The 288358-nt window shown below is 36.1% G+C and overlaps 1 protein-coding gene and 1 long non-coding RNA gene across 6 annotated transcripts; both read left to right on the top strand.

Annotated features, from left to right (window-relative positions):
* The first annotated feature begins 47897 nt into the window (after positions 1–47897).
* On the top strand, positions 47898–190652 carry PRR16 (proline rich 16). 5 transcript variants are annotated; one of them, XM_077790377.1, is made up of 5 exons: positions 47898–48163; positions 142447–143317; positions 173713–173886; positions 175220–175426; positions 187701–190652. In XM_077790377.1, exons 1-2 carry the CDS (start codon positions 48002–48004, stop codon positions 143179–143181), a joined length of 897 nt encoding a protein of 298 aa, XP_077646503.1. In that variant the 5' UTR covers positions 47898–48001; the 3' UTR covers positions 143182–143317; positions 173713–173886; positions 175220–175426; positions 187701–190652. The 5 variants fall into 5 exon arrangements, with proteins under 5 accessions (XP_077646503.1, XP_077646504.1, XP_021401873.1 ...); XM_077790378.1 differs by lacking the exon at positions 175220–175426 and having other exon boundaries at positions 187787–190652; XM_021546198.3 differs by having other exon boundaries at positions 173713–175426.
* A 45313-nt stretch (positions 190653–235965) lies between these two features.
* LOC110479140 (uncharacterized) lies at positions 235966–257717 on the top strand. Its single transcript, XR_002466870.1, has 3 exons — positions 235966–236002; positions 237925–237985; positions 257689–257717. It is a non-coding gene; the product is annotated as an uncharacterized LOC110479140 (long non-coding RNA).
* Positions 257718–288358: the final 30641 nt, after the last annotated feature.

The following is a 288358-nucleotide window of genomic DNA, read 5'->3' as shown; positions in this document are numbered from 1 at the left end:
CAGTAGAGATTTGGTAGCCAGTGCTTTTCCTTATCTGAGTGGTTTGGCTGAGAACCTTTCTCAATGGGTTTTTTCCCCCTCATTTTGTTATGAGCCTTCAACTGAGAATACCATTTGTCCAGCTTAAAAACATAAACAAAACCTCCCAAAAAATCAACAGCAACCCAATGCCACAAGCATTCTAACAAGATTTCATGAAGAGTTTCTTCCTTTTTGCCATCTTCTAATTTTCCTTCAGAGCTGTTCCAGAAAATTGATGTGCACAAGAATGCAACTGCAGAATAAAAGATTAGATAGGGGAGGTCTGGAAGTTAAATTGGCCCAATGGAATTCTTTTCTTCATAATTTTTGAATTCTTGATTGGAGATTTGGTAGTGTATGAAAATTGCTTAAAGGTACTTGAGAATTTCTATGGCAGCTTTGTTTTTGTAGCTCTGTTTTTTGTTTTTTGTTTTTTGGTTTTTGCTGGGGGTTTTTTTTGTCATATTTACTGCTTCTAGTTGTTGTTGGGAGGTTTTGTAAAGATGACAAGAGGATTTTCAAAATTTTCCTAAATTCTGATCTTTAGACCTTGAGGTATTTTTTTCTTTTTGCAACCAGACTGGTTTACAGGGGAAAGAAAATTACCTTCGGTAGGTTCTGTCTCACACAAATTCCAACTGCATTTGTTTTAGATTCCTAAGATTAAATATTCAGTAACCATACGTATCAATCAAAACTGGCAACTAAGTCAATATTCTTCAATTTTTTTTTACTTTGTTTAAATTCTCACATAGCAAAATTATGCCTGTCTCAAACTGTTTGAGATTGTCATTGCTAGCCTATTATTCTGTTCAAAATCAAAGTGTTATCTTCTATTTTTCTATTTGAGTAATAAGCGATAAGAACTTGGAAGAACTAGGTTTTTTAGCTTAACCAATTGCAATGGAGCTTTGATTTGCTAGAATTGTGTGAATATTCCTGAATGGCAGAACTACTTCATAAGTTTGTGGAGAAACTGTATCAGAAACTGTACATTTTAAAGTAGTGTGTTTATTTTTGGGGCTGAAAAAAATTAATTTATATTATATTATATTATATTATATTATATTATATTATATTATATTATATTATATTATATTATATTATATTATATTATATTATATTATATTATATTATATTATATTATATTATATTATATTATATTATATTATATTATATTATATATAATTATAGGCTGGAAAAAACCTCTGTGGTCATCAAGTCCAACCTGCGGCCACACACCACCATGTCTACCAGACCATGGCACTAGGTGCCACGTCCAGTGTTTCTTAAACATCTCCAGGGACAGGAACTCCATCACCACCCTGAGCAATCCATTCCAATCTCTAACCACCCTTTCTGTGAAGAAACTCTTTCTAATTTGCAATTTAAACCTCTCCTGGGGAAGATGACTATGTCTCCTTGTCTGCCACTCATCTATCATGAGAGAGTGACCCCCACTTCACTACAATCTCCTTTCAGGAAGCAGTACAGAGTAGTCATTCCTGTGGATCTCATACACTACTGGCTGTGCTTTGTCTGGTCTATACCTTTTCCTAGAGTCAGCATGATAACCAATCAAAATTTTTGTCTAGAAAACTCTTTCTATAAAAAAGGCTTTCTTTTTGCCCATAAGTTATATATTTGACTTAAAATATATTTGAAAAATAATAGTGCAAAAATAATAGTTTAACACATCCTCACAAGATTTTGAACATTGTGACTTGCCATTATTACATATGTATTTGTGAAAAGGACCATTGGTGTCACAAAATATAGAAACAAATCTGAAGCACTGAAGTAGTAGCAATTTACTATTTCTTATCAGCCCAAAAAGTAGAGGGGTTATATCTCCTTCTTGAAGAATGAAGGCTTGTGAAAGTTGCTATATTACAGTAATACAGAGGACTATGTACATTGCCCAGGTGGCTTTCCTTTTCTGTACTTTTATTTGTATGTACTGAATTGTACAACAACACCTTTGGACAGAAGAACTGCAGCAACTGAATATTCCTGTTATAAGTTTTTATGGTTTATTTATTTTACTCGGAGTCTTTAATTCTATTCTTGAATCCATAAAACTAAACAAGTCACTGAACCTGTAATGGCAATGTAGACTACAACACTGGAGAGTCACTTGCCTGAAATCTACCACCTTAGTAACAGGATTCAAACTTTTTTAAACTACAGGGCCAGCATCATTAGCTTGCACATGTAGCTGACAATTTTTTGCATCTCCATAGCAACATCTTTACACTCACTGGTGTTTTAGGACCAAGATTTATAGGTGTACTGACAGAATTTCTAGACACTGGTGGAAAATATTAAAGTGTATTAAGGATATTAAAAATATTGTGGGTAAATTATTTCTTTCTTTTTTTTTTAGTGGGTGTGACAGATGAGGGAGATGAGGGAGAGCTAGTTAAAGGTGGAAGGGATTAGATAACATCACTTCCTCTTACATCATGGGGCAACTGTAATGAAAATAAATCGAAGAAACAAACCAAGGAAATGCAAGTCTGCTGGACTGGAAAAAAAAAGCCTTAAACTGTTAAACTAAATTGTCACAGTCATTTCAGACAAGGAAGCCCTGAAAGAAATATTTTCAACACAGTTCCTTGTGCCAAGCCTGAAAACTAAACAATTTGCAAACAATCCTGATAAAATTTCAAACCACATTGCCACAGTGTGGATTAATTTTTCACAAATGTCACAAAAGATGCAAATGCTCTATATCCCTATTTAGTTTACTTCCACTGGAGTGCACATTTCACAACGTGTTGTCCAAGCTGTAAACAAGGGTCAGGTTCTGGTCCATCCTTTGCAGATGCATGAAGTAAACATAACTTCAGGCAGGAGTAAGAGTTACCACCTAACACAATTCACCATCAAGGGACAAAGAAATGTGCATCTCTTTACAGGATCGGTCAAAATACATAAAATTTCAGCGTTCCCATTATTCTTTTCCTTTTAGAGGTGCAGAATTTCCCATCAAGGCAGATTACAGGAGACCTACCAAAACTTTATTCAGTCATTCAGAACTGAAAGACAGGTAAGACCTCTTGCCAATGGCAGCAAACATGCAAGTAAAGAAAAATACTTCACTTTAACTAGCAGTGTCAAATTTGTAACCCTGCAGTAGTTCAACATGATTAATTCTGGGTCAGCTTTAAGTATTCTAGAATCATCAGTTCACTGTGCCATAAAATAAGCCACTTACACGTCAGATTCTCAATGTATTATCAGTTTAACAGACCAACAAATTATAAGAATTACTTCCTCTCTAAATGTATTACTTTGTAATTTTTAAGATAACATTGAATACAGCTGAAAATGAGTTTTACTACCATTAAGTGAATATTCCCATGGAGTCTTTTTTAATTAATCTACAATTCCTCCTCCTGATCTCTGACTCTGCACTGTCAATTAGTACACATATAATAAAGGCACAAACAAGTTAGGATTAAACTTTGGCAACATAAAATGAGTAAAAAATACCATTTTACACATGACCAAGAGCATGAACAAAAATGCTAATAAAAATAATGCTAATGTGCTGCGGGATGAACACGCTCCAGCACGGTGTGGGTGGATGGAGGCAGAGATCCCTGAAGCTTGCTCTTGGGGAAAGAGGTTTATTGGGGGTGCAGGAGGGTCTGTGCCTCGTGCTCCCAGGCGCAGCACGTGGCTGGGCTTAAGAGGGTGAGGGAGGGGAGAGACAAAGGGAGGGTTTAGGAGAGGGGAAGCTTCAGGAGGGGAGGAGGTTCCAAGGGAGGGGGAGAGGCCCAAGAGGGGGAAGAGGTTCCAAGAGGGCACGTGGCTTCTCGGACCCCCTTATCAGGGGCTCCTAGGTGGGCTGGGACAAGGCATGGGCCAATGGGGTTACAGACACTGATGTTTTAGGGGTAGGTACAGAGGTGTGGGATGAGCCATACATCTTTTGGGGGGTGGGATGGAACAGTCCATTTCACCCCAGGACTCATCCAGGGGCAGGAGCGACATCCGGCTAGCTGGGAGAACTGTTCTCATCCTAGCTGTATTATTTATGAACAATCATATCTGTCTATCATCTGCAACAATGTGCAGCATTTATATTACTACATATTCATCAAAAGAAATCCACAAAACTACAGGAAGGATCAGAATTAGCTGGTCATTTTGTAAAGACTGAACAAGATTTCTCTGTGGATAATTTGTTTTTGTGAGTCTGTTTCCGTCAACAAAGTAATTAATAAGTGAGAAGTATTTTCTGGTTTTGTTTAGTATTTTGGCACTACCCAAAGTATATTATTACAGAACGAAAACAGCAATATTGGCCTTGAAGCTTAGGATCCCAATGGAAATTTTTCTCCTGGTTAAAACATGGGAAAGATCTGAATCATGAGATGCCTACTTGCTAACACAAAAGACAGAAGAAGCTCATAATGGGAACTTCTCTTCTGAAATACTGAGTGAAATGATTTAGCATGGTACAATATCTCATCTGAACAGTCACTAAGGATTATCTTTCATTTCATGCCACATAAATCATCATGTTTTTAACAAGGAAAAAAATGTCAAATCCTACAATTTCTCAATTTTAAAGTTATCTGGGAGTAAATAGTCAAAAGGCATACTTTGGAATGTGGGTTATTGAGTCCATAAGTGTCAGCAGCCATAGACCATGAATTTTGACATTTTAATATTTCATAATTTTTTATATTAGTGTTAGTACAATATTGTAGTAGGTTCAGCATTCATTTTTATTACAAAATTGAGACCATCTTTAATGAAACAGGATAAAAAATGTTAGGTTAAATACAGTTACTGTTCCTTTTAATTTTTCAAATTTTTAATATATTTTCAAAGACAATAAATTTTTTTTTCATCTACACAGCTTCTGCAAATAGTATTAGTTCCAAGAGTTACTGATGGTCCTGTCATAACTTTGTCACAATAAAGAAAAGGATATAAAATTCTGTTCCTCAATCTGCTTTCACATTAATTTACAATTTCCTCTTCTGCTTTCAGTGCTTTTCAGGCCAGTCACTTGCAGTATGGAATCAAACTTTTCTGAAAATTTCCATACATATTCCATTTATATACCTCTTCTGATATAGCAAGGAATGTCTGAATTTCATCAGACACAATGCATTTATATTTCTGTCTTTTTCAATATTAGGTTGCTTGTTAGAAAATAATCTTCAAAGAAAACAAAGCATCACCAGTTTATCCCAGCCTGAAGACTAATAGCTCACACGGAATAATATGGGAGCATTTGACTGCTTAATTACAAGCAATAAGGAGAAGCAGGCTAATAACATAGAATTCATTAGCTTGGTGATGTAAATTCTGCCATGCAATGTTTTCTGAGGATAATCCATACATACCCCCACATATTTTATTAATTACATATATTAAAAATCTCAATTTATTTGTAAGCAGTACATCCAACCTCTCCTTTTATTGTTACAGAGTCACAAAGGAGAACTTAATCACTGTAATAATCTCCAAATAAATCCACTGAAAAAAAGTAGTTGCATAAAAAAAGCAGTGAATTTTTCCCCCCTACTTTAACATTACGTGCAATTATTTACCAACACTTCTGGTTAGTTGGAAAAGTCCCAGTTGACTGGAAATTACCAATGTAATGCCCATTTACAAGATGGACTAGAAGGACAATCCAGGGATTTACAGGCCTTTCAGACTTATGTCAGCGCTGGGGGAGGTCATTGAGAAGTTTATCCTGGCTGCAGTCATGCAGTGCATACAGGACAACTGGGGGTTTAGGCACAGCCAAAACAGGTTTATGGGAGACAGGTCCTGCTTGACTAACCTGATGTCCTTCTAAGATAAAGTGTCACACTTAGAGGATGATGGAATGGTTGTGGATGTGTGTACCTAGACACAATCATAGTATGCCTACCCAGAGATATCCTACTCTACCTAGAATTTACCTAGCAAAGTTCCTGATGCCATTTTCAACAGTATCCTCCTAGAGAAACTAGGTGTTCATGGTGGGAATGGATGTACTTCTTCACAGGTTAAAAAACTGACTGGATGGCTGGGCCCAGAGGATGATGGTGAATGCAGCTAAAACCATTTGGAAGTCAGCCACTAGTGAGGTTCCCCAAAGCACAGTATTGTTCCAATCCTGTTTCAAATCTGAATCAGTAACCTGGGCAGGGGGGTTGAACAATTCTTCAGCAGGTTCTTAGACAACACTAAGTTGGGTAGTTTTGACCTGGTGAGGGCAGAGGATCCATCTACAGAGGGATCTGGGCAGGCTGGATCTATGGGGCAATACCATGAGTTTCATGAGGTTCAACAAGCCTGAATGCCAGGTCCTACACTTTGATCATAACAGTGCTACAATCTGGAAGAAGAATGGCTTGAGAGTTGCTTGGCAGAAAGAACCCTGAGGAGTGCTGGTTGAGCCAGCCATGTGCCCAGGTGGCCAAGGAGACCAATAGCATCCTGGCCTGTATCAGCAATAGTGTGGCCAGTAGGTCCAGGGCATTGATTGATGCCCTGTACTTGGCACTGGTAAGGCCAGACATCACGTTCTATGTTCATTTCTGGGCCACTCACTTCAAAAGGACATTGCAGTGCTGGAGCGAGTCCAGAGAAGGGCAACATAGCTGTTGTTTAGACAGCATCTTGTGAAGACCTGCTGAGGGAGATGGGGTTGTTTACCCTGGAGAAAAAGGGGACTGGGAGGAACCTCATTGCTCTCCACAACTGCTGGAAAAGAGGTTGTAGAAAGCTGGGGGTCTCTTCCCACATGTCTCAAGTGAAAGGATGTTGGATAGTAAAGGCCTTGCTTTCTATCATGATATGTCAGACCTGCTGCTCTTTGTACTGTATTTACATATAGCTTGTTGGAGTAAACCAGCTCATTTAACTTCCAGGTGGACTATTTAACACAACAGTGTAGAGAATAAGTGTAAGTTCAAACTTGTCCTTGTCATTGCAAAAAAAAAAAAAAAAAAAAAAAAAAAAAAAAAATCTAGCACTTTTTATTGTCTAGTATGAGTATCAAGTGATTTGACAAGGGTTGGTCACTAGACAAATATTGTACAGGTAGAAAAATATTTTGACCCATGCTTCAGTATGCTTCTGCTTCCACAGTCTGATGTTACCACTAAGAAGGATGCACAAATGATGTGAACAGAAGTGCACTAGCTGTGCATAATTTCATGTAGATACAGTTATTTTTCCTGTCATGTTCTCAGTGCATGCTTTTAATATTACAAATGCTGATCTCTCTGCCTTTTTGAAATCTTTGAGGGTTGTCAAATGTTACAGATTCTAAAAAGGCCTGAATAGATCAACTTTTTGAAAAGTGCCACCTGATCTTTCTATTCTTGCTATTTACTCTGTCACCTCTAAAGTCATGTAACTAAAGTCATCTCAGGTTTCAGTTTTCAAGAATTGAAATTACCTCATATAAAACTGCTCTCCCCCTCCCCCCCACAAATTATTGCATTACAATAAATAAGGATGTAAATTCTGTGTTTTATATGCATGTAGAATTCTATGGCTAAATACCTATAGCAAGTATGTTAAAACTGACAATTTTATTCAGGCTTGCTTGTATCGTAGCTTATAATAGAATTTGTCTCAGAGAAGCAGAGAAAAAGATGAGAACACTATTTGTATGTGTCTGTTTACTTTTAGCTTTGAATAACTATTAATTTTTACATGCTTTACACCCAGAAGAGGCTTTTATAAAAGAATACTCCATACTTTAAACACGTTTTCACAGCAGGCATCTTCTGTAAATATTTAGACAAATGTAGAACAGATCTGGTTATTTTTCTCTTGGATTGCCCTCAAGGTTTTGTTTGTTTGTTTGTTTGTTTTTCACCAGAACCCTGATAACTTGCAAACAGTTCATACCAGTTGCATTACAATAGTGTAAAACTATGGCTGAGTGAGGTTTGTAAAGACTGCACACAGGAAAGCATTCAGCCTTACAATTTAATTCAGCATAGGATTTGATTCCACATCAGTGACCACAAGCTGGGTACACTGCTTCATTCAAAATTGAGCAATGAAAAGCAAATTATTATAGTACTTCATATCTGCTCTGGTACTGAGATATGATAGCCTGAACTGCAAGCAAAAGGAAGACTGTAAAATATATTCTTCCATTTTGATTCACACTAAAAATCTGCCTAGCCAAACATTCATTGGATAGGTGCACTGTTCTCTGGGTTAGAAACTGGTTGGATGGCTGGGCCCAGAAAGTGGACATGAACAGAGTTACATCCAGCTAGCAGCCAGGTGCTAGTGGTCTTCCTGAGGGCTCAATGTTGGGGCCAATTCTCTTCAATATTTTTGCAGAGATCTGCATGAGGGGTTCAAGCTATTTCTCAGGCAGTTTGGAGATGGCACCAGTTTTGGTGGCTGGCAGTGTTGATCTGCTGGAGGGCAGGAGGATCTACAGAGTGATCTGGACAGGCTGGATAGATGGGCCCAGGTCAAAAGTGTGAGACTCAACAGGGCAAAGTGCAGGGTCCTGACCTTTGCTGATGACAGCCTCAAACAGTGCTACAGGCTGGGGACAGAGTGGCTGGGCAGCAAGAAAGCTACCCACCAGAAAATTACCTAGAAGTGCCGGTTGACAATGGCTGAACATGAATCAGCTGTGCCCAGGTGGCCAAAAAGGCAAATGGAATCCTTACTACTATTAGCAATAGTGTGACCAGCAGGACCAGGGCAGTGACTGTCCTCCTTTGCCTGGCAGTGGCAGGAAAAGGGTCCTCAAGTCCTGTGTCCAGGTTTTGGCCCCTCACAAGACCTTGAGGTGGTGAAGTAAGTCTAGAGAAGGGCAGCAGAGCCAGGGAAGGGTCTGGAGCACGAGTCCTGTGAGAAGCAGCTGAGGGAGCTGGGGGTTCTTAGCCTGGAGAAAAGGAGGCTCAGGGGAGACCTTGCTGCTCTGTGCAACTGCCTGGAAGGAGGCTGTAGCCAGGTGGGGATTGGCTTCTTCTCCCAGGTACCATGAAAGAACAGCTCAAGCTGTACCATGGGAGGTTCAGATTGGACAAAAGAAAGAATTTCTTCACTGAAAGGCTGGTTAAATATCAGAATGGACTACCCAGGGATATGGTGAAGTCACCATGCCTGGAAGTAGTCAAGAAACTACGGAATGCAGCATTCAGGCCCATGGCTTAGTTGCCATGGTGGTGTTTGGTCAAAGGTTGAACTTGATGATCTTGGAAGACTTTTCCCACCTTAATGATTCTGTAATTACTTGATTTTATCTGCATCATTTTGCTGTAGGACAGGGTTTAAAACTGAGTGTCTGTAGTGGGATATTTCTTCTGTCATATGTTGTTAGTATCCAACAATCTCAGGACTATTCATATATTCATGTTCTTATGCTGAGACTGCACTGAATTTCCTTCCTGGAAATCGATACATTTCTACTTCTGCCTTCAATTCAAACCAAATTGTTCCATTTCTCTTCCATCTCTCATTGTTATTACGATTTATCTTTGTGGTTTTCCCTTTGATGAGTGTGATTATGCAGCTACTGACAGCACTGCTTCTGCTGACATAATCTTGTCTCTGTTTATTTCTGAGTTAGAGTGGATAGTGTAGTCAGGAGGTCATCATTGTGGATGACAGACCTGATTTAGTTTCTTATATATTGTGAAGGCAAATCACAACCAATGATGTAATAATATGCTACATAAATTCATAGTTTTTACTTGCTGGAACAAGTTATTTGGATCCAAACAACAATGTCAAGGGTCTGTGTTTCTTAGGCATCAGATTCAACTAAGGACCTAGGTATGTTACAGTAAACAATCAATTCCAAAACTGTTGAACAGTGTTTTGCAATTTTTTTTCCATATTAGAAAGTCAGACAGCATAGCCCTTTTCAAATAAATTTTGTAGTGAGTGGGAGATTAAGTCCAAGTAAGGTCATCCTGCAGCCTTCTCCAATTAATTTACTTTTTCATGGACAAATTATTAAATCCGTGATTCATAATTTGTGAGATAAAAAATTCTAGCTTCTAAAGAGAACAAGTTGTCCAATGCATGTGCAAGGGGAAAAAATTGATTCCTAGAAAAAGACCACAGTGGAAGCTAATTTATTCTGATCTGTGTAGCTGGAATCAAGAGAATGTTGTCCAGCTGCTCTTCTGTACAAGTAGCAGCAGTTCATGAAAATTAAATTTTTCAGCTTTGTAGAAGAGAAACTTAAAAGTCTTAACACTGGCTTTTCTGTGTCTTAGCACTGGCTTTTCTGTTCTTCACATAATGAAATTATACTCTACAGGATAGTCTAAATACACTGACATAACCAATGAATTCTTGATGATCCTTAGTTGATTCTCTGTACGGGATCAGTACAGTCCAGTCATGATTTAAGCAGTGGAGCTCATTCTATGCAGTTCATGTTTTTAGTCTTCATTACCATTTGAAAACAATAATTAGCCTAAGAATTTATTTATTTCCTTTGCTTTTTCTTTAAGTAATTTTTTTCTCTGTTCTTGAAGTCTTTTCAAATTGCTTATTTTCAGTGGTGTATAATTTTTTTTTTTTTTTTTTTTTTCTGTCAAATATTTGACATTCCTAATTGGTACATCAGAATGTAGATAAAATAAACATAATTTACTAAAAACTGAAGCTTATGGAAATTACATTATCTTCACACTTAAGTAAATACATGAAGTCATTAATATTTGTGTTTAAAATGCAAGAGTGACCCATAAGGTATAACACCTATTTTTCAGTAATAGAGTTAAATTTTAAAAAGACAAATTATCAGTTCTTTATCTCAGGAAGAGACTGTCACACAGCTTCATAACACGAACAGGTGAAGTAGTGGGATTGTCCCTTTTACAGGGGTGTGCTAGGGCTGTCAGAATTGGGCCAGAGTCCCTTGTGTGATTCTATTTAGTAATGCTATTTTCATTGCTTAGAAAGTTAGTATAACTATGTAAAATAATCCTTCTTGTTACATAGAACACATAATATAATTAAAGTAGTTCAAGTGTAGTTTTCCTAAACCAATACAGAAAGAGAATACAAGTAAATGGGCAAATTATTATTGCACACTTTTCCTACATTAACAATCATGATTTTTTTTGCTTCTTCATGCAGTGATTTTACCAGTTCCTCTTTGACCAGTGCAATAAGCTCTGTGTTTGGATGGTAGAGCTGAATATGCTCTGAAATCTAGTCCCTTCCCTGATGTGCAGGCAGCATGATACTACAGGAGAACAGTGTAAATGTAGACAAATACATACTGGAGCAGGATTAGGAATATTATGTATCAAAAAAGGCAACAAATTTTGCAGGATGGTGAAACATTCAGTCTTTAAGGCTGTTAAATATTCTAATAAATTCATTAACAAAGGCTGATTTCAGCCATTTGTTTTTCACTGCTGTGTATCAAGATGGGTTTAACATTTAATCTCTGAAAGACATTATGCTAATTGAATTCTGCAACAATGTAATTACCTATTTATTTATTTTATCATCTTTGTTTGAAATGGTATCAAATGCTATAGCAAAATGAAGCAAAGACATAGGATACAAACAAGATTTATTTTTTAAATACAAACCTCCCTGGCACTTGTAAGGACTGGCCTGTAGCAGAGCATTGTGAGAATGAAGCATTCTAATGGGCTTACCTCAAAGAGAAATTGCATGATTAGAGTCCTTGTGAAATTAAAAGTTTTAGCTAGTTCTCCATGACTAAAATCTTCATATTGCCTTCCTTTATTGCAGTTATTACAGCACAGCTTAGGAAGCTGATTACATCTTTTTAAAAGGGCACTGCCCCTAATTACCAGCAAGAGTCTGAGTGAAACACCACAACAATTGCATTTGTACTTGCAGGAATAATTAATACAGCTTGGGTCAGCTCTCAGGTTCCTCCTATTGTTGTTTAGATTAATTATGCAAATATTTAAAATTTATAATAAATCTAAGTATAGATGTAACTGATTAACACGGTAGAGCATGTGAATGTTTTTCCTGATGGCACTCAAGGGGTTCTGACCCGTGACCTTCCCTGCACTCTGGCTGAAGCAGCACAGTAGTGGTGAAGACCTGTAATTCCATGAATCATCCTTCCAACCATTATTGTAGATAGATGTTAGATATGACAACTTCCAGCTGGAACCTCTCTTGTTGACCAGGTCTGCAGATAAATGACTGAAAGTGGTTTGGTGAGCTCTAGTGCCAGTACTTTTGGGTGAATCCCATGAACTTCTGTGGTGTAAGTGGCACAGCAAGTCACTCACCATTGTCTCATGGATTATGGGGGCTTCATTCTGCTCCTCATCTCTCTCTTCCAGCTCAGGGGCTGGGGACTTTGATGACAACTGGCCTTACTTTTAAAGACTGGGGCAAAGAAAGTATTTAAGGTCTTGAGTACATTAGTCCTTTCCTCATCCTTTATCATCATGTTTTCCCTGACAGCCAAGAAAAGATAAATTCTCCTTAGCCTTCTTTTTGTTGCTTTTCTAGCCCCATAGGTGGACAGTGAGATAGACTGAAAACTGACTGCCAGATTCAATGACAGTGATTAATGACAGTGTAAGCAACCTCTGCTGTTCTCCATCATCCCCTATGTTGGTCAACTCAAAATAGAAACCTATGAGGTTGGTGAGGGGGAATTCCTCCTTCACAAGTCCCAGGTGACAAGTCCACAGTAACATTTTTGTCCTTTGTGTATTTCAGGAGTGGCCATGAAAAACACTGACCAGTTCACCCAGGACTTGGGGGTGCACCTCATCAAGTCCCATGAACCTAAGTATATCCTATTTCTTTAAATGTTCTCTAACTGCTCCTCTTCTTAGAGGAAATCTCCCTTTTTCTAGGCTTTCCTTCTCATATTAAGAATCTTGGATTGCCACTAATTGGTCTTACCAAGAGAGACTGAGGCACAGAGGCATCAGGGACTTTTTCATGCTTTTTCCACCAAGAAAATGTAAAATTTCTCTTTTTCTGTAGTTAATAAGCTTGTATTTTTGATAGTAGCACCTCTGGAAAGCATGTGAAATGAAAAAAAAATACATAGGAAAGATGACGAGTATCAGTTAGAGGAATAAATCAAACAACCCTGTTGCAACGAAATCGAGATTTTGCCCTCTTTAAAATAGCAGAGTAATAATTATTCTTTTAAGTGAACTTGTCCATGGATTTCCTCTCTAAACCCTTTCTTAAATATCTCCTTCTGTAATTTGCTTTTTGCCTTTCACTGTATTTTAAAAATCTAGGTATTTTCAGAGTAATTCTGATTGCAAGTGGGGGAAAACAATAAAATCTATGTAATATAGAAAACTGACCTATTCTTGAACACTCCTATGAAAGCTTCAGACTCCTGCAAGAAGAAATCTGCTGTCAGAATGAAACTTTAAATAAAATCCTATACTAGAAGTATTGGTTATTTTTTGTTGTTTTTGGTTTGGTTTGTTTTTTTTTGTTTGTTTGTTGCTGTTGTTTTGGTGGGGGGTTTTTTGTTTGTTTGTTTGGTTTGTTTTTTTTTTTTTTTGAGTGAGTTATGACCATTTAAATTATCTATTGAATTGTGAATGTCTCCTTCCATAGGCTGGAGTGTACCAGCAGCGACCCGCTTGGAAATAGTTTGCCTGTTTTAGCAGTTCTCTGTGGGCTAGAGAAGGCTTAGACAGACATTTAATGCAGTTCAACAATGTCCTCTCTCTGGAGAGGAATATTCCTGAGGACCAGAAACAGATTTTACTGAGCTTTGGCCCTCATAATGCCTGTCACTTGCTAAATGAAATTTTAGTAGACAGCTATATTTTGAATAAAGTTCTAAAATACTCTGAGGGCCTCAGAGATGTCTAAACATTGCTCTAGCTCTTGTCTTTACTCCCAAGCTGCATGAGGAGAGGTTCACATTGGATATTAATAGGAATTTCTTCACAGAAAGAGCAGTTAAACATTAAAATGGGCTGCCCAGTGGGATGGTGTTTAAGAAAAGACTGGATGTGGCATTTAGTGGTATAGTCAACAAAGTGGTGTTACTTCATAGGTTGGACTTGATATCTAGGAGGATTTTTCCAACAGAACTGATTCCGTGAAATAATTTTAATTTTCATTCAAAAAAGAAAAATACTTTTTCCCCCCATAATAAATCAGTAATGAATTGTGCTGTCAGTCAGAACCTGTCCAGGTGCCTTCTCAAATTTCATTGCTGATCAAAATCACAGAATCAGTTCAATCAGTTCCAAAGCATGAAATTATTATGAAATAGAGACTTTCAAATATGTTTAGGTGCTTGGAGAAATAATAATTCCAAATAACTTCAAAAATACTGTCTTTTTCCTATCAACAATACTTCTTTTTTGATAAACTACTGCTTATACATAATACAATGAGAGTAAAATCCCAGTTGCAATGTCTGACATCTGATTGCAATAGCTTGTTTGCTGTAATTAAGAACAGAATTGGTTTACAGAACAAACAGTGATAAAATCACAGTGAGATCCATATGTTTAAATTTATTAGCCATTCTCTGGATATTGCTGCAATTTAGACTTTTAATGCAATCACAGTTTTAGAAACTCCTGTGAAGTATATGTTTTTTTTCCATGTCACATGAGGTACCTTTTATTTGTTTCATATTAGTAAATAGTTGAGACTATTCTTGGCATAGGAAACTAAACAGCAAGAGTCTGTGTTTTTATCTGAATTATTCAAATTGTTAAAAGAGTGTTATTTTTCTTTTTTTGGCTACACTGTATTTTACAAATCAGGGAGAATCAAAACTGTTGTTGCAATAAACAACATCTGAATACTTCAATTTAAAAGTTTATTTTAAACTTCCCAGATCTTTATATTAAATAAAGTGTGTGAATATATGTGGCCTAATATAATTGGATATTTCATTAGGTAATTTCTAGAACTGCAGGAAAAATTTACTATGGCCAGATTGATAGTCGAAGCACATGTGACCTGCTGGAAGCATGACATATTGTTTCCAAAACCAACACATGGTGGTGATAGGAAACATCCAGCTATTATTTAGGGCCCAAAAGGTTTTGGCTTCATAATTCGTTTGAGAAAGTTAGGCTAATTGCTACCTAGTAAGGACAGCCTGTGTGTGATAAAATATAAAAGTGATATTTTAAAAAGACAGTAGCAACATCCAAGCAGATCCAAAATATAGTCCCATAACAGCTGCTGCAATCCACACAGCACCATGCATGCTGAACTCCTCTCAGCCTAAAATCAGAAGCCAAATGGGAAAATTATTTGTTTAAGGTTGTGACTTTATTTCCAGTGACACAAATGTTTTGCACCACCTTAATCAAACATACTGTAACCTACTGAAGGAAATCTCCTAAGAAATAGTAGAAAGCTCTTTAAGTGTATGAATTAGTGACAGGTCAATTTCTTTCCCCTATATATCCATACACCCTCTCAGATATTTCCCTGTGTATTTAGCTGAACTTAAGAGGTGTAGCTGGATTCACAGATTAGTCCAGATGGCATTTGTTCTAAAATTCAGAAAGCTGAAAATCTTCTTTCTTTTACTCTTGCATTTCTACAAACCTCTGTAGAGAATAGCCAATCCCTCACAGGCACAATACCAAAGCAGGGGCAGAATACTGAGTGTGGTTTTATGTTCTGTGTAATTTAAAATATTTAAAAATTCAAATTTATTTTTTAAGCTTTTTAAAACCATAGTGCTTCATATCACAGCTTCGTAATTTCTTTATTTCTTTTTATAGCTACAGTGTTTTTAAAGAAAACTCAACAAAATAGTGTGATTGACTATTAGTTTTTATTGAGTGAGTACAACCACCATAAGAATTTTCAGCATCAACTTACAAGTATCAAGTGGGAGTATTTTCTTTTCTACATATTTTTAAAATCAAACTGTATGTATTTATGTGTATATAACCATAAAAATTTACTGTATCAGTGAAGATTTTGGCCTGAATTATGGCCTTGACCATCATAGTTTCTAAATCACTGAAAATAAGTTTGTAAAAACTGACCAGTTGCATCCTTGACAAAATGAGATATGGAGGAATTAATAGATATTAGAAGAAAATTTCTTAAAACAAGTGTTAAAATTGTCATCAGCTGCCCAGCTGAAAAAGCAAGGAAGCCAAACTAAACCAGATAGAAATACCTTGTGAAAGGAAAAGTTAAAAAAGAAAACAATAGAAAACAACTCCTATCTAATATCACTGATGAAGATTCAAATTTTTTTAGGAATAGTTGCTTCCAGTTTTTTGTTGATTTTTTGTTTGTTTGTTTGTATGGGTTTTTTTAATTAGGGGAAACCTATAATAAAGTAATTAGAAATAATGTGGCAATCTATTTCTAAGTAGTGCTCATTATCAAATTTTTGTGTGTCAAGAGATGTAGAATGAGTTTGCAACAGAAGGGGAGCTTAGCAGAGGCCTATTCTACTTATGCCATTTTGCATAGTTCCACCATAAACAAAATCAACTATACATCAAGCCAGAGAATACAGAAAGCAGGAATCAGGTTGTTATAATGCTGGTGTTAATCAGAGATGTTAAACCATTAGGGATGGGTCTTTTTGACCCATCTTCCATTCCCATGTCAGAAAGAATGGACATTGGAGTTGTAAGGCACAGATAGAGCTACAAAAAATCAGTCAGTTTTGGGATTTCAGTGATACCACCTACATGTATGATTAGTTCAATTAAAAACCGTCACATTATGGACATGACCCTCTAGGTAAGTAGATAATTTCACCTAGCTGGTGGCTGGTGATGGGGAGTGCTCCTTTGTCAGGGCTTCTCAATGCAGGCCATTTTGGGTGGTCCACAGTACTTCCCTTTGCCAATGTCTACAGATGTTTCATATTGGATGTTGGAAGTTATACTCCTGCTTATCTCTTACGGATTGATTTTCCATAAGCTTTCTAAGGCATGCTTCAACCTGGTGATACCTCAGAAAAAAATTCTTAGCTGCTGTGTACTGTTTTAAACTGATTTCCTTCTAGTTTCAATAGCTGAACCTTAGCTATTGTATGTCAGTGGGTATCACTCACTTTATCTGCTTTCATGACTTTGTAAACTTTAATCATATATGTTATGATCATATATAGATTTTACTTTGCTTAAATGAAGAATTGAAATATTTTAAATAAAGAATTAAACTCTTTTAAGAAACATCTCATAAAGCTTTTTTTTATCCTGAGGTTATTTTAGGTTTTTGTCTCTGTACGTTTCTATGCACTGTGTCCTTCTTCAGATACAGAAATCAGAGCTGCACAGAGTATTTAAAATGTTGGTGCAGCAAGTTCTTTAATTGAGCAAAATTATGTTCTCTGTCTTGTTCTCCATACCTTTCTCACTGATATACAGCATTTTCTAGGTTTTTGTTTTCTGCTGCTGAATGAGAAGCCATGTTTTTAAGATATGTCAATGTACAGGGACATGAAAATTAATATCTGGTGTACATTTAATTCAGGTAGGTTATTAACAAACCATTGTTAAGGCAATATTGCACATGTTTTGCAACTGACAGGTTTCTAGATTTGAGATCACTATCAGTGTCTTTAAACTGGAGTATTGGAAAGCATTACACTACAATTATCTCTTGCTTGTTACTATTACATTGTACCCACTTTTCAAATCAGTGACCTTCAACCCAATTGGATTTTTTCCTACTGAACATATCTCTAAAAATGTTCAGAGATTATAATAGTCTACAAAAAAAAGTCATATAGTACAGATGTATATTTAAACTAGAGATACATTTTTTTACCTTACATTTTTTCATTTAATTCTTTAATTTCACCTGGAGTAGAGTCACATTAAATGTTTTTCAAATGAGTGCTGAAGCATGGTGTCATAATTTTAGTGGTGGTTGTTCTTGGTATGCTGTATGATAACTATATGTTTTAAATCCTCTGAAAGAGAGCCTCATTGAAAGAGATCCCATATTATCAGTTTTGTACAAATAATATACAATAATAGGCTAAATATATTGCTTATTTTCTTCTACTAGCTAATTTAAAACTCTTGCTGGTATCAGGTTTCGCATTTGCACTTGGAAACTTCTTCTGTTTATCTCCCTTTGGGGCTTTTTTCAGTTATATTGTCTCCATTTTTATTAAGACTTTTTCTCTTTGGTAAATTTCAAAACTAATTTTAATTTGTATTCAAAATTATTTGTAGTCTTTCTTGTCCTTTATTAACTTACAATACTCTGTCATCTACTAATTAATCTTCAGGATTTATCACTGTTCCTCTACCTGTGCAGAATGGATCAGAATGAAATTCAATGGTTCTTCAGGCAATTCCTGAAATTTTTCTCTCTATATTTGATCTAAATCTATAAGCCTGAACTTTGTGAATATCTCTATGACAACAACTTGCAGATCAGCTTCTCTTCTCCTCTCATCTCCTTATCAAATCAAAGCCTTTTTGGGTTTATTTTTTTCTCACTCCCTTTCTCTATTTCTTGATTGGCATTGATGGTAATACTACCCAGCCTATCACTCAAATATATAATGTGGTTGTGACACTCTTCTTAAATTTCTATATTTTCAAATCTGGAACCTTCTCAAAAACCTGATGCTTTTGAGAGTATAATAACTTCAGATGTGGGTGTTATGGATATTTCTTTCCCAAGTAGCCATATGGCTGAAATTCTTCTCAAGACTTTTATCATATTATGTTTCAGATTTTGCAGCACCCTTTTCTGTGGCTTTGCTCATACAAGTCAGAATTCTGCTACAAGAAGTAATTTCTTATCTTTTTATTTTCACTCAGTAATCTATGGTTATTTCACTAGTGCTATCTGCTTCTTTTAATTTTTCAGCAATAAACCTGTAATTCCCATTTTCCCTTTCTATTTTTTCCATCAACTATAATTTTCATTTAGTCTCACTTTCACTTGACTCATAATATCAGTTCTTATCATTCCCTCTTTCTATCATACCTCTACTTTCTCCCAGGCACAAAACACATCCATTGGAAACACGCTTAGTGAATCAGTCATTCAACTGACCCCTCCATGCGCCACTTTGTGACGAACATCATAAAATTGCCAGAAAATAAGTGAAACTTCCACAGCACCAGCACAGTACAAACAATATTTTCATCAACAACATTCTTTGAAAGAATATTTTGAAGATTGGTTTTGTAAGAATGAGCATTTTTCTCTTCTATTAAATAAATATATTCATTTTCTTTTCTAATAATTACCTGTCTTGAGGAAAAAGTTTTTTTCTCTTTAGTTGACTGTTATTCATGGAAATGAACCCCTCCTGTTTCACTAGGTACATTAAGTCCCACTTCAGATTAAGAGATTACACTGATACAGATGAGAGAAAAATCAAAGACTCAGGAACACCTGAATATTTATGAATTAAAAATTGCAAACTCTGTAATATGGTTCCCTGTTTGGCTTCCCCTCCATTAATGAGTTCCAAAAATGTGACACTGCTGATGATTCTGTTTTGATTTTGAAGGATTTGCAAGGGGAAGAATGTATTTAACTACACCACTCGGGCACTATTTTGTAGCACAAATAATCTGTTTTTGTAGAACCATGCAGTTAAAAATATGTGTGCCGCAAGTTAAAAACAAGAGCTCTATATAGGGAAGCAGGAAGCCTGGAGGCAAGTGTCTGAAAATGTGATGGTACAACATAAAATAGCCATGCTATGTGTGCTAGTTTCCAGTCATTTGTACCTCACTCAGTTTATGGCAAAGACGATAGAAAATGTCATGTACTTTGTCCCATTTTTCAGGAAAATTTTTTACCTCATGATTTTGAAATATAAGAAGATTCTAATATTACTGCTTCAGTTGAAGCTGAGAATGATTAAGAAAAGGCCTAATTTCTTCCTCCAAGTGTGTGTAAGACTTCCAAATGAAACCTTTGCTTACATCTTCTGTCTTTATTTTTGACAGTTCCATTCATCTCTCATTTATTCGGCAAAAAAAGAATGTTGAGCTATGTTCAATTCTGACCCTGAACGGCAGGGCACCTGCTCACCATGAGAGGTTCGTGTCTCCTCTGGAAAACTGGATAGCAAAATTCCTAACTAGCAAGGTGTTTCTAATCTGCAAAATAATCATATCTGAGATTTCCACTTGTAGAGAATACAGAATGCTTGTAGTGTACCAGCAAGCCAGTCAGAAACCTTCCTTTTCCCTTGAAAATTCACTTTGAGTATCCTTGTACAGCACATTCCCTTGTTATTTTCAATCAGAAAATTCTCTATATATCATCTTGAAAATGAGAAAATTACTGAATACTTTTTGGTTTGTTTTGGGGTGGGTTTTATCTAGGAGTTCATTATAGTTTGTATTGCGACACTCAAAAATGACATGGTTTTGGGGATCTGAAGTTAGGTTTCTGGGTTTGTTTCAAGATGAGCCTTTTGTTTGGCACACAAGCAACTTGAAAGTTTCAGACTTGTGACTATCCCATCTTAAAGAAGCAATCTTTGAGAATATTTCCAAAGACTGGAAAAGTATTCCAGCTCCTTGACATCTTTTTTGGAAGCTAGGGTAATCTTAAGAGAAATCTAATGCCAGCATTAAATAACAATCTGCAAAATAGCTTTAAGAGTCTAACATAAAAAGAGAAAACCTACTTGGTCTTATGCAATTATCCTATCAATTGCTAAGTTTTGCTCTAACATTAATATGCTCTGAAATAGAAGATATGAGGTGCTGTATCTAGCTTTGATTTTTATGATCAATGGCATTTGTTATGTCTCTCTATGGTAGTTCAACATTGCACATTCAAGCACTGAATCTTGGAATGAAACCCCCTGGATGAATCCTTAGATGGACCTGCTTGAACTTTAGTACCTGATTGATTCTTACAGCTATGAGACTTAATCTGGAATTTATTTATTTTGCCCTGATATGTACAGATCTTAGAGTTACAGGTTAGAGATTATGTAAACATTCTTATCTACCTATTTTGAAGACAGAGGAGAAAAGAGAGAAATATCCTAATATGTTCATGTTACTTCTGGTGATTGTTTGAACTCTTGAAATGTTTTCAGAGTTTTCCATGGCCCAAATCTTCTACTTTTCAAGAATTTTGAAAATACTGATTAATTACTAGAACAAATACTTTTCTGGGTTATTATTCAAAGAATAATGCACAGTTCCCTTGCAGCTACTCAGCCCTGGCCTTTGATGTGCATAATGCTAGTACTTATTGTTTTATATCTTCTTAGTCTCTCAGACATCTAGCATGGAATAGGGCTAATAACATGGCTGTAAGACAGAATGTGTGGCTCTCCTGAACTGCCTAATAAGCGCTCTAACTCTTTAAACAGCAAGGTGACCCAGCACACTAAAGAAAGAACAGAAGACAGCAAACCTCAAGAAAAGCTAAATCTTTAAAGGAAAAGGTTTCCAGTTTAATTATGTGATTCCATATTAAGGCAATATTATGTTCTTTTGAGAAAATAAAATTTTAAAATAATTTTTCATGCTCAGGGAAACATCCCTTTACTAATCTGAATGCCTGATTAATATTTTTATACTATTCTTCTCTTTTAGCTGTTACACATAACAGTCTTGAAAAAATAGGGAAGTTGATTCTTTGTCTTTACCTTGTGATTTCTTATTTTTATGAGGGGAAAATATGTGTATATAGCTTTTATAAACAAGTAATTGTTATTTCCTTTTTTATTCTCACACAGATATTAAGATTATGTTGCTCATGACAGCATGGTAATCTACCTAATTTAACCCAGTGTGAAATCTTAAAAGATTGCTTGATAGTAACAAATGGAAGTAATACTTGAGGAAAAATTGGAAGGTTAAGGGATTTTTTTATTATTATTATTTGTTTAGTTTAATCTGTTTTATCTAAACCCTGCTGCTGGTTTACATATTGACGCATCCCTCTAAGTTTTGTCTCCCAACAACAGGAGGCCTAGATAGCACAGCTTCACTGTCACTGAGCCAAAACCAGAGGACTTTCATCTAGGTTGAAAACAGCAGATGTTCATACATCAGAGATGGAGAATTTTGTCCCTCTTCGTAATGACATGTTTTATTGCTGTAATTTTGGAGGGTAGAAATCTGGCCAACTATGTGGATGAGTTGGAGAGGACTAAAGAACACATTTGCAGATTAGGGATTATGGTCATTTCTGACAGCTCCCTTAATGAAAAAGTGGAGGTTATTTAGAACAAACTGGTTGCTGAGCTGTTCAACCCTGACTAGTTTGAGACAGGAAGATGGTTTTTGACAATGAGGAAGCTGCCCCTAACAAAAATCTTTTCTTCTGTCCCTCAGTCTGTTTTGCCATGTGAATCATCCTCTGAGGAATAGTGTTCTACAAGCCCTTTAATCAATCACAAAGAGATCTTCAAGCAGATGACATTTTTCCCTTGAATATATGCCAAAGCAATTTGAAAGAGCATGCTTCAGAGATGTTCCAACCAGTTGTTGATAACTAGGTACAAAAAGTTTGCTCTTATTCCACAATAATTCATTATTCTACAGCAGTAGAGTCCATTCACCTTATAGGAGTAGTCCACACATTGCAAGTATAGCAGCTTGATAAAGATGTTAATCTGATGCTGTGGAGTGATGAGGCTTCTGTACTATTCCCAAAATACCTGCAGATACCATTTTAAATGATGCACAGGAGTACGTGTATTTCTTCCAAGACTCTTTTCTCTCTGCATATTTATGACCCTACAGTTTGGTGATAATTGTCACTCTCCAACTCTATCTCCTTGGCTTGTCTCTTTCCATGTTAGGGCAGTTGTTGACCTGCTTTCTCAAATGGTATCTGCCTTTTTTTTCTCTTTTAAATCAGAGACCAGAATATATTCCATTTAATTTTCACAGCTGGCATCTTTGATTTACTATTTATCCGAGAGGAAGGAAGGACTGATGGCTCTGAATCACAGAGCAGTAGAATAATCTGAGTTGGAAGGGACCTTAAAGACCATCTAGTTCCAGCCACTAGAGAAGCACTGAACTATTGCTAGAATTCCAATTCCTCTTCATTTTTAATCTGAATAATTTTATTCAGCAATAAGGACAATTTTGCTTCTGGAATGTATCCAAATAGCATTTCAGGGCACTCACAATAATCATACATATTTAATGTGTTTAAATTATTGTCCAAATATATGTAACAAGTACTTCTTGCTCATCATGGGAAATTTAATGAGTAATTGTTTAATTTTATATGCATAATTGTTTAGTTTTGTGACACTTTGATCCAAACTAAAAAAAATATTACAAAGAAAATCAAATATACACAGCAAAAAATTTTTTCACTGTGCAATCAGAACAGGAGTATCTATTAATTAAAGATATATCCTTATTAATACAACATTTGAGGGTAGGGACAGTGTACTCAGAGTGTTTTTGGCAAAATGCATATTTATGTCTTGGGTTTTCTGGTTTTGATCTTTGGAAGTAGCTGTGGAAAAGTCTCTAAGCATATTTGCTCCTCTTTCTTGGCAAATGCTTTGAAATGATTCTACCTATGTTCACCTTCCCAAAACACCAAGGCAGTAATTCCAGCTTTTAATACACATCTACACTGATATTTTACAGTGATTTTCCCTGCTCCACAGGATGATTGAAACTATTTGCTAATGTTGGAACTGGAAGATTTATATTTTCCAAACTATCTGTGTATTATTGGCTAGTAACCTGGGACCAGGTTGCTTTGGTCCCTGAATTGAAGTAAAATTCACTGAAACAAAGGAAACACCCAAGATTCTGTGATGGTATTTTCTTGATATAATGACAATTGACTGGAATTTTAAAATACCCCAGCAATGGTGACCTGAATTTTAATTCAAAAGAAAACCTCTTACTTATGTTAGATAAATATAAAAAAGGAGTAATGTGTGAACTATAGCACCCAAAAAGTCCCCCAATAAATTCACTTCAATCTAATAAATGCTTTCACAACATACTTCAATTTAAAAATTGAAATGAAACAACAACAAAAACCCCAAAATATAGAGATAAGAATAACCAAAAAGTAATAAGATTCTTTCATAAGTTTTCTTTTTAAACAACAAGACACTGAATGTGTGACAAGTTCCATCAGGAAAGTAAACCCAGGATTGTTTTGATCAGTTTTGAGGGTTTAAGTCTCAGAACCTGACAGAGAGCAGGTATCAAAAGGATACCACTAAACTACAAGGTAAGACACTGTTCTGAGTTCAAACACACAGAGGTAGTGAACAGACACTGGTAATTGCTGCTTCAGAGGGTCAGAGACCACTGCCAACTCTATACCCAGGACTTGCAGCAAGCACAAATGCATGTGTGCTTGATTCCCTGAATATTTTCCTCCTTCCATTTCTTTAAGCAATATTTAACTGTAGATATATGTGGCCAGACTACAGTGTAAGAAAAATAGAGCAAATAAACAGACATGTTTCATGATGATAGTGAATCTATTCAAAATTCTTAGCATAGCATATGACTAAAAAGTTTTTAAAGTCTTACTACCGAATCCTTTAATATCTGTGAGGTCATCATTAGAACACTGGAAAATACAGAAATAATTCTGAAGATGTTATAGTAGAAATTAATTCCTTTTAAACTTAGACAGGAAATGGGGAAAGAGAGGGCAATGTGGTTAGAGCATAGAAAAAGCTACTATAAGTAATAAGCAGAAGATTTTTAAGTAACAGAAACAATCTGAAAAGGGAAAACATTTGGAGTCCTAAAAATGTTAAAAACCAAAAGGAAGGAGTGAGTGTAGAATTACAGGGAATATTTCAACCACCCATAAAGATTTCTTTAATTAAAGTATACTTACAGTAGCAGGGAAGTAAAATTGACAGAGAAATAAGAAAACTAACTAGTAAAATAGCTATGGAAATTCCAGCAGAAGAGACAAAGAAATAACAAATTTCATAATGCCATTTTGTTTCATAAGTGAGAGGATAAAACAAGTAGACATGCAAAATATGTATTTAAAATTAGGCTTCTTTGATCACAGAATAGAATATCCTCAGTTAGAAGGGAACCAAAAGGATTATGGAAGTCCAGCTCCTGGTCCTACACAGGACAGCCACAACAAGGCACAATGTATACTTGAGTGCATTGTCCAAAAGCTTCTGGAACTCTGTCAGACTGATGCTCTGATCATTTCCCTGGGGAGCCACTCTCTGGGAGAAGAACCTTTTTCTAATATCCAACCTTAACCTCCCCTAACAAAATTTCAGGCCATTCCCCCATGTCCTGGCACTGTCACCTGTGAGAAGAGATCAGTGCCTGCCCCTCCTCTTCCCTTAGGAGGAAGTTGTGACTGCAGTGAGGTCTCTCCTTAGTCTCCTCCTCTCCAGGCTGAACAGACCAAGTGACCTCAGCTGCTCCATGTATGGCTTCCCCTCCGCTGCACCCTCATTGCCTTGCTTTGCACACCACTCTAATAACTATGTCCTTTTTGTAGTTTGGCGCCCAAAACTACTCCCAGCACTTGAAGTGACCCTAAATGAGTTTTGGGTTAGGAAAGAAGGGGGGTGGTTATATAATGGGTAATTCTGTGTAGGGCACCAAGAGTTTCATATAAGTTTTCTGCAGTTTCATGGGCTGGATAATATTATACTGAAGATAATATTTTTTGGTGTAACTATCACAGAATCACAGAATCACAAAGTATTCTGAGTTAGAAGGGACTCCCAATGATCACAAAGTCTAACTTTAAGTCAATGGCTTGTACAGGGATCAAAACCATGACCTTGACATAAGAATACCATGCTCTTATTTTAAGAATGAATTTTCTGATGAAATGAAATAATTTTAAAAATCAATAAAGTTATCAGACTGATAAAGGATCTATACCTCTCAAAGATATCACTTCAATCACTGATATTTTGATAATCAGAGCAGAAGAATTACATTTGACTGCTAGAAATATCACTTTTTGCTTCTCACAGTTATTTAAAATACATTTGTAGTAGGAAAAGAAGGTGCAGATACTTCTTAAAATACTTCAAAATATTTTTTCTTTGTTGTATTTCTGTGCTTGATCCTAAGGCTTAGCCAAAGTTGGTTTACATACATTTTGAAAAGCCAACAATGCAATTGTGTCCTGTTGCAAAAGGATATACTTCTGATCAGTGAGTGGCCTAAAAACCCAGGGTCCCAGGACACAGATGAAGGTTACAGGGTAGGAGACAACAGTGCAAGTTTGTGCCCTGGACCAGAATTCTGCACTCCTTTAGTAACGTGGAAGGGATGTTAACAGCATGTGGGAGGCTGGGGGCACTCATATGATCTAAGGTGTAGATACTGTAAATCTCTTAACTGTTTTTGCATAGGATTCACAGAACAGGATGCTTACTCAAAGTCTGACTTGAAATGTTTGAAAGGAGATATTATCTTTCTGGCCTCAAGTCCTGCTCCAGTTTCAGGGGCCTGTACTGTAGGGTAGTGCAAAGCAGGTGCCTGGAGAGTACACTTGCACATGGACTTCTGCAAGATTAAACATGGTGCATGACAGGGTGGAACAGAATTTCTTAGATTACAACTGTTCAGGTGTCTGCTTAATATAACAGTTGACAGTAAAGTGGATTCCTCTGACTTCTGACAGGTATTAAATGAAATAAGTTAGTTCCAACTTTTATATACTAAAGTAAGAAAACCACTGTAATTCTATTGCTGACTGATAAAAGTACAGCTGACTTTTTGTATCTCTGATGCCCTAGTTTTCTGTGTTCAGATCTCGGGTTTGGGATAAACACCTACTGTGCAAATACAGCATTTCCATAGAAATACTTAGGGCAGAATATATCCAGAATATGTCAGAAAAAGAGATTCAGTTCAAGCAACTTGTCTTTGTAGTGAATGATTGATCTCGTATCTTATAGTGCAAAATCTTTGACAACGCCACTACCATGTTTTCACTCACAGGACACAGCACTAGTCCTGTAATATCTGTGTGGCTGAACTGGAGCTACTTAACACTGACAGCTGACATATCATCTCATTGCTTTTCTTTGAATATCTTCACTGCCATGTGAAGAAAAATTCCACATTTTACCTTATGGAAAGTAACACATATCATTACCTATTTTTCTTTCTCTGCCTTCTCTAACAGAGGATTTGACTATCACAAAAATCATATATAGGGCAAATTTGGGGAATCCTTTTTCTTAAATGGACAATTATTAAACATTTGGCAGTGGTTAATATTATTATTCATATAATATTAGGGAAGTAGTCATAGCAAGCTTGGCTTTTGCCACCGAAATGGGGTCCAGTGTTGTTTCTGGCAAAAATACTATTTTCAATCAAGGCAATAATTGTCACTAGAATAAAAAATAATTCATCTGAAGTTCTCTGGAAGACAGTAACAGATGCTTTCTCTAATGCAGTACTGCCGCTTACAAAAGCTTCATCAGCCTATTGGTTGGAATAACATTTTGTTAAGTTTTGTCCAATACTTCAAACATTTGTATTTTATGTGGTGCTGCTTGCAATATCCCAGTCATATAACAGAAATATGTCATTAATTGATGCAAACAGGGGCTGGATCTGATTCATAGCCATGTAAATCTTTTTTTTTAACATTTCAGAGCTGTAATATTTCATATTTTCATTGCACTTTTCATTCTGTGAGCTCTAAAGGCTTAAATTTCCCACCCAGGAAGGCAGAAAACACAAGCTGAATGAAGAATCAGAGGTGACATTCTCTTTTAAAAAAGTTTCCTTTTAGTTTGGAGAAGGCTGATTGTCGGTACTCCAAATGTCCCTCAGACATTTTTGGATGTTCTGGGTCCAGGTCAGAAGCATTTGAGACCCTAGCAGGCAGCTGGAAACAGCTGTGATTTTGTATTTGAACCATGGAATCATTTACCAACCTTGTAGGAAGAACAAGAAGTCACAAAAGTTTAGATATTATAGTAGAAGTAGTCACAAAATAAAGGTAAGAATTTTTGAGTGCTGTACAGTGGGGTTTTAGGTCTTGTACATGGGGGTCAGAAGTTTTAAGATGGAGGGATTTGTGCCTGCCCTGTCCTCCCTCTTTCTTCTTCCTTACCTCCATGTTCTTGGTGATGTTGGCACTTGCAGATTGGTTTAGAGTAGAAAGGCACCATTTAATATAGGTAATAGGCATTGGGGAAAAACTATAAGCATTTAACATGTAATGTACCATATAAAAGATAGCAGCAGCCCTGGGTGGGGAGAGAGAAGAAGAAGACAGCAGACAGAAAGGATGTCAGGGTGTGTGTGTGCCTTTGCCTGAGCTGCTGAGCAAACCGCAGCAGCACAGGTTGGAGAGACTTTTCCACCACACAGAGCCACCCTTGACCTAGGGTGAGCTCTGGCAGCTGATGATCTCTTTACATATGTTAAAAAAATTAAAAGACAATGGATGATAGCCTACTTAAATTTGTTTATCACTTTTAAATGTAAAGTTTCACCAGTCTTAGTGACAATGGAGTCTGGCTCCATTACACATGGAAAGTTCCCTTCCTGCAAAATATTGCTTGATTTTTAATATGTCTAGAATATATTTTTTTAAATAATTTTTCATAAGAAATAAAATCTGGTTTGCTTTTACAGTCTTTTCTTCTGCTTTCTGTCACTATATGGAAAAATGTCAATCATTTCTGGAAACTTAGAAAACTTTGTCTAATTTCTTCACCAAAAAAATATATCTCTTTCCAGTGCGTCCAGAAGATTTGATACTGGGTAGCTGTCTTTACAAGGCTTCTTTTTTCATGTCTACTTGAAGGTCTTCATTTCTCTGCAGAATATTTATTTGAAGTAAGATTAATTTTGTGCCTTGGGTCTTACTTTAGTAGGATGCTAAGTTGTTTTTTAACTCACCATGGATGATGATAATGAATTGAGCTTGTTCTGTTCCCACATTCAGTTAGAAGTGACTTGCAACTTATCATCCATTTCAGCAACAGGTGCCCAAGTGCTCTTTTAGCAGAACTTCCTAAATTAAAGCCAATTGTACGTTCTAATAGTCTTGAAAATAAACCAAAATAGATAAATTGGAGAAAAATTTGAATAGATACAGAAATCTAGTCTTGTGGCCTACCTCCCTCTGGAATTTCAACTGTAAGGTATCTATTTTCCCCAAAAAACCCACTCAAAATGCTATAAGCAAGAATCTCCCACTCACCATTTAAAATTGCTATGATCGTGTCTTAAGATAAATTTCATACTATACAAGGGACAATTCCTAGACAACAAGTCTAATAGCATGTAATAATAAAGGAACAGGATGTCTGATTGCTTGATCAATGTATAATTGCATAACCACCTAAAATACGCACTTGTACTTGAAGTTTGTAGAAGCTATCCACAGCTTTAAGCATTTTTATGTGGCATCTTCATCAAAATTAGAAAAAAATTCTATTTATTGATGTAGTTTTGGATTCAGCTAGACAAACACATGGAGTGCTACCTCTTTTAAAAATCCTGAATGTCAAAGAGCACATATGATGCAAGGAGAAGGGACCAACCTACTTCATACCACTGAAGTCTCCTCTCTGTTAATGGACCTGGCATTTATTGCACTGCTGAAGCTTACTGACTTTATGTGCAATGATGGCATGCTAATATACTGTCTCCTAAGTCAGCATCAAGTAAAAAAAGTATCAGACTTGGAAAGATTAAAATTTTTCCAGCCCAGTCAATATGTGCTTATGATTCTGGGGCCATAGGATAGCCAGTTTATTCTCTAGCTGTTCTTTATTACAGCAATTATTCACTAGTTCTACCAGACTTATTGTTCAATAAGCTTTAGTGGCCTCTCAAAGATTCACAAGCTTGAAATGCACATTGGGCTGAGTATAAACACCTCAGAGAAGTTCCTCTTTTAACTAGCTACATTTGGAGCACTGGCAGCAACTTGGGAAAATGCTTTAAGAAACATAACAATGGGACACATTATATGATCTGCTGACACATAAACCCCTTTATTTTTTTCTTTATTTTGTAAATCCCCTACTACTTGGCCTCAGGAATTAATAACCACTGATTTCCATTTGACATCATCTTCTCCCTAACAGACTGCTGCTGTTTACCGTGTTCAGGAATTGAACAGGAGCCATGTGTTTTCTGCTTCAAAACAGAAACAGAGAAACAAATGCTTCATCTGGAATCAGATAGATTCCTTAAAAACAAAAAAAATTGACAGTTTCTTAAAAGAACAGCTGCTTTTGAGAACACAGGAATTAAACTTTATCCTGAAAATTGCTGTTGGTTTTGAGTGATTTGGGATTTTTATTTTATGTTGCAAGTATTTTTCTCCTGAGCCTCTTCCTTTTAGATCAGATTTAGTTTTGCCAGTGCTCTCCATCACTTAATTTCTAATATAATCCCTTCTCTCTCCAGATGGTATAAAAATAAAAGTGAATTTCAGAAGATATTTTTTTAATTTAGACTAAAGAGAAAAGGAAAGGGAAGAAGAGTACAACAGACTCTCCTTAGCAGAGAAAAGTTTAATCTAAGGACTGTGCTGGTGGGAAAAAAAAATAAAGCCATATGTAACTAAGACAGAGACAAGAGCTCTCTATTTCACTCACATTCTGAGTGCTATGCCAAAAAATTGCAAATATTTTAGTCAGCATCTGAAAGACACCTTCAGTTTCTGACAAAAAATGGACATAAGATACTGATGATGATACTGGCTGTGTTATTCCTAATTTACTTTCTATATCAAGTGTATGCATTTTACTAATGCCACACCTTTAGCTCCAGATTGTTGACTCTTGTAAATTGCTTTGCATTCTTACACTTGGGAAAAAACAAAATCAAATAAAAATTAGAGGTTTATGTTAACCTATATATATATAAAGTCTCAAACGTAAATTGCCACCATTAAGTGGGAATTAGCACAAGTTGCATTTGAATGGGAATTTGCTGTTAAATTCTATTCTGTCCCAAGAGAGTTTGAACATTTGCTTTCATTTTCTTTTCTTTTTTTCCATTTACAGGGGAAGGAGGGAAAATGTGTCTGGCAGAAGAGCATAGAGAATGTCATTCTTACTGATAATCAAGTGCTTGCTTTCTCCCAGCTCTAGATCTGCCTATCTGACTAATTGGTGTGACATTAAAGAGGTCTTAAGACAAACGGATTGTGAACCTACTTCAAAGATACTAAAATTGGAATGGGAAAAGGGAACAGAATCTGCTTTTGATTTCTGGCACTAAAGAAGGAGTTCAAGAAAATTACAAAGAAACTCCTGGCTTTGAGTTCTCTTTAGGGTACTTTATAGTAAAACTTCTGGTGGGAAGAAATTTCCATTTTTCATTCATTTTCAGTATGCAAGTATTTACTGAGATTCTAAAAGACACTTATATTTCTAAGTTTCATGTTCTGCAATATCAGTTTTCTCAATGAATATGAACACTGCAGGAGACATCAGTTTGTTTTTTCAAATATCTAAATATCTTTTAGAGCTGCCCCAGTAATACATATAGTTTTTCTTTATGTCCTCTTTGTGTATTATTCCTTGCTGTTTAAAATACTTTGAGGTACATTGATTATTTTGATGTATTTTCAGTGTGTGATTAAGCTTCCATATTCTGGTTATAGTGTTAGATTTTTGGAGAACACAAAGTAAAACCAAACTTTTTATGTGATGCTGCTGTAGTGACATCATGCTTGAAGGCATATAATGGTTTGAAAATGTGGGAACTTCAGCTGCTGAAAAACTAGAAAAAGGTATCCCTTCAGTCTGTGTAAGAGCAAGGAAAATAGAAATGTATTTTTCTTGTTCATTAGTTTAGTCAAATTATATTTATATTCTAAAGTTACTTTAAATGAGGACTCAGAGCTATAATGGAAAATATAAATCACAGAATGACAGAATGATTTAGGTTGGAAAAGACTTCCAAGTCCATTGAATTCAACCTTTGACTGATCACCACCTTGTCAATTACAGCATGACACTGTCACATCCAGTTCTTTCTTGAAGATCTTGAGGGATGGAGACACAACAATCACCACTTCCCTGAGTAGTGCCAGTGTTTACAACCCTTTGCAAGATTAAATTCCTCCTGCTGTCCAACCTGAACTTCTGCTGGAACAGCTTGAGGCTTGTGTCACTCATTTGCCTGAAAGAAGAGGCCAACCCTCACATGGCTAAAGCCTCTTTCCAAGCAGTTGTACAGAGCAGCAAGGTTTCCCCTGAGCCTCCATTCCTCCAGGCTGAACAGCAGCAGCTCCCTCAGCTTCTTCTTACAGGACTTGTGTTTCAGACCTTTCCCCAGCTCTGCTGACCTTCCTTCCCTTGGACTTGCTCCAGCACCTCAATGTCTTTCTTGTCATGACAGGGCCAAAACTGAACACAGGATTTAAGGTGAGGTCTAACATGTGGTCAGTAGAATGGGATGGTCAATGCCCTGGCTACTGTTTTTGGTATAACCCAGGATGTCATTGGCCATCTGAGGATATAGCTGGCTCATGTTCAACCCACTGTTGACCACAGGAGCTGCTGTGTCTGAAGTGTCAACCTGAACTTTGCCTTGTTGAACCTCATCCATTTGAGCTCAGTCCATCAATCTAGCCTGTACAGATTTTTCTGCAGACCCTTCCCACTATCCAGCTGATCAACACTTCAACCTAACTTAGTGGTGCCCATGAACTTATTGAGGATACTTTTGATCATTTAATCCATATTATTTATTGTCAATAAACAGTACTGGGCCCAACAGTTATTCCTGTCAGACCCCAGCAGTGACCAGATGTAAACTGGATGTAGCTGCATTCACCAGCACTCTGTTTTTTTAACAAAGATTATACCTGTCCTAGCTCTGGGCTGACAGCTTTTCCAGGAAAATGCAGTAAGAAGATGTGTCCATGTTTTTTCTGAAGTCCAATTGGATAACATCCACAGCTTTCCCCTCACTCATCAAATGAAAGGAGACCAGGTTGGTCAGGCAGGACCTGCTTTTTCTAAACCCATGCAGGCTATGATGCTGGCCCTTGTGTGCTGAGTGATTGCAATCAAGACGATCTGCTCCATAACCTCACTGGGCACTGAGATCAAGCTAACAGGCCTGTAGTTTCCTTGATTCTCCTTCTGACTCTTCATGTTGGATGGGTGTCACATTGGCCAATATCATCTGAGACCTCCTCAGTGAGCAGGACTGATGGTAAATAATGGAGGGTGGCTTACTGAGCTCTTCCACCAGCTGGCTCAGTACCTTTGGAAGAATCTATATCTGCCTCCAGGGACTTATGAGTGTCTAAATGGCTCAGCAGGTCACTACCTACCTCTTCTTGGATCTCAGGGAGTTTAGAGTGCTCCCAGTCTCTGTCTACCAGCTAAGAGGTTGCCCTGAACTTCATCAGTCTTACTGTTGAAGGCTGAGGCAAAGAAAGTGTTCAGTACCTCAGTTTTTATCTAAATCTAAATGGATGTGTCTGAAGAAGTGGGGCTCTGTGGTATAGCCATATCAATGCTGATACTATGAAATCTGAAACTGGAACATATGAGATGCATTTGAATAAAAGTTACTGAGCTTGTGAGGAAGTAAAATTACGTCTGGCAAACTTAAAATTCCTCACAAGGTGAGCTTCTGGATAGGTAGGAATGTGAGTGCAGAGAGCCTGTAGGTCAGAGGCTGTTTTCAAACATGTCTGAAAGGAAAAGCCCGCTCTGGCAGCATCAACAGAAGTCACAGTGAATGACTTTAATTTAAATTCCTTAAACTTTTGTTGAGCATCACTACTGGTGTTTGTCATGCTATGATGTTCCCATCGATCTTCCTTCCATAATGTTTTGGAAGGACTTCTGAGGAACACTGTTGCCAACCAAAGCTCCAAGTGGAAAATCCCATGGAGGCAAAGCCATGGCAATGACTGTATGTTTTTCCTTTGTTCTGTGTGGTATCCACTGTGAGATATGTAGCATAGCTCAACCCAATTTTACTAATTACAGTTTACTGAATATGAAAGACTTTAAAAAATAGAATTACAGAAAAATACAGTTACAGAACATTTACAGTTCTCACCATAAGAAAATGTATATTTATGTTCACACACAGGGATGTGTGACTGGAATTGATGATTAATTTTTTCCAGAACTGTTAAACTCTGGGAATTTTGAAAAACTTGCTCTTTTCCTTTCACTCACAGTCCTTTCAATCCCTCTCTGACTTTTGTGGTCTTAACACTACTATTACACTAGTTTCCAGTAAGTATGACAAAATGTTCTAATTAAGTAATTTAAAACAACAGTTTGATTGCAAACATATGTGTAACTAAATGTGTTCTTAAATTAATTTTCCACTGCTTTTGTGTGAAGATTAGATGGCTTCGATCATTTTAAGTGTGATTTAGGAAAGCTGGAATTGTTGGAACACACTGTTTTGTGACATTATTTGTTTATTGAAATATAGTGCTGGTAATATATGTTTATAAGGAATATATACAGTTTGTTAAAGTTTAATTCAACTAGCATAAATATTTTACATAATAATGATGAAAATATTTTAACTTAAGGAAGTAGATATCCTATGAACTTTCAAATGTAAAAGACATTGCCTTATTAATGTAAGAATTTAAAATACTTATTTATTTGGCACTTATGGCATGACAGTTATTTAGGTATTACTGTAAAGGACTACTAATGCTGCAGTATTTTTTATCATATTTTAAAATTTAACACTTTACATTTGAGATATCTTTTAAAATCTACTTATTACATATTTTTTTTCTGTAAATAGGGTGTTTGATGATACAGTTTTCTGAAATCAAGATTCTAGACATAAATCTAAATAAAAGCTTGTTTAAGTATGGAATGGAAGATCATGAAGTCTGCAAAAACAGTTTAAACTCAGCATGGCAGAAATTGAAGGTAGGACCATTAATGTGTTGTAGAAATGGCTGGTTTGAGCTCAGTATTCAAGGTGCCTGTTCTCTGTTTAGGGATCACAAGGCATTTATGAAACTGGTCCTCAACAGTTCACTTGCTAAATGGGGACATATTTAGTCTTCTTCTCCACTTCTTGCTATAAATTCAGTGATTTGCTCCAAGCTGCATTTGTTTCAAATCAGAATTCAAAATCTCAAAAACTTTAGAAAAAAAGGCATACATACAAGATGTTTATACCACTTTCATTCAGCCAGAAATAAAAGTTATTGTCATTAGAACTGTCCTTCTGCCTGAGCATACCCAATCTCCTTCTGGGGCTGGCCTTAGGTTACATACCAGGTATTTCAATTTTAAAGGAGTTGACAGCAGCTCTTTTGTCAAATTCCCAGCTGAAATCAGTATAAATTTGTATGGTATAAACAGAACGGGAAAATCTATTTTTCTAAAACCAGTATAGTAATGAACGAGGACATGAGTGACAGGAGAAAAATGAACGATTGTGTTTGTTATATATTCATATTTTTCAATTGATCCACTGTATTGTCATTTGCAGCTCCAGGAACAGAAGTACTTTCCTTCCCAAAGCTACTCTATCAGATAACAATCTCATTCCTTCCCCTCCTCAGCACTCACTGAGTCTGCTTCAAGGCCCAAACTGCAAAAGTGCCTTGCCAAATTACCCTTGTAGGCCACTAGGATTTAGATGCAACTTTCCAGATGCTCTTCTCAGAAACAGAGAATGAGGGTCAGGTACACATCCTCCCGTCTGGGTTGCAAGCACTCTCCCTGGCTGCTGTAATTTACTGCCACTTTACCCCTGTCCACTGAGGTCAACCAAGCCAGCTTTTTAGCTTGCAACATCATGTCGTGACTAATGAAATCCTATCTTCTTTCCTGAGAAATCTAAAAAAACAGAGGCACCAGCTTTACCTGTCAAAAATTTGTCAGAAGGCAGAACAAAGAAATATTTCTAAAAGGATAAATACAGCGTCTTAAGGAAAAATGTGTATTTTTGCTTTTGTTGAAAATGAAGGTGGCTTTACATAAGTTAAGAACTACTAGTAATTCATGAAAATCCTCAGTTCTGCTCATGCACAAATACTATATGTAACAGTTCTCTGAAAATCTAACAGTGGACTGAGACTTGATATGTGCATGACAGACAGAAGGCAATATATTTTAATATCTTCATGGAATTTCACCTCTACAGACTTTAAGAAAATTTTGCTTTATCAAAAATAATTCCAAAGACGTTCTTGATCTGTTATTGTCTGAATACCTTTTGTAACATCAACTCCAAGGTATATGAACTGTGGAAGGGAGTCCAGAAGTCATTCTGAATTGCAAGAGGTCTTTTCAGAGTTTCACAGAGAAGACTCCTACGGTCAAAAGAAGGAGATAGCAGTATAATTTTACAGCCTCAAGAGAAGGGCAATGACCTGCTTCTCATTGTCAAAAGTCTGCTCTGTATATTACTCAGTATTTGATATAATACACTCATAGATAGACAGCAATTTTGACCTAAAGTACAAGCTTTAATTCAAAAAAATTGTTGGAGATTATAACTTAGTCTTTGTAGTTGTATGAATTCAATTTTTAGAGTAGATTAGAATTTATATGTAAAATGAATCTTTATTTTTTCTTCTTGGTGCATTATCTCATCTCAACTGAAGATAATACACAAAAGAATCTCTCAAAATTGTTACAATATGGACACAAAAATCTTCAAGGTTTATTGTTTTCCTTAAGTATTTAAAATTCCATCAGAATGAGGTCAGAAGAAAAAAAAAATCCCAAAGAATAAAATTATTTTGGGAGAGAGAAATACTGTCATTAGAGCTAAAAAGAAAAAAAAGAGAAAAAAAGTGACTGTTTCTGATATAAAAAAAATTTATACACTTTCTGAGTAAACCTTTTCAGGTCTTGATAGTGGAAAGAATATGTTACATGCCAGATGGAGTAAAACACAAGTATTTTGGATATCTTCCAAAGAACAACGTGCCAGGATATTGAAAAGTTTCAAGTATGCCACAAAACAAAGCCAAGGCTTTTTCTCCTCAAGCCAACTGCTTTGCATTAAAGGGAAGCAGAAGCATAAGAATGGAAGTATCTTTTTAGGAAAAAGTTAATCAATGTTGTCTATTCACTTAAATCTTTGTATGATTCCTTTCACAAAGAATGTCAACTAACCAAATATTTAAAAATAATGGTTGGGTTGACAGACTTTCCTCTCACATTTAGAGACTATTCTCAACCTTTGAACCTATCAGGATGTTTATTTGAGAACAGACAAAAATACAGACTATATGGTTAGTTTCATAAAGCTTTGTTTCCTATTTTAAAGTTTTAAGGATATAATAATTTCTAAAGGATGCCTCTTTCTTATACTAATGTAAAAACAGGCAGATCTTTAAAAGGCAAATTGACCAAGTGCTAGACTGTTCACCCACTAACAGAGAATGTTAGTTGGAGTAGACCATGAAAAAACAGGTGATGTACTGGTGATGTACTGATGCAAAACAATGTCTGAGCTTTTGCATAACTTGCAAATTGTAAATCCTGTATTTCAGAAATTTCAACCACGGAAGTTAAGGAAAAAGAGAGCAACAAATTGCTAATATTAATTTTCTGTCATTTCCACACAGAATATTTGCCAGGTGTGACCCAAATGTGAGTCTGTGGCCTCTCAAACATCTGTACTTGGGAAAGGTAGGAATCTAAGTACCAATTCTTAAGGAAACCCAGAAGCCTTGCTCCAGAAGGAAGAGTCTGTATCCTCAGGTGCCTACTTCTCAAGGTGCTCAAGTCCTGCCTGCAAGTCCAGCACACCTCCTGGGGCCAGCATACACACAGCCATGTAAAACTGTGTCCCCTCTTTTCTCAGGTGGCCTCAGGCTGCCTTTGGCCTTGATGAGTTCTGGAGTTGATCCTCTTTGTTTCAGTGGATCCAGTACACAGCTTTTGTGTGACAAGGCCTATTTCTAAGTCCATAGGGCACTTTTACAATAGACTGATGAACTGAGGAGTTTTTGAGATGTCTTGAAACTTTAGAAATGGCAGTTGCCAATTTGTAAGCATCGGCTAAATAGGCATTCAGAGCTTGTGAGGTTTTGATCCCATATATCAGAATTTCTTGCTAGTAGTTCAAAGTTCTGTGTATAATCCCAGCTCTAGTATTTCATTTCCACAGGAACAGGAAGCTGTCTGTGGGTTAAAACACAGTTACAGTAGTGAATATATTTTAACAAGAACTAAGTAAAGCAATTGTAAATATAAGAACTTAAAATTCTAACTCTCATAGTTGATAATTTTTTTTCTTTGGTAAGCAAAAAATTAACAGAAACTGAGTTACCAAGACTTCTAATGCTTGATTTGGCAGTGATTTGGCAGTGCTGCAGAAAGACAAATCTGTAATCGAAATGATTAATAAGAAAACCATAGCAGTTAATTCTGCACAGAATTTTTTTGCATTTTCTTTTGATTTGAGATTATTTTCTTTGTATCTGTATGTGTATAAAGTCCTGTCGAATATGATGTCAAATCAAAGAGATGGTATTTTACACTTACCTCTTTTTATTGTACAGTTTATACTCATCTTTTACTCCTTAGCTTGGTGAGTGCAAAGGACATGCAAAAAACAATTCAGCTATAATAAACTCCTGCACCATAACAGACCTACCAGCTTCAAAAGGCATCATCATATAAAAGCTGAAGCTTGATAAATATTTAAACACTTCAGAATAAATGATCATTGGAGAGAATGGGAATGCATTTTTCCTCACTTCTTCAATAAACACCCACAATAATTACGACCTTCTTGTTACATAAAACAGAAATGAATGTCAAAAATCTTAAACGCTTCAAAAGTTACAAGTTTCTGTTTCTCTCCCTACTGATCAAACGTGCATAGATAAATTATTCCCTTATGCAACCGGCACAACAGTAAGAGGACTTCTGCCTTGACCTGGGGATAACCTGTGAAGAACAGAGCATGCTATCTAGTCTGAGCACACTCCTAAAAATATGCTTCACCTGATGGGCCTTGAGACCTCAGGTCCTTGGCTGCTACACCAACTGGACTGAGCATATAAATGCAATCTTATTAGAAGAAATCTCTCTTTGTACTTAGATTACTTGCTTAGTGCAGTAGCAAAATGTTTGGATCCCAAAATCATAAATGCAAGTTATCAGCCAAGCAATTTCCATACAACTTGGGTTCATGTGTGAATTTAAGAGAAGGCATAGGGACATGGAAATTTAGGAATAGAAATATAGATTCCAGTATCTGTCCAATCAAGGAAAAACTCTTTTGAACTTCAATGAAAAAAAAGAGATAGTCTCTGTTAATTTTAACCAACAAGTTCAAACAATTTGCAAAATTCAGCAGAGTTTGCAAAAAAACAAAGAAGTTGCCTTTGTAGCTCTTTCTTTGTTGTTTGTTTGATTGTTTTTTTCATTCAAATACTGACAAGGTTGAAGTCACATATTTAGAAAGGTAAATTAAATTAAACGGGCCTTTCTGGGTTTTTCAAGCACACTACTAATGTGTTATTTTGCAAATGCAGAAAAAATAATAGCAATTATCAGAAAGGCACAAATAAGCATATTTATATTAAGCCTTCTGATCTTAACCATTTTATCTCTATATGAAATCTGATTTTGTGTAAAAATCTTCAAAACTTTATCTTCAAATATTAAGAAATTGAGTAATAATGAGGGTGAGAGAAAAAATAGGTTGTTCTTCCTTTACTAGTCTTTGTACACCAGAGAAGCCTAAGTTTGCTGTTCTTACACAAATAATCACACAGGATTTTCACCACCTTTCAGACTGTAAATTATATGTGGAAATTTATTTTCAATCACTGCACTGTACTTTTTAAATTTCTTTTCAAAATAAAGGCAATCCATGTATGATCTCCTAAGGCAAAAATATTCAATGCTAATTATATTTAACATTTTTCTATGCTAAAAAATTATGGGAGATATTTATAGGGCAAATTACTAAATATGGTACTTTACACCTGTAGCAAAATTTATTTAGGTATTAGTAAAATTAATTTTGGTATAGAAGTATTCAGCAATATAATTTTAGAGTGATTGTATGATTTGAGACCTCAGAAACATGTGTACTGGGTTAGAGATAAGGTCCCTTCAAAACAGTAATCTGTGTCTGGTATTGAATTACCACAGAACCAAATGACAGTGGCATAAAACCAGAGCACATCGTACAGGAATTTAAGACAGAGACTTCTTGTGACCTGACTTTAATAAGAGTTGAATATTTCTGCTAAAAGATAAGATTGGACATACTGAAAGACTGTCACAAAACAATTTCACAGATGTTTAGACCAAACTGATTCCCTCTTTAAAGCAGGGCCATGGACTGTGGGTTGGACCTTTAGGTAATAAAGCTCAAGTATGTTAATTATAAATGTAATTATTGAGACTTTTCTGAAAGTTCAGCTAGACTGTTTTTCTCTCTCTACATGATACCTACTAATCAAATGGTTACTATTAATCAAGTTATCAGACTTGGTTTGTGAAAAAAAGCCTATATTTGAATGGAAAAATTAATTCTGGCCAGCAATTTAGGTTGTGTTAAAAAAAAAAGAGATAGAACTACCTTTGGCTGCCACCAGGATACAACTGCTGTTTCCAGATGCTTGCTAAAAATATCAGAAACTATTCCATTGTTTTGAAAACAAATAGATATTGAAATACTTGAAAAAGTTGTTTAGGTGTTTGTTTTCATGCTGCTTTCTGTTTACCTGTCAAATGACACTATAATCCAGAGTGCACAGGCTCTAGAACTTGTTCTAGCTAATAATGGACTGGTCATAATTATCAAGGAAACAAAAAGCATGTCCTTGATTACGAAGATTTCTGTTAGCAATAGTTCTTACCTAGGGAGAAGCACAGCTGCAGAAAATTGCAAATTCTCTGGAACAAATTCAAAGCTGAGTTAAACAATAATGTAATTTTGTTTGAATTAGAGTGGTGGATTGGATATTTGTATGTCCACAAAACATTACTCCTTTGAAAATACCTGGCATGACTTCTCAAAGAAACATTAGATAGAATGCGTCATTATGCAGCTGACATTTTGAGGATAGGTCATAGGTCCTGAGAGACTACAAGAAATGATGTAACAGATTGCAGGTAAATGAATGGTGGAAATTCACAAGGAGACTATTTTAGAGAAAATATTGTTTAAAGCAACAACAATTTAAAAAAATCATAGTGTAAAATCATTAGTGTATAAATGAGTAAGATAGGACATTATCATATTGGAAAGTTCACAGATTTAAAATCATAATTATCTGAATTTAGAAGGGGAGTATTGGAATATTTTTCCATAATTTGGAAGATTCTAACTGGTGCCCCTGGTTGCTTTGGTCTGTAATGTTATAGGTTCAGTCCAGTGAGGCATGGATAGAACCAACATTTTCTTGTGCCTTGTCTTGGAGAACAGTCAGTTCATCAAGGGACTACTTGGCACTCACACAGTCCAGCCCAACGTTCATTGGTGAGTAATGGATCCTTCCCATTTATGTTTCTGGCTTCTTTCTCTTTGTTTGCACTATGGCTTTTAACATAATTTGAATCTGGGGAGTGGAGGATGAAGTGACAGAGATTTATTGTCTGTCAATAGATAATTCATCAATCTAAAATTAAAGCCTCAAACATATGAATGTTCACCTTTGCTTTATGGTGTATGACCCAGAAGAAATATAAATTATGTAATTTAAATTGCAGTAGCTGGAGTGGGCTTTGAGATAAAGGCTTTATAAATCCACTGTGGGTCTGCAGGTTAAAGAATTGCATTTTTTACCTTTGTAGTCCTGCTACTGTACTCTAGTCCTTTTCCATGTTTGGGTTAATAATTTACTCTGGCATTTCTCTAGCTCAGACTATTCTTATGGAGGTGCTTTAGGAAAGTATCCAGACTGTTTTTCTGCTGTGTTCCAGATGTTTGCAATAACGTACTACTGAAGTGAATGCCAACAGTAAAAGGATATTCCTCCACAGGAAATACTTTGCATCTGACACCAACCAACAGCTCCTCAGGAGGAAAAAAAAGGCACCAATTTATTAGCTGATAGTTAACCGGTAAACAAAGAATGAATCTTGGTAAACTTAAAATTAAGTATATAACTTCCTACAACTGAGTTTGAAAAACAGATGTTAAAAATTACTAGTGTAAACTACTAGTTGAGGATTATTGCAGAAACATATCCAGCCAACCTTCTCCTTTCAGTTTGACCACTTTGTTTACAACCATACTCTACATTTTGAAAAGGGAAGGAAACTTCTATTTTTTCCAGGCAATTATGCAGGACATATTCCACAGAGAAAAAAATATTCTTTATCTGCCTCCATTCCTGCACTTTAAAAGCATTTTGATAGATTTAGCATGAGAGATGCAATAAGCATGCTATAAGTGTGTTTTTCCTTGCCTGACCCATATAATATCTTTCTCCCTAGAATATCCTATTGATTCACATTAAGACAGCAATTTCTGTTAATTCTTTCTACCACAGCATGTGAGAGTGAACTGAGCACTTACAGTGAGACCAAATACATTTTTGAATGTTTCAAGGCTCTGTATTCATATTGTTCAGTTTTTTATTATTCTCCCACATTAAATTAATAGGTTGTTTTTTATGCTTGCCTATACAGTGGATCTTTTTTGAGTCAAAGAATTCCACAGAGAATTATTTACATGATGCTGGAAATCATAGTATAATATGGAAGGACAAAATTCATAAAATCCAACTTTGACAAAGTTCACATCACCTCTAGATACTTGTATTCTGACTGAATTTGGTTTTATTATCTTATCTTACTAAATCCATAGGCAGTACATTGTTGAGTTTTACAGTGAAAACTATCATTATTGAATCAAAACAAATCATAGATACAACTAATATTATTTTTTGTTTTAATAATATGCTCTATTTCTTTATCTAGCTACTAATGGACTAGTTTGGAGAAAATAAATAGTTTAAATTCTTTCCCTGTGTGCACTTTTTCAAAGCTTTTGACATTTTTAGAGAACTACCGCTAGGTAAAATTTTATGGGGAAAAAAGCTGACTGCAGTTTAGTGCCTGAGGAATATCCCAGATGCAGAATGGGTTCATATGTTATGATTGCTCACAGATCACAAAGGAAGCCTGATAGAACAGAAGTGGTTCAAAGAAGGACTTAATTTCAACATGTTTATCTTCCTGTACTTTCCCATGAAGCCGTAGTAAATCTTGTGAGCTGGAATTCAATACAGAGACATTAATATAGATTTTCTTTAAACTGCGTAAATAAATGTGACATTCCATCCTTAGCAGACTGAAGAACATAAATGATGCAGAGAATACATTTCACTCATCTTCAATAGAAAAATTACTGTGTATATTTTTTAAGTTAGGAGAAAATACCCACACTTTCTTTTCACACCATCAATGAACGAACAAAGGATTTTCCAGATAAGAAAAGTAACTTTTATTGCCATCCTCATTTTACACATTACAAACAACATGCAAGGAAAATAGATTTGGATCCATAAAACTCTGCTCTACTTTTACTTTAAAAGGAGAATAAGATGGTGTTAGGTGTGTATTCAGCTTCTTGGCTCCATGCCTAGAGGTTGCTTTACAAATAATCAATCCTGAACCTTGTTTACCAATATGTAAATCCTTATGAGAAGTATCTGTGGATTGACAGAAAGGGATGACTTTCATATTATACATATGGTATGCATAATTTTGAATAAATATCAAGAACAAAATGGTGGATAAGTAGGACAAGTAATTGGTGCAAAGGGTGATGCTGCCTCTGAATTCCACTGTGTTTTCTAGCTACGTTTAGGAAATAAGTGACCTGAATTCAAAAGTATGTTTTTTCAGAAGTATGTTTTTTATTTTGTGAGACCTTGAGGTTTTTTTGAAGGAATAACCTGTTTTTTAAAAAGTGGAAGAAAATAATATCATTAATATGTCAGAATATAATGTCATCATACCACCTTCAAAAATAGTTTTTATTTTTTCCTTTAACTGAAAAGCTTTTTAGCTTTTGTGCAAATGAACTAGAACCCTACGGTTTCAAACATAAGCAGCCAGAGTGACTTTCTCATCATAACCATTAAAAATCTGTGCAAGAATGAAGAAAAGAATGTACTACTCAGTTAAGTATGGAAGCTTTTTGAAAAGAGATTACCATACTGTTCTTTTAAGGATGAAAATTATGAAAGATGAAAATCTGTCTTTAACAACTAAGTGGAATGCAAATTAGTGGCATTGTACTTTATCTTAGCCCATTGTTTTAATTTATCTTATGATTAATTTTGAAGATTTTAATGAATATTTGAAATAGTATGTGTCCAACATTCAGGCCTCTGGCAATTGATTTAAGCTTTCTTCCACGCAATTTTATTTGGCAAGAAAAAGACAGTTTTACTATTTCACTGCCTCCCTAACTTGTATGTGGATAAGTGGAATATTTCCTTTAAGGACACATTCTCTATAAAGAGAGAATAGAAAATAAATTAAGGCTTTATTTTATCATAAAGATGTAAACATCTTTTTGCCTTGTAAATTATTTGCTTTTGGTTGGAAAGTTCGACAATGTTTAAAATGAATCATAACATCCAGATCTTGTTTGACCTAACAGGATTTATGGAACTTTTGCCTTTGATAAATAGCCCAAACTTCAAACAAAAGACCTCCATCAGGCAACAGCAAATTATTTTTTAATGAATTTATCTGAAATACTAACAACTGGAGGAAACTGGGATGTAGTTTTACATCTATAAAGTGCTCCTTTGGTTTTTATTCTCATACAAGAATAAGTACAAAGATTTCATGGCACTAAAGAAGTCCTTCCAAGTAGGCAAGCATCTAGGGCTTTTTTTTTGGTAAGAGAAAAGTGATTAAATTTAAAACTCATTACATTTCTTATATTACTGCTGTGGCTGACTTTCATGCAAAATCATTTCTGTGATACATGTACATTTTATGATTACTCATGATTTCCTGCATAGTTTCCAAATCTTAGTGACTCCATACGTAAAATAAATAGCATAAACAAAACATCATGACAAAATCACTGCTTTGTGTGAGTGCAGTTCTTTCTATTTGTAACACTTGGCTGAGATATATGACGGGTTTTTTCCAGAAGGAAAAGTGCCATCTACTGAATCACCAAAACAAAACTTTGCAGCATCTTGATAGATTTTTGTGAGAGAGGTCCTTCCCAATTACTGCAAGCCTTACTCAACTTGCAAACATAATTGAGATCACCGCTGACAGTGATCTGGTACCTCACTAAGCATGTGTTTAATGTGTGTGTGGGTTTTTGGGTTCTTTTTTTCTGGAGTAAGTGTTCCTGGATTTCACGTGTTAATGGAAAATCAGTGAACTGTGCTTTGAATGTCTTAAGAATTTTACTTTTTAAATAACTTTTGTCCCCAAGATTTCTGGGGAGACTTCTTAAGCGTCCTCTTCATCTCTTTAACACCCTAAAGAGTCAGACTTCTGGTAAGGAATGACTCTTATTTTGCCTGATTAGCCAGTTTGGGTTTGGTGAAGGAATAGACAGAAAGACTATAAAAACAATAAAATGACAGCACAATAGTAAATAACGTTTTATGCAGAGACAGAAGAAAAAACACTGCAGTTACTAAGAGATAACTTTACTGCAGGAAAGGACTCATTAGTTAACTATGACATGGTTTGGCAAGGCATAGAACATTTTTCAAAGGCATTAAATTGCTTTAAAGACAAATAGGACAATAAACTTTATTCAGGACTTAGAAGAGCTGTCAGTATTCTTCAGGGCTAAACAATAGACACCTGAATGAATATCAGCCACTCTATAATCTTGCACAGCTCTTAGAAGAATGTCAGTACAAAAGTGGAGAGATTGGGAAAGAGAACATGATTAATATCTTCAAAATTTTGGGAAGTCTCCAAAGATGGTCACAGCTTACAGGAATTGGATAACCACAGGATTTCAGGTAAAGTCTTGTCATGACTTAAAACTAACTGATGAGATAGAACAGGAATCACTTCTTCTTTCTTAAAATAAAAATATTTAGAAGTGAGATGTGGCAACACTTTATACAGACGCAATCTACTAATGCTAAAATTACAGTTTCTGTAGCAAATCTGGTAGCAATTTTGTGACAATGATATTTATTTGTACAGTAAGAAACCATCTCTTATCTATGTAAGCCATGTTGTGTATAGCGAGGTATACTGTTGTACAGCAGCCTTAACTTCTGTAACAAAATTGGCTTTTTTTCCCAATTATAAACTGGATGTGTGCTGGTTTCTGCATAGATAATTCCATTGATAGCTTTTCATAAATGTTTTATTTTTTTCTGTTCATACAATACCCCTGAGGAACAATATTCATACATGTTAATTAAAACTTATTCAACAACTTGTGGGTTGCTTTCTTGCTAATTTGCTGGTGACTGCAGTTTGGAAATTCTGACTTAGCCAGCTTCAAAAATCATATGATGTTGTTGCTCATATAGAAACAGTTAAGTAAAAATAACCAGAGGGAATGATTTTAAAAGTCAGGGTTGGAAGAGCTTTCACTTGTTGAGATGAAAAAGAAATCTCCCATTTGACTTGAGAAAAGTTGAGAAGAAAGACAGGCGCTCTTCTTGAACATGGCCTCCTTGAAATTGTTTGAAAGGTCTTTGAGACACTTAGGGAAAAAATTAAACACTATGACCACTAACATTCATAATTTCAGCCAAATATCACAAATTTTATATTGGCAAAATGTGGAATGATAATTATACTTTATCCTAGGCAGTAACAGGTGCTGTCAGGCTCTCTACATTCGTATCCCAGTCCCACAATCTTCCCAGAGAAAAACTGTTCGTCACCAAGTGGGATTTTTACCACATGCAGACATACTGCTCTGGGCAAGGTTGCTTTTCCTGCCCTGCTTTAGCTAGGTTAAAACATCTCATGCTGCCAAACTCTTAAAAGTACTTACAACATCAAAGTCAGCTGCAGCCATGCAGGGTGATGTTCAAAACAGGACTTGGCTGCATGCCCTCTTCTCACTGTTCATAGCTACTGGAAGATAGAAATACCTAAACCAACTCCTTTTAGCTTTTTTGCAGTAAAATGGAAAACCACCAGAGGTTAGTGATATCTTACAATCTCTTCATTTTGCTCCACAGATCAATCTCTGAAGAGTGGTAGGGGAAGGATGTGTTTAAAAGTGGCACTAACCAATACTTCAGAGAAGGACCCTCACAGAAATATTCATGAAAGATACTCTGGCTGATGTGCCTCATTTATTACTATATGGTGTGATACACAACCTTTACTTCCCAAATAGAACAGGATCTACTGATCATTGTGTTTCTGCAGTGCTGTTTATACAGGTGAGCAGGGACATGTAAGTGCCTTTTACCGATTTGGTGACATCCACACAAGTCTCCTTCCATAGCTTCATGCCTTACTCCAAATCGAGCCATGAACACTCCAGACGCGCCAAATAGGTCACTTTACAGTACAGGGGTGTGAGTGCCACCCCTCCAATCGTGACTTTTATCAGCAGAAACAGGCACTGTTGTTGTCTTCTTCAATGAGACAGCTCCACTTTTTAGGGGCAGTTTTGGCATGTTTCGACCTTTTCCCCGTCAGACCTGGTGCGACCCGTCCCGCTCCCGCGGACAACGGCGAGGGGCTCCGGGGAGACAGCGTCGCGCACCCTCTGGGAGATACAGCACAGTGTTCTGGCCCCCATGGGCCTTCGGGCGCCGAAGAGGGGGGAAAGCATCTCTTCCGAGGAGGCCGGCCGGCCCCTGCCGGCCCCCAGCAGCGCGGGCGGCGGGCACCCCACGGTCCCGCTGCCGCGCGGAGCCGGGCCGGGCCGGACCGGGGCGGGCCGGTAGCGGGCGGCGGCGCGGGCGGGGCGAGGCGCAGGCGCGGCGCACGGCGGGCTGCAGCCGGGCCCCCGCGCCGCTCCGGGAGCCGATGGCAGCTGCACAGCGCGGCCGCCCGGCGGAGCGCGGCGCGGCTCGGCGCCCCCGGCACGGGATGCGCGGGCGGGCAGGCGGCGGTGGCGGCAGCGGCTGCGGCAGCTCCGGGAGTTGGAGGGACGGGGCCGGGCGGCCGGTGGCCGCCGCGCTCGCCTGACCTGCGTGCCCCGCTGGCCGCACCGGGCTGCCCCGAAGGATGTCCGCCCAGTCCAAGGGGACCGCATCCTCCTCCTCCTCGCCGTCCGAGGGGCCGCCGGCAGCCTCCAAAGCCAAGGTGAAGGAGCAGATCAAGATCATCGTGGAGGATTTGGAATTAGTCCTGGGGGACCTGAAAGATGTCGCCAAGGAACTTAAGGAGGTGAGAACGAAGGGCTGCGCGGTCGGACCCCCCCCCCTCCCCCCACCCCGTCTGCCCCGTCTGCCCCGTATGGGGCGAGCGCCCCACCGCCCGCAGGGCGGGGTCGGGCTTCCTCCGGAGCTCTGCTGCCGCCCCCAGGCTCCTTTTACCGCTTCTTCACCGTGGGTCGAGCAACTGGTGTCCAGGCGGGGCACGGGGCAGTTCCCGGCCGTGCCCGGGGGCGGGCGTCTGGACATCGCTGCGCTGCCCGGCGGCCCCGCGCCCCGGGACCGCCCGTGCTCCTCACGGCTGCGAGGCGGCTCTATTCGGGGACTTCCCACCTCAGGGCACCCCGCGGAGTTTGTGTTTTTCCCGGGGGGGCCTCTCCTGAGAGGTTTCTGCTGGGCAAGGAGCTGCTGGACCCGCAGCACTGCCCGATTCCGGGCTGAGCCGAGGCAGCGTCCCGGCGGCGGGAGAGGAGCGAGGAACGACCCCGCTCCTGCTCCAGCGAGTCCAAGTTGAGGGCTGCGCGGCGCAGCGCCGTGCTCGCCCCGGGCAGCAGCAGCAGCAGCAGCAGCAGCAGCAGCAGCAGCGCCGCTCGCAGGGCCCGGCGGTGGGGCCGAGCGGCCCCGGACCCGCTCACCGCCGCCCTTGGCCAGGCTGCACCGGCGCGGCGGAGCCTGCTTCAGCCTCTACAGCCGCCTTCTCCGCGAGCTGAGCGCCCTGCTTGTCGGCCCTATCGGGCAAGATTGCCTTCGCGATCTTTGCTGTGGCGGGTGTCATCTCCTCTGGGTTAATCTGCAGGCAGAGTGCGATTACTGCGGGCATGTTCATAAGCAGGGAAATGCAATAGCTGAAGGAAAAGAATCTGGCTGTCCTTTTGGAGATTTCCACGTTGTCTTAATTCTGCTACACAACTGGTCCACAGATGGTTGGGTTATGCACCGAAATTCAAATCCAGAATCTCTGTGTATTGATTTATAATCCTATATTTGACATTTATAATAAACTTCGGTTTTTTGCCATCAAATATTAGTTTTCTATTTTAACAAGGTTGTCAACAAGTTTCTTTCAACAATCTTTTGCCATCTGAAGCAGTCTAAAATTCACGCGGTGCTTTGTATAATGCTGAAAAATGCATAAACACACGGCTCACTAATCACAGCTATTAGGCTTTTTTCACCCGCAGTTCCAGGTTTCTCCTTTTTTTTTTTTTAATATAATTTCTCTTTTCCTTAATGTGCTGCTGTCTGTGCTTTGTAATTTTTTGAGGTATTTCGAAATGGGAATAATGTTTGTAGAGCAGCTCTTGAAACGTTTCTGAGACTGATAGCGTAAACTGGCTTCTGTTGCTGCAGAAGCACATTTTCAGGACCTGGAAAGGATGCGGTGTGTTCTGTCCCATGAATGTAAATTGTTCTCTGCATGTAATCAGTCATAGCTTTCTTCTAGTGAGCAAACAGGATTGCTGTAAGTAGAGATTATATATCATCATTTACTGTGGCATGTTTTACCTAAGCAAACTTAACCATTCTGGTTGACTGCATCTGTAAAAGGGAACTAGATTTGCCTCTGCTTGATAAGGAAACCTGTAGAGAAATGGAGCTGTAACTCTGTTAAGTACTGTGTACCTGTTGAAGGGTGCAAGGATTGGCAATAGCACCTGTTTTGAGAAAATAAAGGTATTTTTATAAAAAGGATAATTAAACCTTGTTTCTGACTACACCTAAGGTTTTTAGTAATGCTTTTCACCAAATATGCCTCACAAAGATGTTCTGTTACTCCAACAAATACGAGTTGCATACACCTACATCTGCTTCATTGCAATATTATCATTATATGCTAAATACACTTTGTGTAACATTTGTTTTGGAAAGTCTGCAAAAGTTTACCATCTGTGTACCTTTAGTTTGTCTGCCTTTATAGGATGGGCTAAATCTCTTGACATAAAAACCTCTTGGCATAGCTGCAATGTATACTTATGTAAAAGTGAGTTAATTGGTGATATTATAAACTGATAAGCTTTTACAGGTTGTTTATAAGTGCTAGGAAGCAATGACAGACTCTTTGTTAAAGCTTACAGGAAGTTAGTCATTAGTCAGTTTTGGTGTCTTACACATAGAAATATGACTGTGCTTCATTTAGGTTCTCTACTGTAGGACCAGTCAAAATGATGAAATAGAGGATGTAAGTTTACATTTTCCACTTTCATTGCAAATTCTGTATTTCTGGAAATGTTGTTACTGCCTTCCCCCTCCCCCCCCCCGGCCCCCCAGGGTGTGGTGTTTGCTGCAACCCAGCTGTTGAGCTGCAACCTTTTCTGTTACTTTTTTTTTTAACTGAGTAATATTGTATACTGGAAACAGCATTTAATTTTTTATTACTAAATAAAAAGTTTTAAATTCTGGTACAGTGGTAGGGCATGAAAATTTTTAGCCCTTTTTTGTGTGGTTCCAGTAGTATTTAGTTGTGGTATACAAAATGCAATGTTACAGTAAATTTTTTTTGTGATTTACATATTTTTAAAACACTATATTTTCATGCCTATATATTTGTTACCCTTAAATATAAATTACAATTATTCTTAATGGATAACTTAAGTTATTGTGATAGACTTCATGATTATCTTTCAGTCTTATTTTTTAAGAGTCATAGTCAAAGTTCTGTCAAAATGAAATATGATTTTGTTGCTTCAAAATGAACTGCTCTATAGCAGTAAGTAGCATGGCTGTACAGCAGTTGTATGTTTTACTACATTTAGCTTGTTATGCTTTACTTGCATTAATATATTTGTGTCTGCCTATTGTTCTGAGCCTTTTTCTAATTGGTTCTTTAACACTTTTCATGTTTTTAAAAAGAGGAGATTGAGGGATGAGTAGAGGATGCCCAGTTGGGCAAACCATGAAGTTTATAAATATTCTCTAGAAGCATGTGACTAAATCATGCAGATTAAAACAAATGTATTTAAAGAGTTACTGTGTCTCAGAAGTGAAACATGCCTTTCTTCCATCCCTCATCCTTATTTATTGTTCTGGTCTGCTTAAGCTAAGTTAACCATGGAATATTAAGGATGGGGAAGGGGGGTGACTGGGAGACATGGAAGGATGGAGTAGTGTTGAGTCCAGAGTCTGAGCTGGTGTATGACTAGTTTTCTCTAGAGTGCTATTAATTTAGGAGAGGCTTAGATGGACCCTTTTGTCTCCTTGCATGGGTGTGTAGCAATAATGGAATGTGGTTTTGCATTGAAAAATAGATTTGAAATTATTTAAGTTGCTGTTATTTGATGAATATTCCAGAGAAAAATCAAAGGGGTGCCAGATGATTGAATGATGCTATCTATTCCTTTAGTCCAGAATATTTCAAAATCAAGTTGGTGGAGCCTTAAACTTTGGTTTTCCTCCAGAGGATTGAATAAAAGACCTTTTTCACTGGGGTTTGTATAGAAAGATAGTTATTATTAAGTCTTTTTTTTGGAATTGATACTTATCTGTCTGGTACCTAAGTAATGTATTATTGGAAATAAAAAAATGTGTGCTAATTAAACTACTGTAAAGTGCGTGATATAGCCCTTTGATTATTTCAGGAGAGATCGTAGGGATGTACATGTACACCTTGGACAGCAGGGCACAGAGATTTATATAACCTTCGTAATGATACTGTAATTTTTAAACATTCCTTGCATTCACATTTTATGTAAATGTTACACATTTCTGTAGTCTTGTGCTTGTTTTTGTGAGGGAAATACTAAAGAGTGTGATAAATACTTTTTGTAATAATAAAAATTCATCTTGCAGAACAAATTCCTGGAAGTTATGTGTGAGACATTTGCATAGCTTTTAATTGGCTAAATATGCTCCAACCTTTTATCGAAAGGAAGCAGCTGTGTAACTATTGCCAGTGTTTAGATTACTCCAAAATAGAGGTGCAGGAGAAACAGAAGCCCTCACATACATCAGTGAAGTTCCAGTCATTTGAATCTACCTCCTCTGCTTTAAATCCTGTGAAAATGTCTTGCTGACAGAATGAGTACATAATCTTCTGCCATCTAACTGATGTGTTTATTTTCTGTAAATATGTGATCTATATAATTTGGGCATTACTTAATAAATATTTTCTAAGTGATGCTAAGACTAGCAGATAGCAACCCCCTCTCCCAAAACACCATGACAAAATTTGTTTTAGGGTAAACGACCTGATTCCATAAGCAGGCCAGTCATCACTCTCATAAGTGAAGGGTGTTCATGTGTTCTGTGGTTTTAATTTCTGGATCAGGACTGCAGAAGTGTATTACAATTTCAACTGCCAGTTTTTTTCATTCTATTTTTGGTTTTGTGTTCTGGTAACTATCCAGATGGCAGAAGGTACTTCAAGTTTTTGGCTGTTAAACCAGAAACTAGGAGGTGTCAGGTCCACCAATAGGACTGGAGCAGCAGTACTCAATCACGTATGAGTATCTCTGATGTGCAGGCAGTGCAAGCACCAATATAAAAATGTTTTGGGTTCATATTCCTGCATGAAGATGAAGCAGGCAGTTATTACAGCATAGTTACTTGGATATACTATATAGAAACCTAAGGATAGGTTAAAAAATCTCAAAACACTTAACCCATTTAATCCATTCCTTCTTCTTCTGATTCTTGCCTCTTTGGATTCTGTTCAGGTGTCAAGGACCTGCTACTCTTTTTTGCTAGGTAGTGGCAGTTGGAGCTTTTTGTGCATATGCATTCCTACCATTTGAAATCCAATTCAAGGCAGATGTTCTTCTTATACCTGAATGAGGGATGCAGGCCTTCTTAACAGTGTTCCTTCTGGAGTCTTTTCTTCTGTGCATACACTGTCTGTTGCATGCAGATCCTGGTCAGTTAGCTGTGTGAGGGAATGAAGCTTTTTTGTAATTTTCTTTTGCTGTGGCTGTGCTTGGGATCCAGTTCATGCACCAGGATCAAGGTGTTGCATGAGTAAAGGTATTTGCCCTTCTAAAACTTGCTAATCTCTCCAGTAGCAGTTTTTTTTTTCCCCTGATCAATTATTGCACTTACCTCTCTGTGCCTGATACAATCATGTACCGCACCTGGATGTTTGACAACAGAGTATGATTTATGATGTAAGAGAAGCACTGCACAACAGCTTTATTGTGATCTGCCCAGGGGTCCAAAGAGGGCCATAAATATTCATTACAGATAATAATATTGTACTTTTTCTTTTCATTTGTTTCTTGTAGTCTGTGAAGCGTTTATACAGTTATAGACAATAAAACCTGCAATGACCTAAGATAAAAAGCTAAGAATAAGTATACACTCTTACGCTAGTAGTGTCAGTTAAACTAAAGGAGCTAAAAGGTAATTGTGAACCTTGAAAAACCCCATGTGTTAAGGTGGTCAGAAACATTTGTATGCTGATGCATGATTGGGTGAGGTTGCTCCACATCTTGATTTGTCACAATGTCTACCAAGAGCCAGTAATTACATTGTGTAACACCATGAAAAGAATACCTATAGAGAGTTGCTTATTGATAATCAAGATACTTGACAGAGGGAAGCATGCTGCTAATTTGTGCTACCTATTTTATGCTTAAACTCATGTCAGCTACTTCATTCCTTATGTGTAATACTGAGCTCTTGCTGGTAATGTATTGTGCAGTCAGTAGCTAAATAGAGCACATATAAATTCAGTTTTCAAGTAAAAACAGTACTACAGTGGAAATATGTATCTTTTTGTAAAATTTGAATTTTACACAGTCTATGCACTGCTGACCATGATACAGAAAACAGAAATAGTGGGGCACAAACTTCAGTCTGTTACAATTGGATTTTTTCTATTGACTTTGGAAGGAAGAAAACTAAGTTTGAATGATGGAAATTAGTTTTGGGTTGCATATTTTTTATTTAAACTTCAAAATTTAGAGAATTTAGTTGCTGCTACACATGTGTATGTGTGCATTATGCAACATCAGTGACTTAGTTGAGCACCATCATTGAAGCGTTGAAAATTTTATAATTTTCTTCTAGCAAGGATACGTTTCTATTTGTATTGCTCACCTTGGCCTAAGTTCTGGAATACCCCTCCTACTTCCAGTAAAAAAAAATCCAGCCAAATTACTGCATATGTATACTACATGTGTGTTGCGTACATCTAATTCATACTGCTCTTGGGAGAGCTGTGGGAGAGGTGCAGATGTTGTCCCTTAGTTTAGAGTGCTTTTCTACAGTGCCTGTTTCACAACCTTTATGAATGAGCATCAGTATTCTCTTTCATTCCTATTAAGAGTTGCAAAATATTGATGGCTCATAGTCTTCTCTTAATGAAAAAAACCAAAACGTTCAGTAACCTCACAGGGTAGCTCCTGTATATCTTGTGAAGATTTCTCCCTTTTTCCTGCTTCAGCAGAGGGTGCTGCTGTGAAGCAGAGTAAGGGGTCTCATTTGCAAATGGACTGCTTTCTTTCCTACATAGCCTATGTCTGACAGCATGCAGATTACCACTAACTTAGTTACCTATATGTAGACAGGGCTGTATTTTTCTTTTGTAGTAGTTGGGCTTTTTGTTTCTTTGTTCTTTGTTTGTTTTTAATAGAAACAGCAAATAGCACTTAATGTACATTTTTTTCTTGGTGAGTAAAATGCTACCTCTTACTTAGATATGACTGTGTGATAAAGGACTGCAGGCTATACATACGTCCTGATTACAGCTCCTGTCCATCTCTATACAAAATTGGCTGGTCATTCTTATTGCTGTGACCTTCAGTGCTTCAATATACCATTTATTACTGTACCCAGGGGAAGAAGAAAAACAGACCCTGTGGGAAGACTGAGAAAATCCTACACCAGATCTCTCACTACAGCTTCCCTCTGTCACGTTGTGTGTGTTGGATGAGTGGCATGATGGGGCTCGGTGGCTGAGCCACTGCCATTCTGGTTTATTTTGGAATTGTTGCAGTACAGCTGATGGGAGACAGTGAGGAGCAATTACTTCCAAACAGCAGTAGTACCATCAGTTGTTCCTTCTGCAAAAACTGTAGTATGTTCATGTCTTTAAAGGTTAACAGACCCATCCGTTATTTCATACCACACTGCAATATGAAGACTGAGAGCACTAATGTTGAATCATTTCCAGATTTCATTGAAGATTATTTCTCAGTAATCTCAAAAAAAATGTAATTTTAAAATGTGTTTAATTTGTTCCATTTTAAAATGCTTTTAATTTTTTCCCCTTACCTTTTTTTTTTGATAAATCCACTGTCATTATTCCAGTGTTGAATCCATGGTGGTATTATATTCTTCTGTTGTTATGTTCTTTGACTGAAGAGCTGCAAGATAGAATCAGAGTAAGACCTCCTTACCTGCAGTGCAATCATTCACCTTGTCAGTAGGAGAAGATAAAACTTACTATCTAGGAAAATAGTGTGAGAAGTTTATTATGTATTTATTAAGTTTATTAGGTGAGATGAGCTGCAGCAGGTTCCTAGACTTTAGTGGGATACCAAAATCTTGATTTGAGCTTTTCATTCAGCTGCAAAACATGAGATAAGTGTACCAAAATTTTGATATCTACTAACATTTCATAATTTACCGGAAATGTCACTGTGTTAAAGCAGACACCTTATGTGGCCTAAAAGATGTAGAGTCTATAAACTTAGTGAAAGAATTAAGAAATTGTTTGGACTTGCTTCTCCATTATAATTTATTGGTTCATAACCATGTAAGAGTGTCCTTTCTGTATAAAATTATATGTGAAAAAATAAAGCATCAAGGTCAGTATGTTTTCTTTCTTTACCGCAATGTAGTAAATCTAAATGTAATTCTTTCTTTCTATGCTTTTTCATTGAGCTTTTCAGCTAAATAAACAACTGAAAGTTCAGTAGTTACTGGACAAAGAGGTGGAATAAATATTTTATTTCTTAATACAGAACTACAGACTGGTTGAGATTCAAAAGGGCCTCTAGAAATTGTCCAAATTGTCAATTAAAGAGTTAACTAGAGCAGGTTGCTTAGGATCTTGTTTTTGAATATCTTCAAGGATGATGACTCCACAACCTCTTTGGACTACCTATATTTCAGTATTGAATCTCCTTTTTTTTGGTCTTGTGTTTAGGCAGAATTTCCTGTATTTCTAATTGTGTTCCTCGTTGTCTCCTTTACTCCTTTTAATCAAGTGTGTAACATAAGCTCCAGCCCTTTCCAACCCCTTTTCTGGACTAGCTCCAGTGTGTTCAGATCTGTCTTGTGCTTGGGAGCCTGCACCTGCACACAATGTTTCAGATTTAGATTCAAAAAATCAGGTGTATATGTTTTGTAAAAATGCTAGGTCACAAACATTTGCTTCTGTCAATAAACATTTTTTTAGCTGAAATTTTAAAATTAGAAGGAGAATATATTATGAATTTTTTAACCAAAATTGCAGTAATAGATAGTGTGTACTCATTGCCTGTGTTTGGAAAAGAGATTTTATTATATTTCAGACAGAATAATAAACAGCAGAGTTGCAGTGTGGCTCCCTATATGAATGTGACATACACAAAGGGCTCTGAGCTGGTATTTGTGAGTGCAGCCACTGGAGCTTCTGTGTCACGTTAGGTGGTGGTGATTAGAAGGGAAGGCTGCAGCCCCTTCTGCTGTTGTAGGAATGCTACTATTCACATATCTCTACACTAAATTGTGATATATCTTTTTTCTCACCTTCAAAAGAAATTGTCCAGGCAAACACAATGTAATTATTCAAGCTAACTTTGTGAAAAATTCAGATTAATTTTGCCTGTCTGCTTAATTTTCACTTTCACTTTCACTCTACTAACCTCATTGTAATCTTTTCAGTCCTCTGAGGCTCTAAGTTTTCTTTTCCTAGCCCTTTTCCTCTTTCCCCCTCATAACAGGTTCAGGCGTTAGTGTAACTTTATTTGCGTCACTGCTAGGACCTGTCAGACATCATCTGTATTCTTAAACATTAGGGTGCTTGTCTCTCCATTCTTGAAAGTTGACGCATGAATGTCAATATCAGTTTCAAGATGGTCCTAAAATTTTCAGGGGACTCTGACATTTATCTTAAAATCTCAGTTGTTCTCTTGCATCTTCTGTGTGCTACTAGGAGATTCTCATGTGTAGGCTCATTGTTGGTAATTGCTTTAGTTCAGTTTCTAATCTAATGTAGATAGAAAGTGAAAGCTGTTGTTTGGATTCAGTTTAACTGGTTGTTATTACAACAGTTAATTTTCAGTTACCAACTAAACTGTACTTTATTCTCTACATGTTTTTGCTGATGATTGCAGAGATGCTTTGAATAAGGCAAGTTCATCATAGCAGATGGTCTCTGCAAGTGCTAAGAAGTTTTATCTGTGATATCTAGGGTGGTACAGTATAGACTTCTATGTCATTCAATACTTATAGGTAATTTTATGGCATATTTTAAGGTTCAGTAAAACTATGGCATTTGGATAAAGAAATAACCTGTGTGTGTACACAGTGTTTAGATAACTTATTAAGACTATACAAGTATATTTACCTCTGCTGAAGTAATAACATTCTGTTCTTTGAAGTCAAAGTACAGGTGGTGAGATGAATCTGAAGGATTTATAGGTTTTTTTGGTCATCTGTTTTTTGACCAGTCTGGGATGTTCCTGCTCAAACAGAAGATGGATGAGATTATGATTGTTATTTTTTCTTGTTCCCTATTGACAACTGATTTGAATGTGCTTGTTTTTCAGATGGTGATTATTTGATTGCAGAATCAAATAATCACCAACTGAAAAATGGTGATTAGAAAGAAAAAAGAAAAAAGAAAAACAAAAGAAAAAATCATAAAAAAGAATGCGTGAATTTTAAGGACTTAAATCATGTACAAACATTTATTTTGTTTAGTTGTCTTAAATCTTAGCAAACAGAATGTTGCTGATGTGATACAGCTTTGACTTTGATAGAGCTTTGCCATTTTGTATTAGCTTGGTTGTTGTTCTTAAGCAGTAACAGTCATTCCAGACATCTCATGTATATGTTTGTGTGCAAAGTTGGTGTCTTGGATTCACATACCTAATTTTAGAAGAAATCAGAACCCCAATATTTGTATAGTCAGTAATGTGTATTAATTGCAATGCTAAAGTTCCCATTCTTTTATTTAAGCCTGAAATTCAACTCATACAAAAGACTTGTAGTCTAAGATTGATTTAAGATATATATACATACAATTTTTACATTTAATATCAGGTAACTTATGGAAATGCTGTTTAAAAAAATCTAAAAATATCTTCTACATTTTAAAAGTTTTTAAAGGTAGTTTTGAAACTTCCCATTCAATAATGAATCTTTTCTGAGTGTTTATTGCAAGATTGCAAGTACGAGAGGTATGATCCTCATAGAAGAAAACAGATTGTATTTCAATGAATGATAGCTTTGTACTATTTCTAGGAGATGAGCACTTGGCAGGTGTCATGAATATCTACTTCAAGTTTATTACAAATTAAAAAAATATATCAGCTCTATCAAAGTCAGAGTTTATTCAGTGTACATCATCTTAGGAACAGGAGCTACTTTATGATAATTTCAACAGAATATTTAACATACCTAGTTATTTCTCCCATAATCTGGTAGTCTTCTAAAAGTTTATATTTTGTCTTAGAATAAAAATTATTTCTGAATTTGCATGTTCAATAGATATTAGTCAATCAGGGGCATAAAACAGGGTACTAAGATAAAAATCTAATAAATGACCCTCTGGATTTATTCTTTCTTTAGGAAACTGTAAGTAAGGAGTGATGCCCTGGTATTGTGTGACAGCTTTTCAAACGGCTTTTGGGTTTTTTTTATCATGATCTTCTGGAAGAGTGGCAAGGCCCAGAGAGAATTTGGAACATTGTTGATCCTTAATTTTCTAAAAATCAAGTTTTCATTTAATAACAGCTTGTTTTGTACAGGCAGAGTACTTCTGCCATGTTCATCTATTATTTCTCAGTTTCATTTACTAATCAAGAATGAGGCATCATTTTTGTCACTCTGAATTACATATATCATATGTCTTCTTTAAATGCATGATTTCTTGTACATAAATGCTGATACACTGCAATTAAATCTTTATCAAGTGGATTTTATAATATTAAATGTCTATTTTGAACAGATTAAATAGTTTCCTTGCTTTTTGTACAGTGACTATAGATACACAATACTTATATGGAATTCTTCCTTGAAGAATGTAGTATTAAACTGGTAGCCTGTGTGGCTAGGAGACAAGACATGAGCATTTTGCTTTTTCCTGGTATAGTGCTCTAGCAGGTGTATATGTCTTTAAGGTTTTCTTCCAATGGAGGAGCTGTTTTATGAGACTTCACATGCTTATTACTGCAGATTGCCATTTAATGCAGACAGGAAATTTAGTACTATGTTTTTGTGGCTGAAAACTATTTAATCTAGGCCAATAATTCAATTGGATAAACAAATAAATAATGTCAAGTAAATAACAATACCAAGATTGTTGCAATTTCTTTTTGCTAATGTTACCACTCAGCTCTAGTAGCGCTTGAATATTTCTTCATTTAGTTGTTCGTGTATGTTGGTACATTAGTAAAGGATTTTTTAAAAATTTCTTTGGTAGACTGTTTCCATTTCATTAAAAAGAGCTTTTCTTGTTCTATTTTGCTTGAGGTCTTCACGGGAATGTGTACAATACTGTAGGTGAGATCTAATCAGAATTTTGTCAGAACTGTATGTTGCTAGATTCTGAAGTTTCATTTCTATTTGGTGAGAAATTGCCCTCTGGCAGCCATTCCATGATGACGCCTCTGAAAAGAGCTCTATGAATTGCTTGACTTCTAGTCTGTAGCACAAAGATATTTAGTTTCTTCTCATGGTAATGATAATGCACAAGGGGATTTTATCCCACTTCTAAGTATCTGAGAGATTTACTTCATGCCTTGTGTATTGTCTATTAGCTCTCCTGCATCAGCAAATTTACTGAGAGCATTTGCAACTTTTGTGACATGGTAAGTAATAAAAATAGTGTATGAAATCAGCCAAAGTCTGGTTAAGGAGTTCCATTAGTGTTTCTTCAAGACCCAAGTCTACTGCTTCTTGCATATCCAGAAAATAAATTAACAATAAAGCAATCAGCAGTCTGTCTGACTTCTCTTTTCAGGTGGTATATACTTAAATTGTAGAATACTTTGCTGCTATACAATATGAAGAAATAGGAGTTTTTATCCAGTGAAGAGGAGAACACACAAAATTAATGAGAGGGCATTCTCTAAAGCCATAGAAAAGCATCTCTGTTCTTTAACATCTCCTTCTACCTAGACTTTAGTAAAGCCTTTGACACCATTACCCACAGCATTTTCCTGGAGAAACTGGTTTCTCCAGGAGTCTGTGGGTGTACTAATTGATGGGTTAAAAACTGGCTGGATGGCTGGGCCCAGAGAGTGGTGGTGAATGGAGTTACTGGTGACCAGTCACCAGTGGAGTTTGCCAGGGCTCAGTGATGGGCTCAGCCTGTTTTAATGGCTTCTGTCAAAAATCTGTATTTTTTAAATTCAAGACCTCTTTATCTTTAAGGCTTTAAAATTATTTATTTATTTCTGTCTAAGTGTGTTAATCTACTGTTATTATATGCCAGGGTTTCTATGATTACTCTTTTTATAGGGTCTGAAATAGTCTGTGTGTGTATAATCTTTTATTGAAGCAGGATTTGAGAAGGATTTATCTGCTTTCACCCTCAGGAATACTTGTGTATTACCATTAGCAGTGGTAATGTTGCAGGTGTTAGTGGACATATTTGGAGTTGAGAAGTGCCAGTATCAGTGAAAGAGTACTTTACTGGACTATGAAGTAGGTTCTGTGGACTAGGTTCTAATTACCAAGCATTTTTATGAAACAATGATTACAATACTGTAGTGTTATTAAATTACTGTTACAGCAATATATATTAGGGAAGTTGAGCTTGCAAGGAGATGAGTTGAAAAAAGTGAAGGAAACTGATGTTGGTCTTCAGAATCTGAGCTGTGTCTGTATGGTCTGGGAAGGAAATCTGAAATGTCAGGACTGCAACCTCAGAAAGATTTTCACTGAAGTTTATCTTTGCTATTTGTTATCCTTGCTATTCTTATTTTTTTCCTACTTCCTGTAAAAACTTTCTCTCCATAATCATGAAATGCCACTCTTATTTTCATGAGGGTATATGCCCACTTTCTTCCACATTGGTAGTCATCTACTATTATTTACAGACCTATATTTCTATTGCTTTGGGATTCTTTTGTCCATATTTTGTTTTTTGGATATTCAAGTGTCACATTCTCTTGCAAATTGCATTAGGAAAGCATATATTGTGGTTCTGAATTTTCTCTGTTTTTTCATACCGTGATTATTTTCTGAAAGCATGTTTCAAAATGCCTTTTCCTCTTTGCCCTCTCTCCCTCCATCTTAGAGTAAACAAATGCTACTTACAAGACTTAAATTCTGTCCTTATTCTAAGATAAAGTAATGGTTCTCGTTAACTAACATTAGGTGTCCTGGCTTGTTTTGGTTTTTGTCAACACCTTAATGCTCTCACCAGTTAACTTCCACAATGTTTCCTGTCTCCTGGGAGGGTTTCCTGTCTAATAATTTTTTCCCCATTTCCTCTCTCTCCAGTCTTCTGGCCTTTATTTCAGGCTCTGAGAAATGTTATGTCAGCATACCCCATCAAAAGTAAAAGTAGTAGTAGTTGAATACAACAAAAAATGGTGTTCTTCTATGAGGGAGTGACATTAAGTATTTGTCTTTGTGTGTTGGCACAAACCTACTCTATCTGTGAAGTAAAATAATGTCAGAAGGACCAATTTGCTATAGCACACTGTATCTTCATGTCAAAGAAGTACTGTCCAGAATCGCTGGGTACATTTACAAATGCATGAAATGCCATTCTGGAGAGTTTACTTAGTTTTGCTAATTTATTTTTACTTTGAAGACAAATATAATGTTGTAGAAGGTGTAACACATCACTAGCTGCCAGGTGCTTCCCATTATAAAATACTACTTTCAGTTACTTTGTTAAAGTCAAATAGTTCAGACAGAATTTTTCAATGCTGAATTCTGTATCATGCTGTTATTATTTTTTAAAAAGCCCCCTTTCTTTTAGACTAAGTAGCTGATCTACTTCAGAGCAATAAGCCTGGGAAAACGTCATGGTTTTGATCATGCTTCTCCTCTTCATGCTTGAAAGCTTTCCCCCACCCCCAGCCCCCTGCTGCTTCCTTTCTGTACTCTAGAAAAGAAGTCTAGTCTTTGCTAGAGTGTAGTTTTTTGATCACAGAAGCCTGTCTGACATGACCAGGGGATGTAAATGTTCCCCTCTGAGCTGCTGTTACAAGATTCTTTTTTGTCCCCTCCTCTCCTGAGGAAGCCGTGCTACTATGCTAGGCTAGGTAGGTGGAGAGATGCATACCTCCAATGAAAGGAGAAGGTTGAGGATAAACTGGGCTTAAGATACTGTGACACACCTAAATTGCATGTACAGTTTGCCTTTGTATAAGGAAAGAGTGTCATAGAGGGATGGAAAAATGACTGTAAATGAGATACCAATACTATAGTAAAATTGTGGCCAGAGGTGTGCATGTTAGAGCTGGGAAGAAGAGAAGTCTGACTGGAAGATTTGAGTGGAATACATATACTAATGTCCCTTTTCTTCAAAGTGCCGAATTAAAGGACTCACAGTATCCTGAATTTTCTTACACCTTGACCTATGAATGAAACCCTCTAGTAAAATGTGCCTCAGTCTTTCAGATCCCTCATCATGAGTGTCAGTTCTCTTGTTTCATTGTGTACCAGTGGTCTTACAGTGATCTACAACTATCAACGTAGTATTAAATGATGGAGTTGGTCTTTTCCTCTATTTTGGTTTGCAGTTTAAACTAGGAGATGCAACATAAACTTAGGTTATGTATTCTTAAAATGGTTTCTTAATTAATTTTGATGAACTTTTCAGTTGCATTCCCATAGCTGTTTTTTGTAAGACTGCCTTACTCAGTATATTTTGTGATGGTTTGTGCTTAGTAATTAATTAATTGTGTGATAGTATGCCACTATAATTATCGGGTGTGATAGCCCTGCCTTATAGATAGCATGACATTCAGGGCTTTTCTGAATGAAGAATTAATTCTCTATTGGCCTTATCTGTGATAAACGTCACTGTGGTGCTGGAAACTCTCATAAATGTTTAGTGAGTTTATTTTCATAATACATTTATGAGGTGAGGGGGTTTTATCTTCAGTTCACAGATACAAGACTGGAGGGTGGCAAATATAAATCAGTAAACACCTCATTTTTCTGTGTATTAAGGACTTTATGGATTTCCTTATTTCATATGAATAGGTTTATCACTGACAAATCAGAAAATAAGAAACACACAGCTGCAAGATAGGTACAATTTTGATGTCAGTTATATCCTATGATACCACCAAGCTGTGTGACAGAGGTAGGGGTCAGTGTGTTTTTGAAATTTATTGAATTGGCTACTGGATCTTACCCCTAACACCTTTTAGGGATATTTTAAGTCTCTTTTTCTTATTTATCTTCCAAAACAATAATTCAGAGCTCTCTTATGAAAAGATATTGCTTTAGTCTTAGCCAGCTCAACTTTTGGTGTTCATTCACATTGGTCTTAGTTGAAAGTCATAAGTCTGGACCACAGATACATGTCCCAGGAGCTCCATCTAAAATTCTAGGGGCAATTTTGGCTTGTTTATCCTAATTTGTGCCCCAGTATTTAAGAGTTAGAGTCCAGTAGAGAGGACAATAAAAGCTTGCAAAATTTTACTAATTAAGTGGCATAGGAAAACTGAAAAATACATAATGGAAACCAACATCTAAAACCAAATTCCTGACTGAAATTAAGCTACTGATAATGGCAATTTCTGAGATGGTTTATGCAAAACAAATCCACAGCTAGCTGAAATTAGCTAACAGAATTGTGAAGTGTAATAGTTGTTTGTTAACTGTTTTCAGCTGAAGTGCTGTTAAAATCAGCATGCATTAGAGGAGAAAATACCACCAAAAAGCTGACTGTATTTTGGGGAGGAGATTTCAGCTTTCTTTTTGAACAGTCTGGTGTAATAGAAGGTGCCTTGCCTGTGGCAGGGGGTGTAGAGTTAGATGACCTTTATGGTCCCTTCCAATCTAAACCATTCTAAGAATCTGTGATTGTATTTTCATTATTCTGTGTTCTCAGAATCTTTTTTAGAGAAGGATTTTGTAGTGCTTTTGTGATGGTTGCTGATCTCAAAGGTATCAGGTATAAGCAGGTAGCTATTTTTAAAGTATTTCAGAATCTGAGGAGTCTAATCAGGCTATGACAGTATATTCAATTATGGTTGAATAAAGTAACTGCAAATATTACTTTTAAATTATCTGAATTTTATAGTATTACTAAATCAACATTTTGCCCTGCTGGTATATGATTTTTTTTTCTCTATAGTCTAAATTATATTAATCTCCTTGTTTAAATTTCAGTCCTGTTTTATCTTATTTCTCAAAGATAATCAGATAATCTAAACTATTTTCATTAAAAATGTATCATGTTCTGATGAAATGTGCACTTGTTTTACCTTGTTGACTAGATCAATAATCACCTTCAATCATGCTGTGACACTCAAAGAGAATATTTTATTCCTTCCTTGTGAATGATCTTGGTCCCTTTCAGAAGAATAGATTAAAAAAAAAGGTGCAATTTGCTTGTGCTTCATTATAGCTTGTACTGTGAAAACTCACTGGTTACACTCCTTTATTGTAATTTTAATTAAGCAAAGCCATCAAGGAACTAGTGTAGATGCTTTTTAAAATTTTAATTTAAATCCTTGGAAAAACTAAGCATATTGGAAAAATCAAATATTTTCTATAGGTGAACTATGTAGCACACTCTATGTTATTTCCGTGGTGCATTTGGTTTCCATGCAGTGTAGTTTTTATGTAGTAAAAGGACACTAAAAATAAAGATACGAATATTTTCCTCTTTCTATCTCTGGTAGTTCCTTATGTCTTTCACTGGATAGTGACATTTTATTCCTTTTTTATAAAGGCAATGAAACTTCTGGTGTAATACACCATGAGGAAAGATACTCTTTAGCTAAAGCTCCAAATTGGTTTTCAGTCCCGAATTGTGTTGCAGCATAAACCAAAAGTCAATGATGTATTATTTTGTTTCACATATGTTGCAAGCCTCTTCACAGCTTGGAAATATGGGAAAATGAGTTTTTTTCCTCCTAAGTTTTTGTTATATTTAGAGGTGACAAATTTCTAGCTTACATATAGCTAAAATTATGCCTAAGTCAGCAGTTGAAACTGAGAAACAGATTATATTGTTATTGCATTGACTTTTACATAGTTTTGTGTTTTCAGGTTAGGGTTTTTAAGCAAAACAGAGTTTAGAGCAGCTTTGAAATGTGTGTACCGCTGGCTGTTCTTTGTATGCACACATGTACAAGTAGACTGTCTTACCTGTTTGGTTTCTTCTAAGCATTTCTTTCAAACTGGATCCTTTAGTAACCTTTCTGCATAATCACTGTGACACTATTCAAGGTCTGGCACGTTCAGAGCACGGTTTTCAGCTTTCTTGCTTGACTGTTGATGTCCTTCCATTGCATGTGCATCTGTTCCGATGCTAGGAAGACCATCTTTGCAGTTTCATTAGCTGAATAAGTATTAGTTTTAAATTCAGTGGGAACTAAGAATTGTTGTTACAGCAAATATATAAGACAGGCCCTGGCTCTGGCTCTAAACAAGAGCATCAGTAAATTCTTCTCTTGGAAATGATTTTACTATCTAAATGTGATTTTCAATTTGAAATTAAACTCTGAAGTTAATAATTTTTCCTTGGTTGACCTAGTTTTGTGTTTCATTACAAGTGTAATGCACCTGGAAATGCATCTTAGTTTCACTGTATTTCATGACCTCACTAGGGTGTTGTAAAAATAACGGCAGTGAATATTGTTAAATGCCTATATATTATAGTAATAGGAGCCATGTAAGTGCCTTAGATAGATAGATAGACAGATAGCATTAATACATTAGAGATTTCCTTGAGAACACTAACCAGATTAAGTGCCAATGTTCTTCTATGTAGCAGTGTTAATTGCCAATTTTTGGCAGTTGCACAGGTGCTAATTACTTTTTAATAGAACCAATGGAAGAAAATTTTCCACTAAGCTTTTATGGATAATTATTGCAATTTTTTTCCTTCCAGGAGCTTGAAACTTTGTTCTTACAGTATCCATCAGATCTGTCTTGCAGATAAGTGGTAGCATTGTAGCATATGCAAGATTGTGTTCTATAGCTTTATACCATCCTTGTTTGCCTTTTAAATTTAAATTATTAGAACCTTCTCCTGTCAGAATAGTTTCAAACTCTTCAAACAGAGAGTTTGTACAAATAACATACGAAGACATTGCATAGTTTTGTTTAAATGCATAGTGTATTTACACAGTGCATTACATAACAGCCACATCTGTAGGGTCTTTCCACTGTAACCAGAGCTTCTGAAGTGAAGCTTCACAACATGAAGATTATATATAGAGGAGTGCTAGGATTTGATGTGCTAAATTTGCCAGTTTCTGTTTCTTTTCTATGGTTCATTCTCTCCTTATATATTGATGCTGTGTTCAAAATAGAAGAAATCATTGCATGAATGGTCTGAGAAATACAAGATACATGCAAGATGCAAAGCATTAAACTCAGTCAAAAGGTGAATGTGTGATTGCAGTTGGACTGAAACACTACTGGTGTTAGCTTATGTCACCCTTCTGTCAAGAGTTTGTCACAGTTCATTGGGATTTTGGTGTAGTACTCATGTTTCATAATTTTCTTAAAACAATATGTCATGCCTCTTCTGTGGTAAAGAGGCTAAACATTTCTGGTTTTGGCTGCAAAATCCCAGTGTAGCTTCAGTATTCCTCATGGGTAAAGTATCAGTGTTGGGCCCAGTCCTGTTTATTGATTATTTGGATGAGGGAATTGAGCCCACCATCAGCAGATTTGCACATGACACCAAACTGGGGGAAAGTATTGATCTATTGGAGAGTAGGAGGGCTCTGCAGAGGGACCTGGACAGGCTGGATCAATGGGCCGAGTCCAACAACATGACCAAGTGCCGGCTTCAGTGCTGCAGGCTGGGTACAGAGCAGCTGGACAGTGGCCAGGGAGAAAGGGACCTGTGGGCACTGATTACCAGCTGACTGGACATGAGCTGGCAGTGTGCCCAGGTGGCAACAAGGTCAATGGCATCCTGGCCTGTATCAGCAATAGCGTGACCAGCAGGACCAGGGAAGTGGCTCCTTCCTTGTACTCAGTGCTGATGAGGCCATACCTCGAGTGCTGTATCCAGTTTTGGGCCTCCCAATTCAGGAAACACGTTGAGATGCTTGTCCAGAGAAGAGCAGTGGAGCTGGGGAAGTGTATGGAGCACAAGTCCAATAAGGAGCAGCTGAGGGAGATTATGTCTGAGTCCAAACCATGACCTAACACCCCTTTGTCAACTAGGCCACTGAGTGCCACATCCAGGTTCTTCTTAAACACCTCCCAGGGACAGTGACTTCACCACCTCCCTGGGCAGTCCAATCAGGCACCCTTTTAATGAAGAAATTCTTCCTAATGTCCAATGTAAATCTCTACTGAGGCAGCTTTGTGTCCTTGTCCTGTAGCTGGTTGCCTGGGAGAAGAGACCTACCCCCACCTGGTTGCAGCCTCTTTTCAGGTAGTTGTAGAGAGTGATAAGCTCTCCCCCAGTCTCCTTTGGTCCAGGCTAAAAACCCCTCAGAGACCTTTTCCAGCCTAGTTGATTCTCTGATCAGGTCTTCAACCTTAGGAGGTTTCTTGAAGAGTGGTACTTTTAAACAGATTTAAATAAATACAAATTTAAAAGGATATTGAGGTTTGTATTGGTCAGAACACCATTAAGATAAAAGGTGTATCTAAAAGTAAGAGTGTTTTGGTGGTTTGTGTGCACATAGAGACAAGGTGTACCAATTCATCCACTCAGTGATGATTGAAGCACTGTTCACACAGTCCTCCACAGTGTATTTGGCTCCAAAATACACGTCTGACAAATCTGATTGTTTGAAAGATTACCAGAATTTGGACTTTTCTTTCTTTCTTTTTATTCGCACCATAATAATTTTCCAACTAGAAAGATGAGGAGAGACAGTGTTTATATGTGAAATATTAATCATAAGGATTTTGTTCTTAATGTTGTTATATGCAATGATTCCAACCTATAAATCTTAAATTATAAATTACATTATGATAGGAAATCATGATCACAGAGTAAGAAACCTGTTTTTATTTTTAATTTTGATGTTAGCAAGGGTGAAGCAATGTTTGCTTAGAGACCTATTAAGAAGCTCTATTAGTGTTCGTGTGTATATCAGGATAATGTGTTTATAATGTATGTAATGTAGTATATACTCATTCTCTTTTCTAGAGCTAGTTGATGTGCATTAATTGTTCCCCACTGCTTGTTTATCCCTTTCTACATGCTTATAATTACAAAAAAAACTCATCAAAACAAACAAAAAAATCACTTGTTTCTCTTTCATAATCACCTTCCCATTCCAAATCATCTTTTTTCACTGTCCTAACAATTTAGTGATTAAATAGTATCACAAGCCTTGCTTACAGTACTTTATGTGGCATTCATTTGCACATTTCAGGCATTTTCAAACTGCAGCTGCCTATGATTTTGATCAAGATGAAAAATATTGTTGTTTGCTTAAAACTTAATAAAATAAAACTGGAAATTACAAAATTTGTTTTGTTTTCTGAACTCCTTGTCAGAATGACAGCACTGTAATCAGTTAGTATTGAAGAATTTTTTAGTCTTTTAGGTTAGTTATTTAGACAGATGGAGTCAAATAAATAGATAGGAAGGAGAACAGCATGGAGAGAAATGGCGTCTAGGGAAAGGAGATCTATTCCAATGGTTGGAATAGATGGATGGTAGCTGAAATATCTGTGAAGTTACCGTGAGCTTTGTGTGTAACTCAGTTGACTGCTTCCGTCATTGCCTAGTGGTAGAAACAGTTACAGCTAGTTCAAAGACATAGTCTGAATAACCAGGGCAGGACTGTTGGGAAGATGTATAAATCTAAAAAGTTCAATTTACCAAGATCAGCCAGACATAGACATGGAGCAGGAAGGCATAAACACCTATCAAAACAGACAGATACAAAAAATCCATGTAAAATGGGGGATTAAGAATGATGCTTCTTATAAAGCACTCTACATTTTGTAGCAGCTTATTCCAAAACTCTCATTAATATCTGGAGGTTGGGCTAAATGGCTAGCACAGACACCAATAATGGTATCATCCTCAGCAGCTGTCTTCTGATAACTTTTAATTCTTTACTAGAATATTGCAGAATATTGGTACATGTAGAAGTTTATTTCTCAGAACAAAATCCTGACTGTGTGATCAGTGCTCACAGTTGGATGTAGTCCAAGGCACTCCTTTCAGTTCCAGGCACTCAAATCATGGACCCTCATTAGAGCCATCCTTCTGCACATTATCAGATCTGCTGACATCACTATTCTGGCACTTTTCCTGCAGTCTGTGTGTGGAATAGGGGTACATGAGGAAATTTGCTGTTATTTTTTGTGTAACATTTTAGATGTTTATTTGCCATTAATATACAACAGATTTTGTGATGTGTTTTTGGAAGTAGGATTCCTTTCTACTTTCAGAAACTTAGGGCATGCACAAAGGCCTTAATTCTGTATCAAGGCCATTACTGTTTCAGATATGATTTTGTCATTAATTTGAAGTTGAATTCAAAGGCAGTTTGTTTTTAGTTCCAATGAAGATATGAACCAGCTTATAGTTCTTAGAAGGAAGGATTTCTTGCAATAGTTAAATGCTGGAGTTTGTCACACATGAAATTTCAAGCCTGTAGGTAACATCAAAGTAAGGACAGGGGGTATGTTTCAATAACTGACATAGGTTTTTAAATCTGTGACTAATTTATTAGAACCCACTAGCATTGGGAAGTCTAAACTGCTGATGCCAAGTCTGAAGAAACCCTAACAGTAGTGCTAGAATTGATTGTGTTTCTGCTAATAGGTACTACATTCTCATTTTCTTTATCATTGTAAATTTATTAGGTATAAATCTGCTGCATATTTTTAAAATTATAATTTCAATAATTTTGGGAGAAGAGAATTAAAAATGTAAAATCATTTTGTAGTCAGAAGTCTTCTTTGATGGTTCAAAATCTGTGTTTCTCTGGTTTTGATGGTAACTACAAATTCTGTGACAAAGCAGCCACTTATGGACTGTTCTTTAAAAGACCCTTAATTAGATTTAGTCTTCCTAATTTTATCTCATTAAGTGCTAAATAGTTTGTCTCTACTGACTGTTTAACAGCCTGGATGATTTAGATTGTATACTTAGTCTTTTTTGGCCCTTGCCTGAGATAAGAGAATTACAATGGCTGTAGAGATTTCTTATTTTTTTAAATGACAGTTTGATTTTAAGGCAGTACTGAAATAATTTCTTGCCTTGTGAAATATTTTCCTTTTAAAAACGCAATAATTTATTATATAAAAGTTGAATTGCTATGAATATTATAAAAATAGATTCTGGGGATTTCTTCTTTTATTCTTACATTGCTCTGGTGACAGTAAGTCTACTTGATGACGAAGAAAACAGTCTTTGGGGGTTGACCTTGGGAGGCTATTAGCTGCTCTGTCGCTCTCCCTCTTCACCAGGACAGGAGAGACAATAAGCTGGAAAAGCTTGTAGATCAAGATGGAAAGAGGAAGTCACTCAGCAATTAACATCGCAGACAAGATCAAAATAATTGGGGAAAATAATTTAATTTATTTCCAGTTAAAAATGTAGAGTAGGGTTGTCAGAAACAAAGGCAAAACCTAAAACACCTCTCCCATACCTCTCCCTTTCCAAACTCAGCTTCACTCCCAGCTATTCTCTATCCTCCCCCCAAGTGGTGTGGGGGCATGGCAATGGGGTTGTAGTCAGTTCCTAACTTGTGGTCCCTTCTCCTATCTCCTCATGCACTTCTCCTGCTCCTGCTTGGGTCCTAATCATGGGATGCAGACCTTCAGAAACAGACTGCTTCAGCAAGGGTCCCCCATGGGTCATAGGTCCTGCAAGAAAACCTACTCCTGTGTGGGCTCCAGGCTGCAGCTCTTGCTGAGACCCTTCTCTGGCATGGCGTTGGTGTGGGTGGAAGCTTCTTCCAGGGCTTATTCACCTGGGGTCCTCGAAATGCTGCAGATGCATCTCTGCTCCACTATGGACTTCCATGGGCTGCAGGTTCCAGCTGCCTCACCATGGTCTTCGTCACGGGCTCTACGGAATTCTCAGATCCAGCACATAGAACACCTCCTTTCAGCAGAGCCTGTAGTGATAGGACAAGGGGTAATGGTTTTAAACTAAAGAAGGTCAATTTTGATTAGGTGTAAGGAAGGAGTTTTTCACATGAGGATGGTTAAACAATGGGATAAGTTTTTCAGATGGTAGATGCCTCATCTCTGTAAACATTCATGGTTAGGTATGACGAGTCTCTGAGCAATCTGTCCTAGTTGGAAATCTGTGTGATTATTGCAGGGGAATTGGACTAGCTGACCTTTAAAGGTGTCTTTTGACAATTGGTGATTCTATGATCCTGGCTGCTGAGCTCATCTGTGCACTGTGGTGGGCCCGTTGGAGCTGGCTGGAACAGATGTGCTGGCATAGTCTCTGCTCTCAGAGGCCACCCTACAGCTCACCTGCCAGTGTCTGGGAAGCTGGCACAGCACAGAGGCTAAATTGAGTGTACAGCTGAATAGGGGGCACCTCTGATGGACAGGACACCCCCATACTGAAGGCAAGATGTGGTGCAAGTTCTTGTCCGAATTAGGAGATACAAAACTCTTTTAGACAGTTTCATATTTAGAATTAGGAGATACGAAACTGCGAGTTCCACTGGTGACTTAGGAATATGTAAAGGTTGTGATTGTTTAATTTAAGTGTTCCCTCTTTATGTGGAAAAAAAAATTGGAATCATGTCTTGTAAATGGCATGCATTATTTCAGTTGCATTATTACACTGCTTTGCATTATTAGAGTTTATATTGTTGATCTAATTCAAAACAATATGGAGGCTCTAAGATCTTTGCTTTTGCTGACTAATGGAAAGTCTGCTAGATCAGTAGCTGAATAATGCAAATTTGAAGTATTCTCAGCCTGCTGCGTTGATACATTTCATTTTGGTTTGGTTCAAGATTTTTTTTTCCCTATCTTCTTCAGTGGTGTTAGTGTTATAACACCCTTGGTAATTTTTTCATAAATATTTTCTTCTTGATATTTAATACCATTATAGTTTTGTTTTTTGATTAAAATGTTAACAAAACTTTGAATTTTAATTCACAGTGAATTAGACATCTTTAGTGTTTACAGTTTCATCTTCAGGAGGACATTTGGGTTGAGGTTGCTGTAGGTGAGAAGCAGGTTTAGACAAATGCTTTATTGCAGCTTCAGAGGGACATTCCAGGTTTCCTTCAGGAAGGAGCTTGTACTTTGAAATGTGACATTCAGCATTGAACTGATGGCATTATGCCAGGAGCTAAGAGACTTTCTTAGGGTATGAAGCTCATTCTGACTTGCCTGAAATGTTATCTATTCTCCAGAGACAGAAGATTGTTGTTATTAGTATAAAACTACTATTTTAATAGGTCTGATAATAATAAGCTGTTAATAATAAGCTTGAACAACATCAGATTCAGTCCTTATAAGAAAAACATGGACATCTTACAGGAAAGAGAAGTTAATATTAAATCATTTGTGTCACATTTCTTTCCAAAAAAAAGTGATTTTTAAATTATTTTGTGACTGAAATTAAATTTGATTGATAATTAACTGATTTTAGAGTCCCCTAACATCAGCATGGTCAGGCAGAAGTATCTGGAGCAGTAGAGGTGAGGAGAACTTACAGCTAGAAGCTAAGTCAAAAGTCAAAAGTGTGTAAATTTCAGAAATAGACAAGAAGTGGCAGTTATAAACCTTTATGCGTGACTCCATGAGTCCCTCACTTGAGAAGTATATATAAAGTATTTTCTGTTGAACAAGTACACTATTTTTTTATTCATTGAATGTGTTTATCTTGTGATCAAGTACATGCTACAGTATGTCATTCAGAGAAGCAGATCTGAAGTACTGAGTTATTCCAGACACTGGATGGGATGAGGACAGGCAAATGAAATGATCTGAGCCTTTTAAAATTCTGAGATGGGAAATACTTTGGTTCAGGAGGAAAAGGAGAAGTGAAAACAGCAGCCTAATTTTGCTTCAGGGGCAACCAGAGCTTCTTCAGTTTTGTATGTGTATTTACCTTGATGCTTGGAACAAAATACTGAGGCTTGTGGATGGAATAAACCCACACAGCTGGGTGATGAAGGGAAAGGATGCTTCAAACAAATAGTTTGGGGTGTAAAATGATTTATATTACCTGGTTATCTATCAGGACCATATTCACCAGATGCTGTAGAAGAATGTCCTTGCTGATTTGCATTGTGACAATAAGGCAAAAATCAATGGATGAATATTAACTGGAAGCGCAGGAAAACAGAATTAATCAATATAATTAGTTCAGTTGTGGCTTTTTGAGTATTTTGTTGGAGTAGATAGAAGGAAGATAATGTTTTCCTGCAGATATATCTAGCCTACCTCTGTGGGATGTCATTGGAGAAAGGTCATAAATTTTCATTTGAAAATTTAACACTGTGGAATAATCACAGATACGCTACTACTGCTGTTCCTGCTGCAAGGCTGAGAGAAAGCTCACAGTGGAGGATGGGGAAGGGAAAACAAAGCATGTAAGGCTTGAAAATGTGATCCACTAGAGAGGAAATGCGTTCAAAAAGACTTTTTAAATCAGCCATCTTACCTGCAATGTTGAAGGTAATTGAGGTAAGTTTATCTTCTTCAAGGCCTGGGAAAAGGATGTTGCAATAAGCTCTACACTTGCTGCAAGATTTCTACAGTCAGACCATAACAAGATTTTTTGGCCTGTGATCTTTATGAAAACTTTTCAGCAGGGTATATGAACAAGAGTGTCCAGTGTAGTACACAGATGTTACAGAAAAACATAACAGCGCTGCCTTTTCTCCATCAGTAATCACTCTGTCTTGAGGAGTGGAAGCCTGTATTTTACACTGACTGCAGAACCTGTCTCTAAGAGCAAGTGATTGCAGCACAGCAAGAACTGAAGCTAGAATGCGATTGATGGCTTACCTGCTCCCACTTAATTAATAAGCCAGAAATTGCAGAGGACAGAAGACATCACTGACTTTTTTTCCCCACTGTTTACCCACCACAAAACTATAAACTGCAGAACTTTTCTCTCTCAAACCTGGCCCAACTCTGTTTTTGCAAATAATACAGTCCCCAAACACTCCAGCTCCTTTACTGTGTTTTTTGCGCTCTCAGATTCCTCAAGCTTAAAAGCAATAACATATTTTGTGATTTCTGTTGTCTGGTTTTCTTAAAATCTCCTACCCTCAGTCTCAATGTCAAGTGTCATTCCTGGCACCACTTTCATGGTGGGTGAATGCCAAGGATTTCAAGACCTCTAGTAACCAGTGCAGTAGTACCTTTGCAGCAAAGATCTAAGGAATTTGAAGAGATGTAAGTGCATCTATTCAAATGCACTGTTTAAACCCCCTCTTGTTCAAGCCATTGGTGTGAATTTTGAAGGCTTTTTGAATTTTAATGGTTGGTTTGGTGGGTTTTATTTCAACTCCTTATTCCAAGGTAAAGATATCCTGTGTGTTCAGGCAAGTAGCACATTTTTGCACTAATCTTACCAGTTCCTCTTCTGGTGTAGTGCCACACCTCAGGTCTTTTGGTCACAGATCTCAGAAGCACCCCTGCATTGCCAGTAAATAATTCCAACAGACTGTGAAGAGTTCCCCTGAAGGAAGAGAGACGGAATAACTTATGTCAGGATCATTTTAAGAGTTTTAAAGCTATGGTCTTTGGAGGAAGTTGTCAGATGGGGCAAGAAAACATCCAGCTGTTATCATCACAGTTCTGCATCATTTAAGGTTTCTGCAGGTGAAATTCATGAGCCCCCTGGATTGTATTTGTAAGTGACTTATGTGTCAGGTTGTATGCAATATGTGTTTCTGGAAGATTATTTTACAGATCCTAATTTTCTAAAACTCTTACAACGTACCATTAGTATCTTGCCTATATGAAGGCTGTTGTTTTTCTGATCTTTGTGCTCCAACTTTACAAATATCTTGTATGTTAATTGTACATTTGATTTTTTTCCCATTTCTCAGGTAGTGAAAGAGATATATTAAAGTACTGTGCATTTTCTAGGTTTATTTGTGTGTATGCAAGATCTTTTTCTTGAATCTATTGCTTTTGCATTATGCAGATCAGTTCTGAGACATCTCGTCTTTATCCAAAGGCTTTAAAAAAACAAAATAAAACCAAAAAGACAGACTGAAATTTTGTTATTGAACAAGCATCAGAAATAAATTATGCTTAGCTCCAGTGATTAACCAGAATGTATGTAGAGCTTAAACTGGCCATTATGCTTTTTTTTTCTAAACCATGCAGGCATGATTTCTCCTGTGAAACTCCTTTTAAATTAGTTATTGCTCTAAGTATGTCTTTGAGGGGGAAAGTGTTTTTCAGCATTTCAATGTGTTTGCTGCATGACTGATGCAGCCTGATATGACTTATCACAACATGACTTGTCATCAGAAAAAAGCTGAGAAAACAAAAGTGAGTTCCTGGAAGCTAATGCTAAGAAAAGAAGTTCTAAGGGCAGAGCAAGAAAAATGCATGCTTTTAAAAATGGCTCCTCTTTTCTTCCCCTTGTTCTCTTTCACATAAAGAAAAAAAATGGCTAGCTAATAGAAACTTGTCAAATAGTAAACTTTTAGATCAGTTATTGGATTTAGAGGCTATTATCTAGTTATCAGACAAAGAGAAAAAAAGATATTGCTTTCATTCTTTTTTTAAGAGGCGGGGGAGAAGGGGACAGGCATTAAACTGTTAATAAAGGAAGAAAGCTGATAATGAGCGAAATAACTGTGGAGGTTGTTTTGTTGCATTTTTAGCAACCCCTTTCAATAGTTGGAAGGTTGAAAACATTTATTTTTAGTAACCTAATGTCTCAAGATTGTTTTTTAGCATGCAATTTTTATTATGTTTTTTATAATTAATTTTATAAGTTTCTATTTTTACAGCTGCTGTTTTTCAGCTAAAGAACTTCATGGAAGTCAAAAATAAAATACAATTTAGAATAGTCTTTATGGTTAAATAGAAACATTTAGTGAATTTCTACATATTTAACAATGTGAACACATGGAAGAGCATAATCATTTTACTGAAGTTGTACTGCTAAGCTCTTGTATGGCAAGATTAGAAGACAGTGATTAAAGCATTGTTAATTGGTGTCTATAATTAATTTAATTCTGTATTTAATTTGGGTAGAATGAGTTTATCTGAATGGTAGTTACACCAAAAACAAATTTGAAGCATTTTTGAAGTTATTTCCAGACCTCCAAATATTTAATGGGGGAAAAATTAGTGCAGCTACAACCTATCACACCTGTTTTTATGTTTCAAAACATAGTCTGTGCCCATGTGGCATGTATTTAATATAATTTTTGCTGGCTTTCTGCTATTTATGTCACACAAATAAGGTAGGATTCTAGTGCAATGGACCACTAATAGGAAGTTGATATGTAGCACCATAACTTCAGAATGAGTGCTACATTATTTTAGCCAGCTACTTTCAGTTCAGGATGGGAGAGAGAGCATGAGTGGAGACAGTAGTCCAAATCTACCAGAAAACTGCTGGTAGATGCAACGTGAAGTCAGTAACCAACATATATATGTTAGGCATATTTTGTGCATTATGCAGTTGAATGCATAAAGTTTCTTTTCCTTCAAACAGACAGTGGGCACAGAGTACAAACTGGCAGCAGGGCAGGGAAGGTGGGGATTGGTCCAGCTGACTTATATTCACTCATGTTTTAATTTTTGTTGTCATTGGATCCTGAAAAATGTGAATATGAAATTTTCATGGTTCTGTTTTTTTTTATTTGGTGGTTTTATCAAGATTCAAGCACATGAATCTTCATTCATGTGTTTGAACTTTATTAGAATCACTCCAACAGAGAGACTAATTTTATTATGTATCACTCACCAGCATTTTCTAATTATATATTTTACTATAAAGTTTGTAATAATATAATATTTCCTAGTTGCTCTTCAAATACGGAGGAAGAACAGCAAGAAACTTAAGACATAGTTTAGCAAAATAGCCTGTATAAGAAATATTTTTTCAGTTCCATTTCCTTTCCGTGCTGGAATTTGTGTTATTTTCTAGTTAAGGGAGTTAAAAGAAATTGTCTTAATACTGTTTGATAATCCTTTCTGAATTAATTCAAAGTGACCTAATATACTAAAGAGCATGTGAATCACTGAGAAAAAATTAAAAGTTGCCTCTTTCAATGGATATTCTCCTTGTTCTCTGAGTATATCTTTTCTTAGTGAAACTTACCACCTGCCTACTAACTTTTAAGGCGTTCTAGTGTATCACTTGTTAATGATTGCCTTGAAACTTTCACTAGATTCAGAGTTACTAAGGATAAAACCCAAATAGTACAGATGGGTCCTTTTACTTATGTAGTGCAAGTGCAGTATGTCAGCTCTAGAAATCTTATTGAACCATATAAATAAAATAAAATTATTTTGGGCTAATGTTTAGTCAGTGTTCTGTGAATAACATGGAAAAGGTACCTAACTCAAAATTAGGAATAAATTGTTATTGAATTTGCATTGGGGAAATGAAATTATGTTCTGATATAATGTGAGTTAATTTGTTCATTGAGACTCCCAGCATTTGTATTTCCAGCACTGTAGTAGAAATTCGTTGGGTTTTTTTGCAGCTGGGAGGTTTTTGCTTTTGGCTGTATTGCTGTTTTGTAGTTGGCAGCTCAGAAAGCTCAGGCAGTTATTTCCCCCCTTATGAACATGTTCCTTCGTGAGCTCTCTGTGACTTCTCAGCATGACTGTAGCCAGCTTAATTTGGTTCTGTGAAATAAGCATCACCACCATGTGAAGCCAATGACTCTTGCAGACAAATATCACTAAGAACTCTAATAAAAAACAATAAACCTATGAAAAAGTCTCACCTAGAAATATTGGTTGTTTCCAAGTATTTTAAAGTGTGATTGTTCTTTCTCATATTTTGTCTCTGTGCAGAACATGTATGTAGGAAATGCTTTTTTTCCTCCCTGAGGGTTTCATCTAGCTTAAGGCAGGGATAAAAAAGAGAGGGGATATGGAAGAACATGAATGAAATACAAACACAGCTTTGAAAGCAACTTACGTGATTTTACTTGTCCAAGTGTTTTAACAGAGGTAAGCCTCCCTTTCCTTTCTAGTTTATATATCTTACCGTATGAGTGGTATCTTGTTTCTTCAATTACCCTTCCTCATGTTTTCCTTGAAATGGATAGAAAATGTTTGTTCAGAAAATACATTTCAGCTTGCTGGAGTGGTTTGACAATTTTTATGTTGTAATAAGTAGTGTTTGAAAGCTCAGTTTAGGAACCATCTGCAAGTATATAATTTATTTTCAGATGTACATAAATACTCATAAAAACTACCTGGTTTATTCATTTAAACAGCCATCTTAGGCTCATCTTACTTATTTCATCACTGCATATCAGTTGGGCAATTTGGAAAATGTAAGATCTCTTGGAAGTGCTTAAGCAATTTATTGAGTGTAACTTTTTTTTTTTAAATGTGACTGACAGTCCTGAGTAGCTGTGATTCTATGATCTTTTTTTTATGTGGCTGATGAATCCCACCTCTGGTATGCTGAAGTGATTTAGTCCAGTCAGTTGCATGTTCCTGCTGGTGATCATCAAGTACCCTTTTCCTTTTAAAATGTCATTAGTTTTTTTCTGCACTAAATTTCACTTAAATGCATATAAAAGGGAAGTCTGAAAAATCCTCTAGTTCTCTAGTACTCAAAAAAAGTCTAAATTATTGTGATAATTAAAAACATCTATCTTGAGGCAGAGATCCCTATGCAAAAATCTTTAGCCCTCCAGAGCAAGATTTCCAAACTTGCATCATAAAAGGTGAATAATCAGGCCTAAAGAAACAGTGTTATTTGAGAAGAGGAGGAAAAGGAATCTGATTGGAATACTTGGTGTAAGCCATAAAGGCAAAATTGCTGTCTTCCACAGAACACTGAATATGAATCCTGGCTGTTTTAATGCCCTCCTGGTGGGGCTTGCTGAGGCAGGCAGCTGTACAATGTGCTTCTTTTTCATCCCATATATGTTGCCTGAGCTTAATTGAGGAACTGATGAACATCAGCACGACCTGATGTTCATGGAAACAGTGACAGGTTTCTTCCAGGATTTCACTTGTTCCATGCATAGGGTTGACCACTATGAGAAATGATGATGCTGGGTGAGGATGGTGTGCCTCAGGTGTCCTCTGTCTCTTACCTACCTGGCTTGGCAGTGCTCTTCCACAGCCCTAGTGCAGTTTGTTCATCTGCAAAGGATGTGATGACATACCAAATCTACAGGGGGTTGCATAGGGGGCTTTCTGTGTGGAATTTCTGACTTGCAAGTCAACAAGCAGGCAGACCTTGCACAACATACTTCCAGGCAGGTTTTTGATCTCCTGATTTGCATCCATTATTCTCAATGTAACTGGAAGCGTTGAAGTTTTGCATCCTCTTAGGATAAGAAGTTTTGGCAAAAATGTTCCATATGTTACAAAATGTGCACAAAGATAGGTTCTGCTTAAATTTCCATATGCTCCCTGGGCAAGCCAGAGCACTTTTGAGAGAGTTGCTCTCAGAACCAAAGCTGTGTTCTTCACAAAGCTTATGGAATTTCCAGTTTTCTGCTCAGCAATGAATAGTGTTCTGTGTTACTGTTCATGGAGTGCTGTTTTAAGTGGTGTGGTTTGTTGGGTTTTTTTTCAGGTTCTTTCAGTATTTGAAGTAGAATGACATCATCTGGAATCTTTGTAATTCCTGATTTCTTAATACATACATTTAAGAGAATGTGTGAGCTGGAGAGTGGTGAAAGAAAATTTGTTTAGACATATATTCATCATTCAGAAATATGATTAGAGGCAGGTTAGCAGATAGAAACTGAAGGGTTCTGTCTGTGCAACCAATGAGTGTTTTACTATTTTGTCTCTTCACAGAGTACTGCAGATGTTCAGTGCTTGATTTAAAAAGTTAGGGAAGGAAAGGATAAGAGCCATAACTAAAAAGGATTTATTTTCTGAAAACAGTTTTTATTTTTTTATTCCTTCCATTGATCCTGTATAAGGGATGCTGACTACCTTCAATGTAATATTAAATAAAATGGATGAATCTTTCAGATGTTCAGTGTTTCTCAGAGTTGCTATATGTGATTTCCTTTCCTCTCTTTTAATCTCATATGATTTTAATCTTTTATTATATTAGTGGTTGTTTCTGAGATACAACTGTTAATAGTAATTTTGAAGAATTATTAGAATTATTTTTTTCTTAGGTTAATAAGCATCTTAGGAGTGTTCTGGCCTCTTTGACCAAAGATGCATAGGTAAAAAAAAGGTATTTTTGTGCCTGAATACCTGGAGACTAGCTTTGTTCTAGGGTATTTTTTATTTAAGGTTTTGGAAATATGACATGACTTCCAGTAAGTTGCCTTTACATCATCATAATTTTTCATCTTACTTAATAGAATCTGTTTTTTTCTTAAAAATGAAAAAGGTAAACTTGCTTTTCTCACTTCAGAGAATCTGCTTTACCTTAATTAAACTTCAAATGGCATGAAACTAGGGAAATAACCATTAATTTGTTCCTTTCACTACTGTCTTTGTTGGCCATGAAAAATAAAAATATTTATTTGCCTTAAACTTGTTAGTTTCCAGGGCTTCAGCTGTGCGGTGAATATGTAAGCAGTTCTAGTATGGGTCAATATTATCTAAATTTCACAGATATTTAGAATACAGAAGTTTCTTCATCATTCTTTGCTCCTTATTTTAAAATTGTATTCTAAAATACTATTTCATTAAAAATGCTCCACAATTTCAATTTGATATCTTGTAAATGAAATAAATGGGGTGAAATTTGGTACATCCTAATTATTTGTCAGGGAGGAGTAGGGATTTCAAACTTGGTGAATAAATAAATAAACTTAATAAATTAAAATTTGTAAAAATTTCAGCACTTGGTAATTAGCATTTTGGTAGAGAAGAAATCTTCTGCAGATTAGTGGACTGTCAGCATATATGTTAATTCAAGTTTAAAGCCATGATGATGGCCCTGCTTCAACAGGGCACTTGGAACAGATGAGCCACTGTGATTCCTTCCAACCTTACCAATCCTATGATTTGCAAAATAATTTCAATTATGTTCACGGTTTGTTTGACACTCATAATGAAGAGAAAGTCTTACTGATCGATTCCAGTACTCACTACTCTTCTTCCTCTGTAGGTGTATTTGTGAATTAATTTCATTACTATTTGTTACGTTTTATGTCTTGGCATATTTTATTCTTTGGAAAAGATCTGTAAACAAAAACAGTGTTTGTGTGAAAGGATGAATATCAAGCCTTTTTGGTGAAGTATACAGTCTCATTTGTTTTTCATAGGGCAAGACATTGGGAAGCTTGGCAAACAAGCATAACTTAATTTGCTTTCAAAGAAGTGAATGCCTCTTGAAGTGAAAAGACCCACTCTGCTGCAGATCTAAAATTAGATTACATATTTTATACTTAAAGCTGGCAAAACAGAATTGCTTCATGGTAAGTGCCATTTCGTTGATATTAAAATTATTTTAAAAATCCTTCTTATGTGGCGTTTTTGGTTAAATTTAAGTTGAGATTAAATACTTTAGACCTTATAGTCCTGTTCTCTGATGGATCTCTGTATTATTTTTTTATCTCAAAATAAAAATAAAGGGAAGTGAAGAAGTTACTGGAAAACTGATCCTTGTCAAACCCTGTGAAAAATTTTTACTTATACTTTTATATATTTTTTATACTTAACATTTATACTAGACATACTTACATAACTGTCATACTTACATTTCTATTTTCACCTTGGCTTTATTTCAGGTTGTCTCAGGTGACACTAGAGACTCGGGAAGGCTTAGTCTGTTAAAACATGCTACCTGTGAGTTGGGTGACACAGGAATGAGGTCCAGCCAAGACCAGGCCAAGGCAGGGGCAGTTATAGGATGCTGCACTACTTAGCAGTTTGGTTGCTTCTGATCCTAATGGGAGCTTTCCAGAGAAGATGTGGCAGGTCTATTGAGTTGACACTGCAGCTTTAAGCAAAATACTGTGGTGTTCGGTGCAAGATAATCATATCTTGCATTGTCTGTACTACCGTACAGCACAGTTTACTGATACTGAAAGCAGTCCTCCTTCTAATCTTGATGGGAGTTGAAAAAACAATGCATCAGATGGGTGTGCCCCTTAATTCAGGCAAGTCTTTTCAGGTATGATGCTTGTCCCAGTCTGCTTTTCATGGTGAAAGAAAATTAGATACAAACATGCCATGAAGGCAATTCCACACCTACTTAATACTGTCTTTCTAGAGATCTCTTCCACAAAAATTTTTTTCTTATTGATTTAGCTTCCTGAAAATTAGTTTGTTGTTTCATAACAATTCACATTTTGAGCATTATTCCACTTAGCAATGGCAGAAGAGAAAGAAATTGAAAATGTACAGGTATAGTATTTTACAGCTTTATTGCTGTTTGTCTTCAGCAAATGCTGGTTTTGCTAGTGGCTTTCTTGTTTTATAGTCCATTTTCCCTTAACCCTCACATCACTTGTCAAACACAGATTTAAACTAAGACAGCTTGTTTTCCTCAAGATGGTTCTCTTTAAACCTTTTTTGATATGCTGAGGCAGATATCTGAATGGATTTCCCGTGCCACAGCTTGAGCATGAGACTGATTTAGTGACAGAAAGTGAGTCATGTCAGTCTTGCCTGAAATATATAGTAAGCATCTAGATGACCTGCTTTACCCAATGGTTCTATTGTGATTTACCAAAACAATTCTTAAAATAGATAATATGTAATTTTAACTCTCCTCTAAATGATACCTTTGCCAATTTAGAGAACATTAATATATCCCCTCCCAGTTTATTGATCAGCAAATCAGGTGTCACATCTTGGAGAGACTTCATTAATTTAATGGCTTCCATTATATATATATATATATAAAGTAGGACTTCAGGGTGGAAAAAAGAAGTTCTTGCCCAGTTGAAATATGTGGGATAGCAACAGTTCCTAAATACTATCATTAATCACTTCTCCGTTTTTAATCTAAATACAGCAAAGTGTGGATTACACTTATTACTTAAAAATAATCATAAACCTGTGAATAGTAATCATGAAGCCTCGGTGAACAGACTATAATGTATATGGAATATATAGTTAATGCAATTACTCCGTATTAGTATAATTACTTCATATATGTAGACATGGTATTGATTTATAAATGAATTAGTACAGTTCTGCAAGACTTTATCTCAGAGATGCTATATGAAAAACACCCCAGTTAGACAGATGCTTGGCTTGTGTTTATCATTGACACATTTTAGGTTTGTACAAAATCATCTACATAACATTGATTCTGGTCAAATCACTATATCATGTCACTTGACTATAGGTGCACACTATGTGTGTGAGGCACTAAGGCCTATCTGCCATAGTTGTGCTTCCACAGCTTGTTAATTTTCTTGATTTGTCAGAAAGGAGCTCATGTAAATAATATATTATTATTTATAAGGCATAAAAGTAAGTTGACTGTGCATTTAAGAAGTACCTAAAGCCCACCAGAAAACAGACTACGTTTTTGCATCTTATGGGTTGGATACAAGAATGTGAGGTTCAAAATACTAACACAAAATAAATAGAAAAAAAAGGTAATTCTCTCTAGTGTGAGAATGCATTGCATGGCTTTTAAGTTTATCTTCTCAAGAGTTGAATTAATAATGGAATTTCTGTCATGCAAGTTCATTCAAACATCTCAGAGAGAGGATGAAGTGCTTGCTCTATCACTTGCTTTGCTCTTTAAAAAACAAAGAAACAAGACTAACCATCCAGCCAAGCAAACAGTTAGCAAGAAAGACAGAATTTTCAAAATATTTGTTTTAGTTTAAGTGAAAGGAAGGATGTCACTGTCAGCTTGGCTGGGCTTTACCTGGGTACAAAAAACACTGTATTTGAAACTCAAATGTTTTGAGAATTAAGTGTATACCAGTACTAAATCCCTTACTTTTTCAGCTCCTCAGAGTGTAATATAAACCTTTTTTATATTTGAAAACAGAGAATTGTGACCTTTAGAAAAACCTGAGTTCAAGAAGTACAAAAAATTATATTAAAAATGTAAGGCTTGTTACAAATACAGGAAGAAAGGCATCCACTTTGGAAGCTGATGTTTACATAAAACTTCAAAATGTTACACTGGTATTTCTATGATAATTAATTAACATCATGCCAGGGGTAATCATAATTCAAATGACTTGTGTGTTTCCTTTCTAACTGCTGTATTTTGTCCTTTTTAATACTTGATGACTTTCATCTAGCCAACAGCCCTTCTGAAGATATTTTTGGTGCAGTACTTGATGAAAATAGATCACTGTTTTTTGTAGAATCCCCTTTAGATTTGTATGGGTTGTTTTCCTTTTCCACACCTCTACAAAGACTTTTCTATAAATTGTCTCCAGAGCAAGTCAGTAGCCTTGTAAGACTTTTTTAAAGCCTATTATGGCATACTAGATGTGTTCTCAAGTGCTTGTAAGTAAAGCTGATTTGAGGAGACCAATAGCATAGAATCAGGTCTTTCATGACATTAGCACAATGTTGCATTGCAAAATGGAGTCCTGTACACAGCTTTCTGAAGCAGTGGAAACACTAGGTAATTATAAACCTCACTTGTGTACTGTAGAAAAACCTTCAACCTAGACAAACTCTTTGTGTAATCATAAAAAGCATCTGACATTTAATTTATTTTCTTTTAATGTTAAATAAATTTTCTTTTAATTTAAAACAATTGGATCATAATTTTAGAGGTGGCATGCTGTTTTTTTTAAAATGGAATGGTCCTTTGATGTCACCAAAAGGTAAAACCAAAAAGGTCTGGGCATTACATTATCTGGAGGAAATCCATTGTTTATGAGGGAAGTAAGTAACTGGCATTGTTTGTTCCTCCTATTGCTTATGGCATTAGAAGATTTAAGGGCAGCTTGTTCCTTTTGCCAGAACTGAAATAGAAACCACCAACACACGACTACTTCAACTGGGGAAGGAGGTTGGGGATGTCTGGTGAAACGAGCTGCTCACAGCGGAGTCAGCCAGAGGGTTAGACCAGTCTGCCTGAGGCTTCATCCTGAGGATCCACATTCTCTGGCACAGTCCCTGTGCCAACACTTGCATGTCCTCCTGGGTAAGGGTTTTCTTACAGTCAGTCCTAGCTTGTCATGTTCTAATTCTTGCAGTTGTCTATTTGGCCTGTAGTGTTAATGAAAAGTATAGTCAGGCAACAATAATGAAAATAGAGTATTTATATCACCAGAACTCAGCTATTATTAATAATGGACCTAATAAATTTAAGATAGTCAGCAAGAGTGTCTTTTTCTGTCTTGACATCCACTTACATGCATACATCATCCTCTGATACTCATTAAATAATTGCAGTACTTAGAGGGTTACTGTTTCTTTCAATGAAAACATCACAGCTTGATCTAAGCATTAACTATATCTAGCAGCAGGAGCTGACAGTGCAAGTAGGATTCTTAAATGTGTTAAAAAGAGGTTTGAAACACTAAAGTTTCAAAGGGAAAGTGATATGTTAGAAATTACTCGTTTGGAAGACAGTATCCAATTCTAGGTTGCTTTTCAGAGTGGAAAAAATCAAGTGACTGAGAGGATCAGCAAAGATAGAGAGCCATTAGAATGTCTAGTGTGCAGTGAAATTTGCTACATATGAAAGCGGAGATTTCAAAGAAAATACTGATCAGGCTGTAATGAACAAAACAGCCTGGCTGGGACACTTGGCTCGAACTAAGTGCTGACACTGAAATGTTAATTAGCTAATTGCTCCTGGGAATCACCTACACTCCCACCCACACTAGGACCGGGATGCAAAATAATCCAGTGGAATCATGGGAGGGGGTTTTGGGGATGAAAAACACCCCAAAATGAACAAGAGGGGCACAGTGGAGGGGGATGGATGGGTGTGCAGGTTGGGGAAAAAGGAACCCCATCCCTATTCTGTGTTTGACCTGTCACCATAACCTGCAGAGGACCAGACTGGAGTGGGCTGTGGGAAGCAGGCACCAGGAATCAGACACTTTTCTTGGTGTTACCAGGAGGGAAGGAGAGGGATAGCTGCTGCTGGACCTCGGCAGCAGGTTCTGCACATCCCCCCACCCTTCGGCTACCAGTGTGCCAGGAGGAAAGGAGAGAGGACGGTCTGCTGATCAGGACTGCAGATACAGACTGGACACCTCTTCACCTCTGGCTACCAGTGTGCCACAGAGACTCCAGGGACAGACTCTGCAGCCTTCTCACCCTTCGGCTGCCAGAGGAAGCTACAACACCCCCCTGCCGAGCTGACTTTTTAATAAAGAGCTGAACATTAATAAAGGCATAGACCCTGTTCACTTCAAGGATTTGGGTGAAACATGCAAATTGTGAATGCTTATGAAAATGAATGGGTCCTTTTTCTTCTGTTATACAAAGAATGGAAATTATTATGGAATAGAATTACTTATCTGTATTTTGGGTCTGCCTCAGTGGGTAGTTACTAGGCAGGTATTTTATTTTCAGTGCTTTATTTATTCAGTTGATTCATTTATTTGGTCTTCCCATATATGACTAGTTGCTGAATCTAAAAACAACTAGGTGTATCAGTTTCTATGATCCATGTCATAAATGTAGGACTGTGTGGTACTGTAAAAAGTGGAGGTGTTCTAAAGGCAGGATTTTTCTCTTCTGTTTAGCATGCTTACAAACTTGTACCTGAGAACAGAGTATCAGGTGTAATATGATCAAGCGTGGCATGTGCAATGCACTGCAGAACAGTACTATTACAAACATTAGATCTCTTTTGTACATTTTAACAACACTGAAAGCACAACTATGGTTTTTGACCATTGTGCCAGTGTTGATCTGCACCTCATACATTAGCCACTCGCTAGATTTGTCAGGATTTCAACTTCTGGACTCTTGCATGTTTTTAAAATCTGTGAAGCCTGTGAAGCCCCTGTGGGTGCTGCCTGTCCTTGCTGCATCCTCTAGCCTTGCCCAAGGGCCTCTGTCTTTCATCCTCGGCAGCCTCTGGCTGCAGGGTCATGGGGTAGCCTATGGGCAGGGAGCTCAGAAGGGGCTGAGGAGCAGACCAGGGGGCTGAGGGAGGGAGGGAGGGAGGCAGGGAGGGAGGGAAGGATCCTGCACAGCTTCAGGCCTGAGCCACCACTCATTTGTCCTTCAGGGAGAATGTTTCCTTCAGGTTGGTCCTAATGCTTTCTGTTTTCTGAGCTTGTTCTTACAAGCTCTCAGAAAAAAGCATTATACCCTTGATAACTCAGCTACCTCAGGTTGCTTAAAAGAAGCAGGATGGCTGCTGTGACAGTGTTGGAAACAAAGTTTTAATAAAAGGCAAAAATTAAAAAGCTCTTTACAGAGAAAAACCGAGTTGGAGTAAGAGGAACTTGCTCCTGCTAAATCCACTTCTCAAAAGTGATTAACATCTTTTGTTCTCTTCTTTTTCTAGGGAATTGCTTAGGCGGGACTTTTTGGCTCCTGTCCAGTTAGCTGTCTTTTAAGTTTGAGGTGAGGTCCCCAAGGTCATATGAGGTGTCTTGTAACCAAATTGAGGAGAGAAACTTCTGGGCTTTTTTCCTTTTTAAGAGGACAAAGGGTAACTTGTTTACTCCATCAACAGGGGCTGCATTCCCACATGGTCCCAGTCTCCTCTTCCCCTCACTGTCCTGTCACACCCTGCTGAGACGAGTTCAGCTCCATGACAGACCTAAACAGGCCCTGAAGGGGTTTGGTACCCCTGGAGCTGCCCCTCTCTCCAGGCTGAGCCAGCCCTGGTCCTCCAGCCTCTCCTTACAGGGAAATGCCCCAGCCACAATCTTGGTGTGCCTCCACTGAGCTGCTTACTGTGATTTATCAGTGTTTCCTACTTGTAACAGGTGCCAAACTGGACTCAGTGGTCCAATGGGTGGACTCAGGGGTCCAGTGGGTGCTGAGTAGAAGCAAGGAAATCCTGTTCTTTTTATAGAAGATGTGGTTGCCTTTGCTTCACATCCAAACCATTGATGAATAATGCTCTTTCCTGGAGTTGCACTGAAGACACATGATTCAGATGCTCAGAGCAGTGGATTAAAACAATAGATGTTTTACCACCATCATTTACCACCACAGCATTATCTGTACCTATTAAGAAAAAATATTACGGTGAAAATCATATATCCTAAGCACAACACTTTATTCAACATTGTTTTGTCCTCTTAAGACTATTGGAGTTTTGTGAAGATGTTGCTAGAAAACTTTCCCACAGCTTGGGTTACTGAAAGTATTCACAGAAAATAAAGAACTTGGGTTTGGTAGTCTTGCAACTTTTTTGCTGATTATCTGGGAACAGCAGCTGCAGCATCTGTTCTGAGTCCAGACAGTCTTCTCTACCTGGTGAAACTCTCATATAGAGTAAACTGATTCAGTTAGTGAAAAGACAGTAGTTGTTCTGTAGCACAAATGGATGCCTTCTGCTGAGATCTTGGATGTTGAGAACTATGTTACCTTTTTATCATAAGAATAGTTGTAGTTTATATCCCTTTATATGAAAAGAAAATACCTTTTCACTGGTGCTATGAAAATGTGATTGGAGTATTTTTTCAGTTTTCCTTCTTACAGAATTTGTGCTAGGCTTACACAAATGAACAAACAAATTACAAAAAAAACCCTCTCCAAACCTGAGAAATCTGTGGTTGTTATGGATTTGGGGCATATTTATGCTGAAGTAAAAAAAAAATCTCCATGTTAGTTCTCATTCTAGAAAATATCAGATAAATAGTGTAGAAATTAGCTATTTCCACAACTTCTGTGTCAGTTTTCCTCATTGTGAATACTCAGAAGAGTCTGAGCTTTCTGTAGTTGGGGGTTTTGTTTGTTTGTTTTCAGTGCAGCAACGTGTGATTTCTGTGTTGTGCGCTCCACTTTACATTTGGTTATTCACAAAGGAGCAGTGTAAGGGAGTTACACTTACTACTGTAAGAGAGCTTAATAATAAAAAAGACTAGGAGAAGGATATAGAACATGGGGCTGCTGTGGCACAGATCTGATACAGAGCCAGACCTGGCAATGGGCCAAACCCACTTTTTAAAAATTCTATTTGGTGCCAGGAATGGGTGAATAAAACAGTTTGGTCAATTATGAGATCCATAAGAGCAAGTTAAGAAGTTGTTATTTCATAGAAACGTTAAGGTTCAGAAAGATCTCTAAGGTCATTGAGCTCAGCCTTTAACAGAGCACTACCATGCCAACTAAGCTATAGCACTGAGTGCCATGTCCTCTCATTTCTTGAACACTCCCAGGGATATTGTCTGCACCACCTCCCTGGGCAGTCTGTTCCAGTGCTTGAAATGTCTTTTCTAATCTTCAAAAGCTGTCAGTAAAAATGCTAAGAAGAGCCTTTGATCTCTTTGTTGTTAATTTTACACTTTCTTGTTTGTTGTGGTAGTTCTTCTGAATACTAAGATCTCCTGTGAATACCAAATACTAATATATTAAAATTGTTGATGTGTTTATTCTGATGGAAGCTGACTACCTTGTCTCTCTTTTTCAGCAGATAATAACACTCACTGCTCATAGGAGATTTTCAATGTTGACAGTTTTGTGGATTTATTAACTAAACAGTTAAGAGAATCTTGGTGAAGTTGGATTCACCTTAAATGCAAGACATGAAAAATTGGAATGCACTATTGTCAAGTTCTAGTGTTTTAATTTTACTTCTCTTATGGGCCGTTAGAATCATGACTGGATTTACTTTCCAGAGATAAAATCAAATAATTTATCAGGTAGAGGATCTTTCTAAATTTTGGCTGATACAACCTCCCTCTCAAATGACCTTTTGTCACTTCTTTAGTTGAGATCACCAGTGAAGCATTTTTCAGAATTTTTCTATAGTTTACTTTAAAGTTACACAAATATGTACTTTAATGCAATTTTGTCTCATCTTTTGTTAGCATATTAGCCAGATAGTGTGGAAAATGTAGTATCTAAATGTGGATTGATGTGTCTGATATGCTTGTCATTTGTTCAGAGGCAATGCACAACTGAGTTAGATGTTAATACACTAGTTACAGTATTTCTATTTTCCATTTTCTATTCAATTCCATTTAAATAAATTAATATTTTTAAACTTAATTATGAAGTTTAAACCAGGAAGATAAGTACTTTCAATGTAGCAAAAGATGCCTACATTCTTCTCTGTAAGCTGGAGAAGGCTGCTCTTGACTAATTTTCAGGTAGCTCTCATATTTGTGACTGCTGTAAGTAAAAACAAAACACCATATTGTATGCTTGAATTATTTAGTATGCATATTTATGACAGTAGTGTTCACGTGGATCATTTATACTCAGTTTGGATGGGGGGCCAGTGATGCATAAAATGTAATGCTAATACACAATACAGTATTACCATTTATGAAAATGTTTCATTTACAGAATACAGCATAATAGGCACTTTGAAGGTCTGATGCTTTTCCTGTGCCAGTAATCCTGATTAAAGTAACATAAGTAGGAATTGACACAAGCTGGTGTAGTCCATTATGCCAGTAATCCATGCTTTAAGGGTTCCTAAGATATTGTGCATGTTGATATGAAGGCACTTTGTTGAACCGTCGTGTTAATGGTCCACAGAAAGATTTAATTTTGTACTTTTCTATTAAATATATCTTTTGTGTCCTTAGGGGAAAAAGTTTTACAGAGTGACTGAAAATAATATTGTCAATAAACAAAGACTCTGTAAGTAACTGGGAAAACCCCACAGATAAATATTCTCTGGTGTATTTTGCAACCATTAAGTAGATGTATATGGTCTATTAAGGCATGGATTTCATTTTTCAAGAAATAAATATTTTGTATTAATTAATAAACTAACAGAAATAATTGGAAACACCTATTAAGATTATCTCAAACTGCTGCAGTACCTAATCACAACAAAATGAAGGGATGACTCAGTGGAAGTTAATCAAACTTGTTTTAGTATTTGTCACCCCTGTAGCTTCAGATGTTGAAACTATAGATGTTGATTTTCATGGTCAGTTTTAAAATAAAAGGAAAAAACACTCAAAAATAAAATCAGATGGATTGCATAAAATTCAATTTACGGGCTTATCATCACATACTTCAAGCAAAGTTTTGTGATTCTTATAAAACAAGAAACTTCAACACTAAAATCTGGAAAACATCTGTCATGGATGACAGAACCTGAGAATTATTTTGTAATAGCAGACACGAAGATTTAGAGAAATTCTAGTAAGAGGTGTTGAATAAACCTCTGTAATATATACTCACTAGTTATGGGAAGGTAGGAAGCTGCTTGATATAAATGATGAGTTGGAGGTAGGATTTTGCTCTACAAACTTGCTGATAATGATAGCCATACCAGCTGCTGTGGCACATGTGGACAGAGGGTGTAAAAATCTTTCCAGATTCAGGGAGGGCTGATTGAAAATCAGTATAAATTACATATAAGACCAAAGTGCTTGAAGGGAGCAATTCCTCTTGAGAGATGCCTAAAGGGAACAGAAGTGGCTAATGTTATTTTGGATTTATTGGGGACAAATATATCAGTGGAGCAAACTGTGATTTGCTGAAGAAAGGGCTATTTGTTTTTGAGAGATGACTATTGATAGCATTCAGGACTAATGATGTAGGTGTTTTTAAAAAACCAGCCAAACAGAACCTCTGCATTTGTTTTTGCAGATATAAATTCCTCGTAAAGTGTCTGAAGTCATTGTGTTAGAATGGCTAAAGCATGAACTGCTCATAAAGGAAAAGATCAAAGTGAGAGTGAGAATGAGGAGTTTGGACTTTTTGTTTCATAAATGCACATTTAAAGAAATGTCACCATGTTGCGTCATTGCGTCTTTAACTGGTTTTCATGAGCTTAATATAGATTTTTTAAAATTGCTGCTTTCTCAAGGCAATTCTGGCTTTTAGTACAAGTGCAGAAGGCATGACAGTGAAACCAGTCATTTATTTAGTTCTACCAATCCAACTCCTGTGCCTAAGAGCCTGCAAAACACAGGGTAGGGGTATTTTTTTTAAGAAAATATTGTGGAAATAGAGAGCAGCTTTATGCATTTTTCTGGCTGAAAGTAATTGGGAATTTTAAAAATGATACACTAATATCACAACCAGGCCATGTGCTTGCTGTGTTTTAAGAACTGTATTTAATTTCTGAGACAGCTTACAGGAGCTCAGCTCCTGGAACAGTGTTCATTGCAAAAAACTGAGATAATTTCTTTTCATCTATAGAGATGCCTATGTGGAAGATTCAGTGTTTTTCAAAAAGAGAATTATGCATTATATTTTACTAATGAACCATGAACATTGAATTGTGATTAGCAGTCACAATGTCTAGTATGATTCTTCAACTAGTTATCAGCTTAAAAATAGATACATCTTTTAATCTTTACTGATATATGTGGTGATTCGATCTGTTTCATACCTTTTCAGAGCTCTTTCAGATCACTCCTATGAAAAAGGTTGTGTTGAAATTATAGTAATATACCAGACATCTGTGAAGCAATGATTGAATTTTTCTAAGCAAGTTAACTAGAAATTGAGCAAGGATTTGGTATCATGTGAAAATCTTAATATGAAATGAAAAGTGTTTATGTGGAACAAATATGACAGTGTGTGTAAGTTTTAGGTTTTTTTTTCTGCAGGTCAATACTGCAGTTTTCTGTTAAATTAAAAGATCTTAAAAAATTACAGATGTACTCACTTCAGATCCCTTTTCCCATACAGCAGTGAAATATGGGTAAATCCAATGAGTTGCTGGCCAAACCCTGGCCAATGCTGCATCCCCAGAAGAGAATAAGCAGAACTGCAGCTCCATCAGGTGGTCACAGGCAGCTGGCGTGGGTTTTGGGAACTGGTTCAAACACAGCTCTCTGAACAGGTGCCAAAACAGGACAACAAAGGGCAAGCAGAAGTAGTCATGACGTGGAGGAGGTGATACTAGTGTAAATCATAAACTGGATCAGTTAGGAATACATTTTGTTGCTTTCCATGGAGTTTTTTTATTGTTTTGGTTGGTTGGTTTGCTGTGTTTCTTTCTTTCTTTCTTTCTTTTGTTTTTAATGTCTTTTTTATAGTATTCTGTTTAGTTTTGGTTTTGTAAAGAGATGTCTCTTGCATCCAAAGCACTACGGCCAGCGGGTCAGGGAAGGTGATGCTGTCCTGCTCTAGGGTCTTCAGCACAAGAACAACATGTAGAGTAAGTCCACAGGAGGCCAGAAAGATGATCAGAGGGATGGAACACTCTCTTATAGAAGGGTGAAAGAATTGGGGTTGTTCAGCCTGGGGAAGAGAAGGCTTTAGAGTGGCCTAATGGTGGCCTTGCCTTTCGTGAAGGAGCTACAGGAAAGATGAACTTCTTACAAGACCATATATTGACAGAACAAGGGACAAAGGGAGGTTTTTCAATGAAAGAAAGTTGGCTTAGATTAGAATTTAGGAAGAAATTTACTGTGAGGGTGGTGAAGCACTGGAACAGGCTGCCCAGAGAAATTGTGGATGCCCCATTCTTGGAAGTGTTCAGGGCCATTTTGGATAGGGCTGTGAGCAACCTGGTCTCACGAAAGATGTCCATGGCAGGTGGATTTAAACTAGGATATCTTTGAGATCTTTTTCAGCCTGAGCTATTCTGTGGTCAATATATGTTGGTAAATCAAACCTGTGCTGGAAATTCAGGCCATCACCTTCATCCTTGCAATTTTAACTTTGCAACAAGTGAAACAAAAGTGTTTCCATCATTTGATTAACACTGTTTCCAAAGGCATTTCATGCTTTCCTACCTGTTTTCTCTGAGATTTAATTTCTCATGAAAACCTTAATTTTCCTTATAATGCCTAGTCATTGAAATGGATACAGAGTATTCAAAAATATAGAATTTTAAGAATAAATATTAAAGGAGAAGGAGGATGTCAGTGTGAGTGTATTTTGCTGAGTCTTACTAGTTCTAAAAGTGAAACCAATAGGAAGAAAAATGTAGGTTGTACATGCATGCATCTAGAGGTGCCCAGGTTTGTTATCTATACAAGAGACATACTTGTTCTTCCTAATACACGGTAACAGATACTGAAAGAGCTGAAGGAAGCTTGGCTAGAAAGGGAAGTAAGCTGAAGAGAAAAGTTTCTTACATGTGTCTCTATTTTTAGCACAGGAGTGAAAACTGCTGCCTGTTTTTGTCTCACTAGAACCTGATTGAGCAGATTGTCCCTTATCAGTAACCCCCTAAACAACTATGAGTACACTAGTGGTTTGTATTGAATAAAGTTTAAAGATGATAAATTAAAAATGTTCCATATTTTGCTCAAATTAATTATGATCAGGAAGAGTCAAATTCTATTGCACTAAAGGTTGTGGGAGAAACATACAATTTAGGCTTCTGGTTCTTGCAGATAGAAAATGCTTAATATTTGGAAGAAGAAATATGCTTAATATGGTTTTTTACCTTTAAAAAGGAATTATTTGGGTATATAAATTTCATGTAAAAGAAGGAGGAGAGAGAGTTTTGTGCACTAATTTGTATTTCTCTATGCATGATGTCATGATTTACTTTTATTGTTGTTTGGTGCTTTTGATTAACCTTTTGATTAACCTGCTTCTGTTTAAAGACCACTTTTGGATACTCATTTGACTAAGGATGGGAAGGGAAAGATGACTTCACAAACTATGGTTTGAGAAGGCAGCTCATTTAATTCTTACAATTTATTTGATGCTAGCCATAAACATCTCAATTTTTCTTAAGAAAATTGACTGGTGTATTTGGTATTTGGTGGTATGTTTGTCTAAACACATTTCAGTGTTTGTGACTTGTTAAAGTGAAAATTTGAAGTTTTTCACCTTTCATTGTCCCTCAAGGTGTTGAGCCTCTGTGAACCTCTAAACACATCTTTGTTGATGTGCTGTGGATGCAAAGTCACTGAATAAAGAAATAGCCCCTAAAGATAATGCAGATTTAAAGACTCTCATGTATCATAGATCCTTAGTTTATAGGCATTGTTAAATCCAGAAAGTTGCTGGAGCTTTGGATTCTTTGGCATTGTTAGAGACACCTAGAAAGTTAGAGATATTGTGGAAACACTTTCTTTGTTGTAGTCTCTTTCTGGTATAGTGGGGATCTGGAAGAGTTTTCAGTGTTCTTGGCTGTAGGATGTTTGGGTGGTGGTTTTTTTTTTTGGTTTTTTTTGGGTTTTTTTTTTTTGTTTTTTTGTTTTTTTTTTTTTGTTTGTTTTTTTTTTCTTGGTGTTTTTGGTTTTGATTTTTTTTCTTGATTTTTTTTTTTCAGAGGTCTTGAAACTATTTATTTGTGTTCCTCTGGCAGCTCCTGAAGTGTAAGCCTTGATCTTAACCTTTTCATGTTCTGTGAAGAAGTATCATTTATATGTACGGAAGGAGCCTCAGGACCTCTGTGCTCTGCACTGCTGCACGGAGTAGTTAGGAAATTGCTACAAGCAAGAAACCACAGACCTGAGTGCCTCAGCTCCTTGTGTAACAATTTGGGAGATGCAGGTACAATTAATTAGGGATTACAGCAATCAGCAGATGGGACAGGGCTTAACTCATCAGGAGAAAATGCTTTTGGTGCTGTGTGGGTTTTAATCTTGCTCCTGGCCAAAGGTAGACTGTCCAGTTCCTTCCCAGTGTTAGTTCTTTCTTTCAGAAACAGCAGAGGCATCACTTAGTATAGAAAATGTCAGGAAGTGTATGGGAGGTGGTGTCTAAAAATAAAAGTGATAATTGCTTTCTGCTGGTGGGAGGATTTATTTTGGAACACAGTGAAAAAAGGAAAGAGTGGAAAGGCTGCAGCCAAGGGAAACCACAGCAGGCTTTAGCCTCCATTTTGGTGTTGTCTCTCAGTTTTTGCAGATATTTTCAATGCTGACTGCTTACATTCCTACTTGGTATAAAAACTGTTAGCACAGATACCTGATGAGCCTCTGATGAGATGTTTCTGCCATTGTTTGATTACATGAACCTGGATGGATCTAGAAGCCATGTAGTACTGGTGGATGAGGAAGCAGCAGGCTGTTGGGTGCTGATCAACCTTAAGTGCAAAATCCCAGACAGGGTAGTTTCATCAGAAATATTGGGAGAGAGGGAAGTTGGTGAAAATTGCTAGATTGGGAGATATGTGTCCTTTTTTAATCTGCAAAATTGCAGGAGAAATGGTTGAGACTAATCTGCACTGCACTAGTTCAGTGCTACAAATAGACAACATTGCAGCTATTTACCCAGGCAACTGTATATTTTAGGCTTTAGTGCCTGAAAGAATAAAACTGAAGAAAGCTTGAGTCAAAATTGGCTCAAGTGGACATATAGTAGTAGTGAATTACATTTATTTATTGAGTTGCATGTCTGTTGAAGTTTAAGGATCACTAAAATGACAAAACATTTATTTTTGTATTGTTAGAAACAGGGTATCTGTTAGTTCCTTCTTTTTCTTAGTCCTTAGTCATAGTACCTTTAAGAGGATGCACGTCTGCATATTTATCAGTATCAAGCTGTGTTTACCAAACCTAATGTGTTTAAATTTGAGATATACTTGTTACACCATTTACAGTACATACACATATGCACAAAATCTTCGAAGGCATTGCTCAAGTAGTAAGCAAAATTGTAGAATTGCTCACTTAAAATAAAAATTTTGTTTTGCTATACTAAACAGATTTTCTCAGATACATTTTCTGGAAGGAATTAAGCAAAATAGTTTTCCAATTCTGAAATTAAAAGGGAAGGTAAGAGATAATACTTTCCTCTTTTTATGCTTTAAGACTGGATCAAAATTGTCTTCTATGAATTTCTGAAATTATATGGACTAAACAAAACTCTTGAGTTGATCTGGTTCAGTGTTCCATTGCCCTTACTCTTACAAAGGTTTTTTAATCGAGGCCTCTTAGTTGCACTTTAAGCAGATTACTTTTTCTCCACTCTTTAGGTGTTTAGTAGCTTTATTCACTCCAGTTTTCCTTGCAGGGATGTCTGTCAGCAGCTTTGGAAAACTATTCTCAACTGTTCTCATCCCTTTTGCTGTTTTTCAGTATACTGTGCTGGGTGTATGCAAGACTGGTAGGAAAGAGAGTTATAGAAAAGAGAAGAAGTAAGCAGCAGAAGAGCATAAAGAAGATAGCGAGGTAGAGATTACAGTTTTACTGGGCTTAGTGGCTGATCATTCAACCAGAAGAATAGGTAGTTTGGATGACATCTAGATTTATACTGATGGGAAATTGTTATATGGTGGTTTGGTAGAACAGCCTAATGATTTTTGTTTGATTTATTTTGGTCAGGTGGCTGTATCTGAGAATTTCCTCCTTTTTGGAACCAATTTGTTCCCTTCTTGACAGTTCTAGTAAAGATAACAGGGAATTTAAGATTAAAGTGTAAATTGGCTTCTCTGTAAGGCAGAAGTGAAGTGCATAGGCAGTGAAATTTCTGGGGCATATCTTCTGGCTGTGTCAAACTCGTATTGGGTAGAAATACAATGTTGTTTCTGGATCTGTCAGTCATGCACCTTTCAGAGCTAATGAAATGCAAGAAGCTTTCTGAATGAGGTCTTATTCTAATATTTATTTTACTTTTGAATCTGCTGTGGCAGAAGTGCAATATTTCTTTCCTAAGACAGAATACAAGATTTTTCTTCCTTGTTGCCATGCTAGAGTACCATTGGCTGTAGCTGTTCTTAAGTCTTTAGCATAATACATAGTATACGGGCAGCCACACCAGAAAGATCTATCTCCAAGAGATTCTTCATTTTGACCCCTCTCAACCTGTAGTTGTTTTTTTTAGCTGATGTTTGAAAAATTTTTCTTTGCAGATTTATGTGGCAGAATGGTAAGAGCTGAAGGCAGTCTATGAAAAGTTCAAGTCACTTTGTATTGTTACATTTCCATATGTTTTACTCAATTTATTAATTAAGAAAGGTCATAAATCAATAGGATACTTAAGTGATGAATAGTGCACCACTTTAAACACAGTTATTGAGACAGTATGACTGACTGTATTGGAGTTTAGAAAATCATCTAGAAATTCAAATTTATTATTTAAACATGATTTTAGTTTTTAAGTTTGATAGCTATATATGGGGAATGATTCCTGTTTCTTCTAGCTCTTTCAAAAGTTGTATGCATTTATTTTTAAGAATATCAGTCTTACTTGGGTTTGAAAATGCAGAATTCTGCTAATGTAATTGTGAAGGCTGTGTAGAGAGACTTGTCAGGAAAGTGTTGTTTGTGAGATGCTGACATGATGATGTACTTTTCCATCCATCCATCCAATTTCTTTTATGTATACAAGACTATGGTTGATGCAAATGGCAAAGTAAAATTGATGTCTGATCAACAGAAGCTTAGGTTCTCTCTTTTCCTGTTTTGATTTGCGATGCACATAACAAGGTCTGCTCTGCTTCTTCCATAATCAGAAAGTACTACATCAGCATCAAGAACAGAAAGCTAAGTTTCAGATATCACTGGGATTTCTTGAATGCAAAATCCAAGACACAGAACTGTTGCTGGTATATGTAATTTTGGCATCAGATTCCTTCTTCATCTGTGTGCACAGGAGGTTGGACCAAGCACAGTCATTGTGCTTTGTGTGAGGCTACCTGGTGACAAAAATTCTTTGCTATGTCTGCTAAACTCTTGTCTCAACATACTAGGAGTTTTTTTTTATCACTGTGGGGCTATGCCAGCTATGCAGTAGCTCATAGCACTCCCATGCTTGAATGGGGCATCCTGTCCCCTTCTCTTTCAACTTAAAACAAAGTCAGCCAGATCAATAGGTTTTATTTTAGTGTTTCAGTCATTGTGGCACATTTGTGTCTTTTATTGTGAACTCTTTAGCTATCCTGTTGTGATCCTGTACATGCTGTGACCCTCTAAGTAAGCTCTTCTACCCGTATGCCCAGTTTCACATCTGGTGCTCCATCTCTTACAGTCTCTGAATGTAGCCAAGAGTCTCATGAACAGTTTTTTATTTTTTTTCCAGTGAACCTTCTAAAGCCCCCCACATATAGACAGTTTAAATTTGCACTTAACGAAGTCAGATAAGACAAAATGTTAATATTTCTCTTGGCTCAAAGTTTGCCACAGGATTCAGCAGTATGTTAGGTGTTTTTCAGGAAGCAAGAATTTCCAGTGATTAGTAGAGAAATTGTCTTAGCACTTTAATCTGTCTGCCAGGGTAGGGTAATCTTAGCAAAAGAAAGAATTCCATGGTATCCTAGGGAACTAATTTACTTAGTATAACTTGCTGTGTACCAGAAATACTGAATATAAAACAGAGAAACTTTCATATAGCATGGCTATATGCAAAACTTTTTAAAATTATTTAATACTGTGGTATCTTTAAGCATTCATGGAAGCTTGTTGCACCTAAAAGTTGATTAAGCTATAAGGTAGCTGAGGTTACTCTTCCTGGAAACATCTGCAGATTTCCAGATGCATATTTTCTGTCATACAGTGGAAATATAAATTTAAAAAAATATACATACTTTTTATAGATAAGGACAACCCATATTCTTGCATAATTTTTCCAGTAGCTCCTGCTCTACATTTAGTCCTTTTTCTTTCTGTATCAAATGGAGTTTTTTATCCCTTTGTTAAATATCCTGTCCATTTCAATGTGTTATAATTTCTGAGGTAAATATTTTTCAAAAAGAGAAGAGTACTTATGAAGGTGGAGCTTCATTAGCTCAGGAAGAGATGACAAAAAGTTTATAGGCATTAAGTCCAGAAAGTTGCTGGAGCTTTGGATTCTTTGGCATTGTTAGAGACACCTAGAAAGTTAGAGATATTGTGGAGACACTTTCTTTGTTGTAGTCTCTTTCTGGTATAGTGGGGGTCTGGGAGAGTTTTCAGTGTTCTTGGCTGTGGGATGTTTGGGGTTTTTTTGTTTATTTTTTGGTGGTGTTTTTGGTGTTGATTTTTTTTCCTGATTGTTTTTAATTTAAAAATCTGCTTTGATGAATAATACATTATTAACTCTGGGTCCAAAGTCCTTTCTTCTGATTTACGTGATTCTTCGTCATGTTGTATTTGTCCAGCTGATCATATTGTTATGTAGAAACAGCACATTGTTGACTTACATCTTACCTATTTCAGATCACATCCCAAGCTGGTGATTTAAATTCTGATCATCTCTCTCCTACAAAACAACTAAATTGCCAGTGCCTATGGATCTAAAAAAGCATAGTCTCTCTTTCTTTATTCTGTTACTTAAAAAGCAGGATGGCAGCAGACCTAAGCCACATATCTGAGCTGTCTAATTTGGTCAGTTTTTCTGCGTAGTTATGACCCATTGGCAGGTGGTCTTTTGGTACTGTTTTTAGTGAGTTTTGCTGGTGGGATACGTGTAGGAGATTGATTAGGATCTATGAGTACCTGCAGCAAGTTTTCCTTTGTCAACAGGCTGTGGGAGTGATGGCACGGTGCCAGGATAATTATCTCAGGTTTCTGGTGTTCAGGGTTATCCCACACTTCATTTTGTGGTGGGACAGGGATGACTGAGAAGGATTTTGTAAGACACTAAATGTGGCATTATTTCTGACATGGTGAAGCCTTCACATTTTATACATCTTACTTTGGGCTCCAGTACTTGAAATTAGAGACCTACTTAGAAAAATGGGGATAAGTGCATTTGTATAACTCAGGTGCTCACAACATGAATCTCAATGGCTATTTTTAACCTTGATGAATTGAGCAGGAAAATGCCATGTGTAAATTCTGTAGCATAATGTATTTGCAAGACATGTGACACGTGTCATGCAATAGATGTTATCTAGATTTTCCTTTTTTTTCTAAGACGCCCTATTCTCCCTTTTCCTTGGTTAATGAAAAGTTTATTTTTTTATTCCTTAATTGGTCCAGTTTCAAGTAGACACACACAGGAATTGGGGGTGGGGGAGTAATAAAACTTACCTGTACCCTGTACCCTAAAACATACCTGTTGCAGACTGTTTTCATAACAAACTTAGAGGATGACACATGAGGAAAAGACCACAAGTTATTGCATCCTTGTGTCTTTCCTATCCATTATACTTGGTACTCTAGCAGGAGCAAATCAGATTTGTTTTGACATGATTTGTTCCTGACCAGACTAGCCAGTGTTGGCTATTACTCATCAGTCTGTTGCTTTGTCTGTGTTTACTCAGTACTCTGTTTCATTGTTTCTTCCAGCAGTTTTTTAGTAAATGAGGGGTTTCCAGAAGTTTCTTGGATTTACAGGGAATTGATGGAGAGCAATAGTATAAATTTTCAAAAGTTGGTATTCTTTTCAGCCTTTTCCAGTCATCTCACACCACAGGTTTTTAAAACAGTTAACCTATCTCCTTCAGTGGTCTGTAATTATTTTCGGCTAGGAAGAGCAGTCTCCCATTCTTTCATGTTACTTAGATTCCTGTTATTTGCACTTCTTTGCTTCAACCAGCATGTCTGCAGTTCCAACTTTACAGAAAGGTAACAGAAGAAAATACAACAAATTGAAGTAGACAATTGTATGTTGCTATATTATTTATTTCTAGTTAAGAAAGAATAATATTCATGAGAAGCAGGACATTGGGGTCAGACATTTTTCTGCAAAAATAAATTTTGCACTATATATAGTTGTTCACCATTTTTGGCAGCAAATGCTACTTAGCAGGCCAGCCATTGTATTCTGTATTTTGTCACTTCAGTTCATGATGAGAATGTTTTTGAAGGTGAAATTCCTGATGCTTTTTGTATCAAGGATGTAAAAAAAAAAACAAACAAAAACAACCCCACCAAAACCTAAACCAGAATAAGAAATAACAGCCTAGACATCAAACACCTCAGAGTTGTTACAGCATAGAGAAATTGTGGGTGCAAATGCTTGATTACATCTATATTCAGGTGCACAAGTCTGATGTTTCATGGCTGATCAATAATCTCACTAAGGATCCAGCTGCCCATTAAAATACTTTGTGGGCAACTTTTTCACCTGCAAGATGAGAACATAACTGTAGAAGTAGACCTTAGGCTCTCCAGATGAAAAATATTCTTCTGTGCAGCTAGTGTCCTTGTGTCCAGATTGACACGTAGCAGTTCAGAAGTCATTTTAACACAGAATGCAACCTGGCACCAGCACATTATGCTACTTGATATTGAGAGTAAACGCTTTCTGATAACTTCTGCTGTAGTGGTTTGCACTGGTAACCTGTGGACTGTTAGGATCAGACAGCAGTACTTACAATTAAACTTAAAAGTTCCTAAACTCCCAGTTAAGAAGTCTGGCTTCAGTTTTTCAGTTTCATGCCTTTGCTCTCTCTCATGTTTTAACTATAGAAATAAAATGTCTTGATAGTCTTACAAAAATGCATAAATTAATTTCCAAGAAACTGGAAAAAAATGTAGTTTTTTTGAGATAAACTTTAAAATTTTTACAATTTTAATTTCAGGAAAAGGAAAAAATACAAATTTCATTCGGCTCTGAAACCAAACATTATTATTCACAAAATATCCTTGCAGGTTTGTAATATAGAATAATAAGCAAGCCTGCTTGTTGGGGAAAAAAAAAAAAAAAAGAGTACATGGTACATGTAGCTAGGCAGACAGTTCACTTTTGAACACTGATTTAATTTTCTTTAATATTCTGTTTTTTAATATTTTAATGTTTCATTGGAGACATTAATTTAATACTTAATTTCTAGTTCTCTGCAGTGCAGACAACTTACCATGTTTTAAATGACTAATTTAGTAATTTAAAGGGAGCAGGGGGTTTCCCTCTAAAAGCATGGTAGTCCATGTGAATGTCAAATATGAGTGTTAAAATAATTTCAGATTAATGGTTTTTGAAAGACCAGGTAACTGACAAGTTGTGTCTCTACTGATTGCTTTCAAATCTCAGTTCTTTTGCTGTAGGTTTCTTTTAATTTTCTTAAAATAAAATAGCCATAGCTGTAAGAAGGCATGAGGGGTAATAATTGTTAATATAAGTTTCCTTAAGAAATTATGGAAGACTGAATTAAACTCACAGGTGTTTGAAGCAAATTGTACTGCTTTTGCTAGGCAAGAAATACTACTCTTCTGTTTATAAAAAAGATAAATCTCACAAGTAGTTATATATGTTCTCTGTGATACTGTAGTTGCTCAGGCATGCACTATCTTTAAAATGGTGTCAGTTTCTCTGTGTGTGTGGCACACACACTATTCTGTGGGCAGCTAAACAAGTATTTTTCAACTAATATTTCTGTTAATATTTCTGTTATAAATGTTAAAATTCTGATGTATAAAGTGCTATGTCCTAAAGTGATTATGGAAAAGTGATAAACTTGCTTGTTGCATACATACAAATTAAATAGTTGTTTCTGGTTTTTTGTTTTTTTTTTTACAAGAGGGTCTGTGACTGTATAAAATATCTTAAAACATTACTGTTTATTAATAATAGATTTAGATGGTGATCCAAAGTACAGTATTCTTCCTTTTTCCTATTGACATGCTGGCCCATGTGAGAAGCATGTGTGTTAAGCAAATGACACAATGAGAGAGGAATCATAGTTAAAAGATGTCTGGATCTGGCTATTATGATACAGAGGAAAGAAGTTTATGCTGGAAATAGCTGTTGGAAATACTTGGAGACACACCAATCTTGAACTGATCTCTGATCAATCTGCAAGCAGTGGAAAACACAGTGGGGACAAGATTTCAATTCTCTCCCACAGCTCCTATCTGCAGCCTTACCAATCTTCATGGCATCACCCAGAAAAAAAAAAAAAAAGGAAAAAAACTAAACCAAAACTAAAGCCACACAAAAATATATTACCGAGTTGTTTTCTTATGGTTTTAAATATTACCATCTTCTAAATTCTCCTGTTTTTATTCTACTAAGTGTCTAAAAATTCTGTGGCTTGCACTAGATTCAGCAGGCAGCATTGCTGTACCAACGCAGAGAGCATATCAGGTGCAAAACCCACCCAAGTTTTATATAACCAATTTATTATCCATGGAGATGATTTGCAAAGGCTGAGCTGTGTGTTACTGTGGAGACCTTATTAGCAATTTTAAGCTGGATTTGTTATATCCATGTGAGCTGCCGTTGCAGCAGTAACTGCAAGGAAGAATACCCTGAGGGAGAGATAATGGGATTTTTCATTTTCCTTAATCTAGACCAATGCTTAATCTTAAGTGCAGTTTTGTCAAGCTTCTTAATGACTGTTTAGCCTTCCCCTGATGCTGAGGAAGACAGTATTTTTAAACAGTGTTTATGTCCCCATGAATTCTAGAATTTCTCACAAACAGGATGTTTTGCTTTTGGTGACAAGCTATTACTGCTGCCTCACCTCTGCCTCTCTCTGTTGTGGCATGTATTCCTGCACATTCCTGTGCTCCTGCATGTGTGCTGATGAAGAATAATGCATATAGCACCATATTTTAGTCTCTGCCTGGTTTAATATGCCTTATTTTGACACTGGCAGTGGTCTTTTTGCTTATCTTCACAAACATTATTTTTAGTTGCAGGAGCCTGCCCAAGAACCTCTCTGATTACTGCCTAAGATGTACATAGGGAAGAAGGTGACCTATTTTGACTCTCCAGAGGATACTTGCTGCCTTTTCACTAGGACAGTTTCTTGCTTCTTAAAGAGAAAGTTGCCTTAGGCCACCTTTAATACTATACTGAAGGTAATTTATATGCTTTGTACATAGGCAGGTATTATCTGTAAATTCTTGACCACTTTTGAGAGAGACATGCACAGATGGAAGTCAATATTCAAAATATTCAGTCCCTGCCAGATTTGCATAGGGATTTGCTTCACCTATTAATTTGCTGTGTTTCCAGACATCTTTGGATCTGGCTTTGGTGGAATATTTTTCCTCAGCTAGTACCTTGGTATTACTGCTTCCATAATCTGTTCTGTTGATGGGACTGAATTTTTGGTTGCTCATGGGAGTGCTCATTTCATATGGTTGTGTAGGCTTTGGCTGGGTAGTAGCTATTCTGCATGAATCCCTCATTTACTAGTGATTATTATATATCTTATGGAGTAATACAAGCAAAATAAAATCTTGTTACTTTTTCTGGCAAGGGCTTGCTCTGCCATCTTGTAGATGTATTTTAAGTATGCCAGATCAGGCTTTTTTTTTGCATAATCTTTTCCTTTCTGAAGGAGCACACTTAGTTTAGACAGTAACTTCAGAGTCGTTCCTAGCTGGCAAAGGGCCTCTTACTTAGCAGTGCAGCTGGTAGGTGATTAGTGAAAACCTTTCACAAAATATAAAAAAACTTAAACATGGTGTTGACAAGCTAGTGTTTAGTTTTGTAACCTACAGCCTCAAAGTTAATTTTTGATAAGGCCCTTTTCCCCACACAATGCAACAGTTTGGGGAGAGTTTTAGCAAGATTATCTAAGAGCAGTAGTGTGTCTGCTCAGCCTTTGCAATTAGGAACCTGAATTCTGATTAAATTTTATGAGCTACCTTACCAGTGCCAGTTTTATTTAAAGCCTGACGAATTTACATCTTTCAGAAACAGTTTTTCTTCAGCTAAGATTTTGGAAACAGATATCAAGAGACTGCCTGCACACAAAATCTACATGAACAGTTGTTTTGGCAGTTAGGCCATTTAAAGTCAACAAAACTTGGTTTGCAGCGCAGTGGGAGAAATTAACTTCGAGGTCTGTAGCAGGTCAGCAAAATTGACATACATTCTTTTTATCAAGATTAGTACAATTCTTACAGACACCCTTCCGTCTGCCCTTTCCTTAGTGTTACATTCAATCTCTATCACCATGGGATGAGTGGTCCCTAAGGTGGTCAGCTGTAGTTTTAGGTGGGTGGTGTTGGTTTATGCAAGCTGTCAGCATGCACAAACCATATGCCAGGACAGTCATAGTGCATGTTTCTTCCTCTTTGCCAAGGAATCTCTGATGTTGCTGGGATCTCTTTCTCCTTCTGAGAAAATCCGAGGTCAGAATTTGATAGATCCAGTGGATTTTCTGTATGTTGGTCTTTGTTCCCTTTACTGCCTCTAAGAAAAGTGCTTTTTCTAGATCCCAGGTTTGCAATAGGTGATGGCAAGAGGGTTGCTTATAGCTACAGGATCTCCACTGTAATGCTCTATCCCACTCTTGTGATACACCGCTCATACTCCTTTGCACTTCATCCTGTTTCTCCGCTTTTGAGGCTGCTATTGCCACATGAAGCTGCTTTTATTTGATTTCTTTTTTTAAAATGCAGATGACATCATTGTAACAGAGTCTTAAGTATTTAATTCTGTTCTAACTGCTTGTCACTACCTACTATATAAAAATTATGGTTATTTCATGTGATTATTGAAAGATAATTAAAATTATAAGAAAAAGCAAGTAGGCATCTAGGCTTTTATAGGTAAACCAGCAAAACCAAATCTCTGTGCAAGTCAGGACATACTCAGACAAAGCTTTTCAAGTCCCAAGGCCTTTGAGAATCATTAGGACATGTATTACAAGCACTAGTGATACTGTAGTCACAAGGCTACAAAGTGACAATACAAAGCACATGCATGCAATGCATATTTCATACAATGCATAATTTGTTGTATAACAGTCTTAAATAATTCTTAGCAGTCAGGAGAGCTTTTAAATAAGTATGAAAGCCCACAGTGAAGCAATTAAAGGCCTGGTGGAGGTATGGTAATAAGAGTAGGGTTCAAAAACTCCACCATTTTCCAACTTGTAATACAACTTCAAAGGAAGAAGAGAGGTGCATCCTCAAAGTTATGTTTTTATTAAACAGGAAGGATTACCTGCCATATTTCATGTAAAGAGAAGTAGATCTAAAAAGTGTTATTAATACTGGCTCTAAAGGAATGCAGCAAAACGGAAGAATAGGAAACTGAACACAGAGAGGCTAGAAATGCTCAAAGGTGGAACAGCAGTGCATAGGGAGTAGGTCACTAGTTTCAAACTTGCTTTAGGGAAAGATTCAGGAAAAAAACCTTGTAGTAGTTATGCAATTAAAACCATATATATGATGATTGGTCCGTGTCTGCTGGACCTGAGATGGGAGAAACCTGGGAGTCTTAATGCTGCAGAAACATAGGCGATGACTGTATTTCCATACTGATTTGTCATGCTGTTTCCAATGTTAGAACTTAATGGGATTTCTTTGTTTTTCTCTTTAGTTTGCCTGAAACTGCAAATGAATTCAGATGTGGTCATTCTTTAGAGGAAAAGAATGATCCTAAACAATTCCTCTAATCTGGGATTTTAGACTCTGTTCTTTAGAGAAAATGGAACCAGACCAGAAGTGTTCCATGCCTTGTTGAAAAGTTTGCTATGTGGTCAGTGTTTCTAGGACTTTCAGAAATGCAATATGAATCTTTTTTACTATGTTCAAACAAAACAGAGAAAGCCTTGCAGTGTTAAATCAGAGGACTCTGCAGTGTCCTAGTCACAGTTTCTAATTCTAAGTAGCCCTATCTTTTTAATACCCTACAGGACTAAAAGTATTATGAGTTTATGTGTATATCTGCATTCATGGTGATTTGCAGCATCTTTGTCTTAATAATTTTTTTTGTAACTTGTTTAATTTTTTTTGTAACTTGTTTTCTGCTGCAGTCTTTTCACAAGTTTGTTGAACCAAATTAAATTAGGTCTCTAGTGAAAGTAATCTTAAGTGTGTCCTGTAGGCTTAATTTCTCTATATACTGAAATATATAGATGAGAAAGAAGAACCAGAGGCTGTGGAATGAAGAGATTAGAGGTGATATAGGAATGAGCAGGAAATTTCTTTAAAGTGCTGGGAAATCTATGATTCTTATGCTGTTTGATAGGTATAAAATAGGAAAAACACCTTTTTTTTAAGAATCTCTGAACTTCAGAGAACAGGAACAAAACCATTATTCTACAGAATACCATTTCTCTTTTTTGTATGCATGTTTATTCTCAGAGTTGCCACTTTCTCAAGCAATAGATTTGTTTCCATTATGCTGATTACAGGCTTTAAGGATGTTGAGGTTTTTTCCTACCTGTGTGTTGCCCTGATTTTAAAAGTGTTAAATTTTCTTTTATAGTTCTTTTGAAAGTTTTCAAGTTCTCATAAAACTTCTTTAGTCTTCTGATAATGTTTACATATTTCTACTGGAGTTCTCACAAACTGTTCATGTAAATAATGATTGTTTTGCATTCTTCTTTGTGGGAGGAGAGAATTGACGGACTGTTGGTTTGACCAGTGTGGTTGAAGAGGTGGAAATTTCAATCCACTGTCACTTTTAGAATTTTATATATTGCGAGGTCAGAAGCAAAATTGGCTCTTTTTTAAACTTATTAAGCTTCTGTGTACTCACTTGGTGTCTGATAGTGACACCTGTTCTTTATTACCAGGGTTTCTATGCTTGAGGTGAAACCTAAATCTTTTACCATCTGCAACATTCCAGAGTTGGGAATTGTTTTCCTCCTACTACTAATCTTGTTTGTTGTTGTTTCTACTGAGGACCAGATTTTTCTTTCTCAAATTAATACAACCATTTAAAAATAATGTCTGAGAGCAGATAAGACATATTGTTAAAATTTTTGTTCTCTGAAAGCTTTTGAGTGAAACCATGCTTTCAGTAAAATAGGGCCTATCTGGTCTGGGAGAAGTATTGTAATTGTAGGATAACTTTGTGTTCAGTGCTACATTAAACCTGTATTTACAGTGCACCAGTGGTTTTGCTAACAGATATTGTAGGAAAGAGCTTTTCACCATGGGCTGCGGGATGAAGGAAAAGTGAACAATGTTTTTCTTCTTTATGTACAGATAAGAATCAGCTAACCAGACTTTTTAAGAGGAGTCATATTTTAGCCCAAGTGTAAATGGGGCAGATGTACTTTGACAGGACAGTTGGTATCACTTAAAAATAAAAATCACACTCCTCATATCTGAAAAAGCCTAACCCAGAACCCTGAATTTTCATGTGTCTGTACTCTTTAGGTCAGCTGATGGCTTGTGAATTGACTCTTGATTGTCTCCCCAGAAAAATCAGACAGCTGTACATGACAGTTATGTAATTGTCCTTTTTTCTTCAAGTATGTGGATTATTTTATGTGGGCACAGGACCTTGGGTATGGATTTGAGTATTTCAATACAGAAAACAAATTTCAGTAGTGAAATTCAGTAGTATGGTTCTCCATATTTTTTCTTCTAAAGTCTCTTGTTTCTCCCATATTAATGGGATGAATAGTTAGTGAAAGCCTTGGAGGTGATTCATCATGAGCTTCTACAGACTGAACTCCTTTGTTCTGAATTCTAAGTGCTGTTGAGACACCATTTTTAAGTGTTTTTCTGTTTTGACTCATGGTTTTCTTTAGTAAAAAACAGGAAACAGAATGCAGCCTTTTTATTTTAGAAGGGTTTATTTTATTTATAAATGTTTTCTTAAAATATTAATATGGTAACAATATTGGAAAATGTTTTTGAGAAAGGCAGAACAATACTGAAGCTAACATTTTGTGTGCGATTAGATAAATTAGATTTCTAAGATGCTCGCTATAAAGATGCAATTTATTTCACAGAAAGCAGACAGTAATAGTATTTAATGGTTGCTTTCCTCTTTCAGGTGATTAAGAAATGTCTTACTGTAAAACCAAATATTGCTTCTGAAGACTGATGGATAGTAGCCTTCTTCAGGAATTCCTGTATTCTCATACCATTTTCTGTCATTGTTAATTTTACTAAGTTTCAGAAAAATGTGACAGAACTTGGTTTTAAATCTTTGGACACAGATATGACATAAAAATGACTATTTAAGTGTGAGATCTGGGAATATGCCTAGCAGTTTCCCCAAAGATTTTTAAACATAATTAAAACTCAAGTAGCATTGTGTACTGACTGTTCTGGTAGCCTTAACTGTGAGAGTTCTCCAAACTAGGGATTGCTGGATTAAAGTTTAGAGAATTCAGTGGAAATATCAGATTCCTTAGTGTTAGTGAAATAAATTTCAAGTCTCTCTTGCAGCTTTTGAATGTTTATGACACCAGTCTATCTTGAGTATCTCAGTATTAATAAGTTGGGACTGGCAGAAAATGACAAATCCTGAAGTTGTCAAGGCAACCATAAACTTCCTGCCTGAAAATTGGAATCTACCAAGGGAAGCTGTCAAAGGCTAAAATAGGGATAATATTTTAGCTGCCATTAAAAGCCAAAGAGTTCTGGTAGTCTAATAACCTTGCAAATTCTGCATTTCACGTTTTGGCTGAAAATGAAGTTTGTGCTTTTCAAAATGGCAGACACTGAAACAGAGAAGCACGTTGGCATGGGAGAATCTGACCTTTTATGAGAGAATGAGAAAAGAAGAGATAGGGCATATTTCTTGTAGAAACTGTAAGGGAAGGAATAGATCTTGGTTGAAATTTCAGAACATTGTATCCTCCTCCAGTGGTAGTTATTTTATACTGTGGTATTTACTTGAATTGTGTATGCAAAAATTCTTATTTTTATTACAGAAATTTTTGTTGCTGACCTGCTGCATTCTTTTTCATATTGAAATTACCCAATTGTGTGTATGTACCAGCATCCTCTGAAGCTGTATTAATAGAATCTGTCTGAAAACCATATGCTCTGTTTCAAACTGCCTTTTTTTTTTTTTTTTTTTTTTTTTTTTTCAAGGACTATAAATGGCTAGAGACCTTACAAAATAGGTCTGACAGTCAGGAAAAATCTGCCTAAGTCTCAGGGAGCATTCTGGAGTGTTTTTATTCAGAACTATGTATTATTTGGAACATAAACCATATAGTTTGGTGTTTCTTTAATATGTAAATATTAAATTTATAAAATGGAAAGATGCAGGCAGCAAAATGAAAGATGACTTTTATTTTTTTTTTTAAATGATAGAACTGACAAATGGAGGACTTGTCTGTGGCTTGCTTATATTCATATTTGAAATGTAAGGAGAAAACTTTTTCCACTGACACTTTTTTTAATGTCAACAGTGTCAGTTGTTTAAAATTATAAATGATAGACAGTAAGTGCATAAAAATTCCCAATGCTTTTTGAACCTAACAAATCAGGTTTCTTGAAATAAAAGATTTATTTCTCTCCTTAAGTACTTTTCTTAAGTGCAAAAAGAACAGATGGCTATTGCCATGCAGTTAGAAATGCTTTGTCTATGACAATACAAAACTGTTCTTTGAAATTCCAGTAAGAAGCATGAACTTCTCAGGCAAGGAAGTTTTACTGTAAATTATAGAACATGAACCTGTGTATCAGCAAGATTAAAAAAAAATAATACATTATTGCTATAAATCATCAATAGTTTATTTTTTTAAAATCTCAATAATGCACTGAACCTAGAAACTATAATAAAAAAATAAAACAAAAGAAAAACAAGCAAAACCCAAGAAATACTTTATAAAAATGAAACATAGTCAAATAAGATTATTAAAAATTGTGATCAGTGTGCCGATGTGTCATTACTATCCAGGAATTTCTCTTCCTGAGATACTTCTCTGACTCTGGTGCTGTTAGGTTACTGCTTTGGGTTGTTTTATCTGTGCAGAGAAAATTAATACTTTGCTCTTGAGATGATTTGTTGTGTAGGTGAACTGAATGTCTTTCCAATCTGCAGTATTTCATACAGCATCACCTAAACTGCACCTGTATGCTCAAAGCTACAGAGTTTTTTAGTTGTGCAGCATTCAAAGCATCCCAAATGCTGGCCAGACATGTTACAAATAATATCTAGTAAACCCATGAAATCTGCTGAGCATCTGAAATGCTTTTTGCTTCTTAATATGCCTAAAGGTCTTCTGTTCAGTCAGCAGTAGTCTCTGAGGTCTCTGTTTCCAAAAACAATTTGAAGCCAAAGGAATTCTGCTCTTGCAGTCACGTCTCTTGTTCCTGAGGGAGGCTAAAGCTGACTGCCTCTGTAAATCGCATTGGTCCTCCTGAACTTGGTGTTTGCTCTTGTTCTTCTTTTTTTTCCTTGACAAATGCTACTTTGATAAATTCATTTTGGCAGGCTTGCTTGAAGAAGAGGCTTTGTATTTACCATTCCTTTATATACATGATTTATTTTTCTCAAAATCAGCTATTGGCATCATTCCCAGTCTCCTCTCTAACTCTATAAAATTACTTGTGGTAATATCCATCAGTTTAACTGCTTTTTAGAGTTTATGCTGGGTTCCAATCACAACCAGCTATCTGAAAGGAAACTGATTTTTCAAAAAGTGTTGAAACTAGAAATGGCTATCAGTGCTGCAGTGTGTGTGTGTTGGAGCACATCTGGGCTGCCTGTGTCTGATTTTGGTGCCTCAGCATGAGAAAGACACTGACAAACTGAGCAGAGCCCAGACAGGTTTCCAGGTGATTGCCTGGAGCGTGAGGAGGGGGCTGGGAGGACTGTGCTCCTTCATTCTTCAGGAGGCTAAAGGAGGTCACAGGCTGCCTAGTGAGCATTTTCTGCAACCTAATGGGAGATTTTAAAGAAAGTGGAACTGGACTCTTCCCAGACATGCGTAACAAAAAGATCAGGGACAACAGGCAAATTGCAAGGAGAGCAATCAAGTGTAAGAAATTTCACAGCAAAGATGATGAGACAGCTTTCTGGGGACCTAGAAAGCAGGGCATACTTAGTGGATTTTTAAAAACTCACTCATTAGAGTAAAAAAAAAAATCTAAGGATTGCTTTAATCACCTGAAACAAGTAGTAATTTTACATTAACATTTAGGTCCCTTATAATTTATTTTAGCTGTTAATTTTAATTGATCTTTGCGGAGCTTTAACAAAGGTATGTGGACACCTTCTAGTTGCAGTACCTATTGTGTATTTAGTGACTAAAGGTGCTTATTGGCTCTGTGATTCATAGACCATTTTCATTATTTTTCATGAACAAGTAGCCTTAGAGAGGCTTTTAAATTACCCCGTAGAATCAATTTTCTTCTCCTTTTGTATCAAGGAAAATGTAAGCAAGTATTTTTTATTAAAATGGTCCAGTAGCTCTGGAAGACATTATTTTCTATGCTGTTTATTTTCAGTTATGGTTATTAAGATATGCTTTAAAACTAAAAGTACAATGGGAATCCAGTTGAACACTTTCAAGGAAAAAAAATCATAATGCAAGAGAGTATATCTGAAATATTTTTCTATTATCTACTAGTAAGGATATGGGTCATGTGTTAAAAATTTGTGCTTGTGTTCCAGACATGCAGAAGTTCCCATGCTAAGGAAAAATAGTGGTAAACAATTAAACTTCAATATTGGGTGAATGCAATTATGTGGAGGGATAGCAGAACAACAACAGAATTGAAAGAGATGTTCTAATCATCTTAAAATGTGAGCCTGCAATTATATTCCCAGACATGTTTTTTTGAATTTTAATTCTCAACACATATATGATCTGTCAGTCCACAGGACTAAAAGATGATTTATGGCTTTCATATTAATGCTTCATTATGCTTAGAGGTTCCATTACATTCCTGTACCAGACTGCAAAAGACAAATATGTAAAATTAAACAAAGAGACATCAAGTCTCATCTTCGGTGTCGTGCCATTCAGCTAAATGAATGAGAACTAATCTCAGAAATGGTTGTTGGTGTTTTCACTGAATTCTTCAGATGGAAAGTGGAAATCTGACTCTTCAGAATCAGAATTGTGTCCATGACAGAATATAGACCCTCTTCTTGCATTTCTGGACCCCATTATGTCTTGATTTTCTTTTGGGTTTTGCACAGTAGTCTTAAATGGAACTAGGTTTTAGAAATAGTGTTAGGTCCAGGAAATGTATAGTTCAAGATTCAAAGCTTTCTAGGCAATATAAGCCTGCAAAAACAAAAAGCTGCTTCCAGTCTATCAGAAGAAGCCATCTGTTTTGGTAGGTTGAAGAATGATTAGGTTTTTGAGTGTCTTTGGATGCTGAGTTCTTCAACATTTCAAAGATGCCTTTTAGTGCAAATTCAAACATCTTTTGAATCTAGAGGGTGGGATAAGAAGAGGAAAGACTAGGGCTCTTTTTATGATTATCTTTCAGTGAGTGCATCATCATCCACCTTAGTAACCAATTTTATCCAAATTTATCCAAAACCAAATTTTATCAAAATTTGATACTTTTAACATTGATATGTAACTGCTGTGCTAGTTAAGGCTTTGTCCCAATGGCAGGCATCGATGAATATCTAGAAAAGTGACATTTGTGTACAGTTAAGTGAGAGTTATCCATTTTTGTTACAAAATTAAAAATCCTTCAGATATTGCCTATTTATCTAAAATGTTGTCAGTGTTTTCCTCTCAGCTGTCCAAAGCAGAAGCTACTGCCCTAATACCGTCATTGTTTCTGTAGCAAGGTTGCAGTCATCCATGCCATAACCTCTCTAGCCTCTCTGCTAGTCACTCTGTCTCTTCTCACTATCATATAAATGAAACCTATGCTTGTCTCCTGCCAGCTTGACTGACCTCTCCACTGTGAGAATCTGGGCTGGTTAGGATCATGTATGCAGTGGCACTGGATGTAGGTCATTTTTACCCTTCTGCAATGTCTGTGGAGGAAGCATGTACATGTAATGCCAATGGACATCTTGCTTCTAAAAGGATTACAGCACACTACCAGAAATAGAAACTTCTATGGGGCCTCCAAATCTTTCCAGCCTTGCTTCTCAAACAGTTATTGTAAATAATAATATTAAAATGAGATTTAGAATGATAAAACATTTAGCACAATTTTTAAACAATATTTTCTTATGCCTAAAACACATAGAATCTCAGCATTTGCCAACTTACTAATAAGCAAGGCAGCGTCTCCTGCCATATTGATATGAATTCTTTAAAAATCATTTAAAGATAAGCAAACCAAAACAAAAACTCACAAAAATACTCACTGTCTCCTACTGAGATCCCAGCATTCTGACTTGGGCTCTAGCTTTGGCTCATCAGTGCTGAGTGGAGGGCAGTGATTAACTCCCAAGTGGCCACTGACTGTCTTTGCTGTAAGGGCACACTGCTTGGTCATGGTCAGCATGGTGTCCAGCAAGTCCTTCTCTGCAGACTTTTGTTCCAGTCACTTAGCCACCTGGTGCCAGGAGTCATGTGCTTCCAGCCCCTTTCTGCATGGGTCTCCTGCTTAGATAATTTTGGCTTTGCCTGCTCTGCCTTTGGTACCTCAGAGGCTGAGGCCTGTGAAGCCATAAGGCCTTGGAGGAGACGCAGTCAGTCTCATTCTTCTCACCTCTGGTAGCTTCCAGATTGCTCAGTTTCTCTGTGGCATGAGCAGCCCACCAGCACGCACGTGCTGCAGCTTCCCTGCTGTCATTGCCTCCTAGGAGGCAGCAACTGATACTGGTATTTCTTGTGAGCGTGAAAAAATGTTAAAGATATGTTACAGACCCTGTACAGGAAATTTCAAGTGATCTCATATCCTCTTACACTTGATTTTTGGCTGCATGTTGAGCTTTTTGGTTTTTTCATAAAAGGTCATTGTGAGTGCATCTTCATGAAATTTGGCAACTCTTTTGATTTCAGGACATTCTCTGTTTGTCAGTGCATGGAATTTTTTAGATGCAGTGATTTTTAATTTTCTCTTTAACTGAAATTTCACAGATGTCACCTACTAAATTTAATCTTTTTCTGTGCAACTAGGAACACTATTAGTCACAATGTTGGCTAATGTGCAGTCCAAGAAGGTTTCTATATTTAGACTCGTTTCTCAGGAGGGTAAGTAATAGGCAGCCGGATGAGAGGAAATGTCACTTATTCCACCATGGTACAGAAGTCATGAGGTGAGGGGAGATCTTCTATGGCTTGAAATAAGCTTCTCCATTCATGTAGAATTAAGCATCAGGAAATAGTAAACAAACTGAATATACATTAGAGCCTCTTCTCCTGTGGCATCTGACTGAAATTAGGTTCTACTCTCTCTAAATCCATTTGCTAGGGTAGGCCACAGGTATCAGGAAAAAATAAAGTTCCTTAATGTTATTTGATGAGAAATTCATGCCTTTAATTCCAGAAGGTGAAATAGCTGATCTCTCATTGGAGGACAACAAATACACAAGGCCAAATAATAAATCATATCAAGGTTGATAATTGCTATCAGCTCCCATTTATAAAAATACTTACTCACTAACATTTTTAAATTTGGAATGCTTTCCAGTAAAGAGATTCATAGGACATTTTATTTTCATGCATGAAAAATTAATTGGGTAATTTTACAATGGCATATAAATATTGTTGATTTTGATATGAGCTAAGAAATCTTGTCTTTTATAGCTCTGTTGTAGTGGTTAATATACACAAATATACACAATATAATATAATATAATATAATAATATAATAATATACACAAAATTCCAGCTATCCATTTTAGCACTCCTCCTAAGTCTGATAGTCCTTTATATGAATATCCACATTTCTGAATGCGCAGCCAGGTTCTGAGAAGATTCTGCACTCCTGAGAGACTCTTTAGCCTATTTTCCAGTCAGTATGATTTTAGAAACCTGAGTTCAAGTAGATTCCTATAAAAATGTTGAACAAAAAAATTAAAAAATCTTGCCTTATACAATGGCATAAGGAAAGGAATGCTTCAGGCAAAGCAGGACAATAGGAAAAGACCAGGTCTTTCTTGAGAGGTTTGAGCCATGCAGTCATCACATTTGTTATCTTACAGTCAACATGATGTGAATAGAAGTCAGATGCTCATTAATTCTGTCAGTCCATCTAAGCAAAGCTTGTGCTGTTTGAACTCATCTGTTCCATTTGTTTGAATACTTTAGTACTCTTCATATTATTGAAAACTTCACGTTTTTCCAACAACACACCATGATGGCCAACATATCAGCCACTAGGTGTATTCACTACTGGTTTTCTTTCCATCAAGCTATTGTAGTATTTGCTTCCAGACATCGTTAGGGTATCAGCAATACTTATTATATGTTTTCTAAATGTGAAGGAAAATGCATGTTCAAGAAGCATCAAAATGCAATATTTTGAAATTTCTCCAAAATGAGAGTCAGAGGGACTTTATAATTAAAATTGGAATTATTGCCTTTAATTTGAATCATCTGTAACGGTAATTCCTGTATATTAGGTCCAAGGCACCCTGCTCTTCCTTTCATGGAGATATTTCCCAGAAGATAGTGCTACTCAATTACGGCAGCTAGCGTTGTTGTTTTTTATTTTTTTTTTTAAATTAAAACCTGGTCTTCAAAGTATTTAAGAATTCAGAACAAGGCAAGGAAAGGCATAGTACATAATTGGAAAAAGAATCTTTAGACTTACTAGGTGAGAATCCAGGGTAAAAGGAAATGGCAATCAAGATCACTTTCTTCTTTTTCTCCTCACTAAAAGTACACAAAGTTTCAGGAGTAAGACAATTCTTTCCCTTTGCTGCATAAATGGAAGAAATACAGAAATTGTGTTTATATAACTTGTTCTATGGAAAGAGTAGCTTGAAACTCACCAGCTGTAAGATGAAGTCTAGGAAATTATTGCCAACTCAGCAAACATGTAAAGAGATTATTTGAATTAATTAAAAAAATTAAAATTAAAATGTACTTGATAAAAAAGAAAATTAAATGTACTTGATGACTTACAAAGTGCACTGACACTGACTTATCTCTTCACATCATCAACTTATGACTCATGAAATTTGTTGGTTTTTCTATTATTGTTTTATTATTTCTATTTCCTCCTTTCAATTAAAGGAAAAAAAGCAAGAAAATTAGTATGTTTTGTGCTAGGAAGTCACATATTCTGAAGGTAGCCAATTAAGAATATGTGAAAAATAAAAGCATATATTAAATTTTGTGTGTTAACCTGGAATAATTGTATTCCCTTAAGATGTGACTGAATGTACATTAGTGAATGTTACAATAAATAAAGCAAATATACTATAGGAAGTGTTCTTCTTAGATGTGAATGCCTTTTCTTTCTTTTAAGCAACATGTTTTCCTGAGTGTGCTGGTATTGCAGATGAACTGAACTGACACATAGCTTCATCATAGTGAGTTGATTATATCAATTTTAACATCTGAAATGTGTACTCAAACGTGTTATTCCATTTATCCTGATGGACATCTGTCTCTAGGCTGTATGTACTCAAGGGGAGTGGTTGATAGGGCTGCTGGACACACCAGTTAAATCAGTAAGCATCCAAACATGTCTTACTTCTTGACAGTGCAATTATCTGTAGCTGTGTTCACTCTTACCTTTTCATTAGTCCTTCCTGTTTCACATTTATTCACACAGGACGACTCTCCCACTCTTTAGAACAAGCTTGCACTAATATGTCCTTAATTGCCCCAAGTAAGTGGGTTTTTTCAGTAAGTTGTGGTTCTGCCTTTCTGGGTGAAGAAGTCAGAGGATGGTGCATGGCTGGAAATCTAACATTTACCTTAAATCCTTGGACTTTGTGTATTTCAGATCCACTTCTCTGCAAGAAAAAAGGAGGGGTGTACTGGAGGAGAACATATAATCCATTGAAAACATTCAAGTTATAGTTCAACTTTCTTAAGGAATTTTCTGAAATGAAGGAGTGTTGAAAATATAAAAGAATAGATGATTTTAGCTAAGACGAGAATTTTAGAGATGCTGTGTCTTGAAATTGCATCTTGATACTTTCATTTAATTCTTATATTCTACATTATAAGAGCAAGTGACTAATCTTTTCCTTGGTAGTGGTGAATAGGAAAAAGATTAGTCACTCATACTAAAGTGTTGGTGAATAGCAGTTGTGATTTGATTAAATCTTTCAGCTGTCACTTTTCTAAGTTGAAGAAACTTTATCTAGTGTATTTTACTTTTCTGTACAAAAGCCATTCCATTGTCCTTCCAGTTGCCCTTCTAGCTAGCTTTTCTAATCCCAATGTGTCATTTTTGGTATGAAACACCAGAATTGAGGATACTAGTCCAAATACAGCATATTTTGGATATATTCACTGGCCTCCTTTCATCAGTGACTAAATTCTTGTTGTAGTTAAACTTTCTATCTTGTTAGTTCACTTGGTTTATAGATTTGACTACCCTGTGCTGGGTAAACTGAATTTCTAAAATCTTCTCTTCAGTGACAGAGGAGGAAGAAGAAAGGAAAGGAGAAAAAGGGTAAACATGCATTTCAGTTTGGTGCAGTTGTACTGAAGTATTCAGGGAGTTTCATACTCTTTGTAATATGTACGTTTAGAGTTTGTTTGGAAAACAACAATTGTGATTATGAGCCTATTCATCTCAAAACAAAACGGGGTTGGGGGTATTCCTCTGATTCTTATTTTTAAATCTTAATATAAATAGAAGCAGCATGGTGCTTTTTATCATGCAACAATTGTTGAAGTTTCAATTATCTTTTTCTATATCTATTACACAGAGATTCCGGGCATTGTTGAATATTTCCAGGGGCAACATGAAAAAGAAGAGGAATTATGAGGAATGATGCCCTGTTCAGCAAGTTTCTGCCAGGAAAACTTGCCACACCACACTAAGCAGTTTTGTGTGGAAGTCTGTCTTAATGTAAAACTTAGCAATTTTCTAAGCAATTGGTGTTGCAGGCTGTCACTTCAGCTGGAAAGTAGCAATAAGGAACATCAAGAGTAAGCAAAAGATTGGTATGATTTTCTTTCTCCTGGTGGACATTAATCATTGATTTTTAGCAGCAAAGGAATTTTCTTCTGGTTTGTAGGATGGATGCTTAAAGGAAAATTAATGTACTGATACTCTTAGTATTTCTAGTGGTGAACTCATGGGATTTTCTTTTCATAAACTTTTATGAGTAAATAGGTCATTTATAATTACAAGTATTAATGAATTAATAAATGCCTCTTTGTGAATTCAGTGTACAGATGTAAGCATGGAATTGCAGTAATATATGCTGTTACTATAAAAGCAGTAATTTAGTAGTCAAGACAGAGCTCTGGCCTCAACTATGAAATCAAGCTTATTAAGTCTTTTCTGACGATCCTGCATAAAATTTTACTGCATAAGATCTTGGCAATGCTTTGTCAATGCTTTGGCAATGCTTATTTTTTACATGTCCCAAACTACTGTGCCTTTACAAGCATTTCCCATGACTGACATCACTGCACACACTTTTATTATTTTCTGTGTGATAAGATGCATAGCAAGAAAAGGACTAAATTTTGTTAGTTCTTCTCTAGAGCAGGAGACTGCCATTGTAATTTTCCTGTTTCCTGGGCTGGGACTGTCAACGTCATTCTCATTGGTTCCCAGGGCATGATTCTTTCCGCCTTACTCTCTCTGTTGCTATAAGAAATTGAAAGATACAATGGATTTTTTTTTTAATGTCTCTTCTTTTGTCTAATTAAGTTTATGATGGTATCTGCCTCAGCATATGCATGAGGAAACCTTTGCAGGGGGTTCAGATAGTGCACGAGAAAGCCTAGAAGTTTCCCCTGGAGCAGCAGCTGCTCCAGCTACTTTACTGTTACACTCACTTCTTGTTCTCACCAAATCTGCAGGTTCTTTCCCTGGCCTTATGATCCTGGCTTATTATCTGCCTGGGTCCTTAAAAATGAGATCTAGGAATCAGGCCTTGGGTGCCTTATGTATGGCATTTCTTAGATCTTTTTGATGCTTTAATAATTTTAAAACTTATTAGAAGCTTTTACTTTATAAAAACAATTTAGATGATCTCAAATAATCCATCCAATATGCTGCCACATTCAGACATTACATATGTACCATACTTTGAAAAGAATGTGCATCTTTACGGAAGTTTATTTTATTTTTCATTAGTGAGAAAACTAATTTCCCATCACTAGCACCAGCTAAATTTTTCCTAAATTTTTCCAGTTAATTTTTTATTAATTGTCATAGTTAGGCATTTTTTGGTTTTATAGACTATTATTTTGCATGTAATTGCATGAAATTAGATGAATACTTGATTTGTTTATATATGAGTCTGTGTCAATGTTCATAATGTACCATATATAATATGCATATAAATTGAAAAATAGTCCTGTTTTATGACAAACTGCATTTGTCATATACAGGGTGAATGCACAGATTAATGCTTTTGAGATGAGGCACTATATTCAGTAAGGATTAAATACTCTAAATGGCTTATTACCACCTCTGTTGAATTTAAAAGCAGTTAAAATTCCTGGCTTTTCACAATATGCCTGGACATACACAGCCAGTCGACATTTCCTGAAATATGGCATCTTTATTATGAAATGGGCTTTGAGCTTTGTGTCAGCACCCTGATTCCCCTGTGAATTATTATTTTAATTTTCATTTTTTTATTATTTTCATTTATTATTATTTTTGTTTTCTCCTGGATAATTTTCATTTTCAGTCATCCCACAAAGGCCATTTGACCAATGAAATATATTAAAAAGTTAATTTGTGTTTGGCTGTATCTTCTCAATGGAAATAGTAATGACTCTTCTGGGTACCCTTTAGTCTTTTTACATAAATCTCCTCTAGTACCTAAGAGGTGTTGTAGGGGAATAAACGCAGATCATATTTCCTACTATAGTACTAGGCCAGCATTTCTAGGAGTAGAAGTGCAAAATTGTGTTGATAATTTTTCTCTCATGCTCTGAGAATAGCACTTAGCCAAACACTTACTTTGACAAATGTAATATTTTCACTGGTGTGTGAACTTGCATAATTCTATGGCTTCTGTTTGGGCAGTTACTCATCTCTTGAAGGTGAATAAAAATAGTTCAAGTAATGTATTACACAAAACCTTATGCATAGCCCAGCCAACCTTCTACAGTCCTCTTTTTCAGCTGCAGAAAATCTCACTAAAATTTATTTACTATTTTGTTTTCTGTAACATAGTATCACTCCCAACACTCCCTAGTCTCATTATACTTGGCATAAAATTAAATAACAGTGTTACACAACAGCAGTAAGAACTACAAGTAATTGCACTCAAGACATTTGGGGGTGTGGGAAAGTAAGGACTTGTTTCTGAAGTTCATTTACTCAGTAAAAAAAGCCCTGGGATCTTATCAGAAGCTGTATTTGGTGTAAATATAGACTGAGAGAAATTGGTAACAATGTTGAATTAAAACCAAATAAACCATGCAACTACATCTAATCAACTCCTCAGAACAGTTAAGTTGTACTCTACGTTAAAAACAAAAATTGTGTGTATTTGGGTATCTTTTGATAGAATGTCATTTTTAGGGCATTCAGAAAAATCAGATTAAAAGAATCAGATTAGAAGAATTCTTACTTTTCAGCACTGACTGTATTTTTAGAATTTTGCTGACAGTTCTTTCCTTCAGTACAGACAAATTATTTTCTACAGTTTAAGATTCACAATTAAGTAAAAATTATTTCACATAATCCTCCCTCAGAACCAATCCTGATCACGATCTATAGTATTGCAAGGGACAAAGAAGCTTTTTACTGACTCTTCTGTCTCCAAAACTGATAGACCAATGGTACAAGGGAAACTTCAGTAGAGTACCAGTTGGTAAGGGATGCTAGATGCATCTCCCAGGTATCTCAGGAGAACTAACAGAAAATGCTAGATTGTTTCCAGAGCTGGGAATTCCAGGGTTGGTGAGGAAAGTGTGCGAGCATTGCTGATCGAGCATGAGCCCTGGAGACTGGCGATTTTGTCTACTTCAGTTTGTGTAAATGACTTTTGATATCTGAAGTAGCTCCAAAGCTACAGTGAAGTCTTCTGCTGTCTTGACTGGCAAAGCCTTTTCTCTCTTCCCTTTGTCACAGGCCAGTGGAGAGCGCTTTTCCACAAGCATGGCTGTGCACAAGTGCAGCAGAGATCACAAGGCAACATGAGCTTCCTTTCATTGACATAGGGCTGGCTGATCTATGGCTTTCCTGTTAGAAGTGCTAGGCTTGTCCTCAAGGTCTACTGACTGGTTAGGCCAACAGAACTTCACAGCTGTTGTGAAACATGATGCCTGATGCTACAATGTGGGCAGCACCGGGGAGCACTCGGCACATGCAAAGGTGATTGTGCTGCCTGGCAGTGGTAAACAGTGCTGGTACAGGAGTAGTAAATAGGGTAAAGTGGAGGTTTCATTCTGCCACGGCTGCACAGTATGTCTCACAGCCACTTTACATTCAGATGATGAACAGGTTTATTTCCATATCTAGCAGTAATGGATTCCCAACATCCTCAGGAGAGTTTTTAAGTTAAATTAAAAGATTAGTATGTCTTTTTGAAGTTTTGCTTTTCAAAGTCTTCCTTCTATCATCTTGTTAGTATTGTACTTGCAGAAGTGAGAAGAGAAAATATATAAATATATATATATATATGGATATCTGGCTGATTGTGCAGTAGTGTTAATTTCATATGGCTGTAATCACTGTAGGGTAGTTTTCTCCCTTCAATCTCCCTATTTCAGTTTTTCTAGGTCTCAGACATCCAAGACATGCAGGTAGGTTACATTTCTCGTGCAAAGATGCATTCTTGCTTATTCTCTTATTGTCTATTGGAACAAATTAATTCAGTGATACACTCATTAGTTTGAAGATTAAGACCTCTGTAGCTTTGAAGCATGGAACATTATTAAGACAGCATGTTTATTTCTTCTTAGAGTTGGGTGCTACTAATGATTGCTAAAGTTTGATGAATCTGAATGGTTCTTACATTTTAGTTGCTACTTGGATGTTGCACATGCATAGTCTGTTGTGTATGAAATCTTTAGTGACTGCTTTAGTATTGTCAGTGCTGTTACTGCAATACTTCAGAGTGATGCAATCTGGAATATCGATGTTGCAGCAACAATTGCAATTCGCCAATTGCTATGTTCAGATTTTAAGAACATGAGCGTAGTAGCTTGTGCTGGTGACCAGAACAGGATCTCAATGAGAAAAACATTAATTTTCTTTTATTAGTGCATTTTAATAATGTGATTTTTATTCAGTAAAGCCATAGGTGCTTTAAAAGTTGGCCAATGTAAATGTCAGTTATGCTTTGAACTAACATGGTTTTGCTCTTTCTTTGGCTCAAATGTTAAATATTTTTTACTGAATCCATGACTGCAGGAAAGTTGTTTGGCAAAAGATAACACTGAAAGATTTGAAAAGCAAATAGGTGTCGGAAAATTCGGATATTGAAGTAGTGAAAAACTGTGTTTAATTTTGATCATGTGTTTAATCAAAATATACTGGAGGATTAAAAATAATGTGATAGAAGTGGGCAGTGTAATGAATAGGTGCAATATTTGCATATAATAGATTTCAAAATATTTGAGAAGGCAATATGAGTCAACAGAAAATAGAATTTAATTTGATTTTCATTGAATATTGCTTCTTTGATCAAAATTTTTCATAACTCATGGATTAAAGATTAAAGACAGCTATGGCTTCATTTTCTGTGATGAAAAGAATTTATTTCCCCCCAACAATGGGTATCACAGGAATTATTTTTTGCCACTTTCTGGATTGTTTTTTTGGTTTGGTTTTTTTGGTTTGGTTTTTTGGGGTTTTTTCTTGGGTTTTGTTTTTTTTTTTGGTAGAATATACAAAATAAGAAGTTGGAAGGTCTGGATTTAGTAAAGAATTTGGATGAGCAAGTCTAATTTTTATTCTTTCAAAATTTTCATTTTATTGAGAGAAGGAAGTAGATCTGTATAAAGGAGTTGAACTGCTCAGAATGTGGAAAGAAAGAAAACCTAAAATCGTTTCCCTTTTTCTCTTTTTTCCTGCCTAGTAAAAATTTTGTATGTTTGGAAGCCAGAGTGCTTTGTTCCAGCCATGAGCCAAGCTTACAAATATATTACTGCTTGCTTCTTTTTGTAAGCAAACATGTTAATCAGGAAATGAGGTGCATTTCAATGTATAGACAAGCTTAGGTGTCTTTTTCAGTTAAACTCTAATGTATAGTTTTCAGTAAAATCTCCTGGTTTATTATGGATACAACAAATAATTACAGACTTAAGTATGTATTCTATGAAAGATTAATTTCCACAGCCTGGAATAATTTATTTGTATGTTCATGAATTCTCTTATTAAAACTCTGCCCTTAGAGAGGACTAAAGATAACTCTGGCTATTAATAGCAATGTCAAGAACTGTATTATTGAATTTGTTCCTAATTAGGATTTTAGGATTAATCACTCTCTACTACAGTGCAGTGAAGAAAAATACAGATTCTTATGCTCTGCAGTTCTCTCTTTCACTCCATGAGTAAAAACTGTCAGCATGAATGCACATGTTCTGTGTCTCTACAACATCTTGGCTCATGGAGTCCTCTTTTTATTGCTTCCTTTATATCATCATGATGCGTTCTTTATTATCTTTCTCTTTGTTGTAATAACAGTGCCACCCTTTCATCAGATCATACTTGCTCATAGTAAGGAACCTAGTTTCATCTGCAGAATCAGAATCTGATGTCAGTGAATAGAAATAGGTTGATTTAATTAAGAAGAAAACTTAAAACTTTATTTCATTATCTGCAATGTGAGTGTGCTTTCTTAAAAACATCATAGTATAGTTGTAATGCTTTAAAGATTTAATCTTTTAGATGTCAGCACCCTGTTCTGCCTGTTAACTCAGTTTATTCTAACTGAAAGCCTGTAATTTGCAGGTAGATAATCTGAACATAAGGGTGTTTTTCCTTGCTAAGCTTTTGAAAGTCCTGCATATTTTCTGCTTCAGTAGAAGTGAATATTTACTATATCACAATAACTTTTCTGATTTCACAATTATTACACAAAAAAAATCCAGACCAAAAAAAAACCCCAAAACCCATAACAAACCAGCCAACCAAAAAAACCCCAAACCCCAAAAAACCAAAACAAAAAACCCAACCCCTTCCAGAAAAACCCAAAAACACACACCAAAACAACTAAATTCTCTGTCTTCTACTCTCCACTTATTTAATGCTACCATGACTACCTATATGTAGTACATTACATTATTCTCATTCTGTGATTTATATTTCTGTGTGTCAGAGGTGCTGGAAATTTCGAATTCTTTATGTACCTATGCGTAAGGCAGCCCATACAATGCAATCTCATTAATAAGCTGAGACATTTTAATGCTTAATTTGCTTCATTACCTTTCTGCTGTGACTGTTCGTATATATGGATTCAACATACAAAGTTTTTTATAATAGTTGACGTAATATCTGCTTTGAAATGAAAGCATGTTTGTATAGCATATAATTGTTTTTGCTGGTCATTGAGGCACCATAGTGGTGTTTATTTTTGTTCATTGGATAAAATGCTCAATATAAGTTCTGATATTCCTTTATGGGAAAAAGTAGTATTTTCTGTATTGCATTAAACACAGCTGTTCCTGTGTGTACTACAACTCTTATGCAGGGAAATATTTAATCTTTCAGTTAATGTGTATATTTATTTTGATTTCTTTTAAAAAAAAGGAATCTTGTTTTCTTCTTGAAGTTTGGGTTCTCAGACAAGTGGTTTATATCACTTCTTAGGCAGATATGAGTAATGTTTGAATGTGAGCAAGATCTAAGATCCAAGCAGTGCTGGGTTTGCTATGAGAACATCACTTAGTAGTCATAAATGGTTTGATGTGTTCGAATTGCCATGGAGACTTTTAGTCTTATATAACCTAATATGTCATATAGTTAACACCCGGCTTTGGAGAACATGTAATTTTCAGAATAGCTTACGACAAACGTTATCTAAAAAATAACTCCCAAATATGTTTTTATATGTAGGGAATTTTGAGTGTTTTGTTGTTCATTGTTGTCTTTTTTTTTTTTCCTAAATAAATGTTCCAATGCATATGTTACAAGGAAATGTCAATGGAAAGGGTATTTGAAGTTTAAAACATCGACACTTGGTACTTGACTGTGTTTTCTGTATCCTACTGTTGAGAGAACCTATCAGCCAACAAGATTAGCTGAAACCATTCCACTTTGCAGTACTTTAGCAGAACAATAGTAAAAAGTAGCACACATTTTGGAGGAAAGGTTGCATGAGAAGTGTAACCCTTGTGCCAGAGCATACAATGTAAATGGATGGGAAATAAATAGTAAAGAGAAAAATGGTACCACATAGAGATGGAGCTCCTTTCTTCAGTTAACACTGCAGTTACATGAATAGCAGAGATGGAAATTAGAAACCACTGGGCAGACTCCTACCTGCTGTCATCTCCTTTAGGATAACCTGAGTAGTATATGAATACGCAGCCACTACATTCAAAGCAATTGTGATTTTATTTTTCTGTTTGTTGAAGGACTTAATGATTTTGGTTTCGCAGTATGATCATGTTGTTTTTAAACTTAATTATCTGGACAAGGGGGAAACATCTGCTCTTAAAAATACTTCCAGAGGTTTCAAGAACAACAAAACTACCTGCTATACGCATGGGGAGAGGAATCATCGGTGGATCCATTTTTTTTTTTGTGATGGTTTTATCAGTGCAAAAAGGCCACTATTGTAACTGTCAGGCTAAAAATGTAATTTTTGCCCTTGGATTTTACTAACCTAGTGGAAAGAAAAAACATGATACAGAGGTCACCAGGTTACCTGGATATTATAAATATCTGACAGCAGGTGTAAAATAGAATATAATAGAATATAATTGTGCATATGACACTTGCATAAAAATGTATATAAAAGAGATGGATTAAGAAAATCTGTACATTTAACAATGTCTATGGTGTTTTGTGAAGCTGTTTTTGTTTTAACTGAATAGATGTTAGGAATAGTCCAAACAACTATTATCCTTGCTTATACATTAAGGCTGAGGTTTTTTATCTTGTTACATTTTCCTTAGTACTTCTGGTTAAGAAGGTAGTTGGCATGTATCACAGTCGGTAGATTTTAAATAGCAATATTTATTAAGCAATAGTACAACTAATGTTGTACCAATAAAATATCAGCTGGCAGTAATTTAAATGTAGAAAATTATATCTCTAGAATATAAATATTATTTATAGAATTGAGGAATGGTTTGGGTTGGAAAAGCTCCTAAAGATCATCTATTTCCAACTCCCTTATCATGGCAGGGACACCTCCCATTACATGAGGTTGCTTGAAGCCACATCCAACCTGTCCTTGAACATGGCCAGAGATGGGTCATCCACTTCTCATAAGGTCAACCTCTTCCAGGTTTCCCTACCTTCACAGTGAAGAGTTTCTTCCTAACATCTTCCTAACATTTCTTCCTAATCTAAATCTGCTCTCTTTCAGTTTGTACCCATTATTCCTAGTCAAGTCACTGCAGTTCCTGATGAAGAGTCCCTCTCCAGCTTCTCTGAAGGCCCCTTCAGATCCTGCAAGGTCCATGAGGTCTCCAAACACCCTTCCCTTCCCCAGGCTGGACAGCCCCAACTGTCTCAGCCTGGCTTTGTAGGGGACGTGCTCCTGTCCCTTTATCGACTTCATGACCCTCCTCTGGACTTCCTCCTACAGCTTCACATCCTCTTTATGTTGGGGACACCAGCACTGAACACAGCACTGCAGTGGGGTCTCACCAGAGCAGAGCAGAGGGGCAGAATCTCCACCCTAGCCTTGCTGGCCACGCTGCTTTTGGTGCAGCCCAGGACACGTCTGGCTCTGTGGGCTGTGAGCACACGCTGCTGGCTCCTTTCCCATCAGCCATTCCCACCAAGTCCTGCCCCACAGGGCTGCTCTCAATCACTTCTCTGCCCAACCTGTGGGTGTGTCAGGGATTGCCATGACCTGGGTGTAGGACCTTGCACTTGTACTTCGTTGAAGTTCTTGATGTTCACACAGTCCCACTTTTCAAGCCTGTCCAAGATCCCTCTGGCTGGCATCCCTTGCCTCTGGCATGTCCCTGCCCCACACAGCATGGTGTCAACAGGGAGCTTGCTGCAGGTGCTCTTGATGCCACTGTCCCTGTCACCAACAAAGGTGTTGAACAGTACCAGCCCCAGTACTGACCCTGGGGAACACCGCTGCCCAGAGGTCTCCATATGGACACAAAGCTCTTTTCCAAAACCCCCTCTATGCAGCCATCTAGGCAGCTGTTTATCCACCAAATGGTCCATCCATCAACCCTATGTGTCTCCAATTTAGAGACAAAGACATCCTGTGAAACAGTGTCCAAAGTTTTGTGTAAGTACAGGAAGACAGTGTCAATTGCTCTGCCCTTATCCACCAGTGCTGTAGCTCCATCACAGAAGACAAGATTTCCCCTGCAAAGCCATACTGGCTCTTTGTTTTCCATGTGCCTTAGCATGGTTTCCATAAGCTTGCCTGGCACAGAACTAAGGCTGACTGCTCTATATATCCCCAGGTCTCCCACTTTACAGTTTTTAAAAATGGGGATTATAGTTCTCTTTTCCAGTCATCAGGAACTTCACCTCATTGCCATGATTTTTCAAGTATGATGGGTAGGGACATAGCAATTCCTCTACCACTTCCCTCAGAATTCACAGAATTTCATTTAGTGTTAAAATTTCCTTATCCCTGAATCTTCAATATTTTACATCTAGCCCAAGGTCCTGCCATGAAGGTGCAACCTAGCTAGCTCTGTGTAACGGGTTTTCTCCTTTAAAGGTGCCTAATGTCTCAGAACTTAACTTAACTGCACTTGAGTAAATGTAGTTCTTTTGACTGAACCTAGTAAAAACATTTCTTATGCCTTTAAAAATTATATGCAAGTCCGTAGTATTTTTAATAATGTTCATTTGAAACTTTAAAATAATTTGGAATACTGACCTTTCTTTAGACATTTCAGGATCTATTAATTTTTCAAACACAGTTTATATTTTTCACACATTTTGCAGCACTTTATTAAGTTAAAATTATATGCTTTTTGCCTCAGTAGTCAGGTCCATTTTTTGGGCCTGACCCAAAGTGTCTACATTCACAACTTAGATTTGCTTTGCCAAAAGTGAAAATATTTGCTCTAGAATAATAAGTCACGGTATTAAAATATGAGTTATGGCTTTCAAGCTTACCTTTATGATTATCTTTTCACTAATAGCCTAGAAAATGAAATAACTATTTGTTCAATTTGTTTGTATATTATTACATTTTAAAGAGCAATATATCTGATAAGATTCATGGTATCTTTCAGTGCATACACCAGAGGTCTGTTGTGCTTAACATCTCACCAACCATGTTCTTTTGAATGGTGGAACTGTATTTTTCTTTGAATGAAGGCCAGCCAAGCTGACCTCTATAGGATAGCAGCAGAAGAAGGGACTTGATCTGTTTATCTGTTTTTCTAGTTCTTCTCTGTGCATTCTGCCAGCTGCACTGGAAAAATCCCCTTATTACATCTTTACATCTAAGGACCACTTCAAAATACTAGGTACAAAACATTTCATTCCTGCTGCCACCAGTACTACAGTTATAAGAAAGGGATTGGTTTATAAGGATGAAATGTGAGGACTCTTCAAAGTGGATTGTTGGCAATCAAAGGAATGCCTTAGTACTTGAGGCATTGTGTGATTGACCTGAGCAGAATTTCTGATGTATTAGGCAGGATGAGGGGAGGAGGAAAGAAAGAAGGGAGGGAGAGAGAGGGTGAGAAGGAAAGGGAGAGGAAGGAATGTCTTGTAAACCCAAGAAGAAATTGTGAAAGGAAGGTGCAGCAAATACAGACAGCTATTTTTTTTCTCTTGTCTTGAGGTTTGGATCAGATTTTCCATATATAGTCAAAAAAATATATACTGAAAGATATATTTAAAATAAATATTCCATATAATTTTTAATAAGATGCTAACTCAACTGAAAACACTTTTTAGGAAAGCCAAAAAGCAAAATCAAGCTTCAAAGGCTAAGTATCAACAAATCTTTTAAAGGAATGAATCATTTTCACTTTATCTTTTGTTGGAAATTTATGGTAGCTGTACTGAATCTTGACTGCAGTTTGTTATTTGCATGACTGAGACAGACAGTTACTCCCCCACCCTGCTCACCACTGTGTTTTGCAAATCTGTTTGGAAATGGTTATCTACTCTCCGCACAATATCTTCTACTACTGTAGTTTACTTCTGTAAGGCAATTACTGACTTACCCAGGAAAGCAGACCTCTTCAGAATTTCACCTTCCGCCTTTCATTAATATCTCTGAAAGTGATGCCTCTCTTCTGCATTAAAAACAGCAAAACTAACTATATCCAAGGGAAACCTATGCCACAGATGCAGAATCAGCTGAACTGAATACACAGGAAAGGGACTGGACCACCATAAAGAAAAACACAGTATTGTGGTACTGAGTACAACACCATGTACCTTGTGGGATGCCCAAATTCTCTTTCAATAGTTCAGTATTTCTGGGAGAGCAAGTTTGTTGCAGGCATAACAGGCCCAGCAGCTTTGTGGAATATGCAAAAGCAAAGAAAACTCTCTGTTTTCTTGTGTTATTAGCTAGTTGATCTGCAACAAGAAGCAGAATTGGAGCAGCAGCTACTTGTGCCAAAAACATGAGCTAATGGTCGTATAAGAACAAAAATTTAATAGTCTTAGCTTGAAAAAACATCTGCGGTTTTGTATTTTGGCACAATGAACTGATTATCACCATCAAAAGTGCTGGAATTAACTAAGCAAGAGATTTCCTTTTTATTTTTTTTTAATTTGTTTTGTTTTGTTGTTTGTTTTATTTTGGAAGGGCAGTGTATATCATTGCAAACATTAGCTGTAAACTCTGCTCCTTTACCTTTGCTCCTCATGCATTTTCAATTATGGTATTTATTAATTTATTTTTGGAATGGGAGTCAGATAGATGGCTTTCTTTGAACTCTAAAATAAGTGACTGGTCAAATTCAGCTTTAACTGTAAAATAACTGACCATCTATGTAAACATGTAACATTACATTGTTTGCTTTGAATTTTGTTAAAAGCTCTCTTGGCAATGATCCTATTATGATAATATGAATGTGCAATTATTGGTGAATAATTTAATTATTTATTTTAAAAATACTTAGCTACAGTTTGGTTACACTGTCTGAAATATGTTAGTTATAATCACTTAAAGGGCTCAGTTTTAGATGTTTAATAAACAGACAAAAGTTTAATATATAGAACCAAAAATGAGATAAAACTATTTTTGTACATACTTCTCAGGTGCCTATGTAGCATTTTATTGAAAGGAATCTGAAAAAATTGCATTCTTAAATATTAAGATAAAATATTTTTAATTAAATTACTTAAATATGTTGCAATGCACTGCAAGCCAAGGTAATTTAACTTGGAGAAACTAATAATTAAAAGGCAACCATTAATTTTAAATCTTTATGGTTCATAGCAATTACTTTATCTGTTTACAGAGTTTGCTGATTCAGTATTTTTGTTTATTAGTGGTGTAAGCTCACCATGGGCTATCTCCTGTGATGTGTTTTGCCCAGTACATCCAGATGGAGAAGGTCAGATTGAATTCCAAGAAGCCTTCAATAGGGTCACTATTGCAAAATATTCTGTGTTCCCTCATTCTTGGAAAAATGTCTGTAGTAGTCTTACTTCCTGGTGTTAGGTGCAGCTCACCAGCAGGGTGAGGGGGAGGTGGGAGCTTGTGCAATTAGGATCTCCCAGCAGAAAAAGTTGCAAACTTTCTAATAATAATCATCATTACCTGTTGTGGGTCTCAGATTCAGTCAAAGAGAGAAACTGAGAGTTTCTAGCCAGGCAGAAGCCTGGGGAAGAGTTGGAAAAGAATGTAAATAATTCTTTATCTCTCTTGTTATTCACATTGTTTATAATTAAATTCTCGCACTGTGTTTTGTCAAGCACTTTGCACCAATGGTGTGTGTTGTTTTCACTTCAGAACCAATAGAGTTGGTCCTCATGAAGCTCTGTATAAAAAAGCGGTGCATTTTGAATAAAGAGGAGTTTTACTCTCACAGCCTTCTACTCAGTTTTCTCATTCCTGTCCTGCTTCAACAGCAACAACCTGTAGCACTATTGTTATTGTTTTACCTATAGCATTGTTTTTATTCAGGCAGATAGTTCAACCTGTTTCGTAAATAGAACCTCTTTCAAGGATTAACAGAAAGATAATTGCAGGTATGTCTGAAAGAAAGTCTGCATTAGCAGTCTTTCTAGTTCTTTGAGTGTAAAAAGCAGAGATTGCTGCCCCTTCATCTAAAATTTGCTTTAAATATTGTATTTAATCCTCTAGTTCTGTTCATCTGAGTTAAAACTGTATTTTAGTAAGTGTCCAGCAGGACTAAATCTTCCAGGTTGATGTAAATTTCTTGCACATTTCATTTGGGCTTAAATGTTACTTGGGAGCTGTAACCTAAATGGTGCTGAAATACTAAAATATGGAGGCCATCTAGACTCAAAGTAGTATTTTACTGATAAAGTTCTTTAAATCATAAAGTCCAACAGCCTGACATGTGGTCTCCGAAAAGATATACTGGCTGTTCTTGGAGAATGGTTTTTTTTTGTTTTAGTACAAAAGGATGATAAACATTTATTTCTGGAGCCTATTTTAGAGGGCCAGAGGAAAAGGAAGGATGCCAATTATACTCTGCATAGTGAGATGGTCTATTTAAAATCAGAGAAATATACCCAGTTCTTAAGACTAGCATTAACAAAAGAATTGCAGTGGAAATGTTTATCATCTTCTCAGCAAATTTTTTGGGGGGTATGCTAAATATTTAAAATTAAATATTTAAAATTTTTCAGAGCTATAATGTTAGAAGGGCTGTTTTCTTTTTTTTTTTTTATTTAACAATAGCTGATATTAATGTATTTGAAAAGTGTACCTATGAAAGTATTTATTAAAATATGTGATTTTTCTAATTCTACAAAGGAACTTCTAGTCTCCACAGTTGCCATGGTTAGCATTAATTAACATACTTTTAGGAACTTCTGTATTCTGTTTACCTTAATAGTTAAGAGCTTGGACAAATATTTAGCATTCATTTGAATTATTATGATTCATTTAATTATTATTTCTAATTAGGCAAATCACTGTATTTGTAGTCATCGTGAATGACTGTTTATATCAAAGAGTCTATGTAGGGACTAAAATTGCATTTACAGCTGGTTTACAACATGTTTATTCAGAAAACATTAGCAATAATGAGAATGCACAGATTAACCATTCCTTGGTTTTTGTCAACATGCAGCCATTTTCAATTTTGTTATGTATTTTGAAAAAAAAAAGCAGTAGTAAGCTGCAAGGAGTATAACTGAAACCTGTAAGCAAGGATTTAGTATTAATTTTCCTAAGTTTTCTACAGGGAAGACTTTTTACTTTTATTTACATGCATATTTAAGCATAGAATGCTGATTAGCAATGTCTTTTAAATTTTCTTCTTTGTGCCAATGAATTTAAAAGAATTGTATCCAGAATTATCTATCATACATGCCCAGCTTTATACATTTTTCCTTATCTAATCACATAAAGATAAAATTTGGATATTCTTTTTATATAGTCATGCAGGCTACATCTACCATGTCAAATCTAAATTTGAAAAGTAAGAAAAAGGAGTATAATTTACATCAGTCAATTACAGTAGAGAAAAATTGCTTATTTCCCATTAAGTTCCAGTTTTCTTTGTGAGTCATGAAATCAAATTTTCTTTATATTTTATAAAGTAGTCTTTATTCATTTGTTTAGTACTTAAATCCTTTTTTTTCCCCTAGTTCTGAGTATTTTTTCAGTGTTCAGGACAAGCTGTACCAGATCTACTTGCTGCTCTCACAGTCTGCTTTTAAACAGATTCCACTGGGTTAACTCGGTTAGCTAGTTAGCAGTGCTGCCTATAGAGACATGCATTGTACTTGCTTTTTCTGTAGTCTGGTTTGCTATGCTTACACAGTGCTGAGCCTGAGCTACTTTCAGCTTGGGTAACGAGCTACCTGTGAAATCATTGCATTACTTGCCAGAGTTAAGACAAGTGTCATCATTCTGTGATAATCTAGATGTGACAAAACAGATTTAATCTGCCTTATTTTTAGTGAAATTATTTATTTTCCTATATTGCCAAAATATGAGATGATTTGATTATTTAATATCACTCATTTCCAGTATTTCACTGGAAATGTGAAATTCTGTTGCCATTAAAAATGAATTAAACTGAATCAGAACTGACTTGTTCCAGTTAATATTTTAGAACAGTTATTTTTTATTACAAGTATTACTTGAACTTGCTTTTCTCAGAAGGATTTTTTTGTTTGTTTTTTACTTTATTTTCTCAGGGTTTCTGTTTATTTGTTATAGTTTTATCAGGATTCTTCTGTGTGTGACAAGAATTGTAATTGTACTGTTCATCAAGAATACATGCTACATATCTGCCTTCATGTCTCTGTTCTTCCAAACATCATCCCTATGGGACTTTATCCAAAAGGGTTCAGAGCAGAATTGCCATGGCTATGTCAAATTCTTAAAGGGAAACATGAGGAGCAGCTTGCTGTAATTGCTTTTTTTTTTCCTTACCATTTCTTCATGGAAAAAGAAGTATTAAAAAAAAAAAAAAAAATTTGAATGTGGGCTTCCTAGTTTTCTTTCCCTGAACTGCTAATTCAGAATCATGATGCTGAGTTTTCATGGCCTTGTTACATTTGCAAGAGCCCAACGTAGTCTTAGTTCTCACTTACATAGTTATTTCCAGCCTCACTTGGTGTTCAGTCTACTTCAGAATGTAAGGGAACAGTTGTGTAATGTCTGTCACTGAAAATAGACATTTTTAATTTCATTTATATTCAGAGGCTAAGATGGACTGTACTGCATCCAGCTCTGGGGTCCCCAGTACAGGATCATTGATCTGCTGGAGCAAATCCAGAGGAGAGCCACTGAGATGGACAGAGGGATGGAACACCTCTTCTATGAAGAAAGGCTGAGAGAACTGGGATTGTTCAGCCTGGAGAAGAGAAGGGTGTAGGATGACCCCCACCGCAGCCTTCCAGTAGTATCTGAAGAGAGATGGAGAGAGGCTTTTTGCAAAGGCATGTAGTGATACTACAAGAGGAATGGCTTCAAACTGAAAGAGAGTAGGTTTAGGTTAGATCTCAGGAAGAAATCTGTTTCTGTGAGGGTGGTGAGGCACTGGAACAGGCTGCCCAAGGAATATGGGAGTGCCTACTTCCTGATAGTGTTCAAGGCCAGGCTGGATGGAGGTTTTAGCAGACAGATCTAGTGGAAGGTGTTTCTGCTCATGGGCAGGGGGTTAGAATTAGATGATCTTTGAGACCATGTCCAGCCTAGGCTATCTGTGACTCTGTGTTAGTGTACTCTTAAGCATAATACTAGTTTGCTGAAGTTATTAATGTATTCTTTACCCAAAATTTTGTGGTGGCAACAACTTGATGTGTGTAACTTTGCTTAGGATAGGGTTGATCTCTTAGATGCCCTAACACTGATGGGCTTCACACCAGCCTTGATCTTTCCTGCTGCTGCAAGGTGAGTGACTGGGCTGCTGAGATACTACTGTAAGAGAAAGCTGAACTAATCTGCATGGAAGTTTGTATTTATTCAAACACTGAATTAATCCTCAGTGCTTTGTTACAGTATTTTAGCATAAACACTCACTACTTACTACTACAGCTTCATATATTTAAAGATGTTGATGGATGCATTGTAAAAACAAACAAAAAACCAACCCACAACCTAATTGCAAGATTGAGAGAGATTCTATAGCTGTGGTTTCACAAAAGAGCTAAGCTTGAGAATTATGCAAATTCATTAAGCACTTTGTCTATGAATGCATCTGTTTTTTTTTCTTGAGCAGAAAGAAGTGTAAGGTGGCATATCCATGTAATGAATGTGGGTAACTGGAGGATACTGCAGATGCCAAAAGTTGATGCAGGTTCAACCAGATATAGGCATGTTCACATGTTCACTGTAGATAAGTGTGTCAAGATCTGCTTAATACAAAATCAGGTAGGAAGTTCTTCAGTCAGAAGTTGTTTGAGAATGGAATAAGGTTCTACACAAATATTTCTGTGAGACTTCTCTAGTATTCTTGCCTGAGCACCTGCTTTTTGTGATTTTTCACTATATTGTACTAAGTAGACCACTGATCTCTCCTGCTACAGCTTTTCTCTTGCTTTTTTGGCAATTTTTTAGCTTACACAACTTTATAAACTTGTTTCTAGTCTAATTTTGGTTCTGTTTCTTCTTGACCTGGAAGCTGTATTCTCTGGGGATTGGGGGAAAGGAAAGAGGTGGCACTGTAGAGAAGTTTGCTGTAGGAAAATACAAAGGATATGACCAAGGATTGAAGCTGAAATACATGCACCTGAAGAAAGGTTATTATTCTACTGTTATGCAGCTTAAACTGTAAAGGGAGATATTGGTTCTTTCATTGTTAACAGGGACCTCTGTTTCATTCATTTTTAACTCTGGGATAATTTGGGATTTACAGGCACTTGGTAAGGAAGAAGCTTTGTTTGTGTCCTTAGATATCACAGAACTAATCACAGAATATTCTGAGTTGGAAGGGACGCACAGGAATCATCAAAGCCAACTCTAAAGTGGATGGTTCCTGTGGGTCCCTTCCAGCTGCTGTGGGTCCTATGGAGTGATCAAAACCACAAATCTGGTGTTATTAGCAGCATGATCTGACCAGCTGAGCTAATCTCATGTTCCCCATATATATTGAATACTCATTTTTGTCAACAAAAGTCTAATAACTGTACAGGAAATCGTAAGCTAAAGTAATGCAAATGTATAGTTTTACAGCTGTCTAGAAGATTCCAATACTAATTGTAGCGAGTGAACAATTTCTTGTAGGATTAGAGATGCAATCATGAGATGTTAGAGCTACTGATACAGCATATTTCCCAGTCCTTTACTTAAAGGCAAGAGAAGCTTTTTCATGGTAGAGCTGATTGCTCTTTTATTCTTAATTATATATTTGTTTTTGTGGCTTGTCAGGTAGTTAATTTTTACACAAGAGGTGCAATATTTGTCTAGGTCAAACTTCACAAGTTTTTGGCATTGCTTTAAAAATAAAAAAAATAATGCATTTTATTCCATTTATTTTGTCCACTTAATTTTGTTCATTTCATCACTAATTTCTTTAGTTCAAAATAAGAACTAGTATCATGACATGATTGATTTTGGTTGATTTAAAATCAAATTCAGCATCTGTCCATAACTATTCATTTTCTAGTAAACTTCCAGCAAACTTTTCAATCTTGTATCTGCACATATCTATGGTGTAGTATGAAAGAGTAATATATGAGTTATACCTATTCCATCTTTCCATCTCAGGAGTAATATCACCTAAGTTCCATTCTGCTTATGCAGTTGTTTTGAGGGCTACTAGCCAGTACAGAAGCAAGTAATAAAAAAAAAAAAAAAAAAAAAAAAAAAAAAAAAAGAAAGAAATCTAGTTTGTAACTCCATGTGAATGTTTGAAAAACATAACAGAATTGCAAATGGCTGAACATTTTAAGAAATGTTACAACTTTTTACTTCTGGGAACTTAAAAAATCACAAATCTTTAAGTGTATATTAATTTCCTTCCTGAAAAGCAATTTGGTTTTTTATTTAAGTGTTGCAAAAAAAGCTCAACAATTGTCTGTGGTGGATTGAGGCCAGACAGTAGATAATTCATTTAACATTGGTATCTTCCTTTAAATAGGAGGAAAGCCAAACCTGCTGAAGCATTTATTGTAAGGAGACAACAAAACTCTCTATAGATGCATTTTTGGATGTGTATTAGATAATCACACAAAGAAAGAATGAAAAAAGTGTTTGAGAGACAAATTGTAGAGACACTTTTCAGAGAAGTTTATGGATACAAGTAAGAAGTACATGTTACTTTCTGTATCATCTTTTAGTCTTAAGATTATAAAAGCAGATCCTTGGAATGAGATCCTGGCATCCTGTGAGAAATATGGAGTTTTGAGTATTGGTCTAATCAAGTTAGGACATTTGCCCACAAAAAGTCTTCAAGAGAGGAGCTAAAAACTAGACAAAACTTACAAGCACAGCTCAAAGAATGGAAATATTAGGTCAGCATTGGCTGCTTTTGATAATCAAAAGACTTTTTCTTAAACTAGATTCTGAAGTTCTTTAAACAGGAACTGTAGTTTGACCTTAGTGGAAAAGCAATACTTTGTGCTAGCTCTATATTTTTAAGCAATATTATATAAAAATTTGGTAATATTGAGGATCAGGTTAAGTGTAAAATATCTTTGCATTGCAAGTTGTTTGCAATTTCAGTGGGGATTTTGGGGTTTGGGGTTTTTCTGTTGTTATTTGGAGTTGAATAGTATTTTTTTTCCTTTTTACTTGAATTTGATTTTACTGATTAATTCTCCATGCTCTGTTAGTTGCAGCACTGAATTTCTGAGTCCAAATGCATGTTGCTAAGGATGTAATCTTGTATTTTGGTAGAGAAAATCCAACTCTGGGCACCTAATATTGTTAAAATAATTAGATGTCTTAGATAAGATAAGATTAGACTGATGTCCTGGTTCGTTCAGGAGTGTCACACTGGATTCTACAGAGCTTGAAGCTTCAGGATACTGCTGGCAGGATAGAAGTGGGCATATCTGCAGAGCTCAAATACAGTTAATGGCTAAGGGGCTCCTTGGACTATAAAATTATGTATCCCCAATATTTTTACATGTGAATCAAGTCCTGTTTCATTCAGAAATTAAAAAAATTGAACACGTTTCTGCACAACTAGAGCACTTTTTTCTTTTTTTTCCTTTTTTTTTTTTTTTTTTTTTAATTAACATTATCTCTCTTACTTCCACAGAACATGCACTGGGAAACAAGGGATGTTTTTTTCTCAAAATGTTTTTTTCTTTTTAACTACAATAGTTCCACTGTGTTAGTCACGGGTTCTTGTGTTGCGTTTTCATCTTATTTGAAATTTAACTTCTGGGACAAAAAGGTAAAGAAAAGAACAGTACACAGACTCACAACTCGTGGTGGGAATGAATCTGGGCAGATAAACTGTGTTGTTGTGTCAGAGCCATTTCATGCTGGATTTATGTTCTACAAACGGATAAGTGACAAAAAAAATTTTGATGTGTACTACATGTTTGCCCAGAAGACATGAGATTAACTCTGTAGACATTAACTTGAAGGGTAGTTCATAACAGATTTTCCTGTTACTCTTGTGAAAATTTTTGCTCTGCAATGCATAATTTTTCTGTTTCTTTGCTTGTCAAGGAATTTCTTGGGTTTATGTTGCATCAATGCATTCTACCACTGTTATAGTATAATAAAAGATGATAGGATGCAGTAGTATATTTAGATATATAAAAGCAGACCCTTATATTTACACAAATCCATACTTAGCTTGCAGAGGGATGTTTAAATTTCAGTCTTACTGTTCAGAACTTGACTTTCTTTTCTTTGTTCCTGTTTCCTTCTGAGAAGTTCTCTCTGCCTTATTTTACTTATGTAATGGAAGGTGATAATAAGAGTTCTTTCTGCTGTAAACTGTCATTCTTGGAATTAATTTTGGTACAGATGGGATTTGTCTACCTTTATTCTGAAATTTTCCAGAGTTCTTATATGCTGTATCCTGGAGGGGATGTGTGCGATCTGGCAGTTACTAGAGTTCAACTGTACACTCCAACTTCTAGAAATTTTTTTTTAATCCTTACTATTTCAAGGATTTAATATCTTTGTTTTAAGGTTTTTTTTGGGGGGGGTATGGGGTTGTGTTGTTTGTTTGGTTTGGGTTTTTTTGAGTAAAAATGGAAATTTAAATGCAACATGATACTGGACTTAGAATGTTGGATAAATTAGTTATTTTCAATACTTTTGGAGAAAAAGTATTGTAATGTATTTTCAAAGATGCTTGAAAGTTCTCTGAACAATGCTTGTTTGCATGTTTGCTGGTTTTAGGAGAAGTAAAACTGCATATGAATGTTTATGAATTTTGCATTACACAACTCAGCTTACTGTATGAGCAGTGAAAGCTGGAGTGCTTTTTCATTTTTATGGTGGGTTTGCTTTTATTATTTACCTTTTACTACTGGCACATAAGTGAGGGACTGATTTGACTGAATAAAGACTCACTGGCTTCAGTAGTGACTTCCACTTTTTTTGCAGTTATTACGTGACTCATATGCCTAAAAATAGTCTTAGTTTGAAATCAGTAGTATCAACACCAAAATATTGAAAGCAGGAGGTAGAAGTGAAAGTTCCTGTGGCACAATGGCCACATCTGGTTTAATTTCAGATCTATGGGGTTGCCTCCTCCAGAACATGATAGATCTCCCAGAAGGAGCCTAAGCAATGGCACAGGTTTTTATTCATGCACCAAAGTTAATTAGCAACATTACTGATTACTTTATGTACATCCTGGGAGGCTGTGAAGGACAGAGATCAGTTTTTAAATGTGTCCCAGTGCTACTTCCTGTGGTATCTGCTGTAGTTATGTGTAGCTTATAACTACAGTTGTTCACCCGGGTACTGAATTAAATGCAGTTTTCAGTTTTGTCATATGAAAAACTTTTCTACCCAGTAAATGCACTGTTGGTTTCATGCCCTGTAAAAAAATCAGCAGAAAAAGGAGTCCTGAAGACTAGAAAAGATCTAGCAATGTAGAATCTAAAATCAGAATTCTGGGAGGTAGAGGAAAATGTCAAATAAACTGCATGAGTTCTTAAATACTTGTGAGTGGAAACCAAGCACCATTTTCTCTTTCAGCAAATGCTATTTCAGGATTGTTTTGGAGGATTTCTGATGTTATGGAAAATGCTCATAAAGGGAGATACGCAAGAGAGAATTTATTTCTCAGAGTCTCTTTTATGTTAAAAAATTGTGAAAAAATTGTGTATCAAACTTATGATTCTAGGTGTATAATATCACCTATACAGAGAATGCATATTTAAATCTAGAGTGTTTGAAAGGTCAGAGCTAAAAGATTCTCTGCAGATTTTTTGGGTTCAAAAGCTGTCATATAGAAGCTAAAGTTGAGCAATTTTGTCTCCTCCTACACTGGAAGGCAAAGCATAATACTGAAGAATTACACTTCACTCACTATGGTACTACCACGTAAACCCTGGAGGGAAAGAAAGTTAATTTCATTCTAGACTGTGTCAAGTTATATTTTTCTTGCATTCAGGTTATGAGCTAGCAAACTAGCCATCCTTATTATAATCGTCATCATTTTTATTATGATTATTTTATTACATTGACAAGAAAAAAGAAATAATTGTTAAAAAAAATTGGATGCTTTAGTTCTGGGGAGGACAAGCTGATAGTGGAGAATGGTTTTGTTTTTCTGTCCCTTCTCTGAGGTACGCTTTTTTCACTGTTCTCGCTCTGGCTGTTGTGCAGGTGGTTGACCAGATTGACACACTGACATGTGATCTGCAGCTGGAGGATGAGATGACAGACAGTTCCAAAACAGACACCCTGAACAGCAGCTCCAGCAGCACAACAGCCTCCAGCCTGGAGAAGGTCAAGGTGCGGGGCAGCGCGCCGCTCATCAAGCCGCCTGCGCAGCCCTGTGCCATCCTCACCGTGCTGCGGAAGCCGAACCCGCCCCCGCCTCCGCCCCGCCTGACGCCGCTCAAGTGTGACGAGCCGCCCCGGCCTCCTGCGGCCAACCCAGTCAAGACCAACGGCACTTTGCTGCGAAATGGGGGCCTGGCCGTCGGGCCCGGCCGCGTCCCGAATGGAGACGCGTGCTGTGTACCGAACAGCAGCTTGGAGAAGGTGGTGATGCCGCCGCTGGTGCACAGAGCTGAGAAGGAGCGGTGTCCCCAGGCCGGGGCGAGGGAGCGCGTTCGGTTCAGTGAGAAGGTGCAGTACCACGGCTATTGCCCCGACTGTGACGTTCGGTACAACATCAAAAACAGGGAGGTGCATTTGCACAGCGAGCCGGCCCGGGCTGCAGGAAAGCTGCCACCTCCTCCACCTCCATTGCCTCCATTTCTTCTGGAAAATGGAGGGTTGGGGATAAGTTCCAGTAATAGCTTTCCTCCTCCAAGACCTGCAACTGTGCCTACACAAACTGTACCAAAACCCCAGAAGACCATCTTGAGGAAATCAACCACTACAACAGTGTGAAGTATGCCCCTTGTAATAACTCTTTGTTTTTTCCTATATATAAGCGTAAATAGGTAATGAGCACTTTCTACTTGAGCAATAAAAAGACCCAATGTATTACACCTTCTGTCCAGTGAAGTGGCGTAAAAATCACATGGTAAGTACAAAGAGGAATACTTGTTGATCTTATTTATACTCAGCAATGTTAGGAATGAAACACTTGACTCAGCCAATATATCAAACAGAAATTCAACTTCCTAATTAATTTGGTAACATATGAGCAAAGACAGCACTGGGTACAGTGGTGAGGGCTTTCCCCTCTGACTGCACACCAGTTGTTGGGCTTGCTGGTATTTATCGATCATATTCATGCATATTCATAATCTTTTCCTAGGTTCTATGTGAGCTTTCAACAGTTTCCATTTCTACCTTTAACATCACAGTTCTATATTCCAGGGTGATGAATCTATGATGGTAATGTTTGGTTTCTTTCCAATTTCTATACCCTATTCTGTCCAGATGGCGGGATCCAACTTCTATTTTCTGGGATCATTAATCTATGGTAGTGATGTCCAGCTTCCCCTTTTGATGTCACTAATCAGCAATCTTGATGTCCATCTTTCTCCAGGAGCTTGAGATAGGGTCACTTCCCTTCCTGTTTTAATCCTTTGTACATTCTAAAGCTACAGTTTAAAATCCTTAGTAGTAAGCAACATTCTAAGGTTATAATTCAAAAATCCTTATTATCAACCAGCTTAAGACTTATCTTTTCTAGAAGAACAGTTTAATATCCTTAATACTAAGCAACATTCTAAAATTATAATTCAAAAGTTCTTATTACAGAACAACTTAAGACTTATAATTGTTATTTACACACAAAAGATTGGTTCAAAAGCCTTCTTTCATGCTTTCCTTGGCTGTTTATTAGAACTCATCTTTATAGCTATCCTATGGCCGTGTTCCACACATTTCATAACCACAGCTACGCAAGTTGCCTTTGTTTACCTGACATGAAACACAACTTTCTATTTCACACCAAAAATACCCTTACAGCAAAGGGTGCTGAAAAGATAATCATTATTTAGCACCAAAGTTATAAACATCTGTAGCAGTTTATTATTTGTAGTGTGGTTTAAAAGACAATGACAAGAAAGTTCAGTGTGAAAATGCTGCGTAGTGGTATGTGATAGGTTTCAGTCTATCTGACATAAGGGAATAACCATTTCTCTCCTGGATTTAGGGACTTTTCAAATGTCTTTTGATGAAGCCAAGTGGAGTACCAGGTAACAGCCTTTGACTGAATTCTAGCAAATGCTTTTTTTCTCATCATGAGTGCTTTGAGCAAACTCACTGTATGTGGTGGTTGCAGTAGGGAGTAATCACTGGATTCTCAGCAGCTTGGTCTTTGGTGGGGAAGTAAAAAGATAATGGAAATGTATGTTGGTGTGGCTCTAGAAAACTGAGTTTCATTTTGCTTTGCACTGTCTCAGTGCATCATTACCAATGTTTGAGATGAGCAGGATGGTCCCATTAAGTTCCCCTTTTTTCTCCATCTGCAAAATGGTAGTGATATTTTTTTTCATGGTGCAATGGCAGTAGGCTGAAAAAACAAAGCCCAGTCCTGTGTTTTTCACAAAGCTTTTGTCTGGTGCAAATCTTCTTTTTGAAGGCAAAGAAAATGTTGCTTAAGGCCTCCAGGGACATCCACAATTCATGTAAAGAGCTTTGAAGTTGAAAAGCTCTGTGCAATTATGAAGCATTAACATGCAAAATAAGATACTTTACATGTTACCACATTTTAATAGTGAACCCAATTAATATTCTTACTAGTTGAAAAAAAAAAGTCCTCAGTGTTTTTAATTATTTTATGAGAGAATATCCTTTTATTCCCACAAAGAGAATTGCAGGGACTTAGAGTTTAAAAAAACATCCAGTCAATTAATAAATCCGATACTAAGTCTGTTGTTTACAAAACTTGTGCCAAAATAATCTCAATGGCCAACAGTAAATACTATATTTAAAAAAGTCAGCATATTTCAGATGAAATATAGAAGGCACTTTATGACAAAAAAGAAAAATCCAGACAAAACAGGTTTTGAATTTTAATTTCTATTTACATCTAGTAATAGGTATTAAACAGATATTATGTTTCCCTGTATAGGTGTTCTAATATTTAAACCAAAATAATAAGAATAATTATAACAAAAGTCCCATCACATGACTACTGTTTGTAAACCTTTGCAGTAAGCAAATATTTTATTTTGTGCGAATACACATCCGGGGTCTAAAGCCTCATGAAGTATTCCCTGCATAAAAGGAAAGAAAGGAAATCCTAAATTCTTAATCATGTTTTCCCCTCATGCCTCCCATGTGTTTTTCATGATGAATTTTACATTTGGTATTGTTTGACTGTACTTAATCCCACAAGAGCTGTTGCCAAGTGCAGTAAGTCCAGGCACTTGCAGCAGGAGACAGTAACTTACCCTGCATCTGTGTGAGATCTCTGCTGCCCAAATCAGGATGATGGCAGGTGCATTCTGCTCATGTGCAGGAACGCCACAGCACCTCCCTTGCTCATACATTGAAAACTGCATTTGAAATCACTGGAACAATGTGCGGACATATCCACATTGGATATGTCCAATATGGATATGTCCATTGGTTATGTCCAATATGGATATGTCCCTTTTCTTTTAAAAAGAAAATTCCTGCTGTCCCTACTTTATCACTGCTTTACAGATCATACACTTGCTCTGAGCTAGTTTAGAATATTTTTAATTCTTAAGCAAGCTGCTGGTTACAAGAAATAAGATAATGCAAATCAAATATTGCACATAAAATACTAAAGGAAATAACACTGAGTAATTTTAGAGTGTTACAGTTTGGTGCATATGTGTTACCTCACGTGGGTTTGTTTTTTTGGTAAGAACTCACCTCTGATAGCAGAGCACTGCATTTCTCCTCTGGGCTTGTCAGTCTTGTGAACATGTGAGCACCTCCACACTGAATGTGCATTGATGTACATGGAAATTTCAGTTTTGTAAGAGTTATCAGCTGTGGGAAGCTTAAACAGCATCCAAGTTTCAGCAGTTAGTGTTCATTTTTGGTACCCAGTATCTTGCATCTCATACTTTGTCTTCTCCTTCAGAAGTGCTTTCTTGTCTCTTTCCCCTTACCTCCTGAATATCTTCATATGATATGGCTGTGCCATGAAGAGGTGCAGCTTTTCAAATGCAATGCTATCTCTGACCAGAAATGCAGCTTCAAAATGTGATGGAAAAACATTGTTTTTCTGCAAAGTTTGACAACCCAGGCTTTCTTTTATACAACATGTTCCAAGGTCTCTGTTAAATTATAGAACAAACATCGAATCAATTATGTTTTAATGAGAATGTCTCTGGTGTGTGTCCTGTTCTAAGGTATTTTTGTCAGAGTAATAATTTCACATTAATAATGTGTCAGCATAAAATTAAGGTTAAAACGGTAAACTTGCAAAATTTGGGAAACAATTAACTTTAAATTTTGGAGCACTGTTTGGAAACTGCTAATAGAAATGGTGTAACAACAAATGCAATAGTGTATTCAGCGAACAGTATTTTTTACATTTATATTCGGAATGTAAAGTCTTTGAAGCATTTTTGAACACCTACAAAACAGTATGTTTCACACTATACTGAGGAAAACCCAATAAACTGACCAGAACTGGACAGGAGTTGTCTGCATATGTATTGTAAATGTAATATTCTCTGAGATTACATTTAGTGTTTTGCAAATATGCTTCTACCTGAAAAAAAATGAAAGTCCAATAACAGTACTCAGAGCTTTAATTCAGTATTTGTCATCACATCAGTCTGCTGTCTAGCTTTAATTTCCTATGGTATTTTAAAATATAAACTGTCCAGATTTAGACTTCCCAAATGCAAATAGGAGAAGGTAGTTTCTATCAATTTAATGAAGGACACAAGTTTAGCAAAAATAGAATAAAAAAATGAAAATTACTTAATTTGTAATAATGGCATTTATTAAAAAAGTTAACCCATGAATGCATTGCAAGAAAGGAAAACTAGGAGAGTAACATCCAATAACAATCCTTTTGAATGACATAAGGTAGGAATCTTCAAAAAGATAATGGATCTTTCTGCTACCTGGTAAGTCACTATTCTTGCTTCTGTCTTATTGTCTGGAGTTGCTACCTTTCATCACGTCGTCAATTTTTTCTTAGAAACAAGAAAAAATTCCAAATCTTCATTGATGTTTTTTATTATTAAATAAATATTTTATTTAAAATTAGATGTGAAATAAGTCAAGTATGCTACAGCTCTTTTATTAGCTTTCTCCAGATAATTTACTCATTGGTTTTGAAGCAGAGAGCAGTATGAATTCTTTAATGACCAGAGAGGTTTTTAGGTGGACGTTTGCTCAGATCTCTTTCTCTCCATGTTCTAATTACGGCTTTCCTTTTAGTAACGCCACAAACAGTAATCTTATTTATGCATATAAAAATCTTACTGTGGTTGCTGTGTCACCTGTCTGATGTAGTCTTAAAGTGGGCATGAGTATTGGGCACAAATTTTTGCAGATGCAGCATTTCTCATGCTCTATTTGTATATGTACTGTGAGCCATGCTTTTTCAGGGGCAGTATGTGTGTGTTTAGAAGCAAAATACCTAACGACTGCTCAAACTAGTAATAATATTGAAAGCATTAATACTCACTAGTGCAGAAGGGTCTTGCAAGTGAGGTGTGCACAAAGGGATGTGGTAGAAATGTATATGGTTAACCTTGCTAAGCACAATCACTAGAATTCTCAATTTGAAAAAATATATGGCATCTGTTTCATAAACACATTGTATTTTGTAGGGGTATTTGGGATATATCTCATGCAATATTTACATGCTGCAGCCTAAAATTTCTGTATCTGTATTAGCACAGACCACAACTGAAGCAGCAGCAGCAACAACAGCTCTGGTGTTACTGGGTCAGTATGTTGTGGAGCAGTGCATGCAAACTGCAGTGCAGCCTCATCTTTGCTAGCAGTTTCATGTTGATGATTTTTAGTTGACAAAGTAGCAGGGATTTTATCTCAATCACCTGTTTTATGGTGGCTAATAGTCCAAAAGAGCAAGGTTCCCCATCAGCCGTAATTTTGTCAAGGGATTTTTAAGTAAGCCATCTTGGGATAGCTCTGGGGAGCACAAGCAAGCTGACTTTCAATTCTGATCCTAAGTGATTTGACATGTCTCTAACTCATAGAGCTCTCTTGTTAGCTGAGGCTGCTGGGATGAGTATCCTGCTGCATGAGAGATGCCCCTGCTCAATTCAACCAATGCAAGTCTGCTCCTGTTCTCTGAGCCCTCACATTTTCTCATGTATGGCAATGTTCTTGTTGCTACATTGTGGGAGAGTTTTGTTAAGAATTTACACCTGCAATGTGTTCATCAGCTGAGCTGTATTGTTTCAGTGGTGAAGTATGTCTGTATTTAAGTTGCCTGGTCTTTTGTAATGCTAAATCTTTAGAAATTTTGAATGAAGGGTTTTCTTACTTTTGAGGTAATCATTCTCCTGTCAGGTTGCACAAATAAGATGAGAATCATCATGCAGTTATGATGAAGGTGTAGTAGAACTTTTCATACTTTGAGGGATTGGGTTTTTTGTTGAAGGACTCTGTATCTTTTGTTGCATGAAAATGGTTTTTATAGACAGCTGGGAAAAAAGTAGAACATAAATTGCACCCAATAGCAGCCAAGAGCAGTACTTTGAGGCATGAGTAAAACCAGAATAATTCTGCTGCCTTTCTTGGGAAAGATAAGGAGTCTAGGAAGGTCTACGAATTGCTTCATCTTTTCCTCATGGCAAGAGGCTTTTTCTTTAATTCCTGAAATGTTGGATGTGTATACTACAATTCTTTATGGAACTTAGTACAATCTACCTCATTGTTGCTTGTAAAGTATATTAATGAAAAAAAAAAAGATTTTGTAAGAGCTTTCTGAAATCACAGCTGTCTCTAGATTTTGTTTATCTGACATTTTGAATAACTTCTTGTGTAATCTTGCAAGCAATAATGGGAAAAATTACACCAGAAAGGAAAATAATAGGCAAATTTAAAAAAAAAAATCTTTCAGCAGATGTGTTTAAGTATGTTCTTCAGTGGTTTTTACATGATGATAATAACATCAATATGAGAGCTTGTTTCTCTTTATGTAGGGTTCTTATAATTACTTGAAAATCTTAAATGATGAGATTAATATGACTGTATTAACTGGTAAGGAAAAAGCCAGTCAGTGTCAGAAATTCTCATTTCCTTTCCAGTTCAGCATTGATTTTCCTAAGTGAAAGTTGTGTGTGTTGGTCTTCTTGGACAAATTAGCATGTAAAAACCAGAACATTATGATAGTGTCTTTTTATATAAACCTCTAATGCCTACAGGATATTTTGGTTTTCCTCTTTTTTTGCAAATACCGTGATGATTGTCTACTGGAGTTAAATTTTGTTTTATGTCCCTATAGCCCTTCAAATCAAATTTAAAGCTGTCTCAACAAGCCCTGGTAACTCCTAAGCTAAGATCCCTATTTGTTGACAGTAGGCTTGGTGTTGTATAAACTGAGCTGTGATCAAAACACCCGAAGTTCTGCTGGTCACACCAATCTCTAAGCCACATATTACTCTTCATGATTTTCCTGTTTCTAACCCCTTCATTCCCTGAAAATGAGAGGACAGAGACACAAGTTGTATTCTCCAGATCCCTTGACCAGTTGTCTCAAGGCCCTGAGGACATGCCTGATTCTTGACAAGAGTCAAGAAGCCTTCTTGACGGGATTTCATTGCCACCTCCCAGAAAAATCAATAGAGACTGATAATCAGTGGCCTGTACCAGGCTGGGTTGTTCCCTGGTGATGTCTCTTACATGGACCTCAGGGAGGCAACAAACCTCCGTGTGGGTTGGGTCTGGTAAGCATATTGGGCCCTCCATTCCTCTCAAAAGGGAGTCACCAGTGACTACTGACCTTCTTTTTATTTAATTCAGGAGGTCATGGTGTGGGGGTGGGCTTCTTTGCCCTAGGAAGGTCAAGAAAGTATACAGCCCGTGATGAACACAGACTGGTAAAGTGGTAACAGCAGACAAAGAGAAGGCTGAGGCACTAAACTTTTTTACTTCATTCAATGGCTTCAGTCAACCTCTCTTCCTCTCAGCTCTCAAGTGGGTAGAAGCTAAGTTCATCCCACTGTAAATGAGAATGAGATCTATGAGCACCCAAAGAGCCTGAATGTATGTAAGTCTATGGGACCCAGTGAGATGCATCCCAGAGCACTGAGGGAATTGGCTGCTGTAGTTGACAGCCCACTCTCCATGAGACTCAAAAAGTTGTGGCACTCAGGGGAAGTCCCAGGCAACAGGAAAAAGGGAAACATTGAACCAATTCATCTTAAAAAAGGGTAGAAAGGAGAAGCCTGGGAGCTACCAGGCTGTCAGTCTTACCTTGGTGCCTGGGAAGGTCATGGAGCAGATCCTCCTAGAACACACATGGAGGACAGGAAGGTGATTTGAGACAGTCTGCAAAGCCGATCAACTTGTGATCTACAATGCAGAGACTACATCAGTAGGCTTCCTTCCCCTGAAGGACTACAGGCATTATCTGACTCTTATAGGGCATTTGAGTTTTCTCCAACATCCTTCTTTCTGAACTGGAGAGGTATGGATAGACTATTCAGTGAAGTAGGGATTATTTGGATGGTCACATCCAAATAAGAGGGAACTGGTGAACAGCTTGATGTACAGATAGAGATCAGTAGTAAGTGGTACCCCTTGCCTCTGGGCTCTGTACTGGGACCAGTATTATTTAATATCTTTATTAGTGATGTAGATAAAGGGGTCAAGTTCACTCTCATCAGGTTTGTGGATGACACAAAGCTGAGCGGTGTGGCAACACTCCTGAAGGACAATATGCCATCCAGAGGAACCTGCACAAGTTTGAGAAGTGGGTCCATGGGTAACTCATGAGGTTCAATAAGGCCAAGTGCAAAATGCTGCACCTGGGTCAGGTAAGCCCCCAGTATCCATGCAGGCTGCAGGATGCACAGATCAAAGGCTGCCCTACTGAGGACTTAATGGGTGCTGGGGGATCAGAATTTGGACATGAGCTGGTATGTGTGTACATAGCCCAGAAAGCCAGCTGTATCCTGGTCACATCAAAAGTGTGTCCTATGGGTTAAAGAAAGTGATTCTGCTCCTCTAGTCTGCACTGGTGGGACCCCAGCTGGTGTACTGCCTCTGCCTCTGGAGTCCTCAGAAGGAAAAGATACAGACCTATGTAATCAGGTCCAGAGAAGGGCCTCAAAACTGAGCAGAGAGAGCACCTTCCCTACAAGGAAAGACTGACAGACTTTGCATTATTTAGCCTGGAGAAGAGGTAGAGAAGTAGAGACTGACTTTGAACCCAGGAAGGAGGAAGGCATAGAAGGTGATGTAAGATTTAGTTTTTATTTGTTATTTTCCTACTCTTATTTAATTGGTAATAAATTAATTTCTCCAAATCCAGTCTGTATTACCTGTGATAGTAATTGTTGAGGGGTATCTTCCTTTACCTGATCCTACTCTTGAGCCTTTTGTTACATTTTTTCTACCCTGTCCAGCTGAGGAGGGGGAGTAAATAGAGCATCTTTCATGGGCTTTCATCCAGCCAGGGTCAGCCCCCTTACAAGCAGTGTCTAAGAGTGCCAAGATCTAGTGAGCCGTTACTGGAAAAAAACTTTTCCTTATAACTGATCTTCAGAAGAAGTGCAAATTAGAAATTCAGAAAAAGAAAATAATTTCATAGTAAAAGTTTAAAATTTCTGGTTATTATTTGATTTAACTTAAATTATTAAATATCTAGAGGGAGCTTATTCATTAATTCAATGGAAATAAAGTTTCTGAAAGCAGAGGACCCATTAATATTGCAAAAAAAATAGGTATTGTTATCTGAGTTAATAAAATCCAACTAGAAATAAGAGTAAAATTCTTCACAGTGAGAAGAACTTATTTGGAAAAGTAGGCAGTAATCCACTGTATGAAGTCTTTTAATTAATTCCGCATTTCTTTAAAAAGGAGGCACATGAAGTCTAAGGAAAATACTACAGTTGTAAGGAGGAAGGCAAAGTAATTTACTCTAATGCTCACTGTTAGCCATTAAAAGAACTGATACACCTTTCATTAAAAGACAGATGAAAAATATACTTTTCTGATGTAGCCAGCAGGTGCAGTTTTGTACTTGACAGAGAGGAGGGATGAAAAGAATCAGTTAAGCATGCCAGAAGCAATGAAAAAATTAAAATGTCAAACTTCATTTTTTATAGACAGGCACAACTCAGTACAAATTGTTCAGGGTGTTAATGAATTGCTTCTACTTGTATGGTGACTTGAAAGGAATGTGTTGGATGGCTTTTATGAATATATAGTGCTTCTCTACCATCTAGAATTATGATTTCAGAGCAAACCATCTGTCTATATCTGTGTTGAAAATCTACAGCAGAACAGCATACTCTAGATCAACTGTACTGACAAATCCTTTCGCAGCCAAAATGCTTCTCAGCTATGCAGGTATCAATCTCAGGATCAGTCAGTAGATGCAGCCATAAACAAACACTCTTAAAATTCCAGTGATGATATAACTTAATTTTACTCTGATCTGTTTCTGGGAAAAACATCCTAACTCACTTTTGCTGATCATTCCTGTGTCCTATATATATTATCTTCCTTTTCCTTTTCCTTTTCCTTTTCCTTTTCCTTTTCCTTTTCCTTTTCCTTTTCCTTTTCCTTTTCCTTTTCCTTTTCCTTTTCCTTTTCCTTTTCCTTTTCCTTTTCCTTTCCTTCCCCTTCCCTCCCCTCCCCTCCCCGTACAGAATGGAGAACTTTGTTCCAAGTTGTGTAATTTGATGTAATCTGAGGTTGATTCTATCACGCTCAGACTTAAGTCTCCAAATGGGAAACCACATTTAAAGCCTGAATTGTATTACTTAGGTAGAAGAAGAATTAAATAAGGAAAGTGTTGCAGCAGAACAGTAACTACATATAAACCTAAGGCTCAACATTTAAATTTTCTAGTACTAAGGCATTTTTTTTACATGCATTGCTCATTTTCATCCACTTCTTTTTTTGGTACTCAGATCCAACTGTAAGAAGACATGGTGTTCAGTCATTTATTTTTAGTCTAGCAGGATAAGAAATAAGGTTGTAAATAAATTCACTTATTTCTAGAAAGAAGATGGCCAGTGCAGCAAGCTTCACTGTTGATCTTGTCTGAATTCTCAGACTGAGGCAGGAAAACTATTAGAAAAGCATTTATATGTACTAATATGTTTTTTAACAATTTTCTTTCGGTGTCACTCATTAATCATGCATACATTAATTATTTGTCTCTCAGACATGCAGTGAATCTTTTAAAGCATGTTTAAATGAATACTTCATGAGCTTTCAGCACCTGTGCTTTGTGGTGTGTTTTCAAGAAAAATTTGATCTATGAGTGGAAGCTGTAAATGTTGGAAACACAAAGCAGGGAGCTTTATCATAGAACCATAAGAGTCTAGGAAAAAAAGGTATGCATTATTAATTATTAAATAGACCAGAAGGCTACAGTATAAGCTTACTGTTTAACAGGAAATTGCTGGATAAGACAAATTTATATCATCTGCTTCATCTATATTGATTGGAAAAACTATGAACTGTACATCAGTTCTTCATGAGGAAAAGGCTGAAGTACTCAACAGGAGAAACAGTTGCTGTACCCATCACTAATGAGGGTGTAAAGGAGGACCCTGGGAAGTACCAACCTATCAGCCCCATCTCCAAGCCTAGGAAGATCACAGAGCAGATCCTCCTAGAAGCTCTGCTTCTAGGCACATGGAGGCCAGGGAGCCTCCATGTGTGTGGCTGCACACTCTAGAGTATGGCTGCACAAGGATGAGTCCTGCCCAAGCAACCTGGTGGCCTTCTGTGATGGAGTGGTTACACCAGTGGGTAAGGGAAGGGCTACAGGGGTCATTTATCTGGACTTCAGTAAGGTCTTTGACATGGTCCCCCATAACATCCTTCTCTAAGTTGGAGAGAGATGGATTCTGCAGATCAACTGTTAGATGGACAAGGATTTGTTGGGGGTCACATCCAGAGGTTAGTGGCCAAGGGCTCAGAGTCCCAGTGGCAAGTAGTGTCCTCAGGGGTTTGTACTGGGACCAGTGTTCTTTAGTATCTTCATTAATGACATAGACAAAAGGATTGAGCGAATTTGCAGATGACACCAAGCTGAGTAGTGTGGTGACACTCCTAAATGATGGGATTCCATCCAGTGGAACCTGGACAAGCTTGAGTTGTGGACCCATGTGAATATAATAAAATTTAATAAGACTAAGTGCAAAGTGTTTCACCTGGGTTTGGACAAGCTCTTACCAGCCCAGGCTCGGGGAAGAAGGGATCAAGAGCAGCCCTGTGAGGAGGACTTGGGGGGGCCGGTGGGTGAGAGGCTGAACATGACCCAGCCATGGGCACTGTCAGCCCAGAAAGTCACACGTGTCCTGGGCTGCAACCAAAGCAGCATGACCAGCAGGGGAGGGAAGGGATTCTCCCACTCTGCTCTGCTCTAATTAGACCCCACCTGGAAACCTGCATCCAGCTCTAGGGTCCCCAGCACGGGAATCGACCTATTGGAGTAAGTACAGAACCGGGTGGACTGATCACCAAGGTGATTAATAGGATGGAGCATGTCACCTATGAAGAAAGGCTGAGAGAATTGGGACTGTTCAAGTTGGAGAAGAACAGGCTTTGAGGTGACCTAATTCCAGCCTTACAGTACCTGAAGGGAAGAAACCTGTAGAAAGACTTAATACACTACAAGACAAGAGGGAACTGCTTCAGACTGAAGGATGGTAGGTTTAAATTAGATATTAGGAAGAAATTCTTTACTGTGAGGTTGCTGAGGCATTGGAACACATTTCCCAGAGAAGTTACAGATGCCCCATTTTCAGAAGTGTTCAAGACCAAGTTGGATGGGGCTCTGAGCAACCTGGTCAAGTAGGAGGTGTCCCTATCCATGGCAGGGGGCTTAGAAGTAGATAATCTTTGAGGTCCCTTAAACACAAACCATTCTGGAATTCTGTGATTTATGCTAATTTACTCTGTGTGTCTTTGCTGTGTGGTAGAAGATGGTAGAATGATAATCATCATTATCAACCCAGTTGTGTTGATAGGACCACATATGGTCAACTATGTCCTACATGTCCTGTATTTTAATTTTGTAGAAACTGGTGCTTGAAAATAAAGACAGATTAAGGATGCTGCTGTGCTCTTTGCTTTTGCCAGGGAGTGATATTTTTGGTACAGACTTGGACTAGGAAACTCATACGTTTCCTAGGGCCTCAAATTTATATAGGGTGGGTAACTGCATATGTTCAGTTTATGTCGTAAAGGGATGGGGGCTGTGGGGGTAACATCTATGACAAGATGCCAGAAGTGGTCCCCATGTCAGACAAAGCTGTCTTCTCAAAGATGGATCTGCTGCTGACCAAAGCTGTGCTATCAACAGTGTTGGTGCACATCTGTGATAACATATTGTCCTTATTTCCCATTATTCCACTCTGGCCTTTGATTGGCAGTAGGTCAAATTTTTCAAGTTGACTCTGTTTTGCATGTGATGGTAACAGATGAAGGATCTCCCTGTCCTTATCTCTCTATGCTGTTAGCATTTTGTTATATTTTGTCCCTCCATCCAGTTGAGCAATAGGGTGTTTTGGTGGTCACCTGGTGGCCAGATGAAGTCAACCTACCAAGTGACTTATGTTCACATGCCTGGCACTGCCTTGGTGGAGTTGATCTGTTGCCCAAGCCTGGCCTAGGTGAAAGTCACAGCAGCTGGAGTGAAATGCATATTCAGCATTTCTTCCCATAGTGATTTGCTTAGGTGGCAAAAAAGGACACTCTCATTAACATGAAGCTGATGCCATCATTATGGCTTGGTTCAACATGGAAATTGGAAGGGGCTGGCCTACCTTTTCTACCTGGCTTTTCTTCTCAAGACCCAAGCTCTCAAATGTATCTGCAGCATGAAGCTTGAGTGCAGTGGCACATGCTGTGGTCTGTTTTCATAATGCATTACACAAAAAAATAAAAGGAAAATTTTCTTTAAATTTCAATTTCACATTTATTTTATTTTGTGTTAAAAGAACAATTCCAATTTCTATAATGTTGACAAGAGTAAATAAAAGGATCACAGCACAAGAACTAATTTTTCAGAAAATTTTTAGTATATGTATTGTTTGATTATGAAATTATATACTGTATATTCTCTTACCTGTGATAGAACCAGAGCTGCCTTTTCCTTTTCTAAATAAGGAGTTTGATGTCAGTTTTATCTTCAGAGGAACCTTACAAATTGCAGTGAATATAAGCAAGCAGAACACATGATTCTGGGTTGAAATCAAATGTGATTGCTATTGGATGAAGCAGATACTACAGTAAAAATTTCATTTATAAACAATGTTATATTGTTAATGTAGCTAACCATTGTAGACTTAATCTTCATCACTTTTTTCTTTTTTTTTTTCCGAAGAATGGTAATAAATTACAGCAGGAACCCAGAAGAATTAATGTCTGGGTAAATTGAATCCACCTAAAGGCAGGCAGCAGTGAAGTGTAAAGACATGCTGAAGAGTGCAGAGGAAGGATGATTAGAAGGTATTTTCCCTGACTTATTTCTGGAGGAACTGAAAGGGAGAGAAATCTAGTGCATCTAGTGGATGAACAGAACATGTGCCGCAGGGACATGGAATTTTAGTGGTTCACTTTACTCCCCAGTTTCTTCATATGGGTCCAATTTATTGTGGTAACTTTTTTGTCACTTACTGTCTGTTTCTAGTGATGCACAACATTGAAATATTTGTTTGGCCTCTTTCCTTTGGAGAAGTGTTTTGGTCATTTCTCATTAATGACATGAGGTATTACAAACCAGAAATTTTACATACTCACTTTTCATAATTTTTGCTTACTGTCAGAGAGCTTTTTGGCTGTCCAAACTATACAGGTGCTACATTCATTTTGCATTAGAAGCTTTTTCAAAACAGTCAGTAGCAAGTATTTTGGTTTAGTGTTAAAATTTTAAAACTATTTTATTTCCCTCAGTTAGCATGGCCATATTTATATGGAAGCAAATATTTAAGTGTTGCTAACAAGAACAATGGAAAAACTAGAAAAAATGCTCCTCTGGTCAAGCTTTCAAAATATTAAACTTCTTTCTGGGCACATAATTCTAGAATGATGCTTTAATAATTTATTTTTAAAAGCCAAAGCTCCAACTTGAATGGAAAAGCTTGCTACTGTTTCAAACATGAAAAATTTAAAAACATTTATAAGCATTTCTCTGTGTGCATATCTGTACATAACAGTGTAGCAGCAAACAACTGCAAGTTTATGCTGTTATTTCCTGCCTTTTTTAAAACATAATTTTTTATTGGGCAGTTACAATTTGATTCCCTTTAATACTTGTCAAAGGTTATTAAGCATCAGATGTTGGAACCTGGGGTATTTTTGAGGGTTACATTTGTTGAGGGCCTGCTGATTGCAACAACTACTGTGGAGAGCAATAAGAAATTACTACCTACTCCTGCTTCAAAAGGCCCAAACCTTAATTTACAGCTCAGAAACAGCATTACATGGCCAAATGCCATTGTCAAAGCCATATCATGCCATACCATTGCAGGGCTGAAAAGGAGAGAACTTTGGAGAAGATGGATAAGCAGGATTAAGAGGCACTGAAAGGAAGGATCACACTGAAATGGAAAGCAGAGGATGAAGTAGAGGTGCAGAAAAAAGAATGAAAGAAGAATGCAAGGATAACAAGCTAACCCAGAAAATATTTTAACTTCATTATCACTGTCTGACATCCCACCTTAGATTAGGTTTAAAGGTAACCTCTTCACAAAATTTCTTTCCTGAAGAGCATGTGATACAAAATGATAAAACACTTAACATTCATTGGTTTTTTTATTGAATATGTGAGGAATGGGCAGAGGACATTTACTTTAGCTCTGTAGTTTATTGTGTGTATTTTTTTTTGGTTTTTTTTTTTTTTTTTTAATTCACATTATGCCTGGAAGTCCTTTGACTAACCAGGAAGTTTTCTTTTGAACTTTATGACTAACATAACCACAGGAAAGCTAAGCGCATTGCTGGGATTTCAAGTAGAAGGGCAGCATGAAGGAGATATTTTATAAAAGCCATAGAAGTGGTCCTGGGAGTAAATGGAAATTATAGAAATACAGATGCATCTTATAGAACATGACAGTTAAAAGGGAGTTGCATTGAAATGTCACTTTAACTAGCTTAGACAAAAATTAACCCTCTGAATAGACAAGACTAAAACCATCCCTAGAGCCAATGCCTAGGTTATTGCATGAGGGGTGAGTTGGGCCCAACATACTTATGATAGGATATGGAGCTTGAAAAGGGCATGAACAAAGATGAATTGGAAACAGATGTCAGAAATAATTTTTAGAATCATGCATTAGTAGCTACTGGGCAAGATGGTTGATGAAAAACACAAAGGGACAAGAAGAAGGAAAAGAGAGGTTGACATATCTTACTGCTTCAGCTAAAAACAGTCTGTGCAGGTGATATCTGATGTCCCTAACATTTCTTCTTTTACTCACTACCACGTTGATATAAAATGGCAATATTGAAACATGTTGAATCTGTGTCTTAATATTTTGCAGTGTATCAGTCATATTATCAAACCATAGGATAGTTTGAGCTATAAGGAACCTTTAAACATCATCTACTCCAAGCCCCTTCCATGGGGGTGGCATGGGGTGGATTCATCTACATCTGGTTGCTCAGATGGTTGTTCCATTTTTTCACTATGCTCATCATAAAAAAATCTTCCTTATATGTAGCCCTAATCTATGCTCCTTTTGTTTAAAACCATTACTCCTTGTCTTACAACTGCAGGCACTATTAAAAAGTCTGTCCCCATTTGTTTTTGTAAGACCCCCTTTAAAGTATTCAAATGCTGCAATGAAGTCTCCCCTTACTCTTTTGTCCAGCCTGAACAATGCCTAATCTCTCAGGCTTTCTTCATAGGAGAGCTTCTCCAGCCCTCCAACAACTTTCATGTCCCTCCTCTGGACTCGCTGCAACAGGTAGGTCCATGTATTTCCTGAGCTGGGACCCCAGAGCTGGATGCAGGGTTCCAGGTGGGGTCACACCAGTGCAGAACAGAGGGGCAGAATCCCCTCCCTTGCCCTGCTGGCCACACTGCTTTGGGTGCTGCCCAGGTTAATTGGCTTTCTGGGCAGCACCTGTCTAACCTCTCATCCACCAGCCATATTTTTGGCAGGGCTGGTCTCCCTCTGTTCACTCCCCAGGCTGTGTTGATGCCAGGGGTTGCCCCAGCACATGTGCAGAGCCTCCCTGCACTTGGCCTTGTTTGAAGCTCATTAGGTTAATGAGGGCCCACTTCACAGCATTGGCATACCTCATTCAGCATGTGTCAGGTTATTAAGGTTATGGAAGTAATTTTATAACTACTTTTCACAACTCCAGATTGAAAATGTTGTCACAGAACTTCAGAGACACTAACTGATTACACAGTGTAGTGACATAGAGCAAGCCTCTGGTGCTGGGAGACTTACTACAGGATTACTTTGAGGGAACTCTTACCAATGGCTGCAATAAATAATATATTTAATACTGATACTTACTAACAGAGGTCATCAGATGGCCACTGGATATTTTCAATGCCATGTACCCAACTGCCTGCGGTGAGAAGACAGGAAGTGATTTTTTCCAGATAATATTTCTGATTAGACTTAACACAATGCTTGCTGTATCTAGGTATTTTTCCATTTAAATCACACTGTAATAATTTAGCATGAAGATAAGCACTCAAAAAAAAAAAAAATCAGGTATCTAGTGTAGAGATAAAAACTTCAGTTTGAGGCATTAATTCAAGGATTCTTTGCAGTGGCAGTGACCAGTTACATAAAGTTATATGGATTCTTAGGTTCATATATAGTCACAGATCTGTGCATTTGTTAGCAGTAAAAATCCCAGGTAAAATGAAACTTGGACAATTTTATGATAGTTCAGAAACTCTTTAAGAGCATATATGAGCTTAACTGGAACGACCTGCCTAGCTTGCAGTTTAGACTTGCACTAAGTTTGAAAGCTACTTCCAGAACTGGAAGTGCCAGGTCTAAGTGCTAAACCACATATGCCAGATAACCAAAAGTGTAATTTAGCTGAACTGATATTTTTGATTTTCATTAGACAAGGAAAATTGCATTTTTGATCATTGAAACATTCAGTGAAACAGAATGTATGACTTGAATCTTCCAAAGCTATGAATGTACTGAGAATGAAATGCTGCTGCTTTTTCCCCTTTTAGATAAAATAAAGCTGAAAATGTCAGATGAGTGTGCATCAACTCTGTTCTATTGTATTCATGGTAATACTGAAGCAAACAGATCCCACTCACCTTGGAAAGGTGATCCTCACCTGGTTCTTCTGACCTGTAAAAGTTTTGAAGGCCCCAAAGACTGATCATTTTCAGTTGTTATTCTATCCTTTTATGCTTTAATTGTTCAAAATTGCATACCATTAATTTTATATTTTCAATCAATGTTCTAAAAATTCAAAGTATTTTCTACATAAAACTATTTATGATATGTTTGGACTGTATATATTAAATTTCATTCCGTGTAGGCACATTCTCTTACAATAAAATCATCATACTGTTTTTCTGGAAACAAAAACTTTTATCCTAAAAAGGTATGTGTGGGATACCATTCACTGCTTTATTTGTTCCCCCAAAATTAGCTCTTGAAAGAAAAGAAGACGAAGTATTAGTGTTTCCTTTTGTACTCTGGTTTTATGATTTTGTGCAAATACTCATAGGTAGCGACAGCTTCTATATTTTAGATGCAGTTGAAACCTAATGATAAATCAGCTGCAAATATTAAAGACACAATATTGTTATTTGTTTTGGTGTTTTTTCTTGTTAGGTTTTGGTGGGGGGTGCTGTTATTGTTTTTATTACATTTCATTTAATTGGCCAAAGGGGAGTTTTGTTTTGCTGGAATTTGTTATGTAGCAATCTGTAAAAGTATTGGACTGATCTGGAGGCTGATAAATGAATCCATAGTTTCACACATTTTTCCCAAAATATTTCTTGCTTCAGTTAAATGTCCAACAAAGTGGAATTGCAATTGATCACCACACATCACATAAAAAATGTAATTTAATTTTCTAGTATTTTCAATTTGAAATCCATGTGTTCACCTGTGACACTATAATATTTCATGTTCATGGTGATCTGCTGTAAATGTTGCTGAAGGTTGAAAGTCACAAATAGCTGTGATGCTCTGTTCTATAATTTCACTTCACACTTCAAAAAGGGAAGTTAGTGGTCTGTTTCATTGTGAAAACCCTGTAGCATATGCAGTAGGTTTCTGCTTATTATTTTTCTCTGTTAAATAGTCTGTGGCTGTGGAGCCTCGTTGGTACCCGTAGCTAAATTCAGCACCTGCAGAAATAGACAGATTTCACCAGTTTAAGTATAACCATTTCTACAAATAGGGTGTTTGATCCATTACAACTTTGAAATCTTTATTCAGTTTTCCCACATTGTAAGTTATCCTTGCATGTCTTGTATGACAATAAAAACTTTCTCTGAGCTCTGGAATGTTCATTTCTGCAGATTTTGTCAAGTTTGGATACCACCTTTTAAATTAAATAGTTTAAAAGGGCATTGCTTTTAAGTACATTTTAATGCCTGTTTTTCCAAAATTTTTAACGTTTAACATAAATGCACCATCTCTAGAAAAACAATGAGCCCCATTAAATATTAAAATCTATGTGAAATGTGTTGTTAAGTAGAATTTCACACTGAGTTGGGCAAGATAATGCAAAATTACAATTCTAAAGTTAAGGTGCAGATGAATGACAATTTAGATGTACACTCACAAAAAATTTTTAAAAATCTGTTTTTTTTAAATAAACTAAAAAATTTTATTTTCTTTAGCAAGGGTTATTTACAGGAGAATAAAAAGAAGTTTTTACTGTCTTTGTTACAGAAGTCTTAGCTCTGTGCACATTTATAAAATATTGTTTCTTAAGAATTGTTATTACATTTGGTTAACTTCTGAAAACTGTGGCGTTCGTATTGTAGGGTCTGTCTGGAACAGCTTATATTACAGTTAGGAAAAGAAGGCCTAATCGTGTAATTGAGGAACAGGGTAATTAGATTTTTAAAGAATTAGGTAATAATTAAGTATTTATTGAAATTAGCTGTATTCAAATGACAGCTATTTCAAAATTCTTGAAACAACATGTTTGAAGTCTGCATAATAAAATTTTAACTGTTTGTCTCTTTAAACAGAGACCTCCTAGACAGAGCTGACAGAGCAAATCAGATATTTCACTTTACAGAAAATTTTTCAAGCCTGCAGCATAATTCCTGGGTTTGAAATGTGTAAGTTTAAAAGCATCTTGAAGAACCACAGAAAGATGCTTAACTTCTGTGTTCTGCCACAGTTGCTGGGCAGTGATGGGGAGCTGATTCCTGGGTATGGCCTTTGGCAGCAGGTGCATGAGGTGCCCTTCTGCTCTTTCTTGACAAAATGTGCTGTGATAAATCTCTAACAGATTATCCTCCAGAATTAAACCAGATTCTGTCACTTTCCAGGAGTATACACAGATTTGTAGTGATCAAGTGGGCAGATTTGCACTACAGAAATTCCTAGGATTAATCCCAAGGATAAATTAATAAAATTCATTCCAGCCTACCTCTAAAGATGAAGTAATTTTTGATAAATTCATAAACTTTATTATATTGCTGTATAAAAATACTTTTCGTGCAAAGCAAATCTGCAGTTACTCATGTATGCTGTTCTAGACCATACTTATTTCCTCAGGATATGCAGTTCGCCAAGCAGTGTAGTGCTCATCTGGATTGGTAAATTAAAAAGGCCTATACTATTCTGGATACTAAAACTTAACTTCCATTAGTAGGATTATCCTTGATATTCATAGTTTTTATGTATATTTTATTATGGTATTTGTTATATTTATTTTTATGGGGTTTTTTTCTGGGTTTAAAGGGTTTTTTAATATATTTTCCTGTCATATTAAAAGAAACAGGGAAGGAGATACCGTCTAACTGGTATTGCTTCCTAATGCAGACTGGTAGATATTTCTTAGATATTTTCATTTTATAGATTATGTTCCTGTATACCTGAAAAGTTTTAACTTCTATTAGACCAGACTGCCTGAAGCCCCATTTAACCCACCCTTGAACATTCCCAGAATCTGAGAATTTTTTACAGTTATATATTCAAGCATCAGCAGTGAGTTATTTATGAACATTTCTTATGCTGAGAACAATTAAGTGCTGAAGGCAGAGGCTCAGCATGCCATAGAAACATGCAGAGTCCCTGGAAAGATTTTTTTTTTTTTTTTTTTCTGGGAAGATTCAAATATGGACTGAACTCCACTTATTCCTTCTGGTTTTTCTCTGATCTTTTTGTCTCAATTAGCTGATTGGAGATGACTAAAATGATCTAATCAAAACTGGCTCAGAAAGTTGATGCCTGTTTCATCATCCCTCAACATGTGGAGCTTCACTAATAGGCAAATATTGATAATAATGTCTAGTTTAGTAGTGAAATTTGCTCCAAAAGATGTGTTTGAGAGATTTCTATGTATTTTCTAAACCATGTATTAAAACTGTTTTTGCTCAAAGGTCAATATACTGTGAAAGGTAGATTTTAATACATGTATATGCCATGGCCTATTTCAGACTTAGAAAGATGTAGAAAACTATATTAGAATTATTTCATGTATGCAGTGGTTCTGGGTAGTTTGGTCTTCATTTTCTTGAATTAATTGAAAAGTGGAAAAAACATGAAGTGTATGTGAGTCTGAATTTCCTCATAAATTTGAAAACTGTGTTTCAGTCTTACTGTGTTAATACTGAGTATTGTCTAAAGTCACGTTTAGCACCATTTTTCTCCTCCTTTAGGGATATCTGTTATAAGTACGTGAGTCTGTCCATTCAGGCTGTTCACTGAGCACTTTTCTTGGTTCATTCAGTCATTCCACCGCCACATATATTCTTAATTGTGTTGCTTTGTGAACTGAACGTGTTGCTGTGTTATTAGTACATTATCACTGTTTAGAGTTGGAGACAACAAAGATATTTAGGATTTTCACTGGTTTTAGTTAGTGACACTCAGCTTCCTTCCCACAGTAATGTCTTTGAGCTCAGTCATGCCTGTCTTTTTGGTCCTGAGCACAAGAATGTGTCTGCTTTTGCTCCAATATTCATTGATATTGTCAGTGTACTATCCAAAGATGCTCTGGCCCACTGAATTAATTTAGTAGTATGCAGAGTTAGTGTCTGGATGTGGTATATAGAAAATAACTTGGTCAAAAAAAAATAGTGCTTTTATCTGTTTTTTCTTTTTTTTTTTTTTTTCCTAAGAGATATATTTCCTTTTTTGAATTTACTACCAAAAGTTACATAGAGGATAACTTCGACATATTACTACAAAAACTTTGAGCATGATGTTTTCAAAAAACAAAAAACAAAAAAAAAAAAAAAAAAAAAAAAAAAGAAAAACCCCAAACTTGAGTTTTGCCTGTACCTCAGTTGGAAACTTTTGGAACAGATAAAGTTACATTACTGTTATGGTTACCTCTGAGTCCATTTTTCTCAATAGCAACTCAACATTCCTCCAAAGTGTTTCACACTTAGAATCACTTTGCAAATATTACCACTATATTCCAGCAGCAATGTTAGACATTGTTGTCTTGAATATCACCTGCGATAAAGCAACCCATGATGCAGTTTGTTCTTTTGAGAGATGAAAATTATTGCAATTTCTGAAATAGCAGTAGATCTTGTAAAATAGTTTTTCATGAAAGTATTCATTTACTTTGCACTTTCATTTGCTTTGTAGAGAGAGAAAATCACAACTGCATAAAATAATCCTCATAAAATAAGCTCATAAAATGTTCAGGCTAGATGAAAGGTTGGGAATGGTGGTGATTAAATTACTATGGACAGCAGCTCAGGCACTTTACATGTAGGGATAATGCAAATAGGTGGCAATTATGTGGAATTAGAGCACTCAATTGCTTCCCAAGTCTCTTACTGCAGTAAATTGATTGACATTAAACCTAATCTAGATTGTTTCCCTAATCTAGATTCTCTCTTCAGGCATTCAGTTACCTGGAAAATTTATCCAGCCTTTTCTGTTGCTCCTGTCTATCTGACTAGTGCTATAGTTATTTATAATAATAATTATATGTAGTTATAATATTTATAATAACTATAGTAGTAGTTATGATAACTAGTTAACTAGCTAGTTACATACTAGTCATCAGTAGATCCCAGAAAACACTACCTGCTCTCTTACATTGCTGTATAACAAAAAAGCAAGAAATACCAGCCTTACTTGCAAGCCTTATAGCCTTGTAAATACTCAGGAAATTACCAGTTGAAGCAGTCAATAAGAATACAAACTGTGGAGTCAATGATATGATGACTTTGGTTTGACTCCATGATAAAACTACTGTTTTTTGCTCTTTAGTTTCATGAAGTAAATTGCAGTGACTCTGATAGTACATCGTATGTATCTGTGTGACAGCTGGCATAACTACTCTGTCTGTCCTTTCATATATATTTTGGGCATATATTTTTCATATATTTTGTATAGTATTAGGTACTGTAGGTATAGCAGGTTATGGGGGCAGATTGTGCCACTTGGAATAAGAGCAAAGTCTACTGCAGAGCAAGACATTTAAGCATATGGAATGAAAATTTTTGAACAGATAGAGAACATTTAGCATTGTGGCACTGGCAGACTTCAAGAAATAGACAATTCTTTAATAAAAGAAAAGGTAAAGAAATTCTTTTTTGAGGATTGTTGACTTGTAGGAAGCTACCAGATAACACTGAGTGTAGAGCAGTTCTTAAGGTACATTCTGATGAAAGGGAGACTTGTCGTTTCATTTTGATCATATTCATTTTGACCCAGAAGACCCAAATTGCCTTTTCCAAACATTACCATAGTCTAGGAGCTTTATTGGAACCTAACATTGAAAATTGAAAGTGTTTTTTGGGTCTTAAGCATATTCTCCTCACAAATATGCTGGCAAATCCACCTGAAAATTGCATCCCATGTCAAGTTCTGAGAAAGTGTTTTGCATATAATTTCTCTGCTTAGTGGCCTCAGGTAGCTGTCAAAATCCTTTTGGATAGCACAGTATTAGGATAGAAATGAGAGAACAAGACTGTTTCAGTGTAAAATGTATTTCTTTGTTTATAATCCTTTTTCATCTGTATCCTCCCTGTGTCTGTAGTGAGTAATTAATTGCAGTCATGCTGTCTCTTTGTCAATGTCTTGTATATTATTTTCTAAAAAAGTTGCAGAGTTTCAGCAAAAGTAATGGGGGAAAATCTCATACTCACAGTAATTTGGAATCATGTTTTTCTTCTAAGTAGTAGATGGGGTTAAAATCCAATCACAGGAGGGAAAGAAATGTTGCTTTTCTCACTACTAGAAGGATATTTTAACATTTAAAATCTACTTTCATGTCTAAGGTCTCTCCTTTTCCTTTCTCTTCTATGTGCATTCTCTAGATGGATTAAAGAAAAAAAGAAAAAGGGCTCTTCAAGTAGATTTGATATGGTCAGTTTTTACTATGAAAATCTATGTTCACAGAGAAATTATTTACACAAGTGCTTGTTTCTGAATCTCAGTCAGCTGTGAATGTCAGCAAAGCAAAGTGGCTCAGCCCTGCAAATGTCTTTTGCCTATCTACAAAGCCCAGAACACATTAGGTTGCAAATTTCAGCTTTTTAGTGAGTAAAGGCATCTCCAGTATTCAGTAGTCACTAAAAATAGACATTTAAAGGTAGTAAGTTACAATTTTGTACTTATGCTTTTTTCCTGGGCATCTGTGTTACCAGGTTTATTTGCGGCATGTAACATAGGGATAGGTGAACTTCAAATGAGCCTTCTAAGATAAATTAGTGGCTTTCTACCACACCACTACCTGAAATTCTAATAACTATTGGCAAACTTCAGATATGTCTAGGAACAAAACCAAAGTTGTTATTTTCTATTTCATGTTGCCATATTTCACTTTGACAGGGCAGTGTTCTTTCTGTTCAATTTTACTGGAAGTTGTTGCTTTTCTTGAAAATTTGGTATAGTCTAGTTGAAATTGCTTTACATGGAATATACATAACAGAAGTCATACTTTCAGTTGGCTGATGATACTTACCTATAAAGCAAAGTAAAATCTTGATAAATATGGCATTTCTGTATATTATCTTGTGTCTTAGAAATTTTAGTTTGGTATGCATAACAGTTTTTCTTTAGATATATTCACCCATGAGAACACTTGTTCTGAATTGTTTTGATTGGTTTACACCTATATTTTTATATATACAACTGGATTAAATTCTGTCTTATTTGCATCCTTTATGATGAAAATCAAAATACAGTTTAGCCCAAGCAGGCTTTTTCTGCATTTTCTGTTATGTTTTAGTCTCCCAGCAGTTACCATTTCTTCCACTCCACAAAATGCAGCTTTATTTTGTACTTTTGAACGTACAAGCTTTTTCACTTTGCTGTGGAGGGCATTCTATTATTTTCCTGATAGCAATATTACAGACTACAGTTCTAATATCATGCATATGATTTAATAGTAATAGTTCTATTCTGATCACCTCACTGTGTTTGTCTTTGCTTCTTTGCTGTCCTGGCTCACTGGAACACTGAGATTTGGGGAAGATGGTGCTCAGAGGAATATCACTTCCTATAGTGGATGCCACAGTGAAATGAGGGTATATAAACTTTACAGATTATAAAAATCCAGTATGCTCCCAGAAGGTTCTCCAAGCAGATAGGATAAATTGGTACCATTATCTCTGCTGAATGCTCTTAAAATCAAAAGGGTATCTGAGATTTCTCTTTACAGGCTGTGTTGATAAGTTCTACAGAGATTTTTTCCATAAATACCTTTTATTAGAAATCACTGTGAAAATGGTGGTGCAACATCTTCATGGCTGTGCCATTTGACTCTTTCAGGCACAGAAACCTCTCAGACTGTACTTACATCCTTAACAATAAGCTTATCTTGCAATATCCTTCATAGTGAGTTGTAGGATGTATTTTTTGCCTTTCTGAGATATGGGGGATTATTGGAAAATAATTTAGCATTTTTATCATTTCGGGATCACCAGTAGGGATGGGAAGAGTCCCCAGGTTTTCCTTCTCTTGGAAACTACATGGATCAGACAGAAAACAGTATTAGTGGTTTGGGGTGTTAATGATGATGAATTTAAGAACAAGTCTGGTTACAGGAGGAAATTAATTCTGGAGCAGAAATTAATTTCAGACAGTACACATTTCTGAGTTCTTATGGAGATGTTTGTTGGAGGAGAAACTTCTAGAATTTCAATTACTGAGAAAATAGTTTAAATTGAAATATTTTTTTTCAGCTGAGAGTTAGTTAAAAATGACACATTATCTGTCCTCTGTGTGTCTCTAATGAAGACCAAAATGTTTGTAGGCCAGAACATCTTTCAGAGTCATGGTCTATTATGTCACCAGCTTTATAAAATGCAGGCATTTGGGATAAGTGCAAACCAATTTCAGCCCTGTGGTTATGACCAGAATTAGATAATAATGCTTAAATGAATAAAATTATTTTAAGAATATACCTGTTATGAAAATGTGAATGGTAAGGTGAAACATGAAGAAAACTACTTTTTTTGCAGTGTCCAAATTATAATCGTCACAAATTATAACATTTAAAGATGACTACAGATATGTTAGTATGATCATGTATTTTTTCTGATAGTACAAATCTTGTATGATCTACAGATTCTTATGTTTAGACATGTTGGCTGCACCTTCAGATTGTTGAAATTTGTATTTTACAGAAAATTCATCAGTAAAAAAGCTTAGTGTCTAAACAGAAATAAGGTTACCAGAAAATTTCAAGAAGACTAGTGGATTTTTTGACACTCAATCAGGTGGATGGCTTAAGCAAATATAATAAATTTACTAACTGCTCTGAAGAGTCTTACAATATCTTCATATTACCTTTAAAATGCATCAATATAACAGTTATCTGTGCATTGAACAGGTTGTGTTGAAATTAAATAGGCGATAAAGAAAATATACCTCCTGATAGTTACTGTGAAATGTTACAATTAATCCCTGTAGGTTAGATAAAGCTATAGAGTGTAAGTTTAAAACATTGAAATTTTAAGTTGCATAAGCATTCCCTCACTAAACCCTGAGTTATGAGAGCATCTATTACAGTACTTTGCAGCTATTTGCATTTAGATATCCTATAAATAAATTATTAAATACATTATTTAAAAAGTTTTGGCCTGCTATGTGATTTCTGCCATGTGTACAAAGTGGGATAGCTTTGTAAGTCTGAAATACACCCTAAAGTAGTTAATGATGTAGAGACATTAAAATATCATCTTAGTTGTTATGTTCAACCTAGACTTTCTTGCTAAAACCTTCTTAAAATTACTGAATAACTCTCCTGTGCATTAGGATTTTGGTATCACAGTTTTATGTATTTTCTGTAATAATTAATGCTGTGATATTTGACAGCAGGGCCAAATTGCATTGTTACTGTTAATTAACCATGGATTTTAGAAAAGAAACAGGGAAAAAAACCCACCGATACTTGGAAATACAATTTCAAATTATTTTTGTAAGTGCATTTGTTTTAATTGTTAAGAAATATGTCTATAAATTTCATATTTTATAGGAATATTACTTGGACATATCAATATCTCTTTTTCTTTTTATTATTTAAATTGAAGCAGGGCATGTAATTTATCAAAAAGGAGACAAACTATTTAACTATTAACTATTAACTAAACAATTTAATTTCCTTCCCTAAATCTATTTTTCTTTGAGGTTGAACTGGGCCATGAGAAACTCTGTAAATTCATTGTAATGTAATGCTTGTGCTTTAGAAAACCATAGTATTTTCAGCAACTCTAGTAGATGTCACATGGTTAGCTAAAACATGTTTCTCAGTGCAAATCCATTGCTGAGCCCACACTGGGTCAGCATTGACTGAGGAATTCATTAGGAACAACAGAAAGAAGCTACATGAGTGTCTCAATGACTTTTCCAAAGACCGTGAGAATTCATAACAAAGAGGAAACTATGACAGAAAATAGAGGTGAATTTTTGGCTGTGTAACCAATGAATGTTTTAATTTTGTAACTCATTAGTGATGTAAACTTGTGAGAAGAAGGTACATGCATGTGATAGATAGGGAGCATGCTGTCCTTGTTGAAGCCTTGTCAGAACAGTCAATGGGCATTGAACAATGCAAGAGCAAAGGGCTGAGCAGCCATGCTGAAAGTACAATTAGTATAAGTGAGAAACTGGAGAGGGGATTGCTAGCAACTCAGATGTCTCACAAAATAAAAAGTTTCCATTTGTTGACAGAAATTTAGTCTACTTGTAGCATTACCTAAATTTATATACATTTGCATTACTGGAACAATCCATTCTGAGGTTATCACCTCATTCACATGTGTCAAGTTCATATGTATTTTATGCCAATGAAGAGAAAAATACCTAAGTTAAGATTAGGAGTTAGAATGTTGGGACCATAAATGCGTATGGAAGTATTAAAGTCCAGAGAGATTACATGAATAGACCCATTTGTACATTAATGTTTTACAAGAGTGTCACTCTTTGGGAGAAGGTCAGAAATATTGGAGTGTCTTCTAGTTATTCGAAGTAGTCATGTAACAGTAGCAGTAAGGATCAACATTATTGAGAAGGTTTCAAGACTATGAATATACATTTCCCTGGAGAGGACATTTGCATTTTTTCAAGAAGCGAATTCCACCTTTGTTAAGTAATGCCTTGATAGAAATATTCCAGAAAATACCAGAAGAAATGAAATGACAATACTCATTTTCAATTCTGAAAATACTGAATTTTTCAGAATGTGATTTTCCGAAGTAAGAGTGTGTACCACACTGAATTGCTGCACCTTGGCTGTGAGCCTGCCTGCCCTCAGAGGAGCAGAGACTTGCCAGAGAGGTGGGACACAGGAAAATGTTCAGGCAAGAACAGCAAGCCCAGACAGCTATTGTGTCTGCGCCCTGTGGTGGGGGTGGAGACGCACTATAGGGAACTCCAAAGAGGCAGTACAAGTCATCCCTATCTCTGCCATGGGGCTGTGTCTGCAGCTCTTCTTCCTGGAGCAGATCTCCCACCTGTGTCCAGGCTCTTCTGTCAGCCCAGGTGCACAGCTTAGGTAGGTGGGGAGGTGTCCACCTGCTCTGAGGCATCACCATGATGAAGAGAGTGGAACAACCCAAAGATAGATGCAGTGTTCCTTTCATGTAGCTTCTGTATTAAAGTTTTGTTTGAAAGGTGGAAATCAATCTGCATTAGATCACATGAAGCATAAATTATTCAGCATGAAACAGTTAATACAAATTTTATTCCCGTATCGTCCATCAAAACCCATCAATTTATCCCTACTAAGGTATGACAGAAGGAATTAGATAAAAAAATCTATTGTAAAAGCCTTAAAACAAACAATAATTGCTTCAGCTGATGTTTTAAAATTTGTTTTTGAAGTACCCATGCATTTTTGTAAGTACTGAAAGGTACCCAGTATATTTATGAATAAAAGCAGTTCCTGGGTATAAGACACATTTTAAATTTACTAAGAATATGTCACCTTAGGGTACTTTTAAACATAGACTCTGTAATTATGTGGAAAATTACATGAGAAATTAAAATTCTACTAATGATTATTATTCTTCATGTTTCTATATGAATCAACAACAGGAATTACATTTTAATAAATACAGAAAACATAAATAACTTCTTTGGATTTTCCTTCTAATTCTATCTCCATTAACAGGCCTTTATGTCAAAATCCTAGTAAACAAAGGGAGTTTATTTGTTTATTCCTGTGATTTTCTGAGAGGGAACTTTATGGTATTGTCTTAAACCAGATCAAGAGCATATTGATCCTTCTGCAATAAGATCCTTCTTTATGTTACTTTTTCCTGATTGCTTATTTTTAAAGGGGAAGAACATTATCTGAGATGCTATCATCCAACTTAGTTTCTGTAGTGCCACTATTAGACATCTTCAATAAAAATAAAATTATTAATAATTGCTTCTATACATAGATTTATAAAAGAATTACTATCTCAACAGCAGAAGACTTACATTTCAATTAAAGCTTCTAAAACACAATATACATTTTAACTACTTCTGATGCATCCTTATCAGTTAGTACAGTGTTCAGCTAACTCTTAAAGTTTGCAGTTTTTGAGATTTCTTATTTATGGGGGCTATTTTTGGGGTAAAGGAAGGAGAATAATGCATGGAAAGAATTATTCACCTCTAATCTCTACTGCAGAAAATCCTTGCATACCATGTAATTCCCTTTTTTAATTAGTATATAATTTTACTTCAGCCCACAGGCAAAATAGAAGGTTCACTGTTTGGTTGCTACCTATAGCTCTACAGTGACATTTCTCTTGAAATTAGAAACAAGAGAAATATAGTTAACACAGTACTGGTCTCAGAGTCCAAGTCATCAAAAAGAAAAAGAAAAGTGGCAGTTTTAGTTTTCCAATATTTTCACCATCTGAGGTGGCATTGTTTCAAGTAATGCAAGCCAGCAGGGCCAAAGGGTTTGTTTGTATCCATCCTTTCAATTATAACTCTAAGACAGTGGATTTTGACTTGTAGTGAAAGTAAACATGAACGGTGAATTTGTGTGGTCAAAATGAAAAACTGAAATGTTTAATTCCTTTCAGCATTTAGATAGTCTTTCTGACACAAATCCAATTGTTTTTCATTCACTCATAAATAAAGCATGGGACAGATGTGCTAGGTTTACAAATTGCTGGAGAAGGAGATGGTGTTTATAGACTGCCTTTTCTTTTGCCTCTGTTGCTAGAGATAAGAGAAATCCAAATTGACTTCTTTTCTCTGCCTGAGGCATTTTGAACTCACAGCTTCCTTGTGTCTGAAGCATGCTCTGTGTTTCTGTATGTAGCAGTATGGCTTCAGCTGCTCATGGCTGCTCTGAGATTTGGTAGTGGAAAGTGCTGCAAAAAAAATAGAGTACTGAGATGATCATTGGATTTTGGAAAAGCAAGACAAGTATCATGCTGAAAGGACAGAGTAACTGTTTTTTCATCTGTATCCTATGCTAGAGGGATGGGGTGAATTTCTCTTTTTGCAGCCTCCACAAACACACCCTCTTCAGTGTGTCCAGCAATTATGTATGTACTTCCAAGGGCACTCATTTGGGGCATTACCCCTAAAGCCTCCCCATTAGCCACAGTTTCCCATTAGATCTCCTTCAGACCCTGAGCTGCTGCTTCTGCAAATGTTATCACCAGCCAGGTCATGCTTTGTGCCAGCTGTTCTTCTTTCTCAACAGCCATAAACAGCAAGTGAAAACCTCAGCAAATTCTGTCTTCCTTCTCAGGTCCTACACCAGAAGCTGACTTCTCACAAGCTGCAGAGGAGGTGAAGTGTTCTGACTCTTTGACTTCCCTCCCCACAGTCCTTTGAGTAAAGCCATATTCTCTTGTGGATGAGTGGAGTTACCTGACACTCATTGCAGCAACAAAGGCAGCTGAGCCAACCGTTCTCTCCTGGAGTAAGTTTAGACATTCCTTAAAATAGTCTAAAATTTGGTTCTCAAAGTAAAATAATTTTGGTTATCCTGAGACTTTTAATGGAAAATTTCAGAAAGCTGTAACTAGCAATTTACTGTTCAGCACACACTCTGTGTTGGTGGGTGGAGTGGTAAGACCACTCAAAATGGAGTCTGGTGGTGGTATGGAAAAAGGCTTTTCAGAAATGAACTGGCAGCTTGTTATTTGTACATTATATATTTTGCAGTTTTGATACAGTACATGAAAATTTTCTTACAACATCACTGAGCTTTCAGCTGATTGCTGACTTACAGTTGAGGTTAGTGTAGTGATTTATATGCTCACATGCTAAGAATTTCCTATATTTCTTCCTGTTCTTCTGTTTCTTTGTTTTCTTATTGGAAAATTGCTATGGCACAGGTAAAACTGTTTACAGAAGTAAATTTAGTATCTTGACTTTCAGTGATGCTTATAAATTGATGCCTTTTTTGTTATCTAGGGAATGTATTTTGAAAGTTCAGTATTCCTTTGCAAACATTTCCTATGTTGTTCCAACAACTATGTTGTTCCAATTATTGATACAGATGCTTCAGGTTATTATCCAGGACATGTTTGTGGCTACAAAATACAAGAATTGGACATAAAAGCAGTTGTTCCAGTTTTCAACACTAAAAAATTATTGTATTGCTCTTACCTAGATGCTCTTTGAGATATTAAGAGTTAAGAGATGCTTAGATAACTTTAAAGGGAAGTGATTCTGAGGAATAATATATTTTTAAATATCAGTAGTGAAGAAAGTTTGCCTAGGTTTAGCAACATAGGTATCTGCTGAGGAAGGCAGAAGCCTCCCCTGAAATGAAAAAATGTAGACCCCTTCCCTCCAAATTGTTACAAATTTGAAATTAAGGGGCGCTCTCAGGCAAAAATATGGGAATAGTAATAATAGTTCTTTATGAGGGAAGAAAATAAAAACATAAAATAAACAATGCAGTAAACCAAAACAACACTGACAGAGTCAGAATACAACCTGACACGCTGTTGGACAGCAGTCCAATTGGGAATTATGGCTGTAGTCCTCCTGGAGTGCCAGGTGTGGTTCTGTTGGAGTAGTGATCCTGTAGAAAAGGGTGTAGTCTTCCTATGAAAAGGCAATGGAAGAGGCAGCTGTTCCTCTGGGAAAATCCAGCACAGAAAAAGTGGTGCTGGTGGGCCAGAATCTCAAGACAATATGCAGATAGGAATGCTTGGCTCCTCCCTCTGGCCAGAGCATCTCACAATGGGATGTTAAACTTCTTATCAGTCATGCAGTGACACTCAACGGCCCATTGTCAGCAGGTGTCTCCCAGGAGGATTGCTTGTGGAAGAGATAAGGAAAAACTGCCCACTTAACACAAGACAACTGCCATATAGATGGTAAATAGAATACATCTTGTTTTTCAATCTGGGACAAGAAAATTCCATCACGCTAAAGCTACAACTTTGCTCTTTGAGTTTGCAGGAGAAACATGGAGCCATTTTATTTTTCATGACTATTTTAACCAGGTAAGAATTTCCAGTAAATACTTCTCCATTTTGCTGTCCAAAATGCAATTCTTTGTACACTTCCATGCATACACACACACACACACACACACACATGTGGACACAGAAAAACTAAACAAAAACCCCCCAAAAAATGAAAAGCCACTATGAAAACAATACAGCGTGCATTATGTCTGGAACAGAGGGAATTTTCCAAGTTATAGACTCAGCAGTCTTTCCTTCCCCTTTTGCTCCTATAACATGATCTGTAACACATATAACAATGTTATGTCACAGCTATGTAATCACATTCTGGAAGCTCATTTCTAGGACTGCTCAAAATAAACTAAAAGGCATAAAAGTGCCTAAGAAGAATGTAAATACTGATATTTCTAATAAACTGCTATTTCCTCTTTTTTTGAGTAGGGGATAAGAAAGCTAATAAGTAGATTTTAAAAGAGGATGCAGAGGACCATCTATTGTGTATATACAGGTATTTGCAAGAGCTGTTGAAACATAAGTTGATCCCTGAAAGGGGAAGTTTGCATTAAATCATTGTATATTTGCAAAAGTTATAAATTCCTGTATTTATTTTTATAATCACGTACATTTATAAGCACGTACATTCTAGTAGAGTAATCAAAAATTAGAGCTCTTTTCAAGGTTAACTTTCCTGGAAAACATGTAGTGTTTTTCCATAAGGAGACTTCCAAATGTCTTCAATGTAAATGTCTTGCCAGTTTGATCTCTTTCGTGCATATATGCTGCTGAAAGTACAATGCATATGAAAATACCAAATAATATCCCAATATTACTTTCACCTTCCAATCTAAAAATATATTTAGTCTCTGTTGTGGTTTATATTCCATTTCTTCCTTATACCATGATTTCCTTAGAAGCTCAAGAAAGTAACTGAGTAAATCTTGGTAAATGAATTCATAGAAGTATTAATATTTTTATTTCACAGTGCAGAAAGACTCAAGCAGTTGATGGAACTCTTACTATTCTGCCTGCTGGAAAAGGGCTCTGGCTGGGTGGGTGGGAAGTCTTCCAACAAGCTGTTGAGGCGTGTAGTAAACTCTATTCATTGGACTGAGGACCTCTACTGGATTTTGAGATTTCTGCCCCAGATTCAATTGAAAGCTACTCAATCATTTCTAGTAGCGAAAGCTTCCTAGAAACAAAGATAGAATATCCCAGTGTCCAGCAACCTCACAGAAACCAGTTTTAAAGAAATTAATTGAATTTGAGTATTTTGACTAACCAGAATAATAATGAATAGTAATATTCATTAATAATAATAATAATAAATAATAGTAATAATAATGAATTACTGTGTGCCTTTAGTCACATTGGCGTGTTTAGGGAGAACAGGATAATGTAATTTCAGTAATCTCCATATATCTACTATCAGTGAAATTAATACTTTTTCTTGTTTGGCAAAATATTTGTGCCAAATGATAAAGGCAAAAATAAATCCTGTAAAAGCACATAGTAATGAACAGCAAGTGGTTAGCTAGAAAAAAAATGCATCAAAGAATTTATAGATTTTTTTTTTATGTCTTTTAAGTCCTTTTGGCTTGCAAAGTAGGCCTAATCTTACAAGGCTGATGGATTGCTTGAGTAATTTGAAATAGATAAAAGATCAGTAAATGTCAAAGAAAATAAAAGGCAGAAATATTGATAGTTACATTGTGTCCTACATGTCTCTTTTCACCCATATAGTTTTTGGGTTTTTTTTAAAAAAATAAGGAGGTGGAGGGCTGCCTGCTCACTTATCATCTATCCTTCTTAGCTTCAGGCTGAGTAAGAAAAGGTTACTCCTGTCAACTGGAAGATGTACTCTGGGGAGAATGATTTTCAAACCATTTACAGGTCATTTTAAGACATATAATTATACAAAAACCTCTAAACTATAAAAATTGAAAGTTTCGTTTTTAATAATAGCAGATGCAAGTCTTTTAAAGCATTTAACTATTCTTTGTGAACTGTCAGTTGTAGTGATTTTAATGTCCCTTTCCCTGACTAATAAAAGATTTTTTCCTTTCTCAAGTAGATTATGCTGTATACCAAAGTAATTTATTTTTATGCATTGAGTGCAGGTTCACGGGGATGTTTATTATTTTCCTGTTTTCTGTCATATAGTCAGCTCCAGGTACTGACTGTTTTAAAAGCATGCCACAGGATATCTGAATTTTTACAGAAAAAATATTGACTTACATGGGGAACTGGGTGCTAGTATATTTTCTTACATACCAGACCTTCCATGTTTTAACTTTCTGCCAAGAACTGTAAGGCAGAGATTGCAAGGCCCTCAAATTAATTAAAGAGGTATTGGACGCAGTACTGATAAGGAACTTCCCAGAACTAGATACTGGATATGACATACTTTGGTAGCAATTCCAAATGCAAGCCTGCTTCATCCGTGATATTTTTTGTTTCAATATTTACTTACTCTGATATGGCCTATGTGAAACTACCTAGACAAACTTTGTAAGCAACTTCCCAAGTGTTTTAGTAAATATACTTTACAAATCATTAGAAATAAAATGTTGCATCTCTTTATTTTACTAATCTTTGTTCTACCTCTAGTTGACACAGATATGCATTCAAACTAATTAAGGAAATTTGCTTTGACTCAGCATGAAAATAAAGGCAAAAATAAGGGTATATGAAAATAGTATCTAGTATTACCTAGCTGTCATGGTTTGACACAGAAAAAGAATTTTTCAGAAGGAAGAGGTCAATTTGGATATTGACCAATTGAGGGTGGACACGCCTCTGAGAACACAGAGGGGTTAAAAGCAGAATTCCCAGGGGAACTCGCTCTCTTTGGTTCCGCTCAGCCGCAGTGCAGCCTCTCCCCTGCCCGGCCGTGGCTGGTGGGGAGGGGAAGGCCCATGGCCTTACTGAGGTGGGCCAAGGGTGGAGGGACTGGAATCGGGCTGGCCCCAGCAGATGGAAGGGTGGAGAAATCTGGGATGTCTCTGTCCCCCCCCACCAGAGTTTCTCTACCGAGAGGGAGAGAGAAAGAGACAGCAGCAGTCTTGTCAGCAATTTCACCGAGGGGAAGGAGGAGCCGGGGGGGCCGCAAGGTGCCCAGTGCGTAGGAGCCACCGGAGAATCCGGGCAGAGAGCCAGCCAGGGAGTCAGGACTTTTAACCCTTCCTTGAGAAATGAAAGCCTTGTGAATTTTTTCCCCTCCTCGGTTTGAAAGAGAGGAAGAGAAAGAGAGTTTGGACCCTGGGATATTAGAAGGAGAAATTCTAGATGGGAGGGGGACAAGGAGTGGCTTTTGGCTGGACTTTTTCCTTGGTAGCCACTGACTGAAATCAATTTTCTCCTTCAAGAGAGACTGTATTTTGGGAGGATGCCAGTGAGTCAAGAGACCTGCTTCAGCTGGGAAAAGACAGAAGTGGAGCGAACAGAGGAAAGTTAGAGGGTTTGTGGTGGTGCCCTCTGTCCTCAGAGAAGGAGAAGAGAAGAAGATCTCTGTTCTTGGACCCTCGTCCCCAGGGGAAAAATGGGGGGGGACTGTGGTCCCAAACAATGAAAAAACTGAACTGTTGTTTTCTCCCCTCTTGGCAGGGCATCCTTGAAAGGAAAAATCCTAAAAGCAGTCTGTCCATCCATGCATTGGTGGTGAGAGCACTGTGCAGGGAAAGGAGCAAGGTCACCATGGCAAACTTTTTCTCCGGGCGGTTCCATGTGTGACATGGAAACACAGGATGTGGAGCTGTGTTTTCTTGGGGGGTCTGTGGCACAGGAGAGACTCTGTTCCCTCGATGGACTGAGTATCAATTGTCTGGAGGGTGGAAACCTGATTGGTGTCCAGATTGTGTCTCACTGTGGTTTGTTGGAGTTGGGTGGTGGGGGGAGGAATGCTTTTGCAAGGTTTTCATTTTGATCTTTGTGTGTTATTTTTTTTTCCTTTCTTTTTTCCTTTTATAGTAGTAGCTTAATAAAGTTTTTTTCTGTTATTAAGCTTGGGCCTGCTTTGCTCTGTTCTCGATTGCGTTTCACAGCATTCAATTGAGAGATTGCATTTTCATGGGGGCACTGGCATTGTGCCAGTGTCAAACCATGACACTAGCTCTTATGTTAAAAGAAATGCTGCAAGAATGAATAGGTGGGTTCCCTGGACCATAGGAGATTCCCTTGGAGCATCTCAGATACACAGCTTTAATCTGAGAAAGCATCAGTAGGCCTCAGGTTTAGGTAGATGTTCATCTGCATCCCTCCATACTCAGGGAAGGATGCTGAAGAAACAAGTTGTTCACCACTAACAGTGTAGGGTTTATTTGTTTCACAAGTGTAGCCAAACCTCAACAAGCATCAAAACTCTTTTTTAGTGTTTTGGCTTGTATGTTGAGTATTTCAGATTATTCACTTCTGAAAATAAACAGAAATCTGTAGAGCCTGAAAAGGACAGAGTGAAATAAAATGCTAGCTTGTAAAATGTTGATTAAAGTTATTGCTTGGATCTCAAAAAAAACTGTAACCAAACCAGAAATGCAGCCAAATTTTCTTTTACAGAGTGAAGTGCCTCATATGCTCGACTGAATTTATGGTTTGATTATTGTCTACTGAGCATATGGTACAAATTATTTCATAACCCCTCATGAAGCAATGCTCAAGTACTTTTCTTTTTAAATGAACTTACAGCTAAACAATTGATGTCTTCTCTTGAAGAACCATCCCAGACATTAAAGTATTTGTCAGTTCTCAGTAATTTCCAGAGTATCATTAGGATGTATTTGCTATGGATGAAACTAAGCTGAAGTGTGAGTTTTTCTGTATATAGAGACCACCCAGTGTAATTCTCACATGAGTTGCTGCTGTTGGCACAACTGTAGTGGCCACTTGTGCTTGTGGATGTGACCTTGCAAACTACAGTTTAACTGGCCGCAGTCTTCTGGGTATTGTCCAAGATTTGTGTGGCATCTAGCCCAGGAAAGAGAGAATTAATATGTATATATTTTCATTATATGTATATACATACATAAGACACATAAATAATGCATAAATACAGATATGAATGTTTATGTTTACATATCAACATACATATTCTATTACAATTGATAAGCAAGCATTTATGTGTATTTAGACTTGCTCTTTAAGCAAATCTACATTAGAAGCCCGTCTGCAAATAAATATTGGGACAAGCTATAGCTTCTTAATTTCAAATTAAATGCATAGCTCAAAGTTTATACTCTACAAAGAAAAAGCTGGTGTCATCTTCTTGAAAAATTCTTGCTTTTTTAAGCATGTTAGTAAAGTACAAGATGATTTTTTGAGAGAATAATTTCCTGGGAGCTGGTAAACATGTATCTGAGGGACAAAATGGATCAAAACCACCCTCCCAGAAATATTTGTGAGTACTTTTCTCATGAAAAGTATTATAACATATCCAAAAAGTCATGAGAAAATAAATAAGCTTCCCAGGACTGTGTTCACATTTGGCATAACCAATTCTATCTTAAAATACATGTTACGATACCACTAAAACAGTTTTCTAACACCTAAGGATCCAAAAATGAAAGGAAAAGAAAGTCATGTAAAGAAAAATTACCTGATGAAAATGTTTCTAAAATTTGAAATGGCAAACAGAAATGTACTGTCACTGCCAAAAGCATGTCTGAGGAATTCTAAAAATGCTAATTTAGATATACTTCATGTGCATCCTATACAAACTACTCTACTTAAAATTTATGTGTACTTCTTTTAAAAGGTGACATGCTTCTGACCAGTGAACAAGACTGACAGGATTTCCCAGGATACATCATTAGGTATTTTTCCAGTGACATTCTTTTCCCTATTAGCATTTTTTTAATTGGAGTTTTTTCATTTTTTGCATTCATTGTAGCAACCCATATTGTAAGTTATTGACTTCTGTGATGACAAGTTACTTGGTACCTGTTACCTTGTAACTTTGGCTGCTTAGATATCAGCTATACTGGAAACTAGTTGAATCAACAAAAAAACCCCCAAAACCAAAACAAAACAAAAATCACCAAAGAACAAAAAAACCAAAGGCTTGATTGCATGTTGTTGGTCCTACAATATTAATTCTTTCAAATCTAAACTGTTTGGAATTTGACTAGGACAAGCACTACATAAATTTGGCCAGTAGTACATAAGTAACAAGCAGGAGATTTTATTAGTTTTATATCTTGATTAGCACATTGCCTCTGACATTGATTGCATGCTTCTCACTATAAAAATTACAGTAGCTCTCAATGTTCTGGTGGTCTTCCTTCTGATGTGCAAGCAGACAAATATAATAAATATCTACAAATACTCTGCTTAAACAGTTGGAGTTCTGTTCGTTAACCATATTTAGTAAATATTTTTCTCATGTACTTTCTGACATAATTTATAGTTTTCTATTCAGTATTATATTTGTAGAACTTTGTATAGGGAAAGCTCTGGAGATAGCAAAACTGGCATGACGAAGAACTTTATAATATCATTAAGGAAGTGTTGCTAGGAGAGGCTAGTGAGATCACAAGAATACCATTGTAGAAGCTCATACACACTGTCAATGCATAAATTAATTGTAGTGTGTAAAGAAGAAAAGGAAAATGTGTACATTTCATTTGTAATGTGTAAATATCTTCATTTTTCATGCCATTTTCAATCTCTTCTAAGCTTGGAAAGATAAACTTCTAATAAGCAACTGGGATTTCTTATTTGCTCATTGACAAATAAATTATTTATGGATTGAAACAGTAGGATGGGCAATCACACCTAAATATATTTTCTGAAGCTTCTGATGAAAAAAGTAGGAATAATTATAAAAAAAGTTTGATGGTGGATTTGTTAGCATCATGTGTTGCTTAGATTTAGGTGTTTTAGTTTTTACAGAAAAAGATGTCTCAATAGGTATCATGAGGATTTCTTGGACAATAGAAACTAGCAAAAATCCCCAAAATTTTAGAGAAGCATTCCCTTTGCTTTTAGTAATTCTTCAATGAGGGAATTAGCATTGTAATTAATATTTCCTAAAAGTATAAAAAGCTTGAGATAATCTAAATAAATCAGTCTATGTATGAATCTAAATATTTCTATATCTTTCAGGAATAAGTCATTTATACAACAGACAATTGTACTGGTTTTGCATTGGAGCCACCCACAGAAGTGATTTTTTTTGAGAAGAGCTGCTGAGAATCTTCTCTGTGCCTAGCAGAACCAAGTGCTGGCTAGCTTTGAGAATAGGCATGTTAATAGCCAATTAACATGATCCGCCTCTGTAAGATTCACATTTTAAAACTAACAAACACCGGGAACACTCTCTTGTCCTTCCAGAATGGGAACAGGTAACAAGGCCAGCCTGGCTTCCCGGTCGGGCCAGGCTCCAGCGGCTGTCAGGCAAAGAGGGGAGGAATATAATTGATACGTCAGACTCTTTTTCCGTGTAACTCATTTAAAAGTATGGGGGATTGTGGCTTTCGGAGGTCACTTGCGGCTTTCCCCCGTCCCTCCCCAGCCCCCGGGACCCTCTGGCTAGCTGTCCCCTCCGGGGCCGGGGTCTGCCGTGGTCCCGCTGCCCTGGGCTTACCAGGCAGCGTCTGGGTTAGCACGGTACGAGCTGCGGCGTTGCCTCAGTCGCCGCTAGGGTTCGAGATAAAGAGACCAAGAGAGACCAATGGTATGCTTGTCCAGAGAGATTGTATTGCCTGAAGCGTTGCAGTGACCAAAGGCCCCAGGCTATTGCCCAGATACAGTTTTATACAGCAAAATTAAGAGATAAGGTCTAAACAATAGAGACAGTGTCCAGCCTGGACACATCAGAACCACCCCAGGGGTCAGATCCAATGGGAACTGCTCAGGGGTGGGGAGAAGGGGGTTTACAGAGGAATGCTGAAGCGAAACTTTCCCAAAACAATGGGGCATACATAAATGTATCTTTTCCTCAGTTTTCCATTCCCAAGGCCTTTCTAAAACCCTTCCTCCACACTAGCGCACCAGTGTGATAGCAACAGGGGATGAAGTGTTCAAATTGTAGATATGAGCAAAGGCATCTGTACTAAAGCAAGCAGCTGAAGTAGCTGTGATCCCATGAGAAGTTGGAACAGAGAGAGACAAGTCATGAAGACCCTTTACCCCCAGGGAAAGAAGAAGAAAACCTCTGTTCCCAGAGATGAAGATGATCTCTTAGATAGATAAAGAGAACCTTTGGTCTTGAACAGTTCATCCTTAAAATAGTACCCTATATGACATAGCCCATAAACATAGCTGTGGAAAGGCTGTGAAAAGATGGGAGGGACTTCACAATTGTAGATTCCTGGGTGGCTGCTATTCATGGAAATTAAACGCCATGAGAGAACTGTTTTCTTATAGAGAACTCTCCATAAAATGACAAGAGGGACTCCTCTCACTTAGTGAACTGAAGACTGTTCTAGAGGTGATAAACTGACTGAATTGTTTCTGTACATTGGTAGTGGGAAAGAAAGGATTGTAGGGAGAGAAGTGTTCTGAAGGTTTTATTCTGATTCTTATTATTCTTTTATGTCTGTTAATAAACTTTTCTTTATACTCTTTAAGTTTTGAGCCTGCTTTGCCTTCCTCCTAATCCTATCTCATAGCAAGAAATTAGTAAGTATATTTTAGTGGATGCACTAGCGTTTAGTCAGCCTTAGACCCACAACATTAATTGGTGCATTGGCCAGGAAATCTGAAATTGGCCAACCAAAACATAACAACAACTTAACAGATGCCATTATATTAGTATATAAACAATATGTATAAGATATTTGCACTATGTTTAGGAAGATTTATTACTATATGATTTTTTGTATTTTTTTTTTTTCAAAAAGTAAAAACTTCTGTTGTACTGAATATGTGAGTATAGATAATTGCTGGGCATGTGCTCTGGCTGGCAGTGTACTTACAAAAGATAATAACATATGTCCAAATTACAGTGTCTGGGCTAAAATGGCCCAAATAATGATGCTTTTCTTTAGGCTAGACTTTCAGGTGCTTTTACCAGATTTACAATGATACAGAAATTACATGGTTTAGTAGAAATCCAGTTAATCTCCATTGAACATGTTTCTAGTTGTTTTCTCATTTTTTCTTGATAAAAGGCATGAGGCCCAGCATAGAAACCTTCAGTGGAAGTGTTCCTTTCTGTGATCATTGGCATTCTCACTGCACGTATCACTTCAAAGTTGATGATGTCTTCTCTATCATTTTCTTGGTGTCTTCCAACCATGCCACTGGATTTATCTGAGAATGGTGTAGACATTTTGTGGGTCTGAGGCTGAAAGGAGGCTTCCCTTAGTAACTTTGTCCCTTAACATTTTCTATCCACAGGGTTCTGCATAGCAATTTGTCCTGAGACAATATGGTCATGGCCATGATGAGAATGGTCATGGTCATGACAATATTGTTGTGACAGTATGGTCATGGCCATGTTGTTGTAGGTGGGACTAGACTCACTCTCAGTTTTTTAAGAAGACTGATAAACAGAACAAAGCAGAAGGATGTAGACAGTTTTCAGGTAATACAGCAAAGTAAAATTTATTTTTTAGTATGAAAGAAGTGGTTATCTAGTTTTGAATAATGGGGAGAACAGCAACATTGGTTTCTTTGACTCTCTAGCTTTTGGGACTAAATAATGATGCTGTAGAAGGAAGAGAATGACATGGTGATGCTGTCCAAGTACTGAAGAGAAGAAGGGAGGTGAGTGAACAAAATTATTTCCTGTAAATTATCTGAGCCCTAGCCCCCAGATAATGACTTTAAGAAGGTCAGGGTTTTATTACAATGAGGTTAGTGATAAGGTATGCTGCAACAAAAAGATTTTGTAATGATGAATTAAATCTGAATGTACAGCCTTGCTATCAAAAACAGTACACACTATAGGATTATAGTCTATAAGGAGTCTGTAATTAGTAGGCAGGTGGTTTTTTCAGTAACTGGTGTTTTTTCACTAGCTTCTTACTTCTTCATGTGTACAATAATGGTTTTCAAGTGTAGATTTTGGGGGGAGGTAGCAAGAGGAACAGCTGGTTTTTAATGCAGGCATTGCCACCTAATGAATATTCCACTGAGCAAGTTTAACCATAATTTTTAATTTGAACATATTCTTTATTAATGTGTAAAGGTGCAAAATATTTTCATTGTTCTTAATCTTTAGCACATTTAGTATAAAGAAAAAAAGGCAGTCTTTTCTTCCTTGGTAGAATGTTGATTAAATGAGGGTGGATGTCATATGGTTGAATGATTTGGAATTAATCAAATTGTGTGGGTTGACAGCTCAATGACAGAGATGATGGAGAAATTCAAGTATGCTTGATAAATCTCTTGCTGGTTTTGTAAGCAGTCACCTGGGTTTGGTTGGGATAGAGTTAATTTTTTTCTCAGTAGTGTTTTGGATTTAGAATGAGGATAATGTTGATTAACACACTGGTGTTTCAGTTGTTGCTAGGTAGTACATACCGAAAATCAAGGACTTTTCAGCTTCCTCTGCTTCTCTGCTTTGCCAGTGAGGAAGTGCATAAGAGGCCATGAGGGAGCAAAACCAGGAGAGGTGGCCCAAACTGACTAAAGGGATATTCCATACCATAAACTCATGGCGGGGAGTTGGGTGGGAGGTGCTCATACAGCTTGAGGACAGGCTGAATGTCAGTCAGCAGGTGGTGAGCCAGATTGAATTGTCTGTCACTTTTCTGTCTTGGGGTTTAGTTTATTTGTCTTTTTTTTTTTTTTTTTTTTTTAGCCTCACTTTTGTTACAGTTGTTTTTGTTTTCATTATTATTACAGTATTTTAACTTTATTATGGTTTATCAATTTTTTTCCCAGCTTTTTTAGTCAACCCACTGTATCATGGGGGGGGATTGTGGAACTGCATATTACTTAGTCTAGGATTAAACTATTGATAGCGTGATACTATGTTTATGAATTGCAACCCAGAGGAAAAGAAAGAATCATATTGCTCTTCATGTCTACAGTGCTCAGCATTGTATTTTACTATATTCAGAGTCTAAGTTTAAGGAAAAACTGTTTTCTGACAACAAATACTATTCATATTTTCTCTTTTATGAGTATTATTATAATTATTTTAACAGTATATGTTAGTTGTACTATATTCATCTTGTTCCTGAGAATTTAACTGCATTCAAGGACAATACTGTCTTTTTTGGTGATCTTTATGAGGTAATAACATACAGGAATCATTAGCCCAAATGTAATTGAAGCCTGAAACTGTGATAGCTGAGAAAGTGTTTTGTGGTTTTAGTGATATGAAGACTGTCTTCAGTTTAAAAGTAAAAGACATTTAGAACACTTTTTTTTCATTAAGAATGTGAGTCAAACTCTGAATAGTTGACTAGGAAAACAACTTCCTGCTAAGCCAGTGATATCACAAATCTACCATGTTTGCTAAGCTGTTGGGTTACACTAGGCCACTGTAACAATTCTGAGTGTTAAATATGTTTCACTAAATATTTCATCTTTTCATTTAATGCTGGGGGAAAAAACTGAAAGTTTACATACACCAAATTCAGATTCCTTTTTTTTGTCTGACAGAGAAATTCTGCCCTACCCCTTGACAATCTGACAATCTTTGTCAATTTAAATGGTTCAAGTAAGAAATATGAGGAAATGTGAATGAGGGACTACATTCACAAAGCTAATGGCAAAGAAGTAATCTTCCTCCTCTCTGAAAGATGTAACTCTGGGTATAAATCAGCAAAAGCACGTGACAAAATTGTTATCTTTTCCTCCAGAGGTGTGAATTTAATCCTTTAACTCGAATTAGTGTCCTAGCTACCAACAGGTAAGTATTCTAAGATACCATTTTTAGATACTGCTGCTTTATCTTCCCTAATAAATAAAGCTAGGAAAGCTCAGTAAGTCAGTGAACCTCAGCATTAGATTGCAGCTTTATTAGTGTTTTATAAAAATTAAAACAGTTTCACAAAAATGAATATGAAAGACCCAAATCAGAATATATATAATATTTTAGTGACTAGAAAACTTGTCAGATGGGGAAATTCTGCTGAGTTCACTTTCTGTTTCATTTACAAACAAATATTAGAGTACAGATTTCACAGGAGATGTAAATAATGTGATTTCAAAGACACTGTTGAAGTTAAACCCATTTACCCTAGTAAAAAAAAAGTGAAAAAAAAAATTAAGTGCAACTATAAAAGGTCGTTTCAAAATGCCATTTTGAACTCCTGCTTACATGAAAACTGAAATGATAATTCATAATTATATTCTGTTTATTAACTTGCCTATTTAACGTAACATTTTTTATAACTTTGCCCTTCTTTTTTTTTAACAGCACCTTCAGGCTTGAAGGAGTATCTATATATATGGAGGTACGTCAATTAATTTGCATATCAGATTCATCATTGTGACTTCTTGCAGGCCAGATCTGAGAAGTAACCAGGAAACCTGACCCTTAGTGGAGAATGGAAGAACCCTTGAAGTCAGAGCACAACTGAGCACTAGTGTAATCTGCATTTGAATCATCTTTCTCAGATCTGACAGCTACAAGCTGAGTCCTGGCAAAAGCCACAGCCTTAAATTCCATTCAGTGGGAAGGAAGGATAAGAGAACTCAGTGTTTTGCCCCATTGCAGAAACTGCTGTCTCCAAGCCTGACACCTGAGTTCTGTGCTGAGCAGCCAAACAAGAAGTTTTTTATGGGTACAGTCAGCATCAACAAAGATTTCAATATGTAGCGAAAAGGAGAAAGGAAGCACTTAGTAATTTCAGAAAATGGATGCATTTATTGTAACAGAAGAATGTTACTGTCTATGGGGAAGAAGACCTCTGTCATCCCTTGTATATATCCAAAGCCATACAGGAACAGGGAATAAGTGAAGTCACTTAAAAGGCTGTCTCCTGTCCTCCACCCAACTTCGAGGAAGTTCTGCTCTTAGAGATTGCATCTCGATGCACTTCAATTATTTGCACTGTCACTTCCATTCAGGGTAATGATGTGTGCCACCATTTGCACAGATGGCCCCAGGAGATTTTTGACCACAACAAGCTATACTTTGCCAGGGCTTCAAATGGAATTTAAAATTAGAACTGAAGAAAGACATTTATGCTCTCTTTCACTTTGGGGATCTCTTCACAGAAAGGATTACAGTCCTTTCTTAGGATGAAATAAATACATGCATATACATGCATATACATACATATATACATATGTATATATATGAAAAAGCAGCAACATGATAAGGTGTATTTAAAAAGGGGATATAATCTTTTTTAAGAGCATCCATTTTTTTATCATATTAGCAGACGAGAAATTTAATCTATTGAATTGTACATAAAAAAATGTTCCTGTTGAACATTGACATTTAGTCCCAGTTACTGCTAAAGAAGTAATTTGTAATATGTACTTGACATAACATTTTTCTAGCCATTTGTCTATACTTCATGGAAAAATCAAACAGACAAGCAACATTTTCAGTTTATTTTTCTAAATAAATGTGTTGTTTGTATTATTTGCAGTCACTCATTTTGGCTGATTTTCATGATCTCCAAAAGTGATTTAAAGACAGAACCAAAACACAGGGATTGTTTGTTCTTGTTAAGCTGTAATGATTTGCTGAATGAAAGCTTTAATATAAATGCTGTAATTTGTAAAATGATGAAGTATATTTATATAGGCAAATATGTATGGAAAACAAAAGGAGGTATTTTAACTCTTTATTTTAATATCCACAGGAAGATATTAAATATATTATGGGATAGGGTTTTTATTATCAGTGAGTTTTAGTAAGTGAAAATTTGGATGTGTAAGAGTGAAATGAATGTAATCAAATAATGGTGGTTTCCCAAATTATACAGAGATTTTTGCCAGCTGTCTCGTTTTACTCAAAAACTGGTTTAGTCATTTGGGGAGCTAGGTTTTTATGAGGTGTGTATGTCCTAAGGTCTTTGTTTGGTGGGTTTTTTTGTTTTGGCATACTGACAAGACCATGAATTTGATAGTATTTGCTCATAATTTTAAAAGCTACAGAATAAAAGATTGTTTCTTAGAACAATCTACAGTTTGCAGTTAAGAGCAGTCATTGTTATCCAACTAATGCAGTGTTTTGTTGTGGAGTTATTGAACATTTCAATGCTAGAGCTGTTTTTAATAAAAATTGTTTTTCCTTTTTTTTTCTTAGTCCATTAGCCTATGTGTAGTTCAAAGAGAAAAGTAGTGCATTTGTTTCCAAATCACTTAAATAATTTCTTTTAAGTCCAATTTTGTATCTGATTTTTAAAGCTGAATAGCTTTTCTTTCAGTTCATTGCTTTATGGAAGCATTTAAGTGCTCACTAACAGAAAAAATAGCTTTCAACAACAAAAATTAATTTTAAAAGATCTGTGGGTTAACTTTGCGAAGGGCAGATATCTTAAAAATGTGTTGCTCTGCTCTAATGTGCTAACAAATGTTAGTGCGTGTATGTTTTTGTGTGTGTGTGCACGCATAGCACCCTTACCTGCTCATGAATGAAATGCCAGCTCTGCCAAACTAAGTGCCACAAGTCCTGTTACTGCAAAAGATATTCATGTTACTGTATTTTTTGGTGAAAGACCTGACCTGTGTCTTTGCTTGTGATCTGAAGCCATAAACAGCTTTTGAAGTTTGTCAGGAAGCTGGAAAATTAAGTAAGTTTATGTTAGGCTCCCTCATTTGGCAAAAAAACAGATGATCTTATGATTTGACTCTTTATATGAAAGTTAGTGGCCAATTTCCTTTGGTGGAATGGATAAATGAAACCTTTGTATTTGTTAAAGAATGATGTCTGTGTTTTGTTCACACACAATTTAGCTTTTGGCTTATAGTGTTCTTACTGTGATGTTATTTCTGTGTCATTAGAATATGTTATTTGGACATATAACTGGCATGGGCTTGGTTTTCCTCCCTTTTTGGATAATCTATATTTTAAAATTGGAGAGCTTCTTCTTTGAGACAAGTATTCAGTTGTTTGAGAAGGGGACAACATTATTGAAACAATAAGAAAATTTCAGAATGATAATTTGAACACTTCCATAATTGGCTAATAATAACAATTGAAAAAGCTCTTATTTATGTGAACAAAATGCATTCATCTGTATTTGAAAATAGCCCAATAAAAATTCAGTGGAATAATTTGTTACTTCTTGCAAATACTATTCTGCTCTGCTGAGTTTTAGATCAGCTTGTGTGTGAAATTTTTATTGCACAAAACACACCTAAAACTAATGCACAGTTTTCTTCAGAAAAATACATGAGATACAAAAAATAATGATGTGGTCCCAGGAGTGGTTTTATATAATGTGTGCAATGCAAAAATTATGAACATATACCAACATGTAGGCCTAATTTAAGTGACAAATACAATTAGAAGATAACACTGCAAACCACATGTCTCATTAATCATATGTGCACCTCTGCTTAACTGGGACTTCATGCTGGAAAGTAAATTTCAGTGTGCATGCACACTCATACAGTGTCATACATCATGTCTTATTTTACTAGCAGTGTCATTGGGAGAAATTCAGTTTGCTTGATTTTCATAGATTTAAATTAAATTCTTAGATAAGTATTCAATATTGGATATAAATTGAGATGATCTCTGTATATTGTGCATATACTCCCAGGAGATAGCATTTCAACACACAATTTCAGAAATTATTGGCAAATAATTATTACTGAAATGCTTTTTCGTAACTAAAAACCAGAGGAGACAATTAGATTATCTTATTGAACACCAAAAAATGGTGGTATTTCTGTTATGTTCATCCAAGCATGCTAACAAGACCTGCAGAACTTTTGCAACTAAGATGACTTTACAGCAACTGATGGGCCCTTTTGTAGATTTATGTGTCATGCATATAAGAAATGCCTATAGAAATAGTTCTAGAGTAATAGTTTCTGTAGTAATAGTATTAGTAAATGCCATTGTTTCATTAGTTAACATTTGAAAAGCCACCTGAAGCAGCCAATAGGCTTGATAGAATGAGGTGTACAAAATAAAATGCTGACAGTTCTAGATGTGTCTACAAGACAGAATTTCAGCACTTGAATTTTTTAAAAAACAAAGATCACCGTCATTCATTAGAAAAATTGGGATTTGTTAAAATAGATCTTTTGTGGACTGGAAGAAAAGGTTAACAAAAAACTGGTGATCACCAGGATGATATAAAAGTGTCCCTCTCCTGACAAGAGTCACATGTTGTGAATATCCCCAAGGGACAGGGTTTTCTTTTTTCTCTGATTAGTGATGTGCTGGGTATATCGGAAGGCAGTGATGCTGTTAATAAAAGCTGACCACAAGATAGTGGTAGGCTATTGTCTAAGGAGGGGTGGAGAAGGACAGCCACCACTCTGCCCTGGAGCTTCCCCCTGGGGAGGAGGCTGTTACTGAGACTGGATCTTAGAAGGAGTCTTAGAGGACTGCTGAGACTAAGTCAGTGGTTTTCATGGACTGGACTGTTGAAGATGCCATGAGAGAGGAAACAAAAGCCAAGTGGATGTTGTTCAAAAGACTTATCTGTCTAGATTCAACATCCTTGCAGAGCTGCAAGGAAGCCAAGAAATCTCCCCACAGTTCTGAACTTCTGAAAAGACAATTATAAACAAAGACTCCTGTTAGGGAGAAACTAGAAGGATTACTTTAGAGGGTTAAGTCATGGCAGATGGCACAGATCCTATTTAAAGTATTATTGAAAGCAGAGAACAAATATATTCTGCTTTGCTAGAAAAGCTTGAGAAAGGGTAAAAGGGAAACCACATGGCTAATCAGCAGGGTCTCAGAGGCTCCTGAGGGCAAAATGTCCTTCAGCTAGCTGAAGATTTTAAAAGAAAATGTAAGGACTGAAAAAAAAAAAAAAAAAAACCAAACAAAAACCAACAATAAACCCAGAGCAACATTAATCAAATCAATTCCAAGATATTTAAGAGATTTTTTGACTAAAATAGTTGAAAGAAACAAGAATTAAGAAATTCTATTTCTACAACAGATCAGAGGGAAGTCTGGGAGACCATCTGTAATGCTGAAAAATAATAAAGGAAAACAGAAGCACTTAGAAGAAGCTATAGGAACAAAATGGTCAGAACATTTTAATTCTGTTTGTGCTATGGAATGACTTGTAGATTCTCACACCTAAATTTTTTTGTGGGGTAGCTCATATGAAGTCACTTTGATGTGGTACAAAACAAAATGAAGGGATATACACCTAAGATTTTTAAAGACACTCGGAGATGAAATAGCCAAACGGTACCTGTGGCGTACCATTAATTCTTTATTTAAAGCTATTTTGATAGCTTTTGAGATGTGGGGTTGCAACTCTGTTGCCAGTTTTAGATTGAAAGAGTATGGTCCATTAAATCAGTATGAGGCAATAGGGTTGAAAGATATAATAATATCTTTCTAAAAAGAGCTAGAACACATCTAACAGTGTCATTATTACCAAACACCACAGGAAACTGCACAGATGGCTAAGAAAAAAACACAGAGGAAACTTCAGCTGGCTAACAGGAAAGTTGTTGCAGTCATAGAAAGATGTAAAATACTGGAGAAAATATTTTTTGTCAGTTTTCACAGGTAACAGAGGCCAAGAGTGAAGTTCCAGAGGTGATATTCTGTGATCCATATGTATCAAAATATATTTGAACATATGAATATGCTGGAAAAGTAGTGATAATTATATGGTAAATTTGGTGATAATACTAAGTTATTAAAGGTGTTAAATAGAAGTGGCCTGAATGACTGACTAAATTAATTTTAATTTATTAAAATTAAAAATTAAATTCAATGAAGATAAATATAAACAGATATGAAAACAATTTTATATTTAACATATTTCACTTAGCTTTAATTTAACAGTTAAATGTTTCTGTGAAAATGTTGGTCTGGTGCTTAGGAGGTTAGAAAAAATGCAAATATGCAGTTAACATTTATTAGGAAAGCAACAGAGAAAATAAGTGAACACTAAATTTATCATTGGATCAATCAACAGATATGCAGCAGCCTAATATGTTTAACTTTTTAAATACTATGCCCAGTTCCTGGACTGGAAAACAAACAGATATACAAACAAAAAATGTGATCAAACAAAAAGCTTTAGAGAATGAATGAAAAGGTGGAAAAATAAAATGGTACTATTAGATTCTGTCTGTGGAGTGACAGCAGGTAATAATTCTTCTGCTCAACAAAGGTATGAAAGAGAAGTAGAGTGTCAAGATCATGAATAGCATCAAGTGTGCAGTAGCAGGGGACATCAAACAAACCAGCCACTGGGAAGGTCAAAAATAACACAAAAGTGTTTATTTAAGCAATGTGGAGGGAAGCTGTGGTACTCTCACTCAAAATATTGCATTGCTGAAAGTTATGGGAATTAAAGGCTGTGAGAAGAAAAGGAAAAATAGTAACTGAGAGTTGCTAAATGAAATTATCCTGATTTTCCTTCTACTGAAGACCCATTGGTGTCACAGTGAGTATAATGAAGATAAATTTCTACATATGTGTTCTGGATCACTGTTAGCTGCTTTTGTGGCTCACATATTCCATTTCTATAAACTGAAACCGGGGGCAGAAAGTTCTGCTTTTGCGATGTGTACTATGTACCTTACAGAGGCACAAACAAATTCGCAAAACCAGCCAAGAACTTCAATATGGAAAGTATAGGAAAAAAAATCTTTAAGACAGGTAAGTGATGATGTTTTAGAGGTTGTGTCATTATTAAAAATTCACCTGTTCAGTAATGTGTTACATTGAGGTTTATCTACTGAGATTTAAATAGACATGTCTACTTATTAAGAAGACTAATGTCAAGCAAGAAATTAATGTTTCAGGAAGTAAAACAATACCAAATTTAAAAAAAACCCTTCAATCTTTTGATTAGTGCTTACATATTTCTTTAAAATAAATGTGTCTGTTTAATTGTTTCCTTAACTTTATCACTGAAATAAATATCCTTTACCAATAAATATAGTTGCATTGCAAGTTGCGAATGGAAACCACCTGGATAATCAGATTGAGAAGCTTAGATTTTGAGAATCTGAGCCCCATGTTGATCAGATGAACTCCCTTTGAATTAGCTATATTTGAATAACTGGGGAGTTTTCATACATCTCCACAAAACTGACAGCAATAGGGCATATGACAAACCCATTATTTATAGAGGAGACTTTGACATTTTCTTTTGTTAGAGAGATTAATACCTAAAATATATTGCTGGAAATACCAGTCAATAGGATTTAAAACTTTTGAAAATTAAATTGGTAGACCATTTAAGATTATAAATGAACCAAAATCTATATGTAATATGCAATGCAATGAAATTTATTTGATTTAGCCTAGTATTTGTTTCCATTTAAACAGATTTTGCAACAGCAAGAAATAAGTTATGGAAAAATAATTGTACAATAAGATCTTTTTCCTGAAGAAAAATGTTTTAAGTTGTTGCATCTGCAAAAGTGCATACATTTCTAATTGTTGTAATTCAGTGAGCAAAATATTTATTACTGTTGTGACTATCACTGTTACAATTATGGTACTATTAATGGAATAGGACAGTACATTTGGTTTTAAAATTAATCTATCGATTTTTAGAACAAATGCGTGCTTTTTCTCCAGTTTCTCTATAATGCTCTCTGCTTTCCTATTGCTAAAAGAGACTTCTGCTTAGCTCATGCCTCTGTTTTCAAACCACAGTTTTCACTGTGGCATTATAAAACTAACTCAATTTATCTGCTGGGAATTAATTTCTGTTGATCATATGCCCTCTTCTTTTTGCTGAGAAGGAGATATTGCAGGATGGTTAACATGCTTATTTAAGTTCACTTATTTATACTGATTTTATCTTTTGTTAAAGTAAATGCATGATATTTGTGTGCAAAAGCTTGCTAAAGATGCCGTATTTACTATAGACTGTTTAAACAGAAATTTCTAAGTTAATTTCGAATATCTTGAAAATGGATGAGAAGTATTTCCATGTGGCTGGTTATGGCTTTGTTCTATTTGATATAACCATGTATTGTTTTGAGTGGAATGAATTTCACTGAATGAAATCAGTATCTTTTTATACTTTGCAAAATTATTATTTTTTGACATTGTAGAGGACCCTACCTCACACTTAAACTTTAAAGTCTTTCATTAGGATTTAAAATTTCTTTATATAGTTATTGTGCAAAGACAGTAAACAAACAATGATAAAATGCAGAGTATCAAAAGGGAGATATTTTCAAGAATAAAACAAAAAGGTAAGCAAGTTCAAATTTGTTTTGGAAAGATGCAGTCATAAATGAACTGAAAATTCATTATAAGACATAGCTAGAAGATCTAAATTGTGACATGAAGAAGAGGTCACACTGAACATTAGGTTCTTGGAACTGATGCCTGCGGAATATGAATTAATAAAGGGAAAAATATATACCATCATTTTGTCTTCAAATTTTCAAACTTTTGCAGTTAGGGCAGATTAAGCTAAGCAAAACTAAAAGGTTTGGTTAGGATGCCTTTCTGGTTAAAAATGTTCTGGTTTTGCTTTGGAGGTGATCAGTCAAAGCTTTGTCTTCATAACCTTCTCTGATGGTACAGCCATACTTTCTATGGATCCTGGTATTTCATCATGAAAACATTTTTCCATACACACAACCTGATCTATCCAGCTTGGTCCTCAAGGTCACCGTCCCTTCTATAATCGCTTTTATATTATTTGTTACCGCTACAAGGCGTTTATCTCTGCTTCTTCAAATATGGCCGTTAGCTTTGACTTTGCCAGACTAACACCAGCTCCTTTCACTCAACCTTCCTATGCCAGTCATGTCCTTTAGGTCCCCTGTAGCCTCTGCTGCAGGTTCTGCACAGTTCATGCAGCTCAGGGCAAGAGTGTATTGTTGGCTTTGTGGTCAACTCTCACCCTCAAGTCCTTTCAGCAGCTCATCCAGTCACTCTCCACTGCCCACATCTACTCTACCCTAGGTGCAGAGCTTGGCCCTTCTGCCTCTTTAAGTGTAATGAGTCTTCTCTAGGCAAAATCTGTAAGTTTCCTTAGATTCTGTTGACATTGATTTCCATCATTCATTATGTCAGTCACTTTTCTTAGCATTGTCCAGAAAATTGTCAAGTTTGCATTCTATGTCATAATCCAGGTCCCTGATCCCATGTTGCATCATGGCAGTCATTAAGACTGGTGGCATGATTTGCCACTGGTAAATCTCTGTGTGTTGTTCCTGATTGCCTTGTTTTCCATGTATACTCAGAAATTAATTCCAAATTAATGCTATTTGTGAAATTTCTGGTGTAAAATGTGGGGCTTATTTTTTTAGTGTTCCCTTGATCTCCCTTCTGTCGTAATATGAATATAACATTTTTCTTTTTTCAGTTGTTGAGGACCTTTATTGATATACCATGATTTTTAATAGATGATAGTATCCACGTGTTCTCTGCAGTCAGCACTTCTGACACATTGAGGTCAATTTGATTTGGCATCCTGTACTTAAGTTCAACATTTTTAAGTTGCTCCAAACTTCTTCATCTCTTAAAAGCCTGCTTCCAAAATAGGACAAGTATGTTCAGAATTTAAAATGTAGGCTTTGACTGAGGTGAAAATGTCATTAAATAATTCAGCCTTTTCCATATAATCTATCAGTCAACTGGCTCTCCCATTCAGCAGTTTATATTTTCTGTGAATTTCCTTCTGGTATTACATGCTTGTCAGAATTCTTCCTATTACATTTATGTTCCTAACTAGTTTTAGCTCTAATCAGGTTTTAGCCTTTTTATCCTTAACAGAATGAACAATACTTTTATAGTCTACCTTTGATTTCCATTCTTGTTTTTACTTCCTGTATGAATTCTAGCATGTAAGTTCTTTGCATAATGGTTCAGGCCTTTGACAAAAATTTCTGGTCTACCTGCATGAAGGGGTCCTTTTCTCCTGAACTCCAAATAATTTTTCTTTAAAGTCAGCTAATTATTCTGTATATACCTTGTATGAGGCTCCAAGGGTATTATTCAGCAAAATTCTAAATAAATAAAAATCTGCTGTCCTGAAGACAAAATGTTCTGTCCAGAAGGCTGTTCTCTGCCTTTCTCCAAATCCTGGCTCATCTTCTCCTGGTCACTGCAACCCAAACTAACACTCATATGTATTTTTAACTCTTAGCAGCTGGTCAAACAGAGTATTTCCCTGGCTGGGCCACATTAAATTCACATCAGAAATTCATATACAGTGCTCTGAAGACCCTTCTACAATGCTTAAGGTTTGTATTACTTCTTCAGTAGATGTCTATATGGTCAAAATCCCTGTAATGGACCAAGGGCTCTGATCAAGGGATTCCTGTTAATTGTCTGTAGATAGCTTCAGAGATGTCATCTTAGTCAGGCAAGCTGTAACAGATGTGCATCAAATCATGCTGCTTCATCCTCTTGGACCTAGACCTGGAGGGTCTCCACAGACATCTCCTTGGTTTCACACCAGATCTTTCCTCAATCAGGAATTTTCATCACATAGCACATATCTCTGCTTCCTCTGTATCACCTACCTTCCCTCGGCAGGCTTGTGGAACAGATCACTTCAGTCTACTGGAAGCAGCAGTGCTATGGAACTGAAGAGGACAAGAAGTGAATACCATATGTCTTGCAATCTTCATCTTTAGAGGTCTTGATGCACACAGTAACCTGACAGGGAAGATTTATGCCTGGTTTACTACCCGTGAAGAGGCAGGAGCATGACCTAGGTAACATTTCCATAAATGGGAGAAAAGTTGTCAACTGGGATATGAGGCTGGGAATGTGGATATTACTAGCTTAGTAATCCACTGGGAGCAAGGAATATAAGAAAAGAAGGTGAGTGAGATCCTAAGAATAAATGTGAAAGTTACACTTGCGATGTACCAGTCAAGTTTTCAGACAGCTATGTCCTGTTCATTATGATACATAGGAATAATGTTAAAGAGGCCACCAGAAACAGCTGGATGACTCAGCTGAAAACATTAAATATGTAGTTGTCAGAGTTTTGAAAGGGTTAAATTTTTGCAAAAAATTTACTGCAAAAGAGTTTAAAAAAATCTAAAATTTGCAAACCTTGAATATTGCCTGTTATGCTGAATGAAGCTTTGCGACCAAAATAGTCTGTCATTCAGGCAAGCATAAAAGTTCTTTTAATATATTATCTGAATTTGCTTTTAATTAATTTGTGCTAAACCCATAGGCATCTGAAAATAGATGACTATCTGTATGGACAAAATCAATACAAAGGGGAGAAATATTAAAATTGCTTGAGACTTGACTTCCACTTAATCTGGATACTTAAGAGGATGAAAAATATATGTCCTGCCACAAGTAGATTTATTCTCACTTTATTTTTTATTTATTTTGACAGTATAATGCTAAAGGATTTACTTATATTAAAATCTTCTCTCCTTTCTACTACTGTTTTCCTTCATCAACAGCAGATTGAGTCATTAATGTGTGTTTGGCTACTTGTAGGGTAGTGCCTGAATTAAAAAAAAAAAAAAAAAAAATTGGGATTTTTTTCCTCTGAGAATCCTAATAAAGTTTGCATGGAAAAAGAGCTGAGAAAAAATAGTATTTCTTTTTCATTATTTGAGATCTACTATGTGAGAAGTAGAGTTATCTTCTGCATATACAATCTTTCTGCTAGCATGAAGCATGAGCAGATGGGAAGCTGATTTAGATTAGCCACTTAACTTTAATTAAAGCTACTTAAGATGAATCCTTCATTATTCCAGATAATTGAGATCAGTTTTGACCAAATATGGTCATGTTTAAAAAAATTTGGCAATTTAGGGCAATATCCATGGATGGAACATTAACTTTAAAGATAACAGATATGCAGATAACAGATATGCATTTTACCAGGAGTCTTGTAGCACATATAGGAAAAACCAATTTTTTGGCCTTGTTAAATTTGCCATAATCAGAAACCACACTGATACTAGAAGGAAAGGTTTACCTAGATAAATAGAAGATAACAATTTCCTGGCTTTTCATAGTTTTTAGATTTGAATAAGTATTACTAGGTTACCATCTCTACTTGCCTGCATTAATATTTAACAGGTCTTCTTTTTAGAAGCCACTCTATATTTTTATTTTGGGGAAATCATATTGAAAAAGCAGAGACATGGGCAGATATATGTACTCAGAATATATAATTTAAACATGAACCTTTCTAAGCTAAAATATTTCTTTAAATTTTTTTCAGACCTCCATTAATAGGAAATGGGCATCAGTATAATCCTTGAGGGATGATATTTTAGTTTTGATTGGAACAGGAAATGCAATTTAATGACACCTCTAAGGAAGAAGGATTAGGGCTGCAGGCAAAAATATGAAGAACATAGGGATTTTCAAATGCTTGAACAGCAGAGGTAACACATTCTGTTCTTCTACCTGCTATACTTAAGTATCTGATAAAAGTGTGCTTACTATATAGATACAGAAGGATAAAGATTACAGTCACCACCTGCTGTTCTGTCTTGCTGGGTTTTCATGTACTGCTTCATCTTCATAGAAACAATCAGTTTACCAGGGGGATGTCTTGTGGAGTTTTTTATTATTATTATCTTGTTTTAAATTTTACCCATTAGGGATTGAAATATTATGGGTTTTTTTACAATACTATTTATTCTAGAGTCTAAAAGCTCTTTTAATTTGATGGTACAAGTATTTTGAAAGTGCTTTATTTTGCTCAGAAGTTATGGATACCAAGAATACTTTGAAGTTTTTGGATACCAAGAATGTGTGTGACCAGATTTCTCCACTTAAATTCCTATCTGTTATTTTTGTTTCATTGTTTATCAAACCTCATGTCTTTTTTTATTTGTCTATTTTTTTAGTATAGTTTTCCAAAATAAGCCTTTTTTTCTGCACAAACAAGGCAGCATAATGCAAATTTTTGTTACAAGGATATTTAATTATTTTATATATAGATCTGTATTTATAGGAATGTGTTTTGTGTTGGAAGAAAGTTGCAGAAAATTACAATTCTGATGTTTGAAATTTTTAGATAGTACATTATTTAGTGCCACAAAGATTGCACACACTGATGTTGTCAGCTTAGATCCTTTTCCCTTAGTTTTGGATGAAGCAGTTTTGATATCTATCTTCATTGTCATTGTGCCAAGGACAATTAATTTTTTTAATATTTTCCTGAAGAAGGGAATGCAAACAAGTATTGTAGTCAAGTATTAGACATGATACATACTATGGTAAAGAGTATTCCTGATGCAACACTAATGAATCAATAATGTTGTACAATACAAAAAGTAGGATGACTTTCCTTTAGAATACATATGACAATTTTTGTCTTTCTAATGTCAAGTATAGAAAAGCTGCTAAGGTTTTTTTCTGGATCTTCATAAGATTATATTTCCAGAAATAAATATTTGTCAGAGAGTGCTTATGTAACTCATGATCATCTGAAGGCAGAATATGTTTACTGACAGTTAGAACTGAGAGTCTCAGTCTAACTGTGAAGTACTGAATCCCTGGCTATTTACTCCTTGGAATCCATAATAGTTATTTCTTTGATTAGAGTGTTTTTTGCATAAATAATGGTTAGTGAGCCAATAGCATAAACAAACCACTCAGAAAGAAGCATTTTTAGCACTGCTAAAACACTGATGATATGCTTTAAATGACAAATGAAGTAAATATATTTTTGAATGAATGAAAATTTATTTTTCAAACATAAAGAAAATTTCACTTGTTGCAGATGATAGATATGACTGTTCTCTCAGCTAGCCGGATGTCACTTCTGCCCTTGGATGAATCCTGGAGTGAAATGGACTGTTCCATCCCACCCCCCAAAAGATGTGTGCCTCATCCCACACCTCTGTACCTGTCCCTAAAACATTAGTGTCTGTAACCCCATTGGCCCATGCCTTATTCCAACCCACCTAGGAGCCCCTGATAAGGGAGCTCCGAGGGGCCATGCGCCCTCTTGGAACTTCCTCCTCTCTTAGAACCTCTCCCTCCCCTCCTGGGGCTTCCCGTCTCCTAAACCTTCCTTTTGTCTCTCCCCTCCCCAACCCACTCAGGCCCGGCCACGTGCTGCGTCTGGGAGCATGAGGCAGAACCTTCTGCACCCCCAATAAACCTCTTTCCCCAAGAGCAAACTTCAGAGATCTCTGCCTCCATTCATCTACACCGTGCTGGAGTGTGATCCTCCCGCATTCGCTGTCATCATAAGTGGAAATATGCTCTATCATGTACAGTGTCAGCCTTTAGAGCAAGTAGAGGGACTGACAAGTTAGTCTAGAGAAAAGAAAAAAAAAATAAAAGAAAAGGAAAAGGGAAAAGGAAAGGAAAAGGGAAAAGGAAAGGGAAAAGGGAAAAGGAAAGGGAAAGGGAAAGGGAAAGGGAAAGGGAAAGGGAAAGGGAAAGGGAAAGGGAAAGGGAAAGGGAAAGGGAAAGGGAAAGGGAAAGGGAAAGGGAAAGGGAAAGGGAAAGGGAAAGGGAAAGGGATTACTGGAATGGAAGACTGAATGTCTTGCTAAAGATCAGAATTTCAAGCACTTGGAGGAAAAAATAATCAGTCCAAAAAGTGTGACTTTCTGAATTATGCCTCCAGACAGGACATACCTTTAATAGCAACTTCAGTAACTTTTCAGAGGCTAATAAAAATTTAAATACACAAATAGGACTTATTTTTTTATATTCCATATAGAAAAATTCCTGTGCCTCAAAGTCCACATCCACTTTTTCCAGGGGATATTTTCTTATGTCTTATATACTGCTAGAAACCAGGAACCTGAGAGAAACATATAAATCATTTGGGAGAAACTAAGCCCTAGGCAAAGGCAAATTATTTAACAGTATTTCAGAAAGATAAATATAAGGACATTATTGAAAATGACATATATAGCAACTAGGGTCTTCCACAGACATAGAGAGAAAGCTCTCTCATTGAGTCTGAGAAATAATATGTCTTAATGGATAAATGCAGGATAAAATGAAGCCAAAAATTTAAAAGTGTGTGGCTTCAAATAGTCTGGATATAGAAGCTTTGACTCAATGTATACTGGAGTGCATTAGGAGAAACTAAATGGAAGAGCAGTAACAGCAACCAGAAACAGAATGTGAAGACTGTTTTTGCCAGCACTGATGGATGGACAAGTGGGAAAAATAATTAAATTAATAAATTTCAATTAGGATGGTAATTAAAAGGCAGATTGGGAAAGCAAGCCTGTTTGAACAAATATAAATTTTCTTGAATCTCAGTTCCACCAGAAAAAAACCCAAAAACTGATAGAAGCACCACATCTTTTTCTAACAGAAAAGCTTTTTGAGACCCCAGTGTTTATTCACAGGTTTGAGTTATTTTACTATGTTGACAGTTTTTGCTCAATTTATTTTGGTATTTGGCCTAAGTATACATATCTGTTCTCACATTGCATGTACCATATTGGAACCAGCGTACTAAATTTCATTTTTGAATACGGTTGTGCTATTATTGTTTGGAAATAAATCATTACTATTTACTTTCTCATATTCAGCTTTCCTACAGTGACAGCTAGGTGTAGGATTTTATTTTTTCTTGTGATTTGCTATTGTAATATAACTCTAAAGCTGCATTTTTATATGCAAGGTGAAGTAGATTATTGAAGGAATAACAATCAGCATCACTATTTTTGCAAGACAATAGGACTGATCACTACTATTTTCTCAACCTGCAAAAAACTCAAAAAACAGCCACCAAACACAGGGAAAAAAAACCCACAAAAACTCCCAGACAAACCCCAAACCAAACCAAACTCCAAACAAACTACCAGCAAAAAGGGAAAAACAAAAACAAAAACAAAAACAAAAACAAGCTAATCAGGATTTTTAACTGCCCTGCAACATAGGAGATGGCATTCAGGAAGCAGTGACTCCATCCTTCTGTTTTAATTATAGAAACTTAAATAAGATAAACTATGCATCTTGAGTACCTAGATATAAAGACAGAAATACTTCATATATTTCAGAAATACTAAAATATATATTCCTGAAAAAGGAAATACGGGTCAAAGAAAAATCCTCTGGCTTTATCTCAGTTGTATTTATACCATTTAATCTTACTTTATTTAAAAAGTGCTCAATATTTTATCACATCTGTAAAAAGTAATTTAACTTCAGCTATTCCAAATGCACACAAAAGCATTTCAGCAGTATAGTAGCACTAAGTAGTTCATCATTCTATATGTTTCACCTTAAAGAAAGGATATACATTTGGGTTTATGGGTAGCAGTTTAAAATTGATGGAAAGCTGTACTCCTGAGCATCAGGTCCTTTATGGAAGTATGAAGAAATTCTTACAGTTCTAGAGCTTGTGGGTCTACCATCCAAATAAATCATTGGCACATGAAAGAATCTGGAGACTAATTTTATCAAGATTAATTTTATTTAGTCATATTTAGTCACTGGACTAAAATTCCAAGCAAGACAATTTCTGGTGTATGTTTTGACAAATTTGAAGTACATAACAGTGACTATCAGTTATTTTACAAATCTACTCTCTTGTGAGAATTCAGACCTTTTATATATTTAAAAATTTACCTATTTACAAATTATCCACCAAGAAAATAATTACTTTGCTCAATTCCTTTTGATTATATCCAATTACTTCTTTGTAAAAAAGAGCCTTTTAATTTTCCAGGTCCTTTTGGGAAAAAAAAATTCCAAACCAATAAAATCTGAATCCTGGGTTATTGCTGAAGTTTAATCAAGACAGCATTTTGCTCACCTTCATCAAGATAGCAGCTACAGACTAAATGCAAAATTACAACACATAGCACACCTATGACATGTGAGTATTTGAGTCAGGATGGGAATTTAATGAACCTATGTAGAAATAGGTTCTTATCTGTCTGTCTCTAAATGAGTGTTGTCTCTCTTCTGACTGTTTTTGTTTCTGGAAGATTTTAATAATCACTTCAATTTTACCTTTTTTTTTGTAAGAAAACCTGACATATTCTGTCAGCAAGGAACAGCTAAAAATCCATGTATAGATTGAATGTGAGAGAAAAGAACTTACACTTTTTGGACCAGTGAGATTCCACAGTCATTAGGAGATTTCAAATCCGGAGTCCACTAGAGCACAAAATAATGCACCATTTGGGTTATTAAAGGCATGCATACTCTATTTTGCTGAATTTTTATAAGGGACTTCAATAATTCTCAACAGAATAAATCTCAGCTGGTTTTCTTTTATGCTACAGAAGAAAAAAATGCTTTAATCAAAATTTCTCCATTGACCTGAATGCCACTGATATTTTGATGATAGTGGTTTATAAAGGATCTTGCTCCTATACTGAATATAGTAGATATTAAAAGACTTATTGAGATAAGGATATGTACTGGCTCCCTGTGCCTCACAAATAGCTATTTACAGAGAGCTCTGAAAGGCTCATGCACCTCTTGTCTCAGTCAAATGCATGCCTTCCTGTTTAAAAGGTGTTTAAAAGGTGTTTTTCATTTTATTTTCTTTGTTAAAAAAAAGTGTTTTGAAACAATCTGACACTGACATTAATACTGAACTTACTTTAAATGCAGTTGCAAGTTATTTTTTAAATACGCTACTCCACTAGGACATCATCATGCTTTTATTAAAAAGTGTTTATTTCATGCTAAAACCTCATTATGTTCTTAAATAAATCATTTGGTGTAGTAACAACAGTAATCTTTTTGTTGGCTTTGAGCCCTTCATTTCACTAACAGATTATTGTTAGAAGTGTAATATAGTTTCATCTACAGAGAACAAAACTGAAAGCATATGTATTGGAGACTTTGCAGTGAGTGTACAATAGAGCCATAATAAAATCTATCATCTCAGTGTGCAGCCAAGATACTTTGCTTTACCAATGTAAGAAGAAAAGAGACAGAGGCAGTTGCTATGGTGTGCAGCATGGAAGCTATGTGTTTCAGTCTTGGTTCAGACAGTTTACTGTTTCTCAAGCATCATCTCAAATTTGTGATCCATAGAGCATTTTCTGGTGGTCTGTGCAATGTTACCTCATTAAAGGATGCTGGTATACTTCCGCTGAACTGCCTCTTAAAATGGCTTAAGCCACAAAGCAGACTTGCTTAATATTCCTTTTTCATGCTAAAAAATGCTTAGTCATTTTGAAGATGTGAATAGCATCAAGCAGTCCAAATTTTGGGATGTGAGCTGTCAACCAAAACACTTTGCAGGTCATTACTACCATTTATACAGCAGCAGAATATTTACTTTCTTAAGTTCTTAGGTTAAGCACATCAGTTTTGTTGTGTTCTTATGAAATGGTCTATTTCACCAAGATTAAAATGTTTAAGATGCTCCTCTTCTTGCTCTGTGCAGGAGGTTCAGAAGAGGTTGTTGATGAAATACTTAAAGAAATAAATCACCTGATTCATTGTGGAATAGCCATGAGACCTGCTGAAAAGGATAAATGTTTCATCCCCAGTACACAACATTTTGGTCAGGTTATTATTATGCTTTGGAAATTGTGGGTTCTGTTTTTTCTTCCTCTGTCTGGGTCAGGATTGAAGGTACTTGAGGCAATAGTTCATGTTCGGACTCAGGTGTTTACTGTTTCTTATCAGTGAAACAACCTCACAGCTGTGAGTTCTGCAGCCTTTCATTAGCAAAACACGGAATGGCTAATTATCTCTTGTCACAAGGTCTTTAAGACTAGACTATCCAATTAAGAAATCCAATTAAGACATCATTTTCCTTTTAACCCAATAACTGATCCCTCAAAGCCCACAATGTTGACTTTTCTCTCCAATTACAAAACATCACCCAAACCCGTAAAGAAGAAGGAAGAAGGTGAAGAAGAGCAACCTGCCTCTGCCCTAGAACCTCCATCTTGCTTCATATTTATTTCTATATTCTAAAACCCCAAACTCTAAGTTTTCCACCCTGTGATATTACACACTTCTAACCAACTACACACCCTTAATCCCAGTGCTGTTAATCAATTTTGGAAGTCTTCTCCACAGCTTCAAGTCAAATGCAGTGCTTGCCTGTGAGTCTGTGCCTTTCAGCACAGAAAGTTTAAAATTCTCAGCAGCCAGGATTCCAACATCTCCCCCTCTTGTCTGAACCAACAGGAAAGAATTGTCATTGGCTTCTATCCTCTAGTTAAAGTTTACCCAGATACAATATCTACTATTATTCTTGAGTGCAAGGATTTTTTATACCCCAGTTTTAGTTCTGCAAGTGGTTCTGCTTTTTATTTTTAAAGTCAACATGCAAGAGTTTAGCTGGCAATATTCAATATGACTGCAGCTTTTCAGACACTGAGCACTACTCACAGAACACTTTCAGTGTAACAGTTTTTTTTCTTTTTTTGGATTCTTTGCAGTCACTCTGTGCCCTGGAGTAATGTTATCCCAAAATTCAAATATCTACAATTGTTCCTTGTTGCAAGGAACTGCACCTAAATTAATTTTTCTACAATGTTCTGCTGTTTCCAAGCCAGGATGAAGTACAGCTTCATCTATTTGTAAGGAAATTGAACAAAAATATTGGAAGTTACCTGTTTCAGTCCATCCTGTTAAAATAGAGAGTGAAAATTATAATGATACCATAGGTTTTAAAATAATGTTAAGGGTTAAAAAGAGGGCAAGGTTTTTTTCTTATTTATGATTAAGTGCATTTCAGTGAATAATATTTCTTTTGAGACCATTCTACATCGTAATACAACTTAAAACATAACTATGGAATTAAATGTTTAGCAGGGATGAAGTAATGTAAGTGGTATCTGCTGTAATTTAGCACTAAGCACATTGCTCATAAATCAATTAAATTATGTTAGTCATCCTACTGAGAGCACAGAATAACTCTCTTTATATACTAGATGATATAATAGATTCCAGGAGGGAATGGGATGTGGCACAGTAAAGGAGAGAGCATAGGAAAAAAAACTTGTTATCCAAATGCTGTCATGGTGAATTGGCTACTAGTCCTGACTTTGTAATGAAATGTCCTTCATTCCCAAAATTGTTATGCTTTTCAGCAAACCAAGCAGAACAGGCATTAGTTCATATTATTTTACTCTGTGTTTCATCTTTTTAATCCAGATGTCCTTATTTCAGATTTTGGGTTGTCTTCAGTGCAGCAGCCAACCATAACAGCTCACATAAAATGCAACAAGTCTGTTAAATCTCAATCTAAAACACCACAAATTAAAAAGCAACTAGCAGTAAAAGTAAAAAGCACAGGTCTGGCCCTGACATGCTAATCTGTGCAGGTTTGGATGAGTATAGGTTTTCAGTTTTTATTGAAACTTTGAGAGAAAAACACATACTGATGAAATTCTTCACCTTTTGCTTGAAGTCTGTCTTTACTGAATCAGCTGACACATATGGATTTTAAGATTCCACAGGTTATTTTATTTTAATTTAACTTCATGTTTTTCTTTTTGTTTCCTGGATCATTCCCTGATGAAACAAGGCCTATGGATTTGTGTTGTCTCCTTCTACATCTCATTTTTGGAACTCTTGGCCATAGCCAGCCACATCTGACCTAATACAAGGGGCTCAATGAGTGAAGTTTCCAAGCTCCGTAGAGACAGACAGTGTGTACAGCAGCCACTTTGATAGGCAGGTAGGGAAGGAGGTAGGTAGGAATCCCAAATTTTGAACTTTGCAATGTGACTGTGGTTAGATGTTGCATCCCAGTAGAAATTAAACTAGAAAAATACCAGTATGTTATTGTCAATTCAAATCAACCTATGCCACAATTTTTGTTAATTACATTAGCCTCTTTTGATTCACTGATGTCACCACAGTCACTACTAAGAGTAAGCAGAGAAAGTACTAACATGCAAATAAAATTCTTTTGTCTCCTAAGGGAATAAAACAACTGTTAGAATTATATTATACTATTGTACACTTAAACTTCCAGCTCAAAGCACTGCAGTGCTCAGATAGAAATTAATTTGCTTAAGTTAGTCCTTACTAGTCCATTTCATTATCTGTTTTTATTATTTTAGACAAGTTTCATAAAATCACCTCACATAAAAATAATAATAAATATATTTAAGTTTTGTATGATTTCTTATATAAAAATGTCATAAGAAAAAGTCTAGATGGGTTGGAAGTAGGAATGTGGAAAAGGACTGGAAATTATTTATATGGTAATTTTCCTTTATCTGAAGTATATTTTAATAGAATGAACATTTGTAAACAGTGACTTGAGAATTGTACGGAGATATGGAATTGTATAAAGGAGTATACCCCAAATTATCCTAAATTATACTTGGAGTAGCACTGAGGACCACAGAGATAAACTGATACGTTTTTGTATAACTTAAGGCACAATTTAATCTATTTTTCTCTAGCAGGACTATTCATTATGATCACAATTTAATCTTGCAGGCTACATTTATCTGACAGATAGATACATAATCCCTAAGAAAATGGGCTATTTTTTCTGGATCACAACTGAGCTACAGTGGTGCAGCAAAGTAAGTCATACGGCATTCTGCAGAAGATTTTCACATAAGTGATAGAAATGTGTGAGGCATAAAAAGCCATTCTGACCAAAGAAACAGGGTCATACAGCACCTAGACTTCCAACTGCAACCAATGTGAGCTTACAGTTAACTCCAAGTCGGGAGAGAAAAAGAAATATTATGAATGCTGTCTCATCTATATATTGCATTAAATTTTTGAAGGCATGCAGTCACAATGCTGCAATGCTAGTGTATTGAGAAATCCTTAGCCACTTTGAAGTCCTTGGAGCTTTAGGAAACTGTGTCAGATATCAGAAATATTTCCCACATGTTGAATTGAGTCACACCGCTTAGTATAAAATTCTATGCCAATAGTGTTCCAAAGGAAACTTGTGCCTGAGTTACTTTGCTGCCAAAGTTTAAAACCCTTTGAACAATGTTATTAAACTACCTGAGCACCTGAAAGGAATGTTTAGTATCTTGCAATGGTCTGTGAAAAAATTAAATTTTGTAGCATGAAATAGAGATGCCAGAAGAAAACCATACAATTGTAAAGTGTAGCTTCCAGCAGTACAAATTGTAAAACATAAGCTCAAAGGTGCATTTCTCCACAGTGTTAAACAAATGCTTTGAGCTCACCAAATGCAGCTGAGCTGCAGCTTGCTAAGGATTGCCTGTCCTGTATATCCACAACTGGCAAGTCTGCATGTACCAGTACTTAGAATGAATGCTGTTGCCTTAGGAGGCCAGCATGATTTTGTTTTTCAAATGAGTGACACATGCTATTACATGATACCCCATGACAGTTTCTGTCATGACTGACAACTGCATCAGCTTCCCTCAGTGATAAAGACAGAAAAAATGGAAAAAACAAATGCCTCTGGGTCTTTAAAAGTTGTTGGCTGTTTACCACAAATGTGAATTAATTTAATCAATGGGAAGGCATCAGGATGAAAATGCTGATTTTGATGATATCACAAGGAAAATTTTGACTTTGAAATGGTGACAGTCAGGAAACCATCAGTTTTAGTTCAATTAACATGTCTGCTTCTGTGTGCATATTTATTTTGGTGGGTTATTTTCTACTCAGGTGATCATTAAAAGAAATACACATGCACTTGATAGGAAAAAAAGAAGATATGAAGATATTGAGCTTAATTGAACAGAAGCAGTCCTCTAACCTGAAATAGAGATTTGCGAAACATAGAGGAACTGACAGCATTATGTCAGTGTAGACATGTGTGGGGTGTGGACTTTATCCATCCTAACCCTACCCTGAAAAGTACAGGGCAAAATAAAGCAGAAGCACTGAGCTGTCAGGTGCAATCTAGGTTAGGTCCAGATATGGTGCAGAGATGTTACAGTTCTGGAGCACTGTTGAGACTTGGAGATTATTAGTTCAGATGTAATTCTTGAGTTAATGTACATTCCCTGATTCTAGATCTGATCTGACATGGCATTGCTTTGATCAGGGTGGTTCTGAAAGATCAAGCAAGTGAACATACAGAAAGTGGTCCTTCACTTGCCTTGTGAAATAGTCAAGGAATAAATTTACTTTAAAAAAATAGGATAAAACAGTGAGAATAGGTAAGATGGTTTACATATAAAACTCACTTGTTTAAAATCTTTTCTCAGAGAAATGTGCACCTTTTGGCTGATACAATTTATATTCTGCAAAAAAATTGTTACTTTGCCTTCACAGTCGAACTGTCATGCACAGCATTTTCAGGGAAAACTTTTAGAAAAATCAAAGAGTTTTCCTGGGGATGGCAATGCATTACAGCCAAAATTCAGATAAAAACAATCCATAGACCCCAGTGACAACACTCCTGGAGAAGGCTTATGGATTATTTTCCCAAGAGGAAACAGATCAGTCACTCACAAAAGTGTGCACTCTATAGAGTCTGGATGAACAACCTAGAAAGATCAACCTTCATTTTAGGCAGAGACATATCAAAGATTAATTGTTTTGTTGGGTTATTAGGAAACATAATTCAGTAACATACAGCACATTTTTTTTACTGACACCATTTCAAGCAGATTAAGGCACTTGGGGGAAGAAAATGAACAAGGAAAGGGTTCCAAAAATGTTCCAAAATATAAAGCCATGTTTTCAGTAGCTGCATAATTTTTTACTATGAAGACATGCATTTATTAGTTCTTAGTAAGATTCTCATTTTGTGGAGTATTTGAAGATATTAATGCAATTGTACAGCTCTTAAAAATTACCAAGTTTACAAATTGTGACAGAAATTAACAAAGACAAGCTTTGTGTGCTTATAAAGCTTAGGAAAAAGAAGTTCAAGTACAGAATTTGCAAGCTTTTACTCTTATAAATTTTAAAAGTAGCAGAGTTTGTAAAAATACAAATTATTTTAGTAGAGGTTGCTTCATGCTTTTAACTAATCAAATTGGGAAGAAAATCCCTTTATATTCTATTTCAATACCTAAAAATTTACAAGAAGGAAACTAAGATGTGTATGAAGGGTTGTCTCATTCAAATGACATCACTACTGTCACATAACAACCAAGACAGCAATAAAAGATTGAAAAATAATGGTGTAAAATCAGGGAAAAAAAATTTATTCTTGTTCTACAAAATGTCTTAAATAAATCCTGGAATGGTAGACGAAAATAATCTCCTGTTCAGCTCTCAGATTCTCCTTGCTTCACATGCTTTCCACTTTTCCAGGCTATGTGAAGCTCCCTCTTTGTCCCCCTAGCAGCTTGGCTTCTGCTCACAGCAGTCAGAAGAAGCCTTCTTACATCTCAGGCCCAGATCTGTGCTCTAGTCAGTCAAAGACACTGTTGGATTCGAGGGATTTTTTTATGTTAAACACAACCTGTGTGACTAGCTCCAACTATTTTGAGAATGCCTTAAGTTAAGCTGGGCCAGGGAGAGTCCTGCAGTTTGTAAAGACTGAAAGTAGAAGATGTTTCTTTAGAGATCAGAGCATATATCCAACTAACATACAGTTTTCTGTTTTCAGGTGTGAACCTGTTATTAAAATATTATTAATCCATTTCCCCAGCTCCTAATGAGTAGAACAGTAATAAATAAAAGAACTTATAATATTTATGAAATCTTTAAATTTGACAGAGGTGATTTTTATTGCAGCAGTCTTTGGCAGCAAATACACAATACAGATAGCTGTGTTCCACTTAATGGGTCAAAGTGTTAATAGAAAACTGTACTAGCTCTCTATTTTTCTGCCACAGGTTGTTTTCAGAAAACTCTTTTGCTACTATCAAGAGAAAATAATTACAGGATATAAAATTCTGCAGCTTTTACTTTTCAGATCCACAAATGGTGCAAATCCCTTTGCTTGTTGGTGCAAATGCCCTTTGTTGGTCTAGGCATGTCAGAAGAAACAGCTCTTCTGTGAAGCGGTTTTTGCAAGCAAACCCCTAAGTGTGTATTTCTATAAGATAACTTGGCTAAATTAATATCTCTTCTCCACTGGGATGCATTCCTGTTTCCTTCTTTCCTACATGATGAGGTCACCTTACCCTCTCCCTGGTACTTATCTGATCACATAATAATTTGATTTGGTTCAGAAGAATAGAAAACTGACTTGGCAAGCAATAAAGAAAATGAAATATCAACTTTTGGTCTGATTATTTTAGTTTACTCTGTGTTCACAACAGTAACAGAGGCAGTCTCCTCCCATGAACCCCTCAAATCACTGGAGAAAACACCAGCTTTCTTCTGGTGAAAATTAGTTGTTCTCATATTTTTTGTTGCATATATCATCAGTTCTTATTCTCTACTTATGCCAGCACTGAAGTAGTTTTCTCTCCTTTCCCAGCTGATACTGTGACACATAATTCTTCTCTCACACACTTTGCTCTTTATTTATTTAGCATACTGCTGTCCTGGCAAATCCTTGCCAGTTCTTCCCCTATGTTTGGTTTTCAACCATTTTATATCTTGATATTATTTAAAACATCAATATTTAGTCTGAAGTGGTGGAAGAATGTGTCTGAGCATGTATGAATAAATCCATTGAAGGTTTACACAATTTCTGGCTACAAAACAGGTTTAGATTTATATTAAATAAATGAAAGACTGATTAATTTTTAAAGTAGTTAACTGCTGAACTGTCAGAAGAGCTTGTGTTAGAAGTTTTGCAAAGCTTTGAGAAAAAAGAAGAGTAAAATATGATAAAACTTGCTATTACAATACACAGACTTCAAAAAATAACAGGCCGCAGCAGCTGAGCAATGGGTTACTAAGATTTCAAAAAAATCTAGCTTATGTTTCCTCACTGAACTAACCTGTATTGACCTAGCAGTGTCTAGAAAATAATATCTAATTTATTCTAAAGCTCTTCACTCTTTCATTTTTGATAAAGGAGAACTTTATTTTTGAAAGCCGGACATTGGTTGTTTGCCTGATATAGGTGAACAAAAATTGCCAAGTGCACAGGGAGTGATGCTGAGGGTGAACAGCAGGGAGAGAATCCCAGACAGGCCCCAGCACATTCCCAGTTTGCTGTTTGCCAGGACACACATCACACTGGCATCCCCAGTGCCATCCCCACAGGACCCTGTCTGTCCTCAGAGGGTGGCACACAGCCAGGACTTGTTATAAAACTTCCCTCAGCTGGGAGTGAGGAGACTTGTAATGTGCAACCAGTTTCCCAACAGCTGTCCTGATGCTGCCTGGATTGCACAGCCTTTCTTTGTGTCTTGCTTTCCATGGGCAGAGACCTGTAAAACACTGTCACAGTGTTTTGGTGGGCTGACTTCAAGGGGATGGTATCAACAGGTTTCCAAATTGCTGGGATTTTGGGCATGTAATCTTTCTCAGAAGCCTGCCTCTCTCTTCATTTTTTTGTGGTGAGAGGGGAAGGACAGTTCAGTTCAGTAAGTGTCTGAAAAAACCCCACGCAGATAAAACCCAAGAAAACAATTGCCCACATAAATTTTTATGTCCTCATTAACTGGTATCTCACACACAGAGCTACCAAAAGTGTGAAATCTAGGCAGGTTCATTTGTTTAGAATTCCACATGTAAAATAAAACCTCACATACTATTTCAATGAAAAGCATTCAAGAAATGAAGGAATAGACAATTTGGTGGGTTTTGCAACCTGAAAAAACAATATGTGGACCACAAGCTGAAGCTGGTCTTGCAGAAACACCTCCAATTTTAACACTTCAGGGAATATACCTGGTTTTGCCTTACCTGCTTAAATACATAGGATTTTTTAACAGAATTGCATGGGTGTGTTTTGCTTGTGGGCAAATAAACAGAGGTATAAAAATTTTTCTTAGGGTTGAATCCTGAAGGCAACTGTGTATTCAGTTTTCCTAGAAACAAAATTAAGTTATCATCACATACAGGGAATGGAGAGCTATTCCACTGCAGAAAACTGCATTGTGCCAAACTACAAACAATTCTTTGAGCTGAATCATTGACCAAACGTATTTCCTTGAGCTTTGTGAATAACTAAACTCACAGCTCATTAACCAAACCAAGACCAACAATAATTGCAAAGAATATTTCTGATTGACTTAATTTGTTCCAAATATTTATTTGAGATCAAGCAAAACATTTACAAATAATCAGAGTTAAAAAAAAGTTCAGTTGCAAAGTGTTATATGTTATATATGTATATATATGTTATATGTTGTACATATAACATATATGTATATATACTCTAGAAGCTAAGTGGAAATTCAACTTTCCATTTAAGTTTTTTGCATATTATATCTTAGTAATATATTCTATCTTAATAATCTTACTCAGCAGACTTGGGTTTTGTGTACAAATTTTTTGTAGTTCAGACTGTTCATTCGTAAACTATGCTACACGTCCTTTCAGAGATATCATGTTCTAAGTGTGCTGGCACTTTCTTGTTTTCATGCTGAGAGATTAGTATTTTAAATATTTTTTTAAGTGAACTTTTCTCATACCTGGCGAGCATCACTTCTTTCCATTTTGCAATAAATTTCTATGCACTAAACCATTCTCATTTTCACATTAAAACAGGTTAAACATGGCACTTCCTTATTAAAACAGAACTTTATGGGTGAATATAAATCTGGCATTTAACTTACATTGAGGTCCTTTGGTTTCATGTTTCTTAAAAAATTTTCTTCACACTACCTTCAGAGTATCCATTTTCCTCTTATTGACTACACGCTATAAGAATTCAGATTAAAATAAAATGTATATTATATAAAATGTATAAAATGTATAAAAATTATATAAAATGTATAAAAAAGCTGGAACAGCCTGTGTGCTTGTATAGCAAGATAATGGATAACATTTATTAAGTAGACTGTATGTAACAACACTGTATCAGGAGACTGATTGGAATGGTCCAGAAAGCTGTCTTCCCTTTTATATACCAGAACTTTTCTGAACTTCTGCCTCTGATTTTCCTTTCTGCTATTTCTTTGCAAATGTCTATATTTTCTTTTTGTTGTTCTCCTTTATACTTAAAAATCTGCTCAGTTCAGAAACATTTACAGATTTCATTGAAACAGCTTTCTGCATCCAAGTTTCTTTAACATCTTCATTAATGCTCAGTAAGGGGATTAAGCTATTTTAAACAAATCTGTGACACTCAGCATTCTGGCTTTAGTCTTTATCCTCATTTATTGTGTTTTCTGACTACAACAAATGTTATAGGGGTATTTCATGCAGCAAATATTTCATGAAGTCAGAATAATAGACTAAAAAGCAAAGCCTATTTCACTCATGTCTGAGTAAATTATATGAATATGAAAATATAAAATAATAATTAAACTTACTTTCAAACAGGTAAGGAGGATTATCTTCCACAAAAGAACAGGGTAAAAACACACCATGGACAAAACAAACAAACAAGCAATCCTGAATAGCAATTAGTTCTAGAAAAATTCCCCTTCCCTCTCATATGGAGACACTGCAACCTCTGAAACTCCTATTTTTTAGGCATCTGTAGAACCTCATATTATCTAACCAAAAATGTAATTCATCTCAGCACTGCCATATCTGCCTATAGAACTACAAGCACTGTGAGCCACATTATTTATGACACTCTACTGGGATTGAATCTAAAATGTTTTTTAATGGAATAATTTACAAAATCTATTGCAACATAACTGTGATCTCAGCCAATATATCCAAAAAGATACTCCCAAAGTCAACAATCCCTCTTAAACAACTTACCTAGTTTATCATGAGGTGACATAGTGATTGAAAATATGGTGTGGCCTCCTAACCCCCAAAAAGATATTACTAAGGTGAGTAAAACTTAATGAGCTGAATTTCAGGAAAACACATTCATTTTCACAACACATTACCTACATGAGACAGTTTTTTCCAAATAAACAAAAATGGTGATGTTTGTAGTAATATAATTTTTGCTCACAGTGAACTCTCGTTGTGCAAGGTAACTAAAGAAGTTGCAAGAGGTTTTCAGTGATGACACTTAAATAAAATAGTAATGCTGATTTTGGACTTTACACAGAAGAGCTCAAGGTTATGTGTGAGATCTCATCTTCTTTAGATGTACTAAAACACTCTGAAAGCAATGGATTAAATTGCATATTCTTATAAATTAATTCATTTTTAAGAACATGTAATTTGCTTTAAACAACAGAAATATGAAAGAAATTAGACCATTAGGAGTGTTTCCTGAGTCTGTTAAGAGTAAGGTTCTCTTATGTCTAAATTCTGTCTAAACAATATACAGAGGAAAATTCTTTTTGGCTTAACATGTCTTTTTAAGCCATACACCACAACAGAGCAATGAACTCCTTTTTGTTTTGTTTTTTTTTTCCCTCACAGCTAGCTCTAGTAGGAGCATCATCAAGGGAAAGATAAATTCAAATCCTGGAGTAAAATTAAAGTAAGCTGAGAAATCAGCCTTGCTATTTATCTATACTACTTATTATGCATGGAAATAATCTCAGAAGCATTTATTCCAAGAAGATTGTAATTTAAAACAGCTGAAGTGTGGAGAAAAAAAAAATTAACATGAAATCCTCTTCCAGTTCTACCAAATACAGAGTGAAAACTGAGTCACTGAATTACCTGGTTTTAACTGTAACCAGGGAAGGGAAAGAGTACCCAACTCTGCTCTTTTGTCCTGTTTCCCTACTCTTTCTCACATAGACACATGTATGTCTTGGGTATGACATTTGGTCTGCTCTCCTTGCATAGATATATCTTCACTTTGCCAGTTTCATTATCTGATTATCTGTGAATAGCTGAGGTATATTAAATTCACAGCCTGATGGACACTGTATGACCTTGTATGAAAGAACTGAATATAATTTTAGGTGTAAGTTCCCAAAAGAAATAAAAATAAAAATCAGGGGGAGGAAACATTAAGGCCCTGATGGTCAAATCTTTAGTTGGGCCTAATTTTCACTGAAATAATGAAAGTGAATTGCGTGAGTAAAAAAAAAAAAACTATGCAGTATACCTGCAAAAGCATTACACTATAAGGTAAGGTCTGATGAAACTTGAAAAGTTGCACAAAAATGTTTAATACTCATAGCCATCCCTTAACTGTGAAAAAGCAAAAGTACTTTGGGTGTGAAATTCTCACATCAAAAAATAACTCAAATAATTGGAGAATTTTATATGTTGCTCATCAGTATGGGACATAAATTGAATTTACTAAACTGTCTTTTTTCTGCCCTTTATTCTTTTTGCCCTCTCAAGAAGACCAAGCCAAGAAACTACAAACCAGAACCTTATATAAATGAATTGGTAAAGACTTGACTGAAAATATAATACAGCTGTGTGTATTTTTACACATTCTATTTTATGGCAATAGGAAGGAGGATAACTGCTTGCATTTTCAGGGTCAGTTAAGAAGAAGAGCTTCCTAAGAGAAAATCTAGTGTATTCCAGTCCATTTATTGTGATTTAGCTTTTTATGTAATGAAAGAGGATATAATTTCAGTAGATTTGACACATTGATTCAGAATCTTTGCTTATCTCCTGAAATATAGTCTACTGTTCTCTGGATGTTCATCTTTTTTGGTAAGGAAAACGTCTCATTTCTCAGACTGTGGAATGGGCAGAAAAAATCCCCCTTGTTTCAGTGTGAGTTTGGATTATACATTATAATAATAATAATAATGAAAGAAAGTTTGTAAACTAAGTAAACTACTAAGTGTAAATTACTAAGTGTAAAATGTTCAGCTCTCCATAGTATACTTATACTGCAAAACAAAAATTGGCACATCATAGTTCGCTCACCAGACCAGAAACAGTAAAATTCAGAACAGTTTTGTTAGCTTTATAACAGACATAAAAACTCCAGTGTTAATGTAAGTAAAAATTAAAGAAAGTGAAAATAACTTCATTGTGTGCATTTGTGTTATGCACTACCAGTGGTTATAGCAATGAAATTAAAGAGAAAAACATAAGTAAATAAGTACCACAGCAAAAGTACATTAATTTTCCTCTTATTAGCTGAGGCTGAGGTACCTGGCTAGATAAAGGTGCAGTTGTAACTTAGTGCCTACAGATGTAGAAAAGTTTGATCAGAGAAGGCAAAAAGGCACAGATTATAGATTATACGGGTGGGCCACAGAACTGTGTGGACTTCTCAGCTACTGGGTGAGTGGAGAGCCTTGGTGATGTCTATGCTGTGATCAGCCTGGCCATGTTTATCCTCTGGGAGGAAACAGCTCCCATGTGCCCATCCTGTGACACTTAGCAGGAAAACATGCTAAGTGAGCCAAATAGTGCAGATCAAGACTCACAATATCAATTGGCTCAGCTAAATTAGTGTCTACAAACTGAAGTACAGCAAAGTGGGCCAATGCTCTTCACATCTCAGTAAAACATCTATTCCTTTCCAGTATCCTGGAGGCTGAATAAAAGCTGTTTATTCAGAGAGGCCCTGAGGCTGACTTTAGTTTTTTACACTTGCAAAGCAACGTCAAAAAGGTCAATGGTTCCTTAGAGGCACATTTAAAAAAAAAAAAAAATAAAATCAGGATTTATGCACACAAACCTTATTATTTAAAGTGCAAGATCTGCTCTAAAAGTCATTGCACAAGAAAAGCACAGAGTAAGAGGATTTAATATTTATTGTTTCAAAGATGTTGAATATCATCTGTATCTAAGCATCCAAAACATCTTCCTACAACCATATAAGATGCTTTCTTCCTTTCTTTTCTTGGTTAGAAATGTGCAGCTGGACCTAATAAAAAAAATCACTGATAAAATGTCTGCTAAGAAAATACTCAAGCAATCTCTTCCTATACTTCATTTACAAGAACAAAAAGCCTTCAAAAGCAATATCTTCCTATTTCTTCTGCCCAAGATAAAGAGCAATATTTATCAACAACAAATGAATGTAACACTTCAAGATTTTTTTTTTTAATATAGATCTGATTTGATTTTGTTTTATTTGCATTTTCTTCCTTTTATGTGCTCATCAACAGTTTGGACTCAACATCCCTAGGGAGTTCACAGAGAGGTAGAGTGCAAACTTTGGGTTAGGTAGAAGGCCTTCAGTTATCAACTGAAGTGTTGAACTGAGTGTTCAAGATGCTTAGTAAGGACCTGGCTGTAGGCTGTGCAACTGCAGTGATGGTAGGTAAACAAAGAACTTTCCCACATGGGTGTTAAGCACTAATGTTATAGAAACAGCATGTCTTCAGCTTTTTGAGAGTAGATTTCTAAAAAGCAGAAGTGATATAATTTGATTTTAATTTGCTTCAGGCATGCATGAGACCACATTGAAATGTTAAATCTGTGGCTGCAAATTTACTCTGACATAGGTCTTTATTTTCAGAGAGAAGTTTGTTTTTTTTTTTTTTCAGAGATGTACCAAACAGAAGTATGAGACAGTCATGCATCAATGTATATTTGGGAATCAAAGACAAAAATTATGGTGAGACTAACTTAATTTGCATGACCTATATATAATATGATGTCTCATGAGATTTGCACTAACAAACAGTATAAAGACTTGTCTGCTGGGAGATTATATTTCCTTCACTTTACTCTGCTTTGAGTTTATATTATGAAAAATGAACTTACGAAGAGAAATTCTGCAATTTAAAAGTTCATGAATTTGTGTGAAAATGTAGATACCCTATGCTCTCTGACATCTTTGGTCATCTTACACCAATTGTAAGAACCTTCTGCTGTTAAGAAAAAAGTCAAAAAATAAATCTGCATTGACAAATATAGAAATGGCTGATGGAAGGGACAATACCTTGGCTGATGCAGAGCAATATTGATACAATACTCTTTGCCAATTTTTATTCCATTAGTTTTCTACAAAGAACCCTTAGTAACATGACTTTTGATCTCAATTTTAAAAAAATATTGTCTCAATTTATTTATTTTTTTATTTGCCTTCTTGTTTGTTTTCCAATAGCATCATACTTTGTAGAGTTAACAATTTGGCTGTAGAAGTGGGGAGGCTTATTTGCTTAAATACAGCAGGAAGTTAGAGCTCACTAATTTTGTGTGAAACTAATACCAGTTTCACCCTCTACTTGTGTTCTGTGCTACACCAATCAAAGATTAATTAGTAGTGGACAATATTAATCATAAATGTTCTTTTGATGTTATGGAGATGTGGTGCCTGCATTACAAAGACAAGTAAATAAAACTTAATCCAAAACCCAGTTAAGTTGACTGAAACAGTCTTACAGGATATGTTGAATTTCATCTGATGCGTTACACCTGCTGAATAAGCTCTTTTTTTGTTGTTGTTAATGTTTATCAATGAAAAATAATGATAAGGAAGAGTTATTGAGCTACCTTTGTCTGAACGTGAATCTTGCAAAAGCACAAGCATAGAAAAAAAGAACATATGGTTATCTTGGATTCCACAACCACTGCATAAGCAGTAGTGAAAGTGCTATAAAATAAAAAAAGTGCCTGGAATAAATATGTATTCTATATTAATTATAAAATGAATCACTGTGAATAACCTATTCGTTTAAGCAACTAAAAGAATTTTATTTGAGGTACAAATATGGTTATATATTTTATATATATATATGTATATATAGGTAGATAAAATAACATTTTATAGCAGCAATGTTAATAAAGCCATAAAAGTGAACCAGAGTTCATTTGAGATGGCTATTTTTTGTCTTTTTCTTCTCATAAAAATCAAAAAGTATCTGTGAAAAGCAACAGCTATTATTATTCAGTGGAATTACCCATTATTACAACCCTCAAAAATTTATTTTTAACTACAGTAGTACAGTTTAGCAATATTTCTCTGCAATCTTTCTAGATTTCTTTATAATAGGTGTGAAGTAGCTTCATGTAGAAGATACTTAAGAATTTTGCCCCATTCTACTTTAGAAGTTGTATGCTTCCCATAAATCATTATCCTTATAAACACCCACATCATTACCACTCTGAGAAACACAGTATTTTTAACATCAGGAATGGGTTCTCCATATTATACATCTAAAAATGTACTATCAGTAAATGAAAAGGAAGGAAAATTATACATTTCTACTATTGTCATTGTAGAGGAAAATCCTTTTACTCTTTCATGAAGTTGATAAGATTTTTCTGGGAGCAGGGAAATCCTTTCCTGCATTCATCAAACAGAAACAAGGAAAGAGTGTTAGTATGATATTAATAAAAATAGTCATAGAAACTTAAGAGACAAAATGGAAGCCTATAAATGTGTAGATAAAATGAGAAAAAAAATTGAAAGTGATAATTTAACAAAAATTAACCTATGTAAAATTCACAGAAAATTATCACTGGTATCTTTAAACTCTATATGGACTCCCATGATGGCAGAGTAAGAATAAGATCAGCAGTGCAGCAGCAGAAATTATATAAAGGTTAAACACTGGACATGCTAGTAGTAATAATACTGAAATTTCATGTAAATATTATTACATTTTTATTAAAGCAAATGATAAGTCTCTAATAAATTTTTGAGTTCCTTCTTTTTTTCCAACAACAGCTCTAGCTGTTAAGGGACAAGGCATGGCTCACAAAATAGTTGTGTGACAAGATATGTTACATAAACATATAATGAATGGCTCACTATCTTTTTGCATGCTTTCAATTATTTTTCCTTAAAGGTGACAGAGATAATGAAGATAAATAACATTTTTATTTTTAGACATGAGCATTCAACAATTTTCAATTAGTTTTAGTAGGTGACACACGAAGGTGGAATCAAGTCAAGATTTCAGATACGATTCCTGACTTCAAAGAGACTGGATTAGTTAATTTATAATGGATCCTATCCTGACCAAGTATTTCCTACCTCTAATCAAAAGTTGAAGACCAGAACTACACAAACACACACACAAACAAAAAGAAAAATAATACAGATGGTGATGTGTTTCTTGCAACTTTTTGCAACTTTGGTCACACTGCAGAATGGATCCCTTTGCCCTGACCTTATGTCCAACTTTATAATTTGTTCACAGAAAACAGGGAAACTTGCTGTATCCATATCAAGTTCCAGCTGTTCACTGTTGTGCTTAAAATTAACCACAACACTGAAGCAGGCCTGATGATTAAAAAGTTGGAGTCCAGTCAGGTCTTGAACTAATTTTTTAGTTCTCCAAAACAATGGAGACATTTTCATTTAGACTGCTTATAATTCTCTTTTTATTAATATATTTTAAAATTACAACCATGGAAAATTTTGATAGGCTTGTTTGCCTTTATTTGTATGCATCATCAGATGGTAAAGGATTTATATGATATGACTTGCAGAATAAAAACCCCTTTATTTAAAGAAGAATATTTACAATCTTAGAAATTACTTTTGTTTCTTTTAACAGCCTTGTTACTTGTGTTGCTTAACACATTTTGTGATTGATTCTCACTATACTTATTGCTTTATAAGCACAGAATAATTACCTAATAGTTTTGCTTGTGGATCATATGGTTTTAACTCCTTTTGAATTAAAAAAAAGAAGGGGATTATGGGAATTAATGTCTGGAAGTCTAAGTATTCTCTGATACTTGTTCATAGAATCACAGAACATCCCAGGTGGGAAGGGACCTCCAAAGGACTTCCAGCCCAGGCTTTTGTGGGAATGGGAACCTATATGGAAATATCTACCACCCTCTTTAATTGCATCTTGAAATTCTTCAGGAATAGGGACTTTACCCTGTACCAGAAGAGGTGGTTGCAGCAAATAAATGTGCTAGCACTAAAAAGTAACTGCATCTTTTCTGTCAATATGAAACCTCTCCCACTTCAGTTTATATCTATTTCCCCTTGTCCTCTCTGAGTGGCACTTGTGAAGAGGGAACCTCCATCCTCTTTGAAGCTGTCCACATTTAAGTCCTGTGTTTAGATCCCATGCAGCCCCATGTTCCCCAGGTAGTGGAGACATAACTGCTTCAGTATTTCCGCACAGGACAGGTTCTATGTCCTCTTACCATTTCCATGGCCCTCTTTTGGATCCTTTCCAGACAGCCCACAACCTTTGAATGGCAGGAACCAGAACCTGACACAGTGCCCCAGGTCTGGCCTGACTGGCACTGAGTGGCATGACCATGTCTCTGTCTCTGTGAGAACCCCAGCCTTGCTCTGGGGTCTCATATGGTGGTGAAATTCCTCCTCCAACCCGTGCTTCCAAAGAAAAACTCCGCAGGCTTAGCTGTTCGGTCTCAAGGCAGTTTATTGCTAGTTATCTAACAGATTATGTTCTTGGACTGCAGCTATTTGATCAGTGGCCTGGGTAGAGGCACACACACACACTGACATCCTCTCTATCTGCTGTCTTCTTCGTCTCTCTCTCCGCCCAGGGTTGCTGCTATCTTTTATAAGATATATTACGTATAACATGTTTACAATTATTCCCCAATACCTACTACCTACGTTGCCAAGTGTTTTTCTACTCTAAACCAATCTGTGAGTGCCAACATCACCAAGAACATGGAGGTAAGGAAAAAGAAGAAGGAAGAACAGGATCAGCCCACTTTCCTCCATCTTAGGACTTCTGACCCCCATGTACAAAGTGAAAACCCCCCTGTACATGTGCTAAAACACCCCTGTACAATACTAAAAATATTTCCCCTCTACTTTGTAACTACTTATACTATACTATCTAACCTTTTGTGATTGCTTGTTCCACCTCCAAAGTTGGTAATTCATTCCATGGCTCAAACTCAAAATCACAGCTGTTTTTCAGCTGTCTGCCAGGGTCTAGAATGCTTCTGACCAAGGCCTGGAACCTCTAAAAATGTCTGAGAGACATTTTGAGTTCCCACATGTCTCTGCCACTAATGATCCTGCAGATGCCCCCCAAGACAGATTTGTCTTCACTGCTGCAGCAGCACAAGGCTCGCATGCAGTCTGTGTCCACCAGGACCATTAAAACAAGGCAGCTTCCTATCCACACTGATCATAACAAATGTTAAAAAACATCACCTGGTGTTGAAATCTGTTAATTATTAAGGGCTCCTTTCATAGAGCCATGGAATCATTTAGGTTAGAAAAGCAGTAAAAATAAAATAATTGATTTCACTAACTTCACACTGGCAAGTCCACCAGGTGCCACCTCTACATGCCTTTCAAATACCTTCAGAGATGGTGACTCAACAACTTCCCTGGGTGTTACAACCCACCCCTGAGGTGGCATAACTGAGGTTCTTGTTAGTAGATGCATTTGAACAATTACAGTGAAATGACACTGATTGGTGTGTGTGTATATGTGTATATATATATCGCAGGTTTATTTTAAAACAATTTGAAAATGGAAAGGGGGTATTGGGCCTTTTTTTATTATCTGTAAAAAACCAGCAATATAAAAGTATAAAAATATCCTTTAAGGAAATACACAAGTTAAAGAATAGAAGAAACAGAAAACACAAGAATAGATAGTGGGGACAAAAAATACTGCTACCTGTGAACCCAGTGACAAGACTCAGGTTTTTTTAATTTCAATGTTCATTGATTAAAGTGGTGGTTTCAGTCCTCATCTGTCAGGGGTGGGCGAGCCCCCAAAATAAAAAATTTCGATTGGTTAATACACATTCAGTTTCAGGTGGGAATGCTAAGCACCCTCCCTGTGGTAAGAGTTTCATGCTGTCTGTTGCAACACTATGGAGCATGCACATTCCTCTGGCCAGAGAGTCAGAAATTAGTCTGAGGGGTGCTTCAGGGGTTGCTTTATGACCCTTTCTAGGACATAAGCATTGTTTCTTATGCCTGCATAGTTGAACCTCTGGCTTACATGTAAATGTCCCAAAGTTTTTTCCTACTCTATGAAGCAATGTTCTGAAAACCAATAACCGAGACACTTTGTACAGCAGAGCTTCAGAATAAATTGCTGTAAGGTGAGATTTATTTCCAAAATCTTGTTACTTGGTGAATAATTAAGATTGATATAGGAATCAGTATTGGTGTTCACAACCATTCGTTCTCGGTTGGCATTTTTCAGTAATTTTAATTTATATGGGAAAAAATACTTAAAGGTATTTTATGAGTGATCAGTCTCTGTGTACTAGAAATTCTAGGCTTTTTGTTTGAAAATAATCTTCTTTTCCCTTATACACTGTCTGATTAAATATCCTCTGTAATCAGCTTTAAAAATGCCATTGTCCTTAGCCTTCTCTTTAATAAAATAACTTTGAATACACTTACTTACAAGCAACCACAGCAGTAATCAATCAGTCCCCCACAGAGGGATTACAGTGTACACTGCTTTGTAAACTTTTTTTCAGTCACACAAAAGACAATATAATCATGAACAGTCACCAAGGGTTTACAAAGGACATATTTGACCAGCCTGGTTGTACTTTGTGACTCTTACACATAGGCAGGAAGACAGTAGATACCATTACCTTAGTCTCCTTTGACACCATTATCATGGCCCTCTCACTGGGAAAAATAGAGGCTGGAGGAATGGACTGTTGTTAGACTGGAATTTAATTGGTTACTAGGCTCAAAGGGTCATTATTAACTCCGTTGTTACTTGACTGGTCAGCACCCAAATACAGATGGAAATTTGTGGACAACCTCCTAACAGGGATAGGGCAGATTGAAAGTTATAAATATTTTTCTTGACAAAACCATGGCTTATTTAATCTGCGTTGGCTGTTAGCCTTCAGGTGGGAATTTGGGCTAGGTGATCTCCAAAAGAACCAAAGAACATTTTTATGATCTTATAATTTTATTATCTATGACTACTACACAGTGAAGATTTCAGCATTGTGAGTCAGATGCACCTCCTCTATTATTCCTTTATTATCATCAATATAAAGTACAATCTCAAAATCACAAACTTCAAAGATCAGTGTTCTGCTTACAAAATACTGAGAAAAACATATCACTTATTCTTTGTGAAAAATAAATCAACTATCCCATGAATTGACTTCCTTCATCCTAATACTCTAGATCTACCAAATTAAAGTAAAATGTTTTAAAGTAAGACTTTATTTACTTTATTTTAAGGTTTACTTCATTTTTCTTTGTTGTAAGGTTTCAGCCACTTTAGCTGTTAACTGAATCTCCCCATAAAAACTCCCCTCACCCCTTAGTCAGTATAAATAGCAACAGACTGTCTGATAACAAGCAGAATGTTGTGAAGGAGGAACAAAAGGCTAAATCACTAGAGGGTCCATTAGAGGACTAATGTACTTCACAGATAATGTTCAAATAAGAACCCTTAAAAAATTAGATCCTGGCTATCATAGGAAATAATGGAAAGGTCTTACCTGGAGTTTATAGAGGGACATTTCCATTGGTCTTGTGGGGTTTGTTTGGGACTTTTTTGTGGGTTTTGTTGTTGCTGTTGGTTTTGGTTTGTCTGGTTGTGGGGTTTTTTGGTGGGGTTTATTTGGGTATGTTTAAAAAAAATTATTTATAAAAATCAGTAGGCTATGTTGCCTAGAACTCATTGCATAGATATAAAGAGTAATTTTTTGCCAAGTGTCTTGCATAAACTTTCTGAAGATTTTGTGTCTTTTGCCTCACTGAAAACAATAGCAAAGGGTATTCTTTCAAAAAGTAATTTTCAAGAGTAGGACTGACTCAAACTCTCTATCAATGAAAGCATCTAGTGTATGGCTTGGTAACCTATGGCATTGTTTCAAGTATAACAATAGTCACCATTAGCCTCAAAACCATTGTCCTTTATTTTTCAATTTGGCTCTGCTACTGAATAAATAGGAGGATCTATTGTTCATCCTAGATATAAAATCGTGTTTGCATTGGTCCCTTAGGCATTTGCACTTAGGAAGAAGTGCAGAGAAAAGTCTAAAATGAAAACCTTCAGCAGATTGAAAATTAAACTGAGATTTGCTGTTCAAGTTACCAATAAGGAATATTGCAGGAAGGAAATTAATATGCATTAAACATAGGACATTCTCTGTTCTCATGGAAATATTGCCTGCTTCAGCAGTGGGTAATCTAACTATCATTCATATCTCATGTACTTATAAAAGAAGAAATAAATGAAAAAAGATGGCAATACTTTTGTAGAAGTATGTAATTCTGCTTATTAGGAGGAAGATGTCTACACCTAATTTGTGTTTACCAGAACAAACAGTTGCAGGTATCGACATAAGAACAGTGAATTTCATGATAGTAACAAAATCATGTTTGGAGGGAAATGTAATATTTTATTATATTAATTTATTTTAATTAATTTTTGACAGAAGGTCACCAATGCAATTTATAATTTTCTATTATTTTCTGTTTGTCTTACTGCCTCTATTTTAAGAGAAATCTGTTTACCTTAACAGGGACTGTGCTGCCTAGAATACATTAACTGAGCATTAGGTTGTATTTCAGCAGTTGAAATGGAGGGAAATTATCTATCTCTGTGCTATATTTATCTTGTCAAGAAACCTTCTCATATTTTTACCTCTTAGTTTCCTTACTGTTTATTTATTTATTTTATTTATTGTTTATTTATTTAACTTAGGAAGTGATTGGATTGTGAAAGACAAGTCATACTGAGAATCAGGATTTTAGGGTGGACTTTGTTATAAGAATGATACTGTTGTAAATGAAACATACTGTAGTAATTGAAACTTTGAAGCAATATATTAAGATGAAGGATCTGTTAAGTCTAGATCCGGAGTAAATGGAAGTAACATTTATCTTAACCATTTGATTAACCATTGATTTTGTCAGGCTTTAGATTTAAAACCAGCAAGTTTTTACTTGACAGAAACAACTATAAGAAATCATTCCAAGAAAGTGACAGAACTGAAGTGTTAGTTTAAGCCCTGCAATACTACTGATAGTCAGCAGCCTGTTTTTAAAAATGTTGCAATGCTGCTAGCACTAATCTGAAACCTCCCTCAGCTGCTCTCTGACATAAAACTTCCTGTGAAAATCACAGCTTCACACTACTTCAACACTTGTTGCACTTATAGAGAAAATGAATAATCTTTAATTATGTCATGCTCTGGAATAAAATAGACTGAATTTGTTTTTTTTTGGTTTTTGGTTTTGCTTTTTTTTTCCCATTTTTTTGGGGGAGGTGTTAGGTTTATTTTGGGGTCAGGGGTTTGTTTTGCTTTTTTGTGTTTGCATATTTTGGGACTATGTGTGGGTTCTTTTTTCTCTTTTATTTTGTCATTTTTTTCAAAAGGCACAAAAGAGCAGACCTTCCTAATTTGGTTCAGTGCTTCCTTTGCCATAATGGACTATGGAAAGACTAAAAGGTATGATATTTTATTTCAATCAGTGTTATAAAGTTTTTCTGAATTTATTCTAGCCTTAACATTAAATTATTACTACTAACAGCTGCTAACTTGCTGTATTTAAAGTCACTAAGAATGGAACCATTCCTATCTCTTTCAGATATAATTTTGAATTGACAAGTCTCCGAGTTGATTGATCAAAACCTACCTGAAGCCTTTGTTTTCCTCTCATTATTAAAATATATGCAAAGCATATGCTTTGGGGAAATGATACTTTCATTTTCAAAGATTTGTTCCTTTTAATTAAGTGTAATGCTAACCAGTACATATGTGTTATAGTAATTGAATACTATTGTTCTATTGTATATTGTTGTCTATACCTTCATTTCAATCATACTAGTAAGGTCACTATGTGATCAGAAAAAAGGTCTTGGCTAAGTACACTCACAAAAATACTGGTGTGTTTTTCTCCACACAGTGAGAACATCAAACTCTCTTAAGGTATCTGAGAGGTCTGCATTGGTTACCGTAAACACCATTAAAGATACACATTATGAGACATTTAAAAAATTATTTAAGGGCATAGTGGAAATAAAAAATACACTTGATTGTAACACACTATTTTTGCTAGCAAAATATAAAGCATCAAATATGGGAAAAAATTATGGCACATCTTGAGCCATAATAAGAATTTGATTTGGTAGAATGTTGGAATTCATTACCACATGAGAATTGCCTTCCCTGGAGGTGAAGGGAGGAAGCAACTTCACACTAACAATACGGGAGTTAAATCAATGGTTCATGCAGATGTGTGTGTGGCAGTGTCCATAATAGTGTACAAATGCATACACACATATGTAAATCTCCAGTGGTGTATATGCTTAGGTTTTTGCAAACCTACTAAGTTAATGTGGTAAGGAATTTTATGAGAACTCTTTATTATCTTGTTTCTGTCTAATGCTTGCAGTTTCAATAAGATAACAAGAGGCATATGGGGTTCTTATCATTGAGAATAAATATGGTATAACTGGAAATTTAAAGTTTATTTTTTATCTTGTGTATCAGATATCTGTTCATATCTCCACTTGGATAGAATGATTGGAGATAGTAGCAACCCAGTTGCTGTGTTAGAAACATTTATTTAACTGTGTTGATAATTTTAGCACCAAAGGATATCAAATATGTGTGCATTCAAGTGAGTGACAGCAATGTCAAGTGCTTCATTTAAAACATCCTGCTAATTAGAAAATTGATTGATTAGAAAATTGATTTTTTTTGCCAATTTAAAAGAGCTTTACTGTTATGAAAAAGTTCATCTTAAAGAAAAACCTATTTTATAGCAATAGAAAATAATTACTAAAATGTCAACAGTTTCTCTATTCTACCTAACAAGAACTTAATATATGCAATATATTGACAATTATAGCATATTGACAATTATAGCAACATGAGAAGATTACTGATTTAACAAACTGAGATTTGAATGTCGCTTAAAATGGGGATGGGCAAAAAATGAGTGATATACATACAAACGTACAGAAAGGAAAACATAGCTTTGATATTACACAACAACTAATTACATTTTAAAAAATAGTAAAATGACATTAAAACAAGCCTGAGATTTGCCAGTGTGGAAAGAAAAGCAGAAAATTAGACGAAAACTTGGAAATCTTCGACTTTTTGCATGAACATGTAGCCATGATTCAACAAAAACCAAGAAAGAAAGATTTCTAAAACCTCATTCTAGTTCACTAGTAATTTCCCTGGTGTGAGAATAAGTTTATGAAGCTAATTGGAAAAGCAAGCAAGATATGTAATGCTGTTGTAAAATTCATGTTGGTGAGAAATTTAATTATCTATTAAAAGGACGCAGGGAACAGCTGGCTGTAGTTGCTGCTATGTTGCTATTAAGGCTGCTTTAAATTATATTGTGATAAAAACATTTTCCATACCACTAGCATGCACATGTTTAAGGCAATAAAGGCTAAATTTAAAAAAATAAAAAAAAAAAAGAAAGCAATTTTCTACAAGCAGATCAGGATGCTAACTTTATCTGAAAAATTGCCAATTCATAGGAGTCCTAAGTTTTAAAAGTTTATAGGATCTCGCTGGAGTTAACTTTCCCTTTAGCAAATTTTACAGTACTGTCCTTTGTTATTTGCAGCAAGAATGCTGTGAATGACACACCAGTATTTGCCAACTACTGAGCTGTGCCTGCACAGCATCCATTCCGTCTGTTGAAACCTCACCAAGGCTGGTAGGCTGGGCGTGGGAAAGAGACTTAGAGGTCACCAAAGAGATATTCCATGCCGTATGGTGTTGAGATCAGAAAAAAGACACAAGAAGAGACAAGGAGAGAGGGAGGTGTTTCTTATTAAGGTGATTATCTTCAGAATCAACTGCTATATTTATTTTAGCCCTACTTCCCATGCTGGACATCACCAGCTGAATGGAAATAGGCAATACACCTTTCTGGTTTGTTTTGTTTCCATGCATGAATTTTGCTTTTTCTCATTCAACTACCCTTATTGGTATCCATATGGTTTTCACCTTATTTTCTCTTCCACTTCTGCTTAGGAGGGGGAGTTAGAAAATGTCTTGGTGGACACCTGGTGCCCTTCCAAGGTTGTTCCTGTGCCCACTGAGTGACCACTCAGTGTCTCCCTGCCAGCTCAGACACTGTGACCACAGGGGACACTCTCCTGCGCTCTGGAGTGCAGGAGGGCAGCTAAGGGTTATGAGCTCTTTCCCGGAAGAGACGCAGCCTACAATGGCAAAGGAAAGGGAGTAGGCAGTTCAGAGGGTATAAATCCAAGGTTTATTGGAAGCTCCAGGGAGCCCCTTGCTTCAGGGGACATGACTCTGAAAAGCCCCTGATGAGCCTGAAGCAGCTTCTTTTATTGGGGGGGTGGAAACAGGGGAGGGGTTCGCCTCTCCACCAAGGAGGGGATAGAGGGGAGTGGAACATGAAATAACTGCCAAACACAACAGCATATCAGGGAACTTAAAAGGAGGGACCGCTGGCCCTTGACCAACCACTCAATACCCTTCGTGGAAGCTTTTAGAGAAAGGGGATGGGGAGCTGAGTGAAAGACAAGGTGACAGGGAGGGGATTTGAGCATTGACAAGGAAATTTCTAGGGATTCGGGTGGAATAGGGATGGGATTGACATCTGGGGAAAGGGGAGGCAACCTAGGGCAAAACCACCAAAGGAAGGGGGAAAACGGGGACAGGGCAAACAACACAATACAAAAACTAAACACAGTGCAACACAGGGTGAACCCCCCACAGTTCTTTCCTGGCACTCAATGTCAGGCAGTTTTGAATTTGTAAGTCTAATAGTTATTAATTGGCAGACTTGTAAGAGGGTCACACAGTTTAATTGCTGCACTGCTCAGCTCTTTATTTTGCTGAGGTTGGAAACACACTAATAGAAAAAATGGCTATGTGCCTGTCATTGATGTCTAACTGTGCTGGGGTATCTTTCTGGTGGGCAGGATAAGAGAACATACCCTGCTACTAATTCAGGATTGATGTGGGTATTTTTGATGCTCAGGTTCCTGAGACCTGTGATTACTTTTAGGTGAATTGTTTGATTTTGTTAACACTGTCAGCTTCTTGTCAGGTTCCTGAATCCAATGTCATCAGGGAGAGATGAAGGCAAAACATGCCACTAGGCAGGTGGTCCCTGTGTGGCAGGGTGTGTGGAAGTATTTGGGTGGGTGTTTCAGGCAGTTATCACCTCTCACATAGAGTGTGATTTGAGATCTGAACCAAGCTAATAACTTCAGTGAATTCATCCACCTAGAAAAATCTAGAAGAGTATTTTGCTCTCTGAAATAAAACCCAGCAGCTTCTAGCACTATTTTGAGGCTTGGCCCAGGTGTGTTGAGCTACAGTTCAATATTATTGGAGTGGGTGGTTATGATAGAGACCCAGACTGTCTCTGAAGACAGGTAGACCAAGACAGTGATCCAAACTACAACTACGAAAATCAGTTGAGACAGGGACCCAAACCTGAACTACAGATAGTGAAAAAAAAGTACTGAAAAAAAAAAAACAGTGGACATGAAGGTTGATGGATCTATACAATGTATGTCCTTTCCTGGGGACTATGAAATTGATGGAGAAAATAAAAAAGAGGCAACCATTTGCAGTCTCTGGAGGATGTTTCTGTCAAGCATGAAGTCAAGACAAAACAATGAGCAGGACTTGCTCAGTCTTCAGTAATCCCACATGGCCAGTGAAAGAAAAAAGGAGAGAGCGAGCCAGCCAAGGAACAGCAGTGAGCCCCAGTGAGCAGTGCTGAGCCATGATGCAGTTATCCCAAAATCTACCCACAGAACCAGAGACCGTTCATTGCGTCCAAACTTTCTTTGCCACTTTTTGGTGGAGACCTTTTCGTGACTTGGTTGGAGAGCCCATCCAGCGTATCTCCTACTGCCTGCCCCATTTGAGGTGCTGCCAGGGAAAGTCTCCCTGGAGACGAGGCTTCCCCGCTCCTGGCTGCCCACTGCAAGTGGCGCCGGCACAAGCCCTATCTCCTCATGTCTCTGACAGCCCTGACAGCCAAGGCTGAGGCGAACTAAAGTGGCTGAGTCAAAACTAGATGGGCTCCTAACATTTGGCTAAATGCTGTTGTGCCACACACACCAGAGCTTTAACAGGATGTCTGCCAAGTTGTATGCTACAACTGATGCTATCTATATGTTTTTCCAAATTCCTTTGGCAGCTGAGTGTAAGTTATTGCTTTCACATAAAGCAGTATCTGATGCACCTGGAACTAGCTGTCTGAGGGGTTTAAGCACAATCCCACCACTTGCCATGGAATAATTCAACCTTCACTGGAACAGAAGAATCAAAACTGCTAGCAAAAGGAAAACACTCAACAAAACCCACCAGTTCATTAATCTGCTCTTACTTCTTTATGATCTGGCTTCAGAAGTGTCATAGACTTCAGGCTTTTGTCAGGATCTTAAAAGTTACTACCCATTTATCCAGAAAGGATATTAATATGTTGTGCTGGTCTTAGCTGGGATAGCATTGACTTTCTTCACAGAAGCTGGTATGGGTCTCTGTTCTGGATTTGTTCTGGAAACAGTGTTCATAGTTCAGGATTTTTGTTACTGCTGAGCATTGCTTATATGACAACACACAACTTTTCTCACTTTTATTCTTTTGATTTTCTTCCCATCCCACTGAGGGTGCATGAGTAAGCAGCTGTGGGAGGCTTGGTTGCTGGCCTCTAAACCAGGACAGACATACCTACAGAAAAGTTCAGTGTCACAGGAGAAGCAGGCACAGGAAATCTGAGCAAGGTTGTTATGCTGCTTTCTCATAGCCTGAGATAGCACAATTGTTTTTTCACAGCACTTCAAAAAGCAGGTAGCTGTAATGGATAATTCAATACTGTGGGTTTCAGTTATGCCTCTTTCTTCATTTAATCTTAGTAATATTAGTTGTTATAAATGTGTTGACACATGTTGCCAATGATTTATGAAACTAAGATATAACAGATGAAATTCTGTGTGTATAAACATTACATCAAGTGAAATCATGCAGTTTGAAGTAAGAATTGGAATTAAAAGAACATACTAGAAAATGAACATGTAAAAAGTAAATATCTTTTTATGTTACCTTTCCTACACCCAAGTTTTGATCTTTCATAGAAGCTTCTTATACAGTAGCTCCTAGCCACTCTGTGAGGCAGTCCAGTAGGAAATGAGTAAGATTTATTTCCAAATTTTCTGGTTTAAGATTCCAGTATTTATTAATATCTGGAGTTCAAGCAGACCAAGAGAGCATCTATTAATCATTCTTTATAGGTGTTTTGGGCTTACATGGCCTGGGTTTTGGTATCAGGGGTTCACAGAGGTGGCTTCTGTGAGAAGCTTCTGGATCCTTCCACCATGCCAATCCCTGGTGCTTCCATAGATGGACATGCTGCTGGCCAAGGTGTGCCAATTAGAGATGGTGATAATGCCTCTGTGATAACATATTTAAGAAGAAATAAAAACAAAAGTTTTTGTGCAGTTTTAATATTCAGAAAAGAGCGGAGTGAGAACATGTCAGATGGAGAACCCTGTAGACACCAAGGTCCGTGTAGAAGAAGGGGGAGGAGGTGCTCCAGATGCCAGAGCTGAGATTCCTCTGCAGCTCATGCCAGTGAAGCAACTTTGCCCCTGTAGCCCATGGGAAATCGTAAGGATGCAGATCCACCTGCAGTCTAGGGAGGAATGCCACACTGGGGCAGGGGATGACTGGAGGAGGCTGTGATCATGCGGGAAACCTGAGGAGAGAGAGGGGTCCTGTGCCCATGCTGCTACAGCCTGTATTTACAGAACTGCACCCCATGGAAGAGTGACCCATGCTGAAGCAGTTTTGGGAGGACTGTTGTCTGTGGGATGGACTCATATTGCAGCAGCTCTCAGAGAGCTGCTGTTTGTGAGATGGATTCACATTGAAGAAGTTAATGGAGAACTGTCTCCCATGGGAGGGACTGCACAGTGCAGGAGGGGAAGAACTCCTCTCCCTGAGCAGCAGGAGAAGCAACAGGTGATGAACTGACTATAATCCCTATTCACTCTCTCTTTGTGCCACTGGGGTAGGAGGTACCGCTGGAAAGAGGGAAGGGTAGAGGGTTTTTGAGCTTTATTTTCCTTCTCATTACCTTGCTCTGATTGTGTTAGTAATAGATTCATTTCATGTCTCTAAGTTCACCTTGTTCTGCCCTTAATGGTATTTGGTGAGTGATCTTTCTTATCTCAACCCATGAACCCTTAATTAAATTTACTCTTTTCTGTTTAGAGGGAAGTGAGAGAGAAATTTCATGGGTGCCTGGCATCCAGCCAGTGTCAACCCATAACAACAGGGTCGAGAAGCCAGTGGTCCCTTTTGTTGTACTGACTTAGGGCATACTTATCTGGAATGTACTAGAGGAGTATCTGACCACTCTAGTAGGAGTTTCTTCTTTATCATGAAGTTTTTTCAGAGGTATGCAGCAGTGTATGACTTTACATGGCAAGGTTTTGATAGTGGGGGGCTATAGGGTTAGATTTTCTGGGAAGATGCTGGAAGCTTTCCCCATGTCTGATGGAGCCAGTGACAATTCTCCAAGACGGACCCACTGCTGGCCAAGGCTGAGCCCATCAGTTATGGTGGCAGAGCCTCTGGGATAAAATAAGAAGTGAAAAAAAATTCTTACACAGAAGTTATCTCAACAAGCGAATAGTGGAGTAATCAGTTGTGAGACAAACAGCCCTGCAGATAAAGAAGGTCAGTAAAGAAGGAGGGGGAGAATGTGCTCTAGGCACCAGAGCTATCCCACTGCAGTCCTTGGAAAAGACTTGGGGATTCACTGTTGTCTCCCTTCTGCCTATGCAGTTCCATGGAAGACCAGAGATCCACCGGCAGCCTATGGAAGACCCCACTCTGTATGTACCCCACAGAAGGGATCCAAGATGGAACAGCTGGTGAAGAGCTGCAGCCCATGGGAAGTCCTCACATAGGAGAAGTTCATGGAGGACTATCTCCCATGGGAGAAACCCAGTGCTGGAGTAGGGTAGGAGTGAGAGAGTCCTACAAATGATGGAGAGGAAGAAGCAGAAGCAGTATGTGAAGAAGTGAGTGCAGTCCCCATTCCCCATCCCTTCATGCCACTGGTAGGAGGAAATAGAAAATCAGGAATAAAGCTGAGCCCAGGAAGGAGGGAGGGATTGAGAGAAAGTGTTTCTAAGATATATTTCCTTATTATCCTCTTCCGATCTGATTGAAAATAAATTAATTTCCACAAGTTTGGAGGGTCTGTTTTGCCCATGATATTAATTTGTGAGCGGTTTCTCTCTGTCTTTATCTCAGCCCATGAGCATTTTGTTGTATTTTCTCTCATCTGTCCACTGAGGAGAGGAGTGTTAGGGCACCTTTAATGAGCACCAGCCATCCAGACAAATTCAAACCAGCACGAAATTATAGAAGACTAATGTATACTAAGAGTCAATTTAAAAAAAAACTATTTTCTTGCTGTCAGTCAACTAGTTAAGAACGTTTTTTTTTTTTAATTCAGAGAATCCATCAAAAAGTATGCCTATTAATGTGTCTGAGTCATGGCTGTTAATGTGTCGTGATTGTAGGGGTGCTACTAAGCTGAAGTGGAAGAGATTCTGCCTTAGATTATTTATTCAATATTCTAGTATTCTTTATTTATTTTGACATACACTCCAAATTTAGAATCAATTAATATGCTTTTAAAGTGTAAATATTAGAGTCTCTCAATGCTGTATGACTAAAATGGGAAAATTTGACATGTTACAACTTTGAAAAGGATTAAATTTTGATGTATCCATTATTTCTCTTGAGGTAAAGTTTTAGGAGATCTTGATAAGCCCATATTTAGGAATTTCTTTTTTGTGTATGTGCAAGTGGATTTCTTTACAGTCCTAACAACTTCAGCACATTGAATGTGAAGGATTTTCCATGTAACTGCTTCCTAGAAAAGCAATTCACACAAAACTGAGTCTGAGCTAAGAAACCAGCCTCGGCATGATAATGAGGGTTTGGTGAGACCCTTGAGTTAAATTTTGAGGGTTTTCTTGAGAGGAGGAGTATCTTGGATGACTAATGGAACAAAGAAGGGTCTTGTGACAGAGTCTAGAGTTGTGACTAGGCTTGCATTCACAAATTGCCAAACTTGTAAAGCAACCTTTTCATTATATGCTTTTAAAAATAGTATAATAATACAGATCATTTATGTTACATTCACAAACTTTGAAAGAAGTAAAGAAATTGTTCCTGAATATAATTTATTTCTGGGATTCTAACTCATTAGCATTGCAACCACATATTAGGAAATTATGACCTAGAGATATACTAACAATAATATCAGTCTTGGCTTCCTGAAACAAGAGTTGAAACAGTCCTTTTTCTGAACAGATTTAGTCCAATGTCTATGTTTTTTTCCTTTGGGAGTTCTTTTTTCTACTTAAGCATTCTATTTCTACAAACTGCTATGTCCCTGATGGGAAAAAATATGTAATTTCAACATACTCAAGCAATAACTAATAAAAGAAATTATCAGTCATAAAATAGTGCAATTTGAGAGTATAATGAATCAGTCATATAGAAATTACTATATAAAATGATTTTAAAAAGTTATAGAACAAAATAAGTAAATGCTGTGCCATGAAATATTGGGTGATCTTTCCAGACATGCATAAACACATTATCCCTGGTCATAGCCAAGCATGATTCATGGTAAAAGTCTTCATCCAGATTTCCAGGGAATGGTTATTTAACTCATGCTCCTGTAAACAAAACAAAAATACAAACTGAATAAGTGGTAAGAAATAATTCAAAGTGCTATAAAAGAACCTCAGCTCGTATTACCATCGTTCTTTAAAAGCTTATATTTTGCTGTATTCAAATGGTTTATAAAAATGCATGTTTTGAGGAAGCAAGTCATACAGATTTTCTTATGAGCTGAATCACAAAAAAACATGTCTATTTGAAATATTTTGGTCTTATACATGCGTTGTTTCCATTCTTGCAGGAGAACAACTGGAGATCAACATATTTTACAGGAGATCTACATATTTTAAGATTTGTCCTCTGTAAGTATTCCCTTTTTTGTGTCAATATAAACATTATTAATTGGCTGTAACTTTTAAAATTGTACATAAAAGTACACAAATCATTCTTTTTCACATAGTGTTATTGTATATAAATCTACTGGAGATGAAGCATAAAAATGATCAAGAGAGGAACGAAAAAGAAAAAATCCTCCATCTTCCACAATTTCAATTGAAAAATTTGCATCTTAAGTAATAAAGTGATAAATATCTAAATAGAACGTACATAACTTAAAAATAATTATTTAATAATTAAAATTTTCAATAAACAAATTCTTAAGCAGAAGTTTCACTTACTGAGAAGGTTTAATCACATAATGTTATTTACTGAGCTTATATATGTTATTCTTCTACAAAATTTTCCAGCTGATTAAGACAGTGAAATCTGCAACTTTTGCATACTTCAGTTGGATCTCACATTTATAACGTCTGCTCATTTGTCAGTGGAACAGTTACAGAGGGTTCTTTTCTTAAGAGCAAGTAAATTGACTGGAATATTATATACAATAGATAACACTCATGCTCTTTTACTGTATCTGAAGAGAGTTACAAATGTTAGTTTTATTAGTTAACTAATATCTAAGGCTGTTTTCCAAACATAAGCACAGGGCATGATGAATCATTCTTTATCCATTTATACAGAAGATAGCTTTTCTAGATAAGACTCATATTGCTCCATGGTGCTTGAAATATTAATCAGGGCTAATCTGTACCCAGTTCTATGTCTAAAATTATGAGCGTAAAAAACATTAAAAAGTTAAAAAAGCTGAAAAAACTACTGATCTCAATAAAGAATGATGATCTTAATGGAAAATGAAAAAGAAATCCTCTTGAAAGGCATGGGGAAAGATTTGGAAATGCAGGGACTCAGAATTACTGAAAGAGTGCTTAGTGTTTAAGGATTACAGTTTACATTGCATTTTGCATGGTATTACATGCACAGGTTTACACTATCTTGACAGTGAGGTATCTTTAAAATAAAAATAAATTGGAAGAGCCCGGCTGACTAGACATCCCAGACAAAAGATGTGTCATCTTCAGTCTTTCTCATACATCCTGAGAGGAGATATTGTCCTGAAAACCTTTATGTTAGTATCTGAAAATACTGTTCATGTCTTCTAGATGGCTGAAGGTGAGCAAGTTACATATCAGAAAAGATGAAGGAATTTGGAAAGTTTTATAATACAGGAGAAAAAACCTTGTACAAGAACTCTATGGCTTTTGGGAGACGTTAGTTTTAACATTTTTTAAAAATCAACAACCCCAACAAAATTTTCATATAAACATATAAAAAATAAATTGAAGGAGTCAGAAATACAGTTGTGCAGTCCTTCTGAATCTCTAATGTGGCATCAAAGTTGAGTGTCAGAGCCTGAAAAGGAAGATTTTGAGAATTCTGGGATGACAGAGCACAAGACCAGTCTATGTGGCTCTGGAATTGGCCAATAGTTGAAGAAAAGCAAAGAGAATGGCAAGCTTGTTTTTATGATTTGTCTCTTGAAAACCATAAATTCTAGGTTCTGTCCTAAAATTTTTCTTTTTAAACACCTAAGACATAACCTGGTATCTGTCACAAAATAAATTCTTTTATAGTACAAGAGTTAAATGTTCATAACAAATTAACATTTCTAAGGTGTATCTGAAAGAGCATCCTAGAGAGGTATATTCTTTTACATCTCTTTTTTCCCCCTATTTGTGCTGGAGAACCTTGAAAGAACATGGAAATATTTATGATAAAAAAGGGCAGATTTGGGTATCCTGGGAGGATTCGTAATCCTTTGGATTTCAAGTTGCTGCATTTGGAAATGTTTGCCATATAATTTCTTTTTTTTTTTCTTCCAACCTGTACATACACTTAACTCAGGTTAAAGTGAACCCTGTTCATTCAGATTTAAAAAAAATAATCATTTTCCTTCAGGATTTTTGAAAAAAGGTTTTGATATCACTTCACAGGAGAATATTGTGGCATGTGTCTGTGAAGAATTCTGTTTATGTTTCATTATTTTCTAAGTACATTTACTAAATTTTGAAGTTCACTGATTCTCTGAGATAAAAAGGATTTTTAGCTAGAACCTATACAAAGGTTTTGCATTATTATTTTTTTTTCTTTTTTTTTTTTTTTTACTTTGAGATATGTTTTCAGAATATCTTGTTTGGTGAACCAAATTACTTCCTTTTGTACACTGGACTTATCTTATTCAATTTTTGGATACAGGCAAATTAGGGGCAACACTTAAGTGCAAAAAGTCATAGTATGGTGAGACTAATTCCAGTTAATGATATCTGACTTGCCACTTATTCAGCTGATTATCCATTTATCATTTTATACTTGAGCCTTACTTTATCTCCAGAATATTTGGAAGCTGCATTGATAAAAAGGGGGGAAAAAAGAAGATAATTGATTGTGCTTCAAAATGGATCATTACAAATCATATTTTAAATAGCCCTTCTTTAAATATATTAAGTAATGTCTTATTCTGTCAGTTTTTATCAGTGTAAAAAAATGTCATAGCATATGTACTGTATTCCAGGTATTTTTCTTTAAGTCCAGTACTTCTAGTCACAGTGTAGTTCCTTACCCACTGTAATCCCTGGGTCCACATGCTTATTCCTTACACATATTTTTTTTGTTATTCTCTTGAGAACTTACATAATAATAAAATTCCATGTGAGAAATCTTGAATATAGAAATCATTTTGTGTATGATGTGTATTGGGTGTTTGGTTACTATTTTGTGTAATTTTTGACCTTTATTTTTTTTAATTTTTGTATGGAAATTCACATAATCAGGCTATCATTTTTGCCATTAGACTTTCTCATTCTCATTTTTTCTAAAATAAATGTGATTCTTAATAAATTTTTCCTGCAGGCATGATATTTTTCACTTTTCTTTTAGCTTTATTCAATCTTTGTTTTCTCCTCATTGTTCTAGTGAGTCAGATTTTCATATTTTAAAATTTTAGATTTTCTTGAAGGAAGCAAGTATATTATAGTAATTTTAAATGTCATTACAAAACATGAACATGTTTGGACCCTAATCAAGCATTTTTATTTTCATTTTTATGTGGCACTTTTTCAAGAGGAAGAACAATGGCCAAAACAAATGTTTGGGCTCACTACATTTTAGCAGCGGTAAGATTAAAGGATTTAGGGTGACATTACCATTTGTGATGGCAATGTCAGAGACCAGTAAAAGAATTAAAAGTAACTGCTATTCACAATATGTTTAGAAAGTGTTGTTCTGACTTGAGGACTCATCAGTTCTGTGGACTTGCTTGCTGCATTGGTATTTCCTACCATCCTATGTAGGCAGTGTTTAGTGACTCAGATGATTTTGAGAGAACTTCTTTGAATGACCAGTGCAGAAACTCAGGGTTGAACTGAAAAATCGGGCATGGAGGAAAGATTTTTTCAGTCCAAGCTCTCATGAATACAGCTCCATTTCTCTTAAAGAAAAAAAGAATAATTTTAAGAATTCCTTCTTTATGAAAGTGGAATTTTTAATTATTCTGAATAAAACACATTATTTCTAGTGAGAAAATTTTAACAAATGCAAAAACCAGGAAGAAAAAAAAAGTTAAAAGGAAATTGGGATGACTAGTCAAGTTTTGACATTTGTCAGAAAAATGTTCAAGGGGAAGGATTTGCTTATGGATTTATACAACTGCTCAGTGTAGAGGACACCTGTATTTACTCAACATCTCTGTCCACACACATGGGAAGAGGACTGTAATCATCAGACTAGCTGGTATTTAGGGCTGGATTACACCATCTATTGTATTAACATTGTTCTATTCTGGATACTATTCTGGCTAGAGACTTGCACACAAGTATCTTAGATCTTAGCTGACATTCCTGGAAGAAATAAAGGCTTTTCTTGTTTGTAGTTTCATGTGGCTTTTTTTTTTTTTTTTTTTTTTTTTTTTTTTTTTTTGTAGTCCATCATATTTTGAAATCAAATTCAATGCCTTAAAAAAGAAGAAGCAGAAGCAACAGCAGGTCATGCTACTTTCTTAATGTCACTGAAGCATGCTAATCCCACTGAACAGCCTGTTGGAATGCCAACACCTCCAGAGACTTTGGCTTAATGCAGTTGATTTGATTCTAGAACATACTTGGCAAAACTCAAGAGGTAACATGATTTGAGAAATACCTAACAGGAAATCCAGGATCATGCATAATGGTCAAAAGCAGTACACAGAATAAAGACAGAATGCTACATAAGCAGAATATTAGTCTGTTCCACCTTTCATTTCCACCTCCTGCCTCCAGTGTTTTATTACTTCTAGTGACCAATTTAAATTCTGATTTGTTTTAAATTAGTAACTTGCTCTTATCTTGCCAGGGCATAGAAACTTTGGTCTCGATGAAACCATAAAGGATGCAAGTATTTGATTACTTTACACCGAGTATTAAGTTCAATTCCTTTCAAAATCAGTAGAACGTCCCCACTGGTGCCTGACCCTGGTCCTTTATTCTGTCTTCCCTATTAGGAGGTCAGCTATTATGAACATGTGGCTTAACTTTCTCCTCCTCCCTGCAAGAATGTTTACTCTAAATTCAAAACCAGCATCATTTGTTTCTTCTCCTCAACTCCTAATGAAGCCTCCAACGAGGCAGTGAGGGGTAAATAGTATCAGTGTAGGCAGTCATTCACCAGTGTACAAGTATCAGGTTTCTCTCTTACTTTCTTTTATCTTAGCGGTATGTGGAGATTGTATCTGAGTAAGAAACATTCTCAGGTACCCAATAGATGGGGCTACAGATTCTAGGTTTTTAATAGAATTTTCAGCTTTGCTTTAGTTTCCCAAAGTTAATAAAATTATGATAATTCCTCCTCATTTCTATCAGATATATTTTCTTCTGGCTAGTGAGTATATTAGTGCAAGGATTTATTTTGTCTAGCTTCTTAGTTTTTTTTTTTTTTAATAATAAGACATCCTGATAATAAACTGAAATATATTTTTTGTATTTAATCTCCCTAACCAGATCTGCACTGTAGAATAAAATTGACTTCTGAAACTACCCACAATATTATTTTTTACCTTAGTATAATCATATCTTTATTCTATTAACTCTATGAATCCCACACTATTTTTTGTCACTTTGTAATTATATCCCATCACACATCTGATACATAAGGAAAAATAACTTTTACAGTCTGCTTTTCCTTTATTTTAAGATTAAAATTATGGAGCTCATGGTCCCTCTTTATGTCTTCAATATGATGATGAAACCTTTCATATCCTGCCAATTTTAGCTAAATAAAATATTGTCAAATATAACTTGTGGTATCAGACCACTTGTGGCAAATAATTGCAAATGGTGTTCCTTCCTTAAAGGGATAGAATTATGTAATTAAAGGTTGCATTATGTTCCTTCCTATGCAAGGTAATTTTTATTTTCTCTTTTTATAGTTCACTTGCTAACTACTAATAGGAATTTATGCATCCAAAATTTTCAGTCTTGAAAGTCTGTATGATAGAGAGTCCTGTGAGTTAAAAAGTTACAAAATTCAAGTAACTACAAAACTCTTCTAAGGTCAGATTTTTAAAATAAATAATACTAAGTTATGGTCAAAGCCACTTAAATGTATTTTTAACAGTTCCCTACACTTTTGGGTTCTTGATAAAAGGCTTGAATTCGTAATATTTTCTTCTACACAGTTGTTAGTTTTCCTGTAGATTTTTGGAGCACAATGTCTTTGCTTTTACTGCTCTTTACAGTGTAATGGATTTGAAAATAATTTATAGCAATTTTAAAAAATTATTTTAGGTACCTGCAGATATATGTTTTGTACATAGGCCCCTACTTCTCACAAATACTCTGAAGTGGAATTTTAAGACTACTCAAGTGAATATAAAATGTCAAAATATGTCCTAAAGAAATGTTACCCAAGCAGGTAACAGAAGAATACAAGCCAAGTATTTTTAATCAAATATGGGATTCTAAAACAGTTGCAAAGAATTTTTGCAAAGAATTTCAATATGAGAAATAGTTTTGAGAATCAATACATTTATGTACTGTAGTTGTAAAATGAACTTCCAGCTAATAACTCATCTCTATCTCTGTTAATTTCTTTGTGACACACACACTACTGCTAAAACCACTGTATTGGAGCTGGTGCTACAAATGGCTCAAAAAAAATCAAACAAGCATTTAAGTAATTTACATGTCAAAAATTTAAAAATGAAAAATAAAAAAAAACCACAAACCAACGAAACAAAACAAAAACCAAAAATGGAAAAAACCAAATCAAAACCCTGAAACAAACAAAACCAAAAACCAAACCAAAACAAACCCAAAACCAAACAAAAGACAAAGGCAAAAACAAACAAAAAACCAACTAAACAAAAAATTAAACCAGAAAAAAAAAGTTGAAGACTATGCTCAAATAACTTATTTCATCTCACCTTCCAAAATATTTGACATTACATCAAAATCACATTTGGCCTGGCAGTAGCTGCTCTTTTCAGCACAACAGCTTCGCCTCATCACTGCTGTTAAGATAATCCTTTGGTCTTGCTGTAATGGAACTTCAAGGCTTGCCTCATCAAGAGAATTAGATCATATCTTGTTCTTGATCCAGATAAACACTACGAATTACTGAAACAATATATCACCTTAGATGTTTTATTTTCTGGGAGACTAGTACATCTGGATTGTTTTTCTGATTTATCTGCAGTGTGTAAGGCGAGTTGGAGAACAAATGTAAAATCAACATTCTTAGCTCCAAAAAAATTAGAATCTATCGAAGATGCTTTGAAGACTGACACTTACTCCTTTCTTTCTGGCAATTTAAAGACCTGAGAGACAGATTTTGAGACAAAAATGCTATGAATTAAGAAATATTTTTTTTCAAAATCATAAAATCTTCTAAAAATCCCAAACATAAAAAATGGACAGATGGGATCAGTTAATAGGATTTTAATTCCACAATATATACCATGATGGAAACAGTCATAATCATGTAAAAAGCAAAGACTACCTGAACCAAGGAGATCAGATTTGGGAAAGGAATCGGAATGTAATCCAAATAATTTCTGCACTTGTTTTCTACTATGTGGACTAGGAAGTGTGATGAGATACTTCTTGACTCTAATATGGAAAGTATTTGCTCTGAGCATTTAAGAAATATAAAATCATATATAAAAGACACTGTTCAAGTCTGGAGAATAAATAAAACTCATTCGTAAAATTAGTAGCTTTAAAATAAAATAATCTTAAACAACTTTCATAATAGAACTTGTAATTGTGCCTGCTAGCTATTTTGTATTTCTGATGTAAAGTTCACTTGGGGAGCTAAGTTTTACTCATTCCATTAAAATGCTCAGGATTGTGTGAGAGATAAAGTTACACACAGCTGTCTACTTCAGTCATATGTAAAACCAATACTGAATTTTCTGGGGCTTCTAAATATTAAAAAAACTACAACCCAGAAAAAATAATCTAAATAATTTACAAGAAGAGTTGTTATTCTTTCTCATATTTATGAACATTGAAGTTTGGTGTAACTTATCTCTATAATAAGTTATGCAATGCACAAGAGAAATTCTTACATGACTGTTTCATGATGCAGTGAAGCAATAAAAAGAATCTAGGACATTAGATTTCCTGAAAGGCTTATGTACAATTTGATATATTTTGTGAAAAAATGCATTTAAAATGTTGATTTTATTTATTTAAAATACACCTTTCAAATAAAAGGCATACCCTATTATCCACAAACTTCACTTAAATGGTGCATTGATACATTTTAGTCCATTAGACACAGGAACAGTGAAGTTAATAAGCTAAAAATTTTTGTAAAATATGTGAAAATTACATCTAGTTTCTGTGCTTCATGGAGCTTATGCAATGATACCTTCACTTTGATTTCTAGCTGCAGCAAACAGAGCAGCAACCTGTACCATCAAAATCGAGCCAGCTAAAAGGAGTAATGACAACTTCCTAAACCCTTTCCCAATAAATTGTAACTGCTTCTGCCAAAAGGAGTTTTACAGATACATTTATTTTGCATAACTCCTTTGTCCTTCAAATCTGGATTTGTGGCATTTCTATCATTTGAAGACACAAACAAAGTATATAAAGTACATTGGTACAAAAAGGTAAATTGTACTTTAATACAATCACCAGTTTTTAGTTGCGCAAAAGTAGTATTTTAAGTCTTAGTCAATTTTGTTTTTAAGGGTAATGAGTAAACTATTGTTATAATGAAAAATTTGGATTCATATAGATACAAGAAACATTTACCACAGTTTGACATGCTAATTGTATACAATAATTATTATAATGTTCACATATAGTTTTCAGACTGTAAAACTTTAATATTACTGTAATGCTTCTTAAAATTATAGACCTAAAAAGGGATCACCTGGTTTTTTGCAGATGTGAAGGTTTTCCCTTTTTCCTAAGCATCAAGATTTCACTATTATTCAGGATTATTCAATCTACCTCATCACAGAATGGATATCACAACCCTTTATTCTTCTTCAAAAGTTATTTCATCCATTACTTTTACCATAATAATCCAGAGCAGAGCACTCTTCTGCTGTTTTTGTCCTGTTATTTCTTTTCAAATCTTTACTACATAAAATCATGTGTGGATACAAAAATTAATTACATCAGTTACTTCAATAATTCCTATATATACTCATCTTCTGTACCTCAGTCATGTTTTTGAAGCTCTTAATCTTGTTTTATTTTTAACATAGGTTTGAATTTTTTTTTTAATTACATTAATTGTTTCCCCTTGTGTATTTTTATTGAAGAGACTACTTTAGTACTTCCTCGTGTGTTACAAACCAGAAAATATCTCCCAGGCTAAAAGATATTTAGTAAGTAAAGTAATAACAGTTGTCTATTTTGACAAAGAGTAGAAGGAGTTCGGCTTTTTAACTTGATCTTTCATTACATTTAATTTTCAATGTTTTTGAGCTTCTATTTTATTAAAGTCAGAATAATCAGGGTTTTTTTTAAATTAAAGGAAAATAATTTTAGTCAACCAGATAAAGCTCGAAAGTACAGATCACTATAAAATTATCTTGTAGTTTATTGAAGAAAAAATGTGATGTGAAAAGTCATTTTGCCCAAAGGGACTTTCTTCAATACATGTTCTGTTGCCTGAAGAGAAGAAAGAAAGCTGTCTCCAAATAGCATCCAAATTTCAGTTAATGTCTAATAACTGTTATGATTTTAAGATTTTAATATTAATTTTAAGATTAGAAACCGGTGATCAAAAATAATATGAATATATAAATTCAATATTTGTATGAAATAATGAATTATGAATAAAACAGGGTAACATATGGACTGCTGAACATTTAGCCCAACATCTCTGAACTGTTCAACATCCTTGGAGGACTACCATATCAGAACCCTGAGGAATGAGGAGATTAGAGTGGCTGATTCTGGGTGAACTTTCTAGAGAAAGGAGACATACCAGATAAATGCAATTAGCCATAAACACCCAAACTACATCAAGGCTATAGAGTGATAGCTTCTATTGTAGGAGAAAATGTGTATCAGCTATAGACTGAGAAACACTCAGTTCATTTGGAAACATTAAGAAAGACTGCAATACTACTTTCTTCATAAATATAATTTATTTCAAGAATTTTACTACTAGATGTTTATTTCCTGTGAGAGTGAAAACTGCCTAATGAATGTGTTCATATGTACTATATATCTATGATCTTGACTACAAACACAGTGGATGAATGAGAAGGGCATTGATATGCAATAGGAAGAAAAACTGCTTGTAATTTCAGGCATATTGGTATATGCCTTTCCATTTTATTTCTAGGAGCAACATGTCCTACCATTTTCAAGTTTGGCCACTTTCCACAGTTTTTTCACACAGGGTGAAGCATCACTAAAAACCAGCATGAAAGCTCTGTCCATGTCAGTGATGATGTCTGCCTACTTTCTTCAAAGTTTGCCAGTCACTGTTAATCCTGCACATCAGTTTTAGTTTAGACAACCATTTGGTCTCCACTTAAAGAAAATTTTGTCTAGCTGGCTGGTAGTGACCTGCCACTAGTTAGGACATTTATAGTCCAGACACATACACATAGCACACACCTCTGAATCATACCTTCTAAATTACACTGACCAATACCAGACTTGGTTTCCTGATGAATGATCATTGTTGTCATTGACCACGATCAGCTCTGCTCTTCTGCATGTTTTATAACTTCATTTTCTATTTTAGTTTCCTTTTTGTGAACACACTGCTCAGTTGCTGTATTTCCTAAATGTTGTGGAAATACATTCCTCTGTGGGAGAAAAACGTGCTAAAAGCTTAAGCTGCATCACAAAAGATGAGAACCAAATGAAATACATAGGTTGGACATGATTTCCTTTCTATATTTTCTCTCAGGTCTAAAACATTTCAAAACAAAATTTCCCTAATTATATAATTAGGAAGTCGGGCACTGGCACTGGCTGTCAGAAGAAATGCACTAGTCATATCAGCTGACTCTAAATCCTGGCATTGCTTTCCTATCACTGTAGTGTATTCCCTTCTACTTGAGTGACCATATTAAATTGCTCCAGGCTCTTTCCAGCTCTCTTGTGAGTCAATTTGTTGGATGAAGATTTGAAGAGTGCTTCCCGCAGGAGGGAGAGGAAAACCAGATTAAAAATTCCAGTAGAGAAAATGGGAAGGACAGCACTAGGGAAAAGAAATAAGACAAAAATTTCATCTCAAACCAAAGTACTGGTATGTCAGGTACTGTCATAAAGGAATGGAAACAAATCTCATTGAAATTCAAACTAAATTGACACAAAGAACTTCCACCATTGCTGGTTTACATCTGCTATTTCTATAAATATCATTATTCTGTCTCTCAGTTTCTAAAAATGTTCTGGTTCATGCAGTAGAGAGAAAAAGCATATCTCAGCCACCCAAACTGTCACTTGGGAGGGGATGGCATGATGCACCTTGTCAGTATTCCATTTGAGACACGGGCCAACAGCAAATATCTAAAGAACTCTAAGTTAAAGTTGATATACAATGAGAACAACTACTGGCTTTGTATATTTGACAGTCTATTTTCTCAATCTGATACTTCCAGTGACAATACTGGAATCAAATTACTCATTGTGACTGCCCCAAAAACACTGTCAAGTGATTTAGAATCAATTAGTCATTTGCACTGGAAATACTGTGCAAAACTTCCAGCCTTCAAAACATTTCTTACTGTATGGCTTCTGTTGTTTATAAGACTACAGGCCTTTGAGTGATTTCCAGAAAACAAAAATTAACAACCTCAGAGTCTTCATGGCTGGTGGATTTACTACAGTGGAAGCTCACAAGTAATGCCCAGACAGAAACCAATAACTAGGGGGTCTTTCCCAGCAAAATTTCTGCTGAATCCCAAGCTCCAAGCTTATAAATCTCAAGGTCTGTGAAACTGTCATATGAACCAATACAAACTATCCAGATGCATTTCTCAAATCAGCAGAAATCTCCTTCTATTTATTGCTATTTCCAAGGGCCAGGTATGAGAATCATTCCCTAGTTAAGAACAATTGATGATAGAACTTACTCTGTCATTATCCAGTCTTAGTTCATATCTAGCAACATAGTTCCAAAATATACTATTAAAAATTTTATTAAAATCTTTATTGATTTGAAGATCTTAGAAAATAAGTTTTCCACCCATTTCTTGACTATATTTATGTATGTATATCACAGTCCAGCTTTATGTCTTGAGACCTATAAAGATGATTGAGTTCCACTTGTTCTACAGATAAAATGATTTCTTGAACTTCTGTGTCATCAAATGCGCTATTTGAAATTTTAATTTGCATTTGGGGACAAATCAGTTACCTCATTTAATAAATCATATTGTTTCATTTTTCTTCCTTCTTTCTCCAAAACTACTTGCAATAAACCATTATTATCCAATTTTTCACACATAAAGACTTTTAAAAACTAAGTTATATTCATCTTCTATTTCTGACACAATATAGACGATTTGGTCTTTATTAGATAAAAGAGTGAAATGATAAAAAGATCTGAATTGTAAATTTGGAGATACATTTAAAGTTTGAATTCTGAGACTGGAAGTAAAAATAAAGGAAGGGTGCACTATAGTTCACTGAGAAAAAAAGACTGAGAAGAAGATCATGTGGTTGTTCTTTCCCCATGAATTGTTAGTCTGTGAGTTTGGAGCTTCATTAGATTCCTTGTACTAAGTTTAGTGTGAATTATCCCCTTAGCAATGAGAGCATGTAAAAACTGACAAATGACAAAATCATCATTGCGTGACTTCTTAAAAAGTCTAGATGCTATATCTTTGCTCTTTTAACCTTTTACTTTCAAATGCAACATGAATCCATCATGAACTATGTCTGTATTTTGAAGTATTATCTATGAATTGCTTAATTAGAAGTGGAAGAAGATAAAAGTTAAAAGATTTCTTCACCTACCTGACTGAATTTCAAACTTATCTATTCAAAATGACATTCATAGGACTGGCAGTGACTATCCCTTGTACTGGGCACTGGTGTGGCTGTGCCTCAAACACCATGTTCAGTTTTGGCCTATTCTCACTCAGGGTGAACTGAGTCTCTGAGGGAGCTGGGGGTGTTGGCCTGCCGAATAGGAGCCTTGGGGGAGGCATTGTTGCTCTCTAGCACTACTGGAAAGGAGGGTGTTGCTGAGGAGGAACAGGGCTTTTCTCCCAAGTAAGTGACAGGATGACAGCCTCAAGTTTTACCGGGGAGGATAAGATGAGATCTGAAATAAAGATTTCTTCACTGAAGGGTTGTCAAGCATTGAAACAGGCTTCTCAGGGAACTGTGGACTTAGCATCCCTGTAAGGCATGTGTGCATACTGTATAAATGGGAACTTGGGAACATGGTTTAGTGGTGGACCTGGCAGTGCTGGGTTAAATTTTGATGATCTTAGAGGGCTTTTCCAAACTACATGATTTTATTATTCTATTAAGTGTTCTTGTTTTCTCATTTTCTACATGTCAGGCTCAGCCTAAATCTTCCTTTCATTCTGTGAGTGCCCTGAAATTGATGAAAGCAACTTTAAAAGAGAATGAAGGGAACTTTGAAAGCTCCTAATAGAAGGTGGTAGCACCATTTTTTGTATTATAAAGTGAAAAGGGTCAATGGATCTTTGCATCTCTAAAGACTGGGCTAAAACTGAAAAGGGAGACCCATAAAACAAAAGAGTTATAAAAATTTAAAATAAGCATAATTATTGTGGCTTGTTCTGCTGTTATTCAGGAATTCAGATACCTGTATTACCATAAAAGTTACCAAAAGACTACAGTGAGCCTGGAAAAAACCATCTGGTTTATAATTTAAGACAGCACTCTTCATACTAGATAGGCAGAAAAATGGAAGAAGCTGGAAAGAAGAATTAATGGTGTACATCTTACTACATGCACATGGCATGTATAAAATCAGTGGAAATAAAGATGCATTTTCATAATTATAGGTGATACAAACAATATTTAGAAAATCTTATTTACTTTATGAAGATGTTTTGAGAATTCTAATCTTAATACAGTTAAATTAGGTCACTGCTACTGTTTATGAAGAAGAGGAAAAAGTATGTACAACATGATTTAGATAATTTGTTGTACCAGTAGGGAACCAATAATAGTCTAAATAATATTAATGAATAATTAAGGAATGAGAGATTCAGGACACTATAACAGCATGGATTAACTATGTACTCAGACTAAAATGAATGATAAAAAATCAATGGCAATCAAAGTAATCAGATTACAAAATATGTTGAAAATTTTCAACATAAAATGTGTTGAAGTACAAAGTAGTTTAAAGACTTGTTATGTTTCCTATGGTTTCCTTCACTGTTTTCAAATATTTGGTAAATTCTTGCTACTGTTACCATTGGTATTCTCCTCCTCTTGCTATTGAAAACTCTAGTCTGAGCTCCTTTCTTTGCCACTGTCTCCTTTGTTGTGCTGAGGTTAAGCCCTAAAAATATTATAAAGCCATTAATGTTAGGTCAGATTTCTATCATGTCTGTTTTAACAGCTCAGGCTATTTTGCTACACTGGCATATAGGAGAAGATTTCAAACCCAGTAATAATTTTGTAGCTACAAGTTATTAAGATTCACATGCAGCTGAAGACTTGCACTGTATTTCCATGTCTGCATTGCTGTAAGTGTTGAGAAAACAAACAAACAAACAAACAAAAAAACAAAACAAAGCAAAAGAAAATTAGTATAATCACAATAAGGCAGAAATCTCTGCCATGGCAGTGGTCTGTAAGAGGTACCAGCCACCCTCACCCCTCTCGTTCTATCTGCCTTCTCTCAGCAGACAGGTATCAGCCATGAACTGCCTGTGGCTTGGTGCCTGAGGGGCAGCAGCTGGTGGTGCTGCAGAAGGGCAGTCTGGTGTGAGGAGCACAGCAGGAGAGGAAGATCAAGGCAAAATGCAAGCCAAAAAGGTAGTAAATAGGAGGACATTTTAATGGAGGGGAATTGTAGTGAGGACCTGAGAAGATGAGAATCTTGGTTTGCTTTCTTCCTCTGTTGGAATTAAATAGATAAATAAAATATCTTATTTGAAATGATGGTAAGCACTGGATGGGAAAGTTGCTGGGCTTCAGGTTTCCTTTTTTTTAAATAATAACTTAAAATCTTCTAGGAACCAGAAGAGATCTGCTGTGTCAAGCTCCCATGAGGCATTCTGTAGATGCTAACATTGTTCTTTGATGTTATTAAGATGGGAATATGCCGGTATACTCTGAAATATGTAAGAGAAGCTATTAGCATAGCAGCAGCACGTGTCTTACCTGTAATATAAAGGCAATTTTTTGGCTTTGGAGGATAGGGGCTCAAGATCTAAGGAGCTTTAGAGAACACTTGAACACCCACTCTAAGTGAAGGAGGAGGACAGCAATTAGCAACAGCTGTACAAGTAATGGGTTTACATTTAACTGTACAAAAAATAAACACCTCCCATGTAAAGAGTACTGAACAAGCTTACTGTACTAGAGTATGCAATACAAATCTACAGGGAAAAGTATTTTTTTAATATATAAGAATTATTTCTGTACAGAATTTTTCTCAAAACAAAAAAAAAAAAAATCCTAATCAATATGACTTAGAGTTTGAACTTAAGAACTTTCAGAATCAGCTGTACTGATTCTAGGGTCTGCATATTTTGTTCCAAAGTCATAAAACTTTCACCTTCCCTGGTAATAAGGACATTTGGGAAGGACATAGAGTTTATTCCAGGTGCTCTCAGGGTAGTTTATGTCCTAAGTTAAACTCTCATTAGATCAATTTCAGGAGCAAAAAAGCTCTGAAATAGTTTGGGGAGCAGATAATTCAGAACTCCTTAGCTACCAGTTTAGTGACCTAATTACTCTTCTGCTTGTTCTGTATGTTCTGGCTGTGTCTCCCTCTGGTCCTAAGCATCTGAGCAATTTATTGTATAGTGGTTTTACCCTCTTCCCCTTCTTCCTCCTTCATGATTAGGATAAATTGATATGCAATTAACTTTTTCTAATGACAGATTTATCTTTATTATTTCTATTAGTTTTTTACCACTACTTATTTATATGTATATGTTATTCTGTCAAAGTACATTTGACATAATTCAAGTCATATGTTCTCTTTAACTTGACAGAGATATACAATCCATTTAGGGCATTGATAAGAAATAGAACACTGCAAAGATACAGGTGGGATAGAGAACATTTTAGGGGTTTTTTTTGACATTCCTAAATATAGTGTAAAACTATTTTGCAAAACCAGAGACCATGGCTTCATTAGCATAGTGTTTAAAGGATTTAAAGGAGGTAAAGTAGAACAGACTTCAGAGGAACAGCAAATCTCCATATAAAATCTTTTCTGCTACTTGCTCTGTGCTGTATTACACTTCAAATTTCGTGGTTGAAAAGGAAGTGGAAGGCTGCACTTGTCCTTCACTCCTCTATTTCTCTTGTGTTTTTCCTCGTCTTTTACACCATCGAAATCACACAGGAAGGGAAGAGTGTGTGTGTGTAATTGGATGTCATTTCCCCAAAAAAAGCACCAATATGTAAAATTAGCACTTTTGGGAAAAGCTTCCTTTAACAGACTGTTTTACATCTCATCATTTCCACAGTACTGCCATTCACTGTCATACTTGCTGTCATTTTCATGATCAGCAGTGACTTGAAATGGATGTGAGACATAGCTGGCAATAATTTCTCCATTGCATTTGTTTGTGTGAGTGTGCATCTGGGGTTCATAATTTTTATCCCTTGACAGAATGTTTTACATGCAGAAAACAGAGCCAAGCATTATTTTGAACTTTATTCACAACCTTTTTATTAATGAACATTACTCAAACTCATTCTGATATCAAGTTCTCAGTCATATAGAGTGAAATTATTACAAATTATTTAAATTTATTAGAATTTGTGTGATATAGGTGTTTAATAAATTATTAGATACTAAGATCAGAGCACCATGAATATCCTAACTTTAATCCTATTAGAACATCAAATAGATTTGCTTGGCCAGTCTTAAAACCAAATTCTTGGTGTTTGACTTAACACTATTTTAAAATATATTTTACATATATTTTAAATAGATTCATTTTTAATAAAAGCAAAAATATGAGGGAACTGCTGTTGCCTCATTTTTAATATTTTTTACCTTATTAGTTTGAGATGTTCTGGCTTAAGATGAGGGAGGTTTAAAATTGAAATCGAACTTATAAGCAAGATCATGTGGAAGATGTCATAGCTTTACTTCCATTAACACATCACTGCTTTTAGAAGTGGACTCATTGTAGTCTTTAAATGCAGTGGGTACCTCAACCAGTGCAATGGAGCAGAGATAAGCCTTTAGAATTACTAGAGCAGTGGGGAAGGAGGGAAGAGCAGCAGTGATTAATACATTTTTCTCCTTTTATTTAGTGTACTTCATACTCTAAAATAGCAACTTCTTTATGAAGGATGCATGCATTAAACACAAGAAATAAGACAATGCAGTCATGTCTTCCTAAATTACAGACTGGTTACGAATTTGCCTAAAAATTTGAATAAGAGAGTATTCTTGTGCTGTGAATTTTAAATTTCTGACATAAAAACATGCTTCAAAAGATTAATCCTAGCTGTTAAGAAAGGATGAATTGTTACAGAAATTGCTTCCTTCTAGTCTAAGGTGTCTGGCCATTTTCAGGATCTTCATTTCAGTGAAATGTGAGCTTTGGCTCAACTGTACAACTCCTTTTTTGATCCCACATGTAATACAATCTCCTCAATAACAGTCTTGCACATGGTACAGGTTCATGTGCCCCTGGACACAGCTGCACATTCCCAGTGCTTTCTTTGTGGAGCCACTGGTGCTCAGTCAGGATATTTTTGGTAGATAAACTGGCATTGAATGTCTTAGTGGTTTACACAGGGTTAATTTTCTAATAGTTTAACTTCTTAACTAACATCCATGCAGATGAGCATGGCAATGGCAGAAAGAAGGTGGAGAAAACTTGTTCAAAGGGTCAGAGATTGAGGATTCAGATAACCCCAAGGAGTGGATGGAATGGATCATTGGATTGCTTTCTGTGTGAAGCTTTCTGTGTGAACCTTAACTCAACCACAAAAGCTGTCAAGGTGTTGTACTAAACTGTAGGTAGGGGGACTTCTGAGCTCTAACCTCTCTACTTCCTGAGGATGAAAGAAGAAATTAAGAAGTCATCAATATTGTGCTTGTGGTTCAAGCTATATGTCAGCAGCCAATCTCGTCTTCAAAAACCTAAGGTATTCAAAATTTTTTTTGGAGTGAAATATGTAAGCAGCAGATCACTGAAGTATTTGTTGAATTTGCTAAAACTGAGAAGAAAGAAAATAGATTTAATTTTTAAAAATTATTTAATAATTATTTGATTATCAATATGCAGGAAGTATGAAAAGATATAATATATTCCCTTGTTAGTCTTATTCTGCTTTCATTACACCAAAGTATACATTTGTATAGGAAGATTTGATGCTGAAATTTGTATGTTTCTTTTCTGTGAAACGTATAGAGTCTTTATCTGAAAAGACTGAATTTTTTAAATTTATTTGATTAATTTTAAGATCTTCAAATTTTCTCAGTATATATTCCAAACATATTGTCATTCATATATTTGTTCTGCATTTACTGCCTTTTCATTAATTTATCCATGGAAGTAAGAACTTTTCTTCTCACCATTCCTTCCTTTCTGACACTGATAATGGACCAATATTGACTTTTATGGCTATAAGGATCAACAAATATTAAGAAAATATTAAGAATTAATCAACATATTTATTATTTTAAAATTATATTAACAAGTAAACAAACAGAAAATGTTGAGTAAGAGTGGAATGAATCTGTACTCAAGAACCAGCTAAAGAAAGAAACACATTGGACTAGATAGAGATCTTTAAATTAGGAGAAATCATGAGAACTTTTCTTTCCCTGCTTGTTTATTTTCCTATGTAAAATATGTGAATACAGTGGTAGTATAGAAGATGGTAGAAATAATACTGTCTCTGAAGAAATTTTTCTTCTAAACTTCTACACACTGAGTAGCAACAGCTTTTTGAGAGCCTCTGAGGCAGTATATTTTTTTTTACGTGAAGGCATCTTGACTTCTTGTGACTAGAAAAAAAACAAAGGAAAATGTAAGAGAGTAATTTACCCTCACATCAATTCTGACAAGCTGAATATGCAGGGACTGAAGCAAATATTTACAAATAAGCAACCTCCTTCATAATTTATATACAATTTCTGTGATGTCATATGTTCTAGCCTTAGCTTTTGCATTTAATTTCTGTATTCTTAAGAAAATAGTTTAAAAATATTTTAACTTAATATTCACATTCTTATAACTCTTTGTGAAATTAATTTATTAATACTCTTTCTGAAGTTGATGGTTCCAGATGAGGAGACAGAAACAGCCTGTTTACTTTGAAAGCTTTTGCATCTTCAGCTCTACCTGTTCAGACATTCTAAATATCCTTTAAAATTATGTTGGAGAGAATTAATTTTCTTTGAGGTTATTTTTTAAGAGCTCTATTCCATTTGCATGTATTCCTGCATTTAAATCACAGTAAAGAGCTATCTGGCCAGGAAAATATTCTCACCAGGATCTGAAGCCAAAGGAGATTTAATCTGCAGTGGTATCTTTAAGTGGTCTTGGTTTATGTGTGAAAGTATTGGAGAAAGGTCTGATGTATATAATTAATCCTGTTCCTTATTTTAAATAACTTTAATGATTTGAAAGATGGCTAAGCTAGGAAAAAATGACACTACTTGAATTCCTTAGATATAAGCTACATTTTTTTTTGTCAAATGTACAAAGTAATATTCAAAAATAAGAGTTACAGGAAAATAAAAACTAAACCAGGTTTGAATAAGATAATAAAAGATTGCTCATTGAGGAGCTAACTTATAATGTACTGTGAAGAATTTGCATGGTGCATGCTCTAATCCCAGTTTAGACAACATGTTGAAATTTTTTTATATACATGCAGAAATAATTACATCATTTAAATAAAGAGAAAATTAAGGACTGAAAGGAAACAGATTTTCTGGTGTCTTACAGTTTGAAGTTTAGTTTTCCATATCAAATGAAGAAATCTTATTGCAACTAATGACATAACAATGAGATTTTCCTCATTAATTAATTGGAAATTGATTAAATATTTACTTTTGTGTTTAGGGATCCAGCTCTGAATCTTCTGATGAAGTGGTTGGAAATTGCAAGGGTAGTATCGGCATCAAAAACATCATCTGAAATGCTGATTAAGCTAAAGTTGGAGAAAGAGGAAAATATTGGCCCCAGCTGAGCTACAGCATGAGTAATGAGGAAGAAATTTCATCAGCTATGGTGTGCATTAGTGGTATTCAGTTCTGATAATTTCAATACTAGTAGTTCACAGCAGAGTTTGCTATGTTCACGTTAAAGCTGTATACTTTTGGACTTTTCCACTCCCTCTGTCCCAACCAATATGATGAATTTAAGATGAAAAACCCCAAAACATTGTAATATATGCTTCCATTCAGAAATGTGAGCAAGCACTAAGATTAATGTTAAAAAGGTAGATCTTAAATAGTTACAAAATATCAGACTACCTTCCTCTCACATTTTCAATTTCTTTACTGTGGCTTTTAACTGGAATAATTTCAGATAGTTATTAAGTACCTTTTTTCTTTTGGCAACTGAACTTCAAAACTAGCTATAAATTGAAATAAAATTCTACTCTTATGGCTTTTCTCAAGATATTTTTTTATTATTGAAGTTCTGATTATAGTTTTTAATTCTGTTTTCTTACAAAACATTGATTTTTAAATGAATTTATTCTTGTACAATAGGAAGAAACGTGGTGGCCACATCTCAAACCTAAGTAAAGCAAAGGAAATTTAGATATAATTACATAAAAATTAGTTATATTTAGCCAACCAGAAAATGTAAATGATTATATAAATCATGTAAATGTGCATGCAAATGTAAATAAAATATCTGTACCTAGATATTTACAGAATTTTTAATAAATCATGTGCTAGTGTTTTACACTAGAAAACTCTTCATATTAACATTTCTGAAATATGGGAAGTAAGGAAAGTTTACTTTTGATTATTTGGGGTTAAAAGTAGAGAAAAAGTCTGTCGTCATCTTATTTCAAATGCAGACTTGATCTAAAGATATTTCATGGAATTATAGAATCATTAAGATTGGGAAAGAGCCCTAAGTTCATTGACTTCAACCACTAACTTAACCATTGACATGTTCACTGCTAAAATGTGTTCCCAGAAGCCACATCCACAGGTTTTTTGAACATTTCCAGGGATAGTGACACCACCATTTCCCTAAGCATCCTCTTCCAAGACCTGACTTCCTTGGGGTGCATTTTTTTCCTTTTATCTAAAGTAAACCTCCCATGGTAAAATTTGAAGCCATTTCCTTTGCTCCCATCATCCCCTTTCAACCAGGCTAAACATTGCCATCTTCCTCAGAGAGAAACATAATTTGCTAGAGATCTCAATTGTTTACTATAATTCTGTATTGTATTAATACTGTAACAAACATTCTCTTATTTGTTTTAGTTCTCTTTGCTTGCTGCAGAGGCTCTTGGCTGAACACGAATCACTAATTGTAAAGACAACAGTATGAAGGTTTTGCAGTTCTTAAGATAATGTAATGCTTACACTAAAATCCCAGTGTAAACTTGGACATTGTGAATTTTTTTCATGTACAGGATCTCAGTGGTTATCTCAAGCTCTTGAAAAGACATTTCATTACCTCCTCAGGGTTTCATTGTACTAGGCAGTCCTTTTTTTTTTTTTGTGCTTGTTTTCAAAGATGGCTTTGAAAACCTCATAGACGTTTTGTAACTTGAGAGCAGAAATGATGCCACACATTTTCATTGCCACCCTTTCTGAGATGTTCCTAACACTTTTTTTATCATTATTAATTTCTGTCCCATAAAAATTACGCAGAACAGCATGAAAAATCCTAAATCTCCTAGAACAGAATTTTATTTTGATTTGGTTCTGGACAAAAAACCCAACCAACCAATTAACCAACCAACCACACTCACACTTGCACACTCACTCACCCCAGAAGACAGAAAAATAACCCCAAACCCCCCAAACTGTGACATTCAAGTGAAATATTAATTGTCCTCCTTCAACTATTCTGCTAGAGTTGTTGAAATATATTCAATATATTATGTTATATGTTATTACCATATATGTTTTGTTATCACCATTATTATATTGTGCCCAATGGCATATGTTGAATTCTTTTAATTATTTTAATTTGTGAATCTGCATTCTTAATTAATTTTAAAACATTTTAAAGTTTCTAACACATAACTACAATCACTCTGCACTGTGTGAGTGATTTCTATCCATAACTTCTCACTGGAATAGCAGTGAAATTCAACACAGGAAAGAGCTGTAAAGTACTGTAATGGAGGCAAAAATTTCTTTCCTTGCTCATTAAGGTTTCAGATAAATACACTCTTGAAGGACCTGAAATTTATTTCCTTTTCCTGTAGTGGAGAGAAAATAAAAAGATAATGAACAAAGAGACAGTGTCATGGAAATGGGGAAAGTCTGGGAAGTGTCAAAGGAACACATTATTTGTTTTGTCTTGCCAAGAAAGGTCTGTTCACCTCCCTGTATAGTCTGTCCTCTTGCTCTGATAATAGGGGAAGAAAATAATAAAGCCAAACTAGTATGGTCAGGAATTTAACAAAGGGATTTTTCTATTAATTAATAGTTAATGCTTCTGGTATGTGTTTTAACGTGCAGCGATTCAGTTAATATGGCATTGTTTTGATGATGAGCTGTTTTGAGAAGTGCTTTCTTAGCCCCAGACTACAATGTGAGCTGTTGAGTGTATGCTTAAAATGGCCTTGTCTACAACTTTTCTCTGCAACTTAGGAAATGAACTTCAGTAGTAAATGACCTATAGTACTGACCTTGTCAGCATAGAAGGCAGATGGTAAATGCATGCTTTGCTAACTGATCATGCAGCTGGGACACAGCAGCAGGGGATTTTTCATAACAGGTAAAAATTTAAATATTTTATAAGAAACCCTAATTAATCTGTAAGCTAAAAAACCTGATTTCATTACAGATTACTTTCCTTTTCTCCCTTTCCCTAAAGAAAACCACAAGAACCAACTTTTGGAGGTTTCTTTAAGAAATCTTCTTTTTCATACAATTAGAATGAGAGAAATCTTTGGTCTGATAATAGGATCTACAGCTCTTACAGTGCGATAAAAAACCTGCAGTAAAATTTTTTTATACAAAGTTGCATATGACAATAACCTTGCATGTTCCATACTTCTAGGAAAATCATGATCTTGTCTTGTGAGAAATCAGGTATTTTACTGAGAGGTAATTTCCAAACCACTGCACACTCATTTCTGTTAAAAACATGAATAATTTAGGAATCTTTTTTTGTCTTGAATGGAAGGTTGTTGTGAGACTGTTCTCAAGGCTGAGGATTCACAGTGTGTCAACCTCTGAATCACTCTGAAAGTAATTCCATATAATAATGAAGAAGGATATCTGGAGAGGGAACAAATTCTTTGTCTGGTGTCAAGTATTTTTGTATGGGGAAATATGATCTCTCCTGGATTCACCACCCTTTCCAATTAGTATTAACCCATGAGCTGTTGCCTGCTTTCAGTAAGAGATTTAACTTTTCTCACTCAGGGTCTGATAACTTCACTACTCTCCCAGTTTTGTGATGATTAGACAGGCCATCTTGAGAATAGAGTGCTATTTGCATTCCCTTATTTCCTGGGTTTTGTACTCCTAACTATTTGAAAGAGTTGAGGAGTGTCCACGTGTTACATGATGTTGTCTTTAGCTCACTGATGCACAATAAAGCTGGGGTTATGATCTTCTCCTTATGCTAATGTTCTTTTTAGGGTTTTAAAAATTCTTCTGTTAAGGTTCTGATCTGGCTAACTTACTTTAGTTTGAACAGCCAGCTGATCCAACATTTTTCTTTCAGCTGCAGGCACACTTATGTGTTCAAGGAGCTCTAACTCTCCTTTAATTTTTCTGTGCCTTTGATTAGTCAGAAGTTTACTACAGAAGCAGTCCTGTAGATTCCTAGCAGTAGATAGATTCCATACAGGGGATAAGAATATAAAGGTAATATTACTATTAAATTGAAAAAAACCTCAAGATAAAGTTGGAGAGCAAAATTCTGACAAATAATATTTATCTGGAAGCAAAATGCGGCTAGACTTTCATAGAGGACTTCAGAATTTCTTCTTCATCCCACCTTTTTCTTTTTTCTAAAATGAAGTGGATTCTTAAGAATATAGAAAGGGAATATGCAACTTATCATTGATTAAAAGGCTCTTGAGGTCTACGTTTATCTTGATATCTGTCATGGTTTGACACTGGCCCAATGCCAGTGCCCCCATGAAAATGTAATCTCTCCCTTGAATGCTGTGGAGTGGAATCAAGAACAGAGCAAAGCAGGCTCAAGCTTAATAACAGAAAAATCTTTATTAAGCTACTACTACAAAAGAAAGAAAGAAAGGAAAAAAGAAAAAAAAAAAATACACAAAGATCAAAATGGAAACCTTGCAAAAGCATTCCTCCTCTCACCACCCAGCTCCAACAAACCACAGTGAGACACAATCTGGACCCCAATCAGGTTTCCACCCTCCACACAATCGACACTCAGTCCATCGAGGGAACAGAGTCTCTCCTGTGCCACAGACCCCCCAAGAAAACACAGCTCCAGATCCTGTGTTTCCATGTTACACATGGCACCACCTGGAGAAAAAGTTTGCCACGGTGACCCTTCTCCTTTCCATGCACAGTGCTCTCTGCACCAATGCATGGATGGACAGACTGCTTTTAGGATTTTTCCTTTCAAGGATGCCCTGCCAAGAGGGGAGAAAACAACAGTTCAGTTTTTTCATTGTTTGGGACCACAGTCCCCCCCATTTTTTCCCATTTTCCCCTGGGGCCGAGGGTCCAAGAACAGAGATCTTCTCTTCTCCTTCTTTTGAGGACAAGGGGGCACCACCACAAACCCCCTAACTTTTTCTCTGTTCACTCCACTTCTGTCTTTTCCCAGCTGAAGCAGGTCTCTTGACTCACTGGCATCCTCCCAAAATACAGCCTCTCTTGAAGGAGAAGATTGGTTCAGTTTGTGGCCAACATGGAAAAGTCCAGCCAAAAGCCACTCCTTGTCCCCCTCCCATCTAGAATTTCTCCTTCTAACATCCCAGGGTCCTAGGTGTCCCTCTTCCTCTCTTTCAAACCGAGGAGGGGAAAAAGAAATCAACGAAGCTTTCATTTCTCAAGGAAGGGTTAAAAGTCCGGACTCCCAGGATGGCTCGATGCTCAGCCTCCGGCTCACACGCACTGAGCACCTTGCGTCCCCCCTGGCTCCTCCTTCCCCTCGGTGAAATTGCTGACAAGACTGCTGCTGTCTCTTTCTCTCTCCCTCTCGGTAGAGAAACTCTGGTGGGGGGGGACAGAGACATCCCAGATTTCTCCACCCTTCCATCTGCAGGGGCCAGCCCGGTTCCAGTCCCTCCACCCTTGGCCCACCTCAGTCAGGCCATGGGCCTTCCCCTCCCCACCAGCCACGGCCGGGCAGGGGAGAGGCTGCACTGCGGCTGAGCGGAACCAAAGAGAGCGAGTTCCCCTGGGAATTCTGCTTTTAACCCCTCTGTGTTCTCAGAGGCGTGTCCACCCTCAATTGGTCGATATCCAAATTGACCTCTTCCTTCCGGAAAAATTATTTTTCCGTGTCAAACTACGACAATATCTTGAACTTAGCAGAGGATGGTAAAAATTTGCTCAATTAATTGAAAATTTAAACTGGTCAAAAGTGATAATTTTTATTTCTTCTTTATTTCTTCTGTATAATTTTAAAAACCCAACCAGTATTTTAAAAGGATGTACAATTATTTAACTAAACTCTTACTAGAAAATTCTATGGGTTTTTAAAAGAATGACTGACTGCTTTCTGCCTGTCATACTCTCTGTAATCAGAAAATCAGAGTTATGCCACATAAATCAGTATATGAAATGTAAGATGTACAAGACACTACTAGCAAGGCCATGGGTTTGGAGAATCTGGAAGTGTGGAAATATGCATTTTTTTTCATTTTATAGGCCTGAAATTTCATTACATTTCCTGAAACATTAAAAAAATAGGAGTTTCGGGCTCCATGTTATATTTGAAAATTCTGTCCTCTTGTAATGGAACAGGATATTCTTTGTAAAATATTTTTAAATTTTATGTAGAATTTTATGTGTCTGATTCTTGCTGTCAAAGTAATTTATTGGCGTTTTCTAAGTTTGCCTTCTGGTATCTTGTATTAGTTTTTCACTGTTACTTTTGTCATTATTTTAATATATATTCCTTCCTTTCATCTATGGAATAGAATTGAATATATTGTACACATTTCTTGTGTACGATATGCAGTTCTAAGCAACCATCCACTATAAATTAAAAAGCTGTTGATTTTGTGGTCTTTGGAGTATTATCTATTCCTACTCTGACAGTCTACAGAAAGGATGTGCATGAAAAGACACCTTAGGCAAAGTAAATTTTCAAGTGCTAAAGTGATTCTTCTATGGCAATAATTGCAGAAGAAGGCTATTTACTTTTAATATATATATTTTTTTTAGGTAGCTTGATTTTTACCTTTACAGCAGTTTACATTAACTTCATGTGTATTTACTGAGTTTCCAATTTCTTTTAATTTCTTTAATTTCTTCCTTGATAAATTTCGTTATCTACTACAAGCTCTGTTCTCTCAACAGTCATCAAACTGACACATACAAAATAAAAGTTGCATTGTGAGCTCAATTAGAGTGCAGCAAAAATAAAGATGTGTTCCCTCTTTTAAAAGTGATGTGATTAATATGCTACATAGGTATCTAATGTAGTGTACTAAAAAAGGGTGTTCTTCATTTTTTTTTCTTTAAAAAAAAAAGGGTGGAAAAAAATCTATACAAGGGTGTGTTAGCTCCACCAACTTCTCTCTATTTGTTTTTACAGTGATCAGAATAATGGGAACCATTCTGATTACAAACCATTAATCACAAAACTGTGAGCTTAGTGTATATGAATAAATACTTGTTAGACTTCCAAAATGAGTTTTCATAAAGAGAAAAATGAAATGTAGATGGTTTTTAAATGACAGTGCTTTCAATGGGGACAGGAAAAGGCAAATTTGTAGAAGAGACAGATTAAACTTGGAGGCCAAACAGAATATTAAAAAGTTCAGGTTTATAGTTGATCCGGTTCCAAGGAGTTGTAAATGGAATATTTAGCACCTCAAATTAGGTTGTTGCAATACCTAATAGTGAGGACAGCACTTACCTCTTAATTGTGTATACATCTTCCTTTTGCAGGGTTACTGACATCTTTTTTGATGCCATACATACTTTATAAGTAGTCGCATATCAAACTACTGTTAGTGATTGAATTTCTAAAGCTGTGTTTTAAAAGAGTGCATATATCCCTAGAGTACTTTTTCACAGTGTCAGGGTGATGCTCAGAATATATCAAATTCACTTGATACACATGCTGAGATTCAACAGCACCATGCCTATTTGGTTTACTCTGCAGGTGGTCTTGTAAATTATGTGGAACTCCTACTGCTATTCATATATATAATGAAAACATTTTGGGTTGTTTCTTCATTTTACTTGAAGTTTCTTGTGTTTCTCAGTGAAAAATGGCCATTCATTGGTGTTGATTCTGTGATAGACGTGATTTGAAAAAAAAAGTCAGTCTAATGTAATACAAGGGATGCTGAAAATCATTATGTTGTAAATAAAATTTAAATTGTGCTCATGTTTAAAAATTTTTAAAACTTCTCTAAAAATTTATTTTATTTGATAATTTTTCAAAATACAGTAACTTAATTTTTCAATGCAAATGCAAACCAGTTCCTTTTAAGACAAAACACTAGCAAATCCTCTAGGTGCCCTAAAGATTTCATGTAAATTAATGAATTTTTTAGAAAGCAGAATTTTGTTAATAATAGTTATTACTTCAGATGGTCTAATGTCTGATTACATGTTTCCTGAAAGATTGTGTTTATAAAGAAGCTGCTCAGTGTATTTACAGGTAGTTTTACAATTTGTCATAACTGTATAAAAGCTTTCATATACATCTGAAAATTATTTCTTTCAGGTGCTTTTAGTTATGTGATTAATAACTATTGCCCAACTATTCTGTGGGTCTTGTCTCTGTGGCCCTTAGTAGGGAAACTTCTGAACACTGATGTCATGATGCTATATTTTCCAAAAAATGGTTTCAGAATATAAATGCTTTATGAACTGAGGTATATATTTAAGCAGAATTTCATATTGTTTTAGGAATAAGTTCAAATCCTTGAGTTGCTCAGAGATTTTTCTAATAGAATGGCTTTTTGTACTGTTTTTATTCTGTAGAGAAGAATGGTAGATACTGTCTATACACCTCTATGTAACAAATCATAGGCAAATACAAATCTTAAGCTGCAATACTTATGATGCATTCAAAAGAAATATAGATTTTCTGCTTGCGTTTGATTTTGTGTGTACAATTACCAAATGAAATCAATATAAAGTAAAATAATATGGAATTTTCACAGCTAATAAGTGAGGTATTCCAGTGTCCTAACTCCTGTTTTTCAAACTAAATGGGCAATTTTAAAAATGCGGGTGTTGGAATAATAGTCGCTGCTGCCTAGAATCTGTCCCCCACAAGTCTCTCCTGTGGAAAAGCAAGTTGAGATAACCTTTAGGTAATGCAGTCAGACCTTCACTCAACACTCATGGCAGCTGGCTCAGTCAAGAAAGGCTCTTTTTGCAGGGTTTTATTCCAGCAAAGGATATCACATGTGGCTGAAGGGGACCCAGCGAGGTAAAAAGACAGCTGACCACATACAGGAGACAGCTTAAGAAGGGGTAGGGGTGGGGGGAAGAGCTAAGGGCTGGGCAGAGGAGTTTGGTCTCCAGGTGTCCTAGTTTAGAGCAAATATGGGGAAAACCCTCTGGAAGGAGCCCCCAGAAAACAGACCCCCACGGCCCCTCCCCACCCACCTGGTTCAGGAAAAACAAATATCTCTGAGAGAAGTGGAAAAGAACCTGTTTATTTAACAAACAAAGCACTCCCCAGCACCAAAGAAAATAACAACACCAGATGACAACAAAACTCTTTCACCACTCTGAAGATATGAACAAATCCAGAAAGTCTTTCCAGGGGGTGGTTGCCCAGGTCTGGGCACTGGGGATTGCTCTGGCACTGGGAATGGCTGCTGCAGATCACAGAGTGCAGGCTCTCGGTGCTCCTCGGTGTATCCAGGTCCCAGTCCGGAGCAGGTTGGATGGTATTCAGGAAGAGGAAAGGAAAGGAAACAGTCCAGGGAAAGAATTGGACTGCTTAGGTAAACTAACTAGGAAGCAAAGGCAAAAGCAGAAGCAAGCAAAGCAAGCAAAGCAAGCAAGCAAGCACCAGCCTTTTCTAGACAGCAGACCATGGGGGGAGGTGAACCGGCTGATAACAAGGCAAAACAAACCTTCACTTTTAGAGTCAGTTCTGAAAGCACAGAAGATTATATCAAACATAAACAGAACACATGACTGGAGATACAAATACCATAACATCACCCTAGGACACCAGGGAAAGGGGGGTGGCCACCAGGGATACCAATGCAGTGAGAGGACAGGAAAAGGAGAAACCAGGGGAAGTTACACAGGGGACATTGCAGCACACAAACCCAAATGGGAGACTGTTTTTCTACCCAGAAGGACTAACTCTATGGTGAATAGTTACTGCTGTTGCCAGGGCCAAAGGCTTGGGAATTGACCAAGGTGGGAGAATTCCTGGGATGCTACATAATCTGACTTTCTGCAGTAGGACTATTGATAGAATAAGGTGTTATTCAGCTGAAGGCAATTGAAGATCGAAGGACATGGACATCTAACTGTGAATCATGAACTATGCCAGTTATTTTCACAAATATGTGTGCATAATGCGTGATTTTATGGGACAACACGCTGTATAAGGGAAAATGCATTCCTCCAATAACTACAGATAGAAACACAGAATTTTTTCTTTCCATTTATTCAAGTTCTGTATGTGTTTTCTCCTAGTCTTTATGAAAACAGCTAATGTGGGCCTTCCTGCAGTGAATCAGACACTACTCACTTTCTGCATATTTCTCAAAGTTCTGCATAAGGTAATTAGTAATCAGATAAGACTCGGTTAAATGTTTTCCACTTCATAGTGTCTTAAACTGGGTGAATAATAGAATGTTTTGAGTTGTGTAGGAGTCAAGATGCCTGAGGATATCAGTCTCAGCCCTTGGGAAATGGCATCTTCTTAATCTGCAGGGATAGGACTTAGTCAGCAATCCCATCACATATCAAAGGTGGGCCATGCAGCTTGGGGCAATTTACAATGCTAACACCCAATATTACCATGGCACATAAAAGAAAATTGGCCAGATTAAAAATATCTACTCACCAATTTGAAAAGGATTGTGATAAAATTAATTATCGGACCAGGTCAACTAAAATTGTAATGTCTGCACTACTGCCATGAGTAGCTGGAGCCAAAGCATTAAAACAATGAGACAGAATTGGGTGTTAGCTGAGTAGGCAAACCAGGACTACATTAGTCACCCTCAGTGAGATGCCCACAGATGTTGATAGCATCAGGCATGTGACCTTACAGAATGGAGCAGTCATTGATTTCCTATTGCTAGCAAGTGACCATGGTCGTGAAGAATTCAAAGGTATGTGTTTCATTAGCTCTCCAGTCATAGTGAGTCCATTCATTGCAGCATAATCATGCTAAAGGAAGGGGCTAAGAAACTGCAAATAATCCAAAGAAAAGACTGGAAACTCCGAAGTTACATGCTTTCCAATATCAAGAGCAAACTTATTGTTAATACTTCTAGTTGCCATACTAATTTTGTTACCTTCTTTGTTTGGTTACATGCTGAAAATGTTTCAGAATTCGTTAAGTGCTATGCTCATAATAAAAACAAACAGGAGAGATGTAGGATTCAAGCTGTCTGAGGATGTCAATCTCAGGCCTTGGGAAACGGCCATGTAGTCTGCAAAACTCATGTTCATGTTAGGGCGAGCAAGACTCCTGCATCATTGATTTGTGAGAGAAATGTTAATTGAGGTCTTTATAAGGTTACAGTCCTGGAAAGTTCATGGTTCTCTTTGTTCCTATTGGTTGTACTCCTTCTGCAATATTTTACATAGTCTTAGTCCTCACCTCTTGTTAGACCATCAGATTTAACCTCCACCTTTTCTTTAACCTTATAAATATACCCTACCTACCCCAGTTTGGGGTCCTTTTGTTTTATCCCACACTGCAGTTGTTCATCTGCTGTTTGCCTTCTGGTTTGTTATTTTTGTTATTATTAAACCTTTTGCTTTTTGGATAAATCTATTGACTGGTCCTTTATTATGGCTAACGTAACTTTGGCCAAAGATTCCAAAGTAGTGGAAGGTTAGACTGCCACAGGGCTGGAAGAAGTCTTAAAGATCATCTAGTTCCAACTCACCTGCCATGGATAGGGGCACAAGACCAAGTTTACAAGATCAAGTTACTCAGATTGACATCCTGCCTGGCCTTGAGCACTTGTAGAGATGAACCATCCACAAGATCTCTGTGTAACCTGCTCCAGTCCCACCACCCTTACAGTCAAAAATTTCTGTCTTTTATTTAATTTAAACCTACTCTGTTTCAGTTTGAACCTATTCCCCCTTATTCTGTCACCACATGCCCTTGTAAAATGTCCTTCATCAGCTTTCATGCAGGCACCCTTTAGGTACTGGAGAGCTCCTCTAAGACCACTCTGAAGCCTTCTCTTCCCCATCAACCATCTTCTTATCTCCAACCACCCCATTTATCTCAGCCTGTTTTTTCAGAGGAGGTGGTCCAGACCTCCAAGAATCTCTGCGGCCTTTCTGGACTTGCTTCAGTAGGTCCAAGTTCTTACGTAGGGGGCCCCAGGACTGGGTGTGTTTCTACAAGCGTGGTCTCTAGAGAGCAGAACACATAAGAAGAATGACCACCCTCAAACCTGTGGTCACATTTCCGTCAATGCAGACCAGGATTCAGTTGGCTTTCTGAGTGCACTTGATTGAGCTTTTCAACCATCAGTATTGCTAAGTGCTTTCCAGGGATCAATTTCTCAAACCATTTTTCAATTCATTCTCCTGACAGCTTGATTTGGGCTTTGGATTGCCCTTACCTAGGCATAGGGCCTCTTGTTCTTGAAGTTCATGAGGTTCACACAGGCCTGCCATTCCCCCTCGCACAGCCCCCTGAATATCAGGCTAGCCCAGAGGTCTGAGGCTGTGAGGGGAGAAATATCAGGAGATGGTAAAGATTTCCAAAAGAGGGTCTTACCCCAATATATGTTGGTTCAACTCTCTTTATTCTGTGATGTCCATGTGGAGAGCGGGGCAAAAGAGGACGAACAGGAAATGTCAGGGGTCTATATAGACTTTGGACAGGGTGGGCTTCCCTGGCTCTCCGTCAACCCCGTTGGGACAAGAAAGAGGGATCCAGGATTATCTTGATCAGAGTCACAGGGTCCCAGGGACAGGGAAAATAGAGTGCCCATGAGCTAACTGTAACACAGGCCCACCTCTCAAACCTGTCAAGGTCCTTCTGATTGGAATTGCTTCATTTGAGGTTGTTGATAGCACCATGCAACTTGGTATTACCTACAAATTTGTCAATGGTGGGTTCTGTCCAACAGGCTGATATTGAGCACAGCTAGTTCCAGTAATGACCCTCAGAAATGTAATTTGGCAGTGGCCTCCATTTGTATATTGAGTAAAGTATAACTTTTTGAGCGTGACTATGCAGATAAATCCTTCTCCACTGAGTAGTCCACCAATCAAACCCATGCCTCTCCAATTATAGAGACAAGAGTGCTGTGCACAGGCCAGCATCAAATGCTTTCTGCAAATCCAGGTACATGACTTCAATTTCTCTGTAACCCTGTTAAAGAAAGCCACGGTGTTTTTCAAACATGACAAAGACATTAGGAGAAATTTATTAATGAAAAGTATTTCAAAGCATTGGAACAGGCTATGGAGGAAACTGTTGGAGTCACCATTCTTGGAAGTATTTAAAAGATGTGTGGATATGGCACTTAGGATCATAGTTTAGAAATGGACTTGGCACTATTAGGTTAGCAGTTGGTGATCTTAGAGATGTCTTCCAACTTAAAGGATTTGCCCTTAGTGAAATTGTTTTGGCTGTCACCAATCACTACCTTAATTCCAAGTATCTTTTTATAATTTTCAGGGAGGTCTGCTCTGTGATGAAAAGTCTCATGAGGAGCAGCTGAAGGAGTTGGGGTTTAGCCAGAAGAGGAGGCTCAGGGGGACTTCATTGCTTTGTACAATTACCTAAAAGATGTTGTTACAATGTGGGGTTCATTCTCCCAAGTAAAAAGTGACAGGATGAGAGGAAATGGCCTCAGATTGTTAGATATAAATAAAAATTTCTTAGCTGTAAAGACAATCAGGCATTGGAAGAAACTGTCCAGAGAAGTGGTGGAATCATCATCCCTGAAAGTGTTCACAATACATGTGGATATGACACTTGAGGATATGGTTTAGTGGTGAATAGAGTGATACTGGGTAAACAGCTTTTGCAATCTGAATTATTCTTTGTTCTTGACACATACTGAGGAAAGGCTGATCAGCTTGTATTTTCTCAGGACTTTCTTTTTAACAGTAAGTTCCGTTTCCAGTTTTCCAGAAGGTGAAATCTTCACCAGACTGCCAAAACTGCTCAGTGCTAGTGAATAGTGGCTTAGCCTGAGGTTCCCTCAGGACCTGTGGATGCGTCTTATCAGCTTCCATGAATTTCAGGTTGTTGTACATGGTCTTGAATCTGATTTCCAAAGGAGGAGGTTTTTCACTCTCTCAATCCCTGTCCTTGTCTTCTATGACTTGGGTGGGGTGGGTGGAGCACTTTCTGGTGAAGTGTTATGCAAAAAACCAATTCAGCCTTCTCCATGCCCTGGGTAACCAGGTATTCTATTTCCTTCCAGAAAGAAGGATCTTCCTAGATGTAGAAGCTGAACTTATTATAAGGTGTGTGGTAGTGTCACTGACTATTTCTTTTATTAACTATTTAAAAATCAATGTACCTGTATTTTATGCATTCCTTTTTATTTTTTTTTTTTTTTTTTTTCCCAGGGGTCTTGCTTATAGATTCTGCTTTTATCCTGACAAAAAGACAAAATTACAATTAAGGTTGCAAAGAAAAATATTTACTTAATCACAAATTATGTTTTCTGCTCTATTTTCAACCTTAGATAAAAAGTATTGTAAAAAGTTACAAGTTTTCTGTACCTATGAGTTCTAACACTTAAAAGTATTTCAGTATTTAATAATAATTTTAAAATAAGCGTTGACTAAGTTGTTTGTAGTCCTGGTGTAGTCCTAGTGATAATGCTGCTGTGAGTAAAAAATACATGCTCACCTATTTAAACCATGTTTATTTCTTTTTTTTTCAGAGGTTTTTCGTGTCAGGTTGAGATGGATTTTTTCATGTGCATGTGTTTGTGTATTACTTACACTAGTTTTCTGGATTAGTCTGGGGTGAGATCTAGAGGATCTAATTAGTAGAAAACTGCTAACCTAGATCAAGGTAGTCTTGTGATAGACTAATTAAAGGGTCTAATACTAATGGATTAAAATTTATATGTTAGGATGTTGTGTTACTTGCCCTTCCTGTTTTTTCACAAGTACAGAACAATACGCTCTCTATATTAAAGCAGTTTGGCACAACTGCTAAAAGATTTGGGAAATCTTAAAGAGTTCCAAAATCCTCTGTCTACAGGGCCTTAGCTCTCGAAGGCCTAGTCTTCCTAGAAAATTGTAGGTCAAAGAGGGAAGAAAGATTGGGAAAAATATCTTTGTTTATAAAGTAAATAAAGACTGATAAAATTATCTAAAAATTATTTGAAGCAGTCTAATAAATGGTTACATATTTTTTCAGAGGAAAGAAAATTAAATGTGCTTAACTTAGCCTTCTAAATAAAAGATAGACTGGGAAAATACATGCCAGGATTCCAGGTTTTTTTGACAGAATTTGTTAGGAGGAGAGAAGAAACAAGCATCTTTTAAAGTCATCCTCATACCAAAACTCAACAATTTCATTGTTGAAGAAATATTTTTAGATTCTAAACAGGATAATGAACAGCTGTAAACTTTGTATTGTTCACTAATTTTTATAATTTAAAAATAAGATATCTTTGATAAATGGAAATGGAATAGTGGTGAGATCAGTGCTTACCTCTTTTAAAGTTAAAAGTTTAATCACTTGGAGTCCAAAAAAAAAGGAGAGATGTTTATATATGGAGAGACTCACTCATGCAGTCTATAAGAGGGCATCCATTTTAGGAGCTTGGACTATTTTCCATTATCATAGTCAACAGAGAGATGCCAGCTCTTCATTGGTGCTGCTTTTCTTCACTTTCAAATGGGGATTAGTTCTCCAAGGTCTGCACTTGCTTTATGATGGCATAGTTGTATGTTGCCATTAAAAGGAACTCATGAAGCTGCTGGGTAAGATTGATAGGAAATTGATTCAGTCATAAACTAAGCTGATGAGGGAAAAAAAAAAAAAACAAGACCTTTCAGTCAAATTAATCCTCAGATCTATCTCTTTGTTTGGATGCATGAATACTGTTGCTGGCAAACACAATAACGTGGGAACGCACAGGGAAAGTTCAAGGAAAAGCATCTGTCCTGGTTTAAAGTGATCCAAGCCCTCAGGTAATGTGAGTGCTCTGCTAGGAAATATTTATTCGTATATTCTGTATTAATTTATCTGCTTTTCTGCCATACCTTTTTGCATATGCTGTGTGTCTGGGACTGAAGCCACCTTTCACTAGAATAGAAATTCATTTTCTGCTTTGGGCTTGTTTTTCTAGTTGTAGTCAGTAACTTATCCTCATTTTCTTTTGAAACATCTGACCTCTGTAATTGTTGCGGTGATGAAATTGTATTAGAAATAAAACTTAACATGGGAATTTAACTTATAATAGAAAGCCAGTATATGACTGCTGCAAGGAGTGAATAGAGATGTTTCTCTAGGAAGAAATAACTACCTGTTCTCTCATGATCTGAAGGACTATTGGTGAACACTGATTTGGTTACATCTGTCATGCTCACACACTGCTGAGGTCTTCAAATTACCCAAATTACTTCAAAGTGTTATTTCACCTTACAATCGCATGAGAGCTTATCTTCCAAATGCTGAAATCCCCTTGGCTACCAGACAGTTTCCATGCTAGCAATTTCTGTAAAGCTAGGTGTTATGGTTTTACCCCAGCCAGCAGCCACACCCCACCCAGATGCTCACTCCATCAGTGGGATCAGGGAGAAAACTGGAAGGGTAAAAGCCAGAAAAAGTGTGGGTTGAGATAAAGACAGTTTAATAGGGAAAACAGGTAGCACACACACAAAGCAAAAGAAAGAATTAAGTCACCACTTCATGTGCTGACCTTGATGTCAGATTCTCTGGAATATCCCTTTCATCAGCTGGGTCACCTGTGTCTCCTCTCAACATCCCAGGCACCCCCAAATCCCTTGCCAGGGTGGAAATGCAAAAGCAAAACAGGCCTTGGTTCTGTGTAAGACCTGCTCAGCAATAACAAAACATCCGTGTGTTATCAACCCTGTGTTCAGCACAAATCCAAAACACAGCCCCATACCAGCTGCTGTGAAAGAAATTAACTCTACCCCAGTGGATAGCAGCACATGGACTTTTGCACTGATATACTGAAATGATTCTAGATAAATTAATTAGTGTTTGCATTTCTTATCCCACTGAATAATGTCACATATATGGCAAATTTGTTTTCACTGGTTCTAGCTTAACTTTTAAATTTTCTTACTTTCTGAAGTCTGACAAAGTTCTATCATCCTTCTTCCCTCTGCCTTTCTGCCCAGGCTTTGGGAGAATTGTCAGACTAGATGACATAGAGTTAGTTGCAGTGTTAACCTTCCTAAATAAGAGGAAAATGTTAGCACTCTTTCAGGATACTATAATTTTCTTAGTTAAAAACTTATTTAAATCACTAGATTGAAGGGGCAGAAAACTGATTTATGTTTTTATTAATATCATTATGTTTCCATTCTCTCATAAGGGAATATCATCATCCTCTTTAAAAATAAATTGATAAATGAAATTTTAAAAAATTATACAATATTCTGACATGTTTAAAGAACTATTCTTCCTATTGTACCGGACCATTTGCAGTTTCAGAGAATATAAAGCTAATTTTGTGATTCTAATTAGACTGAGTATTTATATATTTTTCCTCCCAACATGTTTTGATTGTGCTACTGATTTTTGAATTTTCTGTACTTAGAAATTCTAGGGCCTCCTGTGTTCTTGTGAAAATGGGCAATGTATCTCCAGACATTCACGGCACACTCATCTGTTCGACGCCTTGAAGTCTTTCCATGAGTTGCAATGTGAAGCTACAGTTAATAAAAAATACTCCTAACAAATAAGAAACATACACGTACATACACACACACACATGCACACACACCATGCCTTGCAAAAACCCAAACAAACAAACAAAAAAGTGACTACATAAAAAAATGTCTCAGAGGCAGATCTGACCAGAATTTGTTTCTATTAACGTTTTCATTATAATGACAAAACAACTTAGGATTCATAGTTTCTCATGCTGTTACCTCCTCTTGTGGTTTCCTCCTGTGCAATCACTTACTCAGCACAGTAAAGTAATAATAAAACTCTACTTCCACTTTGGGCTTGTTGCAAGCCCTGTATTTTTGAACACCATGATTAACATTTGGAGCTGAAAGATGGGAATAATTTTCTCTCAGTGAATGCAAAAGCTGTGACAATATTGTGTAAAACATATTTTTTGTTTCGCTTGGATTTTATTTTGCATTGCTACTTATCTGTGGGTCATTCTTGCAAAGTAAATCTAGTCTTGGTGATGTAAAACTTATGGCATTTCCTGATCTTTTCATAGATCTGTTTTATTATTTTAAATCACCATTAATTCTACTTTCTGTCATAGGCATACAGCCGGTAGAATTAGTGGTTATGTTTTAAAGATATGAGCTATTACTAACCAGTATAGGATTATCCTGAGGTTAGCCTCTGAGCATATTATCACTTATTAGTGTGTATTTATGTGTTATTTCAAATAGGGTATAGTTTGCTCTCTTTTCAGGCTTGACAGACTTTCTGACAACACAGTTTCAAGTCTCTGTCTGTAAAAAGCTTTTTCCATATATTTTCTGTGAATGCACTGTGGCATTTTGTATATACATGTAGAGTAGAACTATTTTTTCAATACATTCCTTTATAATATTTTTTTTTTAATGCAATGAAGTAATTCCTCTAGTGCTTGGGTACTATATGCAAACAGAAATCCTCTGGTTATTTCTGAATTTATTTTTGTGTTCCCTGTATAAAACATGCAGAAACATGTTGAAGCCATGTAAGATTTTTGTTACCAGTGTTTACCTTTTTTTAAGATCAATTAGAAAATTTAAATTAAAAATAGAGATTAAAAAAAAGAAGACAAAGCTCTATATGTCTTTTATTAAAATAATGAAGTAATGAATGATGATAACGATTTGTTATTCAATTTTGATTGAATGTATTGCTTCCTAATACCTGCTAAATTCCTCACTGTTTTGCAGAAAGGAGAAAAATCACTCTAGAATTCTTTCCAGAATTAGAGGATGTCAGCACAACTTTTTCAGCTACCATTGTTTATGGTTCTGCAAAGCTAAATTCTAAATGGGTAATACTGGCACATAAAAGAGAGGAAATCTTTTCATATAGCTTTGTGTATACACTCCTTGACCGTTTCTTTCCTTCTATTTGAGGCTATCAGTATGTCTAAAATCATTAAAGTAATATTTCACATCCCTGAAAAATTCAAGTTTAATTCATTAACATTTCCAGATATATCAATTCCTTTCTGGTAATTAGCCTGTATCTCTATAATGCTGCAAATCAGAACAGCTTTCAAATGTGCAGGTGGATTCAAAAAATTACAAAAGTGTATATATTTCCCTTTGTTTCTGACTGGTACAACGATCTGGAAGATGCTTTTTTTTTTCCCTGCATGCTTCAATTTTTTTACAAATGCTTACACTTCAGGCCCAGAGAAATGTCCTTGTGTAAGTAATATAAATTTATTTCAATCTTCAGTAACAAATCACAAAACAAGCAGGGAATTAGAAGAGAAGTAGGGCAGGAGAGGGAGGAGGGAAAGGTAAAGGAGGAAAGAGGTAGAACAAAAATCCTAAACATGGAGTAAAGGAAGAGATAGATTTTTAAAAAACACTGTCATATTATTGCAACATGCTGATTCTTCACTGTTGCCTGAAACTGCTTTAAATTCTTATTTCAAAAGTCATTATTCAGCACTTAATAAGTCAAGACATTATATCAATGAAGTATATTTTCTCATAAAAGACCTCTCAAATTTAATTCAAGAGAATTTCCATGAGTTAATTATCTTTTTATAAAATAAGTTTTGTTTTAAAGGTCTGTAAAACAGCCCTAGAAACTGACAGAAAAATATGTAAACATTCATAAATGAATGTAATGGAAGATATCTTGATACTGCATCTTAGTTCTCTTAAAAAATATTTATGGAACTCATAAGACAATTATGAGAATTAATGTTTGCTCACTTCTGTGTTCTTCAAGTGCCAAGATCACCTTTTCATACAAATTTCATGTCATTCTTGGGCAATGAGTAGCTTGGTTTCATTTAAGCTTCATTTCATACTTCATTCATAGGGGAAGAATCTGTGCGGGAACCACTACTGAGATAATTTTCTCATTCTTAAGAAGATTATATATTTAAGAGATTCATAATATAAAGTTATTAGCTCAGTTTTGTATTGAGTATATTCTGTCAAAACATCTGAACTGTGTGCTGGTTGTATTTACCTGAACCTCTTAATTTCTGGGTTTCAGTAGCTGTACATTGACACATAAAGAATTGAGAAAACATAAGTGGAGTTAGGTGAATAGTACAGGGAGACGTCTCTTACTAGTTTTGTTTCTACAGATCTGATTATAATACCTATAGCTTTCATTTACAAACAAATATTTAAAATATATTGACATATATTACTAGCCTTTTTTCTTGTCTTGAAGATAAAATTGTTTGGTCTCAGTTGATAATATAACCAACTTGTAGGACAATGACCTCAAGTTAACTTCTATCAAATAGCATTGTACAAATACTGTTATACCTTGATACTTTGAACTTCTCTATATCTAGTTTAGTGTCTGTTATGGTTGGCCTTTGTTTTTATAACAATAAAATTTGCTGATATATATGTATTTTAAAACTACAGAGTGATGGCAACACAAATCAACATGTCTGTTTAACAGACACTGCAAGCCTTTTCTTGTCAGCTGTGACTTAACAACAGCAGCAACCCTTGAAAATATAAATCTTCTTGAGGGCATAAAATAAATTCCAAACTGCAGTCCAGCAGGACTGACTGGTTATGACCAACAATCTTAAATACAGAACAGAAAGCCACATGTTCAGATAACATGATTTAAATGAATCCCTTGATGAAATGCAGGTCTAATCTAGCCTAACTGCTTTAGCTTAAGTGACAATTAATAGATTGACATTACTTTGGGATGAATGGAGTTCAGAAATCTCCACAGGGGGGTAGAGAGTGAACTACAGTAAAAAATGAGAACAGTATTTATGTATTATTCTATAATTAAATATCAGGTTATCTATCATAGTAATTGGCTTTTTGAAAAGCTTGTTGCTTGAGTACTTTGTTGTCATCACAACTTCTCCTCAACTCTTCATTCTTATTAAATACAAAATTACTTTCCCAGCCTATTTTATGTTTGCCAGTAACAGTAAGCATAGCATACTGAGAATAAAGAGGAAAGAATGGGAAAGGAACAAAATATTTGCACGTTAATCTTTTAATTGATAATAATTGAAAAGTGTGTAGAAAACTCTCCCTTTCACCAAGTTAAAATGCAGAATGAGGACCCAGCTTTGCTTCAGCTAAAGGGGTCCATAGTTATCCACTGTTATCTTTATCTACTGGTACCTTTATACCTAAGCATTAGCCCTACAAATAACTTCTGATATTCAAGCAGGGATTGGCACAGACACATTTTTTAAAATGGCACAGATAAGTACTGCACATATATGAAAGTCTAGCTTGATTGCTATTGTTCCAAAGTCAGCCATCATTTACGACTAGATTGAGAAAATTATGTTCTACATTCAAGTGGTAGGGAACAGGTGCTGGGACTTGTGACCATATCTGCCTGACCTATATAAAGCAGGCAATTGGTTCACAAAATTGAGATTTCTTTGCTGCTTTGGATTCCTTCATGGAACATATTAGTTCTGCAAAACTGCTTGTTATTTGCAATTTGATGGTGGGGATTTTGGTTGTTTCTTTTTCTTTTTCCATTTGCTTTTTTGTTTTTTGGGTTTTTTTTCTGATTGGTTATTTTTTGTTTGGTTTTTCTTCTCCCCAGATCATAAGGGCAAAACCACCTTATAAAGATATTAAAATCTATTCACTGCAATTATTTACATAATTTTGTATGTGTTAAGGCAACTGAAAGTGGATATAAGGATAATATGGTGCATTTGTTTCCTGTTTCAATAACTTATAGAATCAAATTTTCAGTATTTTGCAAGTATTTTAAATATAATTTTCTTCTAGGTGAATATTCTGAAATATCTGCTTGCTGTTTTGGTACTCACTAAAAAATGCAGGTCTTCAGTTTAAGACCTGAACAAATAAATGTTGTGGTTATGGTTGGGACAATGTTCCCCTTCTCACTGAAATATCAGTGAATTTAGCTGATATTATTATTATAGATCTGATTGTTTCTTTTTACAAGATTTTAGCTCATTAAAAAAACCTCCTTGTTTTCATTATCAGTGGTTAAAATGCTATGGTATTTGTTCATGCATGGCACTAGGGCTTTCAGGAAGTTGTGAATGGATGAAGTTGTGGAATGTTTCTGGCTATTTTTTTTAAAGATAATAGTATATACTTCTATACAGAAGAGGTTTCAAAAAGCAGACATTCTTGTAGTGAAGTATTTTCTTTGTGCTCGCCACAATATTTTTTATACTTTTCTTGTGGAATTTCTTCAAAAGCAAAACTACATCATCTCTTGCAAATACATACATCTATAAGTAAGCTATTGCTGTAAAATAATAAAAATAGATAACAGGGGGTTTTGGTTATTGTTTAAAATCATAAGAAATTTTTCATGCACTATGAATAAGATATAACAAGTCCAACTGGATATTTAACTGAATATTTTTAGGTATATATTTAGCTTCTGCTAAAAGGTACCATCCCCACAGGTTTCTCTGTATCATCTTACAATGTTTATAATTTATTTTTCCTTTGCTGGGGTGTGTGTATCTTGTTTGCAAGGAGGAAAAAGCATTATCACAGCTTTGCCTTTCTAAGTGGGTTTTTTGCCCTCCAAAGCAATGCAAGAGGCACATGAAGTGTTAATAATTTAAGATGCAAATTGTCCCTCCCTTCCTCTCTCCTCATGTTTTAGTCTCTTTCCCAAGGACTCTTAACCTAGAGGACTTTGGCATGGGTTGATACAGTGGAGCTATTTGAACTCCTTTGAGGCATTGTCAGATAAATTGATTTTGTTTCAATAGTTATGTGGTATACTAGAGCCAGAAAGAAATGGGTTGACAAAGATTTTTTTTAAGTAGTATTGATTCTATTGCATGCCAGAGAAATCTTGATTTCTTATTTGAGGTCCACAATTAATGGACATACAGAGAATAAACTGACTACATGGTTTCAAAAGAAGTATTAGATGCCTCAATGAAGTTTTTCCAAGATTCAATGCACAATTATATGGACAATGTTGCATTCTTCCTCTGAGCATTCAATACAGTTCATTAACAGAAAGTGTTACTGTCCTACTCCAGCACAGAGTTAAGCTGTTAGGTCTGTGAAAAGCATCAGATTTAAAAAAAAAATTATTTCAAAGAGAGTAGCCTGTGCAGAAATACAATTTTTAAATACATACCTTTAGTGTATTCTAAAATGTATATTCTTTTGCAGTTGCTTATTATTTTATGCCTTAAGTCTCTGAATACTGGGGTTAAATTTTACTGCACTAGTGGAAGGTGTTCAATTGCATATGATCAATACCATATACCTTCTGTTTGTTACAAAATTTCCTATTTAACTGCAGAAGTTACTGCCCGTGTGTTGTATGTAGACATGGTAAAAAGTTATCATGGAGAAAAAAGAAGTCTTCTTGAATTTTGTACTCTGTCACATGAGATCTAAGGGGATGATTTTGCCAGGAATCAGAGATTACAAGGAGGAGAGAATATTTTGTGGAATGCAGCAAAAGAAAGAGGGAATTTGAAACAAAAGGAGGTGGAAGATGGGTTTACCACACCCATACTTAGCATAAACACTGTAATTTCCTTTCTCAATTTTTATTGCTGACACATTCTACTAACTTGTGCCAACTAGATTATCTGCAGGGAAAATGTCAAGAAGTCAGGAGGCTGATGCCTAAGGAATAATCACAAAATGTTAGGGTAATTAAGTTACAGATCCTAAAACAACTGCAACATAACAGTGTGTACAAAGAGTATATATTTTATTACTATAATGATTTTTGTTAATATATTTGTGCCATCATAATTCAATGGCTAAGGAAAACAGGGAAATATGAAAAAAACATAAGAATATGGAGGTTCACATCTAATACCAAAGCAAAAGAAGTTGCATCAGTCTCAAGAAGATAGACTTACCCTTCTAGTAACAGTTTTTTTCAGTACAACCAAGTAAGCTATTGGATTGGTCACATTCTTGTCACTGAAAATACCCAGCAGTACTTGTAGAGACTGCCTAAGCATAGACACCTGTTAATTTCCTTTTTATGTTGTTCCATTTTATTTTCCTTGTTTAGATTCTTTTACCTGATGATGTTGATTACAAACATCAGCAATATGATACTTCAAGTTCTCTAATGGTGCTTATTGTGAGTTAAAGGTTCTCTTTATAGCTCATGTATGTTTACAACTGTGATGTGAATTCTTAACAGTGAAAATTCAGTACAGCTCGACAAAATAAATGAGGATCTAAATATTTCATAAGCTACAAAGAAATGAAAAGTCATCTCCATTTTCTGATAATCAAAGGGTGACTGGTTGTTATACTGCAGGCACATTTCTATTGCATCTTTGTGTGAACATCTTCCATCTTAGTAAAGAAATAAAATGATAACATAATTATGTTTTTTTGTTGATCTGACTAGTGGTTATGTTGAAAGAAAGCATTCCCTTTGGTTTCAGTGCTTGTACTTCTTCCAGAGTTTTCTCATGCTTCTGACTAAAACACCCACCGTTTCATGGGAGGACTCATACGGCTAGAAGTACTGCCTCTCTTGAAGGCATCACCTGCAGAATGGCAAAATCCATCAGACTTCATTAATACAGAATTCAATTTATACTTCAAATTATCACATTTTTGCGTGTCTTATACATGGTTTCTTTTAACTGTGTGGGGTAATTTGGTAATTCGTGAAGTCCCATTCATATCAATGATTTCTCTACTGAACTGCATCTTAAAAAATTACCTGGAACTTTATTAACTAGAAAGGCTATGTGGTTCCCAATTTTTTTTTTGGCAATATAAGCAATGTGAAACTTAGTACATTAAGAGGACAGTAACATGACAGGTCACAGGCCTGTATACATTCCAGTATAGTAGGAATTTAAATTGTTCAACCCAGAGCAACTGGTCACTCAATTGAGATGAAACCATATTTGGCCACATGAAGTAACACTGTTATCCCCGTTATTCCTAGAATTTTACCAGTTTATGATGGGCAATACCAAGTTGGAGTTCAGGAATGACAGTGCTAAAACTGAGTAAGTACTTTAACAAACCATGTCCAAGAAGTCTACCCTGCTACATGCCTACAAAATCATAGAATCACAGAATATCAGGAACTGGGAGGGACACACAAGAATCAGTTAAAGTCCAGTTCCTGGCCCTGCACATCACACCATCAAGAATCACACCATGTGATGAGAGCATTGTCCAAACATTTCTTGAATTCTGGAAGGCATTCACTTCTCCAATATTTTATAGGTTGAGGTTTGACATTTGCATTTCTTTTTCCAATAAGTATTATAATAGAATATTAGTTTTCTTTTTCTCTAATTCAGTGTATCAATTGCATTTGCTTTTTACACTTTTTTTTTATGGGACAGAGATACCTATTATTAAGCTAATATAATAAAACCATAAACTTCTCAATTATGTATTATACTGTAATCAATATCAAAAGAGTCAACTCTATCATGAAATCTATGAGTAATTCAAATTGGTGTAAAAATATTTCAGAGGAACACTTGCCCCCAGAAACATATTTTTTCTATGATATTGGCAAACAATATTGAACCACCAGCTTAGAAAATATTTCATGTAACACTTTACATCTCTAAAAACTTGCAGTGAAAAATCAGAAGGGATGGAAATCAAAGCAAAAAAATACCTGAGGACAAAACCCTTATATATCATTTGAATAACATCCACTACCCACACCAGCAGAAGTTAGTATGCTAAAGAGGCATATGACTGTTTTTTTTAAGCCTTTGCCAAGAAAAACTTAGAACTGGAAGTAGTTGGCAGACTTCTAGGAGTCTGCTGACATCAGGTTACAGGTTACTGCTAGATTTATAGACAGCTAAGAAATATTTTTTGGAAGACAGCCACTAGGAGACAAAATGTGCAGGAATACATACCTTCCCTAGGAAATTTGTGTAGGTAATTTGAACTTATGTCTGAAAGTCTTTAAAAAATGGCAAATTTTTCTTCATGAAATAATGTCTTGTGTACAAGCCAGTATCCACTGTTCCTGTCTATAGGATTCAGAACGTTCTGGTAATGATTTCTTTTTTGTATGAATGAGACTAGAGATGGCTCCCTTGTTCTGTCCCATTGTCCTGCATTCTCTGCATTTAAGACTGTACATCTCTTACGTTGCTCACCCTTTCACATGATGGAATAGAATCTACTCCACTTTTCAATAATTGTCTTATATCTGCTATCTAATTTTCCTGAACTTGATTTCCCAACCCTTACTCACTAAACTTAGGTATGTAAAACATGTATTCCCTATTGATCTGTTTTATCAGGGGAAAGGGAGCATTTTTAAAAATAATAAAATAAAACAATGTATTGAGTTCTTTTGCAGTAGGGTAGCTCTCCCAAGGGGAACAAAATCTATCAAGTAGGATGTGAGTCATTTCCTTGATGGTGACAATACTATCCATAGTAAGAATCCCTGCAGATTTGGCTTTAGGTTGATTAAATGACTCTCTCCATCTAATTTTGCTTTCCACACAAATAAAGATCTGGATCTGTATTTCCAGTGTCTAACAAATGTCTTTGCGTCTAACCATGAGAAAATTATTTTTAAGCCATTTTTTTTTTCTGGCTATTTTTCTGCCTCTTCCTGTGCAGGTGATGCTGCCCAAATTAATCTCTTCTGGATAAAATGGTCAGGCAGCTGTTTCTGCTGGCATTTGTTTCAGGTAGATGGGAGGAATTCTGTCCAAGCCTTTTCAGTTTCCTGTATTCAAGCTTAAGTTTTGACTGTCACTAAGTGTCTGGTAACAATAGTGTTTATTAATAGCTCCTTTATTTTGTTATGTTGTGGCTAATTTACTACAACTAATTAGATGAAAATGCATCTAAACCTCACATTTTGTTCAACAGTTAATTTTTGCCTTTATTGTCCTGCTTAGAAGAGCTTTAATTTATTCAGTGTCACCACTTTTTTCAACTTCAATTTGTAAATTACTATCAGTGTTCCAAAGACATATTATTTACAAGGTATTCTAGATCAGCTGGCCTTTACCTCAATTACTGCCAAGCTAGGTGTTTTTTGCCTTCACTTTTCTTCTTCATTTTACTTTGTGTTAGGTTTTTCCTTTCTCAAATAAATTAATTTGTTCCTATCATTCTGGCCCCTATTTTTATTGAATACTTGATACTGTTTAGCAAAAACTTTCTATTTGTAACCCTTTAGAAAACTTTATCTTTGATTTGGTACCTAGAAGGGCTCCAATTTCCTTATCAGTTCATTCTTTCTGCAACTCTCTTTAATGTCAAAGTAATTTAAATTAAATTTTAAAAAACCAAACCAACAAACAAACAAAAAAAAGGCAACAAAACCCCCCAAAAATCAACAAACGAAAAAAAACAACAACAAAAACCCTACCCAAAACAAAACTCTTGTTACTAATTTACTTTTGACTGGCAAAACAAGATGTTATTCCTCAGTGGAGAGACTCTTCTTAGCCTAAAGCAGTACGGTCTGTTCAATCATACTCTCTCTTCTTGAAAATGAAATTTAAAATTCTCACTGAAATGAAATTACTAAGTTTTTCCTCTTTTAAAGAACTCAAAAGATTAATTCAAAAACTCAAAGTAATTTTTCCTGTCAAGGCTGACTCTTGTGTCATCACCTGAAAAAGGCAGAAGCCACATGCAGTAGTTGGCAAACAAGCTGATAAATTCAAATCAGTCACAGAAAACACTGAAGCTTATCCATCCAAAAAAAGAGACACATGTGAGTCAGGGTGTGAGGAGGTGTGTAAAAGGCTGGAGAAGAAATTAATGTGTTGGGGAAATATAGGAGACACAACTCTAAATGGACAGACTTGGCTTCTATGCTTTTAGAGTAATTTGGGAATTAGCTTGAAGTTTATTATCCATGTCAAGAGTTTCCTCTTGACATAATTTTCCTCTTCTTCATAATTTTTCTGTCTTCTTCAGTAAAAGAGCAGGTAAGCTTGGGAACAACATGAGGTGAGGTAAGAGGTACCATAATGAAATTAAAAAAATAAAACCAGATAAAATATGGAGTGAGCATAAAAAAAAAAGAAAGAAAAGGGGAGAAAAGTTAATTTAAAAGTAATAGAGAATATATAAATAAGATATATGACAACCGGCTGATCTACCATACTTTAGAAAGTTGACTTTTTATGAGGTTGGTAGATATTTTTCGTCAAGAATGTACTCTTTTCTATCTGCAAGCGTAAGGGGATGACAATCAAACAGTTGAAGTCCCCATCAGGATACTGATAGTTCTATATTTTTTAATTGTAGTTTCTTTCAAGTTTATTAGTAGAAGTGACTTTTTAGAAGAAAGTTGTAAGACAATAATATTGTAGGTGACATAAATTATATAAAGAGATTTCAAGTAAATATTATTTTTTGTGAATTTTTGTCTATTATATAAAAAAATCATTATAAGTATTTTTCATCTAGTAGGAAAGTAACAGCTGAGAGAAAAAAATGAATTTTTAACTCATGTTGTGACATTACCCAAGAAAAAAAGGATCTTGAAGTGAATATTCATTGTGTTGGATGAACAAAACATTGAATTTTTTTACTGTGTGCAATTCAACAGACAAAGAAAAAAAATCTGTTCTATTGAAATTTAAAACAAAATTTAAGAAATATATTGCTGCAAACCATGGACCAGATAACCAAGATGTTGGTTTTGTGCAGAAAGGTCAGAGTATACAGTTATAATTAAATGCTATTAACTTGGAAACAAACACTGAAAAGATCAAAGCTAGAAACATCAGAATTACTTAGAAGCTTATGTTTCACTGACTTTCAAAATTATGTGGGATAGCATTTCATTGGTTTGGTTTAAAAAGTAGACCACACAGATCTCTGTTTGGTGTGGTTTGTACCATTGTGTGATGTATATTAATTACAAGAAATTAATTTGCGTAATCTTATTTTGTTTCTCTTATCTATACACTTGCAAAAGAGCAAGGATATGTGAACATGCTAATGGGACTTCAGATGAAAAATCTTGAGTGTCCTTTTTTCATCACTCTTCCAAGCCCCCACTGGCATAGTTTTCACATTTTCAGTCAGATGCTAAGATAGTGGTTCATGTTGAAGATGTCACTGCTATCGTCATGGGTAAAGGTTAGCCTCAGTAAAACTACAGTCAGAGACATTTTTACCTCAGAAACAGGCTGGACAGAACTGAAGGAGAAAAGAGGCAGGAATGACACATTCTTGTACAGTTATGTTCTGCATGCAGTAACTTGTAACCCTGAAAACAATCTAATGCTCCCATTGTGTCTTTTTAACTTGCAAATTTCAGCCAAAGTTAAAAAAATCAATAAGCCTGACTTGTCCCTGATGTATCATGGGCTATATTTAAAGCAATTTCATTCACAGTTTAATAAAAGAACAACTCCTTGTCACCCCTGGCTATTTCTGTTATTTCAAGACATCTACCAGAGCCACCTCACTTCTAATTTGTTGACATAACCTTTTTCAAACAAAAGCAAATCCAACTGAGTAATTCAGCTCAATGAAGAACAAAACTTTCCTAGTCATAATGTGTCTAGACATTTCAGACATGTCTACCTTTGTTTCAGACTTCTTCTATTCTTCTGAAGTAGTAATTCTAAGCCCAGCACCCAGGAACTAACTTTTTACCAATTATATTTTCACATGGTTGTATTTGCATGACACCTGATGATATAGTGTTTTCTTCAATGGATTGTATTTGCTTCTACACTTCTGAAGTATTTTTAGCATGTAAAGATAGAATGTTTGTGAGAAACACATAAAGCTTAAACTTTGGCTTTGCTTCTCCATTTTTAATGAAAGTTGTCAGCCTGCAGATTTTCTTGTGATTGAATTCTAATTTTATGGCAACTTCTCAAAGTTTTTCCCATGATTTCTCAAATACATATTCACTATTCGGTGCTTTGTGATGACTTTAGAGCAAGATGTTATGTTGTCAAATGAGAAAACACTGATGTACTTTAGTTTTTGGGGTTGCATTTAATAAAACATGATGGCTTGGCAACTTTGCTGCAGTTATTTCAGCTGTAAAGATTCCTCCCCTGTCATAAATGATCAGTATCAACTGCATCTAAAAGCATTTCATCTCTTTTTTTAGGAATGATAACTCAATTTAAATATACTCAGTGTTTAGTGTTTTAATACACCCAAGAAGCTAGGGACTTCTTATAATATGAGGGAAGCTGGACTGGACAAAACACAGGTCGAGCCAATATGACTAAAGCTACATTCTCCCTTTATTGTCTGTAAGATGGCAGTTTTTGTACACTTCAATATAATTTACAGATTGTGAGCACAGTACCATTGGTCAGCAAACATTGTTTGCCTTTGCCTTAAGGTGGCCAGAGTTCTGCAATACAGCTCTACCCTAATTCACATCCAGAAAACCTTTTAACACCGTGACTGCCTTAAAGTAATTTCTAACTGTGCAACAACTATTTTCATCAGAGGCCTAGGCTGGGGGTGCAGCTCAACCTTCGCTCTAAATATAAATCATATCCTCTCTCTCTCAGAAATCTCACAACACCCCCATCTTTATATCTTCTGATGTGACAACCACATCAGATTTATGATTAAAAGACAGAATTTATTAATCTGAATTAATTTATAAATACCTTTCTACCTGACAAGCATTTATCCACGAAATTTATTTGTGAGGAAAAGCTCAAAAGATGAGTTAAAACTATATTAAGTCTAATTTTCTTAAAAGATTCATTCATGTGTTATAACATTTTATCAATACTATCCCAAATCTGTGTAATTCAAAGAACTGTCTTATGACAAACTGCTCTTCCAATTAACAAAAAATTAAGATTTTGCTTTAGAAATATTTTGCTACAAAATAATCCTTCAATTTTTATAAATGTCATTTTTATTTGAAGGTGCATAAATAAATTTACTACCTG

This window comes from Lonchura striata, chromosome Z (genome assembly GCF_046129695.1).
Source record: "Lonchura striata isolate bLonStr1 chromosome Z, bLonStr1.mat, whole genome shotgun sequence".
In the NCBI taxonomy this organism is placed as follows: domain Eukaryota; kingdom Metazoa; phylum Chordata; class Aves; order Passeriformes; family Estrildidae; genus Lonchura; species Lonchura striata.
Note: the sequence above shows the minus strand (reverse complement) of the source record. Positions and strands in the feature narration are given on the sequence as shown.

Excerpts from the sequence above, each read along its gene's own strand:
- PRR16 (XM_021546199.3), top strand. The coding sequence starts at position 48,002 with ATGTCCGCCCAGTCCAAGGGGACCGCATCCTCCTCCTCCTCGCCGTCC. Across the intron at positions 48,164-142,446 it reads TCGCCAAGGAACTTAAGGAG|GTGGTTGACCAGATTGACAC; the intron begins GTGAGAACGAAG and ends GCTGTTGTGCAG.